This window comes from Neovison vison, chromosome 12 (genome assembly GCF_020171115.1).
Source record: "Neovison vison isolate M4711 chromosome 12, ASM_NN_V1, whole genome shotgun sequence".
Classification (NCBI taxonomy): domain Eukaryota; kingdom Metazoa; phylum Chordata; class Mammalia; order Carnivora; family Mustelidae; genus Neogale; species Neogale vison.
The window spans coordinates 30,051,830-30,292,985 of record NC_058102.1 but is presented as its reverse complement, the minus strand read 5'-3'; the positions used below and the strand labels follow the sequence as shown (position 1 = coordinate 30,292,985).

Sequence of the window (241,156 nt, the reverse complement as noted above, 5' to 3'; positions counted from 1 at the left end):
AGATCCTTTACCTCTTTAGTTAGGTTTATTCCCAGGTATCTTATGGTTCTTGGTGCTATAGTAAATGGAATCGATTCTCTAATTTCCCTTTCTGTATTTTCCTTGTTAGTGTATAAGAAAGCCACTGATTTCTGCACATTGACTTTGTATCCTGCCACGCTGCTGAATTGCTGTATGAGTTCTAGTAGTTTGGGGGTGGAGTCTTTTGGGTTTTCCATATAAAGAATCATGTCATCTGCGAAGAGAGAGAGTTTGACTTCTTCATTACCAATTTGGATACCTTTTATTTCTCTCTGTTGTCTGATTGCTGTTGCTAGGACTTCTAATACTATGTTGAACAAGAGTGGTGAAAGTGGGCATCCTTGTCTTGTTCCTGATCTCAACGGGAAGGCTGCAAGCTTTTTCCCATTGAGGATGATATTTGCTGTGGGTCTTTCATAGATAGATTTGATGAGGTTCAGGAATGTTCCCTCTATCCCTATACTTTGAAGCGTTTTAATCAGGAACGGATGTTGGATTTTGTCAAATGCTTTTTCTGCATCAATTGAGAGGACCATGTGGTTCTTCTCTCTTCTCATATTAATTTGTTGTATCACATTGATTGATTTACGAATGTTGAACCATCCTTGTAGCCCAGGGATGAATCCCACCTGATCATGGTGGATAATCTTTTTAATGTGTTGTTGGATTCTGTTGGCTAGGATCTTGTTGAGAATCTTAGCATCCATATTCATCAGTGATATTGGTCTGAAATTCTCCTTTTTGGTATGGTCCTTGCCTGGTTTGGGGATCAAGGTAATGCTGGCTTCATAGAAAGAGTCTGGAAGTTTTCCTTCTGCTTCAATTTTTTGAAACAGCTTCAGGAGAATAGGTGTTATTTCTTCTTGGAAGGTTTGGTAGAATTCCCCAGGGAATCCGTCAGGTCCTGGGCTCTTGTTTTTTGGGAGATTTTTGATCACTGCTTCAATCTCGTTATTAGATATCGGTCTATTCAGGTTGTCGATTTCTTCCTGGTTCAATTTTGGTAGTTTATATTTTTCCAGGAATGCATCCATTTCATCTAGGTTGCTAAGCTTATTGGCATATAACTGTTCGTAGTAACTTCTGATGATTGTTTCTACTTCCTTGGTGTTAGTTGTGATCTCTCCCCTTTCATTCATAATTTTATGAATTTGGGATTTCTCTCTTTTCTTTTGGATTAGTGTAGCCAGTGGCTTATCGATCTTATTGATTCTTTCAAAAAACCAGCTTCTAGTTTCATTGATACGTTCTACTGTATCTCTGGTTTCTCCCTCATTGATCTCAGCTCTAATCTTGATGATTTCCCTTCTTATGTGTGGAGTTGGTTTGATTTGTTGTTGATCCTCCAGTTCTTTAAGGTGTAGAGACAGCTGGTGTGTTCTGGATTTTTCAATTTTTTTGAGCAAGGCTTGGATGGCTATATATTTTCCCCTTAGGACCGCCTTTGCTGTATCCCATAGGTTTTGGACCGAAGTGTCTTCATTCTCATTGGTTTCCATGAATTGTTTCAGTTCTTCTTTGATCTCCTGGTTGATCCAAGCATTCTTAAGCAAGGTGGTCTTTAGCTTCCAGGTGTTTGAGTTCCTTCGGAACTTTTCCTTGTGATTGAGCTCCAGTTTCAAAGCATTGTGATCTGAGAATATGCAGGGAATAATCTCAGTTTTTTGGTATCGGCTGAGTCCTGATTTGTGACCCAGTATGTGGTCTGTTCTGGAGAAGGTTCCGTGTGCACTTGAGAAGAATGAGTATTCTGCTGTTTTAGGGTGGAATGTTCTGTATATATCTATGAGGTCCATCTGGTCCAATGTGTCGTTCAATGCTCTTGTTTCTTTATTGATTTTCTGCTTCGATGATCTGTCTAATTCTGAAAGAGGCGTGTTAAGATCACCTACGATTAGTGTATTCATATCAATATGACTCTTTATCTTGATTAACAGTTTTCTTAAGTAATTGGCTGCTCCCATATTGGGAGCATAGATATTTACAATTGTTAGATCATCTTGGTGGATAGTCCCTTTAAGGATTATGTAGTGTCCTTCTGTATCTCTGACTACAGTCTTTAGTTTGAAGTCTAATTTATCTGATATGAGAATCGCTACCCCAGCCTTCTTTTGAGTCCCATTGGCATGAAAGATGCTTCTCCACCCCTTCACTTTCAGTCTGCGTGTATCTTTAGGTTCAAAATGGGTCTCTTGTAGACAGCATATGGATGGGTCCTGTCGTTTTATCCAATCTGCAACCCTGTGCCGTTTTATGGGTGCATTTAGGCCATTCACATTGAGAGTGATTATTGATAGATACGTTTTTATTGACATCGAGTTACCTTTGAAGTCTTTCTTTCTGTAGAATGTCTCTATATTTCTGTTCAATGCTATTCTTGGGATTTTTCCTCTTTTATAGAACCCCCCTTAATATTTCCTGCAGTATCGGCTTGGTGGTTGCATAGTCTTTTAAGTCTTGCCGGTCTTGGAAACTCTTTATCTCTCCATCCATTTTGAATGTCAGTCTTGCTGGATAAAGTATTCTTGGCTGCATGTTCTTCTCATTTAGTGCCCTGAATATATCTTGCCAGCCTCTTCTGGCTTGCCAGGTCTCTGTGGACAGGTCTGACGTTATTCTGATGGGCTTCCCTCTGTAAGTAAGGAGCCTCTTTGCCCTGGCAGCTTTCAAGAGATTATACCTACAATTATAATTTCTCAATTTGACTATCAGGTGTCGTGATGTTTTTTTGGAGTGTATAATCTTGGGTGGAGACCGTTCAGCCTCTAGTACATGAACGCTGGTTTCATTCGCGAGACTCGGAAAGTTTTCATGAAGGACTTGTTCCACGACATCTTCTAGACTTCTTTCTTTCTCCTCCCCTTCAGGAATTCCAATAATTCTGATGTTGGAACGCTTCATGGCATCACTTATTTCCCTAATTCTGCTTTCGTGGGATCTAAGCTGTTTGTTCCAGGCTTCCTCCTGATCCTTTCTCTCTATCTGTTTGTCTTCCAGATCACTAATTCTATCTTCTGTCTCAGTTACCCTAGCTTTGAGAGAGTTTAGATTGGATTGGAACTCATTGAGAGCATTGTGGACCTCCTCCCTGGTAGCTTTAAGCTCCGCCCTAACATTGTGAACATCCTGTCTGGTCGCTTTCAGTTCGGCTCTAATCAATTCTGTTTGGTCATCCATGGCTTTCTCCAACCTAGCTATTGCCTGGATAATTGTTAGCCTGAATTCTCTTTCCGACATATTGTCTATGTTGATAGCCGTTAGCTCTGTTGCGGAAGGTCCATCCTCTGTGTTTTTCTTCTGTTGGGCATTCCTCCTCCTAGTCATTTTGGTGGGAGAAGACTGAACAGATGTAGCTGGATGTATCAACTCTGGTGCAGTCAAGGTGCACCCTGGAACACTTCCTGATCTCCGTCTCAGAAGCCTCAGTCTGGGTGCAGAAGCTGAATAAATTCCCCCTTGGACGCTGGCAGTGCAGGTTCCAAGTTAAAGACCCTGGGGGCGCAGGATCTTTTGCTCGTCCCCAAAGCCAAGGCAGTGGCGGCTGTCTGGGAGCTCCTGACCGCCAGAGAGGTTCCAAGCAGCGATCGCACACTGAGATTTTGCCGCTGGCTGGGGCTGGGAGTGCCCGGCTTGCGCGCACCTCTTTTCAGAGGCGGCTGTGGGTCGGGCGCGCGTCTGGGGCACTGAGAACGGGGCGCTGGTCCGTAAGCCGCAGGCTGGGCTTTTGCGCGCCTCTGTCCGGGGAAGAGTTTCGCGGGCGCGCGTCTTAGACTTTGAAACAATGGCCCGGGTCAAGAAGCGCCCCAGGGCCTTAGAAACCCAGGAGAGCTGGAGCGACGTGCACGCGCATCTCAAGCTTTGTGGTAGGGCTAGCGTGCGTTCTGCAGACCGGCTCCCATCCCCTCACAGGAGCCGGAACCCCGCGCTCTGGGGCACGCTGGCGGCTTAGGGACCAGGAGCCGGTTTCTCCGCCGCACTCTCTCTGCCTCCGCGCCGGGGAGGCCGTCTGGGACCGGGGACTCAAGCCCCTGTCCCTAGCCGCCCCGATTCCCACAATTTGCCCCCGCGATCCTTTGCTCTTTTGGAGTGCTTTCAACCAGTCTCCGAGTTAATGCTGGTCCCCAGACGCAGGGCACTCTCGCTCGTATCGGGGTATTACTTTTGCACCGGTCGCCTCTGGTGGCTCCCTCCCCCTTTTGTTTATCTTCCGATATCAGTCCGCTGTTCCCATTCCGCTTTACCTGCTCACTGGCGTCTTCTGCCCCTGTAGAGATCCAGACGTGTATAATTCTGATCTCAGGCTGATTTCATGGGTGATCAGAGTTCTTTGGTAGGTAATCAGCTCACTTTGGGGTACCAGCTGAAAAGACGCCTCTTCCTAGTACCCCGCCATCTTGTCCCCCCCGAACTTTAAGGTTCTTACCAGAACAACAACAACAACAAAATAGCAATGATGTGTTGTAAAGGATGTGTTAACTAATCTGACTGAAGTAAACATTTTGCAATATACCCAAATACCAAATCATCACATTGTACATTGTAGACTGCCCAGTGAGCTGGACCTGGGCACTTGGAGGCTCCTCATGCCCTCCCATGTCCTTGGAATGTAGGTTCTACTTGCCTATCCCACTCTTTCCTGTTCCCAGAGGCTGCTTCAAGGACAGAGCCTTGAGATGGTGATGTGATGGTGAAAACACCTGCACAGTACAGGTAACCAAACCCAGTCCTGACTGGGTAAGCTTTTAAGATTTGGAGACCACGTAGGGGATCCATTTACCTTACTGCCACCCACGACAAGCCTCTTATGTAAGTTCCCTTTGCTGTTATTAAATTTGCCACCTATCACCTACCTGCCTCTTTCTTCGTTCTCTCCCTTCCCTCTGCATATAGGGGCCAGTTTCAGCGTACGCCAGGATAACTCCAAGGGGGTTGTAAACCTACATATACCATACAAGAGCTCAGACAGTGGCCTGGAATTTTTCATTCATTTCCTTTAAATAAATGAGAGTCATCCATTTTAGAATTTAGTGACACAAAGGTAATACAGGTGTTACCGTTTGCTGCCTGGCAGATAGTAAGGGCTAGATAGGAGTTGGATTCTTATCCCTCTGTCACCTCACCCTTTCAAGGTTTGAATAAATGCCTGTCATCAGAGAAGGGAGGCAGGACAGACAGCAACACTGTGACATCTCAGCTTCCGCAGCCCCGAAGACTCAGTCTGAGTCTCTTGGAAGGAGAGGATACAGCAGGAAGTCGAAGAAACTGTGTTACTGTCAAGTCTGCTGAGACACTTAGTACACACTGCACTGCCTCGTAGCCAGGGGCCTAAATGGAAACCAGAGTGACAAAGGAGGAGGCTCCTACGCAGGTCTGCACAGACCACAGCGTGACCATGGCACAGTGAAAACTGCTGAGATCTTACTTTGTTGTGAACTATTTAGCTCAAAATTGGATGATTTAAATCAGTAGTTCTTGGGGCGCCTGGGTGGCTCAGTGGGTTAAGCCGCTGCCTTCGGCTCAGCTCATGATCTCGGGGTCCTGGGATCGAGTCCCGCCATCGGGCTCTCTGCTCAGCAGGGAGCCTGCTTCCCTCTCTCTCTCTCTCTGCCTGCCTCTCCGTCTACTTGTGATTTCTCTCTGTCAAATAAATAAATAAAATCTTTAAAAAAAAAAATCAGTAGTTCTTAACTAGGACAGCTCCCATCCCCCACCCCAATCCTGGGATGTTTGGTGATGTCTAGAGACACTGTTGTCACAACGAGGGGGGGGGGGTATGGTGCTCCTGACATCCGGTAGACAGAGGTCAGGGATGCTGCTAAACATCCTACCAGGTACAGGACAGCCTCTGCAATGATCCAGCCCCAAATGTCACTGGTGCCGAGGTTGAGAAACCTTGACTGAAATGAAAGCGCTTACCACATAACATGCTCAGTAAATGTCAATTCACCCTTCTGGCCTGATCTCCTGCTGCTCATAAGGTTTCAAATAATTAGTGATCTCCTAAACTTTCCATTAAATATGCCAAAGTTTCTTCATTATATGACGTATCTTTTAAAAAAAAAATCATTCTTTTAGCATAATAGCTACCCTTGGGGTGAGCAGAGCATAATGTATAGAGAAGTTGAATCTCTCTGTTGCACACTTGAGAATAATGTAACGTTGTATGTCAACTACACTCAAAATTTTTTAAAAAAATTAATCACTGTTTTAGTTTTTTTGAATTGGCATCAGATGTGATAATTTATATATTTTTCCCTCTAAGTAGCTGTTATTAAGTCATGGTGGGTGTTAATGACATCTTAAACTCTAAAAAAAAAAAAAGTAGTATACGGTATATATGTCTAAAGTTCTAGGCTTCTATTTTTTGTATGAGATCAGAAGTTCTTAAAATAGTGCCTGGTGACATGAAAAAGTAGCCTATTCATATGTCTGCTGATTTATTATTACCAATTATATAGTTATTAATTGACTTTCCTCCTTGTGCTGCTGAGAAATACTGATGTCAAATTTTTCCCATGCTGATCTTTTTTCTATGATGAATATGCAAAACAAGGAAGAAATCAGAAACATTTCCTTTGGTAGAAGTCCTGGGAGCAAATTGATCAATTTCTTCCAGGAAGAGTTGGGAAACCAGGGCTCCAGGAAAGCTCATTGACATGCCCAACTCTGTGCAGCTAGCCAGTGACTGAGTCGAGCCTACAAGTTGACGGTCCAGAATTCAAGTTCAGCGCTGCCCCTCAAATCACCACAAATGCGGAATCTTTATCCAAGATGAGTTCAGCAAGGGGTTATCACTTTTTATTCCTCTTCTGAGACTTAGTGACATTCTCTGTGAGACAGAATTTTGGTCCCCTGACTGTATTTATTCCACAAACATTGTTGAGCACATGAATGGGAGCCAGGCGGTATATTAGGCATTAAGCATATATAGATAAGCAAAAATGGGTACAAACATAGGAAACACTTATCTTTTAAACCCAAGCAGATAACAAGAAGGAGGGAAGGAGTTTCGATTGTAGGGTTGCTAGACACAGGATGAGGTGTCCTAAATTGCATGGATTACATGGGACATACTTACCAATTAAATCAATGTTTATTTCAATTTCAACTTTAAACTAGACGTCTTGTATTTTTATTTGCTAAATCTAACAACTCTAGCTAAATGGGAATCGAGGAGAATGGGTTAAGTGCAGGCATTGGCTAAAGGGGGAGCTGCTACATAGTATCTCAGGAATTGTTTCCATGAGGAATGCAGCCCCAGTGTTACCAAATCATTGAAATTATCATGATAATTAGGAAATCTAGAATTTCAGTTAAAATCTTCCTGATTTTAAAAGTTGTATGCTGATTTGGAAATTTTTAAAGACTCATGTGGGCCAAAAAATAAATTTTTTTTTCTCTATAGCTTGTGATGATGTCGAAGTGAGCCCCAAATAAGACCTCTTTTTCCCTCCAAAATGGAGAAGCCGCTGAGTCCTATAGGTTTCAGACAGATGGATGTCAAAATGTCAGCTATGATCCTGATGATATAACAGTGAAGAATTTGGCTGAATTGTACAACAAAACAGGCCTGCCAGCAGGCTCCTGAATTGATCTAACCCTCCTCCCCCCCAGCTCAGCTTTTTACCCCCACAAAGCAGAGTTTACCCTACAGCCAACAGAGCAAACCAGGATATGCCTGCTTCTCAGACAGAAGGATGTGACGAGAGCCAAAGGTGGCAGAGGCTGACCTAAGTGGACCCCTTTCCTTCTCAGCCCTCCAGGAGACTGTACCCCTACTCTTCCCAGAACCCCTTAAACCCACATCCATTCCAGGAAAGGGAAAGCAAAAGGGTGTTACAGAGGGATACTTCCCACGCTTTCTCCCTCCATTTCTGCTGAGGGATCAAGACAATAGGGGGTAAGCACCCCGCATTCCAATGGGATGGGCCAGAACACCTGTGCAGGACTTGGAAAGAGGATGCAATCAATTTGTTGTGCGACTTTCAGCAAATATCCGTCTCCGGGTTGAGTTCGGACACAAGAGGATTTTTGTGGAGAGACTATCAGTGTGTCTGTTCCCCAGCCCCCCTTCCCATGCCTGTGGGGGAAGGGTGGGGGATCTCTCTCCCTACCCTCAAACTTGCCGAGAGGAGATTAGGCTGTCTTCCAGTTATGTAACCCTTGGGGGCTGCTGAGCACAGTGATGCGATGTGACACATGCCTGTAAAATCAAAAGGCAAGAGGTTATGGTTGGCTGACTACTCTGAGGGCAGAGACCAGGCTGCCCTGAGCAGACTCTTCCCACTGGGGAAAGGATACAACAGTATCTTTCCAGAACCAGGTGTGACCCATGTGGGGAAGAGAGGGCAGGGGGCGAGGTAGGCAGGACTTGCAGCCCAAGAAAGCCTGAACTGTTGCCATTAATCCAGTAAGAGGACAGACTGCCAGAATCCCAGGAGTTGGGGAGGACCCGAAAGTGACCTACAGAGAAAAATGCATTGCTCACATCACAGGGAGTCCGGTCCAGTGTGCCAGGGAGGTCCTCAGCGAACCTGCAGAAGTGCCTTTGAGGATAGTTCTGACTGGGTTCAAAGCCAGGAAAAATTAGTTTTAAACATCTGAAGAGCAGGAACTATCACGATATCACTTTGGAGGGTCCGTATGGGTGAGATCTTCCTCATTGCTTCCCTCTCCTCTTTCCTGTGCTTCAAACCAGGAGCCAGAAACCTCTTAGAAAATGAGAAGGAAGGGGAAACGGGGAATAAAATGCACCATACCCGATGTTGGATGGGGGAAACAGAAACACTTCCCTCCCCCCATCACCTGGCACCCACTGCAGCTTCTAGTGGTTGGAGTTTTGGGGACCGGGGAAGCTTTATATTGAATGAATCACAGAGGTTTAACTATCACTTAGAAATGGGTATTTTAATTACTGAAATGAAACTATTTTGTAATGAGAAGTGGCTAGAAGATCTTTTTCACCAGTGAAAGAAGAGATAAGTCATAGAGCCTCCCCCGACCTTGGGCTTCACCAGTATGTCATCCAGAGACAGCTGAAGATGTAGCCCTTAGGGTGGGTTTGAATGAGCAGCAGAAGAAATGAATCCAGTTGCTTTCTAAGAGCACCCTGTGAATTTTGCTTTTTTGTGAATGCTAATGCTACAGATATTTTTAGGTTGTGTCACTAAACCCCCTTTCAAACTGGCATAACAGATTTGGGCAGTTTCTCAGTGGTTCTCTTGACCCCTCTCTCCCTCTATGCCACCTTCTTGCTCAGTGTAGCGTTCTTCTTGGTTACAATATGGCTGCCAGTAGCAGATATAACTACAGTCTCCCTGTTCACTCTGATGGGGACAGCATCACTTTCGGAAACAAAACAAACAAAAACTCCTCAGCTTCCTGAGTGGAACACCTGTAAAGAAATCCCCATGGCCAGGGAAGTGCCAGATACTGGTAGGACTAGGACTATGGGAATTAATCCAGTTAATGCCATGTAATTACCCAGGACGCCAGAGAAAAGGTCAATCCAACCAAAACGCAATGTTGATACCCAATAGGATAGAAATGGCAGGATGCCAGTGAGATGAGGGACAAAACATGCACCACAGGAGATAAGGAAGGACTGAATAGAAGACAAGGCCATTGAACCATGTTCTTTAAAGAAGAAGAGGGAGTGCCTGAGATTGCAGAGGGGTCAAGGTGGAGAGTGAAATGCAAGAGGGGAGGGCATGGAATGTGTCGGGGCTCTGCTGGTGAAGGAATTCATGTGAGAATCCTGCGGCACTAAGCAACGTGATTATACCGCAGAAAGCATAAGTGGTTGGTTTGTGGGAACGCGGTGTACAGGGGAAGTGAGGCAGAGATGAGACTGCCAAGCCAAGGAATTTAGACACAGTATGAGTAGAATGTGGCTGGAAACAGATGGCAACTCAACTGAGGAGGTCTTAATAAAGGGACTATTTACAAAGGTGTGGGCAGGATTAAGGGAAAACAAGATGGTGCCCTGTCCTGGGGCTCGCAACAGCAGGGGACCATTTCCATCCTTGCTCTGAAGAGATAAAGAGGCCAGCATCAAGACCCAAAGATCTTAGGGTCTGCTTGATGGGAGCTCTAGTCTTTGGTAGAAGGGAATTGTCAAGTCTAAGAAAACTCAGCGAGGAGGGGTCTGAGGACATAATAATACCCCAGTCTTTCTCTCTTTTTCCTCAGTAGGAGTGATCTCTGCTGGTTAAAATAACCTGGAAGTGAGTGGGCATGGGAGTCCCCAGATTCAGTCCACAGAGATCAAGCGTCTTGGGACCCAGAGCAGATTGGAAAGAAAGGGAGAGTAGATTCAGAGAGACAAACAGAAAACACCCAGCACAGAAGAAGGGACTTGGAAAAAACAAAAAAACCAAAAAAAAAACCAAAAAAAAAACCAGAGAATATCAGAAAACATCCTCTGGCTCCTGGGAGGTCATTGAAAGTTTCAAAGTTGAGCGCGGCTGGCCTCTAGAGGGAGCCCAAGGATTTCTTTTCTTCCAACCCCGCTGCAGAGAAGGAGCAGATGCTGAAGGGGAGGACCAAAGACCCCAAGAGGAGAGCTCTCCCCTGGGAATGGAACTAGCAGGGGTCACGAGATTGCTCTTGGTACAAGAAATTTCCTCTTTGCACTTACATGTACTACATTTGGATTGATTTTTCTTTTTTTTTTTTTTAAGTAGGCTCCATGCCCCGAGTGTAGCCCAGCTCTGGGCTTGAACTCACGACCCTGAAATCAAGACCTGAGCTGACCTCAAGAGTCTGTTGCCTAACCAGCTGAGCCACCCAGGCGCCCCTGGATTGATTTCTAATAATAACGATCCAAATAACCAAAGCTAACACTACATATTCACTGTGTGCCAAGTTCTTGGCTCTCATTTAGTACACAAACTTGTTGGGGTAAATTCCATTGTCACTGTCTTTTTATAGATCAGGAGACTAAAAGAGTCGGATTTGAACCCACATGACATTGGATGGGTCTCTGCTCTTCTCTCCTCTGTCCTGCTGGTTTAGTCAGTTGGATCCAAGGTTGCCCTTACTTGGAAGACCCAGGGCAGTGTCCATGACAAGGAGACCGGAAAAAGGGAAACATACTGTTAGGAATTGTCTGTATTTAGTAACTTCCAGCAGAGATTTAATGATGAGCACTGGCTACATGCCAAGATCTGAGCCAGGAGTCAGGGATCCCCAGTGGCCAAGGCAAGAGGTACTACAATGCAGTGCTTAAGAAATTTCCCAGCCAGGGGCGCCTGGGTGGCTCAGAGGGTTAAGCCGCTGCCTTCGGCTCAGGTCATGATCTCAGGGTCCTGGGATCGAGTCCCGCATCGGGCTCTCTGCTCAGCAGGGAGCCTGCTTCCTCCTCTCTCTCTCTCTGCCTGCCTCTCTGCCTACTTGTGATCTCTCTCTGTCAAATAAATAAATAAAATCTTAAAAAAAAAAAAAAAGAAATTTCCCAGCCAGACTGAGCAGACTTGAGTCCCGTGTCCACTCCACACTACCTGTAGCACTCAGGGCAAGCCGTTTAATTCACTTCCGTTTGTTTCCTCCTCCCTAAAATATAAGTCATAAATACACACAAAGCATCTAGAGCCAATCCAGGTGTATCGTTAGTGTTACAAAGGTATGATCTGCTATTCTTACAGCCCATACTGTCAGCCTTTGAAGCTTTACCTTAGATGGAGAGTCACGGAGAGACAAAGTTAGGTTCTTGGTCAAGTGCAAAGGAGCCAAAAAGGCCACACACTGCCTGCCAAGTTCAGCAGGATCCAGGGTTATAAGGGCAAAAGGAGTTCTGGAGGCTCTACTTGGTCCAGCTCAGTTGTTAGGTCCAGAATCAAAGCTCTAAATTAGAGGTAGCAGGTTCTTTGGCGTTCCAACTCTGATCCATTGATACCGGCTGCCTGAACCACTGTGTTAAGAGGGATTCTTGGACTGCCTCTACCATTAATGAGAACGAATGCCATGAGAGGTAAATGTATCTGCCATTGATAGAAGATGGAAAGGAATCAGCACGTGGTTCTAGAATAGTGTTCTTTTGCCTGGAATGCCTCTTCAGCAGGAGCATCTGAGCAGGACTTGGAGGTCCCAAGTATAGTCACAGACTAAGGGAACCAGCTGTCCCAGTTCGTTCAGGATGGTCCCAATTGTAGCATTGAGGTCCCACATCCCAGGAAACCCCTCAGTCTTGAGCACCCCCCTAATTTGCTTCACAAACTTTTGTCCCTCATGCCCCTTTTTAAAAAATGAACAAATAACCTATGAACTCTGACCAGTAGAGATGACTGTTTTTTAATCTCAGCCAGTTCCAGCCTGTGAGATGCACTGTATTCCATCCCATTGCGATATGCGGGCCAGATACCCTCCAGGCCCCCCACCCCCTCACAACAGCAGAAGGCATTGCCCTCTCCTTTCTCAGAACCTTTCCCTGCTATAGCCATCAAAGTGTCAGCAGGGAATCCACGGCACCCCCAAAAGGCTTTAACGGAAAAGCACTCCATGCGGGGATTATTTACAGAGGCATGATCAAGGTTAATGGAAGCAACAAGATCTAGGGAAACACCCAGGGATTAGCCTGCAGCCCTGGAGACCTGCAGGGACAGGTGAAGAAATGCTGTTCCCAGCCTACTAAGAGGCAAGAGCTGAGTCAGACAGGCTTGCGGCTGGGGATCTGGCTGGGATTCGGGGCCTGTGCTGAGCTGTGGGGAGGCCAGGAAGAGTGAGGAGGGAGGAGGAAAAATCTCTGACCTTGCTCTCCTCCGGCCCACGGGCCTCTGCCAGTGTCTCCTTGCCAGAGGACAGGGAAAAGCAAGCGAAATGACAAGTTTAGTAGCGCTCAGCCTCCCAGGCCACAGTGTGCGGCAAGGAAAGGCTGAGAAGAACCGGCCCAGGCCACCTTGTTGTCACCCAGCTTCCGTTCCAGTCCTTTCCTTAGCTAAGAAACTGTGCCCTCCCACACAGGAAATACACAACCTCTCATTCACCAGTGTGTCATGAGGGGCGTCAGAGTTCAGTCACTCTCCTTCCTGGAACCTAGACTGTCCACACCCCCCAGGAGTAAAGCAGCAAGGAAAGGGAGAAAGATAAACACTTGCAGTAAGATGGGTCTACACCGACCCTCCTGATGTCCTTCTCCCACCACTCACCCCGTGACCCCCTCACGCTCAGCTGGCACCCCAGCAGTGAAGATGTTCTTATCCTAAGGGGTGAGCCCAACCTTCCCACTCACAGGATCCTGGTGCTCTGTGGCGCTGTCTTTATCGACTGGCTGCTGTTTTCCATTGCCCGTTGCTCTTGGACATGAGAGTGCAATCAATCCTGTGGGCTGTGGATAATGTTGGCCCCATTCTGCAGCAACAATCCAATTTCTCCACGATAAGCAGAATCAATCACGCTGCCCCATATGCACACCCAGTGCACACTGTCCTTCATAAACAGCCGGAAATGGCCGGGGTGGGGGGCATTCTCGGTGTTGTCTGGTGGAAGTAATCCTCTCGGTTTGGCAGGAGGACCGCAAGTTCACTAGCTACAATGTTTCAGGGACAGGACGAAAATATTCTCGAATCAGGTTATTAAGTGTAACTGAGAGAAGCCACTTCCTCCTCCATTCGTGGTTTTCCAGAACAACGCATTCAACAGCCTCTATTAACCACTGACCTGATCACTTAGAGAACAATATCCTGGCCTCACAAGATGCTGTCTTCCAGCGGGGACCATAACTGAGACCTCAGTGCGTCATTCCACTACCCCATCAAGCCAGCTGCTTCCAAGTGACGTAAGAACAATGAATTCCATCATGTGAGCCCAAAGCCATAGTTGTTTCAACTGCAAAGGAGTTCCTCACTCAATCAGAGGCAACAATGTGTGTGATACTGTTAGGAAGCAAGAATGTCTTATCCCCTTTAAGGTCCTTCTAGCTAGACTGGGAATCAGATTGGCAAGAGAGAGAGATTAACAGGAGAAAATCAAGTTTGATTTCATATGTACAGGGAATCCACATAGACATGGACATTCCAAAGGCAGGCAACATGAAATATGTATGTCATTCTGCATTAAGGAGAAGGGGGCAGGCATCTGGAACTTCAAAGAGAAGAAATGCAATTCACAGGGAGACAAAAGAGAGTAAATATTTAGCAAACAAATGTTTGCTGGGCCACTCTTGCTCGGTTCCTCCCTTTCCACTGTAACTAGCTCATCGTATAATGTAGTTCTTCATGGTGATAGCTTTCTTCCTGGAACAGGTCCTCTATCTAAATTCTTTTTAGGCTGTTGTGGGGTGTTACAAAGAGCTTTTCCTGAATCTTCTGGGTTTTAATGGCTTTTTAACTCAAAGTAGTCTTCCTGTCAAAACAGTCCCTTTGGGGCAGCCTGCCCTTGGTCACTGCAATGCCATGGATTGATAAGACAATTTATCAACCATCTCTGGTGGTGTTGGCAGAAGCATCATGGGCAGTAAGGGGAAGTCACTCTGCAGAATATGCAGCTACCCCCCCAACAAAGAGAAAGAGCCCCTTCTGTAATGGAGTTGTCCAAAACAATCAACCTGGATGGCTGGTGTCCTGGACAATGGTACCAAATAAAGGCTCGTGTGGGGTGCTGTCTTACAAAGTTGCGCATTCACAACGGTAGAAATCAGAGTAATTGTGGTTAAGAGGAAGTCTGTGTTTTTATTCACATTGATTGCTTCTATCTCTGTTTCCATGGCCACTTGGTACACGGGCCATTTGTGCAAGTATACAGATGGCCAGAAAGGAGGCTCACTTATAACCAAGTACACGTCATGTTGACGACCTCCCTATTTTATCCTTCTACACTGTGGATGTCCCCCAGGGGACACTTCCGTGGGGCCCACATAGCTTCAAAGACTGGTGGCCTTCTCAGAAGTCCGTAATGTAATTTCTCTTTAGGTGATCTTGGCAACAGTCCTCCAATCGCATTTAAAAACCACCAAGTCCTTGGTAAGTTGACCAACACATCAGTTTACAACCCACGGATCAGCCGATTTCAGGGAAACTCAGTTATCTCTTCTTTCACATCAAGTGGCCAACCAGAGGTAGCACCCAAAGTTCTGTCCACTGGGAGATTTCCCTCCGACTTGCAGAGGATACATCCTTAAACCAGACAGTGTCCCCGGTCTTCTCATTAATTGGTCATGGGGAATTCCCCCACGAGGCCAGAGGGCTGGTTTGAGGGAAAGGCGGGAAGCAGTAGGGAGTCTGAGTCATCTGCTTCTGCAGGGAAGAGAAGTGCTGAGAATAGAGCTGGGTTGTGAGGGAGAAAGAATAATAGCTCACCCACGCGTGTGCAAGTTCTTCACCCTGAAGTTTAAATGGAGTGATTCTTCAGCAAGCTCCTTACTTTCTGTGAGACAATCCTTGCCATTACAACAGCATCAGTATTACAAGCCAGGAAGGCAATAAAGAACTATCCTTGCGCTCGACATATATTTCTGGCAAATATCATATTTCACAGTCCTTCCTAAATGCACATGAGGTAAAAGGAGATGATCTAACATCTATGTTTGATTGATTTTTCCCAGAAAGTCTATTTTGAAATGTGAGCCTCTGATAAATTCCTTATGGTTTTTTTTTTTTTAAGATTTGTTTATTTATTTGAGAGAGGAGCAGAGAGTGTGCTGGAAGGAGGAACAGAGGGAGTGGGAGAGACGGCCTCAAGCAGAGTGTTGAGCACAATGTGGGGCTCCATCCCAGGACCCTGAGATTATGCCCTGAGCTGAAATCAAGACTTGGCTCCTGAACCTACTGAGCCACCCAAGTTTTGTCACGCCAGGCTGTGCTTTTTAAAAACAAGTGTGAGGGGCTCCTGGGTGGGTCAATGGGTTCAGTGGCTGCCTTCAGCTCAGGTCATGATCCCAGGGTCCTGGGATCAAGCCTTGTATCAGGCTTTCCTCTCAGTGGGGAGTCTTCCCCTCTCTTCCCTCTGTCTGCTGCTCTGCCTACTTGTGTTCTCTCTCTCTCTCTCTCTTTGTCAAATAAATAAATACAATGTTTTAAAAAATAAAATAAAACAAGTTCCATTTTTATATTTTCTTTGGCAGTTCGGGGAAAAATCAGATTAATTTTAGTTTTAGCCTTGGCACTCCTCGATGTCTCCCTTGGTTAAGCATCTCTTTAGGTGATCTTGGCAACAGTCCTCCAATCGCATTTCGGCTCAGGCCATGATCTTAAGGTCATGAGATCGGGCTCTGCACTGGGCATGAGGCCTGCTTAATATTCTCTCTCTCCTCCTCTTTACCCTCCCTACCACCTCTCCCTCCCCCAACCCTCGCTCATGCACACATGCTCTCTCTCTCCCCAAAAAAGAAAAAAATAGATGAGTTTTCACCAAACATTATTGAAACTATTGAAATCCCAATATGGAGTCTTTAAAATAAAATGTGCTTAACTAACCCATGGTGTTAGAATTCAGGAAGGGAATCGTGAGGGAGCAGCTCATGTGTCCTCCTCTGGGTACTGGTCCTGCAGGAGACTTCATTTTGTAACATTATAATAAGATGTGCCCTCATGATAGATGTACTTTTCTATCTGTACATTATATTTCAATAAGAAGAAAAAAATGAGACGTGTTTTGTATATGGATGACCTCCTTGCCAGTTTCCAGGAACTGGAAACTATGTTAGAAAAGTTCATGAACTGATGCACAATTCAGGCTAAACAGTCAGACCTTCAAAATCAGTTATTAAAGGCCTGCAATGGAAGAAATTGCATTAGATATAGATTGTAGTCTTGTAATCACAAAGTCAAGATTTATTGAGCACCTACGACATACCAGTCAGTAATCCAGATGCCTGAGATGATACAAGTGACCCAGACAGGCAAAAGTCCTCTCCTTGTGGAACCAAGGCCTGCTGAGAAGAGACTGCCAGCAATAAATAAATTGCAGAAGCCCTGAAAACTGAAATAAGTCACTCTTTCGTAAGAGACATTTCCCAGTATAAGGGAAATCCCTATTTGTAAGGGTGTCAACTTCTCTGCACCAGAAAAAGAAGGATGGCCAAATCTCTAGAAACTCTTATCAGTGGAGAAGGTGCAGACTTAACTCTGTGTAACAACCATGTGCTTGTTTACTGGGCTTTGCCTGAAAACCTAGTTCATCTGCCCAGCATCTTTTGTCTTTAGCTAGACATCATATTTAGGGTGGTAGTTCGGACCATTTGAAGGAGTTACTTAGTTTTCCTGGATGTCTCTTAAGTACACGGGAAGTATACACGTTATTAAACTTCTGTTTGTTTTTCTCCTGTTAATCTGTCTCTTGTTACAGGGGGTCTCAGACAAGAATCTAGAGGGGTAGAAGGAAAATTACTTCTCCTCCTTTATGAAAGGAAAGAAACCAGCGTGATTAGGAGAGCAAAGGGGAAAGGAGGTCTGGGAATTAATTAAGGGAACGATAATTGGATAATTGTAAGATTTTGATTTTTTTTCTTTCAATGAAATGCAGCACCATTGCAGGAATTTGAGCAGGGAGTGGGATAAGCTAACTAATATTTTCAAAGACTCTGGCTGCCATTCTGAGAATAGATTTCTGAGGATGAGAAAGTCAGGAGGAGCTCAGTCAAGAGGCTATTGCAACGATCCAGGTGAACAATGACCATGGCTTGGGCCAGGCTGGAGGCAGTGGATGTGTAAATAATTGTCAGAATATGGGTATATTTTGAAGATTGAGCCAACAGGATTTGTTGAAGGATTGGATATGAGATTCTAGAAAAGACAGAAGTCAAGGACAATTTTGAGGCTTGGGACCCCAACAAGGGTGCAGCTGTCATCAGCTCAGATGAAGAAGACTGGGTAGAGCAGGAGTGAGGAGGAAGATTAGTAGTTCAGGGTCGGGCATATTAGATTTGAGGTGTTTATTAAACATCCTAATGGAGAGATTAAATAGGCAGTCAAGTATATATGAATTTAGAGTCCAAGATAAATGTGAAGAAGCAAATATAAGTTTCAGATTAATAGGTATAGAGATTGTATTTATAAGGCTGAAGTAACCAAAGAGAAAGCATAAAATAAAGAAGAGAACCAACGATTAAGGCCCTGAGTCTTCTAAGAGAAAGACCCGGCAATAGAGAAAAAAGGAACAGTCCATTCTGTCCTAGGATATTCCAAGCCTGGAACAGGAGTAGTCGACCTAACAGCACTTCACCACTGTAATAATTACCTCCCAGGAAAAATAAGTCCAAGGACATTTTTCCAGTTTCTATGCCAAGACGCGATCATGAGTTATGTGCACAGTACCTGGTACATAATAAGGACTTCCTAATTATTGCAAATTGTTGAATGAATTGTTTCAAGTCTCCGGAGACTGGCCAAATCCCTTGAGACTTGACCCCTTATTAGAAAATCCTGGTATTTTAAATATATTTAGACTTCCTCCCTCTATCTGCCTTCTAGCACACGGGGGACTAGATGGGTAAAGGTGGTTCCTACTGGGGACTTAGCTAGAAACCTACAAGCTGCAAAGTGTCTGTTGTTCATCCCTGATCATGAACTTTACCTGGATTCTTTTTTATTTTTATTTTTTTTGTCCTGAACATCTATCCTGCAGCAACCAAGCATCCTTCTGTCTCACTGGGTCTCTCAGTCTGGACCCTCACTACATTGAACAGCATACTTCCCTGAAGCCTCTGCTTAAATTCACCCTTCAGAGAAGCCTACTATCACCTTTCCACCTCCAACTCTCTAGTCTCTTCCACTTTTCGTTCTCCTTGTATGGCTAACTGCCATTATGTAATATAATGATTTTGATTTGTTTGGTTGGTGCTATGGATTGAATTGCATCCCCCACCCCCCTAAAATCTGCCCATGGAAGCCCTAATCCCCAGTGAGCTATATTTAAAGTTAAAAATGGTTAAATAAGGTCACCCCTTCCCGGGGGTAAAGCCCTGATCCAGTAAGATTAGTGTCTTTCTAAGAAGAGACACCAGAAAGTCAGCTCATTCTCTGCCGTATAAGGACACAGTGAGAGAGCAGCCTTGTGCAAGCCAGAAGGAGAGCTCTTGCTAGAAACCTTGTCAGCTGGCACCTTGCTCTTGAACTTCCTAGCCTCCAAAACTGTGAGAAATAAACGTCTATTGTTTGAGGGCGCCTGGGTGGCTCGGTGGGTTAAGCCGCCGCCTTCGGCTCAGGTCATGATCTCAGGGTCCTGGGATCGAGGCCCGCATCGGGCTCTCTGCTCAGCAGGGAGCCTGCTTCTCCTCTCTCTCTGCCTGCCTCTCTGCCTGCTTGTGGTCTCTCTCTGTCAAATAAATAAATAAAATCTTTAAAAAAAAAAAAACAAAAAAAACGTCTATTGTTTGAGCCACCTTGTCTATGGTATTTTGTTATGGTAGCCCAAGCTGACTAAGCCAGTTGTCACCTCCCACCCAGTCCACTAAAACAGTCTCTTTAAAGCAGGTAAAGTCTTTTGTTCTTTCTTTTTCCCCAGTGGAGAGATCTAGAACAAAGCCACGCCCATAGCAGGCAACTCATTAAGTCTTGATGAATGAATCCACTCTCTCAGATCTGGTCAAGATACCACTTAATTAAATAATTATATGGATTACCCACCATGTGGAAAGATCTATGCTCAGCATTAGTCAAAGTGAAGAACATGTGATGCCAGCCCTAGAAAAGTCTGCAGTCCATTTGCTCTGGGTTAGGTTGCTCTCGTAGGCTGATAGCAACTCACTTCCTCCAACTACAAATTTTGTTTCCTGCCAGGCTCCTGAGCAGAGGGGCAGGGCTTCGGGGAATAACAGCCCTCATGTTAGCAGAGGCTCCAAGGTGTTTTCCATGAGAGTCATCTCCGGACAAACAGAGCAGGTTTTCAAAGTAAATTTAGCTCCTCATTTGAGATGAATCGTCTGTATTTTGTCTTATAAATCATGGCCAGCAATCCTTTTCTCAACCTCAGTCCTTGAAGGGTAGAGGAAATGGTGTTTCTGACCAAACAAGTTATAGGACGGGAATCTATTATAAAGCCACTTGGAGGAAAGGGTTTGGAGGAAAACCTACGATTCCCTTGTCAGGAGGGTCTCAGGATCTGATATCCTTGGTTAAACTCTGTGTTTGAAAAGTTCCCAAAGTACACACACACACACACACACACACACGAATTACTGTGTTCAGACGGAAACCAACTAACACAGTAGCACATTGTGTAGAGGTTGATCTTTATTGTGACCTAACTCCATTGATGTGGATATGAGAGCCAAAACTAGCTATTTGTGTGGGAAAATGTAATAATATTATGAATCCATGAGCCCATAAAAGAACAGAAGAGGAAGAAGAGGAAGAGGAAGAGGAGGAGGAAGAAGAAGAAGAAGAAGAAGAGGAAGATGATGATAATAAACAGTAAGAAAAGCTTTCAGAGTCTCACAGCTCAGTCCCCTGTTAGGAGGTAAAGGGTTTTATTTCTGTCTCAAGCGTAGGCTTAGGCAAACCCAAGTCCTGCTCTTTGTGGTGGGCTTCTGAGCAGGGTAAGTGGAAAAAGGGAAATTCCTGGCAAGCCCTGGCTTGGAGATGGTACAAAAAAACCTCAGTAAGTATAGTGTATTTCCTTCTTTCCTGAATCCATACTAACTTGCCCAGTAAAACTTTCTTTAGTCCTTTACTGATTCCAAAACTTATTTTAATTCTTGCCTTTCACTTCTTATTTCCTTCCCCACAGATGGTACTGGGTAAAATATATGCCTGTAAAGAAGTAAATCTTAAAAGACTTTCTTTTCTTTTTTTGGCTTTGAAATGTTTCACATGACTACATGATAGTCCCACCTCGTCCACCCACACTTACATTTTTCCTCTTCCTAGCATTAATAGGTCTAAACATTCAGTTAGGCAGGAGATTCAGAATAAGGAGCTTTGCCTTATTCTCTTGCCTCTTGAAGGAGTTTTTAGAAATATCGAAGAGTTTCAATTCTAGGTACAACAGAGTAAACACATTCATTCCACCCTGTCCCTCCTACTAACTGCAGATATGAAGTCTGGACAAAATACATGGGTCATCTGAGGACTCTGAAAGTAAATAGTAGTAGGCAGATTGGGGAAGACAACCAAAATGGTGAGTTTATCACTTTTACCCTTCTGATATCCCTTGAAATGAACTCAGGGCCACTGAAAACCCAGAGTGGGCACAAAGGGACAAACAGAGAGAGCCCCAGGAGAGGTTCTCTGATTCTAGGTCAAATAGTCAGAAAGGGAATTCCTAGTATTCAGAGATGCTGGCAGAAGCCATTATTATATATATATTTTTTTCTCCATTTTTTTTCCTCATTCACTTGTGTCTCCAAGAAATCCTGCAGTAGTGGCAGTAACAGGAGCATGTGGAAACAAAAACTCTGAGAAAGGAACACATTCCTTTCCAGTCGGAGGAGCTGGGATCCCAAGGGGATGAGGCAAACTACTGTGGCTTTGTCTGTCTCCGTGTTCTCTTATCAGTTGGCCTTAATGTGGGTCAGTTGCAGAAAGTGAACAACAGAGTAAAGTTACCAAAATCCCAGCTTTCTGGCCAACAGACCAAAGATGAGAGCCCCAGGAATCTAGAAGGTACCAGTGATTGACAAAGAGGAAAGAGATCAGGATTGCAACTCCCTAAAGTTGTTTATGAACTTCTGAGCTTACTTCTGATTTGCACATGTGTGTATCTGACTCTAAACTACAGGAATATTGAGAACGAAGCAACAGGATTGACTATTGCCCAGATCCTGGACTGGAAGCTGGGAGGCACATACAGGGACAGATCTGAACACTACTGCAAAGGTTTAATAAACTGGACTGATATTGGAATCATAAAACACATGTGGCTGGCTGGAATTTACCACTTAAACCCAACTGTGTCAGTTGTCTGCTAAAATAGAAATATCAATTTTCTTTGTAAGACTTGTCCAGAATCTCATAACATAGTAATCAAGATATCTAGAATACAATCCCAAAGTATGCAGCATATAAAGAACCAAAAAGATCATGACTCATTCAGGAAGACACAGTTAAGAGATGCCAACTCCAAGATGACATAGATGTTGGAATTATCAAAGACTATTGGAGCTCTTGCGAAAATGCTCTACCAAGTAAGGAAGTAAACTCTTATATAAATCGAATGATAGAATTCCTCCGCCAAGAAATAGAATATATAAAGAAGAACCATTTGAAAATGTCAGCACTGAAAAATATAACAACTTAAAAATAAAAACTCACTGGATAGGCCCAATAGCAAAAGAAGTTAACAAAGAAAAAAGTGAACTTGAAGATAGATCAATAGAAAGTATCCAGTTTGAACAAAAACAACAAAAAGATTGAAAAAAAAAAGAAGACTTTTTTTCATGGGAAAAAATGAAGAGGGGTCTGTAGAAAAAAACCCAAAAGTCTCACATTTGTATTGTCAGAGTTTGAGAAGGAAAGAGTCTTGTTCAGAAAAATATTAGAAGAAATAATAGCTGAAAACTTCCCAAATTTATCAAGAGATGTAAGCTTACAGATTCAAGAACTTCAGCATACCTGTAAAGAGATAACCCCCAAGAAATCCACTCCCAGACACGGAAGAATCAAGAAGCTAAAGATTTTAAAAATCATGAAAGCTAATGACAAAGATAAAGTATTGAAGGATATCATTGAAAAATGATATACATTATTTGTAAGGAAATCATGATTTGAATGACAATAGATTTCTCACCAGATATCATGGGCGGGGGGGATGGAACCTTTTTAAAGTGCTGAAGGAAAAGAACTGTCACTGTCAGAATTCCATAACTGGTGAAAATATTCTTCAGTGATTAAGGGGGGAAAAAGACATTTTCAGATGAAGAAAAAATAAGAGAATCCCCTGAGGGTAGGCTTGGTCTAGAATAACAGCTATAGGAAGTTCTTCAGACTGAGTAGAATGCTACTTGAGGAAAACTTATAGCATCAGTCATGAAAGAAGAGCAACACAGATGATAAATGTCTTGGAAAATATATACTATTCTTTTACTGAATATTTCAAATTATGCTTGAAGTTGAAAACAAAAATTATAATACTGATGGAGTTTTAGTGTATATAAATGTAATATATAAGACAGCTACAATATAAATCAGGAAAGAAAGATATGTATATGGTGGAAAATGTTTTACATTTCACATCAAGTAGTAAAATATTGATTCTAAGTACATTTTGAAAAGTTAAGTATGTGTACTGAAATTTATGAGATTCAGCAAAAGCAGGACTTACAGGAAAATTTATAGTAGTAAATATTTATATTAGAAAAACAGAAAGGTTTCCAATCAATCATCTAAATGTCTAATTCATGAAACAAGAGAAAAGGAAAATTAACCCAAAACAATCAAAAGGATGAACATAAAGATAAGAGCACATATCAATAAAATTGAAAACAGAAACAGGGGCACCTGGGTGGCTCAGTGGGTTAAGCCTCTGCCTTTGGCTCAGGTCATGATCTCAGGGTCCTGGGATTGAGCCCTGCATCAGGCTCTCTGCTCAGCAGGGAGTCTGCTTCCCTTCCTCTCTTTCTGCCTGCCTCTCTGCCTACCTGTGATCTCTGTCAGATAAATAAATAAAATCTTTAAAAATATTTTTTAAAAGAAAGAAAACAGAGAAACAATAGAAAAGCCAAAGAAAACAAAACTTTTTCTTTACAAAGACTAGATATATATTTAGATATATATTTTTTAATATATTTTATACACACACACACACCTCTAACATGACTGAAAAATGACACATTATCATTATCAAGTATGGAAAGATGTAGCACCAGACTCAGCAGACATTAAAAGGATAATAAGGGAATAATATGAGCAACTTTACATATATAAATTCAGCACTTTATAAAAATTGATTAATTCATAGAGCAACAATGAAAAAAAAAAAAAAAAACAATGCTCAGCCAGGAAGAACCAGGTAACCTGAATAGTCCTATAACTATTTAAGAACTTAATTCCTAGCTAAAAACCATCCAAAAAGAAAATTTCCAGGTGCAGATAGTTTCACTGTGAATTCTATCAAACATGAATAGAAGAACAGCACCAATCACACAAAAAATCTCTTCTAGAAAACTAAAGAGGAAATAATACTGCCTAATTGATTTCATGAGGTCAGCATTACTTTGATGAAAAAAGAGACAGTTCAAGAAAAGAATACCAGAGACCAATATTCCTCATGGAAATAGATACAAAAATTCTCAACAAAATCAAATTCAACAATAAGTAAAAACAATAATATACCATGGCAAGTGGAATTTATCCTGCAAATTCAAGATTGGTTCAAGGTTGAATATCAGTAAACACGATCCACCAATCCACCATGTTAACAGTCTAAAGAGTAAAACACACACACACACACACACACACACAACACCAAAACTATGATCTACAGAGAAAGAAATTGATAAATTGGACTTTATCAGAATTAAAAGCTTTTACTCTACAAAGGACATTAAGAGCATGAAAACACAAGTTACAAATCTGGAGAAAATATTTGCAAATCACGTTTCCAACAAAGAACTTTTATCCAAAATATATAAAGAACCCTCAAATATCAACAATAAGAAAAGAATCCAATTTTAAAATGGACAAAAAACTTGAATACTCTACCAAAGAGGATATAAGCATGGTAAATAAGCCCATGAAAAGATGTTTAACAAAATTAGCCATTAAAGAAATGCAAATTAAAACCATAACTATGCATCTATTAGAGTGGCTAAAATAAAAATAAAATGCCAAGTGGTGGTAAGCAACTGAAACTCTCCTACTTTGTTGGTGGGAATGCAAAATGATACTGGCAGCCTGGAAAAGAATTTGGAAGTGTCTAATAAAAGTAAACATATTTACACTCACTATATCTAGCAATCCCACTCCTAGGTATTTACCATGGAGAAATAAATGCATTTCCAAAAACAAACCCCTTTGTCCATAATTGTTAGTATAGTGGCTCTCGTTATAATCACCCCAAATGGGAAACAACCCAAATGTCCTTCAACTGATAACCAGATAAACTGTAGTACATGTAAATAATGTAAGACTACTCAACAATACCATGCAACCTGCTATTGAATCATGCAACAACTTGGATAAATCTCAAAGGCATTAAGCCAGGTGAAAGGCGCCAGTCTCAGAAGGTTACCTACGAAATAGCCCCATTTATGTGAAATTCTCTAATGGACAGAACCATCCATGATGGACAGCAGACAAATAATCAGTGATCTTTTAGGGATTAGGGGTTGATGGAGACAGTGATGGCAAAGGGATAACAAGAGGGAGTTTTTGGGGGGCTGATGGAACTCTTCTGTATCTTGATCCTGGTGATGGTTGCATGAATGTATACACGTACTAAAGTTTATGGAGTCACAAATACAGAAAATGTAAATTTTATTGTGTGTTAATTAAAAAAACTAGAAAAAAAAACAGAGAAGATTACAGAGCTATAAAAAGCAGGCAGAAAATCATCATTTTACTCAATTTTCCCTTTCCATTTCTCTTGGATAGAAAACAGTTTAGGCAATATACTTTCAGATTTAATACTCTACATGTTTGTTCATTCCCAACGTCCATCAAAGTACCCATGAAACTTGAGTCACCAAGTACAGATCTGGAGCAGATAGCTGGGGGAAAGGACAGGCTATCAGAAAGTTAATGACTTGGCTTAATGCCATCTTTTAAAGGAACAAGGAGGACATTCAAACTTAATGGAAGTATTCAGTCCATGAGACAAGGAGACATGCTAAAGCTTTTTAATCAGTCTTTCCTGCAAGATGTTCTAAGAGAGTGCTGGGTCTGCAAATGACTAACTTCAAGTTCTTAAGCTCACAAGGAAGCAACTACTACCTTTCTGTGTTCCTCAAGCAAATCTCTGTATGCAACAGAACTGTGCCATGGACTCAAAACAAGACTACGAGTGTGGTGTTTTGTATTTGTATTTGTTTTTGGTTTTGGATAGACTAATGCTCCCTGAGATCTTATCTGCCTTATGTGTGGTTAGTCCCAATATCCAGCACATAATAGGTGTTCATTCAATGTTTATTGGATCCAATTGAATATTAGATGGTGGTTCTAACTGGCTAAGATTATTTTAGGATCCTTAGTTCCAGACCAGGTTAATGGTCATGGTAAAAATAGGAGGAAGATACCTGGTAAAAAAAAAAAAAAAAAAAAAAAAAAAAAAAGAGGGTTTTGGTGAAATGCTCTTTATGGTAAGAATGTCACCTTCCAAGTAAGAAAAGAGACGCATCATCCAGAATCCCACCAATGTAAGTCAGGGGAATTGGCTTTGACCCCAGTCTGGGGTCTGGCTTTCCAGCTCCCACAGAGCAGACATCCCGGGGCTAGAACCGGCAGGTGGAGACGGAGACTCACCTGTTTCATGGGGACCCGAAGGCGGTATCTTTTGAACACATCGGGAGTGACCTGCCAACTTGCTTTATCTTGGCTCAACTGGTTTTTGAGTTACTTCAGGAAAGGCGGGGGCACTTTTATAAGAGTACATTGCATTACCTCAGAGAACAGTCAGCTCAGGAATGGAGATACCACCAGCGCTGTCTCGGTATATCTGCTGTGCTCAGCTATTTGCTCCCTCTCTCTTCCCAATAGTGTCCTCTGCTTATACATCTGTTCCTGTTCACATTACTGTCAAACAGATCTCTCAGAATGTTCTAGTTCCCATGGGTTATAGAATGTTATGGGGCTATGGTAGTATATCATAGCCTAGCCAATGGATGGGCTACCCTTGGGTCAGGAATGCCTGTATCTGGGATCACAAGGCAAGAATGCAGCACAAAACATCGGGGGCTGGGAGTGAAGCCTTTTCCTTCACCAAGTGTGTGCGTGGCAGGAGTTGACATCTAGAGTTTGGGGCTGACAGTGCTAAGCCATCTTCTTATTCCTTCATATTACACAGCAGGTACAGGGGAAAGCAATAGAAGTGGCTCTCTTTCAGCTGGAGGGACACACTCACACAGAAAGATTGTAGCAGGCAGTTCTCGTTGACCCTCAGGTGGCACACACAGAGAGAATGCTGCTCTCCTGGTGGTTGCAGAGCCCGACCAGTGCTATCTGCACCCTGCGGGGGAGCTAGCGCCATGTGTTGACCAAGAATGTGAATGAGGCTGTCTTGGGTTTAAATCCCAGTATGGCCCCTTGCTCTGTGATTTCTGAGTAAATAACCTTGCCCTCTGAACTTCAGTTTTCTTAGTTATAAAATGAAGATAATTATCTCTCAGCTTGTTTAAAACAAAATCCTGACCTTCTTACTCTATGACCTAAAATTCCGCCTGGTTTCCCATTGCTTGGAATCACATCCCAAGTCCTTAATAGCTGCCAGTGCCCTGAACCGTGTCTGTACCCTCCTCATTTCCCGGCCATCTCCCCGTCTTGCTTCCTGGCTGTTTCTCATGCGATGTGGGTGTGCTTCTGCCCCTGGTCCCCTGCAATAGCTGTACCTTCTATCTAAAAAAAGCTTCAGCCATGTAGCTTCAAGATGCACTCTACAATCGATGTGCTGAAAGAGGACCGTCTCAGTCAAGTCTCCCCGACGGCTCAGTTTAAAACTGTAACCTCTCACTCTTCCCCTGCATTCTAGATTCCGCTTGCCCTGCTCTACTTTTCCTTTCTAACACAGTGCATAATTAATTATTGATCTTGCTTGTTTTTGCTCTCCCTCAGCAGAATAGAAACCCTGGAGAATGCAACTTTTGTCTGTTTTCTTCATTGATCTGTCTCTGGCACCTAGAACAGTGTAGGCACAGTGTAGGTGTTCAAACAATCATTTGGAATGAATGACTGCATGTATGTCAATTGCCTTCTGGCTTCATTCCCTTCCACTGCGAACTCAGCTTCTGATAATTACTCCAATTACCCGTTTCATTCATTCATTTATTCATTTGTTTGTTTGACAATTATTCATGTGTCCATTCTGTACCAGACATTGGAGATAGAACAAGGAGCACAGTTCAGTAACTGCCTCCTTACTTGCCAGGAAGGCAGGCAATAAATATATAAACAAGTAAAAATGTGCTATAATGTTAAGTACTGTAGGATACCAGGATAAGCCACCCCAAAATATGACTTTAGGTGACCAGAATAGGCCCCCAAATATGCCTCTTTGGCATAAGGATTATTTTGAACAGATCATTTTGAAAAACAGCAGATACAGAAGAAACTTTGGAAAATAGAATAGAAGCTATCTTCTTGTTAGGGAAATTTGCATTTATAAAATACATCATCATTTGTAAGGGTGTCTCCCTCTCTGATCCAGGAAAAGAAGGATGAAATCACAAGATTCCAGGGGAACCTGGATGGCACAGTCAGTTAAGCAACTGCCTTCAGCTCAGGTCATGATTCCAAAGTCCTGGGATCGAGCCCCACATTGGGCTCCCTGCTCAGCAGAGAGCCTCCTTCCCTCTCTCCCTCTGCCTGCCTCTCTGCTTACTTGTGTTCTCTCTCTCTTTGTCAAATAAATAAAGTCTTTTAAAAAAAAAAAAATCACAAGATTCTGAATCACAAGAGACTCTCATCCAGGCTAGAGAGCACCAACATAATCTGCATAACAAAACCCACCCTTGTTTACCATACTTATCCTGGTCACTTTCCCATAACTCGCCTCTCCCTGCCTCCACATCTTTCTTCCTTTGTGCTAGTTGAGGATGAGGGTTTAAGCCCATATCTCAATCCACCTCTTTGAGTTACTCTTCCCTGAGTTTCTCCTGTATGTATGAGACATACATGTTAATAAACTTCTGTTTGTTTTCCTCTCACTAATCTGTCTTTTGTTGCCAGACCTGGAGGGTAGAAGTAAGCTCTTTTTCCTCCCCTGGTGCCAGCCTGTGCTCATGAAAATATTAAGCAGGGTGGGGTGGAGAATGCCACTTGGGGTAGGCTGGCCATGGAGACATTGCTGGAGAAGTGACATCTGAGGAAGAATCTGAGCGAAATGAGGAGGTGAGCCATGTGACTACAGGGAAACGGCGTTCCTGGTGAGAGACCAGGGAAGGCAAAAGCCCGGCCGCGGCAGCAGGACTGGCATGTTGAGGCGCTCGCCCAGCTGAACATCGGGCGGTACAACCCACCGTCCCCACACTTATACCTGCTCCGTTGAATTCTGCTGGAGGAATGTCTGCCAATGGGCAGACTGTGGCTCTCTTGTCTCACCTCTCAGAGGGGTTCTCAGCCCTGCCATGGCAGCTCTTCCAGACATTCACCCCTCACTGAGCCAAAAATAACATGAACAACAATAGCAACGACTGAGCTTTATTCACAGATTCGATGGCCCAGGCCCACGTGCTAAGTTATTTTTCTTCCCCTCCCCCACCACATCCACTTCAGTTAGTCTTTGTCTCGAACATAGGGGTTAAGTACTATTCTTCTGTAGATGAGAGAACTAAAGCTTAGAGAGAGAAAGCCATGTGACCCAGCACCCTGCTGCTAGTCACTGGTGATCCAAGAGTCAGCCTCTCCCCACTAGTGAACTGACCAAGCCCACATTCCAGCCCCATCCCTACGGGCAAACTACCTCATCTCATCCCCTATTTCATTCGCTCAGAAAACTGAGAGCATGGAGGTGCTCCGATTACTGGCGTAATGACTAGCCAAATTTCAACAACTCGACGAGATGATTGATTGTAAGAAACACCATTATTTCACATAGCCCTAAGAAAATGTTGTGAAACAATATTAAGACAATTCCTACACAAGAGATGTCTCAAGGTGAAAATAAACCTTTTTCAAGGTTCAACACTTGACCATTTTTAAGTATGGTAATCCACGCCCATCAGAACCTCTTTCGTTCCTATGGTGAAAGATGAGCTGTTGCTCCCCAAGACTAAAACCCTTGTCCTATGTTCTTTATTCTGTCTTCCTCGACTTTCTCCATTGGTTTTTCCTTTCTCTGGTGTTTTTAACTCTACCTCCCCCAGACTAAAAACATCTCAGGTCTCTCATCCTGAAATCATCTGCTTCACCCATGTTGTGTCATCCTCTAGAATTTATTCCACTTTTCTTATTGTCTTCATGTTTCTTTTTCCTTCCTGTCTTGTATTTAGAGTTGAGAGCTATAAAAGCTATCAAGAGAGAGACGTCAGATATTTGGGTCTTAATTATAGAGCCTACTATTTGTTTGGAACATCTTCGCTCTGGGCACATGTTGTTGTGGTTCTCTGCGCAGCAAACATTCCACTGGGGATCCAAAGTTCTCGCACATCAACCAGTAGAAACAATGTTGAGAATGTATGTTTCAGGGGCACTGACTCCCCCTGCCCCAATTCCTTCCTCCAGGAGTTGGCACATGATCCAGGCCTGGCCAGAATATTACATCAAGGTTGGCATTGGCCTCAGGTTGCCAGAATAAGCACATCACTGAAGCTAGGCCAATCTGAACTCTACCCTGAACTTTCCTCTTAGAGTTCTATGAAAGATGGACCCTTTCTGAAAGATCATTCTTGCACTGCAAGAGGCCATTTCGTTTGCCATATGGAAATATCTATATAAGAGATGGAGAAAGATACGGGTCCCTGATGTCATTGCTTGATCTCCTGGATCTAAAGATCCCTAAGATCAGGCTATTCTTAGACTTTTCAGGTACATAAGCTAATAACCCTTTTGTTTGTGTCATTTGATTTGTGCTTCTGTCACTTGAAATCAAGAGTGCCAGTGTGGTGGTCTGTGTTCTTTTATGCAATGGTCAGTCAAGTATAGCCACAAAAGGAAACACAGAAAAGGTACAAGAAAACAAAATTTATCATATATAACACACACACACACACACACACACACACATATATATATATATGGGACATATATACAGAAAACAAAATTTGCCATATATATATGATATGTATAATATATATTATATGTATAATATGTATCATATAGCAAGGTCACCTCTTGCCACATAGGGTCACAGAGGAAGTGCCAGGTTTTGGTCAGGTGGTGGAAGACCAGAGCAAAGGGAAAGCTGAGGCTAGAGACTTTTTGGGCTTTCCATGAAAAAGGAAGGGCTAGGCAAAGTATATAAACAGTCTAGGATTGGCTACAATGTTTGAATAACTTCAGCAGGCTCTAAACTATTTGGATGATCTCAAGTTGCCCAACATCTGGCCCCAGGATGATTAAGGCAAAAGCATATTGTCTCCTGGGGTCTAGGACCAGATAGAGGAGGTATGGGTCTGGATTGGTTAGCTTGTATACCAAAGGCATGCTCCCAGCTGAGTCCTTTGCTAGCTCTAAGAATTGGCTGGCCTCAGAAGGGACAAGCTTTCCCCAGCCAGAAAGGTGTTTTTTGGTTTTGTTTTAAAATGTCAAAACATCATAATAAACAGAAAATTTGAAAATCTATATAATCCCTAAAGCTTTACAGTTTTCTAAGAACTTTGATATGCATTATTTTATTTGATCCTATGGGTATGGGGGGCAAAGTATATGTTTGTCTTGCTCATGAGTAAATTCCTGGGACTTAGCACATGCTGGGCATATAACAGGTATTCAAAACTATTTATTGAATGAAGTGAGCAACATACGTGTTATCACTTACCCCATTTTATAAAACAGGAGACTGTGAGCAGAGAGCTGGATGGGTTGTAGATCTGGGTTGGTGTGGACTAAGTTAAGAAGCTATGGTGGAAACCTAAAGGAAGCCTAAATAAACGAGAAAGGAAAAGAAAAAAGCCTAAATTATATTACATTGGGCAGTGTAAATAGGATGAATTTGGATTACAATACCAGTGTTACATCCACTTTAGGCATCCACAGCACCTCTTAACCATCTCTCCCATCAATGCTTGCTCCTCTATAATCCACTATCCAATCAACAGCCGGAATGATCTTGTTAAGGTCTCAAATCAGAACTTAATATTTTTCTGCCTTAAGCCTTCCAATGGTTTCTCTTTACCTTCAGGGATTCTAGTCCAAATCCTCAACATAACATGCCACGTCCTTACGGTCTGACTTCACCCCCAACCCAGGGGTTCATTTCCTCCTATTCTCCATTCTAGCCATAATAGCCTTCGTTTCATCTTAGAAAAATACAGTTGTCTCCCAACTAAAGGCCTTTGCCTGGAATACTCTTCCTCCTCTATTCTTTGTCCAGTTACTTCTTCTTCAATATGAAATTCTTAGTTCCAGTATCATTTCGTCCAGAGCCTTCCCTGAGTTCTCTTTCCCCACTCATTCTAAATCAAACCCCTTGTTATCCACTCTTGTTCCTGTGTTTTCATTCCACGGCACCTATCAGCTTTCAGTTATTGACTATACACTCTCCAAAAGACCACTAACATAAGTTGCTGATCAAGTAAACCTTAGCAATACCTCAGAAAACAGGAGCTGATATTTAAAGGGTTTTGAGGTCCAGACTCAACTTTGTTTTAAGGGGATCTGACTGAGCTCAGGCAAAGTTCTTGAAACAAAAATTTAGGATCGGTGAATTTAGGGTAAAATGGGTCTCTAAGCTAAGTAAATCTCGAAGATAAGTAAACAGGTATTTGATGAATGAGCAGTTTGCCATTTACATGATCTATTGCCCTGAGAAATTGTTCAAGCATCTGAAGTTCAGATACATCAGTTTTTAGAAAGTCCCTAAAGCAAACAATAAGAGTCTTTACTAGCCTCGGCTCCCTGGACAGGCACTCCTGAAACAAATAATCAAGCCATGTTGACATAGGTGGCCTTAGTTCTTAGTCCCTATTGAAGGTGAATGCATAGAAGCAATCGCAGATCTCACAATATACCTATGCTATGTCACCCCTTCCCCGGTACCTCTTGTGGCAGCACAACTTACATCAGATTAATGTCCATCTCTGCCAGTAGACTCTGTGCTCTTTGAGGGAAGGTTTCCATGTCTGTTTTGCCTGTCATTTTATTCCCTATACTTGTTACAGCTCCTGGAATGCAAATGTCATCAACAAATATTTGCTGAATGATTGAGACCTTGGACAGGAGGCTGGGTGAGAAAATAGAGAAGAAATCATAGATTACAGTTGACTCTTGCACAATGTGGGGGTCAGGGGCATGACATTCCTGCACAGTTGAAAACCCACATATAACTTCTGACTGCCCCAAATTTGACTACTAATAGCCTGCTATTGATCAGAATCCTTAACAATACAAACATTCAATTAACACATATTTTGTAGATTATACGTATTACACACCATATTTACAATAAAGTAAGCTAGGGACAAGAGACTCATTAGGAAGAGAAAAATACATTTATAGTACTTTATAGCATTTTTTAAAAAATCAGCATAAGACTAGACAGTGCAGTTGAAACCCGCCCTGTTCAAGGGTCAGCTGTATTTTGTCTTCAGTCCTGTGAGAGTGGGAAAGAAGAGTAGGAAAACTAAATTTCAACAGGAAATATGCATCTGGAATTCAGGGGCGATAAAAGCTATGGCAATATAAGTACATTTTGTGAATTTAGTTTATTCAGAATGACTTCAAAATCAAAGTAATGCAGAGCTCTTGTGTCACTATCATTGCTATAAATCTGACTTTATTAGAGAAAAATCCTCAAAAATCCATTTAGATTGAAAGTCTTCCTCAACCTGGCAAGAGCAAGGCTAATTAAAATGTCCTAGAAGATGTAAAGATGATAATAAATATATCCATAGCACCTTCTGGGTGCCAGGCACCCTTCTAAGTCCTTTACCTCCATTAATTCATTAAACCTTGTAATAACCCAGTGAGGTAAGTGCTATAATCATCTCTATTTACAGAGAGGAGACATAAAGAACTGAGCAAAAGCCGCATGTAACTACATGAAATAGGACAGGCTACCTTAGCATAACTTTCTATAATGGGAAGTTCTTGCCCAAGGAGATACAGTTGCAAAATATTTGTTTCAAGAACATCTTGAGAATTCATTTATCTGAAGAATAGACTGTCCAACGGTGAAAGCCAGATTGCTTATCAAAGTGTTGTTTACTTATCAAGAGTTCCTTCAAAACCAAAGCCTTGCTGAGTTCACCAATCTTAAACTATGATATCACAAACTTGACCCAGTCACAAGCAGGCCCCCATACCGAAAATCCCACTTTAAACCTGACTGCCTAAACCCTATAAATATTCATTCCTGAAGTCCGCTTTCTGAAACACACTAAAATTTTATCAAGATGGACTCTCCCTTATTGCAATAAGCCATGAACTTGGCTCTGCATGACCAAGAGGTTATTTTGGTGGGCTTTTCAGGAAGTTAGTAGCTAAAGAACCAAAGGATTAATGCCCCATACCCGGTGCTTTACTAATGTGTCCAGTAATTTTGTATGGAGAAGGAAGGAAGGCCAGGATTTACTCTCCAAATGGACCTACAACTCACTTGGTGAAAGAAAGCTAAGTTTTAAATGAAACTAAGAGCAGAACTCTTTGTGTCTATTACATAGCTCAGCATAGCATTAAACTACTGGGTATTTTCCCCAAAGATACAGATGTGGTGAAAAGAAGGGCCATCTGTACCCCAATGTTTATAGCAGCAGTGGCCACAGTCGCCAAACTGTGGGAAGAATCAAGATGCCCTTCAATGGACTAATGGTTAAGGAAGATGTGGTCCATATACACTACGGAGTATTATGCCTCCATCAGAAAGGATGAATACCCAACTTTTGTATCAACATGGACAGGACTGGAAGAGATTATGTTGAGTGAAATAAGTCAAGCATAGAGAGTCAAGTATCATATGGTTTCACTTATTTGTGGAGCATAACAAATAGCATGGAGGACATGGGGAGATGGAGAGGAGAAGGGAGTTGAGGGAAATTGGAAGGGGAGATGAACCATGAGAGACTATGGACTCTGAAAAACAATCTGAGGGTTTTGAAGGGGCAAGGGGTGGGAGGTTGGGGGAGCCAGGTGGTGGGTATTATGGAGGGCATGTATTGCATGGAGCACTGGGTGTGGTGCATAAACAATGAATTCTATTCACTGAAAAGAAATTTTAAAAAAACTGAACTAAATATGAATGTAGACTAAAAGACAGAAGCATATACTTAAATGAGTATAGCCAAAGACATCCTCCAAACTGGCCCCATGACGATAAAGGGTTAGGGTGAAGGAAGGTACCAGGAAGTGTTAGGTACAGAGATTCAAGGTACCAGCTTTGGATTCAGAGATGGGTTTAAGTTCTGGCTTCACCATTTGCCAGTGATTTGATGAACAATATTAACTTCCCTGAACCTCAGTAGCCCACTCATAAAATAGGAATAATATTCATACCTACATCATCGAGTTAATACGAGGACTAAATGGGACAGTGTATACCAAGAGTTTATTATGATGTGATCGGTGGTGTATACTGTTATTATTATAACTCATGACAGGATTTTAGGGCTTGGGGAGAGGGAAGATAAGGTCAGTGGTATACTTGAAGGGGACTGGAGAATTCAAAGAGAAGAAACAAAATGTTTTATAAGCTGGGGATTCAGGATTGAGTTTTTCTGTAGTGGTCTGGTATTTTTCCAGGAAGACTGGTTCCCAAGGCCAGAAAGAGAGTTTCCTCGCTCACCTGTCTCTCGATTTATTCAAGCACTGTTTACGTCTCTGCAGGGCTGCCTAGGCAAACTTTAGGACTGTAGCAGAAGCTTAACCCCAAAAGTTTAAGAATTTAGAACCCTGGGAGAGAGATGAAATCTGTCAGTGAGAAACAGCTAAGTGTTTTCGTGGGGATATGTAGGAGGTGACTACTGTTGTTTTTCAGATGCTATCGCTGGTGATGCAAAAGAACATGAGCTCACGGAGTCCAAGGTTGTTCTTTTCCAAACTTGCTTATTCACCAACCAAGCCAGTCCTGCCCAGAAGTATAGAGAGGAGGTGTTAAGTGATCCCAGTGCTTACAGCTTGCCATGCCGGTTTTATGTCTGGTCTCCACTGATGAGTGCTCTTGGGGAAGGAGGCCATGTTTCTCGTTATTTGTAGAACTATAAAGCTACTATTGATTTTGAATTTACCACGTATCCCTAGGGGCTGCTGCTTTGCATGCATCATCTTATTTTTTTTATTTAGCTAGTTACTGAGGGAAAAGAACCCAATTTTTTATTCCTTCATTTCTTGGATTGAAGTATTCCTCGATGACACCCTTGGCCTGAGACTCCTTGCCATAATCCTCAACCACCACACAAGTGGGTTTTCCCTCTCGGTCAGTTTTACAGAGGGCTGCCCATCCCCCTGGTTTCTCTCTCTCTCTCTTTCTCTCTCTTTTTTAATTAAAAAAATTTTTTTTCTCACCATAGCCCATACCCTCCCCTGGTTTCTTGTCATCAACCTTAACTAGGTTGATTTGGTGTTCAGAACAAAGGGCCTCCAACAACTTGCCACATACAGGCTCATCACAGTTGGATGCAAGCACTCAAAGACGGGCTTGGCGTTCTTCTAAAGCTTTGGCAGTCTGGGGATGTCCATGTGCTAGGTGGTCATGGATGAGGGCAGTCTTCCTTACCTCTTGGACAGCAGTGTTAATGTCCATTACACCTTCAGCAGCGATGCCTTCCTTGGCTGTGGTGGTAGGTTATGGGTGCAGCGAAATCTTGACTACATCAAACCTCTCCTGGTGCACTACCTGGGGGGTAGCAGGGGAAGAGCTCCTCATCTTATTTAATCCTTTTCACAAAACTTTCCAGGTATCATTACATGCACCGCTGAACTCCTACTTGACTCTCCTGTGGTTTCTCATTAACTACTCCCAACTTAGGGAAAGAGATCTGGGTTAAAGACAGTTCAATACCTTGTAAGCAGATGGGAGAGATGTGTGTGGTGTTTGATTGCGTGTGGGAGCAGAGATGAGTAGAGAGAATCAACACTAATGAATTCAAAGAAGAAGCAAGAGGATGGAAAGAAGACAGGTTGGACAAGAAAGGCTAAAGGACTTCAAATTAACAGTGTTGCCTTGAATCGTAACTACACATTCAGGGAAGGGTCTCTAAGTGTAAAGATGGAAATCTCAAGGGTGATCGTGAGACTATGGGACTGGAAAGGGTGAACTATTGTCTGATTCTAGTGTCCCACTTGCAAAATCGGGCAGTTTCCAGACCCCAAATGAATTATTGGAATAAGGTTAAAAGATATAAAATAGATTATTTTTATATCACTTTCAATTTTATCCTGTGTGATTTGCCTTTTAAGTTAATACCATCTTAAGATGTAGTTCACATAGGTTTTAATAATTTTAATTCCATCTCTTATCTCTTTAAGAAATAGAAGAGTGATTCATTTCTGTGTTACTTAATATCCACCCTTTCTCAGTAATAGTTAAAATGTAAATAATAGTTCTTCAAGAGTAACCCAAGGGTAATGGCTGAACTGTGCCAGCCCTGTGAGGTAAACATAAACCCTTTCTCAAATGTTCTAACTTGTTGAACTGTGTATTTTCCAAGTTTTAAACTTAAAGGCTCCAGTAAGCAATCTTAAAAGAAGGGACACCGCCCTAGGAAAAGTGAGATTTGCCAGACTCTTCATACCTCCTTCAACAACTCACCTGACATTCCTGAGCGTCTTCTATGGGCAATGGTCTGTGCAAGTTCTCCATTGGATCCAGAAATGAATGAACATGAACCTGAACAAAAATTATAACACAAATTAGGGAATGAGTCAGGGCCAAGCTATACAAAGTTTACAAAAATCAGAGAGGGGAGAGAGTGTTAGATGGAAGTCCTTAGAAAGTAGGCGGGATTTGGATCTGGTCTTGGATGGGAAAGTGGGGTGAGGAGGCAGGGGAGGGGGTCAAGGAGTAGGAGTTTGGAGTAAGTAGAATGGGCAATAGCCTATTTTGATGGAAGTGGAAATTACAACTGTCTGGCCTCGATGATAGTGTCACGCTATAAGCTCCCTGGTTTGCTTTCTAAAGCCATTAAAAATTAGGTAGGGCGGGGGCACCTGGGTGGCTTAGTGGGTTAAAGCCTCTGCCTGCGGCTCAGGTCATGATCCCATGGTCCTGGGATCAAGCCCCACATTCGGCTCTCTGTTCAGCAGGGAGTCTGCTTCCACCTCTCTCTCTCTCCCTGCCTCTCTGCCTACTTGTGATCTCAGTCTGTCAAATAAATAAATAATTAGGTAGGGCGATTTTTCTTTGCTGTCACTGAATAATGTGAAAAGTATCAGTGCCAGATATATCTCTCTGCCCTGCAGACACACCCTCCACCTTTCTTCTCCTCCTCTCCTCCCTGGCAGGAAGGTCTGTAGAGACTAGTGTCAAGCATCTTCTTAGCTGTTGGTTTGTCCAGTAGGGTGTTCTGTAAAAGATCCACGGAAAGGAGTGCATGAAGAGGGAATTTATTTGCCTGGCTTCCTTCTTCCAGGGTCCTCTGGGCTTTTGCAGCCCACACAAGAATTTCACAGCACCTTCCAGCCTTTGGTTCTGAGCTCTTTCTCCTCTTCTGGTTGGATGCAAAGAGTCTGATTTGGGTACTTCTTTGACCCTATTTGACACTATTCCCTACACACTGCCATGTCTTTGTAAAGAATCCTTTTACTGCATTTTCCTCAAGTTTTCCAAAAATAAGAGTACTCTCCTTGCCCTGAACTCCATCAGACCAGGGCAAGAGATGGACCGGGCATCTGCTCACCTCTATCCCGGAAGGGACACCAAGGGCCTTTCTTTATACTCTGGGGTCCCACACTCTAGGCCAAAGTTTACCGGAAGGATGTTTAGACACCTGAGTCAAATTAGACCAACCAGATATCCTACAGAAGTCTGCTTTAAGAAATTCTTCATATGGACTCAGGACTTGTGGTTTTTTGCACAGGAAGTGGACTGAGAAGCAGAGACAGTTGGTCTGTGGTGACATTGCCTTCTGGAAGTTGTGTGGTTTAATGATTTCTCAGTCCTTGGTTCCAGTTCCTTCTGAGAGCCAAGTAGATTCTTGTCCTCAGTTCCTACGAGATACCTCTATTTTCTTCAATAACTACCACATACACACAGTCGCGCATGCATGCACAGGCACACAGTTTTGTTGGGTTAAGCATGTTCAAGTTATTTTCTGTTACTTACAACCAAAGACACCTAACTAATAGAAGACCCAATACCCATAATCCCAGTTACCACTTAGAGAGTTGTGGTGTGTGTGCCCGACTCCATAGAACTTAGCTCGTTTAATGTTCACAACTACTCTGAGAAGTTTGTTTTCTTGTGACCCAGGTTTTTCTTGTCTTAAAAGTTCTTTTCAATAACTCCCTCTAAGTGCCTCTCAGTTTTTTTTCTGGGTGTTCCCCAAGGAGAACCTCATTAAAGAGTTTCTGATCGCCAACTTCCTACAGGGGAGGTTTCCCTGTATCACCAACAAGCACTTCTTGGACACAGGCTGGGTGATCTACCATGAGGCTCAATTCTAACACTACCAACCCCAGAGAGAGCTGCAGATCTCACAAAGAGAGGGCTCAGTCCTGCAGGATCACCTTCCACTTCAGACACCAGCAGCACACCCAGGTGGTTAACCTGTACTTCTGACTGACTGACTTCTGACTGAAACCAGAGGTTCCCACTGCCCCCTCCTTGGGTTTAATTAATATGTTACAGAAGCTCAAAGAACTCAGGAAACCCATTTTCTCGTTAGATTACCAATTTATTGCGAAGGATTTTAAAAGAGGCACATCAACAGCTAGAGGAAGAAAGGCACAGGGCAAAGTTTGGGCACAGAGAGCACAGAGCTTCCATCATCTCTCCAAGTGTGCCGCTTCTTGGGTCTCTTCGTGCTCGCCAATCCTGAAGCTCTCTGAGCGTTGGCCTTTGGGTTTTTGTGGAGGCTTCATTACACAGGCAGGATTGGTTAAATCATTTGTCTTTGGTGATGAACTCAAACTCCAGCCCTTCTCCTCTCCTCCAGATGCTTTTCAAAAGTCACCTTATTAATATAAACCCAGTAGTGGTGGAAAGGGGCTTCTTAGGGATAACAAGAGACCCATTTCACCTTACTGTCTGAAGCAATTTCAGGAACTAAGCACAAAAGTCCAAATATTATGACAAAAGATGCTCCTACTGCTCTTATCACTCAGGAAATTCCAAGGATTTTGGTTGTTGTGAGCCAGGAACCATGGACAAAGACCAAACATATATTTCTCACATGAGAAATATATCTTTGGTCATCCGGATGACCTTATTGTATTTCTTGTGAGTCACAACATTGCCCTCGTTTTTCCTCATTACTCAGTCTTTTGGCCCCAGTCCCCACACAGTCTCTTCTCTTCTTTTTCTTCATCACAGACGTCACTCCATACTGTGAAATGACAACAGCTGTTTCCAACTGTCCATCCGCGGTTGCTACCAAACGTTCTGTCCTCAGGATGCTCAAACATCTCTGTGTTTGATGAAAAGACAGTCTTCTCTCCCTCTGTATCAACTTGGCCATTTAGCAGTTCTCCGTGTGGCCAGAGCCTCTGTAATCTCTGAGGAGATTCAAGAACTAATGGTAGAGCTTCCCAGCTGTGCCCCTCAACACAGGTTACACAGCACATCAAGTCCCCCAGTCCTTGGAACACCCTGATGGAGCTGGGGTGATGAGTCCCAGCACTGCCATCCAGCTTTGAGCAGTCGTACATCATGAACCCTACTGTGGCCTACAGGTAGTACCATTTTCTGTAAATACCACATCTTGCCATGCCTGTGAACCTCTTAACCTCGTGCCAATCACAGGAGATGCAAATCCAGTCTGGACCAGGTCAACAAGAAGCTTTGTGCCTGTATTCAGGGCTTGCCTTTTCTGTTTTCTCTTCCCTGTTAGCAAATAAAACTTGCATCCAAATGAAGAAGCCAATTGTGGTGTGTGTGTGTGTGTGTGTGTGTGTGTGTATGAGTGTGTGGGTGTTGTGGGTGTGTATCATTAGGGAATAAGAAAGATGTTATCTGGACTGTCATTAGCCATCCCCAAATGCCCTATTCCATAGACCAGCCCACTCTGACCATGAGGAGACAGTTATGGAGAGCTAGGTCACTTACCTGAGGTGACACACTAAGTCAAAGAGCCTGCAGGATTCTGGTCTAGGCCTGCCTGGCTCCAGAGACACGCCTGAGTCCGCACTCTTTGCCACATCCCTTCTTCCTGGCATTCCACTGATTAGACTCGGACCCTCAATCTCTATTTTGGGAACACATTCTGGGGCAGCTGTGGAGGTGCCCCTCTCAGAACTCCCTTCAGGATGGAACTGTCACCAGGGATGCAGTCAGGCCATGGCCTCCAGCTGCAGCACCTTTGGGGTTTGGCACAGTGTTTGAGGCCACGACATACTCTCTCCAAACTTGGAGACCTCAGACTTGGTCTGTGGTGGAAAGGCCTGTCCTGGTGACTCCATCTCCTTTCCCCTTAATCATTCATAGGCATCACCCCCAACAGATCGCTTAGACTCCTGCCTCTGCCGTGGTATCTGTTCCCTGACACAGCTCCCTGAGAGAAGGGCCATGCCATAGCTACAGCACTTTGTATATAATGAGTTTGTCTGTCTGTCTTTCTTTCTAATGAATAAGCAGTTTCACATGGTGGCAATGAGCAGTCTTTTTATACTAGTTCTGGGGAAACATGGGACCCAAAGGCTCAGAATGCTATGGGTCTGGAAAGATTTCTGGGTCCCATGCTCAAAGATTTTACCTCAGTGGCATGTAGGACCAGGACACTCCAGCTTCAGGAAGCACCCTGGTGTGTTTACAGTCAGGCTGTCCACAGAACTTAGCTGAGAAGCATCACTTTTGAGAGTGACTACAAAACTCTACCGTTCTCCCCTTTCCCCACCACCACCACCACCACCACATTCGGTGGCATGGGTATCCCCATGAATTTGGGAGACTCTTGGCATATTCCTGGATCAGGATTTTTTTGCGCTCCTGGATATGTTCCAGCCTGCATTTAAAATGAATAAGTGAATAAATGAATAAAAATGAATAAGTCCCCAAGGGTGGAGTGTAAAGCTTGCCTTGAACCTGGACAAGATATGAATTGGCAGTCCTACCAGTTGGCATCCGGATGTGGGAGCTGGGATTGTGAAAGGTAAGCAAAGCCGTTAGCCTCAGGTTAGTTACAGTGTGGATTGCTGATGCGTGAGTCATCATGGATGTAGGAGTTGGTCTCGTCCAAACCCACTTCTTTGTTATGGAAGCAGAATGTCTTCTGTTCATCTCTATCCTTCCTTCAGAGGTAACCTCAAATACCCTTTTCTGACTCCTCCAAAAGCATACCTCCTTCCAAGATCCCCTGCCTCTCATCCTTCCTTCCGCAGCAGGACATTGTATTTAAATTGCTTACTTCAGGTGTTTTTCCTACCCATTCACCTGAAAGTTCTTTGGGATTGAAGTACATTTCTTATCCTCTCTTTATTCCAGTGCCCTGCCCCAGCTCCCAGAAAGGGGAGCTCAACTGATGGGATGAATGGAGGGAGGGAGGGAGGAGGGAAAGGGTGGGAAGATCAAGGCTGAAACGACCTCAGGTGAGCAGAGGCCTTTTCAGTGCTTCCTCTGACCCAACTTCCCACACCCATAGCCAATATCACATTAACTTAGAGAAAATGAACATCTATTTCAGAGTCATTTATTTTTTGTGGTTTCAAATGAATCAAATTTGCTTTATGTGAAAAGAAAATAATTGTGAGGACATTTTTTAAAAAAGTAAAATTTAAAAAATTTCTAGTCAGGATGAAACTTGGGATTATAGGAGGTAAGGTGATACAGCAGGCCTTGGAATCGATTCGTCTGAGGGTAAAATCCCACTTGGTTGCTTACTTACTACTTACATAGCATCAGTATCCTCATGTGTAAAATGGGATCAAGAATGTTTGTACCACAACACTTCTGGAACCCTAGCAAAGGGGCGGACACGTAGTAAGGACTAAACAAATATTAATTACCTTCTTTTTCTTCGGCAGAACTTAACAGAATCCTTGTATTTGGAGATCAAATCCATTTTGTCATTTTCCAAAAATTTCTAAATGCATACACACAGATTAGATGCTCCTAAGTACATGTTACATGAATGAGAAAATTGTTGCATTGCTTCTGCCTTATCTCAAATTCTAATTTTAGTTCACTTCAGTGTTAGGAAGCGAATTTAAAAGGATGGCAACATGACTCAAAAGATTAAGATTTTCTATCCAGAAATCTTGATTTAAATCTTCAGTGGTTGACTTTTGAGGAGAGTGCAAATGTTGGCATTATCTTCTTTATTAGCAATTTGTAAAGAACTGGGATCTCACACAGCTGTGTGCAGCTCAAAGATGTACCCAGCAAAGAATAAATTTCCTGCCCACGCAAACTCAAGGCAAAAAACCCACAAGCTGTCTTATATTATTCTGACAGCCTGAGCAAGGTTTCTTATTTTTCTCATAAAACAACTCGACCAAAGAACAAGAATTTTCCACTATGTAGAATTTTTACCTTGTGGGATTGTTAAAGCTGATGATATATTTGTTTTAGGAGAAACTAAAGGCTTGGAGTTACAGAAATGTATAGATTTCACTCTAGCAATTTAGCAAATAAATATTCTCCCCTTAAGCCTGAAGCTGACCAGTGGTATGATTTTGACAAGGTCCTCTCATTCCCTCTTCAAGATGCATACCACAGGAGACCAGTTTTTCGTACTCACAGTTGTAGTATCCTCAACATATTGGCCCAGGTCAAAGAGGGCAAGGCTTCCTTGAAATCCTGTTGGAGCCCACCTCTAATTTAAATGGACACCAATGGCAATAGGGGATTCAGCAGTGTTTATTCTGCTTATGGTCCCATTTACTGGAATCTGTCAATGTAGAACATGGAGAGGACTAAGGCCATCTAATATTCTCAGTAAAACTAAGTACCAGGCAAAGACCAAGGTAACTCATCTATTGGGCACTAATTCTGTCAGAAACATTTAGCATTCTGTGTATTTGTGTATCTGTTTGATGTATACTTCTTTACATTCTGGAATGGATGTTTCCAGGACCTCTTGTATTTTCTCTACCCTATCCCCTAATATCAGTCATTCCATAAGGAGCCCTGGTTCTTTTATTGGAAAATGTATCACCTTTTATGACATAGCCTGAAGTCATGTAGTTTCTCTTTGCTGGTTGAGTCACAAAGGTCCACCCAGGTTGAAAGCAAAAGGGGCATAGACTCCATATCTTTTTTTTTTTAAGATTTTATTTATTTATTTGACAGAGATCACAGGTAGGCAGAGAGGCAGGCAGAGAGAGAGGAGGAAGCAGGCTCACGGCCAAGCAGAGAGCCCGATGCGGGGCTCGATCCCAGGACACTGGGATCATGACCTGAGTCGAAGGCAGAGGCTTAACCCACTGAGCCACCCAGGCGCCCCTAGACTCCATATCTTAATGGAGGAGTAGTAAGATGGCACTGTAAGAGTTTCTGGTTGAGAGCATCGTTATGGCCTTATTTGGAAAACAGAAGTTGTCACAGGTGATCAGGGTATCTCAATGAGAAGGTAAAATTTGAACAAGAACTTAGAGGTGGTGAGGAAGTCGGCCTATCTGTGGGAGCAATGTTCCAGCTGGAGGTAATAGTTAATGCAAATGAAAAGATGTTACAATGAGACCATACCTAGTGTTTCAAAGGAACAGCAAAGGGGCCATCATAGCTAATGGAGGAGTGGTTTGGAGAGTCATAGAAGAGGAGGATGGTGAGGTAAAGGGAGGAGAGATAAGACTGATTATAAAGAACCCGGAGGACATGGCGAGAATTTGAATGAGCATGGAGGGATGAAGGTATCTGACTTGTATTTTGAAACGATCTCCCTTAACAGGACTATCCTGTTGAGAATGGACTTCAGAGGACCAAGGTAGAAGGAAGTAAACCAGTCAGGAAGCTATTGCAGTAATCTGCTACACAGAAGTGATGGTGGTCTGGACCGGGGTGGTGGCCATGGAGGTAATACAGAGTGGTTGGATTCCGAACATCTTCTGAAGCTAGAGCTAACACAATTTCCTGCTGGAATGAAGATGGAGTGTCAGAGAAAGAGGAAAACCTATGATGACTTCAAAGTTTGGCCTGTAAAACTGCAAGCAATTGAGTTGTCAATTGAGTTGACTATGGATGGCGGAAAGATCAGAAGCTTATCTTTGGAAATGCTGATTTCCAGATGTCTATTAGACATCTAGGTAGAAATGTCAGGAAAGCCTTGGGTATACACATCTGGAGCTCAGTAAAGGGGTCTGGGCTGGAAATAGACATTTGGGTATGATTGCACGTAGATTTGTATTTCAGGTCATAATGACATCACCAAGAATGTGAATAAAGATAGAGGAGAGGGGCGCCTGGGTGGCTCTGTGTGTTAAGCTGCTGCCTTCGGTTCAGGTCATGATCTCAGGGTCCTGGGATCGAGTCCCGCATCAGGCTCTCTGCTCAGCAGGGAGCCTGCTTCCTCCTCTCTCTCTCTCTCTGCCTGCCTCTATGCCTACTTGTGATCTCTCTCTGTCAAATAAATAAAATCTTCAAAAAAAAAAAAAAGATAGAGGAGAGAATCAAGGACCAATCCTTGGGGTACTCCCACATTAAGAAGGAACCATCAGAAGAGACAGAGAGGAAGTAACAGTAAAAGGGAAGGGTATGTTGTGTCTGGGAAGGAAATGAAAAAAGTATGGCATGGAGGAAATGATGTCACTCAGTTCAGTAAAAGAAGGATCCAGAATCTGACCATTGGATTAAACAATATGGAGGTCATTGGTTTTTCTTGATGAGAGCAGTTTAGATGGAATCATAAAGCTGAGTGTAGTGGTTTTAAGAGAGAGCGTGAGGAGAGGGTTTAGAGATGGCATGGCTATCTCTTTGAGGATTTTTAGTGCAAAACGGAGTAAAAGAATTTTGGGGCAACCATCAGGGGAAATGAATTCAAGAGAAGATTTACATGCCCATGGGAATAAGCCAGTAAAAAGTAAAAGACTGATGATTTAGGAGAGAAGTGGTAAATTGCTGCCATCATGTCTTTGTGTAGGTGAGGGGGACGGGGTCTGGGGCACAGGGGTTTTCATGGGAGCACATATTATTCCTCTGATTTTAGGCAGAAAGGCACAGTGTGTAGGTGCAGATGCTGGTACATCAACACAGGATTGGGGGCCAGTTGAGGGTCAGTTGAAATTCTTTTCCAACTGATTCAATGTTTCTGGTGAAGCAGGAAACAAGATCATTAGCCAAGAGTGAAAGTGTGGGAGGGTGTGTTAGAGGTTTGAGGAAAAGGAAAAGGTATAGAATAAGTATCTTACAGCAAATGGGAGAATGAATGCATTAGGGACATAGGGTAGGAATTCCGGGCAGCACCAGGGGACCATTTGAGGATTGTTGTCTTACATTCAGCAACCTGTGCTTTGCTCAGCACCACCTGTTTGATGGTTCTCCAGCCCCCGTCAAGGACAGGTATGAGGAGGCAGAGAGGTGGATGTAACCGGGATACAATGAAGTGAGACATGGTAATGGAGTTGAAGATGGAAGCAAGGGAGGGGTTATGATGGCTGGCCATGGAACTCAAACTGAGCAGGGAAGGTAGTGAGGACACATCCAAGGGATGAAAGACAACACAAACTTTGTAGGATCATTGCCTTGAATGTTTCAGCGGACAAAAAGCAAAGAGTATCGTGCCTGCGGGCTAACTTTCACACTCCAGTGACCCTGCCCACTAGTAAACTTCAGCTTAATAAATAATCAATAACTAATCCCTATTTCGTTGAGCTGGAAAGCTTTCTAGGGGAAAACAGAAATGAGCTTGAAGTGGGAAAGAAGACAGACCTACCCCTCCATTGACAGTAATATTCACAAAAATTAGACAAGGAAATAAATGAATTTCTCTGTGTGTGCAGTAAACGCAAAAAGGAGTTTCATGGATAGTCTTATTTTATTTTATTAATTTAATACTGGAGTGTGGTTGTCCCATGAAGGGTGGGATCAACACCACCTGCCCCAGAATTTTTTGGATGAGAATTTGAAGAAATTTATTTCTCACACACTGAGGCTTTCTAGGGGGATCAAGGAGCCACCAAAGCTGGGCTGAAACTGGCCAGAGAGAAGCAAGGAAGGAGTGGGTTTTGTGTGTGTGATTAGGAGGTCGGAGTTCCGCTGGAGTGAGGGGGATCTCCCCTGATTGCACCAAGAGAGGAAAGGGACAGACTTCCACATAGGACTTGCCCAGATGCAAGGCAAAAAGAAGCAGGAGGGGTGGGAACCTGAAAGTTGTCAGCTGTCAAACATCAAAAATGAAGTCAAAGACTTTATTACAAATACATGTCACAAATCTATAGGCAATGGGGTTAGCCTGAGCTTAAAATCTTAAGCTTTGGAGTCAGGCTGACGTTTCAATCCTGGCTCTTTAACTGTGATTCTTAGGTCTTTGACTTGAGGCAAATTAGGTGAAGTGCTTAGTTTCTCTGCTGTGTCTCAGTTTCCTCATCTGGCAAAGGGCCACAGAAGTCCGTAACTCCGGTTGTTGTGAACATAACCATGTTGGTAAACGGCTTAGCGTGCCTTTGTGATTTAGCAAACCACATACCAATTCCTGAAAATTCTGTGATTGACATTTCCATTTCAGATGTGTGTAACCTTCATAGCTGAACCATGTCTTCTTGCCAGTGGCTCTGAATGTGTTATTTTTTGATGATTTATTTCCTTTAATTTTGAAATCATTACACATTCACGATGCACAAACTTTCCCCTTCATGCTCTCTTGTTTTGAAGTCCCTCTACTAGTTTATGGCTAGAAAGCAAAACTTCACATTAGGAAAGTAAGGGAAGGAACCCTGGGTGAATCAGCTGGGGAAGTAAAGGGCTATTATTATTCATCTCCGAAAATTAAATTTTTCATAGCTAGATTTTCTTAAATAAGAATTAAAGCTAGAATACCTTTAGCTTGTTTTGAGAAAGCGCAGTATGACCTTTTGACATTGTTTATTGGCATCTCCTACCTGCTCAACACTCATTCATTCATCAATAACTTTTGAGCTCCAACCTTGCTGGAAACAATGGCCCCAGGGATTGGGCCACTTGAACAAGAGGACACAAACTCTCCTCTCACGGGACTTGGTAGTTTGGTGGGTTCCGTGGATAATCAAATCATCCCAGTGTAACAATCAGGGATTTTATTTGCAAAAGACAAAAACCAACTCTTGTTGCCATAATGGGAAGAGGCAATCCTGGAATGATGCCGCATCTCCCACGGATCACTCCAAGAGACCCGGAGAGCCACTGCTCATACAAAGAGAGTTACCAAGGGAGCCTCAGCTCCTGATCCAGGTCCAAGGTGGGTCAGGGCCTCCCAGCTGCCCCTACAGGACCACGGCCACGATGAGCCCGAAGCTGCCCCAGCTTCCTCGTGGCACCTGCTCTACATTCCTCCAGGAGCCGGAGCACCCAGTGGCTGCCCTTACGCCCGCAGCCTTGCCGTCAAGTTGAGGAGCTCACAAGAAGACACTTTGTTTTCTGTGCTGGGAAGTAGGAAATGCTGGACAACCAATCCAATAAATACAGTTCACATCGACGACACATGGAAATAAAGAGGAATAACAACTGTTAAAGTGCTTTATGTAGAAGGGCACAAAATTCTTGGTGATCCCTCGTCGTCTTTAGGGCTTGAGCTGCTGGGTCCCCCCCGCCTCCTAGGGAGGCACCTTCAGCCAGAGCCGTTCCCACACCTCAGTCCTTCCTCTGCCTCCTCCCCTACGGGGCCATACCTGCGTGCCACCTGCATTTATGACCACTTTCTTCTACTGAAATACCTCTACTTTTTGTAGGACTCCTGTGAATGGAGAGTCAGCATCGTCTGCCATAAATAACAGGTGAAAGTAAGAATAAATACAATGAAGGGAAACAAAGCCATTTGGATCTAGCCAGAGACTCTGCTGGAGGCTCTGAGGTTGTGGCTGGCTTCATGGGGGGTTGGGTACTGAACAAATGAAGGCACCAATCAGAGACTTCATCCTTGATCTTAGAAAAATTAAAAAATGCAGTAGAAAAGGGACAAATCTTTCATCTTTGTATTTATTTATTTATTTTTTTAGATACTCTCTGGGCACCATTTAGTATTTTTTTCAGGATTTTATTTATTTATTTAACTGACAGAGATCACAAGTAGGCAGAGAGGCAGGCAGAGAGAGGAGGAAGCAGGCTCCGATGCGGGGTTCGATCCCAGGACCTGGAGATCATGACCTGAGCCGAAGGCAGAGGTTTTAACCCACTGAGCCACCCAGGCGCCCCTCTGGGCACCATTTAAAATTAACTTCCACACCACTGCAAGTTAGTAACCTATGCTCGCGGTGATAAATATTAGAAAGACCGTGGGCTTAAACATGAGCAAGGTTTGAGTTTGAATTTCTGCTCCTGCACTTCTTAGTCTTGAGATTTTAGGCATATTCTGTAACCTCTCTGAGCTGCAGTATATATATGTGCATCTGTAAAATGGATGCAGTAAGTACCAAATTTCTTGGTCGTGTTAAATAGATCCATGCTTTCCGATTTCTATTGCGCATACGGATTACCTGGGGATCTTGTTAAAATGCAGATTCTGAATTGCTAGGTCTGGGATGAGGTCTGAGATTCTGCATTTCTAATAAAATCTCCAGTGCTGCTAATGCTGATGCTGTCATTTTGTGGACTGCGCTTTAGCAAGGTCGGAGTTTGGTGCTGTCAGTGTGGTGGCTCCCGGCCACAGGGGCTCTGGAGCCCTTGAAATGCGGGGTAGGGCAGCTAAGAGTGGAAGGCATACTTTTATTTAATTTCAATTAACTTTGGAACCCTGACACTTGGTTAGTTATTGGAAAAGAATTTCTAGTATACTTAGAACAGCTTATAAATCTATCTTTTCGGCTGTGGATTTTGTGAAACGTAGTTAATGGAACATCTCTCTCCAATGCAGAGTTGAGATAGGCTCCAAGTATAAAATAAACAGCACATTTTGAAGACCCAGTTTTTAAAAAAAGGTAAAATATCAATAAAGTTGCTACTGATTTCATGTTGAAATAATATTTGGGTATGTTGGGATAGAACATATTATTAAAATTAATTTCCTCTGTTTCTTTTTACTTTTTTGGATGTATCTATTAGGCAATTTAAATTGATCAAAGTGGCTCACGTTATATGCCTGTCAGACAGGGCAGGCCCAGATCAGGGAGCACAGGGCCTGTCTCATCAGCTCCCTTCCCCTGTCTCATTCGGGCGGGTGACCTCTGGATGGAAAGCGGATGTGAGGTGGTGGAAAGAGACAAGGTTTCTTCCTTCCCGGCAGAAGGCTGTAGCAAAAAGCCAAGATCCACAGCAAGTTTTTGGGCTCACAGACTCTTTCTTCTGTGGTGGGTTATTTCCACTACGTTCCAAGGCAGGCTTTGCTTTTTGCAGAGGTGAAAAAGGAGCGTGTCAGCAGTCCATGCGCTGGGGCTCAAAGCCGGCTCTCATAAGAAGATGCTCGCTTTTCAAGAGTTAAGGGTCACGGCGAAGGGCTCACTTGACCCAGCCTCCTCTGTGACATCAAGGGGAGTTAATTAAAACAGCGTGGGCTCCTGTTAATGCGCTGTGTTACTTCCTGGTTGATTCAGCAGTTGCAAAGGAGGCTAGAAGTTTAATGAAAGCAGTAATGAAGATATCTGCAAATCTGACGATGACCAAAGTAATTAGCAAAAAGAAGTGGGTAGAAATGAAAGTTAGTTTTCTCATATCATGCATTGCATTACGGTAACCTCCCTTCCCCACTCTTGTGGAAAAAAAAATTTTTTTTTTAACGAATTTAGGCAAATATTTACATGTGGAATCAGACCTGGCAGCAAATTCAAAGAAAACTATTAAGGCCAGAAAAAGCTGCTTCTGTATCAGAGGCTTGGAGACTCCAAGTCTCAATTAACCTTTCTAAATAAGAACTGACAGCCGTAGATGGAAAATGGGGCGGGGGGTGGTGTGCCGGGGACTAAAATGTTTCTGAAGAATGTTTGACTACAAAGTAAACAGCCCGAATAGAAAATATTAAATCAGAGGCTGCCTCTACATTCCATAAAACTGAGGATGCAGTAAAATGTACTGTATAGTTAAAACGCCTGGATAAAAGAAATTATGGAACCGTTTTAGTCTAGTGATAATTCAAAGTTCATGGAACCAGTTATGTTGGCATAAGAAAGAGAATTTATGTTTTGTATTTACGTTAGATCTCAGCATGAATTTGTACTGTTGGCAGTGCAGGAATAACTTTGAAGATGTTTATCTTTAAGTCTTCTTGTCCTTTCTGTCACCAAATCAAACCATGAGAAAATATTTACTAGGTAATGTACTCTCTAAAGAGTAGAACGTCTTTTTGTAACTCCCCCAATTTTTTCCCACAAAATTGTACAGTAAGTATTTATTATTCTGACCCAGGATTTATTTTGCTTTAGGTGGTAGCAAAAGGAAGGCGGGGGTTAGCAAATTCATAGTATAATCAAGATTGTAAGGGGAAAGATTTAAATAGTAGAATGGAACACATTAAAAGCATGCATTTAGAAGCATTCACTGTCATTTTCTAAAAAAATCTATTATCCAACAGTTATTCTCATCTGAATGCCTTTACAATACAACTCCACATCTCAAAAGCATCTAGTTCATCGAGATAAGCCTTTCCCATTAGCCTGTTCTAGGGAGAGTCTTAGTGTATTTTAAACATCTATAATTCAATTAATCTTAAAGTGTGGTGAACCGAGACCTACTGCTTACCTGATGAGCTTGCAGAGCATGGAGAGATTGTCTGTCTGCACTGCTCCTTTGTCCCAAGCTGTCTTCTCAGGATGGCCTGTCTCTGGCGGAGCCCTGTCCGTGTCTTGGGTTCCCAGCGGTTTCTCCACTCCGCATTCTTTAATCCGGATCTCCCATTCTTGCTGGAATCCACCCTCCAACACACCTGTCCGGCCTGGCTACTGCACCTCCTGCATTATTCTCCTTGTTCCTGTGTCCATCGCAGAGACTGGGGGATGGTGTCTTTTTCATCTTGGTAGCGAGTCTGCCTAGAAGAGTTCTTGAGTAGGGTAGATGCCCAGTGAGGTTTCTGGACCGGGACTGAGAGCGTGACTTCGAGTTCCTCCTGCGAAGAGCCTGCTTATCCCGGTAAGCCCCGCGCTGCTCTGCTCTGCTCTCCCACTGTTGCTTGGTTTGGGTCTTCCACACTTGCGCTTTGGGGATCTGATCACTTGAACCTTTCCCTATAGGCCTACCTCCATCTCCTTCTCTCTGACTGAGGGAGAAATGGCTTTTTTGTTTATGTCCTTCTCCCAACTTCAGAAGGTCGCCCAGAAGAGTGGCTTGGGCCGTTGCTGTTTGACTCTACAGGCCTCCCGAGGGAGGCCCTCTACCGCTTCATTGCTGGGCCTTGGATCACACAGCTCTTGGCACTTTTTCTTCCTTCTTCCTCAGGGGAGCCTCCTATGAACCCACATCTTCTGCTCCCTTCCCCTCAGCCGGCGGTCATGGAGACTGATGTGCCGTACCTCACGCCTTCCTCCGTGGGGTTGTTTTTCTTCTTAAACCTGGGTGATGGGATTAAGGGTAGTTTTCCTTGTCACTACATGCTTCCCTTATTTAATAATGAGCGTGGATTATTCTCAGAATCTAAAATGAAGACCAAAGCTATTTATATTTGCAAATGTTTCATAACAAATAGAATCTCCAATCTCCCATATACATTTTGCAATCCAACGATAAGAGGTAATGTTCCAAAAGGAAAAGCAGGAGTGTTGTTTTCTTACTAACACTACATTCTTTTGTTCTGCCTTCAAATTAACTCCGTCACATGATAAATCCGACAAGACCTTTATATTTTTATGCAGGCTAAAAATGCCTCATTTATTCAGTATAGATCTGACTGTGAATTACACATGTCATCTGCTTTCCAACTCCTTTGCCCTATCTCCCTTTCCAGAAACTGGAGAGGAGAAGAAAAGAGCATAAAAATAAAATGATTTAATTCAGCCATTTGTTATTTGTATTAAGTAATGTTTTGGAAAAGCTTGAAATTAATAGTTAAATTTCGTATATATGCATGGAACTGTTATTCCTGGGTCTTCCAGTTCTGTAAGTAATCAAGACCCACTGCAGACTTTTCCAGATCAACATGCATGTTTCGAGGTTGTGTGGACTTCAAGGGACAGACTCTGTCAAAGTTCTCCGTTCTTTAAAAAAGGAAAACCAGTATGCCAAACACAAATACTTTTCAGAGAAATGATCTTTTTAAATTCACTACAAGCGTTGTAGCAAAACTAAAGCGTATGAAGAGAAAAAGTTGCTTGAAGTTAACAGAATATGCTGAAAATCTGCATTTAGAAAGCTGTGAATTACATGTTTCATAGAGGGAAGAGGTACTGAGGGTTCGTTTACTCCAAAGGAAATTAATTTATACTCATTTCCATTATTTAAAAATTAAGACAATAATAAAACTTTTAAAAGCCCAGTATTAGAGCGAGAACACTTTACAGCTGGATTCAGCCTCAACTTTGTTTTCAGCCAGAACCTTGGGCAAATCACAATCTCCTGGGGGTCTTACTCACTCATCTATACAATGAAGAGAAGATAGGATTGTCTGATCCAGCATGCTTGTTCCTTATAGTGCTAGAATTTGAGAGGTTAAGGGTTCCACCCCAATGCCTCTGGTCAAGGCAGGTAATATACAGCAGTGAAAAAGACTATAGAGTGAGAAGAATTTTTCTTGCAGGGGAATCCTGATATTATCAAGCTTTCCTTATTTCACACTTGATATCAATAAAAATATTTCATTTCCTTCTTAGTTTTGCTATAAAAGAAACAGTAATAAATGGTCACCAACACTAATAAATGACAGGGGTGTAGATACCATAGGGATTGGTGGGGACCGTGGCAAACTAGAGAGGGTAAAGCACCAAACTATTATCATATGGGACTGAGGGTCTAATGTCTGATGCCAAGAATTTGGGTGTTTTTAGTGAAATCTAATGGTCAGTGCAGGTAATCAACTGAAAACATTTAACAAAACAAAACCCCCTGTGGGCCATTACCGTTGGTCAAACCAAACACCTTGGTGGGTCCGAAGGGAGTGGTAGGCTACCAGTTTACAGTATCTGATCTGCTTTGTCTTCCTCACTGTACTGGGATCAGCCCATATTGCATAATTTGCTAATCACACCACTTTAATCTTACTATCATAATCCACAGAATTTTTACCAAGTTCTTTTTTATAGGCAGTGCTCTGTGCCCAGGACTTGGACTTTTCATCTTACTAGACTGTCACAATAACCCTGAGCAATAGGTAGATATACTGTGATCCCAGTTTTACAGAATGAAGGCAGGCTCCTAGAAACCAAATAACATGTCCTACTCACACAACTTATTTTTCTTACAGAATCGCATCTAAAATATCGACATGGAAACATTTACAATATTAGGTTGAATGGAAAAAAAGGGCAGCTACATAAAGTATATATGATGTTCAAACTGTTTTTAAAAACATGTTTAATGATTGACTATTCTATCATGAAGATATGCTCTAATCTACATAAAGAAGTCTCTATTGTTAAACACTTGAATTGCTATTAAAATCATGTAGGGAAATATTTTTTTAAATCACATGATTTCATTCATTTATTTAGGATCATCAGCCGACAGCCTATACGTCAGTCACTTTACTAGATGCTGTGCCCAAAGGGGTCTCTGATTCATAATGCAGCCGGTAAGTGAGTTTTTTATTTTTTAAAAGCCATAGAGCTTCTTTGAACTTTATATAGGCATTCAGATCAGCTATGTGAATTTTTATGATATTTAAGCAATCTCCACCTGCATCAGTAGTTAGGTCCCAAATGACATTCTCAGCCTCCTGGGTGGAAAGAAGGCAGGCTCCCCCAGGCAGCTTAGTTTGAAGAACGGCACAACGTGCAATAGTGGGCTCCTTGGCTAGAAACTTGAGGAGACTTGGAGATCCATGAACTGAACTTTGAAAGCTATCCTGTTAGCAGGATACACTTTGCAGTCCCTTCGTGATCTCTACGGAGGACAAAAAATGGCTCTGCCTCTTTTCTCAATATTCCACTTGTCAGAGCAGTAGAACCCCAAATAACACAGTTTCTGAGTAACAGCCGCCATGCTGCAGACACAGGCAGACAGAAACACGAGCGGAAGACGACTGAGATGATAACGCAACTTGAAAATATTTAGTTTTTTATCATTCAAGCTAGAACACTTTTGAGCGAAAGGTGGCGGGGGGGCTCTGAACACGGACATTGGGGTGGCGGGCTCGTACACAGACACCCTGCTAACCTGGGGTGTCCATACGGTTACCCTACTGTGAAGAACAGTGCTAGAAACTGGAGATGGTTGAGCGTGGAAGGTTGGGGAAGGTTGGAAGGTGAGGGACACGCAAGCTGCCTTGAGGCATCTGAAGACCTCCATGAAGAACTGGCTTGAGATGATCCTAATTCCTTGACACCTGGAGTGCCTGGACCATGCTGTAGAGGCTTTACGGTCGCATGCAATGGTCTGTGTGCCTCGTTGTCAAGCAGTTCCAGATTCAAAACCCGGATGATGCCAAGTAACGTTGTGGCCATTGACGAGTTTCTTAACCTCTTTCTTATAAAAGGGGGAATAGAGTTGTAGTGATTTACTGAGGTAAACACGAAAGTGAGTGACCCTGAAGAGAGGCTCAATCAATGTTAATGTATGCATTGTACCTACCTAATGCTGGAAATATGCAAGCACAGGAACAGACCACCAAGTGGGTAATGTTACAGGATCTTTTAGGGATTAACTAAATGATGGTTGGAGGCAACATTTTTTGACTAATTTAACTTAGGAATTGTTCTTAGAAATAGAAAAAATCAATTAATTTTTTTCCAGGTATAAGGTGATTTTAGTTAAAATCTTAAAAAGGTATATTCCTAGATATTATACTATAATTTAATATTCATCATAAATGACAGTTGCCTGTCATGATAGATGCTGTTTATTTTCAAATATGTAGACAAAAAGCATAAAGTGCTAGAAATACATTTTAAAATGACATATTGCTTGATTTTGAGACTATCTACAAGTATATACTAGGAATTTCAAAACAGGTAAGCAATAAGACCTAATATTTGAAATCCTTTCATTTTGCTTTCACAAAACCAATTAGCTTATTGTAGAATCGGTTATAATTTGTTTTTCAAATAATGAGATAAAGAGGTTTCTTAGCTTATTAATAAGCACATTTCCAAAAATATACATTTTTAGTTTTTTTTTTTTTTAAAGATTTTATTTATTTATTTGACAGAGAGAAATCACAAGTAGGCAGAGAGGCAGGCAGAGAGAGAGGGGGAAAGCAGGCTCCCCGCTAAGCAGAGAGCCCGACGCGGGACTCGATCCCAGGACTCTGAGATCATAACCCGAGCCGAAGGCAGCGGCTTAACCCACTGAGCCACCCAAGCGCCCGAAGTAAGTTTAAAAAACTAAATTCAATATAATCTATACACTCTTTTTAATGTTGATTTTCAAAATATTAAAAACAACCTGATTTTTGAAGTCCAAGTAAACAGACTCTGGTACTGACCATCATCTTAGTAGGCCAATTTACAAAATTATTATGTTTTTCATTAACTATTGCATTTTAGCATAATGGTTCTCAATGCTTCCCTCTGCTTAATCAGTAGTTCCCAAACTTGGGCTGCATATTAGAATCATCTGGGAAGTTAAAAAAAAAAAAAAAAATCCCTATGACTGGCCACATTCTTGCCCACACCGCCTCGGAGTAGAGTCTGGAGTTTGTGTGTTTTAAATAAAGCTCCTCAGGTGACCCCAGTATGTGGCCATTTGGGAAATGAGCATTTATCCTATGGTCCAATCTGGGGATATAGATATGACCAGGAACAAAAAAAGCAATTAAAAGGTAACAGGGGCACCTGGGTGGCTCAGTGGGTTAAAGCCTCTGCCTTCGGCTCAGGTCATGATCCCAGGGTCCTGGGATCAAGCACCACATAGGGCTCTCTGCTCAGTGGAGAGCCTGCTTCCCCCTGCCCCCCCCAACCCCCCTGGCCTGCCTCTCTGCCTACATGTATGTGATCTCTGTCAAATAAAACAACAACAACAACAACAACAACAAACTAGGTAATAGTCCTCACCTTCGGAGCATCTAGTGCGTTTGGCTGAATGATACGTAGTTTAAAGAACCCGAGTGCCTGGGTCACTAGCTCACGCATCTGGTCTCTGCTTCCCAGATGTGCAAGAGATAAGCAAGACGCTTCTCTTTAAAAGGGAAAATGTTTCTACTGACTAAAAACACAGGGTCAGAAAGGAAACAGAACAAACAATTATTGCTAATGAGATGACTCTCCAGGGTAATCTTCATAAAGCCTTGGGTATTTACAAATCAAGCTGGGGCTTAAGGGTCCTTTCGACTTGGAAAATGTCTACTTAAATCAGTTTTGGGGGGAAGCAGGAATGGATTTTCCTGGGATTGTTTCTGTTGTTATTGAGTGAATAGTAACATTTTGCATTGCCCTTTATAATTGTTAAAGTGCTTTTAAGTTTCCAAGCTCACCTGAACACCCAAAGCTGGGCAGGAATTGTAATACAATCCTGTTGGGAAAATGAAGTTTTGACGTATTAAAAACTGGTACAAGGCATAGCTGGGACCAGAACCCAGGTCTGCTGACTCATAGGCAAATGCTGTTGGATAGAATACTGCCCCTACCTAAAGAGAGAGCCACTGTTTGAGCCTCAGCCCTTGGTCCCGGCCAGGCGATTTTCCCCTGAACATAAGCCACGTCACCATTTGCCCCTTGCATGTTGGTTGTGTTGAGGGAGGCTGCATGGCGTGTTCACTGTGAAGAGGGAGAAAGACAAAAGAGGGGCCAAGAAGAAGGCGGGCTTCAAGGAGACATTTCCAGGTGAGGGAAGAACACAGACAACATGGCCATAGCGGAGACAGGGGCAGGGGACAAGTACATGAGGCCGAAGAGTCGTTAAGAAGCACATAAAAAGCCATTTAGAAGTTTATTTACTCATCTATTTTTTGAGGAGGGGAGGGATGATGTGGGCAAGTGGTGATTTGGGGAAGGCTTGGATTATGTGTTGGCGATGGGGGAGGTGGAAGGTAGTGATGTAGAGAGAACCACTGAGAAACCGCAGTGTATGCTGTGCATCTGAGGTAAAGAGGCAATGGACTAGGACGGCAAGAGTGAAAAAGAAAAGACAAAACAAAACAAAAACACAAACAAAAAAACCTATTAAAAAAGCACTTGAGGGGCGCCTGGGTGGCTCAGTGGGTTAGGCCACTGCCTTCGGCTCGGGTCATGATCGCAGGGTCCTGGGATGGAGCCCCGCATCGGGCTCTCTGCTCAGCCGGGGGCCTGCTTCCTCCTCTCTCTCTGCCTGCCTCTCTGCCTGCTTGTGATCTCTCTCTGTCAAATAAATAAATAAAATATTAAAAAAAAAAAGCACTTGAAACCAAGGAAAAACTATGTATAGCAAAGTAGGAGAGGTAGTAGGCATTTCAATGGGACATCTAGATCTGATGGTATTTGTGTGTAAAGAACTTTTTTAAGTAGACTCCACGCCTAATGTGGGGCTTGAACTCATGACCCTGAGATCGAGTCACCCTACTGACTGCACCAGTCAGGCACTCCAGGTGAAGAACAGTTAATTAGTGATCCCTAATTAGTTGAATGACTGATTAAATGTACATTGTTGTATGTTAATAGGTAGTATAAAGTGCAAAGTGAGGCCAAGGGTGGTTGGCAGACTGTCCTATGTATGCCTTTTGGTTTTGTTGTGAAATAGCCATTTCCATAAAGGGGCAGAAGGAAAGCAAATCACTGCCAGGAAGGGTTGAGAATAAACTAGATGATAAAAATTATTAGTCAAATAGGGGCTAAGGCAATAGTTTAGTGCAGATAGATGTAATCTCTTGTTCTTTGGGACCCAAAACCAGCAAGAAAAGCACTAGGACAGGCAGGCGTCCCCTATAAAATATGTGAAGAAACCCCACAGGACTGACTGTGAGAGGTAGAATGGAAAAGGTGTGTTTGACAGAGTCAGACAAACCAGCTTGTGAATCCTGGTTCTGAGAAAAATGCAAAGGTTAGAATAAATGCAATGAAGAATGACCCTGAAGAGAACGAGAGACAAATTAAAGGTCTGAACATCAGTGAGGAAAGCCGGGAAATGCGTGTGGATTTCAGCCACCAGCGGGTCTGTGAGCCCTCTGACAACTACGGACAGATGGGAAGTTAATGGTGATTCGGATCTGGGTACCAAGGTAGTGAAACGCCAGGAGGCAAACCACAATGACAGAACAGGAAAGAGGGGGCCAGCTTGAGTGCCTTGGTTAGGATGGAATGAGTGAAGGGTATTAGCTCAAAGACTGGAAGGTGATGAAGGAAATCACGAGACCAGCAATCATACCGATTAGTGTAAAGAAGTTAGGCGGTATAAAGACCTTCTAAAAGTAAGGAAAATTTAGAGTGCCAACTATAATCCTGGAGACCCACAGCTGACAAATGGCCATCTTCTGTTTGGGACCATGTTGCTGAGTAACACAGAGCAAACACAGAGGCTAGTGATCCCGGTGGGAAACTGCATATAGCCTGAAGCAAATGAGAGTAGGTAGGTTTTTCAGGGTTGACTATAAAAATGTCAGTCTTGTGTCATCTCAAAGAGCAGGACTAGCATGAAGTTAAAACAGATAAAGGGGTCCAAAGGCTCTTTAAAAAAGGGTTACTGAGAAAGCAGAAGAAACTAAATTGTAATGAAATGAGTCAGAAAAGGTTAGCTTCCTAACTGGTTTCCTAACTTCCAATTTCTCGGTCTCTCCAGAGCAGCCCATGATCCTTTCAGAGGTCAGATTATGTTGCTGCTCTGTTCAAAGTCCTCCACTGGCTTCCCGTTTCACTCAGCATAAAAGCCAGAGTTAAGCAAAGTCTCCCATTAGGTCTCTAAGCTTGTCTGGTTCACGTTCTCCCAACTACAATAGCCTCCTTATGTCCCTCAAACTTGCTAAGCATTATTTACAGGAACCTCTCTCTGGACTCTTTCAGACAACCAAGCAGCGGGCTCCTTCACTTCTATCATGCCTCTGCTGAAAAGTCACCTTATCTGAGAACCTCCCTGACCACACAAAATAACTAAATAGATAACATAGCACCGTCCCCTCCACCAGGTGACCGAGGTCTCCATCTTACTGGAACGTACACCCCCTGAGAAGGAGGACAGTGCTTGGTTCTCCTAAGTCCAGAACAGTATGAATTCCCCAGGCCAGGTATCAAGTATTTGTTGAATGAATCAATGGGGGTCAAGGGATGGCAAGTAAAAGGCATGAAAGCAGTTGGCAGTTCGGTAATTTTGAGTACAGGAGAAAGGGGGACCCTAAGGTAGCGTTTGTAGGAGTCTTCAGACTCTAGAAACTTGGTGTGGCTACACCTGTTACTGTTCCCCCTTGTCCCATCACACTTCTGAGGTTGTGAACTATTACTACCCAGTCGAAGTCTGTAGCAGCGAGAAAGTGAAAGATTAAAAATTTTAGTTGGTACACATTTACCCTTCTCAGAGGTGTGAAGCGAAAGGAAGGAGCAGGCTTACTGGTTGAAAGAGTTCAAATACTAGATAAATCATTTTCACTTGAATTGCTAGCCTCAGATATCACAGTTCTCCCTAAGGTCTCATTCTTACTTTTTCACACTCATTCTCAAGCTATTCGTGAAAGTATGACTTAGACTAAATATTTATGATCTCAAAAGTAGTCTTAAAGAGAAAGATTGCTTTAATAGACTTCATCTTCATTCACTAAGGTACATTTTACCTTAAAGATTATACAAGTCAGCAAGCATCTCCTTTTTAAGACTCTAAGGGAGGCAGTTGACTATTCATAAACCATAAACATCATTGATGTAAAACTGTACTAAAATGGTAGTGAAATACTGGCTGCAATTTTTACTGCACATTTAAAAAGGACAAACTAGTTTTTCAAAAAACGCAAAACTAGGTAGGTCCTATTCTTTCACAGATTTCAAGAAAAATGCAGATTATATCCTGTGATAAATTGATTTTCATTCTAATTTAGGAAATAAAGTAACAGCCTGTTAAATTAATAGGTTATCTACGGAACTTAGAATAAATATATATCTATTCTAAGACTAATGAACCACAGAATTCTCTAATCAAGTATGCTAGTAAAAACACCCTTCTAGTGAGTGTAACAGAGGCACTTCAGGTGCAGGAGGTCTCAGAAAAGCCTGGGTTACACAGTTTAGTCGGGGACCCTCTGCCTCAGTCTCTGGTTGAGCTGTCCTCCAAGAAGCTCACGAAGATTCTTCAGATTCTCTCTGAAGCATTTGCTATCAGAAAAGCACAATGAAGTAGGCTTAAAAGCAAGCAGAGATTTTCAGGTACAGGGCCCGGACTCAAGATGGCGAGGGGCTCAGACTGAAGAAAAGACCAGTAGCTACCAGCCTGGGCTCTTGAGGTCTGTCTTGGGACTCAGCTACCAGCCTGGGCTCCTGAACTCTGTCTTGGGACCCAGACAGAGCAAGCTATTTAAACTCCTTAAGCCTGTTTCCCTGTACAGAAAATGGCAGCAGCAGCACACGGGGCTATTTGCATAATCTCCACAAAGCGCTTAGCATGTATCCAGTAATTTGTAAATAGTAATTTATTGTGACAATATTCCTCTTAGCGCCTAAGGAAAGTATCAGTACTTATACTTAATGTTGGATAGTATGCGGTCCTTGCAACTTTGCCTTAAATTAAGAGAATCTCAGGATCTTCCTGCAGGAAACCCACAATGGGACTTGGGTTACTGATTCTGGAACCAGTTTTCCTAGGATATAGTGGTTAAGAAAGCTGTGTCAAAGACTGTATAAGAATATATGCACATTTCTTACTTTAATTTCCAGTTTGGAACTATTAATATTATACAACTCAATAATGATATACTTTGAATTCAGAGAATACAGATTAGCTATGCCTACATTTAGTGTAACATCGGTAGGCTGAAGTCTTTTTCTAACAAAAAGGGAAAATGTTAAAGTAGTTAAGACAAAAAACACGAACGTAAACACCCAATGGAGAGTCTAAGGTACAAAATTATCAGTCTGGTGAGAAGGAAATTACATTATAAGGATAAAGACAATTTCCTTTTTGACACGTACTGATGAGAGAAATACAGGAATACAATCAAAGCTTCCCTTCCTGCATGAAGCACTCTTTATGGTATTATTAAAATGATTATTCTTTATAAGAAAGATTATCTTTCAAGAATGTTTCAAAGATTACTTTTAGTTAGGTGGCATTAATTATGCTAATAAAAGAATCTTTTTTATTTTTGGTATATGGAGGCAACACCGTGTTTTGAAAACATAAAGGTTGATACAGGGTTTGGGAAACAGTCTGGACGGTGGTAGAGGTTGGAAGAAAGCAGAGCTGCGTAGGACAGTTCTCTAAACACATGGGGAAAGAAAAATGGCAATGAGCAAAGTCTTACAGAAACTCTTATGCAGTTCATTTTACAAAGGGAGCTTCATTCAAAATTTAATCCTAATACATAATACATATATAAACTCCACTTGATGAAATGGAAAACATCTCTCATGTCATATATGTGGTATTTACACAGACTTGATAATTTACTAATAACTTTAGCTAAGTGGAAAAATATGGTATTCATAATCACTTAAATTCAGTCAGTATTTCAACAAAATTACTAATTTATGTTAATAATTTATTATAAAAACCAACTAAGGGTAATTTGATTAATTTTGTTACCACAGAGTTCAGATAATTGCTATTGACAGGTCTGGATCATTTAATGAAGAAAAAAAAAAAAAAAGAAGCAGCTTTAACAATTATTGTGAAAAACGAATCTCTTCTAAGACCAAAACATTACATGCTCAGAAGACTGTAGAAATGATCTAGGGTTGCTGTACAGATCAAAGACTATGGGTAAGAAAGTGACGACAATATACCCACTTTAGGTCTAGGGGCAAGATCATGCATATTAAGGACACCGATTCATTATAATACAGCCATAACATTTCAAGTACATTATAGAATTGTCGTCCACCTGATTTTTAAAATTTCAAGTAGAAAAAAGTAATTCCAAAATATGATGTTCTGATCAATTTCAATATTCAAAAAGTTCAGTCCCCATTCAGAAACAGATAAACAGTATATTTATTAAATGAGTTAAGACAAATAAACTTTACAAATAGACAAATAATAAAAGGCTCAGTGGCTAAAATAGATGGTAAGCATCATCGAAAGAAATCAACACCATCACGGTATCTCAGTTGGCTTACACGTGTAAAAAGAAATTTTCAAAGAGCAATTTCACAGAAATGAAGCCAGTTTTTTTTTTCTTATAAACAAATCACCATTTCTTGGTTCAAAACTGACATCTGTTATGAAAATTACCATATCACATATTTGTAAGATGACAAGGAGTAACTCATCTTCAAAGTGCAAGTAAGTCTATTTACAACCACAAAAAAGGCAATGATGAGGAGAAAAGGATTTTTAAAAAATATACAAAGATTAAAAACATTTGGGATGCAAAATTAAACAATTTTTTGGTTAGAGGATAAAAGAGAAAAAGTGATTGAATTACAGATGCTGATTTCAGCTATACATACTATATAATGGGATCCAAGATCTTTAACAGCTTGCTTGCATTTTTTTCTACTTACATAATGCTCTGGAAATTTCTGGTAGAAATTAACAGTGTCTCAAAGGGAGAAATACACACTAAGCATGTCTTGCTACTATTTCATGGATGTCGTAAGACCCGTTTATGGATTAGAGTTGGTGTAAAAAGCCATTGCCTTGAGTTGAAAAATGAATACTGTAAAAGCTCAATACAAATCCTCCAAAGCACATGCACGTCTAAATCTTTTGGAAATTACATTCATATTTAAGCATCACCAAAATAAAAAATAAAACTGAAAACATTTCCCTTTTCTCTATTCCCTATGCCTTGCAGGCTTCTCCAGTTGCTAGGGTCAATTTCTAGAGTTGAAAGGGTTCTTCAAGATAGTCTAGTCCACCACCCTCATTTCGGGTAAATGATTTTCCCAAGGTCATGCAGCACGTTAATGGCAAAACCGAGACCAGAAGCCAGGTGGCGACTCCTATAGTCCCGTATGCGTTCCAGCATATCATGCTACCTCTTTTTACAGTATAGTTTGCTACAGATACCTGATGAATAAATGTACAATTACAAACTACTGGCAGAGCCAATGTGTTTCTAAGACTTGCAGAGGATTACTGCAAAGCACTGATGGAGAGAAACAGATTTTCCCCCGCCCACCAAAAATACCAAGCACCATCAACTAAACATTTCTTTGCTCAGTCAGCATGCTCAGATGTCGTAGTCCTCATAAACTTTATGTCAGCCTGAGGACCGTATTCCTGGTGAAATCTGGGCCCTAACACAATGCCAGTTCCTAAAAGGTAAAGACAGAGGCAAAAAAGGGGGAGAAGTTTGACGAAAGAAAGAAACAAAGACTTAAATAACCCAATTGGCTTAGAGATGGGCATTCCGAAAGCACATGGTGAATTATTACATCTAAATATACATATTTTAGGACCGTTTCCACCATTCCATATAATCTCATTTTACCTAATTTGTTATTTGGCCACTTACAAATTAAAATAGATGTATCAACGATAATGGTGATTATTATTATTATTATTTTTAGACCATGAGACTATTTTAGATAAACCAAATTCTATGAAGAGTATGTCAAACAGTGAAATTGCAATGATTTTCTTAATGTGATTCTATTAGATTTACCACCAGGGGAATTAAAGTGGTATTTCATGGGGCTGTTACCATCTTGAAATTTATTCCAATTGTGGTTAAAGAGAATAGACTGATGCACCATATATGCAGAATTAAGTAAACAAGCTGAAATTTCTTTTTTCTTTTTAAAAAATTGCCATGTATTTATTTAATAAAAGGGTATATTTATGTTTACAAACAAGTTTCAAAAACAAAAGGAAAACATGTATGCTTCTACCTGTTAACCTTTTTCAAAATGCCAACAGCCCTCATGCTGTATGAAGGTTTCTAAGGATTTATTAGAAAAAATCAATACAGTTCACTCACAGTTCACCAAGACATCACTGAGCTAACATGTTTAGACAAAAACAAAAAGGACTAAGGTTCTCTTGTAGTTTGATAGTTTGATTTAATTTGATTTGCCTGAAATAACAAAAGCATTTCAAGCATCTTTCATTATGTAGTTGATGTCCCACATTAAACAGTCTACTAAATTCTGAACAAAGGTTATTAGCAAGTTTTCAAAAATTTTAAAAATTAAACAGTTGTTTCAAAACCATTAAGTAGTAAATGTATTTAAGAAACTAATTAGGACAGATGCCGTAACTTCATTAAACACCACTGCTCATGTTTTTTTTTGTTTTGTTTTGTTTTTTTTTTTTTTTTGGTTTTTTTTTAAACAAAGCATTAGTGTTATCTATTTGGCTATGAGTCTTAGCAATTTATCTACAGTATTTAACAAGGTAAATTGTAGGCAAAAATTTAGTACAGTTTCAATAGAAACACCCCTTTTTTTGTTTTCCTGAAAATACAGCAGTATTTGAAGGACTAATTTTTCTCTGCATCAGTTATAAGGAAGCTTCCCATCTATGAACAGGAACAAAAAAAGTATCTACAAACCTTGTAAACAGATCTGTATCATTTATAAACATAAATAATCGAAATTATTAACAGCCAACAGCAGAAATTAAAGTATCAATTCAATGATCCAGGGCTCTTTGCTTGCTTGCCCAGCTGTGCTCCTCCCCCTCTCCCATCAAGGACTGAAATAAACTAAAGGTCTGCTAATACACTGGTCAGGACCACTCTTGGGTACTACTGATGATCCACAGGTCAGCAGCATACGCTGTTACTGTTTATCTGTCAGTTCGTTTCTCCCACCCCCCAAAAAGCACCCTCAGTCTGGCAGAAAGCTTTGCTTTTTTTTTTTTTAAAAAAATAAATCTACATTCGTACAAGTGTGTCTTCTGTTGAAGTCCAAAGACAAGAATACGATCTTGTCCATCACAATATGTGAAAAGACCCAGTTTCAATTTGTTTCTTTACAATGCAGCTAGTGTGTTAACATTCGGCTTACAATCAGAGCGATGTTTCCAAACTATGTAGTGGGCTTCCTGGGGATGAAGAGGTAGCAGACTTGTTCATTTCTATTGTAAGGTGAATCCCGCTGTCAACAGCATTGTTATTTTTGTTGGGAGAGGGTGGAGGACTGGAGTTACGTTTTGTAGGAGCGTCATCTTCGGCATCAGTGTCATCGATAAGGGGGATATGAGGCTCTGAATCTTCTATCCTAAACTCAGGATGTGTCATAAAGTTGTGAATCGAACTTCTTGATTCCGGTTTTTCTAACCCTTCATATAAAGAACTACGAAATGCATTCACCACTCGAATCTGTAAACATCAGAAAACACAGAAAGATGTCAGGATACTATTCGCTTAATTTAAAAGTGGCTCATTTATGAGTCTGAATCCACAAACAGCTAGGTATGAGTGAATCATATTTGCATGTAATGCAGTGGAACTTGCAATACACTGTAAAAAAAATGAATATTTTAGTAGGACACTACAGAACAACAAAACCACATACGCTAAGAATTAAGAGTTATAGAATTCAAAGTAATACTGAGAAAATCTCATTGTCACTGGCTAAAAATTTAATAGCCATTTTATAGGACTTTCTTCCCTACGAAAACAAAAACAAACAAACAAAACAGAAACTTCATCATACACAAGCTTTAGCTGATTTTTAAAATAAAAAAAAAAAGTAAGTCTTGAAAACAATTCAAATAAGTTAAACAAAGTCAAGCACAGAGGGTTACTATTCATCATGCTAGGAATTAGGGTGTCACCAACTATGAAAAAGCCAAGCAAATATAAGCTGAATGCCACAATGAACTCACATCTACCCCACTATTCCCTTAATTACCAAATAAAAAAAGACAAAACCCAAGTAAGTATCTATAAAATGCCATTAAACAGCTATAAATATTTGAGTATATGCCATTTGTTTATAAAGCATTAGTGTTTTTCTCTGTAATACATCAAAACTTAAATCACTTTATATACTAGAGTTCACTGAGAAGAACAGATTTAAAACAAAAAGTCCAACTCCCCTGCTGTTGTTCTGTCAACAATCTCACAAAAACACAAGGTTTTTTGGTATTTTTGCCCATACACATACAGCCCAATAACTCGCCCTCCCATACAAAAGTTTGCTGTACAGAGGACGAGAGGTTAATGGGCAATTAACGCAAAAACAGTGCTGTACACACTGACATCAGGTCTCATTAACCTAGTGTCATACAGACTTTCAAAACAAAAAAGGGGACAAAATCCAAAGAACTGAGTATCTACTCGGTATCAATTCAAACACAGTGTTTGCTTTTGCACGGATTCTAATGAATCTTGTTTAGTAATGAAGACATCATTTATCATAAGGTTAAGAGAAATCACGAATACTGGTATTCCAGAAAAAAGACCATCGCATCGGAACCTCTCTAAGACAATGGTGATGAAAAAATTAACAAATTTCTTCAAATGATATTTGAATGTATTTTTTTTAATGGTAACATTTATTTATTTTTTAAATGGTAACATTTATTTAGGCCCACTTCTTTAATTGTATATGTCTAAGATGTACAAGTTGAAGATTTGATATACATATACACACTGAAATTATCACGACACTCAAGCTAATTAACATAATCCATCACCATACATTGTCACCATTTGTGTGTATGTGGTAAGAATAATTAGGATTCTGTCCTCTTAGCACACTACAGGTATGTTAAGTACAGTATTGTTACCTAGAGTCAGCATGAGATACATTACATCTCTAGAACTTACGGGTCTTTGCATGAACTGAAACTGGGTACCCCGCCATAAACATTTCCACATTTCTCTCTACCCCTAACCACCATTCTACTCTCCATTTCTAGGAGTTTCACTATTTTAGATTCCCACTTTTGGGAATGTATCCACAGGAATAAAATCAGGATCTTGAAGAGATAACGTGCACTCCTTTATTCCCTGCAGCATTATAAATAGCCAAGATATGGAAATGTTAAGTGTCAACTGAGAGATGAACAGGTAAGGAAAATGTGGCGTATGTGCATACAAGGAATTTTTAAAAAAATTTTATTTATTTATCAGAGAGTGAGCGAGCAAGCGCACAAGCAGGGGGAACGGCACAGGGGAAGCAGCAGATTTCCCGCTGAGCATGAGCATGGAGGCTGATGTGGGACTCGATCTCAGGACCCTGGGGATCACAACCTGAGCTGAAGGCAGATGCTTAACCGACTGAGCCACACCCAGGTGTCCCTAAGTGCAAGGAAATATTGTTCAGCCTTAAGAAGAAGGGAATTCTACCATGTGCAACACAACATATGCTCAGTTCTGATTAAAACTGATTAATAAAATATCTCTCCTCAAAGCTATCTTCCTGCATTTACCAAGCCCTGCCTGCTGGAGGCTGCTTTACTTCTTGCTCACTTAGCTCTAGGAAGAGTGTAGCATGGTGAAGCGAGGAAGACAGAGGTTAAAGGTCTGGGTGTGAAGTCCAGCTCTGCTACCTGCCAGCCGAGGAACCCTGGACAAACCGATTTCCTCAACTATAAAATGGGAAGTAACAGTGGTACCTACCTTACAGGGTTGTTACGGGAGAGTCATTAGTGAGTTAATACAAGTACAAACTTAAAACCGTGTTAGTGCACAAGTATCAATGTCACGCCAGGGCTTGTCACACTTTAATGTGCATGCGAAGCACCTGGGGATCTTGTTAAACTGCAGATTCTGAGTCAGGAGGGGCCTTCGGTGGATCTGACAGTTAATGTAAAGTCTGGAACACAATTATACAGAAATACAGTAAAGAGAGCATACCTAAGGTCATGTGACAACCTCCAAAGGAAGAGTCAATTATCCAAGATGTTGCTGAAATAAAAATGAATACACAGCACCCACGAGATACATCTGTCTAGGAAGTCTAAGACGAAGTAATCATGAGGAAACAATTAGATCCATAATGCCGGATGAGACAACTGGCCTGGTTTCTTCAAAAAAATCAATGTCAAAACATACATACATACATACAGAGAAAAAGGATCAAAATCGCTCTAATAGAAGACATTTTGGGGGTAAATGGAGAAATCCAAATAGGGACTGCACACAACAGAAAGATACCAATGTTAAATTTCTTGGATGTGATAATACAGTATGATTATATAGGAGACTTAGTTTTAGGAGGTACATGAAGGATTAAGAGACGGAAATGTCAGGATATTTGTCACTTACTTTCAAGGTACAGAAAACATGTATACACTAATGTAAGTATAAATATATAGAGACAGATAAAGCAGACATCATAAGCGATTAAGTGGTAAATCCAGGTGAAGGGCATTCAGGTATGCATCTTTCTACTTGTCTGTCACTTAGAAATTTTTCAAAAATAAAATTCTGAGGGGGGTCTTTCAGGACAAAGTCTCATTTTGCATCCTTCTTATAGGATACACAGAGAAGCCCTATCCCTGCTTTCCACTCCAGTCTCGCCAACACCTGACATTTTATTACTTTTAGTACCTGTCACTGAGGCCTGCTTTCCTCAACTGGTCAACTTTTATCGAAGGTCAGCTTGGGTTACTTCCTTTGGGTACTTTTTCCTGATTTCCCAAAGTGGGTTAAGGACTCTATTGTAAAATTCCATGTTTCATTACCATGTAGAAATCCTCAACTACTTGCTTGTTTCCTATACGAGAATGCGAAGTCTGGGGCTTCTAGCGCAGTTCTGACATACGGTAGGCCTTCTGTACGTGTTTACACATTGCAACCACAGAGACATTAATTAATAGTAGGAGATGAAAGGATGAATGGTAATAAACCCTCAAGAGCCAGGAACGATGGGAGATCCATAGATACAGGGAGGGAGGGATATACCTGACATCAGCTGTCCTAGGCATCATGCCAGGCAATTTACATACACCATTTCATTTAGGTCAGGCGCAGAAGCAGGGTAATTTTCAAAAGAAAGATTCCTATCTGTCCACGTATGTAAACGGAACATCCTGCCCAGCTGAACAGAGTCTCTTTGTCCTTAGGAGTACTTGATTACTCTTTGCTCTACATCATGCTGCCTCTGCTTATTAGCTATGGACCAGTCATTTAAACTTCCAAGTCAGTTTTCACACCTGCAAAATGGGACACAGTTCCTGTTCTGCCTGTTTTATAACACTGTCAGAAATGACCAATGAAGATTGCTTATGCAATCAGTGAACAAACAGGCAACGAGTAAACTGTCCTCCTTAGAACAGCACTGCTTTCTTCTTCAGTTTACCCTCTCTCCAGCTTTCTCATGTTTCCTAGTCCTTAACTGGCAGAGGACCAGATGGAAAAGACGGGGCTCTGCCCAAATACAAGATTAAGCACAAGTATTCCAGCAGATTTCAGGTATGGGCTGAATGACGGGGTGGGCTCTGTATCGTTAGTGCCTCCAATATTATGAGAATCTACCGTGCACAGTGAGGATGACAAGAGGTTAGAAGGCTTTTGGGGAATTTGCCCTTTACTGAAAACCTGAAAGAAAATGTATTATTCTAGTCAATTAACAGAAATTATGACATGTCATGGGATTTAAGAATCAATCAATGGTATACTTTCTCTACTTCCTTGGAAAACTTAATAGAACATTTCTTATCTAGGATGTAATTTTAAATTAAACTGATAATATAGATAAAAAAAAACCCCATTAAAAACCAAAGAATTTTGAAGCTTACACAGGGACCCCGTCTCAAAAACAAATACGTAAGTAAATAAATAAGTAAATTCAAAGCACGGCCACAAAATTTAGGCTAAGAAGGCAAACAACGGGCCATATACTGAGATCATTTCTTCATGGTACCAACTTAACTTTGCCAACTAAACAAGATGAAAAGTCAAAAATGTTAGATTCATTTTTAGCTTTAAAAATATACTTCCTTGGTTCTGACAGATCAGTTTCAAATCACATGCTTTTCGAAACCATGCAGTACAAACATGTTTAAAGGCATATACTCAAAAATTTATAGTAGTTTCACAAATTCTAAGCTACAGTTTTATTCCCCGTATTAACTATCAGAGTTAGCAGAGAGACAAGCTCACGGGTTTCCTATCTAATCTTTGGTTGGAACTGTTCCACCTCCTATCTAACCCTCTAAGAAATAAAACAACAACAACGACAACACTTTGAGGTCTCAATCCACTTTACGAAAAGAAAGCTTTATGAAAAGCCTGAACGATGAATTCAAACATTAAGGAGAAAATGAGAAACGTTAGGTGTGTGAAGTAGGAAATGTTAATTTCATGCACTTAGGAACACACACTCACACCCCACAGTAGTAGAAGCAGTAGAAGAGGAAAACACTACATGTGTAGGGGTAGAAATATTTGTTACATCATGATGCTGGCTGGCGATGGAGGGTTGCCGCCTTAGAGCTCCCTGAATGGAACTTCCACTCTGGAAAGCATTCACTACATCCATCTGCAAGGAATCAGAGATTGTGACAGCTTGCTCAGCAAGAGAGAGAGAGAACAAGAGAAAGGACCATTCCATCTATCAACATATAAAAAGTAAAGAAAAAGGCACTTTTTACAGAGCAGATAAATACGCAAGAGTAGCATTTTGAGATGGAGTGGGGGGAAAAAGCTAGGAAAAAAGGATCTGAGGGGGCATATAGACACATTCCTTCACCATCAGTTAAAATTTTCACTCATTCCAGGCACCAGTATTATTTTTTTCAAAAGAGTATGTTTTGTGGGTTGGGAAGGCTAGAAAGGAAGTTAAGGAGCGCATTCAAACCTCCTCCCCAGGTCCCAGAGCCCGTGGCCCCCAGCTCCCGTCACCGTTCCTACCTCTCTACCAGGCCCATACCTGCGTTTGGATTCTGTTCAGACCTCTAAACCACAAGATCTGCCCGCGCCGCAGCTCCCTTTCAGCGTGGTCAATCTCTTCCACATCCTCTGCGAGCTCCTCCTCTGGGATTTCTTCCTTTTGCGTGCCATGACCAGCTTCTTTTAGGAATTTTAAACGGCTAGTTGGAATTGTTGAAATTAGCTACAACACAGGGGAAAGAACTTAGAAATAAATCAAAACCGAATGAAATTAAACCAACCAACCGCAATACAAAAGGCGTAAGAAGTCGCAAGCGTGGTCCACTACTGTTACCACGGAGCAGTGAGATCCTGTCCGTTAGGCTTTCTTTCACAGAACAACACAACAAAATACGTTCTCTTCTTAACGACAGAAAAGCCTGAAGTTGGAATGGTAAGAAGTTTTCCTGAGTGGAAATAACCTGATTACAGCTTTCATATTTTAAGAGAGACATTCAAGACAGTCAAGTGCACAAACATGCTCTGAAACACTTATTCCGTTTAAAACTCAAATTAATTACATTTATTTAAAATAAAACCAAAATGGCAGGTGGTTTTAACTGGATGCAAAACAAGTTTATTTTTCATTAGTGCTGAAAGAGTTCAATGAGAAAAAACATACCAAAATCCCCCCCAAATCTTCAAGGTTAAACCGAACATAGTTTTTCTGTTTATTAAATGCACTTTTTTTTTTTTTTTTTTACAAGATGAAACTCTTTAAAACTGGATTAATACTGATTGATCATGATACCAAACAGGAACAGATGCCCCAGGAAACACGAAGAGGACAAGAAATAGTAATAAATATGTACTAAATTGTGAGTGTTAATAGACATTCCTTTAGGAAGTCGGCTTATCAGGAGGAAAACAAGCACATGGTCCGGATCAGAACTGCTTAAAGACCTTCTAGTCCAACCAGCTCATTTCACAGAGGTGGAACAGGTCTCCTCACAACCAAGATCAGTGCTCCTTCTACCAGGACACACGTAAAATCAATAGACAATGTCAACCAAAGCCAGGAGCTGATCCCCATTGGGTATGTTGGTTGTACTGAATTTCCTCTTCCTGCAATTAGCCAGATGGTCTGGGAGGCTGTGGGGTTCTGTTTTCCCTATGCGGGAACATTATGAAATAACTGGAATGGTAATCAATAAAGAAAGGTGGCCCGAGTATGGATCCCTATACTTAAAAGAAGATCTCTATTAATGAGTCATGCAATAGGAGTAAGAAGAGAAACCTCAGAACCTAGAAACTTAATTAAGAAAAAGGTAAGGCACATAAAGATTGAGTTAAGTTTCAGTAAAACCTGGACATTCGCTTAGACTGACTTGCAGAATGACAGTGCATTAGCTTACACCAGGTACACATCATAACATATGTTAACTTTCGTTGATGAAAATGTTAGCAGACAATCAGTTACTTTTATAGTAATGGCAACGGACTAAAAATGAACACTGCACACACCACCGCCCCTTATCTTTTTAAACTAATGACATGGCTTCGTGTCAGCTGCCTATACCAAACATGAACTGTATCTTATTTTTCATGCATTGTATTTTATACATATATTGTTACAGCCAATCCAAAGAGCTGAAAATGTCATTTTGTGGCCCATTTATCCAGATACCACTATTTTTTCATGGAAACATTCTCTAAGTGAACTGAAACGCGAGCTTTTTTTTTCTTAGCTATATTTTGGGTTAAATTACATAATAAAACGATGAAACGTCTCAGGTATAACATCGTAATATTTTTGTAAAAATATTTTCTCTGAAAATGCAAAAATAGGTCATAGAGCAAAAGACAGAGATACCAGCATCTTAAGCAGTTATAAATGCATCCTCTTAATAACTGTTGTAAAACTTGTTCTAAAAAATAAATTAAAAAACTATGTAAGAAATTTGAAGTGTTTTATTACATAGGCATAACCATAATAATAATAACATGAGAACAGATAGTACATTAAAAAAAAAACAAAAACAAAAAACCATATCCCTGAATGCCCCTTCTTGACCCAGAATGGCAACTACTTAGAATTAAGCAACAGAATTGATTAAAGAAAATACACACTGGAAATTTAAAAGAAAAAAAAAATCACTTTATAGGTTTGAACAAAGAATGATGAGCTTTTTACCTGGCCCCAGAGTAACGTTCCCATTCCTAGGAATATTGACCATAGCCACTGTTCTATTGAAAGTTCTGAACAACTGAAAGGTTTTCCACCAAACTGCACAATTATTATCTGGAGGAATAATCAAGAGTAAATTTATTTAAATCTTTTAAACTTGACATTTCATACACTTCAAAAATTACCCAAATCTGTATCCTTTAAAACTCAAGCTGAATAATGATTATCCTGATGGTGACGTGTATTGTCATATTCACAGCTGAAAATAATACAAATGAAAATAAATTGAAATCTCTGCTTAAAATTTAAAATGCATGTATATTTCATGGTTATAGTCAGTTAAAAAAAAAAATTCTCCTGATCAGGAAAATAACTTTACGTTGTTTCCAGTTTGATCCAAGTAACTATATTCCCTTATATTATATAATTCTTTGAATAATTTATGCTTTTCCATAAAAGACAGTGCGCTTTTGCGGAAAAGACCATATATTATGAAAAGTGAACATGATAGTCAATCTTTCTTGTTTCCCACCTACACAGCTGTTCATTCTTAGCTCAAATTTAGATGTCCGGACAAACAGGAATGGTAGAAGAGGACAAGTGATCTGTAAAATTCTATGAGATACGGTGCTTACTTAGGTGGTACACTCTCAGAAATTTGCTCCCCCTTATAAATAAGAGGGAAGTTCAATGACCGGCATAGATAAAATCCTTAATACAGTGCTTATGCTTCTCTCCTTACTTTCAAAGACCTAAGACCATACATAGGAATATTAAGAATTAAGTACCAACATTCACCCTCTTGTGAGTCTGACAGGCTTCTCTTTGACATGGCAGTGAGTAGCTGCCTAATACTGAAGTAAAAGAGAATCAATTTGGTATTAACATTTTAAAACTTTTTAAGGTATGGACTCCGATCTTTGTAGCTGTACTAGACTTCAAATTCAAGTGATACGTATTTGTCAATTCCACTGTTTTTCTTAGTCAGGATTATTTCTACACTTGTACCAATGGATTCCCAGTCAATCATAACTAATTTGGCAGTCTTCCTTGGATTTTAATAGAGATATCAAACTAAAATAATTTTCCTTGGTAAACCAAGAAAACAAGCACAAAAGCTCAACATTTATTTGTTTTCCATTTCTTCTTTTTTTTTTTAAATTTAAACTTTATCTTTTGGTATTCTTAATAAGGACGTGAAAGGTGTATTAAGATGCTGGGCAAATGATCAATGATTGATATGACTGTATTGATTTGAGTTTTGTAAGAAATAATAATCTTTTATTTTAGAGTTGTAAGGAATTTGTAAGGAATAAAACTTCCTAATTATCTGGGGCATTTACTTCTAAGAACAAGGACTTTGTTTCATACTCTTTAATATATCCCTCAGATCAACAGGATACTACAGAACTGTGTAACTGTGCACAGATCCATTTTCCAAAATGAGTGCTCAGGGAGCCTTGCATCAGGTGCTACCTTCTAAAATTTGGAAGTAGTAGCATTAAATAGAGTTCAACAAGTTTCTTAACTGTAGGATTTCCCAAAGCCTTTGATTTAATTTAAAAAAGAGAAAAGAGAAAAAAGAAAAAAAAGAAAAAAAGCAGCCAGCATTTGAATATCTCCCTCCCAGGGAGTAAGCTCAGAGCTTCCTGAGTGTATGGTCTCCCTTAATGCCTCAGTAATTCTGTGATGCGGCCTCATATATATATTATCCCCATTTCACAGATGAAGAAGCTGTAGCCTGTCAGAGAGTCACACGGTTACTAAGAGGCAACGATCTGACCCCATGACTGACTTGTAAGTTTGTACTTGTTACTATAATGTTATATTGCTTTAATAAACTACAACAGGTAGTAACATAGGCAATATTTCCTATACTTATCTGAGGATGTAAGAGCAACCGAAGGAACCAATGTTTCGTGAAACGTTATTTTGAAAACACTGATTCTGTGTTAATCGCTAGAAAGTAGGAGATAAAATATTTACAAAGAATTCAGGATTATTATGTACTTTATGATCTGTCAAAAAAAAAAAAGGCAAGAAGAAAAATCAGCTAGTAAGTGAAAGAGACAGAAATTAAATTGAATACAATTTATAATAGGAAGCCCTTCAGGGACCTCTGCTCTACAATCAAGACTCTGGCCAGACTGTTTCAGAAGTAAACAGAACGAGATATGTGTATATCAAGGTCCATGTTTTCCTACCCAGCTAAAACTGGCTACAAAAGTGCTATTCAAAGTGCCACTCCATGATAAGAAGATAAGGAACAGGCACTAGTGTACAAATCGATGCATGTTTGCATAGCAGAATCACCGCTGCTATTACTTACAAACACACACCTCCAGCAATGAAACAAAAACCCTCCTTGAAACACAGGGTGATTAATGAAGCTGCTGATTTATAGTCTGACACATGCTTCTTACCTCACTGTGGACTTGTAATAAACGGACCAGGAGCTGGTCCACAGACTATACTTTCGAGTAGTACTGGCTTATACATAAGGCACTGATGAATGATACCCTCCCATTAAACTCTTCTGGGTATATCAATCTTTGCTGAGAACCAAGTTACCAGATTTGCTTGATAGAGAGGCAGTTAAATTTTCTGCAGTCCTCATATATTAGGAAGATAAAATCAATCCAGTTTTATAGCAAGTAAAAGCTATAATTTTAACATGTCATGAACGATACTTTTTTACAACCTGAATAAAATACTTCCAGAAAATACTTGTTGCAAGTAAGCAACATTTTCCCTAAAGTTTATGGAAATTGAAAGCTAAAACAGAAATAATTAAGTTTAGGGTTTTGGTACCTAGAGTACATAAGCCATGGCTGAATAAACTTTACAATTCTTCAGTCTTCATTTCAAAACAAACTCCCATCACTGCCTGACCCCTTCAAGCTCACTGTTTAATTTTAAATCTTGTTTTGATGGTATAGGGAACTCTTGAACAACACTATTTAAACTGCCCAAGTTCACTTATACATAAATTTTTTTTCAGTAAACACAGTATAGTACTGTAAATGTATTTTCTCCTTATGATTGCTTGGTAACATTTTTTTCTCTAGCTTCCATTATTATAAGAATATATATATGATATGTAAAATATGTGTTGGCTATTTTATGTTATTTGTAAGGCTTCTGGTCTAGAGTAGGCTATTAAGAGTTTTGGAGGAAGTTCAAAAGTTATACTCAGATTTTCAACTGTGCAGGGCTGGGCTGGGGCCGGGAGGGGGTGGGAGTTGGTCCCCCATCCCGTGTTGTTCAAGAGTCAGCTGTATTACAAAATCAAAAACTAGCATGTACCAACTCAGGAAGCAGCATTCAGAATCACGTGAATCTTAGAATATTCATTTCAAGTACTATTATTTAATAAATGTAACCGTAGATACAATTAATATCAATTGCTCAAAGCCATTAAGTGATCACTCTAGCTAGGCCAGAAACTGGTAAACAGTAAGATTTGCCTTAAGTAACATTAAAATTATAAGAGTTTTGATAATAATGTAAACAATCGGTATCAGCTTATGTGTAAAGTATCACAACCACGGAATCAGTAGTGCAATTAAAATAGTATTAGCTTTATATACTCTGCTCAACGTGGGATTTCAGGATACAGCATATTTTAACTTGACGTATGGTATTTAAAATCTTTTAGGGTGTCGTTAAGGCAATATATAGAAGCCCCCCACATGCAGCGAACAATTTCTAGAACAAGCTGTTTATCTAATATCTCCTACATGATCATCAAATTCGAAACTATCTTTTCCAATTACCCACCTGTACCACAAAAGTGCCTAAAACAATTGTGCAGAAGATGGCATTATTAAAGATTCCTTCGAACACATTTCTTTCACCGTGAATTTTCCGGGCATTTATTTCGTTGAAAAGTTGCATCAGCACAAAGGTATTAAAAACAATAGTATAATGTTCCGAAGGAGGAGCATGCAAAGGAGCATTTCTTCCACTATCAATATCAAAAAACTTTTCTCCTGAAAGAATGAAAAATTACTACTTTGTAATTATCATACAAAACAATTTAACATTTCAAGAAAAGTATGCAATAATACAACCTAGCCAGAGCTTTATTTGATCTCGAATAACAGCACGGGTTAAGTTGGAAGAAACCTGGGGTCATCTAGTACAACTCCACTGTTTTACAGATGTGGACGCCGAAACCCCAAAACTACGATATTTAAGTTAGTGGCAGAGCCAGGACCAAAAAAAAAATCAGGAATCTTTTTACTTCCTCCCACGGTCTATCATAGTGCTTCCCTAAGCAACATCCACTGACAGAGAGAAGAAAGGAAAGATATATGGGCAGTCAGAAACAGAACTTATGTTCTTGAAGAATCTGCAACATTCAAACATCTGGGATGGTATTAGCTTGGAACAAAAACAACCGAAGCTTTATCAGGCATTGAATTCTTACCAGCGAATAAGAGTGTAAAGACTACTACAAGTTGATAGAATGCATGACCCAAAATATTCTTCATCATGGTGCGTGAGATGAGAGGCTTATTTCTACCATAAGGCTTCCGAAGCAAGAGAGATTCAGTGGGGGGTTCAGTTGCCAGAGCCAGGGAAGCGAGCGTATCCATTATGAGGTTTACCCACAGCATCTGCACAGCCTTAAGCGGTGAATCCTAGAAAAGATAGGTTTCCTAATAGAAATTCACAACTATTCAGGGACTCAGCAATTCTCAGGAAGCCTTTTGTAGTTAAAAACTCAAAGAACAGAACAGGATAACATTTTCATATTAATTAACCTACATTGTTAAGCTTCAGTTTATTCAAATGTTTAAGTACTTTAAAACGGTAGCTTATACACACATTTTTGCTTTAAAACAAACATGTTTTAATGAAAAACAACAACAATAACTACAACAAGAACAACCGTGAACCTACTTGAGTAATACAGGCACCCGTGAAAGCAACGATCACTGCGACCACGTTAACAGTGAGCTGGAACTGAAGAAACTTGGAGATGCTGTCATAGACATTTCGTCCCCACATCACCGCTTTAACGATGCTTGTGAAGTTGTCATCCGTGAGAATGATGTCAGAAGCTTCTTTAGCTACGTCCGTTCCAGCGATACCCTAAGAAGAAAAATGCTGTGAATTAGACTAAACGTTTGAAATACCACGCTTAAGTATCCAAAAGGGCAGCAGTATGCGATAAACCAAAATTTGCCATTATACTGAATGACTAATGACTGACATTTACTGTAAAAGAAGGTAATTTAGTTATTCTACAGTATCTCTCAGAAAGTGATTTTACCTAAACCAAAATCGAACAAAGAGTAAGGTATGGGAAATAAAGTTCAAGTTGGGTTTAAAAAAAGAATGCATCACTCAAGTTCCTCCCTAAAAGTCACACAAAAAGGTGTATTAAAATAAAAACTTAACAAAATCCAAGTTAGTGGGAAAGGACATACTGCAAGGAAATCTTAAGAGGCTGGAGAGGAGATAAGCAAATAGTAAGTAGGCTGGCAGACCCCACAGAGCGGAATCCCAAGCCAAGAGTAGGGAAAGCAGAGGAAACTTTCTTTGCACAACAGACTTTCCTACATAAGGCTCAGTACTTGGCAGCACCAGGCAGCACTGGAAGGAGGGGTAAAGGTGTGAATAAAAATTGAAGGACTTCTTGAAAGTCTAGCAAAGACACTGAAGAAGTACCCAGAAGGTCCAAACTAAGAACAACTCTGTCCATCAAGAGTAGAATGGGATGGGTTAGCAAGCTGTAGATTAGTAATGAGTGAGCTACGGTGATACACAACACAGATGAATTTCTTAAGCGTAATGACGAAGAAAGGATGCTGGACTCAAAATACATGTAAGATTCTTGGGTTCACAGTTTGGAAGCAGATAAAAGTAATCTTCAGAATACTAGTTATCTTCACAGAGAGACAGGGCAATGTTTAGAAGACAGCGTGATTGAAGCTTCAGGTAACAATCTATTTCTCGCCTTACACAGAACAGATTTGCTCCCTTGTGATAATCCATTCAGTTGTACATTTATGACTTACGCACTTTTCTGTATGTGTGTTTTATGTTAACAACAAAATTAGAGGAAAAGGCAGCTAAGTTCTCAAGGCCTGTTCCCAGGTCCATGCAACCAAGTGGCAATTTGCCATGCCCTCTGACCTGGAAGAAGACTGCCTGGTAATTTATCTGAGAGGGTATGACAAAGACAGTGCAGACTGTGGGGAGGCGGGGAGGAGGTACAAAGCACTGCTGAGTACAGGGGTGCGCTACTGAAAAAAAAAAAGGGGGGGGGTTAAGGCTAATTCTTGCTTAATGAGTATTGAGACCACCACCCCCTTTTCTCTACTTGTTTTCCAGAACACCAGTATTCAGGAGTGCCCCTAGGTAACAGATTTGAAGATTCTTTTCTGGGAAATTTGATCATCTGAAGAGAAAAGACCTGAGAAGACTACAGTTCAAGGTACACTAAGGAAGTGAAACAGCCAAGCCAGATCACTGTACTGAGAAGCTTCTCGTTGACATATCCCACACACAGCCCCGAGGCTTTCCAGCTTTCCACCGGTAAATACGCAGAGACAACCAAGAATCAACCACCTGACATTGGACGAAAGATGAAACCCAAACAGACTTTGCCGAGATGAAAGCTTATTTAAGAAGCCAAATCCTTACAGAGGTAAAAGGCATAGCAGTGAAACATGAACAGAATACTAAAACAAGGGCAAAAAAGTCAGTGATCGAAAAATAACTCTCGGGAGATTAAACATATGATCACAGAAACTTAACAACAACAACAACTCAGAAACTAAGGAAATGCCCCTGAAAATAAAGCAAGATGATAAAGGTATGGTAAGCTGGAAAAAAAAAAAAAAAAAAAAACCCACAAGATAATGAGTCCAAGCAGTTCAAGAACTGGGATTGGGGACGGTGGTGGATGTTCCAAAAGAAGAAATGGTGGAGGGGTGCCTGGGTGGGTCAGTGGGTTGAGCTGCTGCCTTAGGCTTGGGTCGTGGTCTCGGAGCCCTGGGATCGAGCCCTGCATCGGGCTCTCTGCTCAGCGGGGAGCCTGCTTCCTCCTCTCTCTCTGCCTGCCTCTCTGCCTGCTTGTGATCTCTGTCAAATAACTAAATAAATTCTTAAAAAAAAAAAAAAAGAAGAAGAAATGGTGGAGACAAAGTAAGCCTAGCATCAAAAAATTTCACAAAACTGAAGAATATGAGTTTATTTCATAGTAGAGAGTTGTTCTACGACAAAACATCATTACGTTTCAAAAGACTGGAAACTAAGGAAAGACATATGCATCTCCAGAAAGGGGGGAAAAAAAGAAAACCCGTAAGAGGTTCAGAATTCAGAATGGTATGTAACAATAATGGAGGAATGAATTCAAAATTCTGAGTGAAAAACTGATTTTCAAACGAGACTTCTAGACCAAGTCAGATTAAGACTCAAGAGTACAAAGGGTGGAGATTTCAGTCATAAAAGTTACAAAAATGTTTAACTCTCATAAACTTTTCTTCTCAGAAAGCTAATGGAGGAGACAGTTACCCCACGACGGAGTAAATCAGAACAGACAATGACATTGAGTCCAGGAAATACCAGATCCAACATGACAGAGGAAAAGGAAATCCTCAGGTATGGAGAACAACAAGACAGCTGGGTAGTAGGCCTGGGAGAGGCCACACTCAAGCATGTCAGAAGGTCTGGGAGAAGAATCTCTAAGGAGGTAAAAATGTAGAAGTGCTAGGTGATTCTGATGTAAAGAATGGAGAATTTGGTGATGAGTTCATTTGAAGCACCTACAAAAACTAAGCACAAATGTGAACACATTTAAAAAAGAAAACTCATTTAAAATAAAGAAATAGTTTTAAAAAGGGAATGAGACAATTTATAGGGAATACAAGAAGTTGTTCAAGGAAGTAAGAGTCAGGATGGTAGACTACACAGCTCAGCTTAGAAAAACATTTACAGGGGCGCCTGGGTGGCTCAGTGGGTTAAGCCGCTGCCTTCGGCTCAGGTCATGATCTCAGGGTCCTGGGATTGAGCCCTGCACTGAACTCTCTGCTCAGCAAGGAGCCTGCTTCCTCCTCTCTCTCTGCCTGCTGGTGATCTCTCTCTCTGTCAAATAAATAAATAAATAAAATCTTTAAAAAAAAAAAATTTAAATTAAAAAAAAAAAAAAGGAAAAAAAAAAAAGAACAGCATTTATAGGGCGCCTGGGTGGCTCAGTTGGTTGAGCAACTGCATTCGGCTCAGGTCATGATCCCGGACTTCCAGGATCGAGTCCCACATCGGGCTCCCAGCTCCTTGGAGAGCTCTCATGCTCTCTCACTCATTCTCCCTCAAATAAATAAATAAAATATTGAAGAAAAAAAAAAAAAAAGAACACCATTTATAGTCACAATAAGGACTGTATACTGGTCTATCAGAAATTATGATCTAATTCTGGGGCAAGGATGACAGGGTAGGTCCTGTGTAGTGTGCTTTACGGAGGGGAAGTGGTGTGTGCCCGTCGAAGTGTCAAATATTTGTCTTCGCCAGTGAGAAGTCAGTAGCAAGTGCTTTACTGTAAACAAATAAAAAAGCACCATCATGTAATTTAAATATATGGAGGCAAACAATTAAGGGAAACAAAGAGCTAAAATGGTTGGTTTCCTTTTATCAAAAACAAAAAACAAAAAAACAAAAAACTGGAAGTAGGGGGCTTCAGCAGTAAGTCTTATAAAATGGCTTGATTTTTTAAATCCATTTAGTGTACTGATAACACAAAAACAAAGCTCAAGTTTTTCTCAAAAATATTCCACGAGGGAACAATTTAAATTTAAAATTTTAGCCTCTAACTTCTAATCAGAATATTTTACTTTTAATGTACAACATATTTAACACATCTAAACCTCACAGGTCTTCCTGCTTCTAATCATTTCCCATCTTTTTCATATGCAAATCTCATCACTCCCTTGTTCAAAATCCTTCAAAATATAAGAAGCAATTTTGAGATGTTAATTGGTGTCCAAATAAAAATGAGTTCCACTGTCAAGTAAGTCTGGGGAACTTCCACCAGAAAAAGTTAAATAGTTTTTTTTATGAGCTCTGAGTTGTGTGCCACCATGCATGGGAAGTCTCCAAACTTCTCTTACTCCATCAGAAGACTGTCCGGGTGGGGCTGATGTACTGGATAAAAGAACAAACTCCTTATCTCCGTATTCAAGGCTCTTTGCAGGTGCTGCCTGCCTATCTACCCGACTTCATGGCCCATTCTCCTCCAACAGCACACCCCTTCTAGACAAGTTCAACTTCTTGTAGCTCACGAGGGTCCCTGCACTGTACTTCTCCATTTCCTCTTCTCCGTCCCTTAACCTTTCCCAGTCTGTCCAGGCAAAGCCTCCCTCCTTGACATACACCTTGTGTTCTGTCTGGTCCTTCCCTGGCTGCCACTATGCTCTGAGTACTTATTCCCCTGTGTGCTGAACCTTGAGGAGACAACTACTCACTTCTAATGTTTCTGGACCAGAATACTGAAAACTGCTTCTTAATATGTGGAGAATAAACAAACAAATCCTTTATTAATCCAAAGTTTAAAAAGACAGTATTTTAATTACCTTAGGGAAGATTGTACTACCAAAGATGTATTTGGTTATAGAAATCCATCATGGAATTCAGGCTTTGAAGACAGAGGTAACTGTATGTTATGGTTGGCTGAATTTTGGTAAGAATAATGTATTATAATAACATAATATAGTCATTATTTTAAATGTACCCATAGAAGCTTGCAATTCAAAAGGAATCTATGGCAAGCGGCTATACAGAGATAAAGCCAGACCTCTTTGCAACCTAATCATCTACTTATACTAGAGTCCTTCTGCAAATCTTATTTTATTGTCAAAAATTTTATTTCAATGTTAACTTTTTAAAGTATATATAGTGTGTATAAATATACACACAGACACACAGACACACACACACAGAGGATATACAGATAGTATTCTAAAATGCTATTTCTGCCTGCAAAGGAAGAGAAATTTAATAGGGACTAATCAGTAGCAATTTCTTGCAGGTATTTATTAAAAACTCAAGTCAAATAATTTTGTCCTGCAGTTTTAAAATATGAAATTGGACAACTGAATAAATACACAAAGTAAACTCAGGCTTGACTGAGTGCTTTGACATTCAAGTCATTCCTTCTGTCTTCTAAAACAGATTTAGATTTTTGACATGCTACTTTAAAAAAAGGTGGTACCACGGGCCTAAAACCTCAGGGCTTCCAAGTGAAACAAAGCAGTCACTGTACTGTGTTTCTGTTTGTAATACTATATTTACCTGCATGCACTGAAAATCCTTAGCATCTGCCTTAAAACACTGAAGGTCTGGGAAGCAAGCTTTTTATTTTTTAAAATGAACTGTAAATCAATGCCCTCTTGGTCAGCTGTCCCGATGAAAGTCCGAGTCCTGCTAAGTGCTCAGAGCAGCAGAGAGTGATCGTGTGTTCCTACAATGAACAAGAATCTTACGTGCCCACAGCCAAAGGGACAGGACCTCAGTATTCCTTCTCCCTTAAGCTACTTTGCACAAGTCTTCAGAAGTTCAGACAGATGTGCTGCCAGCCATAATGAGTCTGCAGTAGGGCAGGGTGGGGAGCTCTGGGTTCATGGCTAGGGGCTGAGAGCACTTCACTCACATAATTTCCTTCTTCTATCCCTCCCATGCCTGCTGAAAGCCTGCCACCATGGTGATGGTTCTGCTACCTCCCTATCTTAGCAACACACTAACAGGGGGACAAATTATACAAATAAATCCTGGTACGCACATGTTTTCTTGTATCTGAAACCTGTGGGCCCAGACTATGTTTCGGAATTCTTTTTTTTTTTTTTTTAAAGATTTTATTTATTTATTTGACAGACAGAGATCACAAGTAGGCAGAGAAGCAGGCAGATAGAGAGGAAGGGAAGCAGGCCCCCCGCTGAGCAGAGAGCCCGACGTGGGACTCGATCCCAGGACCCTGAGATCATGACCTGAGCCGAAGGCAGCGGCTTAACCCACTGAGCCACCCAGGCGCCCGGAATTCAAGTCTCCCACATTTTAGAAAGATAATGATGCACTTACATCCCACCACAAATTTTCCCAGAGGGGATCAGCACCCCATAAAAACATTAGTATCTATACAATGGCTACGATTGTTCATGATTAAGTGGGACAAAAAGTCCTCACATCCATTCAGAATTATGTCCTGGGAGTCAAAAGAGTCTGTTGCAAATTTAGGGAAGAAATTTCAGTTTTCAGATTTTTAGATTTGGGAATTGTGATTATAGACCTGTACTTTCAAAAAAGTAAGTTAAAATTAGAATATTTGTTTTCTATGGCACTGAAGGTACAAAGATTCATTCCAACACTGAAAAGCTACAAGAAATCAATTCAGAAATATAAAACAACCTAATTTCAGGCACTAAACATTTATGTAGCATCTGTATTTCATAGTATCAATTTTATAATAAATACTTCATCAGTACTATGGCTAGTGTAAAAGAATATAAAAATGAAATGCTGAAGTTTTCTAGCACTTTAAATAATCGAATCTAAATAGAAGACTTGGAGGGGCAGGGTTTTTACAATCAAAAAAGGACTGTAGCTATTATACATGAAATGATGACGTTCAGTTACTCTTAACAGACATCTTCAGTGGAACAGAAGATTCTCAATTATATTTTTAACTCACACACACACACGCATATATACTTTCTCTTTTATTCAAAGCCTGTCTCCTGCTTAAGAAGACTGTTGTAAGGTTCAGATCAGACAACAGGTATTTATATATTTTGCAGAGTACAAGGTAAATGCTTGATGTTATAGTTCTTCAAGAGTCACCTTCTAACCAGATTTCACTGCATCAAATGAACATGGTTACAAACTATTCACACTTATAAACTAATTTAGGCACATACTATTTTCACTCAAATCTTGAAGGACAGTGTTTAAAATCAACAGTGGGGCGCCTGGGTGGCTCAGTGGTTAAGCGCCTGACTTTGGCTCATGTCACAATCTCAGGGTCCTGGGATCCAGCCCTGTGTCAGGCTTCACATAGGCAGGAAGCAGCTTCTCCCTCTCTGGCCCTTCCCCTACTCCTGTGCTCACTCTCAAATAAGTGAAAAAAGTTAGTTGCAATCTAGGAACAAACAACTTAGCCAGTAAATTACTTCTGAATATTAAACAGGTTAAGTTCATACCATTGCAAATCCAACATCAGCTTTCTTCAGTGCTGGGCCATCATTTGTACCGTCACCAGTTACAGCTACAACCTGGCGTTGTTCCGACACAGTGCTGTCAATTATACCTGAAAAAAAAGTAAATATTTGTGTTGTAAAAATATCCCCTTTAATTAACAAGGTGATTCTGCAGAGGACCCTGACGAGCCAGTTTTACAGACTCGATGTTAAAAATAAACAAACAAATATAGACAAATGGAAACTGCTGAGGTGTTGGACAAGGACCAAGTCCAGAAACTAAGGTTACACTAAGAGCAATATCCTGTTTTAATCAGGATAAACACAGTTCACGGAAGGTGTCAAAAGGAAATGTATTTAGATTTTATCAGAAGAGATAATATCCAAGATCCAATCTACTATTCAGTATCTACTATTACTTTGGGAAACAGAACACATTTCTGTATGAACAAACGGTGAATTAGCCATAAAATCCACTCACCTTTAACCAGTGTGTGTTTGTCAGTAGGAGATGATCTGGCAAGTACTCGAAGCTTTGGCCAAATCTTGTCTATCCGCTCTTGCTCAATCTATAAATATTCGTGAAAGTTAAAATGTACCCAAATTAGTTTTATAATTCCCAAATTAGCTATCTGGCATATGTATCAGCAGTTCTCAAGAGCGTGGTTAACAGACCAGCACCATCAGCAACTCGAGGAACTTGTCAGAAATGCAGATTTTTTTAGCAAGGCCTCAAGCCTATCATTTTATCAAATCCCCTGGGTTGGGGGCCTAGCAATCAATGTTTTTAAAAGGCTCTCTGGGTCACTCGAATGCATACTCCAGGTTGAGAACCACTATTTTATATATATATATATATATATATATATATATATATATATATATATATATATATATATATACACAAACACACACACACACACACACCCCATTTTAAGATCAAATTTTGAAAATCTTCCCACAGCCTATGAAAATAAGAACACCTTAAAACAAAACAGTATGAAAAGCACAGAATTTGAGGTGTCCTAAAATATGCTCTGTATCAGCCTTTCCCAACTCTTCCTCCCATACTCCCCTATATATATTATACTTCTGAAATTGGCCTAGACTGAAAAAAAAAGTGCTCACTCCCTTTAGGACAAATTTCTCTATCACTAATCTCTTTCACGTGCTAAAACGTTTTGCTTCTTAGGTGTAGGCTGCTTTCCCTCATTTGTGATACATAACCCACAGTGCATACTCAATATGTTACTGGTTGAATGAAATTCCCAATATATGAAAAATACATCAACACAAAAACTAAAGAAGTCCTTACCTCTCCTTTTTCATTTCGTATTCTTCTGTTGAAATCTTTACCTTCGAGGCATAGAAAATCTTCCCCCGGATGTAAAATACCACATTTGGTAGCAATAGCCCGAGCAGTATTAATATTATCACCAGTAACCATCCGCACAGTAATTCCAGCCCTCTGACACTTCTTTATTGCCTCTGGTACCTGGTTTACAAAGAAAAAATTCGTATTATGAAAGAAAATTAGTATTTCCAAACAATGCATTACTGCATAGTTCCACAAACAATGACCATTGTACTTTCATCTCAAGATATTCAATATTTCTTGAATTACTCCCAATAATCTCTTCTATCCTCTTTCATTGCCACAGTCCTAGTTCAGGCTTCATTTTTAGTTGTGATCCTACTTAACTTGTTTGCATTACTTATTTACCAAAGGCTTCTTAAAATGCTCCCCCACCCTCAACTATTACGCAGTTCTTTTTTGGTTGGCTTTCTGGTTTTACTGCCCAGACAACACCAGAGTAAAATGCTGGCGTGTGCTCTTTAGGGTTAAGGTGGCTCACTTTTCCCCTCCCACTTGATATCTTTTAAGGATTACCCTACTTATTCTTGTACATTTAACTATCATGTTTGTGCTAGTAATTTTCCAATCTACATCTTTCTCCCACCTCATTGTGAATGCTGAGTTCATAATTTCATCAGAGAAGTGAACAGTGGAATCTGGGAGTCCAAAGGTGGGGGACCAGGTTTTTTAAAACCTATCTAACAGAAACCTAGGGGTCATCTGAGCTCTTCCAATCTCTTATTCTACCCATCTTTAAACAACAATGAGTCCTGTGGATTTTAACCTTCCCTGCACCTTGTCTCCCCTGCTTGTTGCCTGAACTACCAAAATAGCTTTCTAATTGGTATCCCTGTCTTTATGTTTGTTTCTCCTGTAAAACATCTGATATACCTGATGATAGACTTATTTTTCTAATAGATTTTCTTAAAAATACATGACAATTTCTCAACTGTTACACTATTAAGCCACAAAGTTCTTAGTATAACAGAGTTTCACCTCAAAGTAATTTCTAAATTTATCTAAAATTTTTCTCTACAAGACAGTCTGATGGATGAATTAAATACATATTGTTTCTGCTTCTCTACTTCTGGCAATTCCCTTTGCCTAGAGAATACTTCCTGCTCTTCTCTAATCAAGATATCCATACTGATTCCTCTGGAGTAGGGGCTGCAAATGCAAACACCTATAGAGCCATGTGGGTAACATAAATGGGAAAAAGACAGAACCCAAAACTAATGCCTAATGAGAAAGCTACTTGGCTTTAGCCTATTTTTTTTTTCTATGACGGAATAAATGCCCAAAGTTGATAGAACCTATAACTTTAAGAGAAAGTAGAAAGCTACATTTGTGTATGCTCTCTCAATACATAATACTTTATACACACACACACACACACACACACAGTCCAAGGAAAATCTGACTGAAGGCTAAATTTGGCCTTGCAGACTGATGGTTTATGACTTCTACTGTAAATACAGTTTAAATGTAATGTCTCTGAACAGCTTTCATGGCCTACCTAGACAAAATTGTGTCTTCGTACAGCACATGCATCTATTATTTTAAAAAAATCAACATTTGATTTTGAAAACACTGGTTAGCAAAAAAATGTAATGTATATCCAGATATCTCATTTGAGATGAAAAGTAACCCAAAATTGTCCACCCAAGCACTCAATGATTGGGTGGTATCCTGAGATCACTTGGAATAGGGGGGACAATGAATAAAAGAGAGAAACTGGTGTCGGGTTAAAACCACGCGGCAAATAATATTAAAGAAGGGCAAACTAACATTTATGAATGGCCCACTAACCATACTAAATATCTTCAAATAAAGCCCACAAACTACCTCCACTTTTACAATAAGAAATTGAAGAGAAGCCAATTACCTTGCTCAAGTACCTACACAAATTCAATAAAGCTGAATTTATTCTAGATATCTAATCAAAATTCTCTGTATCAGAAATGCAGTCCACAATACCCACTCACAGAAAGCTGTTTTATATTACATTGTCTCATATTAGTCTCAAAGTATCCATCTCATATTGTGATACTAAAAAAAAAAAAAATTAAGTGCCACTTTCATGTTTAAAAAAAAGATGAAACTCTTAATCAACCTCAATGCCAAAAGCACGAGAACAGCAATCTACTTTCCAGAGGACAAAAGCTGTAGACACCCTGATCTAATACTACATCTAGGTAAGAGTTAAGCCATAAATCAATGCTTAAAACTTTGGTTTCCTTTTGACCAAAAGCAAACATCACCCACCTGGGTATTTCATCATTTCTGAACAGATGGCAGCTTGATTCTCCTACTCCTTCAATAATATCATCTACCCCTCAGCTAGTAATGGAAGACTGACTGCCTCTCCTCTGTAAGACATCTACTTGTGGAGCTAGACTCTCCTCGGGAGAGCTCCTGGAGCCCCTCGGGTGAATTTCCCAGCCTAGGCTCCTTTCAGGCTCCTAGGTCCAAATGCCTACAGGATGTACATTAGGATGATTCAGACACCTAAAAAATGTCAAGAATAGTATATCCAAACCCAACAGATTCATTCCTACTGGTTTTACCTCCATTTACTTTGAAATCATCCCTCTCTTTTTGTCTTCCCTGCCAAACTGTATGTAGTGCTACGCCATGATCATCTCTTCCTGGGATCACTGTGATAATCCCTTCTCTGCTTTACTTCCTCTTCTGTTTCTCACACAGTACCTCAAAGAGTATTTTAATGACACAAATTGTGTTACTTCCCAGCCTGAATTTCTTTAATTACTTCCCACTGAGTTTTAGAATAAAATTCACAACCCATATGTTTTGTAAGACCAAAGATAATCGTATCTGTCCCTTCTTGTCGACTCTTATGGCCATACTGGCCTCCTTTCTAACTTTGAAATAGTTAATACTTTCCCACGCTCAATGCTCTCTCTGAATTTTTTGTTCCATTTGCCTGAATATTCTTCTTGCAGCTGTTAATTTGGCTGGCTCCCTTTCCGCCATCAGATCTCAGTTCAAATGTCATATCCTCAGAGATTTCCTAATGTGTCTAAGTCACCTAATTTCACCACCCTGAGCATACCCTTTATAACCCTTTTCACCTTGTAACTGTCGTATCTGGTACCACCCTCCCAACTACCCCCATATGCCAACCAGAATGTAAAACCACTGAGGGCGGACCAAGTCTTATTCCTTACAGAATATATTTTCACTTGGCATACTGTCCAAAAATTTATCATTTTGTCTGTTTGGCTGTCTTCTCTAGAAGACCAATTTCATGACTATTTTGTTTACTGCACTATTTCCAGTTCCTAAAAGAAGTACCTAATATAATACGCTGGGTATTGAATCAGTGAGCTGCGAGTCACTGAACAAAAGCTGCTTTTGCCTTTGTGCTTTTATTCATGTTGCTGCTTTGCTCAGAATGTGCTTACAACTGTCCCTTGAGGTTCAGCTGACACCCCATCCGTGGAGACTCAGGTCGGTAATTAACCTCCCAGAAGTCTTACTTGACCCCTTCAGTGGTTCACAGAGCATAGCAGTGTTTTCAGTACACCTTTTAGACAAAGCCAGATTTAAACATAATCGTTTTAGTTCTATGGTCTAGAGCTAACCTCTATACACCTTGATTTTTTTTCCTCATCTGTTAAATGAGAGTAATGTCACAGAGGTAAACATTAAATGAAGTAACATATGTAAGGCAGTTGGCCTAGTATCTGGCACACAGAATTCATTTAAGAATTCATTAAAAAGATGTTATTGCTTTAAACAAAGTTGGGGGCTCATGTTCTGTGCCCATATAACATGCTCTGGATAAACCTAACAATGTACTAACATCCTGGATTATGTTTACATGTTTGTGCATTCCCACCCAAGAGTGACTTCTTTGAGGCCAGGGACTGGATTTCAAAAATCTTTAAGTCTATAAAGATTACCCTAGTACACTGCCTGGCGCATTTAGCAGTTGCTCAATAACCTTTAAAATAAACAATTTAAAGAAGCCAAGCAAAGTGTATAGATGCATGCTGTCAAATATGGTACTAGGATGTTTAAATTCAAATTAAATAAAGTACAGAAAACTCATTTTTTTCAGTTGAACTAGCCATGCTTCCAAAACTCAGAAGTCACATGTGGCAAAGAACTACTGTAGAGAACATATAGAAAACATATAGAAAACTTCTATCATCATAAGAAAGTTCTACTGAACACTGGTCTAGAGACCATGAAAACAAATAACTTAATACATCCATTACTTAATATAAATATCAACTGAAAAACCTACCTAGCTCAAGGCACCGTGTTAGGTTATGGTGTATCAGTACATAAAATCCCAAAGAGAAGCAGTCTAATTAAAAACCATCAGTAAGTAGCATATACATCGCAAGCACTGGTTTTTTCACCTATTTTGGATTCACCCAAGAAAAAACAATAAAATCACAAACACCAAGAATGTTACTAGAAAGCTGGTCCCAGCCAGTGCCTGGATCCCCTAGGGTTAAGAGATTGCGCACATGCAGAGCACAGAACGTTTCACCACCTCAGGTCTCACAGGGTCTTCAATCCCCACCACAGCAATGCACGTGAGGCCGGTGACAATATCATTTTCATTATCCCACTCTGGTTCGGGTTCTCCTGCTGGGAAATCTCTGAATGCAAGACATATGGTTCTCAAGCCTTCTGATGCCATCGGTTCAATCACTGTTTTTACAATATCATCACGGTCCCTTGGTCTGAACACTTTTGCCTCACCATTAGCACTCAAGATTTTGAAACACCTAAAAGGAAATGTTGAATCCAAACATCAATAATTAACAAAAATAATGGTTAATGCCATTTAAGTGAACTGGAAGGGCTAGAAATCATGGGATCTGATACTAGGAATTTAGAGAATTATGTATGCTGCATTTCCACAGACTTAAATCACACTGGCTTTTTACCTTTCCCTTTATACAACAGATCTAGTTTTTACGGTTCTCGTTTTACAGTTCTCCGCCTTATCAGTTATTCTAGATATTCTCTAAACCTTCTCTTTTGGAAATGCAATGCTTTTAAAATTTCACAAAGAACCTCTAGTGGCAGAGCAGAATAAATTACACAACTGTCCATCCTGGTACAGAATCAGGCATTAACACAAAATTCATAAATATTCTTCTTTTAAAGTAAAATATCAAATTCAATCAACGCCTTACCTGAGATGTTGTTTCATCACCTACATTGTTTTAGCCATGAAAGAAAATAATAACTTATTGTTAAAGTAAGCCTTCTACTCAAACGAGAGACATACTGCCAAAATAGTTTTATCTTCAGCGACACTAACTACACAATTTTAATTATGTAGTGAACAGAAGTCACACGATGTACTTCCCTATTTCTTTTTTATGATTCCTCGCTCTGCCCCTCTCCCTTGTGATGCCACCTCCTTCTGCTTCTAGGCGGTGATGGCCAAATCCACGTCTTCTGTTTTGATGGTTTTCCAAAGCTCTCCATCACTGCTGAGGAGCTCCACAGGGATGCTGGAGCAACACCTTAGACCTACCACGGGCAAGTCTAAACGCTGCCTCCTTCGTATCAACACCCGCCCCACTCATTTCCACGTAAATCTAAAAATCTCACCTGCACACTTCCTTTTCCCATCACCTACACAGTATCAGCTCCTAAGTCCCACATATTGGACCTCTTAACAGTCTCCTCAATGTTGCCTCTCCTTTCTGTTCCCACCCTGCTACTGCCTTCTCCTGGCTCTTACTTCAAGCTAGAGCTACTGTAACAGCTTTTTAAATTATTATCTGTCTCCAGTCCATCCTCTCCTTGCTGCCAACCCACCTTTCTTCCTGATGTAAGAATTATGTTCCATCACAGATTTGCTCCTTCTACCACCTGAGGAAAAAACCCACTCCAGTTGTATCCTCTGACCCACTTAATTTTTCCTGCTTAACCTAACGTGTAAGAAACCATCAAAAAAATGTAAATATTACTGGAGGACTACTAACTATTGGACCCCAAGCTAGGTGTTTCACATGTGTCTTTCCATTTCACTGTCTCAGAGCTGGTGGGCAAAAGGCTTGACTGGTTTTGGTACAAAAATCTTCCCTGGATCACCTATCTGCCATTCAGCAACGCATGGATGAGACAGATTTCTAACCTTCACACTGACATCAGATAACCAAGTGTTCAATAAAAAGAAGGCTCTAGATGTGGTCTGTGTGTCACAAAGGCCCATTACTACCCAGATGAACTATGCGACCAGCTACCTCCCCGATATGGGCTGTGTATTCCTGCCTCCTTTCCTTTGATGTGGCTTCCTTCACCTTGATGTTCTTCATACCAAAACCTAGCTAAAGTGCCACATCTTTCATATGACAATGATCTCATCTTAACACTCTGTAACCATCTGTCATGTGCTGCGTTTCAGTGATTTATTTATAGACTTGTCTCTTAAACCTATTAGAATATAATCTGTCAAGTGTTCATTAAGATAACACTGGATTATAATCTACATATAAGCAAATTAAAAGTAAAAATACTTTAAATGCCCAAGTTCAAATGAGCTCTAATTCTCCAAGGCTGCTCTTACATTTTTAAATTCTCTATTGGAATTAGGGAAACCAAATTAATTTCAACACCTATTAAGAACATACAAACATCAGATAAATTTTACTTAAGTGTGTAATGTCAAAATTGAAACTACTGGTCTATAAAAGGACAGTAAAAGAGAAATATCATTTAAAATGACAGGAAGATATTTAAGTATCATAATGCAGCAGCACAGATAAAAAACCTCATTCTGATATAAAAGGAGAATTCTGAAGATCTAGTGTTAATGCTCTGCTATTCTAAAAACTTATCTATAATTCATTCATCACATTTTTCGAGCTCACAATCTACAATGTGGTGTTGAAGATCTAGACTTGAATTTTTCTTCCCAGGAGGGCTTTATTTTTCATGATCCTCTGTAACCACGGAGTCAACACGTCTAAAAGCGAAGATTGAGGTTTATTTTATTAAGTCTATCAGACTTAATGTATTGGGCACATTTTCCCTCCAGCAAAAACTATGAAATAAAAGAAACAGAAGTACAGAAATGGCAGAATACCATGGGCGAATACCTAGATACCATTAAAATATGCTGAAAAGCTCTGAGGTCCTATCAAATGCCTGATGTTCACAAAAAAGGAAACAGCAACAATAACAACATAGTAGGTATTCCATAAAGCAACTACAGTGAGCAATTTATTCATCTAAGCATTTTACTCTTACTTTTTCAGAATTATCTCAGATGCACCCTTGCTGAATATTCGAAAACTTCCATCTGAATTTTTCAGGACAGTACTCATGGACTTCCTAACAGAATTGAAGGTGTAGACTTTGTACAGTGCTTCTTCTGGTATTTCATTTCTAACATCCTGATAATCTCGTTTTAAATCCAAAAGAAGTCCCAACAAGGCACATTCAGTTTTATTACCAACATGACGAGGTAATCCACCCTCTTTCTCTGGTGGCTATAAGAGAAAAAGGTTTAGAAACTAGTATCATCTTGTTTCTCTATGACAGTTTAACTTATAATGTAAATAGAATGTGACATTCTAAAACAAAACTACATAGGAAACTTCTAGTAATATCAGCATTTCAAAGAGGGACACAAAAAAGTACGGTAGAAAGGATCTCTGGGGCGAGAAGGACATGGATTCCAATCTCAGCCCTGCCCGTTACTAGCTACGTGAATTTTTGGCAAATTACCCCACTGCTGCGGTCCCTGGCTTCAGCATCTGGAAAACAGGTACACTTATGACCCAAGAATTAAGTGAGATAAGGCATGTAAAGTTTAAAGCTGGCTCCTGGCACACAGTGAGATTTAATAAATTTTAATTCCTTTCCTTTTCTCTTCCTGTTTTCATTAAACATTTATGTTACATAGTTCAAAATTAAATCGACTATACAAGTTTTTAAACTTAGAAGTATATGCATTAAAATAAAGCACTGTTGCCTTAAACATATACAAAAGCTTTATTTCCTTCATCGTATCTTCACAAATACCACCTAATATATAACTATCACTACAGTAATAAGGCCAGATGTGATCATCTTTACTTAACAACTGATGAAAGTAAAGCTCAGACTTTCAGCTAGTAAAAGGCAAAGCTAGATCTAGAACCGGGATCTCATAACTTTTCAGTCTAATAATCCAATTCATGCACATTTTCACTAGACAATTTGTAGTATTAATTTGGTTCATGGTCTTGACCCATGAATCACTAGAACACGAATCAACTCAAGCAATTCCATACTTCACATTGCAAATAAGACTTTTAACTTGCAAAGTTAAAAATATTTTATTCTAAGGCAGCACAAAGTCTAGAATTATTTTATTGAGTTAATTTCAAAAAGTCTAAGGATGATGGCATTGGCAGGGTATACTGAGAAACCAAACAGAGCATACAGCAAGCATAGATAAGAACATATTCATTTAAGTTGAAATCTGGCTTCAAAATTTTCTCTAGAAAATTGAGAGTTGACTTTCTATAGTAAGATAGCCTGGTCTTTCACAAAATAAATTTAATAAGAATTTAAAATTAAGAATTTATTATAAGGCTTGAGAGTTTCTGAACATAGGAAATTCAAATTATAGGAGGAGGAAAATGCAAGTAAACAAGGTGTAAGCTGATCAACAAGTCTTACTTGTGACACAAATTGTATTACAGAAACTTACGTACATTATCTAACTTATGTAACTTCTAAAAACAGATTCAGTTCTCCAATTAATATATAATAAGGGTAGGTCTGAAGAACTACACATAATCTATTATATAAAAATTAATTTTCATATACAAATTAATTATTAAAGAAACCTTACCAATATTTTTGATGTATAAGCACAATTCACAGAAATTCCTGTTACAAGATAGGACAAAATATTTGGTGGAATAGCTTCTGGTTCAGGAATCTTTTTATAGTGTTTTTCATTTATGTAAGCTTGAACAACTGTCATTCTGTTCATTGTCAATGTTCCTGTTTTATCTGAACAAATAGCTGTAGCATTTCCCATGGTTTCACAAGCATCCAGATGCCTTACTAAGTTATTATCTTTCATCATTTTCTATAGACAAAAAAAAAAAAAAAAAAACAAAACAACCAACCTAGTTAGGCTACATACAAAACCAATCACCTCATTACATAAAATTGCAAAGTACTTTAAATTAAGAATTAAAACTCCCAGCTATATACAGATATACAGTATAAAGCATTTATAAATTTAATACTGGAAGAATTTTGGTATATTTAACCTATTTGAATAAGCTGAAGAGCATATTAGCTTTCTGGGGTTACATTTTTTTTTAACCAATGCATAACATAAATTTAGTACATGAATATAGTTACTTGTACTCATACGCAAATTATGTTGACTATACGCCTCCAAAAGCTTCTGTGAAGTGTCTTCACCTTATGTAAAAGCAATGACAATCTGTATTCCACTTAAAGAGGTACTTACGGCATCGTAAAAATATGACTTTTAAGGATTAAATCTTCTCCTTGTAAGACGAAAGACAAATCACCAAGGAAAAAGTAGCTTTTATCAGTTAAAATACAGAACTGATAGGCATACAGTTATCTGATTTTTTTTTTTTACTCTGATAGACTGAGATAATGGTATCAAAACCAGAATGGGTCATTTTTATCTTTTCCATATGCTGATACACCTGGCATTCTCATCCTTAGGATAATCTCTTCCTCTTATTTATGACAAAATAGTCTCTAAAAAACTCCGAAGAGATTTCACAGTAACCCCAAAAGGCATTTAAGTTAAAATGCTATTGATAATTCATTTTCAAAAATGTAGAATGGGTTAAAAAACTACAGAGCTAGTTTACAAAGTGTGGCCTGTGACTACTGATACACAAGATACTACAGAAACTGGTTCCTTTGAAGAAATAAATATGGGGAAGAGGTGTACCTCTCAAATTACTTGTGATTTATATGAATATTAAAGATTAAAAGAATGAAGTTCTACAGTGGAAAAAAAAAAAGTGCTCAATTTCACAAAGTACTAATAAAGGATCCAGAAAGACTACACACCTCCAAGAAGAAGAACAACGTTAAGTGGTAACATTTGGGCTAAACACTTTTAATAAAGAGATGAAAGAACAGCAGCTAAAATGCTCTTATTCATTTTACACAAGGAAATGACAGAGCTGCATCCTACTCCAGGAACCGGCGTCCGCCTACTGTGCAGGAGTTTGGCTTTGTTGTGATGAGGTTAGAAGAGCAGAAAGAAGCAGCCCAGAGAAAGCTGGACTTAAGAGACGCCTCTATGCTGTGTTCCTACAGGTCAACGCTATGCCTTCTTCCTTTAATTTTACAGATGGGGAAAAGGGAGGCCCTACAGTGAAACTTTTAGACACTGCCTAGCGGGGCTGTGCTCAGTTTGGGTCAAGGCTGCCTGCGAGGAAACATATACGTCCGGAAGTGTCAGAGACCTTCAACTCTGGGCGGGGGCAGGACTTGTGACAGCATTTCTAAAGGAGACTATGCATTTCTGGAAGACTCCTACTTTCAGAATCAGAAAGAAAAGAGGCACCACAGGTGTCAATTTTCTCCACCAACTAAAGCTTTAAACTTAGTAAATCGACTTCACCGTTTTCTGCTTACCTTGACAGAGTAAGCCAGGGAGATCGTGACGGCCAGGGGGAGACCCTCTGGAACCGCGACCACCAGAACCGTGACTCCAATAATGAAGAACTTTACAAAATACTGTATGTAAATTGGTGTGCACTCTGCAAGCCATGGTCTCTTCTGAACCCAGAATGTATCAATGACAAAATATAATACTAGAATGATAACCGTGATGGCAGACATCAACAAACCTTTCCGTATATTTAAAAAAAAAAAAAAAAGGAAAGAAAGAAAGAAAAAGAAAAAAAAAAAGTCATTATTTCAGTGGTCCAGACACTACCCATTGTCAATTATGTATTAGCCACTGGAAGAAATTACCACTGGTTTGAAAATACTTACTTTAATGTCTCTGAGAAATTGTTATCTCTCTCTTTTTTTTTTTTTGCAACTAATTCATCATTTGGCATTGTCAGATTTAATTTCTGCTTCCAAGTATAGCCCTGTCCCCAGGAGAACTGGTAGAAAAGTGTTTATGATTCTTTCCTAGACTTACTTGTATCTTCGGCCTTCTACTAAAGCTAAGACAAAATAACAGGTAATGACAAAGAAACACCAAAAGCTTAGAATGAATGGGTACTTCATATGCTGGCAACTGCTTACTGCTGAATGTGAAGCTGGTAGAAATCTGATTGATGGGGAGACTTGGAATTAAATATATTCAACCCTATGTTTTTTATTAAAAAAATTATTTCTCTCAATTGTTATCTATCCTCAGTTCTTCACGTTCTACAAACCATTTACCTATTTTGTCGACGACTCAGCCTTTTACAGATGAGTACTGAAAAATAAGACCAGTTCACATATCCGCACCTAATACTCCAACTACCTTAAATCTACCCCTTCCCCAAAACTGAGGTAGTATTACCCTTTAGCTATACATTACAAAAAGCAAGTATTTGCTATTGGATAAACTTATTCAGAACGGGAGCAAAAACCTCACTTTTCCCAACATACTCCTAAGTAGAATTATGTAATTTAAGTGATTTTTTTTTTAAAGATTTTATTTATGACAGAGAGACAGCGAGAGAGGGAACACAAACACAGGGGAGCTGGAGAGGGAGAAGCAGGCTCCACGGCAGGCTTCCTGCTGGGCAGGGAGCCCATATGGGGCTCGATCCCAGGACCCCGGGATCATGACCTGAGCCGAAGGCAGATGCTTAACTGACCGAGCCACCCAGGTGCCCCAATCTAAGTGATTTTAATGGTATATGCTGATTTATCTGCATGTTCTTTCACATACATGATACTGCTAGAGGGCATGCTATATTTTTAGCTAAGAGCTCTGCTTCTGCTGCTTTTCTCCACCTGAAAGCGGTTGTATTAACAGGTATTTCTAGTGAGGATAGCAATTTAGTAACTTTGGCCTCACCAGGATGGTACTTAAGCTAATCCATTCAATTTAAGTAAAGTGTAATTTTCAGAAAAACATGATCTCGTTTTCTTCATAGTCAATAAAAAGATGAGCAACATGTGTGGTGAAATTTCTTTTTACTAAAATAAAGTTGGGGGCACCTGGGTGACTCAGCCGATGAAGTGTCCGGCTCTCGAGTTCAGCTCAAGTTCTAGTCTCAGGGTCCCGCGATGAGCCCTGCCTCAGGCTCTGTGTTCCACAGGGAGGGCTGAGGATTCCCTCTGCCCCTCCCCTCCCTCACACGCGCTCCCTCCCTGGTTCTCTCTCTCTCCCATCAATCACTCCTTTGAAAAAATAAAATAAAATACAGTTGGATAATCTGCTTTGAGTAACCAATGGCACTATCAGCACTCTCTCTACTGCTCCCAGAAATCCTGAGAATCTCAGACATGAGAGTATGGGCGGTCTTCGGCACTAACCCGAACCTCCCCCCTTACTGCTAGCTCCTTCCATGTTTAATGGGGTTAAGAGCCCCTCAGCTGCAATGACATCACGAGGATCCGCAAAACTCAAAGACCTAGTAGTCTGTGGATAAAACTGAAAATATTTTTAAAACCCCTTCCACTCACAAAGCAACTATTTGCAGACTTAAGTGGGTCTAAAGGCCATTTTCAAGCAGAAAGTCAGCATATTTTAAAAGCAAAACACCTTATTTTCTTCTGTCTATCATACCTGCTTTGCCAATCTGAACAGCCAGCTTTGTAAGTTTCCCTTGTAAGACAGATTTTTCCTTTTTTGGCAAATTTGCTTTCTTTTTGTCTTTTTCATCACCATCTCCACCTTCTTCGCTCTTCAAAGGCTGCATTTCCATGGCTGCACCATCCTGGGCTTTCGCTACATAGAAGAACAAATAAAACGTCACTCCATTTTTTAACGCACACAAAACTATTAATATTTTGAAACTATTTTTGAAACGTATCAGTTTCTTATAGAAACTAGAAAAGATTTAAATATTCGGCTTTGTGTGTGCATGGGTATCTATGTCTAGCCAAAGAAAACAAGACAATCGTGATACTAGGTTGTGAATCTCTGTACCAGATTTGAGAAGGTTGTGCCAGGTAATAGGGATGAGGGAGAAGAAGAAACGTGGGATCCTTAGAACAAGAACTAAATACCAGAATCACTTCTCTCCCCTCGTGTTGTGTTTGATAAGGTTCGTTCCCAAACACTATAAATCCCTCCCAGATGTGACCATAATGTAGAACATTATGTGTAAACCATATAGAAAAATGTACATGTTTACAGACCTAAATAAGCGCCAAGAAACCATTTCAGTTGTATATTCTATTTCTTAGACATTTTTCCTAGCAATATTATAATAACGAATGTTAAAAAAGTTGAAGTGCTTAAGTTGAAGTTATCTACATCTGGATTTTTCTTAGCTTACTACCACAAATCACAGTTAAAATCTTATTGCCACTGTAAGGGCAAAATGACTACGGCACTGGCAGAAAGAGAAGTTAACCCAAGTTAACATAAACTGTTGATTTCCCCTGCCACATGTATCCTACTTTGGGATGAATACAGTACATAGTAGATATACTTTTGTATATAATGAAAACAAGCTAACTGTACTCTTATCCTTGTGAACTTACCTTTGTTGCGATTCTCAATAGCTCCATCTTGTTTCTTATCTGTAGGAACAAAATGGGAATTAAAGCTTTCCAAAGGAAATAAAGACAGCCATGCTGAATTATGCAGAGGTAGTTCACATTTCTATAACAGAATTGTTACACAATGGTGTGTGCTTGTACAGATAGAAAGCGTTTGGCTTGCAATGACCCGCTGGGTCGATCACCTCCTAGGTCTTCCTAGGTCTTCACTAAGGAAAATACGCCAAAGTAATTTGGGATGTCTATACCTTTTCGATTTCTCCGTAAGACTTTACTCTTTTATAAGCTGCAATGAAACCAAATATGGTACCAGAAGATCTCAAACTAAATACTCATGTAATTCTAAGAAAGGAGAAAAGGGCAGAGGTAGGGAGGGAGGGAGACATGTCCTGAAGATAACAGGAACACAGGAGAGCTGTGCTGGGAAGGGGAGAGCTGTTGTTGGGAAGGGGCGCAAAACCCACACAGAAGAGACAGGAGAGGCAAGTAAGTAAAATTAGAATATGAATAAAAAGAATGGGCCGGTAGGAGTACCAGTTAAGACAATTCAGCAAATTAGTTTCAATCTGGAGAAAACAAGCATGAGAACCTCTAAAGCAGTAAAATAATCAGGGAAGGAATACATCTATTGTTTGGAGCAGGCAGTGGAATACTGAAAATGAGAAAGGAGGCAGAGCCCATTCAGTCAATTTTTCTCCTACCTTCTCTATCTAGAAGAGCTATCTTCAAACTGGGAAACGTGGAAGAGTGTCAAGAGGGAACAGCTGTTCATGATAGAAGAGGAGATAGTATCTAGCTACTTTCAACAGGCTCTGAGTTCAGAGGAACCAGACAGCTACATTCTAGACTAGGAAGGAAAGGAGAAAGATTACCCCCAACTGCTTTTGGGTAACAGCCAAAGCAGTCAAGAGAATGAGAGAAGGGCTGACGTCCACAGATGGAAAAATGCCCCACTTCATGAAGGGAAGGGAAAAAAAAAAACCACCTCAACCCCAAGAATCAAAAATGATAGACAATGAATTAGATGTTCATTCTTGAGAATATTTTTGAGGGTTTAATCAAAAAAGAGATATAAGATCTTAGAAAAAATAGAGCTTGTTAGAAAAGACACAGTGAGGTCAACAAGTATCAGGTCACGATGCAAACTCCCCTTCCTTTTTAAATAGGGTCCGTTGACCTTTGACTCCTATAAATTAGGATACAGCACAGTGTCTGGTTAAGAGCCAGACAAGCAGGTCTGATCCGGCACTTACTAGATCTCTGACCTGGAGCAAGCCCAGCATCTCAGCAGGTTTCTCATCTTTGCGTCCTAGGGTTTTAAGGATTAAGGAGATAATGCACACAGTATTGAGTAAGTGGTATCATTATCACTGGTTTTCAAACTGCCTTCCACTCCACCTTAAGAAACCTAAAGAGGCCCCAGGAGGGCTATGGAAGGACTGGGACAAAACAACTTAGAATGGGGGGTCTTGCTAACCTTCACTTGCAGTCAGTTTTCAAGTATGTTTTTGTTTGAACTAAAAACTTCGCAGCTTAAGATGAAAGCCAAAAAATAAAACATCCAAATATTAAAATCATGGTTGTAGTTAAAGCAAACCAAGATTTTAGCAAGGTTTTTATTTTAGAAGATCTCAAAATACTTATGTGTAAGAGAGAAATATGGACTTACTATCCTAAGTAAAATTAAGTAAATCCAAGTGGTTAAACCACAGTAAACTGCTGTCACCCTAAAGGAAAAGAATTGTGTAGGCGCAAACCTGAGTGGGAGAAAAGGGTGGTACAGCAGATACTCAGAGCAGGATGGGGAGGGCTTTTTAAGAAAAGTAACATGTCTCCAGCTGCGTAATTCTGAGCTATCTCCCTACTCATGACAGTTTCTGGTAAGATGCTTGTGGTTAAACTATGATTATCAATTTCTGCTGAGGACAGATCACTTGCAGGGACAGCATATACAATGGGTTGAGATCAAATTTCTAAAATCTTGATATCTAATACTTTGGGCTAAATGTAATAAACAGAGTAAGTGTCAATGGGAGGTCTTTGTCTTATGTCCAGAAACCACCGACTTAAGTATAGATGGGGAAAATGTGAACAATAGAAAACGTGAAACAGATGAAAAGCTCAAGGAGACCAAAATGTGATATGGTTGACAAAGTTATGACTGAAGATGCAGAAGAGATAAGCAAATTGGAAGTGAGAGTTTAATTCACTTTGGTGCTCAGATAATGGAAAGACACTAAGACTAAAGAAAAACAATAAAGGCCAATGAAAGTGTTCGAGGAGATGCTGAATTTGTCTGGCTATGGTAAAAGGGACTGATGCATTCACTAAAAGCCCTTGATGGACTGTGACGTCTACAAGAAAAATTAGGAAATGGAAGAGACTCTACTAATTCTACCACTTGAAAGTACTATAATAAGTAACTTTTTATAGAATGTTTCATATCAGAACCTCATAAAAGAAGTATATTTTTTCTGTGCCAGTTCATCTAACCAGTTGCTGTTATTTCCAAATACCAATTCTCACAGAAAATTGTGGATCTTACTTTTCTTTTCCTTTTTCTTTTCATCTTTCTTTTCTTCCTCTTCACCTCCAGCTCCAAGTAAGGTAAAGATAATTCCAGTTTGAGAATTAACACCTACAGCAGTAACGACCATCCTTCCAGAGCCTTCCATGACATGAGTACCTACAGCAACAGAAAACTTACTGTTTTAAAATTGCTAGGTTTTTTCCCTCCTACCTTCACGTTTCAAACTTTAGTCCTACTGTCTTTCATATACAGTACTTAATAACTTCAATAAGACATTAAATAACCTAAATTCTTAGGCTTAAGGGTTTAACTCTGTAATCCATTTCATCTGAATTCAAAGTGCACTCCACCACTCATGTACCATGAGAGATTGGTCAGCTTATCACATCGCAACTCCTCACCCATAAAATGAGGATCAGAGTACCTAGCCTTAATAAAAACAATGAGACTCAAATAAAGGCACACATGTAAAGTGCCTTTGCACACTGCCTGGAATCTGTGGGCATTCAAGGAATACACATTAATTTTAATTGCAAAATTATTACAATGATCATTATTGACACTTCTCAAAAACACACTGCGTAAAAAGAAATGTGCTTATAACCAAAAGGACTCCACAGCAACAAACTGCCCTATTTACCGCACCCAAACCCGTATCTCTTCCTAAACCAGCTTTCCACCCAGCCAGCCTACATTACTGCAACAAGCCTCCTAGCTAGTCTGTCTTTCCAATTTGTCCTGACATCAGTTTTAATCTCTCTAAAACGTGAATTTTTTCACAATCTCATGGCTCAAAGACCTCTGATTCTACGCTAACTAATGGATTAAATCCAAAGTCTTCACCTTGAGATCAACCAACCCTTCGTTAAACCTTTCATCCATTACTCTAACATAAAATGCCAAGACGGAAAGCCATGGAACAGAAATGGGGACGTCGATTATATACTGACCATCCCTTACGACCATCTTGAAAGTTGGCAGGCATTATTTTTTCTTATTTCCTAAACATTTGCCCAAGGTTATATAACAATTAAGTGGCAAGACAAAGATTCAATCCAGCTTGGTCAAGGGACAAAGGGCATATTCTTCTACTACAATGCCCGTAAGTCTGCTGACCATTCTCCGACTTGTACAGCTACCTCTGCACCTTTCCTAATTAAAAGGCTTCGCATCTCTCTAGTGTAATATTGTTGTGAATTTTAAGTGGCCTTCAAAAGCAACTCTTTTTTCTAAACTCCCAATAAAGCCTTCTTTACAGTTAATCACATTTATTTGATCTCCTAGTTTAAAACCATATGGGCAGGTTCTGTTGCCCCATCACCATTTTATCTGCCAAGTCAACGCACAAAGGTTATTTGCTAAATAATGTCATAAAGCATAAGTCCTTATTCCAGTAGTTAAAAAATTATATTTGTCTTCTAATTACTGGGCAACTTATCCAATATGAATATTTTAGGCCTTTGATTTTCTTGCTGTTATTCTTTGTTTTGTTGTTGTTGTTTTAAGTAGGCTCCACACACAGCATGGAACCCAACGCAGAGCCTGAACTCAGAGATCAAGAGACAGATGCTTAACCAACTGAACCACCCAAGTGCCCCTGATTTTCTTGCTTTTAAAATTCTATATTCTGAGTATTTCACTGATTATTAGCTTCTCTGTCAGTGAACAGGCAAAGCAAACAAGAAATGAATTTCAGGATAGTGAAACAGTATTTATTGAGCAACTTCTACATGTAAAAGGCAATTTCTTTCTTTTAACAATTCTGGCTTTTGGCAGATTTCAACTTATTTACATTCTATTCCTCCTTACCACAGGTAATCAGATGCTGGTGGTTAATGTGCTCAGGCAAAGTAAACAGTTTTTGTTCTGGTCATATCCCTACTGCTAACTGAATAACTGCTTTTAAAAAATCTAAATTTAAAAAGCCAAGAACAGCAGTGAGGGAATGGCATCATGAGAATACATTTAAAAATAAATGCATTTTATGTTTTTTAGTACATTTTTGGAATAGGGAAATAAATGGAGAAAAACTTTCCCACCCACATTACGATAAGGGACTCTGCAAAGTTATTTCGGTCTTTTCTTAGCCATGGAAAATTTGCAGAGTTCTTGTGGTACACTTGGTGTGTCCGGGACCTGAGTCTACATAAAGCTTACTAGCAATCTCCATTAAAATAGAAAAGAACCAAAGTTCAGGTAAAGGACATCAACCTGAAGAGCTAAGCACTTTGTAAATAAGCTAGATGTAGACAGAAGTCTGGCAGTATATATGGCAAAAGGCAAGAGAATATCACCTTAGTTCGCCAAATACCGTGGCACAGACAGTCTGTGGGGGTTAAGGTCTGATTAGATTGCTTCCCCGTCCTTGGAAAGACTATAGATGTTACCCAGTTAACAATTACAGTTTCTTAAAACTACAGCAAGGAATAAATAAAGTAAGTATACATTGTACTTAGAGATACCGAACTTCTATATCTAAGATATGTCTGCTTGGAATGAATTACAAGCACACCCATGTAAAGAAAAAAACAAACAGGATGTTCTTGGTAGTGCAGAATTTTGAAGGTATACAAATCCCAAGGTTTTTCTTAAGAAGTAAGTCTATATTATAACTGGGACCTCTACCCTCTAATAATGGTGTTTATGTAATTACTCTGATTTTTACTGGTGGGATGTTTTGCAATCGGTGTTTTAGGCACATATTTGCAAATCTTAAAAAGGTAATAGTTACACTGAAGTATATGCCCGGAAGTTGTGGCTTGACTTAAATGACTTGTCTCCAGTTTGACTTTGGTTTCAGTAAAACCATGCTCAATCAATTAAAATATAAGGTTCACTGAGAAGAACTGAACCACTGCAGCTGCCAAATTATTACACAATTCAATTGGCAGAAATCTCCTTATGACGTAAAATGTTAGCATTCTATTAACGCCTGAAAATGGTAACAGAAGATAAACAGGCAGTATTCTGTGCACTCCAAGCTCCAGTATAATTCAGTCTAACAAACATATATAAACAATGATCTTAGAGGCAATTTTATAAATTCTATAAAGAACATTAGAAAATTAAGAGTAAAAACCTGGAAATCAAATGTGAAAGAACTGGCATGCTTTTGGAGTCAAGTGTGAGACTGTGGGGCTCCCTCTCACTCAACATTTTAGAAGGCTGCATGCAAATTTTCCCACCATCCCTTCCCTTTTCATTTCCAATTAACCTCAGGTCAAGCTACCACAGTTACTGTTGGGAGAGCCTCCCAGGTAGACGGCCACGTCCCCATTTCAAACAGTGCCCTTACCTGTACAAATCCTACTCTTTGTTCTCAGCACGTCTTACCTACGTGAAAATTCACTTCTCCCTAGTAGATGTGTGCCACTGCTAGGCCTACCGTTGATCGGGTATGTAATCTTTGATAAATAATTTAGGTCTCAGATTTATTCCTCAGCAGTTAAATGAGGAAGCCAGATTAGATAAATTTTAAGGACTATATCAGTTCTTAAAAAAGAATTAAAAAAACCCAACAAAACCCAAAAAACCTGTCTTTGGTAGTACATCCAAGGGAATTCATTCATTTGCTTTAAAAATAATCATTCTTTAATTTTATACATCAACAGGCCAAAAGAATTAACATAAGGCAGAAAAGTAGAAATCATTAGGCTTATATTTCAGTTTTATCATTATACTAACACTGACTCAAAAATTCTTATTTGGATTTTATTTTTTTTTTAAACTTAAGCTCCTCATTTGTAAAATAGGGCTCTGGATTCAAAGATCTCTAGTATCTCTGCCAACTTTAAAAAAAAAGTCCCTAAGGATTATAGGGTAGAAGCTAACATAAAATACAGAATCCTTCAGTTGTAGGCTCTTAGAGAAACTGTGTTTGCTGACAACGGGATACAATCGTGAAAGAGAAAGAAGTGCAAAGATAAGAAAGAAGTTCATACCTGATAGAAGTAAGGGATCCTTATCTAAAGATTTCTTAACATGATCAGATTCACCAGTCAAGGAGCTTTCATCAATTTTAAGATCATTGCCTTGAATCAGTATGCCGTCAGCTGGAAGAAGATCACCTAAAACAAAAAGCAATGGTATACTAAACTGCCAACAGGATTACAGGAACTTTACCTCTAGCCTAAGAGGTACTGCTCGTTGTTTACTTACCATATTTCACCTGAGCAATATCTCCAACAGTAATGTCAGCTACAGGTATCTGAATGACCTGACCACCCCTGATGACCGTGAACTTCTGTTCTTGTTCAATTCGACTCTGCAAACCTCTAAACTGTTTTTCCTTACTCCAGTCATTGAAAGCTGTTACTAATACCACACACACTACTGACAAGAGGATTGCAGCGCCTTCAATCCAACCAGTTTCTCCTTCACCTTCTTCTTCTCCAACAGAAACTTCTCCACAAACTATATGGAAAGAAAGAAAATGCTTATCAAAAAAAAAAAAAAAAAAAAAAAAGATTCTGAATTGATGACAACAGACATTCTATAAGTTAATTATGATGTTTACATACCTTGTTAATTTTACTCTAAATACCTTACTGAACCCAAAGCATTCCACAACGATAAGAATGCTTACTATATCAAGTTCCCTGCCACCGAAGATTCTCACCCTCAGGGCACAGAGGCAGTCTAGAGTTCTAGTTAAGAGCAAGGACACTGGGGGAAGATGAAATCACAGCCTCAAGGCAAGTTACCTACTTGTGAGACTCCGTCCCTTAATCTGTCAAATTAGGATAATACCACCTACTCCGCCAGAGTTGTGAGGATTAAATGAGAGAACACTTTAATGTAGGCAGAGCAGTGGTTAAGAATTCCTTCACACTTGACCAACGGTTAATGCTACTAATCATTACATATATTAGACAAGATGTACAGGAAAACTTAAATACTACGTGCTACCCATGAATCATGCTTATTTACTGTATCAATTTTACAGGAGTAAAGCAACACTTGGTTTCCAGAACATGAAAAAGTAAGCCAAGGGCTACTCATTAACCCAACTATTTGGGCACCTGCTCTAGGTGCCAGACAGTACTTGAGCGGCTGGGGATACAGCAGTAAGTAATACACACAAGCACTGTCTTCGCATGAAACCCATACTCAGATTGGAAGGTGTGGACAGTGTATAAAGAATTCAGATAATAAAACACAAATAATTAATTTCAGATATAGCACATGGCATAAAGAAAATAAAGGAGGGTGATGTGCTATCATGTGAAGAAAGGGCTAACTGTGGTTTGTGTGAACACAGAAGGCCTCTCTGAAGTGTCAATGACATTTGGGCTAGGAGCCAAATGATAAAAAGGGAACTAGCCATATAGTTGCTTTAGAGCGTTCCAGGAAGAGCATTCCAGGGAAAGATTAGAGAAAGAGCATTCCAGAGAAAGATTAAAATCAGTACAAAGGCTCTATGGCACAAAAAGGTTTACAAAAGAATGAGGGAGGAAAGAACCTCAAAGGCTCAAAATTGAAGGTCAACAATTTTGAAGAAAGAACAATGAAACAGTGCTACTTAGACTTTGGGCTACAATCTATTTGTGAGTTTAAAGTCAATTCAGTGGCTCATGACCAGCATTTCAAAAAATGAAACACAGCAAAATAAAGAGGATATATACACAGTTAAGGTAAGCATTGCTTCTTAAAATTCACTTGGGTTATTTATAAATTCACATGAAGGCGTATGTTCTTCTGTATATACCTATATAAAAAAGTTCTTTCTTACCGAGGATTGAGCTGAAAAGTCTGAAGAAAGTCAATTATTCTCTTAGGACAGGTAAAGCAGGAAAAAGATTATTCAAAGAAGAGAATGAGTAAATGAATGATACTAGTAGTAATTAAAGCAAGTTCCAAAATCATGAGCATGAAACAAAGATATGATTTGATAGATAAAGATTCTGAATAAAGATTAATCCAGGAGAGGTATGTGGGACAGATGAAGAGAGAGAACACAGAAGATTGTAATAAAATCAACTGGTGGCGGTGAAATAAAAGGGATGATGTGAATGAAAAATAAACAAACACAAAAACCCAAGGACCATCAACAGGATTCAGCCATCAATGGGTACAAAAGCATGTTCTCCAAAGGAGATAGCACTACAACCCATCAAGAGTGCTAGCTTCCCCTTCTAAATATCAAAACTTCTCTTTGAATTACATCCGAGCTGAAGAAATGACCATTGTCATTGTACACAATAACTAGTTTATGGTTTACAATGTTCTGAACAGTAGAAGCCAGCCGTAGGACAGCTTCTCCTCCCCCTTTCCCTTGCCCAGAAGATAGATCAGCTCTCTGAATTAAGTAGCCCAAGTCTGGACTCAAGAACAGATGAAGGCTGAAATACCATGTTGACCACTTTTGCCAACATGAAATGCAGGTAAAATATCATCTTCCAAGTGAAGCATTTCAATGGGCTTTGACCTCATTGGTTAAAAATTTAAAAATGAAAAATGTTACAACAGTGTACAAAAACAACACATTGAAAGCAGAAGATGGAATTTACCAGTCATATGTCAACAGAAACGTTTATGTAACTGATGGATGGAGTGAAAATAAATACCATTAGTGAATACACTTCCTGCACTTGGATTTACATAACGCTGTTAAGTTTCTTTACAGCTATCAGGAACATTAAAGCCAAGTTCTAAAATAAACTGAACTCAGACCCAAATCAAGGGAAATCAAGGTTTAACCAAAGTTATAAAATATAATAATGTATACTCAATCATGCTATCAATAATGGTATTTTATTGTTATTAAACATCAAAATTCTAAACCTCATTTCATCTTTTTAATATTTCAGTTTATATTTTTGCATATGTTTAAGACTATGCACATTATAAATATACAGTATATACAATATAAATATACACATTACACAGACAGCTCTAAATAAATTTAATTCACAAATGCATCATTTGCAGATATATGCACAGATTTCTTCCCAATAAGGTATATAACCAAAAAAGTTTAAAGATCAATGCGAAAGAGATCGGGGGGAAGGAATTATGAGGCAATTATATCATTCTCAGCTTTAAATCTCGCATGCATATTTAGAACTAGAAGATTGAATATTTCAAAAGAGAACATGAAACAAGTTGGTGCCATATTTCATTTCATATATAGTTCTACTTTAGATTATATAGACAAAGTTAGAATGATCTTGAAACAGATGGTAGTAAAATACTTCTAGAAATTAAATCCTTTTCCTGATGATCATCACAAATTTTTAGAGTAGCTGCAATGAAAAAAATATTGCAAAATCAAGTCACAAAAGGATTCTAGTTTACCAATTATACACACACACACACGTATAAAGTATTTTGATAATGCTTTCAGTGAAGTCCAAGTACAAATATAGCAACACAAATCTGTCTCTCCCAAAGTGGTCCCCTATAAATTCACCTGAGAGAGATGCAGAGTCTAAATTCAGTCTACACTCTACTGCAAGGCAAATACTCCATTCTTAAAGTTCTCCACTTGAGCTATTTCTTGGATGGTGCATCAAGTGTGTACATTAACAATATAAAGAAGGAGTTCTCGAAAGTACCATCTAGGAACCCCAGGAGGAACCCCCAAGGTCAACTATGTTTATAATAATACTAAGATGTAATCTGCCTTAAATTTCAGGAATGTGTAGTGGAATTTTCCAAAGACTACTTTACGTGTGCTAACACAACACACTAAGTGCAGAAGCAGATGAGAATCCAGTTACCTTCAATTATGCCAGACACTGAAAAGATACAAAGAAATGAAGAACACTACTACTATTTTCATTATTCCATTTAAAAAGTTCATTAATAATAATTTTAGTATTTATAATTTTCTATTGTAACAAGAACTTAGTTATAATTAAAAAAAGTTTTTTAAAGATTTTATCTATTTGACAAAGAGAGATCACAAGTAGGCAAAGAGGCAGGCAGAGAGAGAAGAAAGCAGGCTGGTTATAATTTTTAAATGCAATATATTTTTAAATTTCTCGATTTTAATTAAGAATACAGTAGATATCTACAGATGTAACTCATATAATCCAAAGGCTCTTTGGAATTCTTAATACTATGAGTGTAAAGGGGCCCTGAGACCAAAAGGTTTGAGAATCATCAGTATTATGCTAGTGACTAAAGATTTGTTTATAGAGTAGGTTACAGTGCTTATTTTCACACCAAACAGCACTAGTAAGAAATTTTGAGAATTTAGAGTTCCAGGACTGTAGAAAGACAATTAATGGATTTCCTTTCAAGTAAATTACTACTTAGTGTTAACATGTAACATGATGAAAAGATAAAGGAGTACACTAATAAATTAAAAAAAAAAAAAAAGTAAACACTAACTTTTCACCACCTTCTAGTAGATTGTGACCCTTTTTTGAAGTGTCTTATGACACTGACAACTCTAGACTATCTTCCCAGTTGGATCTAATGCCAGTATTCTCCTTAAGTAAATTCGGGAAAGGGCTTTGTCACTACATCCTACAAATGAAAGCAGTCCAAGTTCCAAAACGATTTGTCCTGGTAACAAAATCCACTCCCACCGAAAATATTTTTTTTAGTCTTCTTATAATCTAGGGAGTAAAAAATGTTAAAAGTTAAAAAAAAAATTAATAATCTGCCAACTCACTGAAATGTAGAATACCAATTCCCAATATTCCTAATGCTAGTTGGGTAAATAGCATTACAGAACTTAGCTGTGTGTTGCTGAATATGGTATGACCTTTCTTTGTCATATAAAAGACATGCATTTACAGACCCTCAGGTCTACCCACACATGTACACATATACCTTCATAAGTAACCCACACAAATGTACTTATAAAATCTGGGAAAATATGTATCAATGGTAGAGCAGTAATCTCTAAGAAGTGAGATTTTGGGTGAATATTATTTCCTATGAATTGTCGTTTTTCCCTCCTCATCTTTCTATAGCAAAATATGTATTATTTAACAAAAATAAAGACAAGTTTCAAAAATAATTTGGCTCAATGTTGACAAGAATACTGCCTAAATCTTTTCTTATTTAGATCAGTGATGCTCAGTCACAGGCAATTTTGCCCCCTATGAGAAAACTGGCAATATAGGGATGCATTCTGGCTGCCTCCACTGGAAGGTGGTGCCATGCAGGGCAAAAAAGAATGTTCTGGTGCAAAATATGAACAGTGCTACTGCTGCTGAAAACCACTGATCCATACTGGGCTCCGATAAAATGATGTATTCTGTGACCAACTTTCTCAAGCAAACAAACAAAAAAACCCAAAAAACAAAACTCAAATGAGCTCCAGGCACACCTTTTATGGAATTACTTTAAATCACTGCCTAAGCCAAACTTAGAGTCAGCAAATACTTATCAAACTTTTCATAACTTAAAAGGCGTAAGAATAAAGTTTTTACGAACAAAAATATTGGTCCATCACTCTTCTGATATAAAAACTACTATGCGTTCACTCTACGGTTTTAAATACAGCAAGCAAAACCCAAGCTAGATTTCTCAACAGTTACAGAATGTACCATCAAAGAATATCTATTTTAAATAAGCTTTTTAAAAAGGGTAAGAAATTTAAAAAAGAAATGAACACAGAAGGGTGGGAGAAAAACAAAACCATTTGTAGTTATAAGTTAAAGTAGATATACCATTACCACTATATGATGTATTTTTCTACTGGTCAAGAAACTTCATAGTAGAAACATTTTTAGAATGTCAAGGAAATTACCCAAATCATGCATATAATAACACAATTTAAGAACTTGAAAAATAATGGATTAGGTAAGAGAAGAAAATACTGTTTTCATAATGCTTCCCAAAATTAGAAAAAAAACACACACCAAAATTAAAACTATAATTATCTCAGTATAGTGTTCCAAGTGGCACAAACCCCACTGATATATGGCTTAGCTCCTTGCCAACACATGGTACGGCACAGTTTGGCAGGTTTTTTAACCTCTGTATTTCACTTAGAAGTGACATCATCTCATAGTGTTACTGTACAATTATCCAAGATGGACTATTTGAAGAACTATTAAAAGCACTATTAGAATGGTGTCTAGCATGGTCAATAAATGCTGACCTGCTATTATTATTACATTTTAAGTATGCAAATGAACTGAACTTACCAACATCACACATTAAAGTCTTTTTCTTTTTTCCCGTCCCCAATTTACTTACGTGCATTATCCCCTTCTGGAGGTTGATAAAAAGAAAGGCCCAATGATACTATGGCTGCAATTTCTAGTATAATTAAAGTGACATCTTGTAATGCTTCCCATACTAATTGAAGAAAGGTTTTTGGCTTTTTAGGAGGTATAAAATTCTTTCCAAACACTGCTTCTCTTCTCTCTATATCTGCAGGGTTTCCACTTAAACCTAGTGAAAAGAAACAAATTTCAGTGAAAAGTCTCACATTTACAAATGAAACTACCTATTTTATTCAAAACATATTCATCACACTTTAGATTACAATTCCTAAGATCCTTTTGATAGGATTTTTATGCATTAGACCAAATGTACAGAATTTAAATCCCTGAAAATCGTGTACAGAACTTTAAAAGGACATTTCAGGTAGACAGCTCAAGATTGGACTAAGAATTTTCACTTTTCCAAACTGCTTATTTTTGATCAAATTACTTTATACCATCTTGTAGACTGCCAGAGACCAGAACTGATATGACAGCTGGATGGGTTTTATACTGGAATTAAACATCTCCATGACCTTTACGTATGATGTTTTCGCTCCAAAAATGGGGAATTATGTATTTATTTGATTTACTTACAGAATCTTGGTTAAGTCACTCTTATTTACTAAAGAACAATGAAAAGTTAATTTAAACTCTAAACCTTCTCTACTAAAATGTCTACTATATACTTGGTACTGATAAAAGATTTGCAAGTCACAAAAACCAGAAACTTAGGATGATTTTTCTTCAGAATTTTATTTTTAGGATTTCGTTCCAGCTTAAGAAATAGGTAGTGCCACTGACTGCACCCACAGACACTGCAAGGGAAAAGATGCACCACAGGACACATAACATTTATCGCCTGAGTGTAGAAGTGGAAAGCTATGAGGGCAGAGGTTAAGAGAGAGCTGGATGAACATCAATTTTGCCTTTCCTTCACCCCATCTAGCAGGTCCTCCTCTAATCTAACCCTGCTGATCCTATCCAACCTAAATATATTCCCATTAGCTAAAGCAAAGTTTGCACAAAATTACATTTTTGTTGGGGGGGGAATGAAAACACAGGTAGCAGTGACAAATGATTTGTTCCCTCAGTCTGTTTAAAAATATCAAAGAAGGAGGCAAAGGTACCAGAATGATACCACTTTCAATTTATCATCATGAATTGAAATTTATAATTAATTTAGTTAACTTAATCTTTTTCGGGGGGGGGGGGTTGAAAGAGCTCATTCTTAGAGAACAAGAAAGGAGGAAGACAGGAAAACAGCAGATTACTGGAAGGCTCTTGGTTTTCAGTGTTTCAGCTGGTGATCTCAATGTGGAGGCAGGCAGAGAGTGGAAGAGAGAACAAAGAAATTATGCTGCTACAAAAAACAGTAAGAAATGAATACAAACTTTTTAAAGTAATTATTGGCTTTGTTAACGTTATCAAGAAGATTCCAGAGATGTTTTTATTAGCAACTGTAACAAGGTCAGTCCATTCTGGGCAAAAAGTGTTTCAGATTGTCTGATGACAGAAGTCATCATCTGAAATCTTCCACAGAGCTCCGGGCTTTGAAACAGAGTTTAACAGAAAGAAAGGAATCAAAGGACTGTACTAATTGTGATCAGGGGAAAGACAGTATGAGAGATGCAACTTGCAAGTTATAATTTAGGAGCTACATAGTTCCTTCTGACTAGAGCAATGCTCCCAGATCACACCTGGCTACAAGGAGTTAGCACGGGTTTGTGGTTTAACTGAGGGATAGGACAATCAATGCAGTGACGTTTTCCACAAAACAAAATTTATTTTAAAGAACTAAACCTTGCAATGTTCTGAGATTATGTGCTTCCTGCTTTTTGAATTAAGTGTCCTTTCTTTCATATAAAGATATTAAATAGTAAGTTTGTCTTGTATTTCAGTGATCTTACTAGCAAAAATAAAAGACTGCATTCTTTCCCTGTGTCAATCACCAATATTTTTTTGCTAAGAACTCGTCTGAAGATACTGGTTCTATCAGTTTTACTTACACTTAATAGGACCTATCATTAATTACATATTTATAACACCTAGTAGTTTAAAATATCACCACTATTAACTATAAAATAACTGGCCAAAACTTACATTGGTTATAACAGAGGCCAGTATTTTATGTTAGTGCTGATAAAAACATGTCTTTAGCCAAAGAACTAAAGACATGTAAAAAAAATGTAACTGGAGGAAATTTAGAAAATAAAAAAGCAGCTGGTCTTAAGGGTTATTGTAATTCTTCTGTACCACCCCCAAGCACACACCTAGGACATTAACATCAATAAAGTTATCTGATTTAGGAACAAGAAGGCCTAGATTCCAGTTCACCTACTGAAATTTTGCACATAGGACTTAACTTCTTCAGCTGGGGGAGGGGCATTAAAATTTGTTGGTGTAACTTACAAAGTTGTTTAGAAGGACCCAAGAAGAAGGTACAGAGTATCAAATCATAAACTTAGAATAACAGCTATTAAGTAAGGGGATGACAAGTTACAAACTGAACACTACAGGTTTTAATTACACTTGAATTTCCATAAATATCAAATAATAAGCTTATATAATATAAATATAATGAAGTTAAGGGTTTTATAACACTAGTCTGTTCCCCAGCAAATATTTACTACTTCAAGGGACTACTCTACATCCGGAAGAATCACTGTGAACAAATTATACATTCAGAAGCTTGTATTACATAGCACCGAAACAAAGAGACTAAGTAACACAGAGAAGACTAGTATTTATTCTACCTGTAACAGAAACCTTTCTACAATGAATGGGTTTTAAAGCACTGCAGTAATAATTGATGTCATTTTAATCGTTGTACGAAGTATAAACTGAAGAGTTCAAGAGTGGAGGGAAAAGACCATTATTAGGGAGGCTGTTGCTATACAAAGTAAGAGATGAGGGTAGCCTGTATCTGAGTTTTTTTTTTTTTTTTTTTAAGATTTTTTTTTTTTTTTTATTTGAGAGAGAGAGACAGTGAGAGAGAGCACGAGCGAGGAGAAGGTCAGAGAGCGAAGCAGACTCCCCGTGGAGCTGGGAGCCTGATGTGGGACTCGATCCGGGGACTCCAGGATCATGCCCTGAGCCGAAGGCAGTCGTCCAACCAACTGAGCCACCCAGGCATCCCTGTATCTGAGTTTTTAATTGGATTTACCAATTATCCTGCAAAAAGATCAGACAGGAACTTGCTAAAAGACTGGACATGAATGAAAGAAAAAGAATAAAGAACAGTATCAGTATTTTGTGGGTGGGGAATGGGGGGTAGGGGGTCTATACATTTAAATGGATGGATACTAAAGACGTTTACCAAGAGTATCAAATCAAATTTGGGAATCACGGAATTGAGTGGAAAAGGAGAGGCAAGAGTTAATGGTTTTCATTTTAAAGATTTACACAAGAGATGCCCATTAAATAAACCAGAGGAGATGTCTGTGAGACAGCGAGCTAGCCGTATCTGGAACTCAAGGAAGAGGCCTGAATCAGAGAATCATCAATGTTTATAGAGGATTCTGGAGCCATGGGCCCAATGAGAGTTCCCAGAAAGCAGATGGGAGAGAAGGTCTGAGACTAGAGCCTTGGAACCCTCCCAACATTTGAAGGTCAGATAAGGGAAGAAAAGCCAAAGGCAACCCAAAGAAACGGGTGGGGCTGAGGGGGAGGGGCTCAAAAACAAGCTCATCTAATACTATGGAAGTCTAGAAAAGGAGAATTTTTTTCTTTTTTTTTAAACAAAGATGAGTATCATGTGGATGACTCTGTCAAATGAGTAAGATGAAAACAGAGAATGGACAACTGGCTTTCACTAGATGAAGGCTGACAACCTTGATTAAGAAATCTTACAGTAGAGTGTTGTAAAGAAAGTCTAATTAGAAAGAACTGAAGACAGAACAAGAATTAGAAAATGAGTGGAAACTATGGTCACAGAACTTCTTCCAGGAATATGATACAGCAGAGAAAAATTAAGCAGTAAAAGCGAATTTAAAGTGGGTAAATAAAACCCATTAGGTTTTTAAAAAGCTGATAGATATTAACTCAAGTAATTTACCAGTGTAAATAACCATATAGAGAAGACAACACAAGAAACAAAGGCTAACACTAGAGTAAAGCCTTTGAAGAGGTTAAGGGGAATGGAATCCAGGGTGTAAGTGTTAGCTTGCTCTAAGTGCAAGAAGAGGCTTCCACTGTTAGGAGAGAGAAAGCAAAGTTCTTAGGCAAAGGGAGAGAGCTAAGCTGATGAAACTAGTAAAGAGACTACATGGTCTGAATTTTTAAAACAGTGTACATGTGACATGAAATCATTAAGTATAACTTATGAATAAATGTAACAACAAATCTTCTGCCTAGTACCACTGGCTCAGTTGATGGTAGTGTAGTGACAGTGAGGCAAAGAGCATGTTTAGCACTCATCTCCTCATGGCCCAGTTACCTTCACAAACAGAAAAAGTACTTTTAAAAACTATCAAAGATAGATGTAAAAATGAAAAAAGAAAATCTGATTTAAAATGGAGCTGGGGGCACCTGGGCGGCTCTGTCATTAAGTGGCTGCCTTCGGCTCAGGTCATGGTCTCAGAGTCCTGGGATCAAGCCCTGTGTCGGGCTCCCTGATCGGCGGGAAGCCTGCTTCTCCCTTTCCCACTCCCCCTGCTTGTGTTCCTTCTCTCTTGTGTCTCTCTGTCAAATAAATAAAATCTTTAAAAAATAAAATAAAAAATAGAGGTAGGATGCTATGAAAAGAAAGTTCTTATACATGTATCACTCATGTCAACTTAAATGACAAACAGGAAGGAGGAAGATTTCCACATGCCTCAAGAACAACAAATGACTTGCCACTTGCAGCCAGTGAGAAAATGCCACAACACTGAGCTCTTGCTCCTCGCTAATGAAGCCAGGTTCAAAACAACTCTATTAATCTCCTCTCAGAACCTAATAAAAGCTAGCTTCCCCTCTTGTCTCCTCAGACTTGACTATGGCTCACCTTATCTGCCTGCCCTGACTTGCAACATCACTGCTATTCTTGAATATGCTTATCTTTAAACTGTTTAATTAAATTACCACTTGTTTCATTTAAGGTTGTTATTACCTGGTGTCGGAAGTGGGATTGGAAGGAGGTGAACCCCTAGGAACTAATGACCCCTCACAACTGTTTTCTAGATCCCACAAAACACTCCTTGAGCCCCTTGCACTCTTCATTTCTGTGAGTTGTCTTTTTCCCTCGGATTCAGTGAGTCTCCTCTAGGATACAAGTTCCCTTCTTTTGGTTTAGCTCTCCAGCTGTATCTCAGGTCTGCTTTTGTTAAGATAGTACCCTTCTTGGTGAATACACTTTTGTTTTATGTACTTCTACTCTGAGTAATGGGATCCTTAAAATCCAGAAAGTTAAGCAAGCTACCTTCTGGCATACCTGCCTATTTTACATCTAAACACTATGGTTCCAGAAGCTGTAAATATCTGTAAAAATGGCAAAATATTACTAAAGATAACAGAATTACAATGGCCATTATGAGAAATGTTCCAGTTAGATAAGATCATTTAAGAATTGAACTTGAAAGCAAGGACTATCAAATTAAACAGAATGAGATACCTATTTTTACTGGCATGTAGAAGCCTCCAAATCTCAAAAACTCCAAAATAGCTTTAATGAGAGATTTGTTGTAAAAAGGCTAATGAAAATGTGAAGATACAAGAGTTACCTAAAACAAAAGGCTTTAAGACTGACAAAATTCTCATACAGCTCCCCTCTTTGAATATTCATTCTAGTAATCCTGTCTGAATTGCCTTTCCACTCTGAAGAGACTATTAGACAGTTACCTTTTCCAATAAGACCACCTGAAGCTACAGGCAATTCTCCTCAGGTAGCTTTCATTTCTTGGTCAAGGGCCACAGTAAAGACCAAACAAAGGACTATAGTTAAATAACTTCTTCAACTCATAGAAAATCCTCTAACATTTTAATAACTGGATTAACTCCAGAGATTAGTGAATACACAAAAAGGCAGAAAACATGACTGGAGGCAGTGGTTGGTGACTGAGAGGAAATTTTGTTAAGGTGCTCTCCTCTGTACTGAGGATAATGCAGTTGGATGGGTGGATTAAGCTCTGATGTCATTAAGTGGCAACCCAATTCTTTGAGGAATTGGGAGCAACTACCCTCATCTCACAAATCTTTGTAAAACTAGAAATGCAACTCTAGAGGCAAATTCAAAGTCTGCCCATTTATTTTTCCCAATCCCAAAACCTCCCCTCCTATTTATCTTTAAAGGCTTGTAACTCCCACTCTTCCTTGTGCCCCTGAGGTGTAAATGCTAAAGTACAAACTTCAAGGAAGTAATTCTTTTTTTTTTTTAATTTTATTTATTTATTTGACAGACAGAGATCACAGTAGGCAGAGAGAGAGAGAGAGAGAGAGAGAAAGCAGGCTACCTGCTGAGCAGAGAGCCTGATGTGGGGCTGGGATCATGACCTGAGCCAAAGGCAGATGCTTTACCAACTTAGTCACCCAGGTGCCCAGACATACACTTTTATTGAGGGAAAGTCTGTTACAAAGTGAGACTGGTTATTTAAAAAAGGAAAAGAGGCTGGTTATTTGAAACGAGCAAAGACAGGATAAAATCTAAATGTAAAAAAGAAAGGTAGGTCTTTGGAAAAGGAAGATTTGGAGATTTTAATGTGTGGTCAAGCTGGTTAAGATTAAAATAAATTTATTTAAAAATGAGTTTTAGCATGGGGAATCTAGGTGGCTCAGTGGGTTAAGTGTCTGACTCAGGCTCAGGTCATAACCCCAGGGTTCTGGGATCCAGTCCAGATAGTTAGGCCCCTGCTCACTGGAATCTGCTTGTCCCTCTCCCTTTGCCCAACCCCCACCCCGCCCCAGCCTCTGTTTGCGCTCACTCTCTCTTTAAACCTTTAAAAAAAAAAAAAAATCTTTAAAATAAATAAAATAAAATCTCTTAAATCTTTAAAAAAAATTAAAATCTTTAAAAATAAAATCTTTTAAAAAAGGTGTTTTACCATCAAAAGGACACTGGTACAAAATTAGAATTTTCTTTTCTTCTGTCAAAAGCACAATATTTTCTTACATTACTGAACTGCCCTTAATATGCTACTGTAAACAAGCTTTTCTTTACTTTTAATGTAATCTGCCTAGAAAAAGAAACATTGTGTGTTTTGTCCTCATCAGATCTTTGATTACTTTTTAAAAAAGTTGATTATTTTCAATACTAAAGAAGCTAAGGCTTTTTACAACTATGTAGCTTTCTGTATTTTCCTGCAAAATCTTTGTCGCTTTGGTTAAATCAATACCCAAGTATTGTTTCACAGCGACCTCACATCCTAAGTGTCCAAGCCTTTTGGTGTTTTTGACAAACTTCTCCCAAATCAAATTCTAAAGGTAGTGTTTTGATCTTGAACTGACTTCAGGTTTTTACAGAGGGTCCCTGGAACATTTCAAAGGATTTGTTTTCCTTATAAAGAGGAGATGTTAAATTAATTAGACTTGCCTAGTATGTTAAATTATATGGGAAGTATTGTCAAACAGGTGATGTTAAGCCTTCTTAGAATATATTTGTCTGGAAATGTTATTAATGTAGTAAGGAAAAATAGCATGAACTATCTAAAGATCTTGTATGTCCTAATATCATGTTAACACTTCTATTTCTAGTTACTACTTAAAGTGTCTGTCACAAAAATAACCAAATTTTTATCTTGGCTGCATTATAATGAACTCTCATTGGACATTTAACCATGGCCATTTTGAAGTCTTTTGGTCATTTACAGACAATTATTGTTTTATTCGGACGCTTTTACAAGTGTTCCTGAAAAACTACTTGATCGTCAAAGAGATTTAGGAAAGGACAGTTCTCTGATAACTTTAAGATAATAATAAAACTGAACTGGGTAAGAATTTCCAGAACTAGTGGCAAACTGAATTCAAGCAGAACAAGAATTAAAAACACAAGACTGAATGAACTGAGTAGGGTGACTATAATTTCTATGACTTCTTGTTTAAAACATTATTGGTTCTCTAATGTTTTGCTTCTTCAGATTTTAGGAAACCTTTTCCTTTCTCCTAAGCTTTCAACAATTTGGCTATATGCACCTTCATCAATAAAATAAAACATTTGCTTTTTCTCTCCACATGATCCCTCCAGAATATGAAACTGAGTATTTTTATCTTCATGACAATTATCTGCATAAATTCAATAAGGATCTGTTCTTCTTGTAACAGGACAGAGAAACATCTGTTATATTACCAAAGCTTTGGCTGGAATATCACAGTTGAGAAATGTGCATAGATTCAGATAAAACAAGAGAGTTTTAAGGAGTGAAGTTTGACTTTACACAGTCAATGAAGTCCTTTGAAGGAAAAATCAATCTGGTACCTTGCTTACAAAATTCCAGCAAAACAGTTTTTTTTTAAAGATTTTATTTATTTATTTGACAGAGAGAGATCACAAGTAGACAGAGAGGCAGGCAGAGAGAGCGAGAAAGAGAGAGAGGGAAGCAGGCTCCCTGCTGAGCAGAGAGCCCGATGCGGGACTCGATCCCAGGACCCCGAGATCATGACCTGAGCCGAAGGCAGCGGCTTAACCCACTGAGCCACCCAGGCGCCCCAGCAAAACAGTTTTAAAAGAGTTTGGATGGTTAATCACTATTCTTGCTGCACTAATGTACATAACCAGGCAAAGTTTAATGCAAAGAAATAGTTCTATTATAAAAAATGAGGGTACTTGCAGAGAGAGAAAAATTATGTTTATATTTTTCTTTAATCCTGTTAATTGTCTCGGAGTTTCTGTTATAAACTTGCAAATTGGACTGGATCCTGAATTCTGATTTCCTCAAAATCTAGCTACAATTCTCAAAGGAACATTTCCAATTTTCTCTCACACTTCTGATCTGGAATCAATCAGAACAAAGACTACCCATGACTGTACTTGGAAGGGACTATACCAGGTCCTCCTCACTCCCCAGATGGCAGACAAACTTCAGGGACTTAAACCTTGAACATGTATCTCATGGATGAAGAAGGCTCCATCTGACACCTGGTCCTGCACAGACATTAGAGACCTCCAAATCAAACAGTCTAGAAAAAGAAGTAGCTGACATAAAGGCTGACTGCTTACTCTCTTGATGCCAAATCAAAACCTCATAGTTTAAACAGGAAAACTTTTTCATTCTCTTTCTTTTACTCTGGCATTGTCCTGGAAAGAGAAAATCTTCATCCATTTCTCCAAGGCCACTGCTAAAGGAGGGGTTTGCCTTTCAGACTGTTGTACTTAACATTAAAATCTCTATCCTATTAACAGTGCCATCTGAGTGAGTGATTTGTGCCCCAGTTGGACTTATGTTTGTCTGTGGTGGCTATCATTCTCCCTGGGCCTATAAATGCGGGCCTATCAACAACTAGTGCATATCAAGGCAAGGCCTTTTAAGATCTGACCATGCCCCTAACTTCTGACAATCCAACTAAGGCACCTTCATTGGTCAAATGCCCGGTATTTACATTGTCAAATGAGAAAGGACCTAGCAGGAGGCTTTCATGATTTAGGATTCACTTCCTTTAGCAGGGCTGTATTTCCTCAGTCAGGAGTACATGCAAACAAGAATATGATCAGAAATTTCTCCTTAACTCTTGGAGATATTGCAGAATCAGTTGTTAAGACAACTGCCCAAAAAAGAGCCTTACACTCTCTGGCCAAAGTTGATAACATGACAGTCCTTGATAATTGTTTAGCTGAGCAAGGAAGAGTCTGTGCCGTGGCCAACACCACCTGCCGCACCTGGATTAACACTTCTGGGGAAGTTAAAACTCAGTTACATAAGATCATTGAGCAACCCACTTGGCTTAAAAAGCACACTGACCAGCCAACCTGGAATTTCCTAGTCAGCACTAGGAGATTTGGTGGCAACAGCAGGACCAAAGGAGAGTTCCAACAGCTCTGGGGACAATGAGAAATTCAAGCGTGGTACCCTCAAACCCCTTTTTGAGGTCAGTCCTTCCTGCTAGTTCTGAAGACCATGAAAATAATGTAGCAAACAGAATGCTAGCTCAAGGCTCTCAGATGATCTAATGTTTAGAGACCTGATAAGATATGAATCTATGAATGGGAAATGCATGAGAGCCCCTCCTTCATATCTTCCCTGTTACTCAAAAGCGGCCTCCATGGTTTCCACTCGCTACTTAGTCCCCATTCCCTCATCCTCACATGGGACCTGACTCCTAGAAAAAGGTCCTTCCAAGCACCAAAAGACACAAATAGACAAAAATATTTTCATCAAAAAGAACCACCTGATGCTTAATCAGTGATGCTTTCTGAGAAATATCTTAATCCAAAGGGGAAAACATGAAAACGAATCAAGAAAATCTAATTTAAAATGCAGTCGGGAAGCCATGAAGGGACGGTTCTCATGCACGTAGCACTCATCTCAACTTACACGACCAGCAGGAAGGAGGAGGATTTCCACATGCCTCAGTAAGAGCAAACTGCCCACCACTTGCAGCCAGTGAGAAACCACCATAACCTCGAACGCCTGTTCTTCTCCAGGGGAGTTATATTCAAAACAACCCTCCCTCAATTTCTTCCTAACAGTTAGTCTCCCTCCTTTGTCTCCTCAGACTGGGCTACGGCTTGCCATAGTTTGCTTGTCCTGAACGCCAATTCCCCGGCTACTCTCACATAGACTCATCTTTGTTTAATTCAAGTACCATTTGTTTTCTTTAAGGTTGACAGTCTCAGCGTTATCTGCTTTTGGTCTGGATTCACCACTGTGGGAAGGGAAGGGTGCAGGGGCAAGGGGAGTCTATTTTCATCCTATGAGCAGATAATGGCTCAAGAGTATTGTCTATATATTTGAAAAAGACGTAAAATTCACACTTGATCACAACTTGATGTTTTATAAGAAAACGAAGCACCACAACCTCTGCGACTAATAAAATCATGTCTCAGTTTAGGAAATGGAAAGGGGAAAGTACTGGAATGTAGGAAGCAGAAGGGCTTTACCGACAATCACGGCTACGACACAGCAAATACCACAGTCTTATCAATTTCTGTACGTGTCTCCGTGTGTGCATGTGTGTGTGTGTGTCTATGTGTGTGAGAGAGAGAGGGACACAGTGGTGGTAGCAGCCGCCCCAACCCATCTAAGTAAAGGCTGCAGGGAAACATGCAGACCGAGAAAGCATGTGAAAATTTATGTTTACTTGCATTCTTTTTGGGAAACAAACAAATATGCTCAATTTCAAAAAAGGAGACTGCTTCTCATTTGAGGCATCACTGGTCTCAAGTGAAATATTCACATTCATTTCCATGGGCCAGGCATTGTGATGGCCACTAAGTAAACACACAAAGGGAAATGAGTCAGACAGCATGCCTTTCTCTTGCACTCGCCCTCAAAGAACTCAGTTTCCTGGGGCAAGCTGACAAGTAACCAGTTAATCATGGCAAATTGTGTTAAGTATTATGACAGGGGTGGTGAGGTAGTATGGGAATATACACAGGGAACTAGAATCCAAAATTTAAAGGGTTAGGGACAGATGAGGAAATTCTAAGGTATCTAATTTGAGGTCTTAAGAATGATTAAGACATAGGGCACCTGGCTGGCTCCATGGGTAGAGCATGCGATTCGATCTCTGAGTTCAAACCCCACAATGGCTGTGGAGTCTATTTAAAAAAATAATAGTAAATAAAATTAAAGTGAATAAATGGAGTAGCAAGAACCCCACTAGGCTACTCTATACCTTTGTTCTTTTTTTTAAAAAAAAAAAAAAAAGAAAAAGAAGAAGAAGAAAAAGATGGTATGTAAGAGACCCAGAAACAAGAGTCACCTTGGCACAAGAGTTTTTAAGAAAACTGCAGTTCTGCTATGCTCAAACACTGAAGAGAAGAGCTGGGAAGAAGAAACAAGATAAGAGAAGTAAGCAGGGGTCAGATCCCCCAAAAGATTTGTTAACCTAAGCAAGAGGTCAGAACTTCATTCTAAGGCCAGTGCAAAACTACTACTAGCTTTAAGCAAGGAAGTGCCAGGTAACATACAGGGAGACAGGAAAAAAACACCCGAGTCCACTGTTATATCAATTATCATAAATGAAGTCAGTCCTCAAACAGAGGAATGGGGATGCAGACAAGCAGACACCCTCGGGTTAAGACCAAGTTAGGAGTTAGAATTTCTAGGTCTTGCTGACCAACAGAATGAGAGTGGGTGCAAGTTTCCCCACCCAAGTCCAGGCCACCTAAAAGATGGATAATGGTTTCAGTGGAAACGGGAAAAAGAGAGTATGCTTTTAGAAAGGAAAGTATGGAAAGGTTGAGGAAATAAGAGGTCTATAACAATTTTTTCAGGCCCGAAGTCTGGGGTAAAAATCTCGACTGGAGCTACAGATGTGGAAACCACCAGCATCCAGATGATGTGTGCAGTCGTAGAAGTACATGGCATTACCAGAGGAGTGTCGATGATGAGGAGTGTGTGGAGAGGAACTGAAACCTGAGGCCCACCAACTTCTAAAGGAAAGCACAGCAGGCTGATACATAACTGGCCAGAGAAGAAGAAAGCCCACAGAATTTAGCATCATGAAAACCAGAACAGAATGGTTTAAAAAGGAAACACAGGAATGCGTGGTGGGCTCAGTTGGAAAAGCATGCAAATCTTGATCTTGAGGTCATGCGTCTGAGCCCTACGTTGAGTATGGAGACTACTAAAATAAATAAACTTTAAAAAAATAAAATAAAAAGGAAAAATGTCAACTGCACTCAGAAAACCAAACTTAAAAAAAAAACAAACAACTCTAATGTTATGCTACTTCAGACTCCATCAAGGACAACTTTAAGTATGTGCAACAAAGTTACAAGAGGTCAGTGTTACTACCTTCAAAAAATTCATAAGCAATGAAAACTAGTGACCTGAACAGGTATTAAATTAAATGTAGAATTCTCTATTAGAGCAGCAATAAATTTCTAGGAAAAGGTTGCGCAGGATTATCAACATAAAGTGCTTGCAGGTAACTCTACGTAAGTATTAAAATACACGTGGCTGGCATACTGTGGTGATGGAAATCCTTGCTGAGTGCCTTGAAAGAGCTGTGCCAACCTGTATAACCAAGCACACCCATCAGGGCATCAGAGGATTCTTGTGGTAGCCTTTAAGTCAACAATGATTCATGCTGGGCAAAGGGCTGATTTTTTTTTTTTTTTAATATGTTCCCAAATGTGAGTATTAGTGTTAGTATGTTACATCATGAAGACCTGGTCAAAGCACACCGTTACTAACAGCCTTACTTCCAGGAGGGCAAATATCAACTGCCATCTGAAACACTATGGAAACATTAGTCAGCCAGGGCAATCAATTATTGTTGACTTTACCCTGCTTCCTACCGCATAACTCTTTTTTTTCTTTCTACCCCTGTTTTTCTTATTCCCTTTGCTTTCTTTTCCTCTTGCACCTAATTTTAGCAACTACCACTTAAAAAGCTTGGTGTCTCATTTACTTTCCTGACCATTTAGAAGGCCATGAAGCCATCCATGCCTCTTACAGAGTTATCCCTCTGTACCAGACTTTAACTGGTAGGCATTCACTGTTCCCCTTTATTTAGTGCGGCAGTACTGAATGACATAACATGCTACCAGCATAGAGATCTGCATTCTAGAAATCTTATCATTAGACAGTCTACTCTACCATCCAATTTAAAATATAATATAAATAACATAGGAACACATTAAAACGGAAAAAAATCCCAAAAGCTAATTTGGAAATAAAAGGATCAAGAAATAGGATTTACAATAGGAATAAGGAAGTCACTATAGGAAAACAATAAAGATAGTGAAGAAAAAACTCACAAGGATAACTGCATGCAGTTAGGATGCTGTAAGGAAGTAATTTCCTTGTAAAGTATATTCTCGGATTCTGAGGACTCCAAGAGATAATAGTCTCCATTTCAGTTAACCTCAAAATTTGTACTTCCAATTCTTTTAAGAGTTAAAGATGGTTTAATTTTTAATATGAAAATCACATCTGGCTCAAAACACTCTCTATCTATCAGTACACATAAAGTACGCTTCAAATCCAGTTAAAGGGGTACTCTGCTGGAAGACAAGCAGTAAATCAGCAGGCCAAATGGGGAAGTTCACAAATACCAACTTTCTGAACAGGCAATATTTTAAAAGGACTAACTGATCAACAGAAGCTTTATTAAATAACTCAAAAATTTTTTCACCATGAACTTCTTGCCAACAAAAATTACTATTTGAGAAGACAGAACACAGGTACCTTTTTCTCAAAACTGTTTTGCAAGTTGCATGAACTGAGCTTTTCAAACAGGTAGCACAGTACAAGGGTTAAAAGCATGTTCTCCGTGGCGACCATGTCAAGGTCTGAATCCCTACTGTGGCACTTAAGAGCTGTGAGACTTTGGGTAAGCCCATTAACCTGTCTGTGCTGTAGATTCTTTGGTTGTAAAAAAGGGTAAGGTTGTTTGGAGGATAAAATGAGTTAATATTTGTAACTGCTAGCAACAGCCAATCTGACACAAAAAAGTGTTAACTATGTGTTACCTTCTTTTTGTTTTAGCTGTGTTTCAGAAATGTCTTCAATTGCTCTTCCTCCAGATTGGAGAGCAATCTAACAACCACATCCTCAGTATCTCTGATTTTCCTTTCCGACTCATTTTTTTCTCTTAAGCACACATTGCTAATACATCACATGTTTAGCTGTCCTGTAAATTTGTCTCCCCCTTGTAAAAATAAGTCAGGGATTATTTTATTCACGAAAGTGCATGCCCAGCGGAGAAGAATAGTAGCCTCCATGAGTGGACTATCCCAGCAATTCTAAGGGGCACATATTCTTACACTGTATTAACACTGTTGAAATTGGGATGTAATTTAATTATACACTTACAATTATCTTACAGTTAAAACTGCCAACACTAGTTCTTTTCTTTTAGAGGGTATATAAAACATATGCCAATTAAAAACCTAGATCTGATGAAAGACTGTATGTCAATGAATGATTAAGTGAAGTATTAAAGAAACAGATAAACTTGTTTCTACTTAATCAAAATTTACATTCTTTTTTTTTTTTTTTAATTTTATTTATTTATTTGACAGAGATCACAAGTAGGCAGAGAGAGAGGGGGAAACGAGCAGGCTCCCTGCCAAGCAGGGAGCCCGACGCGGAGCTCAATCCCAGGACCCAGGGATCATGACCTGAGCCGAAGGCAGAGGCTTAACCCACTGAGCCACCCAGGTGCCTCCCCAAATTTACATTCTTTAAAGAATCATTTTAGTCTTACTTTCCCTGATTAGAAGCAGGTTATACTAACAGAGGAGAACTTACTGTCTGGATCGTTTTCTTGGGCTTACAAACTCCTAGCTGATTATCCCTGATGATGATTTATTTATTATCATTTGCCTAGCTGATCAGTAACAAAATGTTCATTAGCTTTCTGAATAAATTATTTCTAAATTAAACTAAAACTACTCCTCTGGTAACAATATTCCCATGAAGCCTGTGGCGGTTTTTCTTTCACCCTACAACTGTAAACACAAATATGCTTAAAATGTTTTTTTAAATTTTTTAAAAGAATATTTCAAAATGACAAACTGTTCATATTTAACCAGTGAAGACAAAAGTTTGTGTAAATTTTAACAAAAATCTGTAATACGAGGAAGAAGCAAGAATTTACCAAAAATAAAAGAGGGGAAAATATTTCATGTATTCATTTGATAGCTCAAAGCAGCAACAATGCACATCAAATTTTGGGCAGTAAGTGAATTACTTCTAAGATTATCCACAGCTTCCATCACGTAGTAAGAAAGGTGCATAACATCACCTCCCCAAATTTTAAAAGTACTGTAGTAAACGCAAAATTTTCAGTTAACTTAAATAAACAGCCAAAATCAATGTAGGATTACTGCCCAAAATAACACCACAAAAGAAAGTCCAGTGCAAACAAATGAGAATCACATCTATTAAAAATGAGAACAGACCATACAGGGGTGTTTAGTTATTAGAAGACAAGAATTCTGATTAACTAGTAGCACAGAAATGCAAAAGCATGGTTGAGGGAAGTACAGTTAAGTGGTTTGAAGCTGAAGCTCAGTATTACTTTTTATGAACAAACTATGTTGTTATTATATTAGGGCTTTTTAATGGTAGCATTTCTTAACAATTTGGTGAGCATGAAACATCCAACAATTAGGTGTTAGGTTCAATGTAGAAAGTACATATAGTTGAATTAATGAATCTACCAGCTGAGAACAGCGTATCAATGTACAAATCTCTAAAAGAGATATAAAGTGAGCTAATATTTCAAAAAGGGGTTTGCATAATGAACAAGCTACAAACTTTGTCAAACTACTATCTGTTAAAGTCCATGGGTCTGTTCCTGAATCCTAGAATTTACACCAACAGGGATCCCTGCTACCTTAAAGTTACTGCAATATTAAGGAGTAACTAAGAAGTCCACATTTCTAGTAGTTCTGACTTAAGGAAAATACAAAAGATTTAACAGGCCTTGCAGGAAAAAGAATACTCCAAGTGATCAAGGAAGCCCTTTTCAGACATGTGTGAATATGGATACTGTCTTCCTCAAGATTATGCCACCTCAGAAAAAATATTTACCTACCATTAAAACAATTAAGAATTCAAACAGCAATAATACACACACACACACACACACACAAGTTTAAAGAATTTTTGACGTGATCTAAAAATTTCTAACACTTTTGGAAGTAACTTTTTGCCATTACTTTAAATTTTATCACATATATTATGGCATGGCATAAGAGGTTTCCAAAAAAAAAAAAAAAAGTTAAAAACATTTTTGGGGGCACCTGGCTGGCTCAGTCAAAAGAAAATGTTACTCTCGATCTTGGGGCTGTGAGGTCACACACAAGCCACACACTGGATGTAGAGGGTTACTTTTACTTAAAAAATAAATGGACTAAAAAAAACAAAAAACAAAAAACAAAAAACTCTGCCTAATTTCTCTGGAACTTGCTTTAGAATATGTACTAATATACTTTAACTTTTAACATTAATACTTCCCCATCCTTACTAAAGTACAATCACCAGTCATCATTATGTATCCTCCTTTGTAATTTGGAAAAGCTTTTCTGAAACTTCCTAACTGTAATTTTCTTTTCAACATGATGAATGTATAAAAAAGGTCACCTATCTCAAACCATTTCAAAGGCCATAATGCAATGAAGTTATAATGACTTTTCTTGATTCTCATAAAGAAACTTACTACAAATTGAGAATTATGAAACCAAAGATTTCTTTGAACACAGGGAAATTGAACATAATTCTAAGACTTGAAAATTAGTTTTAATCAAAGGAACTGTCTGCTAGGTTAGAAAAAAAAAAAATTGGCTTCTAATCTACTCCATTTGCTTTAGGACCTTCTGAACTAATTTATTAAAGTTTAGGATAAAAACAACTTGGTCCGCTACTGGCAGTGACAACTACTTCAAGCCACCTTATAAAATGAAGGCTAAGTGAGCAGGGTTTATTTCCACTGAATCCCCTGGAGGCTACCCAGCCTGGTTCCATTCTCTATAGCTCCAGTGGAAAAGCAATCTTGTTACTGTAAACAAGCAGCAGCAATATGCACAACAGTACAAAATATTTCCTCCCACCAACTTAAATATATACATCTGTAACATTATTTCCTGATCTAAAGTTACTTTAATTGCACCAATGTGAGAGCTAACCCACTCACCTTAATGTCACTAAAATTATGATATAATCATACAATAATATATATATATAGAGAGAGAAAGGTCTATTTATGAGCCAAATTCCTAGTGCTCTCCATACAAAGAGCTAAAAACAAACATAACACAACTCACCTTCATTGGGAGAGGTTTTCAATCTGCTACAAATGCCATAGACATCTCCATAGCTTTCCTGTATTTTTCGTAATGCATCTGTAGACCTGAGCTCCATGAGAGCCCGCAGCTCCGCGAGCGTGATTCCAAAGTCTCCGTCATGATTAGCTTCCTTCAAAGAGTTTTTTACTCCACTATATGCAAGAGAATTGTTTGCCATGTCGCCCATTACAAGAATAATTTATTAGGAGGAAAATGTTTCCCAAAAGACTCTAATTTTCACTTGATGTATTTCCAAGATGAAAATCTTTTAAATATGAAAGTCTTTCTTAAACCAAACACTCATTGTATGATTTTGTAGAGCAGCATCAACAGCACTTCCCAGAGAAGTATCTTGACCTTTGGCCCATGACTTGTTTCTTCTTATCAATCATGAGATGTACACATCTGTAAGAAAATATTTAAAAGTTAATATAATCCCTCTTTAATAGCATTATGCATACAAGTATATTTTCTAAGTATCATTCAAGTAGCTAATCAAAGAACGTTTAATTACAGAAATATTTTAACTGTAGTCTCACGCCTGTAAAGTGTTTTGCATGACAAAATGTCGAAGTATAACTCCTAAATAAAATTGTATTTCAAGACACTAGATCTCACCATTATTAAATGAAAATGCATTTCACATGACTGAATTTTGTGTTCATTCAGTATCACTGTTATTAACAGTTATCACTCAGCACTTACTTTCCCAGCACCATTTCTTTAAATTTATTCTCTCATTTAATCATCACAATTTAATCGCATGAGGTGTTATTATTCCCTTTCTACTGAGAAGAGTAAGCCTCAGAGAATTTCAGTAGCTTCTGCATAGCTAACGAATGCCTAAAAAATGGATGAGCTGGGATGTCTCCAAACCCATGTTCTTTCTAATACATGGAACCTTCTTTCTAAACCTTTCATACAATATAGACCCTGAGAAGACAAAAAACACAACAAACAGTATGCTTTCCTGAAGTCCTCCTTGGACACTGTGCAGCACCACCATCTTTTCGCTTTCTAAAACTATCTTCCACCATGATTTCCGTCATATGTCATCACCTCAGGTCCTGCCTTGAAACACCTACCCCAAGAAATTCTCTATCCCTTATCATTCTTTGTCATTACTCTACTTCTTTGCCAGCCTTTATGATCTAAAATTACCTTGTTCATTTATTTGTGAGGCTTGCCCATTAGTACATTCTGGGAATCTAGAACCGTGCAAGGCACATGGTAGACAACCAGGGTTTAAGCAATGAATGGATGCATTACTTTAATTTCCCCTATAATACTTTCAAGTTCTCCTTGTAATCTAAGCCTCCTAAAGATGTATGTTCAGCTCTTGTCTCCATCTACATCCTTTAACCATCTCAATGTTAACATGCTCAACACTGGTTTCATCTCCTTTTTTCTTTTTAAGGATTTTATTTGAGAGAGAGACAACGCACACACATGTTCACAAGCAGGGGAAGTGACAGAGGGAGAGGGGGAAGCAGGCTCTCTGCTAACCATGGACCCCAATACGGGGGCCCAATCCCAAGCCCCTGGTATCATGACCTGAGCTAATCGCAGATGCTTAACCAACTGAGTCACCCAGGCGTCCCAGCAACACTGGATTCATCTTATTCCCTAAGCAGAGAACTTCCTTCCTCAATCACCACTGTCCTCCTCACCTGGGCTTGAAATCCTAAGTTATCCTTGATTCCATCCACTTCAGCTTCAGTCACTGAGTAAATCTTCCTTTGAAAGCTCTTTTTATGTAACGTTTTTCTTTCTGATCTTCGAGTCCCTTCTTCACAAGTTATAATCACTACCCCCCAGGTTCTCTTTCATTCTAATTTCTCCTTTATCCAAAGGTGTGCATTTTGCGGCTACATTTAGTTTTTAAAACAGGCTTCACATCACTATACCTAAACTTATAGGGTGAAGAAACAGTCCCACTGCTCATGCCTATTTAGCACTGAAACCTAAGCTCTAATTTACGTATTCCTCTCTCTTCTTCCTCAATACCTCAAATACCCCACTCCCTCAAATACCCCACTCCCCCATATTTAATAAGATGTTCAGTGATTGGGAACAAGAAAAGATTACTGGCAAGTGCAATTAATCTTCATCTATTAAACTGTTATGAGGATATTTACAAATCATGGTAAGTGGTTCTCATACTTCAATATGCATCAAAATCTACAGGTGATTAAAATACAGATGGCTGGGTCTCACCTCCAGAGTTTAAATTCAGTAGGATTAGGATGGGTTCCATCATTTGCTTTTCTAACAAATTCCCACGTGATACAGATGCTATAGGTCCAGAGAGCATACTGTGAGAACCAGTGGATAGGAAAATGGGTTAAAAACTCTGAATTCATACTAGGTGGCTGAGGAAAATTTGCTTGCCTCGGGTTAAATGTGCAAGGATGTGATAGCTATAGATTCTTAAGACATTTTTTCATTGCCTGCTTCCTCCCACTTCAAAAATTTCTCTTGCTTGCCCAATTATTACCAATTTTACTTATCTCAGAAGCAAAGTGGGCTGCCTCCTACTCACATATCAATTATTATAATTACCTGACTCCAAAAACTAGAGAGGGTGGTTATTTGACAATCTCCCTGACTTTCCAAATCCAAACTTTGCTGGCATCCGAGTTATCACACCAATCTTAAAGTAAGTTATTATTGTTCAAGAGAAAAATAGAATTAAGATTCCTAACTAAGTCTGTGTGTATGTCATCAGTCTTCTGGTTTCCTCCACAAAGAGGAATTTTCCTCAATGGTAGCTTCCTATCCCATCAATTGCCACTGAGGTAAAATAAGCTGCCTCACAGATTTTCCAAGAGCCACTGGACATACGTAGTTTCTTCACCTTTCTACCTTCTTTTGGGAGCCAGATTTCTGCAAAACTCATACATTCTGGTCTGAGTTATTAGGGTAGGGGCAGACCCCCAGATTTAAAAAAAAAAAAAAAAAAAAAACCAAACCAAAAAACACAGAAACCTGCTCCTGTTCCAAGTGCCTGGGGTGGGGTAAAGAACCGATTAGTTTTGGATTCAACTGTAGAGCTTCATTGCTGTCACACAAAACCCAAATCCTCCATATCAGCTTCTGACAGTATTAAAACTATTATTTTTATTCCTCTCTGCCAATCATCTTTCAACAGAATGCAAGCAGGATAAACGGGTATTACTTACGGGGTTCTCTTAAACTTTTCAACAATAAGGACAAATAATAGAGCTGGGACCTGAATTTCTATTTCTGACTCGAAAGCCATGCTCCTTCCACTATACTGCCTCTACTTTATGTCTTCACATTTATTAGGTTCAAATAGAAACTGTCCTAGGTCAAAAACAGTCAAATAATGCCAAATGTACCAATGTATATAATAAAAGCAGAATTCTAGACACTGTAGCGGATATTTGTTATCTGCCAACTCAGCATCCCTTCCCGCACTTTCCAGCAATAATTCCCACTTTTTGTTTAGGGATCTGCCCTTCCCGGACTCTCAAAGCAGCCCCATGTGGTTCCCTCCCACATCCAAACATTCCCCTGGCCACAACTGTAACCGGTTCAGGAATGTGCATATGACCCAACAAAGGCCAAAAGGGAGGAAGGAGGCTTCTGCTGTGACTCTGGGGGAGAGACTTGTCTCTTCTTACTGAATTTAAATCCAAGATGTAGAAAGCCTCTGCAAATGGATCCAAAAGGGAAGGTGAGACAGAGGGGGGAAAGGGGAGAGGCAAGGAATGTGCCTGTCAGTGTTGGATCACTTGAGCCCCTTGGTCAATCAGTGTCTCAAGTCTGTCCGAGCCCTTGATTTTCTTGGTAATTTATCAATAAACTTCCTTCTGGGGTTGAGTTTTGTGCCACTGTGCAAGCCACGTAGCTTTGATGAGTACATGATTACCAGTTATGTCCAGTTCCCCCACTGGTTAAAGAAAGAGAAATCCAAGCGAAATCACCAAATGCAAATGAGCCACTTTCCAAAAGTCTACTATTTGAATTTACAATTACCTACATGTTCTATTTATCAGGCTGTTGTCTATTTGTAGATTGTCTATTGTCTCCTCCACTATTTTCCTCCCTATCCACTTTCAACCCTCCATTCACCAAACTAGTGGATACACAAAAATGCTTAGGACAACAAAAAAGTTTAGTTTTTTTATTTGTTAGCTACAAAATGACAATTAAGATGGAAACACACTGTTTGGGACTGAAATATGGGACTGAAATATAACAGAATGTGTAAGATGTTTTTGCTTCTCTGTGCTGTCTAAAAGATTTTGATCTTCCATTTGGAAAGTTTAAGGAGAAATGTTACATGGAAGCTGAAGACCCCAAAGAGAGGAATTTTAAAGAAAACACAAAGGGGCTCTACGGAGTTCTCTTGGTCTATATAACTTATCCCTTAATCACTAGATGACATCGCTGGTCAAACCACTACTGGTAGTTTTTGAGGGATTATGAAAAAAGAAAAGAGGTAGTTTCAGACTGCAGTTAGGCAAAAACAGTAACAGTTTTCAAAAAGAAGAATTGAGATGGATTCCAACTGACACATAAGCTTTAGTAGGAATGAGCAAGGCCCTCCATAGAAGACCGAAAAATGACTGTGAGGTTCTAGTAATGGAAGAAGCTTATAACGAGAAAGCTTTGTTAATTACAAGTTCAGTTCCTTCTTTCACAAGAACACTTGATTGTGGATCATGAAATGGTTGTATGGATGCTATCTAGACTCAACAAGGATAACCACAAAAAACTGCGTATCAGAAAAACTCCAAGAAACACAGGGCAACAGGTAAGTAAGGTATGGAATGAAATACGAAGCTGGATAAAATTCAGAGCTCTGAAAGCATTATACAGTAACATGAGATTTTTGCAGACAAAGATACAAAATGAATGCTCCTATAACTAAGTGTATTATAACAAAGAGGAACAACCTGCAAGACATTACTAGGTTTCTAATTCCTGACTTCTATACCATTATTGATGATTTATAAACACAGAAGTTATGTTTCCCCAATCTGTAGATGGCTTAAAGCCGGGTAAGCCAGCAAATGTTAGATGACAGAATCGGGATTCAAAAAGACAGGTAGGAAGGAGAAGTAAGTGCATTGTCACAAAGTGCACTTACTTGATGTTAGTTAACATAATGTAAGTGCTTTTCACTGGGCCCCCAAAGAGAGTATGTTCTTAGGCAGCAGTGACAGGAGCCTAACACTCGTAAAGATAGGTAACAGACTATTCTGCTTCACCCTGGACAAACACACGTGAGTAAGATTACTGGCTCGTCTATAAAAATACATTTACAAAAACAATACCCACCTCTTTAAATGTGTTAATATCCATAAAACTATTTGAACTTAGCCTGGCACACAGTTAATGTTTAAAAACGTTAGCTATTTTTTATTGTTAAGAATATTTACCCTGCTCTCCTCTGATGAGGACTGCCGATATTTCAGATGAGGAATGTTTAAAGAAGTAAGATTTCTAAACCTAGAGGAAAAGAGGATTCTCATGATACTCTAACACGAAAGAAACTCTGCTATACAGATAGAATACGAAGACTGAATGTCTCAAAAAGAGTGATGAATGAAAGACTTTTATTTGTATTATACGTAACAGGCCTACTAGGTCAGGAATGAACAGCCATGGTCTACGTACTATAACACAGTTAATAATAAAGAGAATGTTGAAGAGTCAGGAAACCAGTGCATTGAAGAAATGAAGGAAATCTAGTCTAGGGGAGGAACAAGTTGTGACAGCAAACTTCAAACATGTGACATTCTACAGTGTAGAAAAGGAACCCGATGAATTTTGTGGCCCACTGAAGGACACAAGTAGAATGAAAGGAAAGAAAGCTACAAAGAGGTAGTCTTTGGCTACATAAACCAGAACTCTGTAACAAGTTATCAAAATTTGAAAAGGTCTGTAACAGTTAATTTTAAGGCAACATGACTGGATCAAAAGGAGCTCAGATACCTGGTTAAACATTATTTCTGTGTGTACCTGTGAAGCTGTTTCTAAATGAGATTAGCATTTGAACAGGTAGACCAAGTGAAGCAGACTGGGGGCATCACCCAATCCATATAGGGACTGAATGGAATAAAACAGGAAGAGGGAATTCATACCACCTCTGAGCTGAGACAGCAATCTTCTGCCCCCAGACAAAGTGACACCAGTGGCTTTCCAGGGGCTTTAGTTTGCAGTTTGCAGAAGGCACATGGTGGAATCCCTCGGCCTCCATAAATGCCTGAGGAAAATTCCTCATAATAAATCACTCTATGTGTCTATTTCCGATTGGTCTGTTTCTCTGGAGAACCCTAACTAATAAAGGGCCTCTGGGTCAGAGGACACTCCCTAGTCCTGGAGCTGATCATGCAAGATACTGGAAGAATTATATGGAAGTGCACTCAATACCTAAAGATAACCCATGCCCTTTTTTGTGACAACTCTAATCTTTAAAAACCCATTCCTACTTTAAAAGGTGACTCCACTGGCCTAATAATGCAGTAAGCATGCTTTATACACATATACAACTGACTTCCTGTTCAGCACTCCATTCTCCATTGACTCTGTTTAGCTTTTAAAAATAAAGACTCCCTTTAGGCAAGATTACTTCAAAGACCACAAACCCCAAGGAGGAAAAAAATTCTTCCTTGAATATAATGTATGAAAGATACCATCTAATTTGAAGATCTGCTAATTGTGATCACAAGCTTATGAAAATCATGTAATTAATTTCAACCCTAAATTTAAACAAACTGGATATAAACCAAAAGTAATATGTTTGTTAGAAGCAAATCCTTTCATTTAAACTTTAATTTCTCTCTTAAAATGTTCTCTGAATCAACTAGCTACAGATTCCCGAGTATTCTTAATTTTTTTCAAATCATTCCAAATTCACAATGAAATTTCAAAACATAAAAAGCTGTAGTCCTAAATCTTACTCTTCAATTTTCTAATACTTCTATCACGCAAGTAAAGAATGATACATAAACTACTTCAGTACATGAAGTTACCTTTGATTTCATATACTCTTTCCCAAAGATATTCAAACAATTTTCTTAAGGATTCCATACTGAAATATCTCAATGAATGTCTTTGGGTTTTCATTTGATATACTCAAATATTCAGTCAAATCTCCATTTACTAGCTCTAATACATCTCAGTAAATTTAAAAAACCAAAAAATCAGTATTTAAAAAGGTTGTTAATCAACAACTGATTTTATATGATCACGAATTATAGATCTAGGGTTTTAAAAAGCTAAAGCTAAAAGACAGATTATTTTCAATCACTTAATAAGAGAAATAATAACAGTAAACAAGGTCAATTTAAATAGAACAAAACCTGATAACCCTACATTTAAAATAATATGCAAGGCATGCAGGGTTAGTCAAGGGAAAGTCACGGCATTCAAGGACTTTTTAAAACTGTTTAAAAAGTTTCTATGTCAAAATAAAACACTAACCGTAAACAAATTTTAAAAAGCTAACATTCTGTTAACAAGCTAACATTCTGTTACAAAGGCAAGAAATCATAGAATTTAACGGATGAAAGGGATGTTGACCAAATCTAATTGCTCATTTTATAGCCAATGAAACCAAATATATATAATCTACTTCCAAAAAGAATAAAAGATGCTTATCAAAAAAGAAAGCAAACATTAAATACTCACAAAATCATTAAAAAGAAGAGTAAAAGACCAAATTTAAGTCATGGGGTAAATCATAATGTACATGTTGTAAAGAGGCTACTAGCATGGACAAAGATGTCACTGTACTTCAAAGTGGACCACATTTAACTGACAAAAAGCTAAAAAATTGCTCTGGAGTGCAGCCTTTCAAAAAAGAACACTCAAGAATCTCCATTTTCTTAGTTTCTTTGTTTTTTTTTTTGTTTTTAAACATAAAAATTAATCCAACTTCCTTTGTAGACAAGTAGTTGTGAGGAGAGGGATAACCAGCTTTTCTAGCTGTTTCTCACTGTGGCTGCTATTAGCATTTTATTAACAGCACTATCTCATAAACCAAGAAATCCAGCTGGGCCCATACTGCCCCACCCTACCCCATTAGATAATAGCAGTGACCTTCAGTTCTCAGGCAGGACAACCTAAAACTCGCCACCTTAAATGTCCCCTGGAAGCTTGAACTGCTTAACTGCTGTGTAAATAAGCCTAAATTTTGGCCCGTTAAGCTTATATTTTACTTAAAGACAAAAGCCATGCCTTATTCATCTTTGATCTCCATCTTACCAAGAGGTACTATGATCATTCAAAATATAGTCACACTTTCTAAAAAAAAACAAAAAACAAAAAACAAAACAACAAGAAAAAAACCATTATCCTGATTCACTCCCTACAAATGTAAAGTCTTCCAACAAGTAAAACAATTTTTAATTAGAAATGATAAAAATGTATGGTAAACTACTAAATATTGAAGTACTGCCTTGTAGTATCAGATTAATGGCAGAAAAAAGAGGGTGGGCTATCAATACTATGCATATCAAAGAGTAGATAGATCAAGATCATGAATGGTCATGTTTCTTTTACAAAGTTCTGTTATGCTCAAGTTATTTCATTAAAATGCTCCAAAGAACCAAGTGGATAACTCAACTTGAATATTCTCTGAACTCACATTTTTTACTTTTTTAAGAGGCTTAAAAGAAAGTATACACACTGCACAAAGGGACATAAAAGACTATAAAGTCTGTTTAGAAAAGTTATTTATATCAGGTGAGTAAAGAATGATAGATAAACAAAATTAAATTCAACAAACATGATTTCAGTTTTACAGAACTGATGAAACAGAAAACAAACATTGTCTACAGTGTCTGATTTATTAGTCTCTCAGGATTCATAAATACCGTCGCTGCGTCTGAGTTGACTGAAATTAGTCTCTCTCCCCTCAGTAAATTACTTACCATCTACTAGACTCTTCCAGAGGCACAGACTAAGTACACCACTTTGAAGGGCAAGCCACAGCTGCTGCCAGTGATAAATTCAGCACCAGCACTTCGGCAAATCTCTCAGGGTGGGCAGCAAGTAAATGAGAAGAGGGGAGGCACTAATTTGTTCTTCTAGTATAGCTTTTATTGCACAGCAGCAATGATTGGTTTACCTCTCTGTCCTCCCCAATGAACTGTGAACTCAAGGCAATTTGTGGCATTTAATTTTAACCCCTAGCACTGTCTGGAATACGGTAGGTGCTTAATGTCTATGTTTGATCCTTAAGCTAAAAATCAATTTGAAAAACAGGTTTTTTAACAGTAAACAAGGTCAATTTAAATAGAACAAAACCTGATAACCCTACATTTAAAATAATATGCAAGGCATGCAGGGTTAGTCAAGGGAAAGTCACGGCATTCAAGGACTTTCAAACCACCTTGATATGTATGTAACATATACAAACGTTCCTTTCCTTTAAATCATTTCAGACAGTATTAGTTTAAAGGTATTTAAGATTTTCCAATGAGCTATTCAAGGATTGCTACATAGCAATGACTCTCAACCAAGGTCCTAGACCCTTGAGGCTATGAAAAGTAATAATGCTGAGTTTCAATATTTCAATATGGAGTGATACATTTACTTGAGAAATAGTTTGTTAGGATTATCCATACTAAATTAAAGTATTACCAAAACAATATGGTAAATCAGGTCAGCAACTACCTCTATGTAACACATAAAAATCTTACCCAGTTAGGGTCACTGTTTAAGAAAATCCTCAACTCTGAATCTACCATCCTTTCTGAAATTTGCAACTTCTACTTCATCTTCAAGATCAACCCACTTCACTCTAGGTTTTTCTCCTGGGCTGCACTGCAACTACTCTTCAAGGTGACCTGGGACTCCTCTTGTTCTAAATCGAAGGGACGTATTCCGCCGTCCTTCTTATCTAAACTACCAACAACCTCTGCCACCAGTTACCACCCTCCTCACTTCCCCTCACCCCCTGAAATGTTCTGCTGCCTTAATTTCTCTGATGCTCCACTTGCAACCCCACCACACTGCCATCTCTGGCTGCCTGTTTTCATTTTCCACTGTTTGCCCTATTCTTGAACAAGTGTCAAGGGAGTCAATGGCCAGGGGCTGGGTGGTGCTGTCAACCTGACCGTAATTGCTTTCATCTGTTCTTAGTGAGAGCATGAGATCAGTTTAGAGATAATAGTTAAAATTTATTTGCATGGGCATTTACAAGGTTTATTTTTTTTGTCTCTCTCATAGTTTAGAATTTCACAATTCAATTAAAATGGTAAAACCAAACTACAGCCGTCTGGCTCGGTGCAGGTGTGAATAAAATCACCTCGTTTCCTTTTCCTAGCCTGAAACCCAACTCCTATTCCCCACAGTCTTTAGTTTATAAAGAAATATGTCAGCCCAAAGCACAAGAGATTCTATCAATTGATTCATCCCCCTCCCTGGGACTGTAAGACAATTACTCTTGCTTTTGATAGCACAGATTATTTGTTTATGCCAACAAAGTACTTAAACAGAGCATGTGATAAAATTTTAATGCGAATGATCCAAACACAGATATCTTGACGTTCACTCTAAGCATTTTTGCTTTATGGTCAAGTCTGTTGGAGTCGTCATATCCCAAACCCTGATGATACCCTTATCTTGTACAAGGTTGTTCTAGTTTTGCAAAGTTGCATTTCCACAGTAAGAAACCACAATCCTTCTGAATGCACCACAGCCAGGATAAACTGGAAAAGTGCTGGGTCACATACTGGATTATTAAGATCATTTCCATGCTAATTCCACAGACTTCAGATCAGTGGTTCTCAAAAGTCAGCAAGCCTCAGAATCCTGGGAAGGACTGGTTCAAAGGCCATTTGCTGCAACCCCCCCACCCCTGCAGAGTTCAGAGTTTCAATTCGGTGGTAGATCAGGGGTGGAGGCCCAAGAATTTACATTTCCAACAGCTTCTCAGGCAACGGAGATCCTGATGCTACCACTGAAACCGTGTGGACCACCAGACCCTGAACTACGGCTGAGGAACCAACTGTTGGATTATCGCCTTCATCCAAGTTCCCTGTCAATTAAGTTATATAAGCAAATTACTCACGGCTCCTCGCTATGTTATTCTCAATTTGCATGAATAATTGAAAGCAGACCATACTCTAAAAATATTCTGTGAGCTGTTACTTTAAATTGCTTTGATTTTTAATACCAAGTATACTGACAGCCACTAAAAATAATTTCTTTCATTCAAAGAAATAGGGAGATTCATACTGGTTCATTTTGAGCATGTAAAATGATTTGAACACCTAAAAGTATTAAATTTTAAGACATTGAACAGAGAACTATCATTTACATACCTACCTTCTCCTACTGCCCTCCTAAGTAAACTACCCTTTGTCTTCTCCTGTTCTACTGTTCGATTTAGGCATTTCAAGAAGGCTCACCCTAACCCTGACAGTTTCCTAGTAAAAGGGAAGCCTTTCAAAAGCTCCAAATTATAGAAAGTTCATTGTATATAATCCTGTACAGCTTACCACTGAATGTAAGAACATATTATATCTCCAGTTACATATGAGAACGAAATGTTCTATCATTTTCTCGTTTCACTGGTTTGAGAATTTGAGCTATAGTCAAGGAAGAGATTTCTAAATTAAAACAGTTTTTCCCCCCCTTCTGTTTCAGGAGCAAGAAGGCAGTATGAACACTTGAATGTCACACCAGATGCTCTGTCAGCCTACTCCGTCCTTCCGAGCTTCTAGCCTGTCAGTTCACAAGAACCTACACTAACATGCTTAAGGAAACAGGATGCTCATTATGTCACTGAACGAGCTCACAAAAATAAAGCTGGCAATATTTAGGGAGGCAGAACTCTTATCTGTAAATTTAACACGAGCTTTCTGTTTTCTTCATTAAAAACTGTAAATTTCAAGGTTTTTTTTAATCCCAATATTGAAACAACTGAATGCAGAAATAAGGAGAGACACTTTCCCATTTCTTTATCTTCTTTCTCTCTATTTACATGGTCTGAGAGCTGATGGTCTTTTGCAATTTCCAGCTGTAGTTACTGAAGAACAGAGCAGTAAATCAATACCCACTTTCGCAACACATTCAAAGATTCTGGTAGAAAAATAAGGTAAGCTGTATTTTTAGAGGGTGTTAGGCAAGAATCTTAGAGTTAATTCACCAAAGTGCAAAGAATAGTGGAGATCAAGGAACGTGAACCACCAGCACTCCATCCCATCACCCCGAGGATCCCTCAAGCTGGTTTCACACAATTCCTGACCTTCATTCCAAGACTTTGATTTGTACTCTGTGACTGCTCTTCAAGGGTAGAACCACACATTAAAAAATCATTATCATTTGGAACTGTCCTATTTTCAAGATCCTTCTCTAGTACAACTTATCTCTGTTTCTTTTCATTTACACAAAACCCTATGAACACATTCTGACCTCCAGGCTCAAAGGCAGTCAAGACCCCTTCTGATCATACTTGCCTCCCTAAAAAAGCTAAGTTCCCAATGGTCAGTGACTCTGGTTTTGCTCTTAAATCTCACTTACTCTTTTATCCTCCCACTAACTCCCATTCCGTTAATTAGCTACCTCTGAACAGACAGACCGTCTGGCTGAGCAACACCAGTTGAAATTTTTAAGACGGATTTCTAAGTTCCACTCGAAACTTATTTTTTTCAGTCCCGTATGATCCACTGATACCTCTCTGCCTTCCCTAGCAAGTTCCTCTTTCTCTTCCAAGTCTCCTAAATTACTCCAGCTCTTGTCTCCACCAGGCCAGGAGAGGTCTCCTCCTGCCACCTTATCTCCTCATCTTTGCAAACCCGGCCACCCCACCCGCTGAGCACCGGCTTGTTCACTTAGCCTAACGAATATTCAGATACACTCTATCACAAAAAAGGTGCCTCCCTCTCATCCCCCCAAATAAGCCTCACCTGGATTCTGTTAACCAACCACGTGATCCTTCCCCACCCCACCCCCTTACCACACCCCTTGATAAGGTCCATTCTTACTGCTTCCTGGTCACCCTTTCACCTTGAACCCTAGCAAATGGAATCCATCCTCAACAGTCCTGAGCTGGCTGCCTGTGGTGACTGATCTCCAGCTTCTTCTCAGCCCTCATCCACCTACATAAGCTTTTGTGTCATTTGGTAGTATTCTTGACTCTCTCCCTTCTGTTGCTTACTCTGTCCTCTTAAGGCCTCCCAGAAATCTCAGCCCACATTCCCCCCTCTTTTTTTTTTTTTTTTAATGGCTGGCTGATCAGTCTTTTCTGTGCAGAAATATTAGGGCAGATCTCCTCATCTACTGCTGGTTCAAGTCTGGCCATAAGGCCAGTGCCAGGAGATGGGACCATGATGGCAGGGTGATGTTTCAGGCTACAGGAGGCTCAACCCACAGCAATTTGGGGGACGAGTACTCCTCCCTGTGACCAGTTTTACCTGACAAGGCTGTGGGCAGGGCACTCACAGACCCAGAAGGCTCATTTAATAAGCCCACCCCGTGTGACAACCTTGTTACCAACCTGCCTGCTGTCTCACCAGGAGATGACTCCTCCCAGCGGGAACTGGGTGAGCACTTCTGGATACCCAGCACCCCAAACAGACCTGGGGCTTGGATGACACACCCAGGTTATGACTGCAGACCAGAACTGGACCAAACTTGGGTGTGACATTCTCAGAGACTGTGATTAGTTGAGAAGGAAGAAAAAGGCCATTCCTGCTGCCCGAACAAAATACCACAGACTGGATGGCTTAAGCAACAGAAATTGATTTCTCACAATTCAGGAGCCTTGGAAGTCCAAGATCAAGGTGCCAGCAATTTGGCTCCTGGTGGAGGGAGGGCCCTCCTCCTGGCCTGTGGACAGCTGTCCTCTTAAGAGCCGTGTCCTCAACGGTCTCTTCTGAGCCCTGGGGTCCAGGACTGGGCTCACTTACACGGGCCCCTCTCACTGCAGCGTGCTGTGACTGTGGACAGAACATTAACCTCCTTCTGTGCCTCAGTTCCCTTTCCTCTCTTTTCATTCCTTCTAGTCATTGTTCCTTGATTTCTTTCTCTCCGCTGAAATGTAGGCGCCCTGGGCCTTCTGAACTCTGGGAGTGAAGGTCAGCTAGGAGCCACCACCTGCCTCGGGCAGTTAGGGGAGAGATCTGTTGGGTGTGAAAACCAGATTCTCTGACTTTCCAGGGGAGTTTCCTGACCACGGGTGCAGGGTGAGGGGCCATGCTCTCCACTAAGTCAGCGCCTATGTTCCCACCAGGCCCTGCCCCAAAACAAAGGTCCCACTAGGGCTGCCCCCAGGTGCCCTTCCTTGACTTTTTAAAATCACTACTACGCCCTAAGTGAGGTTATCATGCCGGGATCTATCTGCAGACCTCTCTTCCCTCTTGGCAGTGATACCACATGATGACCTACATCTAAGGCCTTGATCAAGCTCTAGGCCTATGTTTTCAACTGTTAACAGACATCTCTATCAGAGTATCTTAGAGCACAAACTCAACCACCAATATTAAACTTATCACAGTCTGTCCCAAACCTGTTCTTCTCTGTGGCGTTCCTGTTAGTCCCAAACATGTCTCAGTAAGCCCTATGTCCAAGGCTTTTTCTTCAAGGACTTTACAGACTAAATGAGGGATAAAGACAAGCATATAAGTAACAGAATTAAGTGTTACAGAGAGCATCACAAGAGATTTGGTGAATACACAAAGGATAAAGTGTTAAAGGGGTATGTGGCCTCAAGAAAGGCTTCACTGTCTGGCATACATCTAAACTGAGGCAGAAGGGGGTTGGGGTGGGAAACATGTTTAATTTCCTTTTGTAGCATTTGCAAAGAGTAAAATGAAGGAACGAACAAAGGAGGAGACTAGATGGAAGGAGTACTTTCAAGACAGTGAAAGATCCCAGGCGGAGTCTAGTCTATGAGCATCTCCCTTTTGCAGAGGTGTTCAACAGAAGAGGCGTGGATGGGGACAGCTTCTGCATGGACGTCCTGTACCAATCTGCAAACTTGTCTCACCCACTTGTTGCCATACTGCTGTCAGACTCCCTACCTCCTTTTTGCTTTGGACACGTTTCAAATAGCAGTCTCTAACTGTCATTTTCCCTAAGGAAAGCTGGCCTCTTTCTTTTGCCTTTCTATGAACCTCTCCTTCAAGGAGCAGTTAAAATGCCCTCTCTGCTGGGATCCCATTATATGGAATTAGTCTCTTTCTCTCTGCATCTGGAGTCTTTTTCAGATACTACAGCATTCAGTGTATACTATCACAATTTCCTGTGTGCATGGCTTTCCTTCTGACTGAACAGTCAGCTCTGAGGGCAGGATGGTGTTTGGTCATTTCTCTGTCTCCTGATAACCACACTACAGCAACAGCACCTTGTCGTGGAAACTACACTGGAGCATGTGTGGCAATGCACTGGAAAGAGTGGTCCTTCAGTTAATTAAGGCCCATGTGGGTGCCTGCAAATGGAAATGTCCACTCCAGAGAAACAGAGACTCTGCCAGCACTCAAGTGGATGCCCAGATCACCACTGAACAGTAACTATTCAGCAGGGCCACAACGTCTAAGATGTTCATTCCAGCACTTTCCTGTATTTGCTGATTGACCTCGGGCAATTTACCCAGTGTTTCAGCTTCCTCATTTGTAAAATGGGAATAACACCATCTACCCTCCTCATTTATTAGAGGTTTAAATGAATTAATACATGAAATATCTTAAAATCATCCCTGTGTCTTAGTGCCTGGCACTTAATAGTAAACACTCAATAAACTCTAACTGTTTGTTATAATTAGCAGTAGGAGATTTTAAATTAGTTTCCAATAAGCTGTCATATTCAGCACATATTATTCAATATTTAAGTTAGCCCACCAATACAGAAGATACATAGTACACATCTGTTAAATGAACAGAGACATTTAATTCAATATTTCAACGTGATTTCCTTACATTTAATGACATCTAACGGTATTTAAGAATTAAAAAGCAAGAGGGCTGTATCACATATCCAGAATTTTGTAACAGCTGATCTACAAATTAGATTTAGTCTATTTTTAAAAAGAATAGGAGAGGGACACCCCAGAGAGGAAAAGGTTTTCTTCTTACAATTAAAATTAGATGATTAACTGTTGAAGATTCTCAGAGACTTAAAAGTAACAATTAAGAAAATTAAACACCAGCCTAGAAAACTCTCTGTGACACAATATTCATGGAGAAACACAAAAATACACATCTATCCAATTATTATAACCATGCAGAATTCACACACTAAATAAATATACATGAACCAGAAAATAAGAGGAGAAAATTAGCTAATTTGTTAGAGTAACCTACATATTACTTTCTTTCCTAAATGCTTAGGATGTTATTTAAAAATATAATACTGAAAAATTTCTCTTCAACTGTTAGGCACTCTGACTTTGATCAATCAGCATTATATTAAAATTCTAGTTAATAAGGAATTTGCCAACTCTGATACTGACCCACAATGTCCTTAAACAAAACTAGGAACAGTTTTTTAAAAATTATACCTATGATCTAGGATATATCATGAACAAAACGTATATTGAGCAGCAAACACTGATTTAATAATCTTAACTTTAATTTTAAAAATGCACTATGAAAACTATCAATCAAGTACAAATGATCATTCTCATACCTTCAGTGCTGGCCTGAGCAGGAAAAAAGAAAAAAAAGACAGAACCTAAATGTAAAGAGGAAAAACAGCACATTATACAAAAGACACAAGCACACATAAAATAATGGAAGTTTCTCAGAACTTCATCAGCAGAAAAGGAGCATAATGGTACAGCCCTTTGTATTGAAAGGAAAGGCTTCATGCATTGTCAACAGACTTTGCCTCTCATCATAGGAATTAATTATTTCGACCATCTGGGAGGAATTAAATTTTAAAACTAGTAGATTAGATTAAGCCATATGAGACTGCTATTTTTACAGATGAAAACCAGTAGAGTATCAGCAGTTTCATATGGCGATCGAGCTGAGCATCCACATCAAGCATCCTAAAAAGAGCAAAATGGAACCCAGAACTCAAGATCTGACACAGCTAGACAGAACAAGTCCATTTAACTTCATGGAGGGAAAAAACAAAAAAGAAAAACACGTAACATTCAGAAATGGACTGGTCAACCAGGAAAACAAAGGCACAGAACATCACTAGAACAGAAAAAGAAAATGTGGCCTTTCTCATTAAGCACTGTTTAGGACAGAGTATTTTAAGCCACAGTGAAATTTCAATAGTATTTGTATCCTGTGAAGAATTATAACATTGATATTAGTTATCAGAGTAGAACACCCATGCTAGGTACTAAGCTAAGCAATTTACAGTATAACTCTACCTAATCCTCCCAACACCCTCCAGACAACATACTATTATTGACACCAACTGCCAGAGGAAGTAACTGGTCTGTAAGAGGTTAAGAAAAGCCTGACTCCGTTCAACATTCCAAACACACTATATACTACTTATGGTGCCTATATCCTCACCAAGCAACCTTCTAATTAAAATGTGGCTTCCCACGTGGTAAATCTATAGGGAAGGGAACGTGCTAACCAGGACTCTGGGAATCTGCTTGCCAAGGCAGGTCTGGTTTTGCTTTATTATAAATTAAATAAATTGACATTGTGATTTTTATATCAATCTCATGAGCCTTGATAATATGAGTCTGACCCCAAAAATCAGTTGATTAGATGAACTGGGTTTCAAAGCCTGAAAATCTCAGACTCTGCCACGGTAAAACTACTAAGGGCTAATACAATCCCCATCCTGGGAGGGCCCTTTGAAGGACAGTCAATCCTCATTATCCTAGGAGAGGAGATACCCCAACACCATCATTAATAGTCTCTTCCTTTCTGAAATCTCTAGAATACAAAAAGGCAACAAGGAAGGGACAAGATTTTAATCCTGACTCTGCTGTGTTAACATTTAATCCTGAGCAAATCACTTCTCTCATTCCTTGGGCTCATTTTCTTATGTATAAATGGAGTCGTTATGATCTCATTCCTTTCTTATCTAACACCTGTGGCTGCCTATCAATTTCTAGTTTTCTCTCCCCCCCCCCTTTTATCTCTGGGTATTCCTTCTGCTCTGACTGGCCCTGCTGTTCACTTTCTGCTTCTGCACCCATCCTAGCAAAGCCTAGGCTCTGCTACTCTGATCTCACCAGTACTCACATTTATGACCGTAGATCTGTAATACAAACACTGCCTGTGTCCTCATTATCTGACTGCTATGGATTATACAGACTCTAGCATGGTATTTGTATACATGTGACATATGGAACAGTTGTGTCTTTATCGGAAAGACCCTCATGGAATGTAACAGTTTTAGGGGTCAGGGTTACAAATGGTTATTAGTATTTTCTTTTCCAAGTTTTGTCTCCTGCTTCTACTCCAAGTGTGCCTATGAAACTATACTTTCACGTCTCATTTCTCTCTCATCTCCAAAACCTTGATGGTAATTTAATTTTTAGTTCTAACATCAAGCTCGAACCTCAAAGCTCCATTCCTATTACCAAACACCAAATTCCTCTAGACAAGCCTCTTCCGAGCTGGTGTCTTAGGCAAGGCTAATTTACAGTAGGTTAATAGCTATGATGTGAAAAGGTCAACACACTACATAGGTTTCTTTAGAGAGACTTTTCATAGCCTTGCACATTAGTGAATTTACAAGAGGGAAATATTATATGTAGCATTTCCTGAACTTATTTTTAACTACTCTTTTTTTCCATGGAGCACCTATTAATATCTCCTGGAACCAGTGTTTCACAAAATACTTTAGGAAACACTGTTCTGTTCTTTCCTGTTTCAAAGTGTCAACCACTTAAGCTCAAAAGCACCCCTAATTCTCACTCTCCCCAGTATCCAATCAGTAGCTAAATTTTTTCCTTCCAAATCATACCATATTTATCCTTCCTATTCCCTCTATACCACTGAATTGCAGACTCTGTCATACATAAGAGTTACAGATCATGTCTAGAAAGAAATATCAGATATGTTGCTATCAACCCCTTAAGGCTGGCATGAGGATTAAAAAAGAATAAGTCTAACATCCTGCATAACACGTCTTTCACAAGCATCCAAAATTTCTCCCTAAAAGTTGGTTGGAATTGTTCTTTATTATGGTAAATTTTAATTCAAAGCTTAAGGAAAGCCATCTCCATGATTAAGGGCAGAACTGGCCTTATGCATATCAGCCATGATTGGGAACTTTTTTATTAAAGCTTCTATTTAAATTCCAATTAGCATACAGTGTATATTAGTTTAGATGTATAATATCGTGATTTAAACCCTTCCACACAACACCAGGTGCTCATCGCAAGTGCGCTCCTTAATCCCACACCTATTCCACCCGTCCTCCAGCCTCCCCTCGGGTAACCACTGGTTTCTTCTCTAGTGTTAAGAGTCTGTTTCTTGGTTTGCCTCTTTTTTTTTTTTTTTCTCATTTGCTCATTTGTTTGTTTCTTAAATTTCACATATGAGTGATATCATAGGGTATTTATCTTTCTCTGACTTGTTCCGCTTAGCATAAATGACTGGGAACTTTTAAATGACACACATAAGAAATGCCAATAGTGTGAATATGGCATGAGTAATAATGGGGGCGGAGTGGGTGTCATATGTAGCCCTGGGTCTCCCCGTCCTTCAAGATAGAACTAGGAAGTACAGAATAGGGAACAGCCTATACCTAGTTTCTCATTTATTCAAGCACTCAAAGGTGGGTTTTTCTAGCTCTATGTATACACTGCATAACTCCTCAGTGAGCCTAGTGACCTTGCTGGGACTGGCATGGAAAGAACAGACATTCAAACACTGCTTCCTCATTCAGGGTGCATCTGAGTGATAGATGTGGAGGACACAGTAGCAAACAAGACAGAATCATCCCTTTCTCCACAGAACACATTCTTCTGGAGGAGATATATATGAAACTATAATTGTACAATTATTTAATCATAAATGTAGTGAATATACATCATTTGATTCTTTTCTCACCTTTGTTATTCATAATTTGGTAGGAAGGAAGGGAAAAAAATGGGGACTAAGCTTATACAGGGCTTGGAACTGCATGCCTCATTATAAACGTTCAGAACTGGCCAGAAAATGCAAAATAAACATACAGGATTTGGAGGAAGACAAGGATGGATGGTCAAGGGTGGGAGGGAACCTTTGGCCACAGGTAGCATTAAAACCAAATACTTTGAAAGTGTACCTGACAGCAAAAACACTTCAAAGTATTACCTCTTTGGCTTACTGCCAAATGTAAAAGAAAAAGCACGCAATTTTGAATGTTTACTATATAGAGAACATTGTGTTATCAATTTTACATGAAGCTGAATGATTATCATGAAGATAATAACAATAACTAATACTTCCACAGTGTTTTAGTTTACTATGTGGTCCTATGAGACTGGCATTATTACTTTCCATTTTTCAGTTGAGTAAACTGAAGCAGAATAAGTAATTTGTATAACAAAGGTGGAATTCACACTCAGCCAGTGTGGTTTGCTTCTCACCACTCTACCCGATCTGTGCATATATATCCATGGAGGCATGGTACCTGACTTTTCCTGAGATGTTCACCCACTCAAAAATGCAGCACAAACAACTAGAGATCATTAAGATTCTCTGGGAATTTTAATTCTGAAGGATGCTATGTTTAACAAATCAGGAACTTTCATTATAATCAATATTCACTGAAGCTCATAAAAAACTTATACTATGTTACAAAAATATAAAAACAGGCTAAAAAAGTTAAGGTCATGTCCAGATTATCTACCAAGAAGAGGAAAACCTCAATTTGTTCTAGCAATTAGGCTTATGCTCTCACTTTTCACAAGTAAGAGATGTATGTAACAGTATACAGGGAATACTCTTACCTAAAAATGCCAATTTATCTCCTTCAAAGTCAAAATATCCAACCCGTCTATTCTGAAGAATGACATACTTCTACTCCGAAAGTAGCATGACTAGGAACTCACTCTTTTAAAGATGTTATTTTGAACTTGGAGAATATTCGTGTTACTGCTATATTAACACTGAGCCTTCTAAGAAGTACACGCGCCTTTTACCTATAGAGCAGAGTATCGTCTGGCACAAGGCAGACACTTAAAGGTTCACTGAATGAACAGAGTACTATTTAACTATTATGCTAGGAAAAGCACGCAAATACTCACTTGATACACCAACCACTGTTAGGTAATTTATAACTGAATGCAGTACTTTTTACCACACTGCAGAAAAGTGGCCACCACAAGTTCATGATCATCAAAATATTTCACATGATCCAACCACTGATTACCAATATCACAAACAGGTAAGAAAAAAAGAGCTGTTTCTAGATTGCCCAGACTCCATTACGATTCTAGTGGAAGGTATACTATTTATCTTCCGTGGGGGAGGATACTACTTTTACCTCAGAAGCCCTAACTAGCCAGGATTTAATTTTTTTTTTTTTAAAGAGTTATTTATTTGACAGACAGAGACCACAAGCAGGCAAGAGAGGCAGGCATAGAGGGAGGAAGGGAAGCAGACTCCTCGCCAAGCAGAGAGCCCGACGTGGGGCTCGATCCCAGGACCCTGGGACCACGACCCGAGCCGAAGACAAAGGCCCCAAACCAGTGAGCCACCCAGGCGCCCCAGCCAGGATTCAATTTTAGGTATAATCATCTCACAAATGATAAAAGGCTCTCAGAAAATGTTCCTTTAAGAACACTTAAATCTATATAGGCTGAAAGAGTTATTTTTACAACCTCAGAGATTTACCATCCTCAAAAGGTTTCTTCACTGTGGGGAGGGGGTTCATTAATAGCTGTTGACTTCTAAGGCAGCTAACCCATTGCTTGTGGGGCTCTAGCATGTAAAACACGAAATCCAAGCTGTGGGTGGGTACTGGGGCTAGAGAGAGAAGTGCAAGGATGGAGAACCGCCCAGTCTCCCCCCTCCCACTGCAGGAGCTCTCAGGAGGTTCTAGAAAGTACAGGAAAAAAAGGCTAAAACCAAAGGTATTCCACTGACTCTCAACAATAAATAGTTCCTGAATTCACCTGAGATGCACAGATGCACAGCAAAAGAAATACAGACACGGTCTACACAACTTATGGTGGCATAATTACTGGTGATCTACCTCCTCAGACTGTGTGTGTCAGCATCAGCCATAACTGCGTATGACTTGGGACACTCATTTAAAAATTAGAGTGTCCTGGAAGAGATCTGAAAAATAAGCATTTATTATACTTCAATCTTTAAGTTGAGAAGAGTGTTTCTAATTGGCTGTTTTGTAGATACGATTTCCATTAAAAGAATAACAAAGTGGTACACAAAGTTCGGGGAACACCAAGTCCTCTCAAGGACACCACATTTACTTGACCGGAAGTATAAAAGTGGCAAACAGATGCAACTTATTCATTTTCACACCTGTTGCCACATTCCCATAAAACAAAATGTTTTGGCTCCCACATGTTTAAGGTAATTACCCTTCTACATTCCTATTTTTATAACAATTATAATCCCCTGATTTACACAGTAGTCATTTTTAATTATTATTATTATAGAACAGAAACCAAAGCGATGTGTTTTTGCTTTGCTTTGTATTTTACGGTTTTGAGTAACGATCTCTCCTTAGAAGAAAACTCTGCAAGAACCAGTATCCATTATGGATCAAAGAAATACTCAGAAGCAACGCTCTCTAAACGAAACACCACCGCCACCACCAACACCAAACCACACCAAACCTCCCAATCACCGCACTAGTCGGGAAAGTATTTCACCATTTTGAATAGTAACAACTACTTCATACACCCAATAGACCAGGAAGGCAATACAAGAACCGGCAGATAGAAGCTTTCGTTATCACTGCCCAATGATACTGAACACAGACCCCACAGGATATTAAACACCTTGTATCTTTCATGGTTCAGGGCCCCGCTTCTGAGATACTCCTATGCAGAGCCCAGCTGTTTTGAGTGATTTATCCACAGGAGTTTAATTTCAATTGTGTGCTGGGAAGTGGGAGGCAGTGATTATACCCTCCCCAAATCTTTCGAGCACACTAATGAACATTTTAAGAAATAGTTTCCAACTGAGATTAATTTGCCCTTCAAATATTCTCCTCCTAACTCACTAATGGCAGTATCTGATTCACCGTATCTTAAATGGAAGAATGCAGGACCGAGAATGTAACGAAACTTACGCCGTACTCATTTTAAGACTGAAAATGCCACAGAACAAACGTACTTCCTCTACTATCTTCAAAGGAAAACTGTACTGGAAGGAATACTACTTACACTTCCTTGAAAATACATGAAGCGATTCCTTCAGTTCTTTTTGCACTTGCTTATCTCTCCTGGTACCAAACTGCACCAGTGCTCGTTTCTTCTTCTCTATCAGAAAATCAGATGTGGCTATTCATAATTTCACCAGGAGCAGACTATCAAGTAAATTACATGTTCATCCCGTTCACTGTTTTTCCATCAAAAACCTAAATGAAAATATAAAAGACACACAATTTCAAATGCCACAGCTAGGCAAGATCTCATACTAGGTGGAAGACTACACATGCTGTGTGTGGGACAGAAAAGGGAAACAAGGTGAAAGTGTATAAATGTTAGAGCCTGTGCTTAGACTTCTTCAGGGGAAGAAAAGCCACATACAGAAACAGAACAGAGAAATCTTAAAACAAACCAGAATACTTAAGGTTTTAGTTCACTATAAATTCAACCTAACCCTGCCTGGTTACCTTTACTTTAAGTAAGGAGTGAAGGCAGCAGTGGACCTTCAACATTTCCTGGAGAAACCAACTGAGGAAAAGCATTATTTGCCGGAAGAGGTCTTTGATACTGAAGAAACAGCCAGTTTTAGAACACCTGGTTATATATTCATGGGACACTGGGCTGCTTCAGCACCAGAAGAGCTCCCTCTTTGTGTGGGTCAAGAGTCAAGGAAACTTCACGGTGTCATTTCTAAAGAAATCTAAATACAGACACTCTTATGGGAAAGCACACAAACCATATGATTTAAAAGACAAGAGCCATCTTCATGTTTTCTGGCAATCAAAGAAAAGTACAGGTAAATGCAACTCTTCATTACCTAATTCAGAGGACTGAATATTAAAAATTTATTTTAAAAAGGTAACTGATTAGAAAACAACTTTCCTAGTTATAGTTACAGAGAGACTATTATGTACTTATCCTTACGCTGCAATGTTCTTCCTTTAAAAAAAACTTTCCTTCTACAACCCATGGATCAAAGATGCCATAGGTAAGAGGGGACACTTCCTGCTGAATTAGCCCTTCACTGAGAGAAGTGGAGCGGGGTGGGGGCGTTCTGCTGTTCGTATCAATAATGAAACATTACAATTGAAATGAAAATTACACAGACTGGTATAACTTCCATTCATTCCTCCAAATGAGTGCTTACTGAGTGCCAGGCAATATTTTAGGAACCCAGAAATCAGTAGTGTATAGGGCCACGTTCCTGTCCTAATGAACCTTGAATTCTAGCAATTCTGGGTCTCCTCTGTCTTCTGAGAATGACAAAACCTGAAAGAAAGAGTGCAAAGAAGGGGCACTACTTTAATGTAGGTAGCAAATGGTATCTGAGAATGTCCCCAACCATGACAAAGCAGCTTCAATTCAGTGAGGAGTGAGGAGGGAGAACATCCATGATGGAGAAAGAGGAAGGTCTGGAGGTAGGAACCAGGCTGAACTGCCCAAGAGAGACAGAGGGAAGGCCCACGCGGCTCGTGGACAGAGTACGAAGCAGACACCCTGGCGGATAAGCTGGGAAAGCTGGAAAGGGCCAGATACTGAGCGAGGGGCCTGCAGGCCATGGCAAAGAGTCTGGTCATTAATTACAACAAGCTATGCTTTGATATGTGTTTTGAGATTACTTTTGCATCTTCAAAAAGTGGACCCTGGTACAGGGAGAGGTAATGAAACTTTTCACTAGTTTTATCCATTTTTTCTCATTAGGTGAGGAAGTGGAAGTAGAACACCTCTGAAACAGTGAGGAGTTAAGGCCATTGCACCAGGCAAAATTACTAACCTACTAACTGCCCCACCTTCCCACACAAAGTAAGAGTTTATGTGAAAGACTTCATCAGTGAATAATGTAGATAAATAGGGTGACTTGTGACCAAAAATAAGGGCGACTAACAGGAGTGCCTTTTTTTTTTTTAAACCCCATTTTTCAAAGCAAAGTGATTCTACAATGGAAATCAATCCCTTCATGGAACACAGGATTAAATGATGTGACTCTCAAGGTTTAAAAAAGCCACTCTTTAAAAAAAGTGGCCGTTTGACCTCCATTTCATGTTTTCTTCTAGTGAGTGGAAAAAGAACCTGTCAGTGACTGACATGAAGAAATGGCTCAATGAATAATGAGCCTGCTAATTAAGCCTTACTCCTCCTCACCTCTATGCTGGCATTCATATTATTTACCCTCCAGAATGATCTCTGCTCCTGCCGTGAGTCTTACACATCAAAGCCTGTTTAAAAGTACTGCTAGGGAATCAGAGGTGGTGAAGATACAGTAAGATTTCTTGCACCTTCTCCAATCCATTTAAGACAATATAGCAGCTCTAGGACTCAGAGCATGCCCTCCGGACACGGGAAATAGGAAGCTATTTTTTGTCCGTCTTACTAACACGAATCAAGAATTGCCTTAAGAAGTGACTGAACCTGTATCCTGCCAGAAAAGCTCAGTATCAGCAGTGCAAAAAGTCAAAATAATTTTGGCATAAATTCTTAAAATTCGAACAACTCTGGAAGAAAACATCTGCAATTTACATATTCTTCAAAGGCGCCTCGTTTACGTATCTACACACGTGCTGTGGTGAATACGCGAGGCAGCGATCAAAGTACAGTATTCTGTCAAATCAGGTGTTTTATGGGGATGATATATCAAATTCTTCCCTTGCTAAAGCAGCTACCCAGCACCACCCACACTGACACTTCCCACTGCATACGGCTACTTCCACCCCTGCCTTGGTTTACACTCCTAAGTAGATCCAAAGCTGCTTACACCATTAGAACAACAACAACAACAACAAAAGCTCCCTGTTTCAGGCTCTCAGAGACAAGTAAACACTATGGGAACCTTCAAACCAAGCTCAGAAGAGGGCATTTTGTTCTTTAACTGGAGTCAGCCTAAATTGCCTACAGCCTGTTTTTGTAAGGGCCAAGGCTAAGAACTGTACTTTTTAAAAAATAGGTTTAAGGGATTTAAGACAAAAAGGAAAAAAAAATTCCATCAAGACTGGTCATGCACTCGAAAGTTTAAAATATTTCACATCTGACCCTTTTACAGAACACTTTTGTTGATCTGTGGTCAAAGGCAAGCGGTTCCCAAAACTCGCTGTGTAACCAAATAATCTAAAGAACTTCAGTATAAATACAGAGTCCTAGGCCTCACTCCATTCCCGGAGAATCAGTCTCCAGGCCCAAGAATCTCAACTTTAAAAAGCTCCTCTAGAATGTCCAAGTCAGGAGGATAATGGTAGCGGCCCCAATACCAATCTCTCTCTCTCTCTCAAAATACAAAAATCACAGAGTGCAAATAAAACCACACATAACCCTCAGCATTACTAGGAGACAGAATACCACCAACTCTGAATTACCTACGAAGTAAAGAAATAAACCCCAAATCAAACAGAGCTCCCAGTGCCTTGCAAACTACAGCTACACCACACAGGAGAGGAGACGCTTAAGAGGCACAATGGAAAAGAGAAGGGACCAGAGACCACAGATGAAGCACAGAAAAAAAAAATCACCCAGAGAAAAAGAAAGTTTGATATCATCAGCTACCTACGAGGAGACTGAATGGAACCAGCGATGGAAACGCAGGCTCGAGGAAAGCAGTGCTTCTGAAGACAAGGCAGAGAAACAGAGAAGGGAGGTGCGTCATGAGAGATGTGGCAATGAAGGAAAAGAAGGGAAAATTAAGGATGCTGCAAAAACCAGAGAAAAATACATACAAATTCCCACCCAATTTCTTTACTACTGCCATCCATTAAAACAAAAACAAAAACAAAGGAAAAGAAAAAAAAACCAAAACTTCCCTTCTTTGACTTGAAGGCATTCACAAACTAAGATGTCCACAAAATGCCTAGGAATAGGGAGGGGGGAAAGAAAATCAAACCAATTCCATACAAAGCTACCAGAGAAGGGAAACAAAAAATGCAAATCACAACATTTCAGCTGACAAACATTCACTCCACAAAACAACAATGACAACACACACCAAAAAACCATGAAATAATAGAAAACTGTAAAGCAGTACTTCAAATTGAGTTAAATACCCTCAAGCAAGTATTTGGAGATATTAAAAACAAATATTACCTACAACCTAAAACACAAAAACTAAAAAGAGAAATGAAACAAAAATCCAGGAAGAAATGCAATGAGAACTAATCAAGCTCAGAGATGGAATAAGAGAAAAAAAAAGAAAATTTTTTTGGAAATGAACAACAAATTACAAAATGTTTGATGAAGAATGGATGTGAATGAAAATCTAACAAGAGACATGGAAGGAATGAAAATAAATGAATGAAAATGAGATGAATGAATAAAGAGATTCAAAGAAAGTGAAACATAATACGTGCAAGAGGTCCAACACTGTATAACTGGAGTCATTTAAGAAAACAAAGGAGAAAAATACTTAAAATTATAACCCAAAAAATCTTTCCAGAAATTAAAAAAAAAAATCTAAATAAGCATATAGAAAGCAATCGATGTATACCTGGGAAACATGACCCAAAACAATCTGCTTCAACACGTGTCTCAGTAAAAATACTTAAGTTTAAAGACAAAGTGAAAAAATCCTCAGGTGAAGGAGGAAATATCAAATTACTTTAAAAGTAATAAAATTAGACTTCAAATAAAAGAACAAAAAAAATATTTTCAAGAAATTTAACAATATAAGAGCCAAGGTTTCCTTCAAATAGTTAAGTCTACAAAAAGAAAAAAACAATTTCAAATGTAGAAGAACCCAAGAATACTATATACACATGCCTTTACTAAAGAATTTACTGGAAGATGGAACCTGATCCAAGAGATAACAGAAGGAGCATAAGCAAAAGAATTAACGGTGAGCATTCAACAGACTTAACTGAGGAATAAAGACAAAGGTAAGAAGAACATGGTTAAAATAATAGAATGTATGTGTTACACATGCTGACGAAGTAGAGAGAATATACAAATAAACTAAATAAAATGACAACAAAGGAAACAACTTTGTGCAGAAAAAATTTCAAAAAAAAAAAAAAAAAAAGACTGAGACCTTCTATGTAAATAAATCTGAAAACCTAGATGAAATGGCTACTTCCTCAAGAAAACACAACCTACCAAAACTGATCACAGCAGGAAAAAAAAAAAAAAAACAACAAAACTTTGCACAAAACAGAACCAGGTCCAGAGGGTTTCACAGAGCAATCCCACTAAACTTTTGGAGATCAGCATCCCAAGACTACATAAACTGTTTCAGAGACTAGAAAATAAAACTCCCAAGTTTCTTACGAAGCAAGTATAACACTGATGCCTAAACCTAATGAAGACAGAATAAGATCACACACTAGTATCACTTACAATTTTTTTTTTTTTTTTTTTGGAGAAAGAGAGTGGGGAGGAGGGAGGAGGGGCAGGAGGAGAGGGAGAGAGAGCTTAAGCAGGCTCCTTGCCCAGCACAGAGACCTGTGCACGACTCTATCTCATGACCCTGACTATCATGACCGGATACAAAATCCAGAGTCACATGGTTAACCAACTGAGCCACTCAGGCACCCCTGGTTATAGTTACTTTATTTAGGACTCCTTCAGACTCCAACACCACATTAAGGAAAAAAATACACCATGATAAAATGATATTTATACGAGGAATGCAAGAATACTCCAATATTGGAAAAGCTAATAGCAAGCAGAAACAAATGCATACTTACCATGATCATGATGTTAAGGTCAGTAAATTGATGGGAAAATACTAGAGTCATTCAATATATGGTCAAAAACAAATGCCCACCAATCCATTACTATTTAACATTACTTTGAAGGTATCAGCCAATGAATTAGACAAAATAATCGAAGAATGGGAAAAGAAAAATAAAACAATCTCTATACATGACATGATAATACATCTGGAAGACCCTAGACTCCAGAACTAAGAATCAATGAAAACTAACTTAATGGGGCACCTGGGTGGCTCAGTCAGTTAAGCGTCTGCCTTAGACTCAGGTCATGACCTCAGTGTCCTGGAACTGAGCCCAGTTTCAGGCTCCTAGCTCAGTGGGCAGCCTGCCTCTCCCCGCTACCCCTACCCTTCCCCTGCTCATGGTCACCCTCTCTCTCTCCCACTTGCTTTCTCTCTCTCAAAGAAATCTTACAAAAACAACAACAACAAAAAAACCTAGAAAACCCCCCTAACTTAACAATGAAATAAATGAATAAGGGTTAAAATTAATGCCTTCCACATACATAACTAATAATCAAGTAGAAGATGCAAACCCCATTACAACAGCAACCAAAAAAGATTGAAAATACTTACAAATAAACTTAAGGAATGTTCAAAATCTACATTAAAAAAAAAAAAAAATCCTGTAAAAACACTGCTGAAAGCAGTATAGACCTGAACTGGAAAGACATCCCCTTAGTCATGATTAGGACATCTCAACGTTATCAAGATTTCCGTTTTCCCTAAATCAATGTGTAATGCAATGTGATCCAAATAAAAACAAGCTCTTTTCTGGAACGAGACAAACTGATGCTAAAGTTAAATGCTAAAATAAACACACAAGAATAATCAGGAAACCACAGTAAAGGAAGAACTATGATAGGGAGATTAACTCTACCAGATATTAAAACGTACTGTAAAGCCTCTATGAATAAAAGAGCAAGGTACTGATACATGAAAAGCACAAAGGACTAGAAGAGAAAGTCCAGAAACAGGCCTAACTACACACTGAAATTTGTATTTAATAATGGTAGTAACTCAGATTACTTGACAGGGAGGGAAAGCCAAGATGAGATGTTTTATAAAACAGTGTCAGGACAACTGGACAGTTAGACAAATGTAAAGTTTTATCTATCCATCCCTAATACCATATGAACTAAACAGAACTAGAAGAAAACTTAAGTGAATCCCTCCATAATTGGAATGTAAGAAGTTTCCTATGACTTAAAATTCAGAGGCATTAAAAAAGAATAAATATGACCACAAAATTAAATTTCTACATGGCAAACACAACTTAAGCAAAGTCAAAACATAAACAATAAACATGAAGAAAGTATCTGCAATGTCACAAAGGGCTATTTCCCCAATTAAAAAGAAATGTTTTAAGTGGGGAAAAAAAAATTCCTATAGAAAAATGAGCAAAAGTCACAGTTCCCCAAAATATAAAAAGAGCCCGTTAAAAACAGGGAAATGTCACCTATAAGAGAAATGCAAATGAAAACTCTAGTGAACTACCATCTTTTATCATATTCACAAAAATTCAAAAGCTGGGAAATAACACTATTTAGGCAGGGTCCCGGGAAACAATGAATTCACCAGCAGTGTATGAAGAAGGTCATGGGGCAGTTCTAAAACACAATTGCAATTTTTTTTTTTTTTTAAGATTTCATTTATTCATTTGACAGAGAGAGGAAGCAGGCCCTCCCTGAGCAGACAGCCCGATGCCGGGCTCGATCCCATGACCCTGGGATCATGACCCGAGTCAAAGGCAGAGGGGCAACCCACTGAGCCACCCAGGCGCCCCACAACTCCAAATTTTTGACACAAGTCCCTTGGAGAAGTGGGGTCTGCATTCCTACCCTTGAACAGGGCAGACTCTGGGGATGCTCCCGCCAAGAATACCACCAAAGTGACACCTCTGGACACCAAGCCAAGTCTTGCAAGTGCACATAGCTCCTGTGGCTCTCCGGGAACGCTCAACTCTCCTGCTAGATCCTCAGACAACCCAGGCTGCCCATTCTGTGAAGAAGCTACAGCCGCACTTGTGACAGACCACATGTGCACGTGCTGGCTGACAGTCTGAACTGAGCCCAACCTCAGCCACCTCAGTCCGGGCTGAGTAAAGGGGCTGCCATATAATCACAGTCCCGCCCTATCACCCAGTGATGACAGACCCCCCACCCCCCCACCAAGTGCAACCTCCATGTGCAGGAAAGCCAAGATACCCTGCTCTCCTCTGCCCAAATTTTTCATCTAGAATCTAGGACTGTAATAAAAAGGACTGTTCTGTGCAATTAGGTTTGGTGCGGGTTTGTTAAACAGTAATAAATAAGCAGAACATAGCACATCCCTATGGAAAGAAATCTGATAATAGCTAATAAAAATACTATTATTTACCCTCCATCTCAGCAATCTTGCTTCTGGGAGTTTACTTTGAAGATATACCTTAACGACAGGAAAACACATATGCACAGATCTATTCACTGCGGCACTATTTATAACTTCAAAATGCTGGAAACTACCTAAATGTTCAAACACAGGAGGAGTGGTTGCATAGAGAAGAGCACATACAGCAGAGAATCATGCAGCTATTAAAAAAACAAACAAACAAAAAAAACGAGGAGGAGTTCTGCAAGCCAACATGGAGGGATCTGCAAGATATATCAAGCGGGGGAAAAAAGCAGAGCGCAAACATACACCATGTTTTCTATTAAGGAAGAAGAAATAAGAAAACATACATAAGTCTGTTTATTTTGGGGAAAAGAAACAGAATACACCAAAAAACAAGAAAATTAGTTACTTGCACAAAGGAGGGGGGGACTGCTGAAAGAAAAAAAGAATTCTGAGTACACATTTTTTTTTTAAGATTTTATTTACTTATTTGAGAGAGACAGAGCGCATGAGCAGTGGGGGAAGCAGCAGGAGAGAGAGAAGCAAACTCTTTGCTGAGCAGGGAGCCAAATGCGGGGCTTGATCCCAAGACCCCAGGATCATGACCTGAAAGGAAGGCGGACGGTTAACCAACTGAGCCACACAAGTGCCCCGAGTATACATTTTTTATGTGTAGTTTTGACTTCTGAAAGCGTACTAACGTTTTACATATTCAAAAGTTAAAACTGAAACAAAAAGGGTTGGGGAGGAGATAAAACTGGAAAGTGAAGGAGCGCCCACTGTAGTTTAAATGAGTAAAATGGCCACACGAAAAGGGGTGGGGGAGAACCTAATACAAGTAACTTTTAGACCGAGTTTTATTTTTACTATATAGCCTTAGAGTCTGGGTGCAGGGGAAGGGAGTATAAACAACCTTAAACTTCTCTTAGTACTTGTGTTTATCACAGCAGTATGAAGACAGAAGTTCTCAAATTCTATCATGTGTACCACACGAGAGTTCCCTCTGTGGAAAGAGAGACCAAAAAATGGAATGGGGGTAAGGCAAAGAAGTACGACGTAGTATGCACTGGAAGGGAGCGATCAATATGAATTCACAATTATATTCATATATATGAAACATGTGCACACACACACCAATAACATGTATGAGTTTATACACTTCTTACAATACAAGAATCTTGAAGCACGAGGGAAATACTGATCATTCATATCAGACTATAATATGACTTAGGACTGTTCTTGTTATCCAACAAAAATCAGCAATGCCAAGAGGAGAGCACTTTTTAAAAGAAATGTTGGTTATTTTGTAGCACTTGACGAAAGAACTCCTGTTCACTCTCTAAAGCTTAATCTTCTGTTGGTCCATTTGAAATTGGATAGGAGAAGGTAACTTGGTACCTCTCCCTCTTTTTCCCTCTCGCCTGCTACCCTATAATAATGTAGGGGGCACTCCCAGATCTCAGGCTAGTAGTACTAGCAACTTAGATTTCATTTCAGAATTCTGTTGATCAACTGTTTATAATCCCATTTCTATGGGAAAATTTGTTTCAAGTTCTATACCAACAAAAATGAACTTTTGAAGCATAGCTTCATTTTATGTACTGCCTAGACTTGAACACAAAAGTCTGTTTAAACACAGTGAACACTAAATTCTAAGCCTCAGGTACCACTCGACCCAATTTAGATTTTCCATTATAGTGTCTGCCCTCTTCTCTTGGGATAGTCTTCCAAATTCGTAGATGCAATTTAGTAGGTAGGGAAGGCCACACAAAGAGGGTGACATTTCAGCAAAGATTTGAAGGAGATGATCAATATTCCGGGAACTGAATTCCTTACGTGGTCTGAAGTCCGTTTTCCTGCCGTAAGAGACAACAGAAGTACTTGCTTTCAGCCTCCAATCAAACACCATCTCTTTAATTCACTGAATTGAGAGTCAACAGAACAGCAAAGAAGCAAAACCAACAGTTTCTTCAACATTCTCACTGGTCTCCGATTTCCCACTGCAGCCGCATCTCATCATTCCCATCCCCAAGGCTGCTCCTTCTGTCTCAGGGGCATTCTTGCACAATTCCTCTCAATCCAAACGGAAGATAAGACATCACAAATTCTCAAACTAGGGTCCCCAGACCAGCATCATCAGCATCCCTAAGAGCCTGTAGACATGCAAATTCTCAGACCACTCCAGACCTATCAAATCTGAAATCCTGGTGGGGGGAGGAGCGGCAATGTATTTGAACAAGCTTTCCAGGTGATTCTGACACATGCTAAGTCTGACAACCATTCCTCTTCAACAAAGTAACACGTTCCTGTCAATTTATTTGTGTGTTCCCTGTTATGGATGGAATTGTGCCTCCTCCACATTCATTATGTTGAATCACTAACCCCCAGTGTGACAGTCTTTGGAGATAGGGCTTTTAAAGAGGTAATTAAGATTAAATGAGGTCACAAAGGTGGGAACCTATTCCAACAGGACTGGTGTCCTTATCAGAGGAACAGACACCAGGGATGTGAGCACAGAGAAAAACCCACAAGAGGAAACAGCAAGTCAACTATCTACAAACTAAGAAACGAGTCCTCACGAGAAAACCAAACCTGCCAACACCTTGATCTTGGTCTTCCAGCATCCAGAATTTTGATGGGTTAAAAAAAAAAAAATCCTTTTTTTTTTTTTAAAGTCATCGGCATTTTGTTATAGCAGCCCTACCAGACTAATATATTCCCTTTTACTTCAAGCAATATTTAATTTTAATGTTTTTTCTCTCCAAGTATGAACTGAAAACCCCGCACACTGTTAAAAGAAAATTCTCTGAAATTCCCTTAAGCATCTGTAAAACTCATTTTTCAACTCAATCTTTCACCCTTTTTAGATAAGAAGGACTATTTTATGCCTTAACTCCCGTGAGAAGATAAACCAGAAGCCTATACCAGCTTAAGCTGTTAGAAGTCTATTTCTGAGTACAAAATGGTCCTATTTCCAGTATCTACAATCCATCCCAGGCTGACTTTGGTCTCCTCTTTACCAGAGCCCTTTCTCTTGTCCCCTATCCTCCTGCTGAATGCTAGATAACAAATACGCTTTTGAGCACATTCACTTTTAGTTTGTAGTTAAGGTATAAAAATCACAACTGTAGTTCCTCTTTTATCCAATGTAATGGAGCACATAATTAAACCTTCCAAATAATCTCCTAAAAGGAAATTTTAGCAAAAACAGTGCTTCACTGAATACAGTCTTTATTAATTACTACCAACATGTAATAAAGGAACACGAGCTAACCAATCACACTCATAAACAACTGAACCAGCCCAAGAACACTCTCCAGGTACAGGCCATTTCCAGGAGCTTTACTTCATCTACACTGGTGCATAGTATGTAAATGCTCAATTCCAACATGAAGCACTACATGACTGGGAAGGGTTTCATGTTCCCCGTGTGTGATGTGTGTGAGCATGTAGATCCATGTAGCAAATTTCCATCAGCTAACTGGACAGCCAGTGCCACTACAGTGGCCACCCATATACTAAAAGAAAACAACTGGACACCCAAATAAAAACATAAACGTGTCTCTACCCTATACCCATACTTACTTTAACATTATATCCTCTGGAGTCATTTATGTTTTAGCCTCTTTGAACATATTAGGCAATGAGGTCAAGAAAGTGGCCTATCTGATCACCTAGTCCCTTCCTCACCTATGTAATACTAATATCATGATTTTCCTATAAAGATACTACCACACAGAATGCCTTTCTAAAATGGTATAAAACTCTCATTAATTAGAACTTTTTTTTTTTTTTAAGATTTTATTTATTTATTTGACAGAGAGAAATCACAAGTAGATGGAGAGGCAGGCAGAGAGAGAGAGGGAAGCAGGTTCCCTGCTGAGCAGAGAGCCCGATGCGGGACTTGATCCCAGGACCCTGAGATCATGACCTGAGCCGAAGGCAGCGGCTTAACCCACTGAGCCACCCAGGCGCCCTCATTAATTAGAACTTAATCTCAATATTTATTTAATGAGAAAATTTCTGCTCCAATTTAAAGAAACAGTCAAGTTTCTAAATGAGACCCCCTTTAAAAATACATTCCAAATATCCTTGGAAAAGCATAAATTTAGATCATTCTTCCTCTTAATGTACATGATCCAGTAAAGAAATGATGATAAAAATTATATAACTGGGGTACCTGAATAAAAGAAATGTTACGTTTTATTCCATATACTCTATTTGCCAAGAGAGAAAAATACTAATATTTCGGATATAAATTCAACAGACTGAAATAAATGTTACCCAGCAATTTCATTTGCTAGGTATTACAAGTTATGATAATACTTGCTTTTACAATGTTGAAACAAAAACAAAATGCTCCACCTATCTGGAAACCACTGAAAGATGTCAAAATAAGGAGGCAAAACTCACACAGTGTATGCAAGATCATTCTATCAAGTTAGTCATATGAAGAATACTAAGTCAGATGTGTTTAAAAAAAAAAAAGTCTAAAAACCTGTAAGAACACTGTTCTTCCACATAAGGAGAAGAAAACAAGGACCATACTGCTGACCGATTGAGAAGCTCTGATAATAAGCCCCCAAGGGCACCCACCTTCTTACAGATATCATCAGGTCAAAATCTTTAGCAAGCATCTAACCCAAGGAGAAGAGCCTCAGAGAAGGTCATTTTTATCTGTTTATTGTACCAGAGGATGAACTTCTAGCACTTTCTTTCATTTGACCAGTGATGTTTCACTTCATGTTACTCTTCATTACTGAGGATAACTGAGTGACCTATAAAGGAACAGCTAAAGCCTATCAAATCTTTTAGATTATAAAATATCTGAAGACAGACCCAAGTTTTTGCACAACTATTACAAACTGCGGAACAGGGACGTGACCTACAAAGATCAGAAGTCAGAGGTCAAGATCTGGGCTGCTCAAATTCATGAAAGCGTTTAATCCTAAATCTTGCTCATTTAGCATCACTACTTACAATAAATAAGATTGAAAGACACTCTGCTATCTTTGTACTTAAATACATCTATCTTACCTAGCTTTTCATAAACCAGTTAAGGAGATAACTTCTTTTGAACCTCATCTTCATCTCCTACCCTTCCTCCTTAGTGTACACAGTGTTATGTACACAGAAGTTAAGCAACTGTTTTCTAAATACTAAATGCCATTGTAGATATAAACACAGAAGCTGTGATACTCTACACTGCATTTTGTACTGATCCAATGACAAACCCAGAATTCACTTTGTGCATTCAATTCATATTGACTACTTGACCTTCTATAATGTAAGCATGAAACGGATAGGAATTCCAGTTATGAACTCTTCTGACTATTTGGATTCTTTTCTCATAAGCATTTACTGAACATCTAATAAATCCAGACTCTGCCCTTATGCTGCTTACTATTCAGTATGCCCATAAAATAACCAATATATGAAAATATGTATCAGAATATATATAGCCTAAAAGTATTTAATTTTTTTACCAAGATCTGTTGACCTTATCTCATCCTAATAAGGCTGCCAATGCTAAAAACATTTATTTCAAGCACTTTTATTCTAAAATTTCCTTTAGAGCCTAGGTCACTCTTAAAAGAAAATATCCTCAATGGCAGGAATGCTTTATTTTTTTGAAGATCATCAAGAATAACTTTGTAAATAATTTTCATTAATAAGGTAGATGGTTCACACACTATTTGTTCTAGGGACACTGGTTGAAAATTTGTATCACAGCAACTTGTGTATTGAGACAAGTGTCCATGAAGGGTATTTTTTAACACGGAATTTCCAGTATCCATTCAGAATGTCAACATCCTAAGCCCAAATGAGTTTTTCAAACTCGTGACACAAATTCAACAGAACTAGGTTTCAAAAAATTAGTAAACTTTTTTTTTAAACCACTCATTATTTATCACTTATTAGTTTTGATTTGACATCAGCGCTTTCTTGGGTCTTGAGTGTTAATACTTTTCTACTATAGACCTTAACTTTCTTCCCTAGAGAGCATCAAATATACCACATTCCATCAACAATTCCTCTTTCCTCCCACTACCGCTGGTAGCATAAAACCTCCTGCTTAAGGTCAGGATGATACCAAGTCTTCATTGTTTGTCACTCTAAATCCACGGCACCACCTTCCCACAACCTAAGCAAACTAAGATTTAAATTTGGCTTTTTGCAGTCAATATTCAGAGTAAGAATAAACCGAATGCCTACCCTCTTACACATTTTTCATCAAACCTTAGGTGGATAAGCACTTCAAGATTCATCTAAAAACATTTTAATTAAAAAATAAAAAAGTACCTCTTGACGTCACTTTAAACTTCTGTTAACAAGTCAAAGGCCCAACAGTGTATTACAGCACAAAGTGAGGGGACTAGGGAGTTGGAGTTGGGTCCACATATCTTCTTGGCCATCAGCATTTGGGCAGGTAAACTGACTCACGTCTCTACCTACAGGGAAAAGGAGTCTTCAGCTTATTTGGAGGGCTGCTATACAAAATAAATGACACCAACTGCTACACGCAACACACTTCTGACACAATCTATCCTCTTAACTATAAAAGAAAGTCAGATGCTTTCTTTTTCCTTTTTTAAAGATTTATTTATTTGAGAGAGAGAAAGCAAGAGACAGAGCACAAGCAGAGGGGCAGGGGCAGAGGGACAAGCGGACTCCCCGCTGAGCCGAGAGCCAGATGCGGAGCTCCACCCCCTGGACCCTGGGATCAGGACCGGAGCCTAAGGCAAAAGCTTAACCAACTGAGCTACTCAGGTGTCCTGAGATGCTTTATTTTCATGACCTCAAATAAAGCCAGTAAGCCAAGTCCATTTTCTTTAACTAATGCAGTGGTCTGAAGTCTGTGACTGTTAACTCAGTGCTCGCACTCTTTATGTCAAAAGCCCTTAATTACGCAGCAGAATCAGGTTATGAGATATTTGCCCTAAGCTGAAACTTAGCCTTAGAAAGAAATAACTTTAAATATTTTACATAAAAAGCTTCCAACAACATACCACAAAATTCTCTTGGACAACTTTAAAAAGTCAAGCATAATTAAACTGGCAAGTAATCACTGAAGAGTACCGCTCTTTTTAAGACCTACAATGTACCAGGTGCTGAGTGCTGGGGATGAAATAACCTAGACCTCATTCCCTTGAAGAACTCAATATATGGACTTGCAAAGATATACAAGTAATAAATAATACTTTAGAAAGGCCATATTTACCTGCTCAAATATATTTCAGGTATCATTCTTTCTACTTCCAAGAATTTTAACTCCACCCTTTTTTCCATGTTGAGTTGATGGGAATTTGAATCCCTAATTTTTGCTTTTTTAAAAGATCTTTCAAAAATCTGTAATTAAAAAGTAACGCTGCAAAAGCTGGTTTATACACAGACTGCTTGTCACACACCAGGCAGAGCAATTAAAAGGAACAGAATTTGCCACCTCTCAGAAAAATCACACAATTATCAAAGAAAAGGGTAGTGTTTCTTTTTTAATGCATTAGCACTCCAAGTTACTATTACATGAAGGACAAAAAAAACCCCTAAAAACATAAAGACTATTAAAAAAAAAAAGGCCTTGAGTTTAATCAATAAGAAATGCAAACAAAACCTATATACTTCAGTAAATTTCTAAGTTACAAGTCAGCTGCAAAGATGTTAAGGAGGCTAAGATCTTAGACCACAGGTTATAAAAAGCAACATGTGACCATGTTGTTATTTATTTACTTTTATTTTTTTAGAGAGAGAGAATCTTAAGCAGACTCCATGCCTATTGAGGAGTCTAAAAGGCTTCATCTCACCATCCTGAGGTCATGACCTGAGCCAAAACCAAGAGACAGATGCTAAACCGACTGAGCCACCCAGGTACCCCACCACGTTGTTATCCTCAAGCAATGGCTAAAATGACTGACTTGACTTGTAAGTCAGAAAAGGCTTAGACTCAAATTTTTTTATATTGAATAAAGTGAAATAGTCCTATTATATGCTTCCATCAGTAAGTGAAAGTGTTTCTGTGTATTTTTCATTTTGCTCCCCCACAACTGTTATTCAATCGATTTATTTCCTAACCCATGTTTCAGATTCAAGGAAACATTTACTTAATACAAAGTAATGGCCCACAGACATGGAAATGACCTTGCCTAGGGAAGCTGGGGAAATGGTTCATCAAAGAACTGAAAGAAGAGCTGTATTTCGTAATGTGAGGAATTTAGGCAAGGGGAGTGGGATGTACAAAGTATGTCACAGAATAATGTGCAGGCTGGCCATGTCTGTACACAGTAAGAACTGCTGGTATGATGAAGGTAATCACTCTGACAGCAGAGATGGGGCAGCACAGAGGGCTCAGTCTTACTGGACACACGTAAATTCAGTAGGTGCCAGGAAAGAAGCATCTAATTTTCTGGACAGGTTAGGAAGGCTTCACAAAGGAGTTTCATGAGAAGTCCTAAAAGATGACTAGCCTAGATGGGAAGACCAGCGCAAAGCTGTTGTTTTTGAACCAAATTTTCCATGACTAATTTTTCTTAAGTTTTGTGAATTCTTCTCTTTCATTTAAAAAATCTCCTTTTCTACTTTTTTCCATGTTGAGTTGATGGGAATTTGAGTCCCTAATTTTTGCTTTTTTAAAAGATCTTTCAAAAATCTGTAATTAAAAAATCGTCAAACGTCAATTTTCAATTCTTTCCGGATACTTACACCTGCCTCTGTACAACCTGTCCAGTTTCTCCAATTTTGCTCTCATCTGTAGTAAGCTGGGAAACCAGTTATCAAAACGTTACAGGAATATATGTAAAAAGCTAGGGAACACACCTAGCAAACACCTACACGCAGGTGAGGCACTGGGAGTTTTGATGCAGGGACTTCTGGCTTCTTAGAGGATGCCTCAGCCAATTTCCCGGTTCTCCACTTGTTTTACATGGTTCAGGAAGCCAGATAAATAATAGCCTTCAGGCTAGGAGGGAAATGACTCCACACCTCTCGCCATTCTTCTAGTCTCCTTCCTCTTTCATTCCTTCCCCTCTCAGAGGCATTCTGGACAGCAATTAGCCCAGTGATTTGCATTCCACAACAAGACTGCCATTACTCGCTGACCTCAACATTATAGAATGCCACGATCAAGTTATTTTGGTACATTTTTATCCTTTTACACACATAACTTTTCCAAGCAATTAAGAGGTTGTATTTAAGAGAAAAAAATAACACCGACTCTTAACATTCAAATGCATATAGTTAGATATATAGCTACTAAATCTTAAGAAGTTACAATCAACTGTCCTATTCTTCCTTCTTTGCAGACTTCTGTAGCTTGTCATTCTAAAGTTATCAACACCACCATAATCTAGCATCTTTTAATGATGACCTCAAAATTCTTTCTGTACACATACAAATTTCAGCTGAACTATCATTGCTCTATACCCCCAAAACCACTCAAAATTTCTTCCTTTTCAACTCCTTGGGGCATCTACCTTATGGGGCTATCTAGTGTTGAAAAGACTTTGGAGAGACAGGGCCAAAAAAATCTCAAAAACAAGTTTCCCTCTTTGCAGGACACAGACCTTCACCAATATAGCCTCCCTTGGCGAAACATTTCATTTGAATCTACAGATATCCCTCAAGAATGGAGACAGTGAGGGCAGTCCAAGATTATGACACAATTCAAGACTGATAGCCTGGCTGTATGTGGAATTACAAGCAGAGCTCAGCACAACTCAAAAAAACCTCCAAAAGCAATAGTGACACAAGGACAGAGATCAGTAGCAAGAGTTCTAAAAATAGCCCACAATGGCAACAAAACTATTAAGGTTTGAAAATGTGACAGCAGACTCCAAAATGCCTTTCTTCTTTGTGTAAGAATAACTGGAAACAATATATCCTCATTCGTTATAGGAAGAGATCAAAGATCAGGAAGCAGACATGTGCACACACTTACAGGGGTTCCTTGGAAGCACACAGCACCTGATGAATCACTGCATAAAAAAAGAAACCAAGAAGGAACACTGGACACTGACTGAGGCCGACTTAAAGCTCTGCATAACGGCGTGTCTTGGTAGGTCACAGCTGTTACTGTCTAGCACAGTGAACACATAAGTATTTTTTGAAAGAATATATTCACCCAAAATATTAAATTTTCCAAAGTCTGAGGATGAAAAAAAAAAAAAAATCTCAGATATAATGTCATAACTAGAGCCTGCTAGGTAGGACACCTTCCTAAACACTATGGAACCTCCACTGTCAGATTTGCACTTAAAACTTTAAGGTTAAATTTTTGTAGTTTTCTTCTCTATTAGAAAAAAGATACATTAATCTGTAAAGAAGCATTTTAGAAAAATGATGTATCATTGGCATTTTGTGGAAAAAAAAAAAAGTAGTATCCTTCTCTATGGGCTTCTTAGAATTCTATTCCACTTAGCAAAATCTATCCTACTCTTTAGAAGCAGGAATGGTGGAACTGTTTCAGAAAGAATTAAATTTATATAGTACAGTTAAAACAAAATATTTCTCATCTTCAACAGGGTCATTCCACTGACATATTTAACTGAACTTCAAAGGAATAGTGTCTTGTGATAAATTCTCACCACAAGCATATCACAGTTTCTAAGAAGAAACAAAGCAAGCATTTTACTGGAGCCCAACGTCAGTGGATTCATGCTCAAGACTAGACACAAGATGCTCATTCGAGAGTCATGACCACCCTCACAGGTACAAGGCACTGGCCAGCAGGAAGCAACAGAAGATTAACAGTTCCGGCTCTCAAAGTGAACATCACAGAGAAGTGTCCAAAAAAGTAAACAACAAAATATGAAATTTTAAAAGTGCTCTGAGAATTTCAAAAAGTAAAGCAGAGACCTAGGAGTAAATGACATAAATTGTACACATAGCAAGAAAAGACAAAGAATCCCAAATACCTAACCAGCCTCACAGGAAGTCAGGGTAGAAGAAAAATTTAAATGAAGAGATAACAAACTACCAAAATCCTTCAAACCCAATAATTACAAAGGATATAATCATGGATAACGATAAGGGTGTTTACTGCAGAATTATTTAACATAAGAGAAAAATCTCAAAACCCAAACACATCTAGTAACAAGGAAATTAGACAACAGAATGGAGTATCATAGTCATTAAAATGATATGAATGAAAAAAATGACGAGAAAAATGATAGTTTTCTTAAAAGCATACAGTTATACTTACATTATCTTAAGCATATTAATAAGTATACAAATTTTTAAAGGATCAAAAATAAACAGAAGTAGGATTATGAGTGATTTTATTTCATTTTACATTAGTCTACTATTCCCCAGACATTATACCTCAGTGTTGTTACATCTTAAATTGGTAAAAGTTATGTAAGCCACTGTATTTTAGGATTTCCCTTTAAAACCATTAATAATCCTTTCCATTTTCAGTAGTGAATACCTTGACCCCAAATCCCATAGAACCCATGGTTTAAATAGGTTAATTTGTATAAACTGTGTAGAATAAAACCTGGCGGGTAGAAAGCAATTATACAGGTGTTCATTTTATTCAATAATTTTAAATTCCCTTTCTCTAAGTCAAAGTCATTACTGTGTTTTGAAGCTGATCTATTCTTCATGGCACCCTGGCAAAAAAAATTAGTTTGGGTTTTTTTTTTTTCTTTCTTTCTGAATTCTAGCCTCTCTTAAGAGAGATGATTGCTCTCTCCCTTTGAGATTCTACTTCCTTCCCAAAAAGAGCAAGAGGAAGAAATTCAGTCAAATACCAAGTTTCTCAAAGGGAAGATAGGAAATGAAGCAGAATTTTGAAATATGGTTAATCCTTAAGACACACCTAAAAAAGTGTATTCCTTAACAGATTTATTAAAGAGTGTCTCACATATCAACATTTCACAGGATAGTACTCTCAACACTAAGAACATATATTTATCCCGACGAAGAAATAGAAAAATCACATACCAGAACCCTATGATAGGGAGAGCACTGTATGTAACCATCTGGGGGAAAAATGTCTTTATAGGTTTTTATAAGCTGCTTGGGCTGTGTGTGGAGGAGTGGGGGTGGTATGGAAAATCCCGGGGGAAACTCAAGAAACCAAAGGTAGGGACAAACTGCTCTACGTAATAAAGGAATGGGGAATCTGACCTTACAAAGTAGAGGAAGACTCTGAGAAATGAAGCCCCTTGTTAAGTCCACATTGCTCACTTACGTTTTTGTAAAAACTGATTCTTTTACCCAAAGTAATACGGAATTCTGCATCTAAGTGGCAAAAGAAGGTAAACAAGACACAAGAACTGACGTACAGGCATACCTGGGTAGTCCACACGAATAAACTTAGTCCATGGATGTATTCGTTTTAGTTCTGACAAACATATGTGTGCATACCATCCATTTAAAGTAAGATTTACAAGACTTTTTTTTCTTTTTAATATTAGCATTTTTTTAGTTCCCCTACTCCATTTTCCACTCAGAGGCAATGGGGAATAGGTGTCATTTCTTTTAGTACCCAAGCCCACCTCTACAAATAACACTACAGTGCTCCTGCTTGCTTTTTCGCTTTTAGGTGTTATCAATGGCTATCATCACCATTCTTCCCCCCACTCCCAACACAAACAGTAATGTTTCCTAAAGAACTTTTATCTAGAATATACAAAGAAACTAAGACTCAAATAGAAAGGCAAACAACCTAAAAGTGGACAAAAGATCTGAAGGGACACTATACATTATTGGAACCCAAAATGTCCATCAACAGGTCAATGGACAAACATACTGTGGTATATCCACAGAGGCAAATCCTTGTATCAACGATAACAAGACTGAACTATTACTATACACAGCATGGGTGAATTCCAAATAACTATGCTGAATGAGAGCCAGCCCCAAAAGAGCACACACTGCATGATTCCCATGAAAATTCTAGAAAGTTCAAATTAATCTATAACAAGAGAGAGAAGACTCGTGATTGCCTAGCGAAGTGAGGAGAAAGGAGGGAAGATTACAAAAAGGCACAAGAAAATTTTTAGGGGAATGGCTGTGCTCATTAACCTGACCATGGTGATAGGTTCACTTCAATATAATGTAACAAGTTTTTCACTTTAAGTATGTGCATATAGGACTTTCTGACTATGGAGTTCACTGCAGGGTGATCAGACTGGGACATACATTTTTTTTTTTCCGGACAAACTCCTCACACAAACACCGAGCCAATGCCAGAATCTTTAAGTTTCCCCTAACCCCCGGAGTTGGTCAGGATCTTCAGAGAAGACACTTCAACTCTGGCCAGCAGCCTAAAAGCTAAGAGAAGGCAGGCAGCCGGGAATCTTAACATAAATATGTAAACTCAACACGTTCTCAAATTTTAGTATGCTTTCGGTAGGGAACAGACTTAAATGCCACTTATACTCCATTTCTTTAACTGGAAGTCTTAGATAAATACATTTATTGAAAAACTAGGTAATTTTTTATGAATGAAACACAGCATATCACAGATGGAACATCAAATTTTGATAAACAGGTTAAAAGACAAAATTAGAAGGCAAATCTGAAAGAATAAAGAATTAAATGGCTGAAAATTTGGGGCAGGGTGGGAAGAGAAGATCTACAACAGCCATAAAAAATTTTTAAGTCGATGGGACGCCTGGGTGGCGCAGTTGGTTGGACGACTGCCTCCGGCTCAGGGCGTGATCCTGGAGTCCCGGAATCGAGTCCCACATCAGGCTCCCAGCTCCATGGGGAGTCCGCTTCGCTCTCTGACCTTCTCCTCGCTCATGCTCTCTCTCACTGTCTCTCTCTCTCAAATAAATTAAAAAAAAAAAAAAAAAAATCTTTAAAAAAAAAATATTTTTTAAGTCGAAACTTTCAAAAAAAAACAAAAAAAACTCCTTGACCTTGTATTTTGCACTTTTGGGGAAGTAACAAAGAAACCCAGGGATTTACGCAAGGTCACCTGGCTTTTTACTGGTGAAGGTAAAATTCAAATTTAAATCTGGAGAATCTAAACATAACATCACAGAGTAAAAACCCAAATCAGAAATTTTAGCTCCAGTCACACATACCAAAAGACACATAGGCTCAAGGTGCCTGGGTGGCTCAGGTCATGATCCCAGGGTTCTGGGATCCAGCCCACATCAAGCCCTCTGCTCAGTGGGGAGTCTGCTTCTCCCTCTCCTTCTGCCCTCCCCGTCCCCCTACTGCTCTTGTGCTCTCTCTTAAATAAATGAATAAAATCTTAAAAAAAAAAAAAAAAAAAGACACACAGGCTCTAAGACATGTGGGTGTTTCTAGCAAAAGGAGTGAGGCAGCAAGAGGTCCAGAGGCAAAAGTAGATGCGGTTGGTTCCAGCATCCAATGACATATAAAAATATGGCAGAGTTTGACCCCAAAGGCAGGAGAACTGATATTTTACCCTGAATCCACTCTGCAAGCAGGGAAGGGCTGTCTGCTTGATGTTCGTTTTTCAGATACCAGACATTCAGAGAGTTTGATGCTAGGGGATCTCCTTTTCCTAGACTTTGCCGTCCTCTCTTTCCCATGTCACTGATTGACCCTCCTTGTATTCAGTCCTTTACCTGCATTGTTGCCCTCTTAACTCGACAGTTCTCCACAGTGGTATCAGCTGTTGGGATTGTCTAAAGACCCTTGTTTGTGATTGGCTTTGTAAACAAAGAGTACTTCAAGCAGCACTCCCTTAATTTTAGGCTTAAGTAAGGAAGAATGATAGCAAAGAAACTGAAAATCTTGCATAAGCCTAGGTATTAGCAGGGCAGGATGGAGTATGTGCCAATGTCATCCACCTGTGTCCCTGTAGGAAAAGAGCATACCCTAACCCATTTCAACTTTTCCTGGTTTCACTGATTTCTGCCTTCACAGATTTCATTTTTTGCTCCTCTTTTGGTCAGAAATTTAAGTATGATTACTACTGCCAGCTTAAAGCAGGAGCAAGTCTTAAATTTCTTCTACAATAATCCCTTACCAACAATCAAGTCTACACAGGAGTTGGAAGAACAGTCACTGGAAAATGAAAGAGCTTTAGAGAGCAACTTTTCTCAAGTGTTTTTAATATAACAGCTTACATACTATCTGTATCAATCAATTGCCTGAATGTCCGAAATTACGACTCACGTATTATAAGCATTTAACATAACTGATAAAGTCAAGTACAGGCTTTCCTTTCTTTCTTTCTTCCTTTTTTTTTTTTTTTTAAAGATTTTATGTATTTATTTGAGAGGGAAAGAGTGAAGAGCGCAAGCAGGGGAGCAGTAGAGGGAGAAAGCAGCAGGCTCCCCGCTGAGCAGGAGCTCCATCCTAGGACCCTGGAATCATGACCTGCTCTAGGAAGGCAGATGCTTAACCATCTGAGCCCCCCAGGCGCCCTGAGGCTTTCCTTTCTTGACCTAAGAAAGGCAGTTAGAAGAATAACCATATACTGTGCTTTAAACTTTAACAGAGACCATTTATCTACCCTTCCTACAATGATCCCACACCAGGTCACAAGCAAACATTCATTCTCAGTTCATAGAAAAGGACTCTCTCAGAAAAATCAGAACCCTCGGCAAACTTACATTTAAGAACTTGGTCCCTACGGTATTTCTATCAATAAAGAGCAAAACAAGAATATCATAGTTTAAATTTTAAACCATAATATATGCTTCAAACTATGGTGTTTCACATCATGCAACAGGCTAACGGACTACAGATCCAACAAATACGTCGTTAAGAACCTCCATTCCAATGAAAGAAAAGATGTCAAAGAACTAACAGGAAAACGAAACTGGTCATCTTAAGATACAAATTTTACTTGTATAATGAATTGTAGCTAGTATAATGACTCATTACAATCAAAATAAAACCAAAGAGACAAATTAATTACTAAACTGAAATTAAGAAATGGAAGACTTCTTATACTACATTCTACTGTCCTTGCAACTTTCTATGGAATACAGTTGTCTTCCAAAAGTAAAACAGGTTGTCCTATGAGTCCACCTCAGTTAAAACTGCAAAGGTTAAAAAGGCTTCAGAAACTCACCAAGAAAAATTCCTCAACGTTATCTGCTTTACCTTAACAACGCAAGCCACACAATACCTAAGTCCTTAATCAATAGGCCAAAAAACGCTGACTGGACATTTGCTAGATAAAGTTCTATGTATCCCGGAGAGTCCATGTTCTTATCTCAACTCCTCTATATTATCTCCAAATGAAATTAATGACTACGACAAAAACGATTTATAATAAATGGAAGTGTATGACCCAGACTACACACACAGAGAAATTCAGACAAAAAAGTTAATAAGTGATGAGGGAGAAAGGGAGACTAATGCTGAGTTTTGAAGGATGCGCACACTTAGATAAACAAGATCAAGGGTCCCATCAGGTGAAAGGAAAAACATAATGAAGTCCCAACAAAAGGAATGAGCAGACTGGACACACAAGATGGCCAGACTCCATGACTGTCCCCCAGTGGGCAGCAGTCAGCACTAAGTTACTAGCACTGCTCTTAACTCCAAGAAAGGTGATTAACAGTTTGACCTATGTGAATAGCACCCCCTGGAGGTGTGCAAAGTGCTAATCCCATTAAGTAATACAGAAAAGTGGTGATCCTATTAGGTAATATAGAAAAGTAACAGGTGGGATAATCCAGGAAAAGGGATTCTGTGAAAGGAACAAAGCATTAAACACATTTACACCGATGCCATCCATATTAACATATCAAAGCATGGGAGAAAAACCAAATGGGAAAACTGCAGAAAGCAGCAATCTTGGATTTTAGTTTTGCCCCTCTTCCCTTAAAGAACCCCCCCCCCATTAATATTTCTTGAAGCCAGTGTTCTAAAAAACACTTTGGAAAATACTGAGCGATTTTATAAAAGGCCTTCAGAGCTAAGGTGCATGCTGATAAAGAGAAAAATGAGGAACCGTTAGAAGTTTTAGTGAAGAAAGGACAGCAGGAAAGCTATTTAAAAACAACAAAAAAAGTTCTGGCACAAATATGAAAGATAGATTAAAGCAGCAGATCTGAGCGTTCTGAGAGTAAAAGACTGTTTAATTTCCTTCTGGGAGCAAATTCACTGAGTTAGTACAGTGAACAATAAATTCACACGGTAAATAATCGAGTTATTTAAAAAGCATCTTTTAAACAATCAAATCCTTTTTCAGATCTATTTTTCAGAAAGTACAACTTTTCCTTCTAAAGTTACCAGGTCTTTACAGTAGTCATAACAGCTTACAGTTAGGCAATATAATCTCAGATTTCACAATGCAAGCAAGCACTGGTCCATTCAAAACTATCTTTATTCTTTCCCCCAGAGGCCCAGCTGACAATAATATTAATACAAAGCAGCTATTCCAGAGGTTGGGATACCATACTGCTGGAAGTTATTGCACTTAGAAGTACCAAGTAATATTTTCACCAAAGAGTTAACTAAAAACACGGCATACTATTTAAAACAGTTAACACTATCCTAGGAAAAATTCAATAAAAAAATGTTTCAAAAGAACACGGTGAAAAGTTTACCCATAGTGTATCTGGATTTCTCTGCCAGAAATCTTTAATAGTTTCGATTTCCATAGTCATTTGTAAATTATAACCCATGATTCCTAAATATATCTTAAAGCACAGCCAACAAGCCAAAGCTTTTGGAACAAACAACAAAAAAAATGTTCAACACAGTCTTTAAATGGATTTACTTTGAAATTAATTTCATCATAAAATATATTTTAAATACAATAAAGGCTATTTACTACTGTGTTATAATGAAGCAGAAACAACTATTTTAGGACTTAAATAATCCACATGTGGCATATAGTATTAGATAAAACAGTTTAAAAAGTCAAACCAGTTTACATCAACTGGACCTCAGAGTAGATTGTTATATAAATTGTTATTTAGCATCTAAAATTTTTTAACAAATAGTAAAAGAGCAGTAACTTCTGTTTTAATGCTCAGAAGAATAAATTATCAATTAGTTTTACATCATTAATATTACTGAAAAATCATTAGACACTAACCTGCTCCTTTTGAAGAACAGCTGCCTGTTAACTGAAATTGGTAAGGACCACCACTTATCCACCAATTAACGTCTTTTTAGTCTGAAGGAACATCTAAAGTTTTTCCTTCTAACAAAATGTAAGAGCCAGACTAAAGCACAAATATTCAGTTCTCCACTGACATAGGATTCATTATTTTTACCAAAATAAGTCCCTATGTTCAAGTCACTTGGAAATGGCAGACATGGGGACATGAAAACAAAAAGAGAAGAACATTCTTTAAGAGTTCACAAAGATTAATAAGTAACTTAACAAATAACCACAGACAGATCTTTTACAGGAAGACAGTGAACACAGATAACAAAAGTATTTTCAATTTACCAGGTTTACAATCGTCACAAAAACCACCATCTCTAATCAAACATGGGTACAAGAGTCAAAACTATTTGAAAGCACTAACTCTGTACACAAAGTGAAATCTTTACATCTCTACCACATCAAATAATTTTAACCTGGTCATAAATTGAAGGAAGATGTTTCTCCAAATGCAGCCTGCTGAGCCCCACCCCCAATCTGCTGAATCAGGATTGCAGGGGCAATGCCAGAGGTCGGCCCTGTCAGTCACTCCCCCAGGTGATCCTCAGGCCCATGGATGCTGGAGAACCACTACCTTCCTGGTGAGATTTATAGAAAGCTTTTGAATTTCAGGAACTAAAAATCTCCTCCTTTGGGGACTTTGTAAACTAAATGTCATTACAAATTAACATTTCAAAAAGATTTATGGAATACATATGTTTGGCAGAAAAACAAGTGCATTAAAAAAATTATAGCCGAAATTGAAAGAAGAAACTTTTAGTACAGGCCACTTTATTTTTGACACAAGATTTAAGACATCCCTCATCATTTCAAAGACCAAGAGGTCTTTGCAAACAAAATTCCTTACTTAAGATGATCCAATTCACAATATTAAAAATAAAAGGTTTCATACGCATTCAAATTCATTTTACTCATCTGTTAATAAGTAAATCAGGGTATGAACTATTTTCATTATGCCAAATATAAGCAATAGATTATATTTACACAGTATAAACAAACCTGTCTGTATCTGAGTATTAAATTTACTCTGGTCAGAAACCGATTTTTCATAAACCTATGTAACTTTCACAAATGCACATAAAAACATGTACAATGGAAACAGCAATGGAATAAAAGCAAGAAGCCACCTAGAGTCCAGTTCTGGCTAATCTAAGTGCTAGCTATGTGACCTTAGGGCCTAGACAAATCCTTTTTACTAACGGGGGGTGGGGGGGTGGTGTGTGTGTGTGTGTGTGTGTGTGTGTAGGGGTACAACTATCTTTTCTCTTATCTCACAGGTCTACTTGTTGTGAGACTCAAAGGAGGCAGTATGTTACATATTCTGAAATATTGTAAAAAACTTTATAAAACAAAAACATTATTACTAAACAAGCAAAATTTGAGAGACACTGTCTTTAGGAGCCTGCTGTAAAACAGACTATTACAGAAACAGCGAAGAACATAAAAATTACCTTTCAGATTCAACTACATATTAGGCATTATTGTGTATTCCGTAAATTACAAATAAATTACACATGAATTCATTTCAGTTACCTGACCAATGTCCCCATTATAACAGACATATTTCATGCATAAAGACAGAAATGAAATTAGATGGGCCACCACCAATTGATAACTGTTAAAACTAGTCAATAAGTATACTATTCTCTCAATTTCCAAAATAAAAATTTTTAACAAAGCAACAATGCATGTGTAGGTTTATGTAAAACATCTGTAAAAGCTAAAAAATAAATCTTTTGAAGTATTTTTATCTTTAAAAAAATTTTTCCCATAACCACTGAATCATTTGCCTTCAATGTTAACCACAGATTCTATATATTCTAAAATAAGCTACTCATGGTGCCCTTTTATTTAATCACCTTACCTTCTAGAAAATAGTATTTCCTTCCAACTGGACAAGTAAGGTCTTAATCAAGGTGCAAAAATTTTAAAAAGTTTCTGCTTCCTGGTATTTTTACTCCTTTATTGTTTTGCTCATTCATTACAAAATTCAAGAATAAAAAAGTGAAAACAACCAATTTCAACTGCTTGTATACGTAACAAAGGACGATAAAAGGGGGCAAACACTTTTGTTGTTGTTACTACATAATAAACAGATAGTTGTAATGGGCCATTCTTCTTAAAACCTGTTTAGCTATACACAACTCAGTTCCCATGATAAAAGACTGTTTCTTTCAAAATGAAGTTAAACATATCCGACAAAGGCATTTAGTAAAACTTAACCCACAAATCAGAGTTTCTATCAAATCATGCAAAACTGTGTATAATTACTCTGCATACATCAACCAACATGGGGCCATATTCCACAGACTGAAAAAGTATAAGCCACTCTTCATCTCAAGCAAATTTGTAATTCAATTTTAACTTAATACAACATCTATAACTTAATAGCTTATGCTTCATAGTGATCTATGAAGAAATCGTAAGTGTTCAATTAAAACTTAAATGCAGATAGAAGGGCAATAATATCTTGTGGTCAGTAATGAAAATTGTATTTGGTAACTTGGACACATTCATTCCTTGAGAGCTAAAATTTTTGTTTCTTCATGCTACACCCGTAGTTACAATTATCAAAAAGTATCCTGTGCCTAAAGAGATAATGTACCTTAGATTTTTTATCTGGGAGAAAGGGGGACAGAAGGGAGCAAATGGGCAGGGAAGGAAATCTCACCAATTCAGCTGTCAGCTACAGGCTTTTTTTCCTAAGCATTAAAAACTCCATTTATTTTTTGTATGAGACTGCATTTGAGAGGAGTCATATATAGAAACCACTTTTCCCAACATGGTCTTCAGTAACTTTGAATGTATGTACTCACGCTGTAAGTCCTCAAATTTGTATCATTTAAAAACAAGTAATTATAAAACTCACAGGAAAGCCATAAAAGGCAGGCTGTTGGAAGATGAAAAACAAAAAAATTACTATAACCTTACTCAAGGTTAATAATTTTACAGATATTTTGGATGTTTCCTGCAGAATCTGTTAATAGCACAAAACTCAAAAGAAACTGTAAAACCACATCACGCTGGTAGGTACCTCGATTTGGTGGTAATAGGTAGGTTTAAATATCTATTTACAATGCAGCTATTTCCTTATTTCTTTTCCTAAGTAGGTCCAGACTATCATTACTCCTATGATCATATAAGCACAAATCAAAACTAGTTTCTCACCTCATCTCAGAATTCTACATTAAATCTCAGGCTTCAATTAAAAAACCAAAACTTCCCACATAATTGCAGGAATCCCCCACTAATGCAGAAGAACAGACAATTTTACCTTATGCGTCTAAATGGGGATGTCATAATGACAGCCGCTGCCATAAAAATCAAGAAGGCATACTCTGAATTTTCACCATTTTAATAAAAAAAAAATCACGAAATTTTAAATTAAAGGTGGCGCTCTGTCCTCAACTCACCCGATTGTGACTCACTTTTGCAGACTATATGGTAGGAAATAACAGTTACTTTTCAAAGATCTTTGCAGTTACACCCAAACCAAAATCAGGACAGAGTTCCACCCTTAATTACAGCAATTTAACTGTCTCATCCAAAGCAAGGTAGAAACTAAAACGCCCCCCCCTGAAATCATGGTTAAATAAGTCCATTTCACACACTAGTTTTTATAAAGATTCCTTGTAAGAAAAACATTTCTATTTACTTCAAATTTGAACGCATCATGATGGAAAAGGAAAAAAAAGGGGGGGGGGCTGCCCAAACGAAACGCACAAGTACAAAAAGCAGATTCCCCTCCAATCCCTCTAATTCCCCCAATCCGCCTCTACCACACGCGAGGACAGGGATTCTGGGGAAGGCTGGCAGCAGGGCAGGCGGTGAAGGCCCTTTATTGACTCACGTGGGCCACCATCCAAAGGGTTACACACCCTCTGCTCGAGGACAGCCTCGTACAAAGCAGATCCTTAAAAGTACTTCTTATTATAAAATACACCCACGTTGAGCAAGAGCTTTATTTTAAAATAAGATTGTCCCCAGGTGGGGGAGGTTAAACACAACAAAGGCTTCCATGTTGTAAGACAGTCCAGACATATGCATATACCTATACACATACGAAAAAAACACCCATATAACTAATTCATCATGAACAGCAATCGATACCAACCAACGAGCCATTAGATTATTAATAAACCCAGAAAGTAGCATGCATAACAGCCAAAGGTGACTGCTGGCTGCGCTCTAATCCCAGGGAAGGGTAAAAAATACGTGTGTGGAGCAGGGTCCAGCCCTCCCCAGATTCAGAGACACCCCCCACCCCACAGACGTCCCTCAGGACCCCCTGCCCCCTCCCCCGCGCTCGGCGCCCAGCACCGCTGCACCGCGCAGGATGCGAGCACTCCCAGCGCGGGTCCCGCAGAAAATTGGTGAATGAAATGCGCACGGAGTCCAACCTAGCTAGTGACCACGGCGCAGAACCAGGGGTCGCTAACTAGCTTACCACAAGATTCTCCAGCAGGATGGGATAAGGGAGCACACCCCCCGCCCCCGCAACTATAATGCGGTTCCTTCTACTGACCCTTTCCAAAGAGGGAGTGGAGGACGCACGGGTTTTTTGTTTTGTTTTCTTTTTATTTTTCCCTTTTCAACTAAGTCCAAAAATCTGAATCGGAAGCAGCCGTGAACATTCTGGGGGGGCCAAGCAGGAGACACCGGGAGAGAAGCGAGGAGGCTCTCGAACTCCCGCGGAATCACCGTCCAGTGTGACAACGCATCAATCAAACAGCCCCAGCGAGGGGCCGACGAGGGGCCCCCGCCCTCAGCCAGCGAAGGGCCAGTAGGGCCGAAGTCGGGGATTAGAGGGTGACCCTCCCGGGGCGCGGGGAAAGAGTGCCGGGCACCGCTGCCCTCAAGGTCACCACACGCCGGGGCGGGGGCGGCCAGCAGCAGGATGGGCTATGGCGCGGCCGACGCGGCTGGAAGCCGAAGAGCAGCGGGTGTAGACACGAAGCCCCACGGAGCCCCGTCCCTCGGGCTCTGGGCGGGGACTCCTGGCCGGACCGGGCGCTGAGGCGCACGCCGAGGAACCCGCTCACCTTTCCGATCTCCCAGGGCGGGCGCGGCAGGAGACAACCTGCGAGGGGCGCCCCGAACGCCCGCGCCAACTTCTCGAGACTGCGCCGCAGTCCGCTGAGCGCCCAGCGGTCAGGACCCCCGCCGCGACACCCAGACCTCAGCGTTCCGCCCGGCCTCCCCCGCAGGTGACCTGACCCGCCACCACCGCCGCGGGCGGGCGGCAACCGCCACTCACCTCGCCCGGCAGCAGGAACCATTTTCCGAGGGGGGGGAGGTAGGGGAGGCTGCGGGAGGGTCGGGGGTGGGAGGGAGCGGTGGGGGGCAGCGGGAAGCACGGAGAATGGGGGCTCGGTCCTCTGCTCGTCCGCAGCCGACTCGCGGGGCTCGGGGCGCCACGCGGAGGTGCGGCTACACCTCGAGGATGAGGCGACCGCGGAGCCCAGAGGCTCGGCGTCCACCAGCCGGGGCTCCCTACTCACGCTGCACTGCGAGGAGGCGGCGGCGGAGGAGGCGGCGCCCAGCCCGGCCCCCGCCCAGAGCCCGGCAGCCGCCGAGTGGCCGCCCGCGTCCCCGCAGGACCCGCCTCCTCGGCTCCGCAGAGCCGCACACAGGGCGCGCCGCGCTCAGCACGGGCAGCTCCGCCAGCCTCACGCCGCCGTCCGCAACAGCACGGCGGGCGGGGTGCAGCCCCTTTCGTGAGCACCGCAGCCCGGTCCACTCCGGGCGGGGCCGCGGCCACCCGAGGGCGGACGGCCGAGCACGAGGGAGATGCGCAAAGCTTCTGGGCAGGGGGCCCGTTTGCACCGGGTGGCCAGCAAGATTGCCCGGGTAGGCAGAGGGAGGTGAACGCTCACCCGTTCCGGTCTGGCGCTCCCTTCTTTCCACACCCACACGCCTCCCGCTCCACGCTGGCGGCGCAGCTGCTCCCGCTGCCACTGCCGCCGCCGCCGCCGAAGCTCGCGCCGCCGCTGCTGCCGCCTTGGCTGGGCGCGGTCACGTGACGCAGCCCGCGGGGAGCCTGGGGGCGGGCAAGCGCGCGCGCGCGCGGAGGAAGCGCGGCTGGGACAGGGACTAGGACCCGAGCGCCGTGGAGAGGGCGTTTAAGGGGAGGACCAGGCGAGCGCGTCCCCGGCTGGCGAGCGCGCGACCGGCGATTAGAACTTGCCGCCGGGTCGGGAAAGGGTGTCCGGAGTGAGGGGCGGGGGACTCGCGGCTCCCCGCGCCCCTCCCTCTCTTCCTTCCCCGAGAGCCTCGGTTCGCCGCTGCCCCCGCCCCCTCCCGCTCGCTCCTTTCCTCCTGCTGCTGCCTGCGATTGGCTGAGGATCTCTGACGTCCGTGTTTCCATGACGTATGGGGCGGGGGAGGGGTGGCGGGGGAGGAGGGGGTGGCTTGGGCGCGCGGGGCGGTGACTCCGTCACTCACAGCTGCTGTTTGGGCGCGGGTCCGTGAGGGGACCGCGAGTGTGGAGGCAGGACCGCAGTGACTGCCGCAGTCGGACGCGGGCACTCTTCACCTGAGGCCCCGCCGGAACCATCCTCAGGCCTGCGCCCCTCCAGAGCCTGGGAGCCGGGCCAGCGGGCGGGCGGGCGAGGGCGAGCGCCCCTGGCGAGGACAGGTTCAGGCTGACCCCGCGCCAGCGGACATTTGAGCGGCTCCTCGCCGCGTCTCTGCTCCACTGCGTACTGGACTCGCTGCCTGTCCCAGGTCGTGACGCACGCTCCGGACTACAGAAGTGCCTCAGCTTGCTCCCTTCTTGAGAAGGAGAGCACCCCACCCCGATGGGGGCGGGGCGCCCGTGTTCCTGTCCGTCAGGCGCAAGACACCGGGGATCCCCGCTGCAGCGCCCAAGGGGTTAACGCTGGCGTGCCTTCGGATCCGGGCTTAAAACCCCCATGTTTTCCTTTTGGGTTTGCTTTCTCTCCCTGTACCCAGCCGTTGGCTCTTTTAGTTCACTTTGTAGCATCTCGACACTGCACCCTTCTTTCGTGTGGGTGAGAAATGAAAAAACACGGGGTAGTGTGCGGGATTTAGATGCTAAAAGGTAACATGCTTTGTTCCAAACTAAGATTTTGCAAGTTAATAAAAAAGAAACTGCCTGTAGAGACATCTACTTAGAAAATAAAATGGTTTTTCCTTCCTTCACAAACATGCACACATGGATGTAAAGATTCCTATCTTGCCTTAGACAGCGTGTCCCATCTTCCTTCAATCGCCTCTATTTGAATTAACCATCGACGCTCTTTCAGGAACCTTATTAGTGCAATTTTCATTATCACTTAATCAAAACAAAAAGATAAAATCTGAAGAGTCTCCTCCCTTAACTCCAGGACTGGAAAATTTAATACTTGTAACGTCTTCTTAAAAGCATATAGGCGATGCAAAAGACTTTCTTACGTGTGTGTTCACTCTCTGGTAGCATTTATTTTGAAATGTTATAAAGGCTTAGAAACAAATACATAAGTTTCATAAGCAAAAAACTCCAGGTTTACCCTGTTAAAGATAGGGTTTTTTCCTATCAACTTATGTATCTTGCCAGGTTAGACATTATCTTTTGAGCTGTGCCCTCGACATGCAAAATTAGCACTTGGGCAAAATGACACAGTTCTTCCTTTCTTTAATCACTGTTAAGGAATTGGTTGGTGTAGAATAGCCCTTCCTGACTCTATTTCAAGACTTCGTAACAGAAGAATAGATTAACTTTTCAAAACGGCTTAGAGAAATTTAAGAATCATTGGCTTTTGTCCAAATTTTCCTCCAAGGAAGTCGCAATAGAAAATTGAATTATGTATCCTACTTTAATCAAGAATTTGACAAAGTAATACATGAATCATCTGTACAGTACACTAGCAAAATGGATAATAGATTAAACTAGAATGTGTTCATTTTGTGGGTTTGTTGCAATTCCAAATAATAAAATATATGCTTTTAAAGTGTTGTGGTCATGAAAAATTACTCAGCATCTTCATTTTAAGATGTGATTTCAATAGAGTTTTCATTTATGGAGATTATATACATATATATCCTAGAACATATTTATATGCATTTTAATGACATGTGAGTCACACACACTGATATACTTTCACTGTCATAGTCAAGACGATTGTACTGTGTAATTTGGTTTTTATATTTTCATTCTTCAAATAGCAAAAGAGCCTGAAAACAATGCAGAAATAACTGTACACATTACATAAGGAAATTCATTTTCATCTCTGAAAGGTTTATTACCGAGACCACCTTAGTGACATAATTCTCAATGTAAAAATCAAAAAGATACTGCTTAATTAGTACTTCCTAAAATGGAACTAATTGAATTCAAAGATGCTTCTATATAAGATATAGCCATATTCTCTTATCTTGGACCTCACTTGTCCCATGGATTTTAACTGAACTAAAGATATATCAGTGCATGATAACAATAAAATAATGCAATTTTTGTTGAATACTTTTACAAAGTTCTTTTAATACACTTTGAATATCTGAATATGTTTTTTTTAGTTATAGTGCAAGATTTATAAAGGTATTTAAATCCTATGGCAAGTCACTATTTGGGATATTAACATTATTTGAAGATAGGCCATGTTTTCAAAATAGTGTATTTTGCAAACTATTAAAGTATATTCCATTTAGTGGAGCAAATCTAAACTATTGATTATTTTCTGATATGTCAATTGAATCAACATGTATTAATTGTGTATAATTCATAGAGACGGTTTTCTAAAATCTTTAATGTAATTATGTGTAAAAAGAAGCACTAAGATCTTTATCCCCAAGAATTCTGTCACAAGCATCTAGCAGTAGGACAAAATAAAGATTTACCAACAGCAGCATGTATTTAAAAGCACATAATTTCCTCAGTTTATACATATATGAATGTATTAGTTCTGAGCATTGCAAAATGCTAAAGAGAATTGACACATATAAAGAGGCAGGAAAGAAGAAATATTAAATGCTTCATGAAAAGTAGTTGTATTTCTCCAGTTTCCATTAACCTGGATCACCAGAGAGAGATGTCGAGAGAAACATTCCTTAGCTGAAAACCACAGAGAACTGTTATCTATTAGTAACAAATTAATTATGTTTGCTGAGTTAAATGAAGTATGACTTCGGGTAAGCCTAAAATGAGCATTTTCAAGTCACATAATGGAAAATTTTATAGGTGAAAAATGCAAAATGGTTAGTTGTCATCATTTGACAGGAGTTAATCAACACCCTGTACTCTTCTAGTTATAAGGCATTTTTTTCTACCCCAAATATTACACAATTTAGGTCATAGAGTGTGGTCCTAAATTTAAGTTCCCAAAGATCAAAAAAGGGAAAGCTCATACTTAAATGTTAAGGAGGTTTTCCTAAAAGAGGATTTAGATTTGACTTGTGCCACAAAAGACATATAGGATTTAAATTAATGCAAAAAATGGTGGGCAGGAGAAATGTCCGGAAAAGTACCTGGCAATTAACAAGTTCACCGCATCTATTATATTCCTATCCTTTCATTAGCCATGAAACATATATTTACTACCTTTGATATTCTTTACCTCCATAAGAGGAGCTCATTTATTTTTCCATTAATAGTGGTGAGTTATGGTGTATCACTGTGCGGTTGTGAGGTTTTGGTGAGATATTTATACAAAGCTCTTAACAGAATGCTTATGCATAGTCAATGCCCAATAAATGTTGTCATTGGTACTCATAAGCATTCATTCTTTATCCCTTACTACTAAATAAAGGTACTGCAAATTAAACTGTACATTTTCACTTTACTTACTTCACTTTGATGAATAGGGGTTTATTATTCTCACATTAGAAGTCCAAAGGTAGGTGATGGTATGACGGATTCAGCTGCCCAACACAGCCATCTTCTGCTCCACCATCCCTGGTATGGGCTTACCTCGCTATCGTTTTATGCTAACAGTAAGAAAATCAGCTGAATTTTTTCACATTCAGGGAGAATCTTACATTTTCCAGGTTTTTCAGTGCTTACATTTCTACAGTTTTTCATTGTTGCCCACCTTTTCTTGGACACTCTAGTTTTTTATGACTTTAGAATGTGCAGAAGCATCACTTGTATGAGCTTAACAGTGCAGATCCTGGGGTTATACTGAGTTTCTGACTAAATCTGTTCAGAGTGGATCCAGTGAAAACACAGTTTGGACAGTTCCTTTAGGTAGTTTTGAAGCACCTTATCATCTTTTTCTCTCCATTGTTACAATGTTCTTTTGTTGTGTCCTTCATTAGTTCTTCCTTCTCTTTCCCTTGCTAGTTCCAATACTAAATTCCTATATTTGAGCATTTTTTCTCTATCCTAACTTCTATAGAGCTCACCTATTTTCATGACTTCAGCCCCTTGAAGACAAGACCAGTGTCACTCATTCATTTATTCATTAACCAGTAGTTGACCCTGACAAATGCTCTCTCAGCTTACTAAGGTAGGAAAACAAAGAAGATGTCTATTTAAGAGGCATTAGCACCAAGGTGATAGTTCATCTATCCATTTATACAAACTAACAGAACCAGGCACAGAGTTGGTGCTTAAGATAAAAATAGATTGACATGAATGAATGAGCAAGCGAACTATCACCTCTCCAACGATGAATTCTAAATTTATATCCACTGCCTTGCTCTTTTATTCTGGTGACTCCAGGGAACTTCTTTCAGTGTCATTTTTTTTTCTCTTACTGATAGAAATGTTGGAAAGAAGCCAATTTATCAGTCACCAAAAACTAAGCTACTGAAAGTCAATTTTCTGTTTTTTGACTTATGTATTTTTGATGGCAGAGAAAAGGAGGGCATGGGAGATAAGATGAAAATGCTGGGGAGCAGGTGCAGAGGTCAGATGAAGGTAGGATCTAAAGTGGATAGAGGGTATTTGCCTTGAAAATAAAAAGAACATCTCTTTCTCTGATGTAGAAGGAGGCATTAAAAAAAAAACTGTGAAGGAAAAGTAAAAATTGAAGTTTAGAGGAAAGATGACATAGGCATATAAATGGCATCCTTATATTTCTTATATAATAGTGCTTATGGTGATCAGCCAGAATGGAGTAAGGCTAAGGACTGGATTGTGAAGATTAAAGAAACTAAAGGATAAGCAAAGGATAGAGAAAAATGTTATATGTAGAGTATGATTTTACAGCAATTGAGGTCTGCATGATATTCTCTGGTGACTCAGAGTTGGGGTTTCCCATTGCGGTTATAGTTGTTAAGAATTCAAGAGAGTTGGGAACAGAGCTTCTCAGTAGGGATAGACATGGCATTGATACCCACGCTGAATTAGTTCTCTGGTGCTATGCTAACAAATACCACAGCCTGGTTGACTTAAACAACAAAAATTTGTCTTCTCACAGTGCTGAAGGCCAGAAGGCCAAGATCAAGGTACCTTAAAGATAGGTTTCTGGTGAGGCCTCCCTTCCTGACTTGTAGAAAGCCTCCTTCTTGCTGTGCTTTTATATCACCTTTCTTCTGTGTGTATACATGCAGAAAAAGATCTTTGGTATTTTCATCCTTTCCAAACAGTGACTCTAGTCCTATGGGATTAGAGCCCAAACTTAATATCTCATTTAACCTTCATTACCTCCCTAAATGCCTTCTCCAAATCCAATCACATTAGGGACTACAGCTCCAACAGAGGAATTAGGAAGTGACACAAGTCAGTTCATAACACAGACTCATCTGGTAAACATTTTTTCAGAATCCACGTCTCAGGGTCCTTCCTCAGATCTACTGGATCAGATTTCCTGTGTTACACAATCCCACTCCACAAATGTGTGTGTACGTGTATGCATGGCAAGGGGTGGGTATAGCCAACCAATGCTGGGGGAAATACAGCCAACAATGTCAAAATACAGTACAAAACAAGCACCAAGGAAAAAAAAAAAAAGAATACCAAAAAGTACCAGAAAGAAGAAGAAGAAGCAGAAGAAGCAGCAGCAGCAGCGAAACCTACAGTGCTGGGAATACAGACCTCAAAGATAGAATAGCCAGTATATAATAAGCAGATGTCAGCCCATGGGGCTACTCAACCTGGAAATAAGTTGTCAGTTAGTGTGAAGTTTTAATGATAGGGGATGTGGCTGGACCTGATTGAAGCAAGGAACTGGAATTGAACCCTGTGTAAAGCCAAAAATTCTGCCTTCTAGACAGTGATGTGCTAGTACCAGTTCCTACCATCGGCCTTGCTGGGTTTTCCAAAAACTCCCACATGTACCTATAAGAGAGTGAGTGTTTGGACACCAGCCACACTGAAGGCATCAACTGCCAAACAGGCTTGCAGTGGAGTCTAGCCAAGAAAAAATATTTTGTCCTTTCTTTCTCCTCCTTACTCCCCATCCTCAACACTGAAAGAGCCATAGCTTGGAGAAGGGAGAGAAGAGGAGGAATAAAAATGCACAGAGTCATGGGGAGAGGGAAGTTACCGTAGACTCAGATGGAGATTCAACTCTGTAACAGTAGTGGGCTCCATTTATATAGTTGAAACGTCCACAAAACTTTTTAAAATCTGCTCCAGATATTATTAAGGAATATGTATGGGGGATTCATTAGATCACGGTTGAAATTAGTTCAAGAAAAATACCTCATTGAGTTGAGTTGAGGCCATAACTGCGTAGGTGGGCAAAAGTCATAAGAAAAAGAATAATCAAGTGAGGGAGTTGAAAGAGAGAAAGCAATTTCAAATCATAATTAAATGAAATAAAAAATAGCTTAGGTGGTTTTTAAGATATAGGACTGAGGTGACAGGTAAGAAGTACTTTTGGGGTAGAGACAGGGATGGAGCTTTGCAATTTTGGAGATAAAACTGCTAAATTATTATCACCATGAAAACTTGGCAATAAGCCACATCTGGTCAGATGCATCTTCCTAGTTCTACTCTTGAGATCTAAAAATACTTAAATATTTATGAAATTATGGTAATGATGGAGAAACTTCTGGAGACAACTTGACAAAGTAGAAATTCTTTCTACTCTACCTGCCTGGTTATTGTGAGTTTTCTGGTTCCAGACTACCAGCCACATGCAGACCATTTATTTGTCTTGCCTTTCTCTTTGCAAACTTATGTCCTCCAGGTTCTCACTCTTTGCCCTGAACTCCAGTAACTCTGTACTCATAATCTGCTGCTTGCCTACTAATTTCTGACCCAATGACTAGACTTACTTCTTCCATCTATTTATACTCACTTCTGCTTGCTTGTTACTTAGTTTCTGACCTCACCAGCTCATCTTGAACTTTAATTATGCCTGTTTCAGAGAAAAAAAAAAAAAAAGTCCTAATGGCTAATTCCCTTGTCTTGTCAAAATTCCCAATTTCAGGGCAATTTTGGCTTTCCCAATTCCAAATTCTAACCCCTTTTTTTGCTTTGCTGCTATCATACAGAATCCCAGCATTTAGAGTTCAGTGTGTTTGTCCACTGTCATTTTATTTCTTATTTTATTCATCTATTTTTTTTTACATATCTCAAATGCCTTGTTTCAATGGAAGCTATATGAGTTCATGCCACCCCTGAACAAAGAGTTTATCAGAGCAAACTTGTTTTTCCCAAGTAATTGTACCTTGTTTATAGGACTACAAGATCATGTCTACACTAAATGTGCCAAAAGAGGTTCAGGATTTAATCATTTTGATTTGGTCGTGTTAAATTCTTTTTGAGCTATCATTATTCTACTGATACGATAGCATTCATATATGACTTGTATTCATGATAATATTTTGTGGGGTAGTTCTAGTCTAACTCCAGATTGTAACATTTTTATTTCTCTCATTTTCTTAAATATGGTGTATTTTTGTTTTCCATCACCATGTTAATGCTTATTTTCCATACATCTTGCTATCCCTTTCAGTGATACATATTGTCATTATTTTTTATAATTCCCTTCATGTCTTTAAAGATGAAATGCTAGATATTTAATAGCTTCATATTCCTCCTGTTTTGAGTCTTAGTCATCTTTTCCCAGATATTTGGAACCTTATCCATTACTATTATAAACAGAAAAATAATAGAGCTGCCTCTCACATTTAACTCTTTCTAATCTGCAAGAATTCAAACAGAAAACTAGATATAGTGTCATATAAGTGTGTATACTCCTATTATCTTTTTTTGCCTAATAGCTCCCCCATTGGACATTTGCCATTAGATTTTTTAAATACTAGGTATAGATAATTACCTACATCTATCTTTCTTTCTTTCTTTTCTCCTTTCTTCCTTACTCTCTTTCTTTTAAAGTAGAATCCACAGGGGCCCCGGGGTAGCTCAGTAGGTTAAGATGAACCAAATAAATAAAAAAATGTTGAATAAACATAAAGTAGGCTCCACACCCAGCATGGAGCCCAATGTGGGGCTTGAACTCATGACCCTGAGATCAAGACCTGACCTAAGATCAAGCAGGAAACTTAACTGAGAGAGACACCCTGGTGTCCCTGTATATTTCTTTCTAATTCAAACAATAAGGATAAGGACAGTATAAAAAGTGAAAGAGGGCACCTGGGTGGCTCAGTCGATTAAGCCTCTGCCTTTGAGTCAGGTCATGATCCCAGGATCCTGGGATCTAGCCCCCTATCGGCTTCTTGCTCAGGGAAGAGCCTGCTTCTCCCCTTCCTTTGCCTCTCCCCCCCAAATAAATAAACAAAATCTTTTTTTTTTAAGTGAAAAATTGTGTAATCACACCCCGAAATATCCAGTGTAAAAGGTTGTATAATTTGTTCCAAGTAGTTCTTGCCATGAGGGCATAAAAGGAAGTAGAGGATATGGTGCCTGGACTTAGAGAATACAGATGTCTAGTAGCCTTGACAAGTTACGGAAATAGCAAGAAAAACAATTCTAAAGAAATATATAGGGGTGCCTGGGTGGCTCAGTGGGTTAAGCCTCTGCCTTCGGCTCAGGTCATGATCTCAGGGTCCTGGGATCGAGCCCCACATCGGGCTCTCTGCTTGGTGGGGAGCCTGCTTCCTCCTCTCTCTCTCTCTCTCTGCCTGCCTCTCTGCCTACTTGTGATCTCTCTCTCTGTCAAATAAATAAATAAATAAAATCTTTAAAAAAAAAGAAATATATAAACATGTGATGGTATAGTACGTACTGCATAATTTCATGCTGAGGGAATTAAAATTCACTGGGAAGATATAAAAAAGATTACTCTTAAACTTGGCTTTGAGGAGGAGTTAATATAACATTTTAGAAAAAGGCCAAGTTTTGATGTAAGGCAGGCCTGGATTCAAGCCCCAGTTCTGAATTTTACTAGCTGTGTGATCTTGGGCAAGTTCCTTAACTGCTCTGATTCTTTAGTTTTTCCCCTATGTAAAACTACATAGGGGACAACCTACATTGGTGACAAATTACATTGTGGACAATCTTTTAGTGTTGCCATGAGAATGAAATTAGATTGCATAGTTTCTTATGGCATTCATTCAATGAACAGGTGTTAAATATTCTTCATTGTCCCATATAATCTGCTACACTTTCTATTAAGTCTTCATATTCTCTAGGGCATGCAAAAATAATACAATTGACTAGAAACTGTAGAAAATATAGTTAAATTTTATACAGCTTCAAAAGAATTTTTAAATTTTATAACCCATATTCATCATCAAAGAGGAACATGTGAAATGTAAAGAATTTTAAAGTGGTAAAGGAGTTGAGATTTAGGTTTCATTTGTGTGACTTATATACTAGTTAAACAAATAACTCAGATGATTTTTTTTGGATCCTACTGAATCCTTCCATGCCTAGAAGATTGCCACCATTTTTTACACTCAGGCCAAATCAATGGCTGTACAGTATGGCAAGAACACTGGTAAGTGTTTCTGGGTAATGATTAAGCAAAGACATATGGTCTTTCCCTGAAAGCAAAGACAAGCAATTCTTTAAGAAAGCTTAAAATGACCACTGAACTCTGAACAGGGGCCGAAATAATGAACACCAAGCTACCTCCTCAACAAGAAATGTTATCCCGGCCATGCAGCTGCGAGCTAATTAAAAAGCCCAGACCGCTGTGCTGAACTTTAGTACTGCATTTACAGAATTAATTCAGAGGACGTGTTATTAAAGTCTGGGGTTTATCAGAAGAAGGCAGCCTCTTTTTTTGAGCAGCATTTAAAAAATTAACATACTGGATAAGCCACTTATAGATGGAGGCTATGAGATCCTTTGTATAGATGCAAAAACTAAGCCACAAATTTCTAAGCAAAATAATGAGGCTATTGCCCTCTGACATTAAATCCAAAAATAGCACTGTAGATACCCTGAGAGCACTTTCAAAAATAAATTTATACTCTATATGATGATTTCTAAGATTCTGAAAGACAGATTGATGACTGCTAATGCACTGAGAGCTAACAGTTAGATATACATCTAAAATATGTAGCAATGCTGTACTTCATTAACTCAGAAATAAATCAGTAATAATTGGAATTTGTAAGGAAAGAATAGTTTATTTAAATATTTTACTGTGAAGTATAATACTTTCTTTGTAATTAATCTTCATAACCGGGATTTAAAATGTATATCTAGAAACCTAAATAATAAACAGAAGTACTACTTTATCAGTAAATTCGAGAAGCTGTCATTATTTAAATTATTACATGAGGCCAGTCAGGGTAGAAGTAAGGTATAGAGACATTTAATGATTAGAAACATTTTGGAGGCCATAAAATCTGTTAATCATTTCAGGCACCTTATTGTTGGGATTTAAGAAGACATGTAGCAAGTCAGTGAATTCATTACAACCCTATCTGCTCAGGTCTAAAACAGAGAGAGAAGCACTTACTTTACATTACTTTCAGCACTATAACAATAACAACTTTTGAGTAGCTGAATAGTTTGTATATCTGTGATGTAGCAGGTAGAACTCATTCTGAAAAAAACCAACAGCAGCCTAAATAGGTGCTTCACACTGACAAATAAATCCCCATATTATATATACTCTATTTATAAATTCAATTGATGCTTAACTGATTAAGGAAAGCCAGGGGGAAATGTAAGGGAAATTTTCTACATATCTTTTAAAAATTATTTTTATATGGACCATACCTTCTTTATCCATTTGTCTGTTGAAGGGCATCTTGGTTCTTTCCACAGTTTGGCAATTGTGGCCATTGCTGCTATGAACATTGAGGTATAGATGGCCCTTCTTTTCACTACATCTGTAAGTACTGGGTACTTACCTCTGTAAGTACCCAGTAGGGCAATTGCAGGGTCATAGGGTAGCTCTAGTTTTAATTTCTTAAGGAATCTCCACACTGTTTTCCAAAGTTGCATTCCCACCAACAGTGTAAGAGGTTTCCCCTCTCTTCACATCCTCTCCAACACTTGTTGTTTTCTGTCTTGTTAATTTTGGCCATTCTAACTGGTGTAAGATAGTATCTCAGCGTGGTTTTGACTTGAATTTCCCTGATGGCTAATGATGGTGAACATTTTTTCATGTGTCTGTTAGCCATTTGTCTGTCTTCTTTGGAGAAGTGTCTGTTCATGTCTTCTGCCCATTTTTTGACATGATTATCTGTTTTTTGAGTGTTGTGTTTGAGGAGTTCTTTATAGATCTTGCATATCAGCCGTTTGTCTGTAGTGTCCATCAGGAAGGATGAATACGCAACTTTTGTATCAACATGGATTTTTAGAAATTAACTTAGCCATAGGAGGCAAGAGGAGAAGCCTCTTCAGGTAGGAGGAATAACAGATACAAAGATAGGGAGGTATGAGCTCTTTACAAATTACAGGTTATTCATAATGGCTGGAGTGTGGAATATAACTGAAAGGTGGATTTGAGAATGAGGGTGGAGAGAATGAGGTTGGCTGGGATCAGAGTCTTCAATATGGTGCCAAGAAGTCTGGTTTTAAGCACTGGATGATAGGATCATATTTGTGTTCTAAGAAGTTACTCTGATAGCATTACGAATTAATCATTGCAAGGAATGGGGACAACTCTCCCAGAAGGCTGGGCCATTTCAGGAACACAAGTGGAAGTGATGAGAACATAAATGAGGGAAGTGGTCCTAGGGGGTGGAGATGAGGGGAAATATTAAGGGATTGGACTCTATAGGATTCCAAAGTAAATTAAATTGGAGGGGAAGAAAAATAATGGAGAGGGATTCAAACTCATTCCCAGTTAGACTTGGAATGGATCTGCTTACAAAACAGTGAGTTCTGGAGCACGTGGGTGGCTCAGTGTGTTAAAGCCTCTCCTTTGGCTCAGGTCATGATCCCAGGGTCCTGGGATTGAGCCCCACATTGGGCTCTCTGCTTGGCTGGGAGCCTGCTTTCCACCCCCTTCTCTGCCTGCCTCTCTGCCTACTTGTGATCTCCGTCTGTCAAAAAAATAAATAAAATAAAATAAAAATTAAAAAAAAAACTTAGAGTTCCTCATCTCTAGAAATGAGAATTCTTAAAGCAAAATCTGCATGATTATGTCAGAGATTTTTGCACTCAGAGGAAACTTGGAATTCCGAGATCTCTAAGGACCCTTATAATTCTAAGAAAAGTCCTATTTATATTTGTATTACTAGAAAATTAAACTATCAGTGAATCATGTTCAATGAATAATTTCTCTAAAACTGAAATCTATAGGTTCCTCATATTTCTTTAGTAACTTATACAGGCCCATGGGGATTTTTCAATAATCCTGTAGATATAAGTTCTCGTCTAGAATAAGAGTAGCCATGTAGACAGATTGTCATAAGATGTTAAATTAAATTTTAAAATACACAAATGTATGTCTTTGTCTCTTTATGTCCCACACACATATACATATATACATAAAACAAATTTGAAAGTTCTATGTATATAAAAGTTTCTATAGCATATACATATGGTTCTAATAATCACTCTACATGAACCACTCCGAAGATTTAGATAAAAATATATTGTGGATTTGATATAAATCTCTGTAGATTAAAGCATTTACTCCATCTAAATCTGAAAGTTGTCAAAGTCAATCTCCATTAATGGTGATTTGAAAGAATTGATCTGGGAAGGAGCCAAACTGCAGAATTACTTTCCAAAAAGAAACAAAGCCTTCGTAATAAATACACAAAACACAACTCTGGCAGTGAAAATAATTGAGGCCAAAATGGCCAATTCAGTGAGTAAGATAAAAAGACAAAAAATTGTCAAACTCCTGGGATGGGTAAAATAATAATAATAATATATTATGGGTAAAAAAAAGAATAATAATAATAATTTTAAAAAGGTAAATTAGAATTTACCTAAAAAAAAAAAAAGAAAATATGAAACTTTTATTCTCTTTGCACTAAACTCTTAGACAATATTTGGGGTGCCTTCCCATTCCTGCCTACTGACCTTTCTGTATCATCTTTTGCATCCAAAGCCCTTCTGTGCTGCCCAGACCCCTTCTTCCTGGTTCTCCATCCTGGCTTCATTTACCAACAGACCTAGGGTCTTTCTTTCCACCTCTAAACCGAAAGCGATAAGGGATAGTGTGAACCGTACACACATCAGTAAGTAGGAGAGAGTTTTGGTCAGAGAACAGGCACCCCTTTGGGTGGGTCTCAAATCATAGAACACACAAAGAGCCGCGGACATTTACATTCATAACACTTCCCTTCCAAAACCGCCTGCTCTACTATTACACCTGAGCTGCCATTCATTATTTGCACTTGTGCAAATGTGTGTCACTCTCCTGGCCCCCCAAAAGAAGAAAAACAACAACAACAGCAGAACCCCGCCAGGATGTGTAGCAATCAGCCAGTTTGCATTCTTGCCACAATGATGACTCAGGATATGGATACACATATGACTTTCAGACTTTCCTCACTGTAGCTTTTCCACTGTATCTCATTTAGCACGTGAGCTAATCGCAAAATTTCTTAGTGCAAACATTTGTAAAATTTTCCGTGACTGTAAAGAGTCATAGAGTTTTACAGCATTTGAATACCATCCATGACAAAAAGCCCACTTTCCTTTGATTTTTATTTTTTTGTTTGGCTGCCGCACTTAGTGGTAGTGACTTAATGGACAAAGGGTAAACCATTATCCCTTTAATTTGTCTCCACTGGTTAATTGATAGGAGGCTTTTAGAAATGCACTTATTGTATAATTAACAGAGATCTGTGCCGCCTTTGTAAGTCACTGGCCAAAGAAGTCTTCGTTTCCTAATTGCCCGACCCCCAACCTAACGTTGTGTCAACAGCACAATTTCACCTTCAGAGACTCCTTTCTCAGAGCCTAAGCAGTGTCCTTGATCATCGATGTATCCTCTTCAGGATACATGAATCTGTTCTCTTCAAGATCCCAGGGCTTCTGCGGGTCTCCCAATCTGTAAAAAATAGCTTCAGAATTTTCAAGAAGATCGGAATAATCAGCCTTGTTCCCTGCCCATTTCTCTTACTTCTACAATTATATCTTACAGCTTTAGAGTATATCTTCCTACTCCAGGATACAAAACCCCAGTTCCGGTCTTCAAATGGGGTGCTTGTAAATATAGTATTATTAGAGTTGAAGAATGTTTTCATCTTTTGTGTTTGCCATGTATTAGTCCAGGCTCTATGCTAAATTATTCTGCACTTGACCTACAGCTACTGTTCCCTCCTCCTTCTTCTGTTAGTTACAAGCTTTTTCCATAGGTTACTGCAAGCTGTCCTACTTCTTCTATACTCTAATGGTGCATTTATGTTCTATATACTTGGGCTGTATGCTTGCACTCAAGCTTATTTCTCAAAGTTTTTCAGAGAATATGGTATTTGAGCAGGGGAAATGAAATCGATATTCTTTGTTATTTGTCAGGCAAGTAGTTAATGTAAGCCTTAAAATAGTAGTGTAAATTATTATACGTAACAGTCATAGGTGGCTAGATGCCAATCTTGTGCTTTTAGCTACAAAGAAGAAAATTTTCTTACAAAACTGTGACTACATACTATTGGTAATAAAATACATTCATGTTAAGCATCGTGGTAAGATTGCAAAAGTTAGAAATGTTGATGCCCTTAATACCACCATTCCCTCCCCATCCCATGATACTTTAGTAGAACATGGAACTGGATACTAAATCTAGAACATTTTTCTTTCCAATATTATTTTATAGGCCATTCTCATTCTAATTTTAACTAAAAAGTCAGCCTTTTCTAAAACTATTTCTATTGCCAATGAAAAATTGTGTTGACTGCTCCCTACTACTCTGTCAGTGGCAACCTTGCTTTTGTTAGAATCGATCCTATTGTCCACACTAGATAGGGCAGAAACAGCACCAGCTAAGGGAGACAGATAGATCTAAATTTCTGGAGTATCTCTCTCTCTCTTTTTTTTTCCTCTTCGTATAAATATTTAATTATGCCAGAAGAAATTCTGAAAAATTGCGACATACGATGGGATTGATTCCCCTATAAGTGGGGCACTCGTTATGTAGCTGAGAAAGGAACTAACACTTTTAAAGTCTTTCTAAGTGATGGCTCTATTCTAGGTACTTTAAAATATTCACTTTCATCTTCACTGTATCCTACAAACTAGATATCACCAGTCCTATTTTACAGATGAGTAACGAGGTTAAATAACTCACCCAGAGTTGCAGTTATTACTAGGAAGAGGTAGGGTTATGACATGCCTGATTCTAAAACTCATGCCCCTTTCTCTTTCTTAAAATAGTTCCTTCCTGCTCATTCTTAGGGAGAAATATCAGCCTTGCGATACATTATGATGCCTGCTTCAAGAGCTGTATAGTTTGAGGCTTAAGAATGTGGGCTCTGGAGTTTAACTACCTGTTCCTATCACTCCCTAATTGTGTAATTTTAACCAATTACTTGATGTCTCTGTGTCTCAGCTTATTCATCAGTAATATCCACTCAGATGTGTGGTTTGTGTGGACTAAATAAGAATGCATATAACATGCTCAGCAGAGTGGTCGATATACTGCAAGTTTTAGTAGATACAATTTTCCAGGAGTTTGAACTTTCTGTGGGTAGAGGAAACAATTCTGGGTTGTAATTTCTTCTCATCTTGGCTACTTATGTCTGGTTCATTTAGCAATCAGTGTTTTGTTTTAGATTCCTACCCAATTTTACATAGTAATTTTTTCCCTTCATGCAATACAGAAGATGAAAACATGGCCATAAATTCTTTGCTAAGTCTGTCTTTGAGAGATGGAGTCTAATTCTCCTTTTTTTTGAACACAGGTGAGACTTACCAACATGCTTGGTGAATAGAACATGACAGAGTGGGACTTCTGAAACTAAGTACAAAGAAGTCTGGCATCTTCTGCCTGTACCTCCTTCAATGCTCACTTTGGAACCTCTCAACTAGCAAGGAAGAAGTCTGACTGCCTTGGCATCACCATGTTGGAGAGGTCATGTGTAGGCATGCTGGTCATCATGACCAACATAAGCCCAAGCTTCCAATCATCCCTGCCAAGGAGTCATAAGTGTGAGAAAAGCTGTCTTAGATACCCCAGCCCAATGCAACCACCTGCTGAATATCACTGAGGCTTCTCAGTTACCAGAAGAATCTCCCAGCTGAGCCTTGCCCTAATTCCTGAGCCCTACAATCACAAAGTCACAATAAGAGGATTGTTGTTTTAAGCCACTAAATTTGGGGGTAATTTATTACATAGCAATGTGTAGCTGAAACGTGCATATATTTATCTGAAAAGAAACTACTGTATCAGCACTGTTCTGGGCACTGGGGGGTGCATCTGTGAAAAACCCAGGCAAGACTGCTACTCTCATGAAGGTTATGTCCTACTGAGGGAGACATACAATAAAACACAAACAGGTAAGTACATATATAATTTCAATATATATATAAACACTCTGGAATAAAAAATAAGGGAAAGGCAGAGACTGACAGGGGAAGGTGGGTGTGGATATTTAGGTAGACTGATTAGGAAGGGGCTCTGAGGACAATTCATTCGAACAGAAATTTGAAGTCTTAAAATGATGCATTCACACACTCACTTTCTCCCTATTCAATAAATAGGGTAATGGTTAATCAGTACTTTGTGTTAGGCACTGTGCTAAGTGCTGAATAAGATAATCCTATCGTCTTGTGAGACAAACAGACATGGAGGGCTACTAAACGCATCACATGAATATGGTGCCAAAGAGAGATACATGTGGAGTTTGGGAGGCAGAGGAAGATAGAATACTTTTTTAAGTAATATGTTTTTTCAAAGGAGTCAACTGTGGAAGCTGAATACTTATTCAAATGATGCTTATTTAAATGTGCTATTGCTCAAAATACATCAGGAGCTTCCCTTTCGTTATTGTGCACATATGAACACAGTACCTGGCCTATAGACATGGCAGGAAATATTTGTTGAATTAAAATTGCTTTAAGATACAGATATAAGTCATGTAAGAATCTTTCTTGCTACTTGCTACTCTTCTCTTTTGAGCCAAAGTGATTTTATACAATATGATCATTCATTCCCCTTATTCATCAGACTTGGCCCTGAATTTTGTTTTGTTCCCCCCATCACATTTATCCTGAAGCATGGAAGGCTTCCCAATACTGAGGATATTCAAAAGAATATCTTGTTCACTTTTTAAAGGATGGCCCAAAAAAGGAATGTTGAATATATTTTTAGCAATAATAGAAGCAGAGCCAGCATGAGTTCAGGGCCTCCTGAGGTGACTCATTTGAAAGAAGCATCATTCATTTGGATGTTTAAGTGATGCTGGTTTTTTTTAAGAAGCAATTGTATTACTTTATAGTCAGGCCATGTTCTTGTGGATGTTTATTAAGTTGAGCCCAATTTCATTTGTGCCCATGTTTTCAACTATCTTTGTTTCCATAGATTCTTTCAAATATGTCTTCTATGTCAAACTTCTGGTTTCCTACCCCTAGACCCGAAAGTTTCTCCAACCTAAAACTCTGTTTCTACTAAGCTTAGCTAATGTTCTAGTCTTCTGAAACATTTACTTCTCTTTTAATCCCTACTTAATGAATGGTATTATCACAAATCCAGCTGTAGAAGTCCTCTCGAACACCTTCTGCTTCCTCAACTTTCATAACCCATCCCTCAACAAGTCTTGTTGATTTTACTTTAAAAGTATATCTTGAATTTCCAATCACCTTTTTCCACTGCAGTTGCTTTGATTCGGGATTTTATTAGTTTTTTGTTTTGTTTGTTTTTGTTTCTGTTTTGCCAGAGTATTATCTCTTATGCTTGAAATGCTCTTACCCACCTTGACTACCTGGTGAACACATTTTTTAAGGCTAAACTCACCTTTTTTGTATTCCTTAGCATCTTGTTCATGCTTCTGTAGTATCCTTAGCCACAATGCAGTATTACTCATTTATGTTAGGCCTGTCTCCCATTTCCTTTCTCACAGTATTCCATTTAACCATTTGAATGTGTATATTAAACATGGGGCAGACAGTCGCTAGATCCTGCTATGCAAAAGCAGACATGATCTTAGACCTTGTGGGGCGTATAATATAGTGAGGGAGATGGACAATAAAAGAAATAATTATAGTAATGTACAATGAACATAATGATAGGTAGATGACAAGCAGCCATGAAAATATATGATATAATTACAGAGAGTTAGAAAAAGGGTTTCCTGAGGCAATAGCATTTAATCTGAAACCTGAAAGATGACTTAGAGTCAACCAGATTTAGGGATGGGAAAGTGGGACTAGAGGAGAGACTATTCCATTCAGAGCAGATAGCATGTGCAAAGACCCAGGGGTAGAGAGAAAGGATACTGAAGGAACTGAAAAAAAAAAAATACTATAAGGCTATCAGTAAACATTCATTAAGTGAGTACAGTCTGGGGACATGAGTCCATGTGTGATGTTGAGTTTTCTGAAGAACACAAAAACACTTTAGTTTAATTGTACAGAAAACTTTTATAATAGTTTGTGGACTTCCCTGCATTCTTAAACAGTAACCACCTAATTTCTTTTTTATTCAACAATTCAAGATAATCAGTAATAATTTTAATAATTGCATTGATGTAATAGTCATTGTTAGTTGCCTCTATTCATATCCATTCCAACCTCTCTTCTTCCCTGTTAACGAAACCTGATTTGATCGGGGTGGCAAAGTGCTCTCTCCAGGCGATGGACTGTGATTGTTCTAGAGTTGCTCTATCCAATATGGGAATTAGCTACTGAACACTAGGGCTACTACTGAGTCTGGTCAAAATTGATGTGCTGTATCAAATATATACCTAGTTTCATTTGCTGTGAAATCTTGCTTTGTGAAATATCTCTGTTAATCGTCACACAAAACCACCATTTCCTTAGCATATAATATGGTAAACATTTGATCTGATCTAATTTCCTCATTTTACAGATTACAGTGTTAAATCTTAGAGAAGTTCCCTGATTTGCTCAAAGACTAAAACCTACTTAGCCACATGATTACAGGGTATAGGCTGCTGTCCTCAAAGATAAGGGAGAAACTCTGGGGACAAGCGTCCCCCAGAGATATCGATAAGCAGTTAGAAGATACACCAGCACATTCTAGGTAAGAAGAGGTATCAATTCTTCCAGAGGTTAGAAGCAGTTGAAAGAAGGGGACACTGGGTGAATCTTCTGAGATCCATGGCGTTCAGGTTCTGAGACGCTGGGTGCTTCCTGTGAGTTTGGGCTGTGGCCACTTGAAAGGGCCTATGAGAGCAGAACCATTTTTCTCACCATGTAATCTCTTACTCCGTTACCCTCCCCAATCCTACAGCTTTTCATCTAGGTGTCACAAGAGAAGCTTTTAAAAATAGAAGCACCAGACGAGAAATAAGGGTCTGCGACATGAAGGAGACAGTATCACTTTGTTCAACAGCCATCGGAAATCAGTTTGAACTTTTCAGATCTAATCATATGGAGAGACTTAACCCACAGTCTGATGAAAGATTCAACCAGTGTGAAATGTTGGAATACGAGACATCTATGAGTTAGGACACACAGACCTTCTAGGACCCATTTCGTGATGGAACTTTAATTCAAAATAGAGAGAGTCCATTGAGTTGATCTAATTGTGCTTCCTCTTTCCTTGGAATAATGGCCCTGGAGAGCAGGAGGAACAAATAAAGGTTTCCAGGGTTTAGCTTAAAAGACCACCTATGTGGGGGCACCTGGGTGGCTCAGTGGGTTAAGCATCTGCCTTCAGTTCTGGTCATGACCCTGGGGTCCCGGGATGGAGCCCCGGGCCAGGCTCCCTGCTCAGCGGAAGCCTGCTTCTTGCTTTCCCTCTGCAGCTCCTCTGCCCACCTCCCCCCACCCATCCTGGCTTGTGCTCGCTCTCTCTCTCTCTTAAATAAATACATAAAATCCTGAAAAAAAAAATCCACCCATGTAAACTCCTGGACCTCTCAAACTTCCCACCTCTCCTGGCTCACGCTGCCTCCCCAGTGACCGATGTTTGCTCCCGTTGCCGCTCCCATTCCCGACTAGCTCTGGTCCTTCCCCCTGTCCCCTCACCCACCTGCTCTCAGGGGTGTGGAAGGGTCCCTCCTTACTGCTGCTCACAGCTCTGCTCTGAACCCCAGTGTAGCCTGACTCTTAGCTTATGAGCAGTTCTGCCAAAGATTCTGGGGTGTTTCCTAGAGACTGGGAGGAAGTAAATTGGAATGACATAACCCTATGTCTTTCTAAAAGAGTTTTCTTCCTCACTACTCTTAAAGGGTATCACAGGAAGGATTTTAGACATTTTGACCTTTTCTTATTTTAGGTTAGCAATGACTGTGTAATAATAGGAAAGTGCTTAATATGACTGAACTGTAACTTTCAAAATGATTAACATAGTGAATTGTGTGTTATGTGGATTTATCACAGTAAAATTTCAAAAACCCAACAAAAGTAAAAAATGAAAACATAACTTTAAAAAAATATATGAGTAAACAACCACAACAAAAATCTTTGCCTCAAGTGGAGCTTATAATCCAGCAGGGAGAGCCAGACAACATATAAATAAATTATTCATCTGTTAGAAGGTGATAAGCATTATAGACACAAAAAGTAGAACAGGGTAAGGGCGGTTAGGCAACATGAAGTGGGTTGCTATTTTAAGTAGGAACGTCAGAGTAGGCTTTTAGTAAGGAAGTGACTTGAGCAGAGATGTAGATGATGGAATCAGCCACATGAATATCTGGGGAAAAAGGATTCCAGGGCAGCGGGAAGAGCCAATGCAAATGTCCCAGGTTGGGAGCATAGCTGGTATGTGGAAGGGACCATGAGGAAGCCAGCCAGTGTGTCTAGGACAGTGTGGGTGAGTGGGGTGCAGGGAGAGAGTGGTAGGAGTTGAGGCCACGGAAGTGAGGAGACATCTAATCATATGTGTTCTTGAGACTATTGGAAGGACTTTGGTTTTTACTCTGAGGGAAATGGAAAGCACTGCAAGATTTTAAGGAGAGGAATGACATGATGTAGCATATTTAAAAGGAGAACTCGATAGAGAGCAGATGAAAGAGGGCAGGAGGAGATGCAAAGAGACTTTGAGGGAGCCCCTGCCTTAGTGTCTGGGTGGAAAGGTATGGTGGCTTCGGTCAGAGAGGCTGGACCTTTAGATGTATTTTAAAGTGAGAGACAACAGAATTTCCTGTGGGAGCAGAGGTGGAGTGGAGAAAAGAGGAGTCAAGGATGATTTCTTTTTTTTTTTTTTTTTAAGATTTTATTTATTTATTTGGCAGAGAGAGATCACAAGCAGGCAGAGAGGCAGGCAGAGAGAGAGGAGGAAGCAGGCTCCCGGCTGAGCAGAGAGTCCGACGCGGGGCTCGATCCCAGGACACTGGGATCATGACCTGAGCCGAAGGCAGCGGCCTAACCCACTGAGCCACCCAGGCACCCCTCAAGGATGATTTCAACACGTTTGACCTGAGCACCTGGGCAGACAGAACACCATTGTGGGAGAGGCTCTGAGTGAGCAGATTTTTTTGATTTTTTTTTCTTTTTTCTTTCTTTTTTTTTTTTTTTTTACCCCAGTCCTGTTGGGGAGACCAGGAGTTCCATTTTGGATACATTGAATTAGCTCTGTTATTGTTAAAACGTATTTTTAAAAGTTGCACAAATGAAAGCCATGGAAAGCATGAGTCAGTGATAAAGCAGCTGTCCCATAGTATTGGCTCAGAGTAGGTGTGTCTTTTTGGATGTGGAAGGAAAAAGCGGATACAGGATTGTAAGAGCTCCGTGACTGACTCATACTTCTCATGAACCGCATTCGTGCAACTTAAAAAACATTAACCATAATGATAACAGAGCTAACATTTGTTGAGCTCCTACCACGCATTAGACACGTGACATGTTCACTCCCACGCATTAGACACGTGACATGTTCACTCATGTGAACTTATGTGTATACTTGCTTATGTGTATACTTGGAGGAAATGTTACATTTCAGTTAGAGTCTCCTGAAAGCAAAGGTGTAGTTTTTTTCTCAATTCAAATTCATGGAACCCTGTCTTCTCTCCTTGGACTCCAGGGTAAGGACCTCGATGTGCTTTAGAGTTTACAAACACCCCTTCGTGCACATTGTTCATCCTTACAACTCTCTTATAGGGGTACATCAGTGAGTTTACCCTTCTCATGCTCAGAATGGTTTGCCCAAGGGGAAAACAGCAGCCTGAGACTCTAGGTTCTCTGATTTCAAGGCCAACAATTTCCCGATGGTCCCCTTGCTGTCCAACTTTTTACTTAGAACATTTTTAGACCTCCAAAAATTTTAGAATAATGTAACGAATACTTGTATATCCTTTACCTAGTCTACCAATTGTTATCGTGCCACATTTGATTTATGTCTTAAATACACGCACGCATGCGCAGACACACACACGCGCATGCACAGATTTTGGTGACCTATTTTGAAAGTAAATTGCAGACATCCAAATGTATTAACCTGCATTTTTTAATGATAAGGATATTCTCTTACGTAACAAATCTTTCACACCTAAGGAATAACATCATCTAATATAATATCTATATCTACCCGCCCCCCCAATGTTTTTATAGCCTTTTTTTTTTTTTTTAAATCTAGGAACTGATCGAGGCTCATGCCTAACATTTGAGTGTTGTATCCTTCCTCTATGCACAGGACAGTTTTCCCACTTTTTGTTTCTCATGCTGTTATCTTTTTTGAAAAGTCAGGTCACTTGTCACGCAGAGTGTCCCAAATTCTCTGTTTAATTGTTTCCTCACGACTGGATTTAGGTTAAAATAGTTTGAGCAGGGACAAAGTGCAGAGGTGAATGTCAGGTTGCCCCACTGTCAGAGATGCTTAGTTTGATTACCTGACGGAGATGGCAACTGCCAGATTTCTCCATAATAAAGACGAACTTTCTCCTTTTTAATTAAGAAGTTATCTGTGGAGTGTCGCTTTGAGACGGAGGCTTCCCCTCCCATCACTGACACCTGTCTACATTAGTCATTGCACTGATGGCTACAGAATTCCCATTGTCTCCCTATGCTACCTATAGACCTGGAATCTTCTACTTTCGAAGCTTTATTTCCAGTATTTGGAGACCACTCTGTCTAGTGTAGTCCCCTGTGGACAAGGGCCATGAAATGATGGAAGCAGCAGGAAGTGAGCCATGGGATCACAGAGCAGATCAGATAACAGGAGACTCACCATGTTCCAGAAATGCCTCGCAGGGCATATTACTGTGAAGCAGAAGGGTTACTGTGGTGACAGAAGAGTTTCAGTTCTGTAATTCTTGAGCAGTTACAGTTTGTGTTTTTCATAATGTAGCCAACGTTTTCTTCAAAATAGTTTCTTTTCTTCTTTTTTTTTTTTGGAAGACAAAAGAGCTAAGACAACGTATATTTGATGAAGATTTATTCTTAATCTCTTTACTTTTATTCTCTACCCTCTTTCTTTTTCTTCCTCCTTGTTTCTCTTCTCTTCCCTCTGAAAGTCTTTTTCTTTTCAAAAATCTGCTTAAAATTTCTCTCTAAATTTTCTATTTTCTCAGTTTGAGTCTTCCAATTGATGAGTCTCCACTCTTTCCTCCTAGTTGATCTATATCCCTCATACTCTTCAGGACAGAGAGAGGGCTTCAAAAATTAGAAGGTAATTTTAAGTTACAGCATACGATGCCATAGGTTCAACTCTTCGTATAACAAAATACCTGATTTTAGAAGATCCTCATTTAAAAACATATTATAGTACATTCTCAAACAACCACTGATGGACTTAGTTGTCTCAACAATATTCTGGTTACTTTAAAATACATTATTTTGTTAATCACACTCTTTTCCCCCATAAAACTGAAAAATAGGAAGTTTTTTTTTTCCTGTTTTCTTGATAGTTTCTAACCACATTTTACACAGTGGTTTCATGTAAGCAGTTGTTGATAATCAAGTGACAAGTGTTGTTATGTACAGAAGTCATGCTTACGAAGGAGGGAAAGAAGTGCAACATTTGAGAAAATGTATATTTAACTTTCCAAACATCAAGTTCCTATGGCAAGAAATACAAATAGACTTTTCTCTAAGGCACTTACCTGTTCCATGAATAACCTCTGGTTGTTCAAAGATTATTTTAATGATTCAGTTTGTAATTTAAATAGAGTAAAGATTTTCTTTTTTTTGTCTCAGTGTACTTTAACTATTATTTTAAAAAATCCCCCAGGTTCCAGAAATTCTTCCCTGAATAATTTATAACTCAAAATAATAATAACACTACTATAGTGTATGGCATAGTTTTAAGTTGATATACACAATCTATTGATTTATATGATTTTAAATTTAATTCTCTGAAACAAAGTTAGGGCTGAGGCTGAGGCATATGAGCAGGGATGGGGGAAGAAGGTCTCTTTGTATTGGCAGTTCCTGCATGTACCTGCTTGTCGATCTCTTTCAGCAGTTCGGAAAGAAAGAACTGAGGGAGATGTTTGCTCTGCCCTATGCGGACATCTTTGGCTTGCATCTGCCAGGTGGTTTTTCCAGAAAAGGAATGTTACTTTCTTCCAAATGTTAACCCATTCCCTACATAAACCTTCTGCCGCTAGAAATTTGGGCAAATAGAATAAATTACATTTCAGAAGAACAGATTATCTGAAGATCAGCTATGAAGCCTGTTTAAGATTAACCAAGACTTTTCCAAATTTAGTTGACCCTGGAAATTATTCCTCTTACTGAATAAATCAAAACAACAAAAAACATGTGTTTTTTAAAAAAATGGTGGCACTTGTATTCTGCAAATACACTTGGGAAATTAAATTTAAAGACTCTGTATTGGAGGTTAAGTCCTAAACCAGATAGCTTTTGAAGGTTCCTTCAATTCTTATAACAATAAGTTGTTATAAGCATAATGTGTTATGCTTATAACTCCACTCCAGCATAATGTGTTAACAAGATTTCATAGTCAACCTGAAGTGTTAACAAGATATTATTGATTTTATAAATGTATAAAAAATGAATGTATAAAATGAAAAAATAATAAATGTGTTGTTTACTAATGTTCATACAACTTTAAGGGAAATTAAAACAATGAGTTTTAGTTATATGACATTTTATAGTATGGTTTAAAATGACATTTTAAATTGAAAGAATACTTCATTATAACCTAAATATTTATTGGGTTTATGACTCATGTTTTGGTTATAATTTTTAAAAGCATTCTTTTGTAGTCATTTGTAATAAAAACCAACAAAAGGTCAAAAGTTGCCATTGCAGATTTTCTAATATCTAGATCTTATCTTTGAAACCTATGGTACCATTCAAATGAAACATTAACAAATATTACTGTGACTTTTTTTATAATTAGATGCCAAAATGGTCTCATTTTATAATCAAAATATATAAGGAGCTGGTAAGGGCATAAATGCTCTAGATTATTGAAAATATAGAAAAAGTTATTTCAATACTTCTTGGAAAAATACACATTTTTTTCCATTGATTCTTGTCTGGGTTAAACCAAATCAGGGACAAGAGTGAGATGACAATAACAGTCATAAAACAGGAATCCTCTGTTGCTTTTTCTTTTCTTTTTCTTTTCTTCTTTGTAGAATTCCAGTCCTCGTACATTTCTTCAAATAGTCCTGGGCATCCCTAGGAAATGTTTTTACATGCAACTGGGAACTATTCCTCCCAAATACCATGTGGGGCACTCTATTTCCTCTCTTTTGGGCTCACTGGGATGATCCCACCAAAAGTGGCAATTATGTCACCCCTACTCATCAAATCACGGGTGATGGAATCTTATCATCCTGTTTCGGCTGCTCAATGTTGCTGTTGTTCAATGTGGAGAGCTGATGGCTGTGTTGTCCTGCCGTTGTGAAAGCCACCAACAACGATAATGATTAGTACTCTCAATGATCTGTAAGATTTCAGTTAATAAAATGCCTCTTCTTTTCAGTTTTTACCCTTCACCACACTCAGGACTCTACAGGGCTGACCTGGAGGAAAAGTGTTAGTGAGCACTGCTATCTGATTGGTCTTCGATTTTCTCTGCTCTTGGAATGATCTCTTTTTCTGAAGACTTCTCACTTCTCAAATAAAGAATCCACTAAAATTTCTGCCCTACATGTTCTCTAGGTCTGTCCAGATACACCTGAATTGTAGGATGAAACCACTTTACATTCAAACCTGGAGCTCTATTAAAATATATTGTCACATGAAATACAGCAATTCCAAGAGAACAAGAACTTGGATCCCCGGAATGTACATGGATATCCAGGTAGACGGGTTTGAGGTTGAACCGTAGACACAGTCCCTAGCTGGCACCAGGGACTCAAATGCCACCAACTCCATGTTTTGCATTTCTTGTGTAAGTTACTTTTTTTTTTTTTTTTTAAAGAAAGAGAGAGAGAGCATATATGCAAGAGAGAGAATGGGGTGAAGAGGGGCAGAGGGAGACAGAGAATCTTTTTTTTTTTTAGATATTTTATTTATTTGTCAGAGAGAGATAAAGTACAACCGGGGGAACAGCAGGCAGAGAAGCAGGCTCTCCACTGAGCAAGGAGCCGAATGCAGGACTCTATCCCAGGCTGCTGGAATCATGACCTGAGCTGAAGGCAGATGCTTAACTAACTGAGCCACCTAGGTGTCCTGAGACAGAGAATCTTAAGCAGGCTCCATGACCAGTGGGGAGCCAATATGGGGCTCAATCTCACAACCTTGAGATCATGAGTTGAGTTGAAATCAAGAGTTGACTGCGTCACTGAGCCACCCAGGCACCCCTTGTGTGTGTTAGTTTTATTATTTCCTCCTGCTGCTGAGATTTTCCCGTGTGGTGGAAAACGTGTTTGCCACTAGCTCTTGAGTTTTACCTATGACCCCTTCAGCCATCTGGACCGTCTAAATTCTATTTCTAAAAATCCCCAGAAGGACTCTTCTTGGCCCAGCTTGGGAGACGTCGGGACCTGTTATGGCTTGAATTGTGTCTTCACAAAAGATATTGAAGTCCTTATGCCCAGCCCTTGTGAACGTGACTATTTGGAAATAAGGTCTTTGCAGATAATCAATGAGGTTGGATCCTAATCCAATAGGACTAGTGTTCTTACACAGAGGGGAAATTGGACGCAGAGAAAAATGGGCACACAGGGAGAGCACCCTAGGAACATGAAAACAGAGATGGAGTGATGTATCTACAAGCCAAAGAATGCCAAAGACTGCTAGCAGACAAGCCACAAGAGAGAGGCACACAGCAGACTCTCCTTCCACCTTCAGAAGGAACCAACCCTGCTGATACCTTTATCTTAAACATTTAGTCCCCAAGAACGGTAAGCCAATACATTTCTGTTCTTTAAGCCATCCCTTTTGTAATACTTTCATCACAGTAGCCCTAGCAAACTAATACAAAACTAATGGTGGCTTGGGATGGGATTTTTTTATGTAGCAACAATGGGAACCACGTAGGTGGGTGGAGGTTTGATCCTCAGAAATGGGTCCTGGGAAGACAATTTGTCAGATTTGTGCTTTAGATCCCCCAAAGCAATTTATTATGATTTGGAACTCAATTTGAATCAACAAACTTGAAATTTGGGCTGGGAAAATTTCCCATTGAATGGATTGTTCTGGCTAGGAGTTGGGTAAATAATTAGAAATAATCTAAAAATAATTAGCAGGTACTTTTATCCAATGATTTTCTATGCCTGGGCTTACTTGTCACAATAATTGTCTGGCAATAACCACTCTGTTCAGGGCAGGCCGATACCTGTAGGAAAATGGAATTTATGTGAGGGAAACAATAATGTTTAAGAGGGGGAGCCTAGGTGGCTCAGTTGGTTAAGCAACTGCCTTTGACTCAGGTCGTGATCCCAGGGTCCTGGGATCAAGCCCATTCAGGCTCTTCGCTCAGCGAGGACCCTGCTTCTCCCTCTCCTTCTGCCTGCTACTCTACCTGCTTATGCTCTCTCTGTCAAATTAAATAAATAAATAAATAATGTTTAAGAGCCTGCCGATGAAGGATGATGATAAGCAAAATGGTGGATTCCTGTCGTAAAGTGGTAACTGCTCTGAATCTTTGGCAATTTTTTATTTATGATAGATATTGGTACCTGATCTTGTCACTATGATGGCATGCATCGACCTTTCTCAACCCATTCTTATTCCTAAGTCCTAGTATTCACTAGGTTAGACTTGATCAAAAAGTAATTCGCATCAGAGCAAGTAGCTTATCTTTCCCTGCTTATGTTTTCTAGTCTGGGAATATGATACTTAAGATTCTGGATGAGGGATTGGGCAACTACAACTGTTAGGCTAAATCCAACCCACCGGCCACTTATGGAAACACAGATTTATGGGATCCCAGCACATCCGTTCATTCACTATTGTCTATGGCTGCTTTCATGCCACGGCAGGGGGACTGAACAGTTGTGATAGAGACTATATAACCCACAAAAAGATTTACCACCTGGCTTTTTATAGGACAAGTTTGCCAAGTTGCTAATCTAGATGGCTTGTGTGAGGGGGGGAGGTTTTGTTCTTTTTTTTTTCTTTTTTTTTTTTTTTTTAATTAACTCTACCGGGACAGATTTTTTTAGTTTTTGTGTAAAACATAATTCCCACATTACTAATGAGCAGGACTCCACATTTCTGAACTGGAACACATGGTTTAAAATGCTTCACTGAACTCGGTTTTCCTTAGTTACAGTTGCTTGTAATTAGTAGTTATTTTGCTTTTATAATTACTTTTTTCTTTTGCAAATAACTAGTTACAGAACTGAAGAATAGAATGGCAGTCCAAAGGCATCGTGTGTTTGGAATGTGTTTGACCTCGTGTTTCTCGAAGCCAGGAAGATGCCTGCGTTCACCGTCAGGGGCTTCATTTCCTTAGCGGAAATCACCTATGGCACCTGGGAGCAAGCTCACGATGTTCTTGTTGCTTAATTGGTTAACTGATTGACTTGAAAGAACAGAAATGATGAAAAAGATATTTCTACTTGGGAAATGAAGACAAAACATTTACAATGGGACTTTAGAAAGATACCTTATCTCTCTGAGCTTCAGTGACTTTCTCTGTAGGATGAAGATAATAGAACTACTCATCTCTCATGAGAGGGTTCACTTGAAGTGTTTGACGGGGTGCCTGGGTGGCTCGGTTGGTTGGGTGTCTGCCTTGGGCTCATGTCATGATCCCAGAATCCCGTATCCAGCTCCTTGCTCACGAGGAGCCTGCTTCTCTCTCCCTCTGCCTGCCATTCCCCTTGCCTGTGCTCTCTCTCTGTCAAGTAAATAAAAATTTTAAAAATATATTTTATTTATTTACTTGACAGACAGAGATCACAAGTAGGCAGAGAAGCAGGCAAAGAGAGAAAGGGGGAAGAAGGCTCCCCGCTGAGCAGAAACCCTGATGTGGGTCTCCATCCCAGGACCCTGGGATCATGACCTGAGCTGAAGGCAGAGGCTTTAACCCACTGAGTCACCCAGGCGCCCCAAATAAATAAAATCTTTAAAAAAAAAAAGTATTTGACAGAGAATTTTGCATATAATTAAGGTATAGGATATTTAACTCATTATTATTATCATTACTTTAAAATTTTTATTTATTTGAGAGAGAAAGTGTAAGCATATGAGCAGGGGTGGGGTGAGAGGCATGGAAGAGGGAGAGGCAGACTCCGCATTGAGTAGGGAGCCCCACGTGGAGCTGGGGTCCATCCCAGGACCCTGGGATCATGACCTGAGCTGAAGGCAGCTGCTTAACGGACTGAGCCACCCAGACACCCCTCTTGTTATTATTATTGATGTCTCTTCAGCTTCATATTCTAATCCCCCTGTCATATTTTAGCTACACAGAGCATTTTAATTCATCCCTTTTGTTTATGTATTGCTTACTGTATTCCTCTGGGTCTCATACAGGTATAGAATCAATAGGATATACACTCATGTATACATGTACATATATGTTTAGTATAAGAAATTGCCTTAGAGAGTTATGGAGGCCAAGTCCCAAGAGCAGCGGTCAGCAAGCTGGAGATCAGATCTGACAGTGTCATCCCAGTTCATGTGTCAAGGCCTGAGAAGTGTAAGAGCTGATCGTAGAAGTTCAGTCAGAGTTGGAAGGCCGAAGACGGGATGTTCCAGTTCAAAGACAGGCAGGCGGAGAGAGAAGACACTCTCTAACTCTGCCTTTTTGTTTGGTGATTGCCTGTGAATTGCCTAGAGGCCAGTCAACTGGACGGACAGCTACAGGTCTGATGAAGTTCTTAAAAGAGGTGCCAAGGCTGTGAGTCTTGTGTTCATGTTTCATGAAGTTTTCCTTCTTTCCCGAATGTGCCATGATTTTGTTGTTTCTGAGACTCGCACATGTACTTCTGTTTGGAATCCTCTTCCTTCTCTTCTGTGCTTGGAAAATTCCATGCATTCTTCCAGTTTAGATGTGACTTTCTCTGAAAGACCTTTACTCATTTTCCCCGTATAGGTTGCTCTTCCTTTGGGATCACATGGCCCTTTGTAACTACTTCTATCCTGACACCTCGTACACCGTAGGGAAAGTTTTTGTTTATGTCTACCTCTTCGTGGAGACTGTGGTGTCCCAGAAGGTGGAGAGTTCATCCTGCTCAACTTTACTCTCATTCAATAAACATTTGTCGAATGAGTGCTTTCCGATTAGAATACGAGCAAATTAAGGCCGCTATTCTATCCCCAGTGCATATCCCAGCATCTAGCAACAGTAGAGTCCCAATAAATATGGGATAAGTTCCACTGTCATTTTTTTTTTTAAATAAAAAAGCCAAGATTCCCTGACAGCAATTATTTTCAACCGTCCATAGTTGTCAAATACCAGATAGCATGAGCAACCCAGTTAATGTTTGGTCGCAATAAAATATAGATCCTCTCCGAACTTTTCTATCTCTGAATGTTTAAACCATACCAGCTGACTAATATAAGGCAAATGGAAAGTTAAACCAAAGTGAACATTTACAGTTAAACTTTAGGAAAGACTTGGAGGGATTTAGATTCAAAGGTTGGGTTGGTTTGCAGTGGAAATATGCTTGGAATTTACTGCAGCTGCTGAAAGGGGAATAGCCTGGAGGTGAGCACATTGTACAGCGACAGCTGTTTCGAGGAGCAAGGAAACGGAGGTAACTCTTCTTAGTGGTCCAATCCTTCTTATCAGGGGGCACTTTTTTTTTTTTTTTAAAGTTTGTATGGCCGTATCCTGACTAACTCCTTTCAGAGAAAGCTCACCAAGAACTAATTATGTATTGCTTGTTTCAGAATTCTTCATTTCACTCATGCATTAGATTCACTTGGGGAGTTTTTAATTTTTTGTTTTGTTTTGTTTTTGTTTTTGTTTTTTTCCCAGGTCAAGAAGCCCGGGCTGTACCTTGAGAGTTTCAAGTGTTTTCTTAAGGCTTCATGGGTGATTCTGATGCATGGTCAACGTGGAAGTCTCCTGAAAGTGAGTCAAGTTTCAGGGAGGGATTTTATTGTGAAGTGTTTCTTCTCCTACACCCAACATTAACTGAAATCTTTTGTGCTTATGAAATTGCTTTAAAATTGCATGTTAGAAAAGAATCTGGCTCTTTTGTGGGAAGGTCCCTATTGTCTTGTGATTCATCCATTAGAAAGAAACATTTTTGTTTTCTGGAGTGCTGGATGGGTCAAGCGTGTTCCTTTGTGTGGGCAGTTCCCTGAGTTTTTGTTCTTGAACTTCCTTAGGTGTGATTTGATGATGGTGCTAGTCTGAGGTAAGAGCTGGAGAGAATAACACGTCTGCTGAGGCAGAGAGGCAAAATGTGGTGTCTGACACTCAGAGATGGAAAAAAATCATACACAATTTCTACGTAATATGGTAAAATTAAAATTTCAGATTAAAACATTTTATCACTTATTTTGTCTTTTTTTTTAACCTCAGGAAGTACCTTTAATGTTATCACAGAATATGAGATCATTTTTAGATTCTGTGTTACCATGTAATAGATCAAAAATAATGTTACACCACTGAATGCATCTTTCTTTGATATCCTTTTAGTGTTAACTTATCCAGCTTATATTTTATTATTTTACCTTAAAATTAATCCTATTTTCTACATATGATTTTGCACTTTAAAGATAGTGGTGTCCTTTTTCTATCTTATACATTTTCCTCCTTTTCTCTTTTATAAGGACACTTTATAGCTAGTCCTTTTCCCATTTTCATTATGTATTTAAGGAAGAACGATACTCTTTTCCAAATACAAATCAAAAAAGGGGGAAAAAAGCAGAAGACTGAGGTTTGAATCCACACTTCCATCCAATCTGACTTTACTCAGTGTCTTTCAGGTTCCATTTCCACACCATTAACATCCTTATTGATGGTGATTATAAGAAGTCCCTAGGGCTGTGGAAAGGAAGAAAAATTCAGATGCCCCGCATACATAATGCTTATGCATATCAGTCCTTGATATCTATGAATTTCTTTCCTTCTTTTTTCTGCAAGAAGAAATCCTTGGAAATATAGTTCCATCCAGAGCCGCTGGGTACTTGGTCTGGTCCGTATGTTCTTGAAACCATTGCCAATGGTGAATTTTAAAACTTTCAAAATATGCCTTAGGGTTATCGCGCAAGGATACAGTAGGAACTATGATGTTTTTTAAAAGGTTCAAACTAATCATGGCTCAATCATTCCTCTGCCTTCAACTTAAAGAGACTCGCTTGTTTTCAGTAAAAGGGAAGCCATTTTGCAAACATTATCAATATACTCCCCATTAGTCCTCAATACACTCCGAGGTAGCTTTACCAACTAGCTTTCCTTTTGGGTCAATGGCACCATCATCGAGCTGGGTAACTGGAACCATCCGGGTTTGTCCTTTGTTTTTTTGCATTTAGCACATACTCATCACCATGTACCGAACAGTCTTTGGTTTCTTCTTCAGTACCTCAGTGTTATTCCTAATGTGAAGCCTCACAGTGCCTACGTTATTTTGATGGCTCTTCTAATTCACCTGACACCATGCTGCTGGATTATCTTTCCCTTTATTCCAACTCAGTGTGATTTGCTGGATCTGGGCCAAACTTCTTGCCTCACATAAAGCTTTCTAACACCTTTTCATCTCTTCTGCTTATCTCCCACTACTACCTGTTACTCTCCAATATGTTCCTCCCTCACCCCTGGCATGCCAGGGGTCGGGAGCTCCTAGCCACAAGAGGCTGAAAGCTGCAATTTCACCTGTGTTGGCCACACTGTGGAATCCAGGCTTTTCCTCATCTGTCGCTACACGTTTTAGGGATACACAAAGCATTGGAATTCATGAAATTCCAACTCTTAGGAAGGTGTTCCTTTCTCACCAAAAGAAGCCAACAGGATTTTTCTTACTCACGTGATGAATGTCTGCTGTCTTTTCATTCAAGCAACTGTGTTCCTATTTACTGTCTGTGTTATTTCAAGAGGTTGTAAGGCAACGTTTCTGTGAACGTCTTGCCACAGCAATGAACCTATAGGCCAATTAAGAGTAGAAAACAGTTATTTTTTGAGACAGAAGACCAAAGTTTGGGTCTCAGCTCTGCAACTTCTTAGTTGTGACTCTAGGCAAATAATTGTAACTTTTTCCCCCTTGGTTAGTTGGTTTTGATTTTTAATCTCTAAAATGAGGAAAATAATATTGATCCTATTCAAACTAGCACACAGGATTCTTATGGATGACAAATGAAACTTTTTCACTGAAAACACTTTGTAAATGGTGACAGCCACATACACTTGAAATATCTTAGTTTTTACTGCTTTGTATCTACCGAAGTGCTAGCACAAAGATAATTACTGTGAGTCTTACTATAAACTTAAAAAAATGGATTAAATTAATATTGTATCTTTGATACACTAACAAACACACATGCAATTATAGTATACTCAGTATTAGGATTTATTTTATTGGAAGGATACAAAGGAGTAAATATTAGACACCATTAAACATTCACAAAGCATTTATAACAATATGGTGTACTCCCATTGGTCTCGTGTTGTGAAGTAGGCATTCAGGTTTCTACTGTTCTAACATAGTAGTTGGCTGTTTGGACTGGTAGTAGAAAATTTGAATTTCTCTGTGCAACAGAGGACTGAAACTATACATAGATTCATCTTTACTCTTATGATTTAGGAACTTTCATGACCCTTTCCTCTGCGTAATACAATTTTTTGCATAACATGAATGGTAAACTAATAAAGTGTGTTGTATATTTGCGACTAGTACGTACACAGAGTCAGAGTCAGCGTAAATCCTGGGTAGAGTTCTCAATGAAATCCCCGTCTTTGATCATGCCATTAAGACTTTAATTTTAAAAATGTGACAAGATGATTAGAGTGTTCTAAGATCTTAGGACCAGGCACAATAAAGAGTTGAAAGCTGCCATTAAGTCTGCTACTTGGGCAGGATACTGTCCTCTGAGGCACTGACAAAGAAGTAGAATGTTAAATAAAGAAGTTGGAAATCAAATCAAGAAGAATAAAGGATACTTGGAATGCTGTCAAACATACTGTGTACTTGATCAGATACCAGATCTTGACCCAAATTAGGAGCTAGTGAATATTTAAGGTCTAGATTTAATAAAGGTCCTATTTATAACTCCACGTGGTTTTATAATTATTCACCTATATATTTAATGTTAAATACAAATGAACAGTAATGTTCAAAATTCCATTAGCATGCCCGAGTTAAAGAGTTGTTTTCTGTTTTTGTTGTTGTTGTTGTTGTTGTTACTAAATGGGCATTCTGGGAAAGTAGTGAATCAACATAAGACAATTGTCATATCTAAAATAAGGGGGCCCAAAAGTGATGCTATAAAGCTGCCAGTAACAGCATACTATAAAATACAACCAGAGCTGACTTTCAGCAAAATTTTAAAGCAGAGTCTGTGTGCTTTCTTCTTGTTGATTCGACCTTCCTTAGGCTTCTAGCATCCTTTGCTCCATAGTGACTGTCCACTGTGACCTGCTGTACCTCCCTTGCCCAATAGTCTAACACACTTGCCCAGTGTCTCCATTTCCCTGTGGATCTACTTACTGAGTGACTAGTTGCCAATTTTGAGACTGTGCAACAGACTACTGAATTAGTGTATTACTACCCCTCTTCCTCCCTGTATCTCATTTGCTTTTCAGTAGAATCTTCTTACCATATGATAAAAATAAAATAATAAGAGCTAATTTGATGGCATTTACTACATGGCAAAAATTATTATAAACACTTTAGACATACTAGTGCCTTTAATACTTATACCAACTCTATGAGTTATATACTCTCATTATACCCACTTTATAAATGAACTGAAGTTTAGAGATGCCAAGTAGGTCATCAACGGAGAAGTGATTTTTTTTTAATTTTTAATTTTTAATAAACATATAATTTATTTTTATCCCCAGGGGTACAGTTCTGTGAATCGCCAGGTTTACACACTTCACAGCACTCACCAAAGCACATACCCTCCCCAATGTCCATAACCCCACCCCCCTTCTCCAACCCCCCTCCCCCCAGCAACCCTCAGTTTGTTTTGTGAGATTAAGAGTCACTTATGGTTTGTCTCCCTCCCAATCCCATCTTGTTTCATTTATTCGGAGAAGTGATTTTTAACCACACCCTTTAAGTCCACGGTCCTGACTCTGAACAACCAAACTATCCTCCCTAAACATGGGGGTGGGGAGACATTCAGAGAATTATGGGAGATACCTGTGCACTGGAATAAGAAATACCTATTTAAATTCTGTCTCTGCCCCTTACTGGTTGTGTGGTTTTCTGAAATTAATTGTCTATGATGTAGAAGAGTGACAATAGTAAAACACCAAAAGTGTATTGTAGAATTAAATAAATTAATGCATATAAACACCTACCACCAAAGTATAAAGCATTCTTCGTGGATCGATGTACAACTGGTTGGAAATGGGGATGATACTTTTGTGCAAAGGGATTTTGCGTAACCATTCAGCTGCCCTTCTCATCCAGTAGATAGAGTTGGCACATGTGGAATACTGGTAACAGTAGCAGCAGGTGGGTCAGCCCTGTGCTCATTAGTCAGAACTGGGAGAAGGTCAGGTGATGAGAATCCTAGAGGCAGAGATGCCACTTATCAAACCTAATAACCAGAGGTTACCTGAACTATACTGTCATGAGACCCTCCTGTTGACAAAAAAGTTGGTAGCCAACTTTTAGAAGGAGGTGGTAAAGTTACCAAGCAGTGGTCTATAAAAGGGAGCTCTATCCTAAAACCCAAGCATACATGATATCCTCACTTTCTCTGAAGTATACAATATAGTTTTATATAGAATATGGGAACCACTGTTTAAACACTGTCTTCACATTTGGCATTCAGATAGAAAGTAAATGATAATTTTTTATACTTTCTTCATGTGTTCTTCAAAATATACAATTTGAGATTTGTTTCACCTTTGCATGGATAATTCTTTTTTTTTTTTTAAAGATTTTATTTATTTATTTGAAACACAGAGAGAGAGCACAAGCCAGAAGGAGGATCAGAGAGAGAGAGAGAGAGAGGGAGAAGCAGACTGCCCTCTGAGCAGGGAGCCTGACACGGGGCTCAATCTAGATCTGAGCCGAAGGCAGACACCCCACTGACTGAGCCACCCAGGAACCCGTGGATAATTCTTTATTAACTTTATATTTTAAGAGAAAAATCTGCTAAGCAGCTCCATTCATTTTTTTCTTCTGATTTTGTAGATATCAGGAAAGATGTTATATGCCACAGACTGTCGCATGCAAAGGACCATGTGAAGAAATCCATGGTAGCCAATGATGTCATGAAGACTGCATTCAGGGAAAACAGTTACTTCCCCAGTATTGATTGTTGAACTTGTAAGACTTAAAATGTTTATCTTTCAAAACCAAACTCTAACAGACCAAACAAGTCTTGTTATTTTAAAGATTATTTGGAAAGAGTTAGCACCGAGAACATTTTGCACCTGATACATGTCATTAATAGTTTACATTAGCTTCCCATATAAGGGAAGATACTATCCTACTTTATAAATAGGTCTTGTGGGAAAACTGCTTCTTCCTTGAGGTTAAACAATCTGATATACATTTTTAATGTTGGGATAGTGTAAGGCAACGTGAAAGCTAACCCATGTTAGATTGTAACGGTGCCAAAACCCCAAAATAACAAAGACTTCATCATTCATGGTGTTTTAAAGACTCAATAAATTTGGTCTCCATAGTTTATGGAATATATAAAGCTAGAAAATACATTAAAAAGATTAAATGATTTTTCTCAAGAGTTAAAAAGCAGACATTAGCTAAGTGGGATAAAATGTCACATGGGGAGAATGTTTAGGTCTAAATAAATTCTAACAAAGTTAAACATTTGAAAATTATAAGAAGCAGGTGACAATGATTACCAGCCTCTTTCCTAATTCAGTAGGGATGGAAAAGGAAGTGGTTTGAAATTGTAGTAGAAGAGATTTGGGTTAGATATCAAAAAGAACTTCCTCACTGTGAGGACTGCCGATCACTGAATAAAGGATGTATCACAACCTTAAAGAGCTCCTTGAAGACATTTAAGAGTGGCATACACGCTTTTTCCCAAGGGATGGTTTAAAAGCAGCTACACCCAATCACAGGGACACTGGTAAGACTGTATTCCTAAGTCCTTTTTAGATGCAACAGTGGAAGTTAGTCTTCGTGTGTGTGTGTGTGTGTGTGTGTGTGTGTGTGTGTGTGTGCTTGTATGTATGCATTGTTTAAAGGTGAATAGATATAACTCGTGATCACAAAATAAAGTGACGGATTCCACAGTGCAGTGACAAAGCTAGGTGGCATAGTAAAACTCAGACACCTTGTGAAGATGCAGAGTGGCAAAGGAAGTAAAAACTCCTCAGTTTATGGAAACTAAGTACTGACTTTGAGGTTATTTTAAATGAAGCAGTATATTGATAGAACCATCTGTTTCTATGAAAATCAGAAAAAATTTCCATATAAATCTTCCCTCTTTGCCCTGCCTTGAAAATATCACTTTAAAAACTGCAAATTTGTAAATAAAATAGAAAATCAGAATAAATCTTAAAATAAAAAGCCAGAGTGCCAAATATATCAGTTAGAACTCAGCTCTTCCACTTCCCTTGCATCCAGACAAGGAGATGAGAGCTTAAGAAAGCTCGGTGGATTATTCATGTGCAGTTGCTGATGGCAAAGTCAGGGATAGACCCTCCATGATTACTGTGGCACACTGCCCAGATGGACCCCTGGCCCTCACCACCATATGGTCTCATTCTGTCTGTCCATTGGTGGGAGTGTTGGTTGCTGAGACAAACAGCCAGTGTTTTCTCCAGGAATCCCTCTCTCTCTGAGCATTGTCCCCTGCCAAAGGCAACTGTCTTGTCCAAGTCTATGAGTCCTCCCTAGAGAGAGCCTACATTTGTTGATTGACTGATGTTGGGACCAGGGAGAATTCAAAGGACCAGCCTCTCTGCCTCAATTCAGGACGAGTCTGCTAGGGCCATTCTAGCTGAAGTGCTCCCCCAGAGATCAGCTGAGGCCTTTGTTTCAACTGCAAATTTTAGTTCACTTTCTCGATCTGTCCAGTTCTGTTTCTTCTACTCATGAAAGACAAAAGAAGCTTCCCAGAATGCCTCTGTTTCTTTCTGTGTTATCACTACTGTGGAAGGAGGTAGGAGAGGGAAGCAATTAGTCAAACGGTTAAGTTTGGAAGTGAAGTAGAAGAATAGATAGGGAAGGCAAAAAGAGGAAGTGAAATCAAACTACTTCTCTTTTCCTTTACCATTAGCTCTGTTTCTATCCAGAGACTAAGAGAAGCAGATGGACCCAAACTTCTTCTGATTGGAAGATGGTCTTTTTGTCTTCAGTGTCGCCCATGTTTTCTTATCTCCTAACTCAGTTCCTTTTCTCTACCCATCCTTCAAATTTAGGTAAACTGTTGGGTAATGTGAACATATTCAATAGTTATCTTTGAATTGTCAAATGTGGAGTTGAACTTCCTGGCCCTGAGATGATCAGGGCTGAACTCAGCTTTTGTTGTGATCTACTCCTACTTTTGAGAAAATCTTTCAAATATATCTTCTGTATTCACAGCCAGCAGTCGGCAATACCCATTGTGCCTTCACACTGTCTGGGATATGATAGCAGCTGTGCTGGTACCTAGGGAGGTAGCCACTAGCCACATGCAGCTGTTTAAATGGAATTATAATTAGATTTGTCAATTACATTAATAAGATGAAGTTAAACTTAAAAAAATCAGTTTCTCAGTTGCACCAGCCGCACTTCCAGGGCTCAATAGCCACATGTGGCTTGTGTGGCTAGTGTCTACCATATTGGACATTTTAGATAAAGATGACTTCTTTCACTGTAGAGAGTTCTATTGGACAATGCTGTTAAATCCAAAGTCTTCTGAGATAGTTCTGACTATATTTTGCCTTATGTGGATAGAACTGATTGAGGGCGATGCATTTGGAGTGAAGGTCTAGGTCAAGGCAGGTTTTAGGCCCCACCAATTTCCTCAATAATTCAGCTTTCATGATCAGTTAGAAAGTCTGGAGTCTTTTACCATGTCCTCATCACATTGCATTCAAAATGACCTCTGTCTCTTCTCTCTCCATTTCCATTGCTACCCTTCTTAATAGTCACGATGATCATGACAGCTACAAGAAAATTGAATGTTTTCTATGTGCCAGATGCTATGTGCTTTTTATATATGACAAGTCCGTGAGGGGGATTATTGCCCCCATTTTACAGATGAGAAAACTGAGTCTTAGAATAATCAAGTGTCTTGCCCAAAGACAAACAGTTGGCACGTGACAAAGCCAGGATTTAAACCATTTGTCTGCTCCCAGAGCTCATCAATTGTAAGATTACACTGCCTTCATTATCACAGACTTAGATAGTGGGAAAGCATCTGGCTGTTTCCCTGTCCTTATTTTCTTGACCTTACAGCTCAGACTAGTTACTGTTGTCACACTAACTTTTCCTTAATCCTACTTTCCTCCTCAAAGTCTCAAAAATCTTAAAGTTTCTTTGTTCTGCATCTAATCCTAGGCCTGGTCCTTTTAAAAAATGAGTTTTACTAATTTTATTTTGTAATTATTTATAATTCTTTTAAAATGCATTAAGCTAATGACTTTTATAGCTCAGGATTTTTAAAAAATAAAACCCTTCATTTTATGATTATCCTTGTCTATGTTTGATGGTGATCAGACTTTAAGTGTCCCTTATGATTTCTGCATACAACCAACCAGAACTTATTGTCCATCTTCCTTTAATGAGCACCTTCTCTTCAAATCAGAAGAATCTCCTTGTATTTCAGAAAGGCAGTCTCAAAGTACAGTCTGGGCCCCACAATTTGTCACTTAATCACGTATTCCCTTGAATTGTTTACTGACTGACATTCCATATTTATTAATGGACTTCATAAACACTTGCTAGTTGACTGAAATCACACTAAATTTAATCTATTTATTTATATATTTTTAAATTTTTATTTATTTATTTATTTGAGAGGGGGGGGGAGAGCATGAGTGGAAAGAGGGGCAAAAAGGGAGGTAGAGGGACAAGTAGACTTCACACTGAGCATGGAGCCTGATGAGGGGCTCCACCCAGGACCTTGAGATTATGACCTGAGCCAAAACCGAGAGTTGGAAGCTTAACTGACTGAGCCAACCAGGTGTCCCTAAAACAAATTTAAATTATACTTCTAAATTTCACTAACAAGAAAAAAGGCTAGAGATATTTTCTAGGAAATGCAAAGTGACTGGTACTGTCTTAAAAAATATTAAACATTTTGGTATCAAATTTCTAAGTACATCTTTTGAGAAAAATTGAAATAACCCACATATACCATGATATAAACTTCCTTTAGTACTCAACCAATCAGGAAACGTTTTTGCAGTTGTAGATGAAAGTGTCCAATTGCTGGCAAATAATACTTCAACATAGTGTAAGCCTTGGAAAAAATTACAAAATGAGTAGGAATGCCTCTGAACTTTGGCTTCTCCATGAAGCTTTGGAAAGTGTGTTAATTCCCCAAGAATGCCAGCTTAAAATATAATTAACGGAAGTGTGGGTTTACATGGGGGTGGGGAAGGGGGGAAAATATGCAAGAGGGTAAATGCTGAGTTGCCTTCCAGAAACAAGATAGTCTATTGGAAGAACACTGACTTGGGTTTGGAATAAAACAATTTTGGGATTTGAATCCATTCTTTGCTACTTATTGTGTGTCCTTGTAAGACTCTTATCTAACTCTTTGATCTTCATTCTTCTCTATAAAATGTGGGTAATGATAACTGTGGAGGGCAAATTCATGATCAACCCACCACCCCTCTCCAAGATGGCCATGTCCTGATCCCTGAAACCTGTCTATACGTTACCTTACATGATAAAAAGGGCTTTGCAGATGTGATTACAAATGTGCACCTTGAGATGGGGAGATTCTCCAAGGTTATTCAAGTGGGCCCAATCTAATCACATATACCCTTAAAGCAGAACATTTTTCCTGGCTGAAATCAAAATAATGACAGATGAAGCAGGAGGAAATCCGAGGAATGACCCTAATGTTGCTGGCTGTGAGGAGGGGAGAGGCATGAGCCAAGGAACGGGGCAGCCTACAGAAGCTGGAACCGCTCTCCGCAGACAGCCAGCAAGGAAATGGAGACCTTAGTCCTGCAATTGTAAGGAAATAAAATCTGCCAAAGACCCAAGGAAACAAGGAAACTGAGTCTCTCCTGGAGCCTCCAGAAAGGAACACAGCCCTGCTGACACGTTTGTTTAGTCTGACGAAACCCTTGTTGGATTTCTGCCTCACAGAACTGTAAGATAATCGATTTGTGTTATTCAGTTCATTAAATTTGTGTCAATTTGTTTGCAACATTAGAGAAGTAATACAACAATACCATTCCAGCTACCTCACAGGGGTATTGTGGAATCCCGGATGTAAAAATATATTGTCCGTTGTAAAGCAGCATACACAGTCTCACTGTTATCAGTGATGTTTTCATCTTCATCAGGCTCTATCCTGCTTTTGATCTGTCAAGTGTAAAAATGCAGGTCTTAGACAACAATAGCTACCATTTACTGAGCATCTACTATGTCCAAGATAATCAACATGTATGATATAATTTCATTAGTATCATGACCCTATGAGATAGAAAGCATCACATATACATGGGACCTGTTGGATTTTATAAAATTTACATCTCTCTTCTTTATTTTTTAAAAGTTCAAACATTTTTCTTTAGGTAGAATTGGCATATAACCTTATATTAGTTTCAGGCCAGGTGTGTATTTCTAAGGGTTTACCTGTTTTCAGGAAAAGTCAAGATAGGAAAAGTTGAGAAATACAGTTCCAGGGGCCAAGTAGGAGGAGAAAATTATTGTAAGTCTTCCTTTGCTCTCTTTTTGATCGCTAAAGAAAAAAATTAAAATGAAAGTTATCAGAGTGCAAGAGATGCAGCACTTGAAAGTGATTAAATGTGAGCTCTTTCCCAGAGTGGTGTTCATGAGAATATGCACATCCAGTTTACCTCTGGATGTTGGCTTGGAAGATCCCTCCTGCTGGCTTGTGGGCTGTGATCAGACATGGGTCCCAGGGAGCTGCTGTCATAGGTACACTCTCTATGATGAGAGAAATGAAAGAAGAATGCTCAGTTTGAAAATAAGGCTGAAGGTATAATGCTTTGAGTCCTGAAGTCCAAACATACCTCCATGGAAGAAAATGTCCTTTGAAAATTAACTGAAGATGTTCAGCCCCACACTTGAAGGGATTCTTACAAACTGCCACAGACTTCAGTGATGTCTTTTTATGTAATTAGAAAAAAAAAAACCCACAAACCTTTGTTTTTGATAGAGAAGGAATGCTGGAAATGGCAGGTCATAGGAAGGTAAGCAAATAGGGAAGGTAAGCAACTATCCTTGGTTACTTAATGATTTTGGTGCTATTTTCCATATTCAAAGGATGATGTCAGTGGGCATGTGCTCTGAATTTTTTAGTAACTATTTGAGTCTCCACATTCTTGTTCCTCAATTTTCTCTCTGATGCAGTGTGTTTGTTAAGTTTGGGGATGTAGATTGTGGCCTTGGAAAAAAATTGCTGGACAAAGTTAAAGAAAACACACCCATACACTCATGACCTTAGTTCCAGGGCTGGCCCGAGCGAAAGCTGTGAAGTAGGCAGATTTCCTTTTTCCTAGGACTTTGCACTTCCCTATTCTTGGCTCTTTCCTCCATCTCAAAATCTTCTACCCTCAAACCCTAAAATACTCTATGTTACCCTCGCCCTTAACAGTATTTAATATCAACTAAATACTAAATGTTACAATATTAAATAAAATACTAAATATTAAATAAAATAAACATAAAATATTAAAACTGATTTACCCTCTATTATCGACATACCTAAGGGTAGTTAACATTTTATTTTTTTAAAGAATTTATTTATCTATTTTTGCAAGACAGAGAGGGAACATTAGCACAAGCAGTGAGGAGGGGCAGAGGGAGAAGAGGACTCCCGGCTGATCAGGGAGCTCGATGGGGGACTCGATCCCAGGACTCCGAGGTCATGACTTGAGCCGAAGATAGCCACTTAACCCACTGAGACACCCACACACCCAGGTAGTGGTATTTTAATGGAGACCTTTGTAGGTGTGGTTATTTCAAAGGCAGAGATGTTTTAATGGTAATAACAGCAGAATTTATGGATAATGATACCTTCTTGGAGCTTCTCAAAATAACCTCAGTTAGTAACCAATTGCCTATTTCAGCTCAGCGTTTTTCTCTTCTCAGCCCTGTCACTGATTGTGGGTGCAGCTAAGCTTCCTAGGTACTAGTGGCTAGTTGTTCAATAGAATCCACTGATGTTCTAATAATAATTAACATCTTACTAGGTCTGTGAGTAATAAAAACAGACATGATGTAACACATTCATTAAACATTTAAATCTGTATTCACAATTAGTCCCACAAAGCTTACACCAACTTAAGAAATACGGCAGAAATGCAGTATGCTTAATGCTCTTTCCTGAAGAGGGTAGGTTATCTGACACTGATGACAAGGCTGATGTTAATGGTAGTGCCAGGTACACATTTGTTGAATGAACCATGCCTTAAACAACTGGGCCTTGTTTGCTGCAATAAGGCACACGGGAGGGTCAGAGAAATGGTGTTAATTGCTTACACTGAGGCCCGGTAGTGACTGATGGAAGCCTATAAGACATGTTACCTTCTTTTTCAACTCTGAACTGGAAGAACATGTTTTCCACGAGGATAGAAGAGTTTGGAATGTTCTCTCTCACAGCTTGCTTTCCCTGTCGGTTCCAGCTAACGGCTCTCTCATAGGTCTGAGTTACATTTGGATTCTAAATGTTCATATGCTCTTTTGAAAGAGCTCTGACTCCTGTACCCCCCGGGGAGATCGGAGAGGAAAGACTGGTTTGCCAGGGGGCATTCTTTCTTTCTGTGCTGGGTGAATTTACAATTGCTTGCTTCTCCTGGGAAAAGTATTAATCTCTTATTACTATTGATGAATAGAAATTTAGGATCCTGTTTTAGATTGACTAATACTTAATTGACCATGCCAATCCAATGTTGATGCAATAAAATAAATAAGTTATAGAAATAGATATTTGGATTCTATGGCTAGGGCACATTAAAAGTATCAAAATCATGACGTCTGTACTATGCAGTGAACACAACCATAAATCTCGTGGTCACCGTGGACCCCTCCCATATAATTCATCACTTACATCTTGTGTGTACCACATATTACTTGTGTATGGCCTCCTCTCTAGCCCCATTGCTATTGGTCCAGTTAGAGTTCTCATCATTTTTATTTTTTTCTTTCGTTTTGACATAATTCAGACTTAAAGAAAAAATGCGAAAAATAGTAAAAGAACTCCCACATACCCTTCACCCACATTCCCCAAATGTTAATGTTTTATGATATTTTTTTCTTCCTTTCTCTTTATTTCTTTCTGAACTGTTTGAAAGCAGGCATGAACATCTTTACCCCCCAATACTCATGGTATATTTTCTAAAGTCAAGGGACTTTTATTCCAGAACCACAGTCCAAGAATCAAAATCAGGACATTAACATCGATATAATAGTTATCTGATTTAATATGTAGTTCACGTTTCACCAGTTTGTCCTATAATCTGCTCACAGCAGAAGATCCTGTATCACATATAGCACACAGTGGTCCTGCCTCTCCAGCCAACTTTCTCCAGGACAATTCCTCGGTCTTTCTTTCTGTTTCATGACATTTACATTTTTGACGTGGACAGGCCAATTATTGCGTGGACTGTCCCTCAACTTGGGTTTGTCTGCTGATTCCTCATGATCAGATTCAGGTGTACGTTTCTGGCGAGCATACAGGGACGTAATGTATGTTCTGCACAGCAAATCCTGTCGGGAGGCATGTGCTGTCAGTTGGCCCCATTACCAGTGATATCAACTTGATTACTTTTGTCAAGGTGGAGTCTGCTAATTTCTCTACTGTGAAATTATGATTTTTTTTTCCCTTTGTCATAAGTAGGTATCTCATGGGGAGGCCCTCGTCATTTTTCACCAAGACTATGTTCTAAGTCTGGGCTGGATATCTTCTGCTAACCCATGACACGCTCAGCTTGCCCTTCTCCATCCTGCTTTATGGCCCACAAAGTTGACCAGTGTGGTCCATGCCCACCTGGTTCTCGGGTTTCTGGCTGGGTTTGTTCAACGGGGAAACCTCCAGATGTGAGCAGGTTGGAGGACGAGGAAGAGGGACATGTCCTCTTGGTTTCTTTCTCTTCGTTTCCTTCCCTACAACAGGTGCTGTTCCTCAGCTGAAGGTCAGGACATCTCTCCAGCTGCAGCTCTTCCCACACCTTTGTTTATTCCCTCACTTTTTCCAATTTGAAAGTACCATCCATTACCTACAAGGATCCTTGTGATGCAGTCTTCAATGGCACCATCACCTCCTTTCTTCCCCATGCTCTCCCAGGCACAGACAGACTCAGTCCTGACTTATCCTTCTGTCCATTCTGACCCAGGAAGGATGGACACTCGATGCCAGAGACATCAGTGGATTCGATGTAGAATGAGTTTTCTGCTCTGTAGGCAGTCCTCCAGCATGCCTGGAGACTTCTCCTTCCTCCCACGCCCCTGGCATAACTTGTGCCTGCATACTTCTGCCTTGGTTTTCTGCTTAGCATCCTGACTGCCTATGGGGGTGGAGTCCTCCCCTGACCTTTTTCCCCCCCTCCTCTATTCTCTCTCTCTCTTTTTCTTTTTGACTCAGTCTCCAGTATCCTGTTTCACTCTGCTGACCCCTTTCTCCAGAAACTGGACCCTCATCCCCAGACTCTCAGATATTTTGGGGGATGCTGTTTGAAATAGAATGCCCTCCCAGGTGTGCTGTCATTCTTCTGTTTGTCCTGCCAGACCCCTCTTCACCCTTTTCCACTTTGAATCTCTCCCCCTCCCTCATTCCCATACTGACATATGTAGACCCACCATCCTTGTCTTCCAACTTCTAGCTGGGTTCGGTCAAAGGAGAGCCCTGGTGGGAGATCCCAGGGAGGGACTGGATAAGATAAGAACAGTAATGTTACCAGTTCCTTCCCTCTGGGGTTACTTCTAGCTGTCTACCTCCTTCCCCGGAGGTGACACCTTCTCTAGGTGTCTTCTGCTTCCAGATTCCACGAAATGCTCCCACTCCTCACCCTGCCTGGCCTATGATGGTTACAGTCTAGCTGTGTATTGTGGTATTACATTTACCCTTTGGTTTAGTCCTACATTTTAGAATAGTTCCTTTATCAAATCTTCTTGAATTATCCTGAGTATGACGGATCATTCCTCTCGGACCCTGACTGAAGAAGGTTCTATGGTGACAGGCCCATCTGTCTCAGAAGATCACTTAGTGCCTAAAACCTCATTTTGCCAGACTTTACTTGCTCAGTGGATCTCAGATACTGATGATGGCTGCAGCCAAGCACGAAGATCACTGTGCCCTTTTGGACTGGTCATTTGACTGTAGACTACCTCCTTGGGCACCAGTCCTATAGCTGGGTCAGTTTCTCCCAGCTTTGTCCCTGCCCAGTCCTGGCCTCATTCCCCTTATCATTTACGCACATGTTGAAATATCAGTGCGCCTTGCAGCAGAAGCATTACTTGCCCAAGTGAAAACACTAGTGTCCCTATCTGTAAGCTGCGTAAGACAGACTTTTAGTCTGGACCTGCCCCTTCTAAAGGTGGGACAGACCCCAGAAAAGTAGTGCTCTAATCCAGTTCTCATGTGGATTCAAAGATGTGTCTAAAATATTTATTTATAAACCACAAAGGACATGCTTGCATCATGATTCTACAATACAGTTTGCTAATTTAAATCAGTGGTTTAGATATTTAAAAATGAGTATAAATGAGCTTCATTCTGCTAGGATTTACTGTCAAGAAAATCCTGTACTTAATTGATAACCTTAAACATTTCTCCATCTATGAATATACTTGAAAGTGTTTAAAAAATTAAGCTAGTAGATTACTACTCGTGTTTTAATGTTTTTAGTTTACAGTTGTTTTTACGATAATAACATTTTCACATAACCCAGAAATGTATCTTTGCATGTATCTTAAATTGTGCCAAGTACAAAGGAGAGTTTTTACTGAAATGTCATAAATAACAATATGTTACTTAGAAGCATTTTTGGTTCAAGTTGTATCATAAAATCATTACTTTTAGAGTTTTCTAGTCGGTTACTTTAATAGTATATTGACTTCTTTGTTGGTAACGTGTAAACTCTATACCTTTTAATGGATTGTTACCCATGACATTTTGGATTTGCTACTTGTACTCCGCTTTGAGTTGGTAAGTTCGTGATTTGATAGGCTTTGCTATTTGTCTTATGTTAAATGACTGATGGTCTTAGTCCAATTCTTAATGGGCTTGTGTTTATTTCTGTTGAAGTTGGCATTAATAGGTCTTCTCAGCAAAGATGCCAAGGCCTGACCTGGAATAGACTCTAAATTAATTTTCAGCTTTTAGATGTTCTGTCTAGGTCAGGATTGAGGCCAACTAGTAGCACAATGTACTAGAACAGAACGGTAACTGCTGTGTTTCCCCTATTCTGTGGAATTGAAAAAAAAAAAAAAAGAAAGAAAAAAAGAAACAAACCCTCAACATCCATCAGAGATGTTAAATAAAGTCATTAGTTGAAGTCAAGCGACATCTGGAATCTGACTTAGAATGTTTTAAGGCCCCATGTACTTAAAGATAGATACAGGATGAATTTTCAGTAGATTTTATAAGCAACTGTGTGGAGTTGTGATTATGGGGCCAGTACTTTAATACTCAGAGGTTAGCTGTATTGCCCCCCACCCCCACTCCCCATTTTACTGATGAATAATGGACAAATATAATTATGTACTTAAGGTGTATAATATGATGATTTGATGGACATATATATTATGGAATGTTTCTCAGCATCAAGATAATTAACACATCCCTCATCTCATAGAGTTCACTCTCTCTCTCTCTTTTTTTTAATGGATGATGAGAATGGCTAAGATCTACCCTCAGCAACTCTCAATAATACTGCATTATTAACTATAATCACCATGTTGTATGTTAGAGCCTCAGAACTTACTCTTCTTATAACTGAAATTTTCTCCCCTTTGACCTACATCTCTTTCTGTCTATGCTATTTGATTTATTGATTTGACTTACCTTTGCTACTTGGTCACTTAGAAAGAATAACTAGGAATAAGAAGACATTTAGGAGAAGAGCCTGAAATAAATGGATAAAATTAGTTTTTAGAATTATCAGTGAAAGTTAAAAAAGTTAAAAGTTTAAAAAGCCAATTTTTATTAATTGTTTTACTTAAACAAGCTCTTGGTAATGAAATAGAGGATAACTGGACAACTGTCAGGAGGCTGAAAGAGGTAGAGCTAATTACAACATAGTATTTTTTTACATTCCCGCTCCCTGGGTTTAATTACAATTTCTGCTTCTCCATTGCTTGACTTCTTATAAACTTGGGCTAGTTTACTGCCTGCTCTCAGCCTGGGAATCTATGCTGTTTACCTGTGTTGTGTTATACAATATAGAAGGCAAGAGGAAAAATAAAAAGGAGCCTCAAGGTAAATGAGATTTGGACTCCCCCAGACATCTTTATCTAGAGGTGCAAACCAACCTGTTAATGGAAACAGCAAAACTCCTGTGCCCCATGTCTTCGCTTCTAGATCTAATGTGGCTGTGGAGTGGCAGTGGCAGGGAAAAGTATCAGCTCATTTATAGAAAACTCTCTTTGATGTTTGATATCTGAAGATTGAAAGTTGAAATTTTAACCACCCAAAATGAGAATGCTTTCCTGATGCTAATGTTGAAGCCGGTTCCGTTCCATCAGTCACATTCTCAGAGAGCTGCATCCCTTCATCCATCAAGGATGGAACAAACATAAGATGAAGCTATGACCTTCTGCAAAATAACTTCCACCCGGATTGAATGCCGAGGTGACAAAGCGATAACATACTCATTCGTGTGCTATGTACATAGTGGGCACAGTTCATAACTGAGTTGAGAAACTACATTGCTACTCTAACTTGGTCGCTCCTAAAGTAGGTTAATGGTTTACCTTAAGGCTAAAATCAATTTAAATAAACATGAGAACCATAGCTGAAAATGTTTCCCAACTCCCAACAGTGACTTAACCTGACTAGACTATCTAAGCCCCAGGTCTTTGTCCCTGCCTCATTTTTCTTATCAACCAGCTTTTAACACATGACAGCTGAAACATGGTGATATTGAGGTCAGGGGAAAACTGGTCCCCAGATAGAGCCGAGTGTCACTGCGAGGCTGCTGCTACCATCCCGAGGCACCAACTGACTGACTCCAGCTTTGGGAACCATTGAATAATTTTCAGGCCTAAGGACAGGACACATGCTTTGGGCCTTTGAACTTGATGTTTTTGTGTCAAATTTAGCTTTGGGATATATGTGAACTGCCACAACTAATTGCCTTAGTTTCTGAAAAAGTGGTTTTCAAGCAGGAGAATATCAATTACTAGTTAAGTCAAATTATATTATGAATGCCTGGCATTTACAAAATGCTTTCCCATGCAGTCTCCTCTGATTCTTCTAATAATCCGGCAGGACAGGCCAGAAGATATTTTTACCCTATTTTACAGATGAAAACACTGAGAGTTATAAAGGCTGAGAGATTTTCCCAGGGACACAGCAGAGCTGATATCTGATCTTCTGGCTCCTAGACCAGTGCCTTTCTATTATGCCTCTCCAGCTGTCTGAGAGAGATAGACCTTCATCCGCCAGCCTGCTGATCAGCTAAAATGCACTGAGTACGTAGGGTATCCAGGACAATTTATTAGCAACTGTATCCAAGGTATAGCTCATTTTTCTCTTTGTAAATCCAAAATGCGTGGGTAAATAATTTTATTTATTTGGTGATCATGTGGATTAAGAGTATGCAATATAACAAATTCATACATTAATTATTCAGAAACATTTTGATAAAAATGACATTCCATTGTACAGAGGTATATTATAATTTTAAAATATCTGTTAAGATCTTCAACGGCATTACTACTTTGAGTGCTTTTACTTTTTACTCATTTACTTTGGACTTCGTGAAAGACTATAAACTCAAAAGGTTTCTGCATTTATAAGATAAAAGTTTCCATTTAGTGATCAGAGAAGAAATCCATTTTTGATACTCATAGAGGCAAGGGAAGGGAAACATGAACTGACTTAAAATGATGAAAGTCAATAAAATATTATCTAATCCTGGATTATAGAAGAGAAGGAAGAAAAGGGGAGGAGGAAAGAAAAACTGGACAAATAGTAGAGCCTGAAAACAAGTATTTATTCTGTAATTCCAAATGTTTGCTGAAACACAGACATTAACTTTGCTATTCACAGATGTCTGAAGCATATTCTGTCTTTCTTTTCTGTAGTTTCTGTGTTCTGGTGAGTTTCTGCTCCCTGAAAGCTTCCCTCTTCCAGAAATGTGGTTTCACTTCTAGAATGGTGTTTGCATTACCTATGCTCCACTCAGTCTTTCAGACATTCCACGAAATTTATGAATAGTTTGAGTCTGTCCTATTGGTTTCTCTGACAAAAACTCTTATTTCAAGGATCAGAGAGCTGAGTTTTGAGTTGAAAAAAGGCAACATAGACATCCCCTGATTAAGGCGGGTTCAATGAACATTTAACTTTCACACTTAGGTCACCAAGATAGGAATACTGAAGAATGAACACCCTACGAGTGGCAAATATCATGGTGACCATACCCAACCCTACTTCTTTTAATGGTCATAGCTCTTTGGTGGTCTTAGGGAACTTAAATACAGAGCTCATTTAGCAGAAAAATCTTGGGAGATTTTATTTCCTCCACGGTATTTACTACACAGTGGAGAGACCGTAACGTATAGAGTGAGCCTGATTCTAAGGCATACTTTCATAGAGATTTTGAGTTTCATGTTTCCACTGTAGCCAAAGGAGATGTGAGATTGGCACCTTGAACTAGAACTCTGCATGTAGAGGCATGCTGGTATTAATACCACAGTTCAGGGATATTATCTGTTAAGCAGATTTTTGTGAGATGCCATAAGGACCCAACTGTCAGGTAAAACGTGGATAAATCACAAAAGGGGAATATTGGCGGCTTCTTTTGAACTGCATGGTGACAGAGGAAGAAAGATGGACTTGTTGAGGGGTGAAAAACTGTCCAGTGCAGTGCTCTGGAATTTAAATGAAAGGCATTATTGATCAGAAGGGAAGCAGGTAGAGAGGGACAAGAGGCTTGTCTCTGCATTGCAGGATAGGACATGGACTTGGAGAAGCACACTTGAAGGTTAGGCCAGGCTGCAGACTGTTCAAGAGAAGTGTGTCTTAAACCATAAGAGACTCTTAGTCTCACAAAACAAAGTGAGGGCTGCTGGCGGGTAGCGGGGTAGGGATAGGGTGGGTGGGTTATGGACATGGGGGAGGGTACGTGCTATGGTGAGTGCTGTGAAGTGTAAGCTTGATGATCCACAGACTTGTATCCCTGGGGCAAATAATATATTACATGTTAATAAAAATAATTAAAATAAAAAAGAAAAGTTTGTCTTTTGGCTGTGATTTCAGAAACAACGTACATCAGGAATTCTAACCAGATGGGTGGAGCACATTGGCAGATATGACAGTGATGAAAACTATTCCCCTTTTTTATTTGCTTGCTGGCTTAATTTTTGTAGCTGAAGATCTTGGGATTTTTGGGTTATTTGAAGCAACATAGAAACTCTTTGTCTACGATGAGATTTTTCTTAACCACATGACATTTGACATGTTTATGGCAGTCAGATAAGGCTCTAGCTCAAGCTAAAACTTCTATAAAGTATCTTAAAGGTCTGATTGTATAGTTTCTTCAGTCTTCTAATGCTATTTCTCCCCTGTTTATCAGGGCAGCTGATTTAACAAGGGGAACAATTTTGTCCAGGGACTCTGAATTATTCTTTTTTGCTTACAGTCTTTCAATGTCATGGGGTCCCAAGTTCTCGGAAATTTACACATCAGTGGCATCAGAGACAGCAGGAGATGGCAGAATTGTTCAACAGCCACAAGTCGGGGCAACAGAAACAATGAAGGGAATACACGGAAAGTTAAGATCTGGCCATTGTGTCTGCCTTGGTCTGAGAGCAAGCTTTTAGCAGAGAATGAGAGGAGTGGAGTCAGTACCCTACCTCTATAGAATATTAGATATTCAATCTCTGTGAACTCAGATCTAGGAACCCTTAATTTAGCAATATCATTCAACATTGAGAATGTTCAAAACCAATTTACAGGCAGTGAGTTCTGGGTCACTGTTCTAAATTTTAGTTTCAAAATGCCTGCAATTCAAGACTCATCTGGAGGCATAAGCTGACATATATATAATGACATAGAAATGTATGGGTTGGGGCTGGCTATAGTAACCAATTGCCTAGAAGCTGATGAGAATTCACCAATCTATGATACCGAAGAGGATTTCTGATGGCGGGAAGCAAGATGTCTGAAGGGCATTAAGACTCTAAGGAACCCTGCTTCTGTCTCACCTCTCAGGGTTATCTGTGTGACCTCTCTGGTTTCTCTCAAGTAAAGAGGTGTATCAGTGTTTCCCAGCTTTTTTTTTTTTTTTTTTTTTTTGACTCAAGCACCTTTCAATGAAATATATAATCTACTGAACTTCCTTAGAAATTAAAAAATATATATATTATTTATGTGATACATGATAAGTGATTTTGAAGGCATGTGAAACTTTCAGATCAGTTTGTCTTTAAAGATTATCATATAATAATAATAATAATAATAATCCCTATTCCTTTGCTTTTATACACATTGTGGATTCATCACTATATATTTAAATATATCATTTCACTTTAAAAAATGCTTAATTTTCTGAATCTTGTTATATGAGAAAAAGCATACTTTATTAATGGACGAAAAAAATTATGTCATGTTTTACTTTGGAGTGAATGGATAGTGAAACCTATAGTAAAATTCAACTGCTCATTATGCATAAAATCTTAACTAAAAATTGCTTTTGTATCTATACTTAAAATTCTTACATTTCACTTCAAAAAAGAGCTCGTTATTTTTGTAATTTTTGTCTTTGTTTCTAAATGATGGGATAAAAGAGGATTCAAGCTGCTATTTCGAAGCTCTTACCCACAAACAATACCTTGAGAGTTTAGAAGATCCTTATTCCTAAGAAATTATAGGTCAAATTGGATACGATACTATATTTTTCCTTTTCAATAATGGTTTTTAAAGTACTAGAGGTATGTTGATGTGCATCTA

The 241,156-nt window shown here is 39.5% G+C and overlaps 2 protein-coding genes and 1 pseudogene across 6 annotated transcripts; 1 reads left to right on the top strand and 2 right to left on the bottom strand.

Annotated features, from left to right (window-relative positions):
• Positions 1 to 35,979: 35,979 nt before the first annotated feature.
• On the bottom strand, positions 35,980 to 41,713 carry LOC122890872 (annotated as a pseudogene).
• Positions 41,714 to 63,000: 21,287 nt separating this feature from the next.
• ATP2B1 (ATPase plasma membrane Ca2+ transporting 1) lies at positions 63,001 to 187,068 on the bottom strand. 5 transcript variants are annotated; one of them, XM_044228994.1, is made up of 23 exons: positions 186,978 to 187,057; positions 154,997 to 155,190; positions 131,722 to 132,147; positions 113,863 to 114,060; positions 107,860 to 108,114; positions 107,643 to 107,768; positions 103,717 to 103,857; positions 101,154 to 101,192; positions 100,231 to 100,392; positions 98,124 to 98,338; positions 96,331 to 96,573; positions 94,737 to 94,978; positions 92,017 to 92,254; positions 87,447 to 87,626; positions 86,613 to 86,700; positions 86,135 to 86,241; positions 78,843 to 79,034; positions 78,367 to 78,580; positions 77,715 to 77,926; positions 73,941 to 74,048; positions 71,808 to 71,990; positions 71,331 to 71,417; positions 63,001 to 66,301 (listed from the first exon to the last, which is right to left on the bottom strand). In XM_044228994.1, exons 3-23 carry the CDS (start codon positions 131,927 to 131,929, stop codon positions 65,990 to 65,992), a joined length of 3,750 nt encoding a protein of 1,249 aa, XP_044084929.1. In that variant the 5' UTR covers positions 131,930 to 132,147; positions 154,997 to 155,190; positions 186,978 to 187,057; the 3' UTR covers positions 63,001 to 65,989. The 5 variants fall into 5 exon arrangements, with proteins under 5 accessions (XP_044084929.1, XP_044084928.1, XP_044084930.1 ...); XM_044228993.1 differs by lacking the exon at positions 154,997 to 155,190 and having other exon boundaries at positions 186,978 to 187,068; XM_044228995.1 differs by lacking the exons at positions 154,997 to 155,190; positions 186,978 to 187,057 and adding an exon at positions 186,359 to 186,544.
• Positions 186,464 to 186,955, top strand: LOC122890871 (putative HTLV-1-related endogenous sequence). Its single transcript, XM_044226330.1, has one exon. It carries the CDS (start codon positions 186,464 to 186,466, stop codon positions 186,953 to 186,955), a length of 492 nt encoding a protein of 163 aa, XP_044082265.1.
• Positions 187,069 to 241,156: the final 54,088 nt, after the last annotated feature.

Excerpts from the sequence above, each read along its gene's own strand:
- ATP2B1 (XM_044228993.1), bottom strand. The coding sequence starts at position 131,929 with ATGGGCGACATGGCAAACAATTCTCTTGCATATAGTGGAGTAAAAAAC. Across the intron at positions 103,858-107,642 it reads GGATCCCTTACTTCTATCAG|GTACTCATGTCATGGAAGGC; the intron begins GTATGAACTTCT and ends CTGTTGCTGTAG. Across the intron at positions 78,581-78,842 it reads CGGGTGCCTGTATTACTCAA|GATTCACCGCTTAAGGCTGT; the intron begins GTAGGTTCACGG and ends TATCTTTTCTAG.
- LOC122890871 (XM_044226330.1), top strand. The coding sequence starts at position 186,464 with ATGGGGGCTCGGTCCTCTGCTCGTCCGCAGCCGACTCGCGGGGCTCGG.